At 41.6% G+C, this 250,805-nt stretch overlaps 7 protein-coding genes across 14 annotated transcripts; 4 read left to right on the top strand and 3 right to left on the bottom strand.

Annotated features, from left to right (window-relative positions):
- Positions 1 to 4,326: 4,326 nt before the first annotated feature.
- Positions 4,327 to 13,957, bottom strand: BTD (biotinidase). Its single transcript, XM_051610944.1, has 4 exons — positions 13,874 to 13,957; positions 9,455 to 9,689; positions 8,116 to 8,265; positions 4,327 to 6,695 (listed from the first exon to the last, which is right to left on the bottom strand). The coding sequence occupies exons 2-4, from the start codon at positions 9,683 to 9,685 to the stop codon at positions 5,517 to 5,519; spliced, it is 1,560 nt and encodes a 519-aa protein (XP_051466904.1). The 5' UTR covers positions 9,686 to 9,689; positions 13,874 to 13,957; the 3' UTR covers positions 4,327 to 5,516.
- A 322-nt stretch (positions 13,958 to 14,279) lies between these two features.
- HACL1 (2-hydroxyacyl-CoA lyase 1) lies at positions 14,280 to 37,210 on the top strand. Of its 2 annotated transcripts, XM_051610942.1 has the most exons (17): positions 14,280 to 14,437; positions 15,394 to 15,498; positions 20,656 to 20,696; positions 21,946 to 22,026; positions 26,177 to 26,249; positions 26,745 to 26,820; positions 27,806 to 27,902; positions 28,384 to 28,496; positions 30,137 to 30,272; positions 31,363 to 31,468; positions 32,851 to 32,934; positions 33,177 to 33,278; positions 33,395 to 33,549; positions 34,874 to 35,032; positions 35,323 to 35,430; positions 35,990 to 36,176; positions 36,593 to 37,210. In XM_051610942.1, the coding sequence occupies exons 1-17, from the start codon at positions 14,345 to 14,347 to the stop codon at positions 36,623 to 36,625; spliced, it is 1,749 nt and encodes a 582-aa protein (XP_051466902.1). In that variant the 5' UTR covers positions 14,280 to 14,344; the 3' UTR covers positions 36,626 to 37,210. The 2 variants fall into 2 exon arrangements, with proteins under 2 accessions (XP_051466902.1, XP_051466903.1); XM_051610943.1 differs by lacking the exons at positions 14,280 to 14,437; positions 20,656 to 20,696 and having other exon boundaries at positions 15,399 to 15,498.
- A 10,355-nt stretch (positions 37,211 to 47,565) lies between these two features.
- COLQ (collagen like tail subunit of asymmetric acetylcholinesterase) lies at positions 47,566 to 87,892 on the top strand. The gene is made up of 17 exons (XM_051610945.1): positions 47,566 to 47,785; positions 61,175 to 61,287; positions 62,444 to 62,533; positions 65,183 to 65,227; positions 65,922 to 65,948; positions 67,660 to 67,731; positions 70,098 to 70,160; positions 70,881 to 70,907; positions 71,556 to 71,600; positions 72,375 to 72,410; positions 73,326 to 73,406; positions 76,241 to 76,337; positions 78,108 to 78,247; positions 81,007 to 81,126; positions 81,732 to 81,852; positions 84,126 to 84,228; positions 86,223 to 87,892. Exons 1-17 carry the CDS (start codon positions 47,680 to 47,682, stop codon positions 86,290 to 86,292), a joined length of 1,356 nt encoding a protein of 451 aa, XP_051466905.1. The 5' UTR covers positions 47,566 to 47,679; the 3' UTR covers positions 86,293 to 87,892.
- A 10,201-nt stretch (positions 87,893 to 98,093) lies between these two features.
- PLEKHA8 (pleckstrin homology domain containing A8) lies at positions 98,094 to 130,216 on the bottom strand. Of its 3 annotated transcripts, none has more exons than XM_051609437.1 (14): positions 130,167 to 130,216; positions 119,428 to 119,544; positions 118,070 to 118,225; positions 116,038 to 116,162; positions 114,467 to 114,625; positions 113,513 to 113,553; positions 112,665 to 112,822; positions 110,009 to 110,168; positions 109,516 to 109,601; positions 108,807 to 108,865; positions 107,360 to 107,490; positions 106,797 to 106,867; positions 104,798 to 104,859; positions 98,094 to 103,895 (listed from the first exon to the last, which is right to left on the bottom strand). In XM_051609437.1, exons 1-14 carry the CDS (start codon positions 130,204 to 130,206, stop codon positions 103,698 to 103,700), a joined length of 1,563 nt encoding a protein of 520 aa, XP_051465397.1. In that variant the 5' UTR covers positions 130,207 to 130,216; the 3' UTR covers positions 98,094 to 103,697. The 3 variants fall into 3 exon arrangements, with proteins under 3 accessions (XP_051465397.1, XP_051465398.1, XP_051465399.1); XM_051609438.1 differs by having other exon boundaries at positions 119,428 to 119,557; positions 130,167 to 130,203; XM_051609439.1 differs by lacking the exons at positions 108,807 to 108,865; positions 110,009 to 110,168.
- A 617-nt stretch (positions 130,217 to 130,833) lies between these two features.
- FKBP14 (FKBP prolyl isomerase 14) lies at positions 130,834 to 140,483 on the top strand. The gene is made up of 4 exons (XM_051609440.1): positions 130,834 to 131,263; positions 133,147 to 133,298; positions 135,863 to 135,990; positions 137,786 to 140,483. The coding sequence occupies exons 1-4, from the start codon at positions 131,067 to 131,069 to the stop codon at positions 137,942 to 137,944; spliced, it is 636 nt and encodes a 211-aa protein (XP_051465400.1). The 5' UTR covers positions 130,834 to 131,066; the 3' UTR covers positions 137,945 to 140,483.
- Positions 140,484 to 150,904: 10,421 nt separating this feature from the next.
- On the top strand, positions 150,905 to 188,889 carry SCRN1 (secernin 1). 3 transcript variants are annotated; one of them, XM_051610390.1, is made up of 10 exons: positions 150,905 to 150,958; positions 162,238 to 162,376; positions 163,985 to 164,144; positions 173,468 to 173,649; positions 179,195 to 179,397; positions 182,325 to 182,519; positions 184,078 to 184,243; positions 186,164 to 186,344; positions 188,151 to 188,310; positions 188,584 to 188,889. In XM_051610390.1, exons 2-9 carry the CDS (start codon positions 162,363 to 162,365, stop codon positions 188,307 to 188,309), a joined length of 1,260 nt encoding a protein of 419 aa, XP_051466350.1. In that variant the 5' UTR covers positions 150,905 to 150,958; positions 162,238 to 162,362; the 3' UTR covers position 188,310; positions 188,584 to 188,889. The 3 variants fall into 3 exon arrangements, with proteins under 3 accessions (XP_051466350.1, XP_051466351.1, XP_051466352.1); XM_051610391.1 differs by lacking the exon at positions 162,238 to 162,376; XM_051610392.1 differs by lacking the exons at positions 150,905 to 150,958; positions 162,238 to 162,376 and adding an exon at positions 150,972 to 150,993.
- A 2,375-nt stretch (positions 188,890 to 191,264) lies between these two features.
- WIPF3 (WAS/WASL interacting protein family member 3) lies at positions 191,265 to 226,752 on the bottom strand. Of its 3 annotated transcripts, none has more exons than XM_051610388.1 (8): positions 226,669 to 226,752; positions 212,513 to 212,648; positions 200,313 to 200,445; positions 199,501 to 199,629; positions 197,255 to 198,004; positions 195,561 to 195,707; positions 194,805 to 194,906; positions 191,265 to 193,931 (listed from the first exon to the last, which is right to left on the bottom strand). In XM_051610388.1, the coding sequence occupies exons 2-8, from the start codon at positions 212,591 to 212,593 to the stop codon at positions 193,891 to 193,893; spliced, it is 1,383 nt and encodes a 460-aa protein (XP_051466348.1). In that variant the 5' UTR covers positions 212,594 to 212,648; positions 226,669 to 226,752; the 3' UTR covers positions 191,265 to 193,890. The 3 variants fall into 3 exon arrangements, with proteins under 3 accessions (XP_051466348.1, XP_051466349.1, XP_051466347.1); XM_051610389.1 differs by lacking the exon at positions 226,669 to 226,752 and adding an exon at positions 214,356 to 214,425; XM_051610387.1 differs by lacking the exons at positions 212,513 to 212,648; positions 226,669 to 226,752 and adding an exon at positions 201,926 to 202,579.
- Positions 226,753 to 250,805: the final 24,053 nt, after the last annotated feature.

The following is a 250,805-nucleotide window of genomic DNA, read 5'->3' as shown; positions in this document are numbered from 1 at the left end:
GTGAGCAGAATTAGATGACTTCAGGGAGGTTGTGATTGCTGTCTCTTCTCCCTTCTGAGTCTTTCAAAGTACAGGGCTGCGTGTGTAGGCAGAGCTCAACATCCATACTGGTCTGTCTTGAAATTTCACTGCAACTGTTGAAGGGTTGAAGCAGCACAGACCCATTTTTCCTCATCCACTTATGGAACATCTGAGTCTGAAATGGCAAGTGGCATGGCTGTTACTTAAAAAGTAGCAGTTGCATATTTCTGCTAATGAAATTACCGGTTTTGTTGCCTCAAAGAACTGAGAAGATTATATTAACAGGCCTTTATTATCTCTTCTAACTTCTGTTGCCTCAGAATGTGGTGCCTGTAGCCATAGGGCAGTTTGTAGGCGGGGACACTCCTATCTTTGAGGATTTGGCAGGGCAGTAGAGACTGAGAACTATTCCTGTCCACTGTGTGCTTGGGTGATAGAGGAGAAAAAGCTCAGAAGAAGCTGGTTTAAAAGTTAGATTTGGATATAGAATACAGGTAAATGCAGGACACAGTGCTGTTGAACACTTAGTTTCCTGTGGCAATCAGAAGTGTTACCTCTCTTTCATTACTAATCACCTCCTGAGGAAGACTTACTTTTTTTCTGCAGTTCATTGCATTATTTTAAGTTTTGTCAGCTTTTTACACTTAAAATCTGTCTTTTTTATTACAAATTGTTAATTCCATGATTTGTGTATCTCTGTCTCATCATTAGAATTCAGTGAGCATGTAGATTGCAATTTGCTTGTATTTGGTTGTTTCTACTTCAAAAACCAAACCAATAATTGGGACTATTACTAGAATATGGTCTTACTCCAAAAATGGAATGTGATTTGTTTAAAGGACATGCTACTGTTTTCAGAGATCACTTTCTTCATAAGAAGTCAAAACCCAGAAGGTTCCTTGTTTTTGTAAAAAATATAATGCTGTCTATGGCTGGTGAGGGGTTTTTTTAATGTAAAAAAAAAAAAAAGCTGATACCTCAGTGGAGGCCTGTTCATTTCCATAAAGTATTAGCATGTCAACTTTTCTAAAAAAATCCTCTTTTTGTACAGATGAATGTTTTCATTACTGTTACAACCTCATCCAAACAATCTCTTGGATTTTCACCAAGAGCAGGGAGCCCTGGCTGCACCACGGAAGCAGTATATTAGAATACAAGAATGCAGGGGGTGGGGTGGTGGACGGGAATCAAATGGACTTTCAGGAATGAGAACAACCAGCTCTGCTGAGCTTTCTGTGTACTCTGACTTGCGGGATGTTTATGGGGTTTTCAGTTCTCAGGATAGATGTTCTGCACGAGAAAATACCTCATTAGTAGTAAAATCTCAGGCTGAGCTTTTGCTTTCACAGTGTAGTAGCAGAAATGTTTGATGCTGTTAAAATGAAGAATCAGTCTGTCTTCCCACCCCGAGTGCCCCACTGTAATAAAAAATATTTTTCTTGTAATTTCTTTTAAAATCTTGACCTTTCTGTGTCACCTGCTTTGTATTTCATCCTATTACTCTATTGCTTGTCCACCCTTACATATATATCTTCAAAATAATAACATATATATATATTTGGAACAAACAGAGCTGGAAATGTGCACTTTTAAAAATTACCTCTTGGTTGTGGTGATGGGTTTTGTTTTGTTTGTGGCTGGTTTTTTTTCTGGGCAACCTGTTCCAGAGCTTCACCACACTCATTCTTCCTAACATCCGATTTAAATCTCCCCTCTTCCAATTTTAATCCATTACCCCATGCCCTCTCACTACAAGTCCCAATAAAAAGCCCCTCCCCAGCTTTCCTGTAGGCTGCTTCAGGCACTGCAAGGCTGCTACCAGGTCTCCCCAGGGCCTTCTCTTCTCCAGGCTGAACAGCCCCAACTCTCTCAGCCTGCCTTCACAGGAGGGGTGCTGCAGCCCTCTGACCATCTTTGTGGCCCTCCTCTGGAATTGATGCAACAGCTACATGTCTTACTTATGTTGGAGGCCCCAGAACTGGACACACTACTCCAGGTGGGCTCTCATGAGACCAAAGGGGGAGAATCACCTCCCCCAACCTGCTGGTCATGCTGCTTTTGATGCAGCCCAGGATTGGGCTTTCTGGGCACATTACTGGCTCATGCTGAGCTTTTCATCAACCAACCAAGTCCTTTTCAGGGCTGCTCTCAATCCATTCTCTGCCCAGACAGATTACACCAGAGCTTGGGATTGCCCTGAGCCATGTGCACTTGGCCTTGTTGAACTTTTTTTGCACAGGCCGTTGCTCAAGCTTCTCTGCTGTTGGTAGCACTGTCATCTCCAACTTCTGACATGCATTGCCCACACCTGCTCTGAAATACTCTTATTGTCCTTGGCCACTAAAAAACTTGATTATTTGAGCCCGTGAATAGTTGGGAGTTTTCAGGAATGGCTTTTGTCACCACCTTGTTTTTTTTTTTTTTTAACCTAGATAAATGGGGGAGGAGGAGGGAGTAGTTCCTTCTAGCCACTGAATCTGTGTGTGTCAGTAGTGGTGGTCAGGCATTGTTCAGGTCGTCTTTATGTACCAGTTCTACAAATGTAATTTTATTCAGTTGGCTCTTTTATTCACTTCAGAGGACATGTCTGAAGCAGCCAAAGAGGGCAGTCTGGTTTTTATATTGGTCCCTTGGATTTTCTGTGATGCTGGAGTGTTTGCTAAATACCCGATGCTGCAAGACAGGTCATAGCTTGGACAAGTCTCTGCTGTGCCCCACGATGATGGCTTCTTTACTTACACATTGATTGCAGGAGGCTCTTGAAGCTCAGTCAACTTCAGTCTGGTCCATTGCACCTCCAGAGATCTTTCTAAATGAGCTTACATCTGTGAGTATTGTGAAGATCTTGGACCTGAACACATCATCCCTCAGCCTGTTCACATGCCTCCCTTTATATCCATTGAAAGAGATCATAGAAGATGAGCTGCACTGTATGTTACAAATCTGCCCGTGTGACCATCAGCCTTGCTGAAGGCTTCTCACAAGTCCTCAGTAAGCGGTGCGTAGCTTCGCTGACGTTGCCGCGGGGCTGTTGGGGAGCGGTGCTGCACTCGGCAGGGCACTGCTGGGATTGCTGTTCCAGCGCAGACTTCCCAAACCCGCCCATCAGTCGTGGTGAAGGTCGAGGGTTACAGCCTGGTCACCCTGTTTAAGAACGCATCTGTTGTCCCTCAAACATCAGGAAAGTTGGACGAAGTCACTTACTGCTAAGTCTCCATCATGTCTAATACTGTCTATTCCACCTTCTCCAGTGTCTCTGTGCTAACAGCTGCTTTTATGGGGGTGAAGGGAACAAGGTATGAGAACACCCCTAACACAGCTGCTCTTCTCAGGGAGGAGACAGAGCAATGCACCCCATGCAAACGGGTAAGGCCAGAAAGTTTTGTTTTCTAATAGTTTTGACATGCCTCGAGTTAGAATAGCTCTGTGGAACACACTTTGAAAGTATCTCACAGTTAATTTCTTTCTTTCCTTAACCATAGCAGCTACATGTAATGTTATTTACTTGATTAGCCTAGTTTATTGTGATAATAATGGTCTGCTTTGCAACTAAATGTGAAACAGTATTTAGGGTATGTAATAGGATGTGTTTTTTCAGCAGGCAAAGTGAAGTGGGGAGGCTTGTCCTGAGAGCTGAAATTCTCCAGCCGTGGTTTGCTCCTTGCTTTTAGACTTGGCCATATGGTACTAGAACCAGAAGCACAAATAAGCTCCACAGTTTTTTTTCCTATTCTGCCCTGTATGTTCCGGAATTTGCACAGTGTTCAGCAAGAAGCCCCCTGTGGGTGCCAAAGAATTAATGGTTTTTAATAACCCTGCAGTGATATGGCCTACTTTTACATCAGCAAGTTTATGTCTATTGAGATACAGATATTCCCCTCTTCATATTTCTGTCCGATATATGCTACAGGATAAACAAACCTGTTGCTGTATCAAAGTGAGTGGGACTGGGTCCTGGTTCACAGTAATACAGCTTGGAGAAGGAAGGTTTGAAAGAGCCTATGATTATAAATACTTATTTATTTTATACCAATATTTAAGAAACCTTGAGATAAAAATTCAGCAATTTCTTGGTTGTTTTGCTTTCTGAAACCAGAAAATTAGTTCATTCAAAGCAGGAACTTACTGAGCACCTTTCAGTATGCATCCCTGTGGCTGTCATAGTGGTTTGAGTTTGAACACATCTCAGAACAGACTCAGACCACCAAAATGGAGACTCGCAGCAATCCCATTAGTGCTCTGCTCCCCACTGCTCCTCTCGGCCATTACAGTGTCCCTAACAGACTGAGCAACTGGAACATGAGGACCCACCAAAGGAACAGTTGTGTTTATTCCTTTACTTGACAGCTATTAGGCAGATGAAGTCATATCGGCCAATAAGACCACACAAAATTTTAACACTTGAGAATAAATTATCTTCTCTGAATTTAACCCCAAATTGATATCCTTTGAGTATTTCTTCCCAACTTCTACACTGCAGTAGAACTGTTCGTCACTGCAGTACAATATTTATAGCACTTAATCTAGTTCCTGCTCTGGAAGGAATGGTGTGTTTTACTCATTTAGCAGCAGGAACCTGCCATCTGGCACACCAAGTATTTATGTAAAAACCTTGCTACCCCACAATTCATTATGTGCTTTTCATAGCTCTTGTTGAATGAATTTATGAGCAATGTGTAAGATGTCTTAAAGTCAAGACAGTCTTGAAATGAACTCTCTTAACCAGGGAAGGTTTTCTTTAAACACAACTACTTGCACAATAGGCTGGAAATTGTATCTTAATGCAGTCTAGCTTTTCACAATTATTTGGTATTCTCTTACCCATCTGTTCCATAGATGTTCACAACTGTTAACATTCAGTTACTGATAGAAGTATGTAAGAAAATTCACTGCGTTTTTTAACAGGATTACAGACAAATGAGTGGCCAGTAAATGGTAATGATTTCAGCTGGAGGTTTTGACTCTTAGAAACAAAACACATCCTGGCATCCTGACCAGAACTCAGAACTGTAGCATATACAACCTGTATGTATGTATACATCCTTATTTTCATGCATGTCATGCACGGTATTTATATCTTTCTTTGTTCCCCTTCCTACTTTTTTTCCTTTTGCACTGATTTTCCATTCCGTTCATTTCCATACTCCTGGTCAGGATGCCAGAAAACCAAAGAATTAAATTAAAATGAACAAATTAGGTTGAAATGGTACATACTAGTTTCCCAATACAAAAGCTCTCAACTCATTACAGCAAGCCTTTATCTCTGCAAGGCAGTTGTTGTATGTCTGGCAGAACATAAGCAACCAAGGTACAGACTGTACTGACAGCCTCTTAGGTTAAGTGCTTCACTTACCATTTCAAATGTGGAATCTAATCAGTCATCATTTAACAAACATACCTGAAGTCCTAGGAAGTACAAATGTTCAATAATTTATGTTAAGATGTCTACTTTGAACATACAGGCAGTTTTTTCCTGATTCAGTCAAATATCTGTGCTAGTCCTTTTCGTACCATCGTCCATAGAGAGCAGCTGTCAGGAGGCCAGAAGATGTTCTATTTTTGCTTATGAAATAGTGGTGGTTTTTCCAGCCCATGTCATCAGCAAAGTCCAAGGTAATACCAGATGTCAGCAGTAAAGGAAAGATATAAGGGGTACTCATATTTCCCCATAGCTGGAAGTCTATCAGAGCAGTGGCATCTGTAACCTCCTGTCCACAAGTGCTAAAGCTGAGACCCCCACACTTCACTAATGCACAGGCCTGGACATAGTATGTGCCATGCACTGTATGCAGCCCATCAAAAACTCCCAAAGCATATAATTCATCAGTTAAAACAGCTCTCTGATAATTTAAGTAACAACAGAGGCTGTTGGCACAAACCTGGAGCTCTCCTTTTTCCCCCCATACAGGAACAAAGGTAAAGTTGTCATACATCATTTCTGCATAAAAAAGGGGAGGCAAGTGTTCAGTTTCTGATACTCTTCTGGGTACCTCTTTTCCCTCCTTAAAGCAAACCTGATCATCTGTTGAGGTACTTGTGGAAGTCTTGCATAAGTGATGTAAGTTCTCTCTGAATCTTCCATTACTCTCCAACTTGGTTTTGTAATCAGTGGAAATCACAGGTATTTCTGCTACTATGAGCTTGCCACCATAACTCTCCATGTTGTGGTAGATGAAGGACTCGACTGGCGTGTATATGCCACTCCCTGTCATGCCCAAGGTAGGGTGGTGGATATTAGCTGCTAGAATATTGACATTGAAAGCTGTTGCAAAAGCTTGTTGGAATTCTACAGCAGACAGGAGTGGGAGCTGGTTCATCCAGGCGGTCGGATACACAACTTGTTTCAAATTGTATTGTCTGATGAGGTTCACTGCAGGCTCGAAAAAGAGTATATCAAAGCAAGTGAACATGCCAAACTTGCCAGCAAAAGGGGTATCAAAGAATGTATAGTCAGGCTCTGGAGGGGCATCAAAAGCGTATTCGAAGTACAGATTGTGTTTGCGATACGTGGCTACCAGCACCCCCTCATCACTGAATGCCACGTTGGTATTGAACTGGTATCTCCCATCAGATGGACAGTGAGGGTCACTGTGCTCACAGGGCTGCTTAGTTCCTAAGTTTGCCACGAGGAATATTTTGTTCTTCAGTGCCATGCAGCTCAGACGCTGAAGAACCTGCAGGACAATATATGGGGAAATGTAAGCACTTCAGGATATGATAGAGTGGTAAGTTTTATTTAAGCAGCTGTGACTTACTTCATACTTTTCAAATTACTATTTTAAACAGGAAATCAAACACATTTCACAATACCTGTAAAATTTAAAGTACTGATCATTTTGTGGCAAAAGCTGCTGAAACCAGTAGCTTTCTATACTGAAAAATACTTTGAGTGTTAATTTCAGAACAGCTTGAAAAAATTCTGGCTTCCTGAGAATTATGTAAATAAATAAATCTCTCTATGTCACGGGTACTAATTTTCAGAAACTTCTGACTATTGCAGGAGCACTAACAGCTTCAAAACACCGTAAGTCAACTGAAATACTTGACAAGGCAGCATAACTTATCTATGTCTGCCTTTAGAACAGCAAACTTCTCATAGTGATTATATGCACCTACAATGACTTGTTCCTGCAACTAGATGTGGTTTTACTCTAAATTTAAAAAAAAAAAGTTATTACTAGCTGCAACTTAGAGAAGCAGAGATGTTAATCAATAGACTATGCATAGTTATAGAAAAGAAATTTTAAAATGTACAGAGTACAGTATTACTGAGGTGTTTCTTCTGTGCTATAGAGCTGTACCAAAGACTGCCAGTACTGCCATCTCCACATAGGATCTGAATGACAAACTTGCTTGCTTGTACATCATCATTGGTAGTAAAGGTTCACAGGCCACCATTTGCAACTGTTACTCATGTTTGCACACAAATCCTCTTTAGTTGGCACATGCATGATTACTTTCATTATATTGACTGTAACCTTAATAGGAATAAACAGTCTGCATTACTACGCCTGGTTATTTTCACTTTGGGTCCAGAATAGTTGATGAAAATACTATTTTTGTAACTTGCAGGTCCTATCTTCTGAAATCACACTTGGTGTGTGCTAAGTTGTGATTCTAATGCATTCTAGCAGGTCAAGTCCCGTTGCCTTGAGCTAATAATTTTACGTATGTGTAATTTTATGTGTGTATGTGTATTTTATGTGTGTAATTCCACTCAGAATGCTCTAATGTCATTAAGTCATTCAAGCTGAGAAACAAGAATGCATCAAAAGTGAAGATACTGCTATGTTGTTTTATATAATATTTATATATCTTGCTAAGAGAGTGATTACCATTTTATAGGTTGAGGAAGAGATGACAAATCCAGATTGCTCAAAACAAGCTAATCTTGCATGTATGAATTTAAAGCCCTCCTTCGCTAAGAAGGAAAGCAACAACCTGAGAGTCCATGAAAACAGAATCTGGTATTATAGGTTGTTAAACTTCTTGCTTACTTCCCTAAGCAAAACAACTGGAGTTGATTTCCCACATGGAGCACAGATCTAGCATTTAGTTATTTCACCTCTCTGCATCAATCACTCCTACATTTACCTCTGTGTCATTGAACAAATACGGCTCTCTGCATGGATTCCACTTCTCAGAGTGTGAATGCAGAACAAAATCCAAGTAAGGATAAATAGAGCTTCTAGTGAAGTTGAAGCCATGGATTCCATCTTCAGGAAAAACAATTATCTGTGCCCCCTGTACGTAAACCAAAGACATGTTAGGGTTTTTTCAGAATTATGTTATTTGCAGATGAACTTTGTCAAAGATGCTGCATCACTTAGTCTGGTCTACATACCATGATTGGGAGTATAAGCTTTGATAGGATACTGGGAGTATTGTTTTCAGAAACAGCTGGAGTGTGGAAGCGATGCGGATATTGGCAGTAATGTAGCCATGCCAGAGCTAGTCTGGCTCTACCTGAAGTTCAGGTTCCTAAAAATGTTGTGGAGTCTTCTTAAATCAGACACAGCACCAATAACTCATATTCCTGTGACTGTTCAAATGTGTTATCTGTGCTATGGCTTTGGGATAATTTATGTGTCTTAGATGCAGTACTGCACAGAAATAGCTATTATGCTTCTGGACTGTAATGCCCAGTCATTGCTGCCAAAAAAAAAACCCCAAGAAACCACAAAAACAAAAAACAATCCCAAACAAAAAACAAACAACCACTTTTTCAAGTTATATAAAAATTGTAATTCTTCTGTTCCAAAACAATAGACTTGTGAAACTTGCAAGTCAGTTCTTTCCTGTGTAAGGACAGTAATGCCTGCTTCCTTGGACTAGAACCAGCTTAGGGTTTTCTTGGGGAGGGAAGGAAAAGAGGCTGTGCATAAGAACAGCCAGAAATACTAGTCTCTCTCCTCTAAATATGTTTAGACTGAGAACCATTCCATGGAGGGTAGGATAAAGGAATGGAAAACTTTACTTCCAAGAAGTTATTAATAACGGAACATTAATTTCCAAAGCATTAAACATCCTTAGTTTTTAGAAACATTCAGGAATTTCCATTGAGACCAGTGGAATAAAATCAAAGACAAAGACAGCTGCCTGTAAGACAATCTTTCAATAAAAAACATTCCATTTAAGAAAACAGAAAGGAGCTGGGTATTCATACCAAAATAGAAAATCAGTTTCCCTAAACTAAATAACTATAGGCGTGTTTTTCCAAGCTTGGAATAACTCAGGTCAGATGAGCTGCTAATTGGCCTGATATTTTTCATCACTGCTGGCAGGGCAGAATGTCTGAAAAAACAGACCATACTTATTGTATATAAATACGTCTTTAGTTGCCTGGGAACACAAATGTGAAACATTATCCTCAAATAGCACTCACTCTATATATACATAGGACACACGCAACTGCTAGGAAGTTGTGGCATACCTGTCTTGCAGCAGCCAGTACTTGCTGCTCATAAATGTCCAGGTTTCTGCCCATGAGTTCCAGTGCAGACTGTCGATCAACCAGGGCTGTGGGGTTAGGACTCAGTATGGACTCGTGTTCATACACGGCAGCAACATAATGCCCTTCCCTCTGAACTCTTCCTGAGACAACTCGATAGCAAAAAAAGCAGACAGACAGCTTCCAGCACAGATCCACCATGGTGCGTGCCATGAATCTAGAGGGGAGACAGAAAATTAAAAAAAAAAAAGGTGGTGGTGCAGGGAGCTTGAGCAACAACTAATGCCAGGAATTTAAATTTATGATTAAATATGGACAGAAACTGAGACTCTTCACGGTGTTTGAACTGTGTTGTTTTTAAATTCCTGGACAACCCTGTGCGTATTGTTTCTTCACTTTAAATCTGTGTTGGTGCTTTAAGTAATTGTGTCATGTTTTAAAGCATTTTTGCATCATATATAGTTGTACTGATCTCCTTGCTCAGTCTCATGCTACAATTAACTTCAGCATTCATTTATAGATGATTGCACCATGTACCAAAAGATCTAGGGGAAAAGTTAAAAGCAGCTCACAAGCTTGCAGTTTCTCCCCCATCTCGTGATGGGGCAGATATTTAAAAGTAGCACTTCCTAAAATTACTTGAACACTATATTTAGCAGTCGGGTAGAATTAGAACTTATTTTATCAATAGAGAAAGAGATAATAGCCAAAATAATTACCCTAGACACTTCTGCTGCATTTAACTTTCATTAAAATGCCTCTCCCTGGTGGATTATGGATTCACTCTCTTCCAAATCCACCTACATCATAAATAGAATAATTTGTCTCGTAGAGTTCAGCTTTTTTCGACATTTAAACATTAATGAAAACACAGACTGCAATTCAGATCTGTGTTCCTTCTACACAGTGCAGATACGTAAGGTTAAAAATCCTTTCATAGTAATAACAACAAAGCAAAAATAAATACAAAATGCAGAAAAATTGCATTCCTGAGCTTTTCTCAGGAAGGAAGGATTAGTGAGTTTGGAAGGCCGGGGCACTCTTTCCAATATGGGCTCTCCATGTAGCCTTTTGATTTCCCAAATTGGGAAAAGTTACACAGAACAAGGACTGCCTGACAGCCAGTGGCTGTGCACTGCTTAAGAATGCCATGTTATTCACAATTATTTTCACAATATAATAATTCTGTATTTGTCACCAGTGTTACCAGTATCACTAAGGAATCAATTCTTTCTTATCAGTGAAGTTGAAAGAGCATGCAGGGGAGATGCACTGACGTTATGTATTGATGGCCCACACACACTCTTCAAGTTCAGTTACTGACTTTTTAATTGTATTTGCTCTTTCGTAACCCTTATCCAAGAAAAAAAAATGTTCTAAAACATTTTTAGTGCCTTTTGATCTTTGTGACATACAATTCCGTGAATTTTTCCAAAGCAAATACAGACTGAAAGACAAATGCATGTAAGGAATTCTCTAGTTCCCAGTAGGAGTTCAGCATGATAGAAAGATCAATTTTAAACTAATTCTATTTTTACTTTTTATTCATGTTAATATTAATTGTAGTTTTGTACCTAAAAAACAAAGTCAATGGCAAGTTCACTTAAAATATCTTTTCTTAACTTACAGTTGCTGCCTTTATTTTTTGTCTAAACATTGACTGTGTTAGTATCTAAAAATGAACAAACTGAAGTGTAAGGAAATCAATTAAAAAGTATTTGGTAATACCTTAGTTTAAGCCACTTGTTTGCTTACAGGAGCTCTACATCCTATTTGCAACATTGGTTTGGTAGCAACACGATCCCATGTAGAACAGGAAAATCATAACCTTAGTGCCTGGGGTAGGCAGAAGACTTGTTTGCTCAAGCAAAGGGTTGTAATATGTAATAACACTTACAAAGGTCCAGGAGTAACCGAGCTGTTAGATACTTCAAAGCTCAACTACGTATTTATATTTTCTTGGGCTTCAGTTTGCCAACGTGTCCATATATACATGCCTTCAAGGGTAAATTTAAGTTCTCTAAAGCACAATAAGAGCAGAATCTACAGGTAAACAGTTGTATAAAGACACTTAATATTATCAACAGTTTAAAGATGTGATGTACAGTAAGTAATCTTTGCTATTCTGCAGCTTGAGGAAAACACTTGGTAGGTGCAGGGAGGGAGAAGGGTGATTTGCCTGTCAGGAACAGGCAAATCAAGAGAAAACTGCTTTGTCCTGTGCAGGTCTGCTTTGCAGACTAAATACCTGAGTACAGCAGTAGCTGGGGGAGGGAAGAGAGGTGGGAATCCTCTCACAGTTAAGGAAGCAACTGAAAATAAACACACAGTGTTGCACTTCACTGACAAAACTATCTTTTCTATTTCTGTCATCCATTTGGCTCTTCAGAGCCAAAATGCCTATTTAGGACAGGAATGGGTTCTAGTCAGCCATTCCTCAACAAAGTTGTCAACTAGTATGTAATTAGAATTCATCATTACTAGTCATGGAAAAAGCTGGGGAGTTTCAGATCCCAGTATGGAATTGCTATGCATTAGAAAAACAGCTTGTTTGCCTTCCAAGCCAAACACACTAACACAGAAATTTAACAGGTAACAGGCTTCTGTATTTTACAGACATGCTTGGAGGACTCTCATTTTTCTGCCACCATTTATTTTCTGGTGGTCGAAACCCCTTAGAATACTAACCTGAATTCAACTACACAATCCCATCTGGCTGAACCTGGGCCCACTAAAATGATTTAGTAATTGAATGAATACCCCGAATCCTTACCCTTTGTTGTGATCACTGCTAGTCCTACAGATGATGGCTGAACACTTAGGTGAGTGCTCCCCAGTGCCTGGCCCCTACCTGACAGCTTAACAACAGAAGCCTGCATTCTAATGCATTGCTTCTAGCACAGAGAGCTCTGGCAAGCTCCAGGGCTGGGCTTGAGGATAGGCTTTCCAAAGCCAAAATAAGGACACCATCAGGGTTTACTCAGCCATTAAGTCTCAGCCACATTCTGTTGGTTTTTTTCCCTAATGGAAGGTGCTACACACTATCTAAAATACCATTTCCTTGCAGAAAAGTTAATTTGTTTAGGGTCTGCAGAGCTGTCACCTCACCTAACCCATGACTTTAAAATAAATTTTCACTACCTGAAATGCTTTATAACTCTCATTTTCTGTCCCTTCCCTGTGATTTATGTGGTCTTTTGCCTGGCAGACATGCTTCAGTAGGATCATCTCACCCAAACATAATATTTCATAGCAGTATTACTGTCACAGCATTCTAGTTACAGCTCTATACCAAAGGTGGAGTGGTGTTTAAGTTTGGAGGCTGATTCCGTTAAGTTTTTCCCTCAGTCACGGTGCAGACTGTTACCCTGTGCACTTTTTCAGAACCATCTCATTTCAGTATACTGTGAAGTGAAGCATCCTGTCACTATTGAACAACTCTGGAGACTTAAGAAGTTTGTCAGCTTTCACCACGCACAGATACATACACAGAGAAAGGCAAACACACCCTGCTTCTTAGCACTTTCATACTCGGGAGAATCCAACAGACCATAAAAAAACAAAGGTAGCACAGCACTAGGCTGGGTTCTCTTTAAATGGTTAATCGCAAATGCCTGTTAAGCTATAGTAAATGTAATAATTACTAGGCAAAATGTTACATTTGCTAGAAGGAAAGAATTTGTTTTACATGGAGTGATATTCATGAATTGTGAAGTTGCTGTCATATAGAAAATACAAAACAATAGCACCTAGATGTAAAAATATAGGGAAATTCATTCTTTTTTCCACTGACCCCTCTCTTCTGCTTTGATACACTGCACGGCCCTACTGTTTTAGAACAGCATTTTTCTGTATATAGGCATTTCTTAGCATGTCTTTGGCGGTGCAAGCGCAGCCCAGCGAGAAGAGGGTATCTCGCACGCACTTCCACACCCGGGCAGCGCTCGCTCCGCGGCGCTGCTCCAGCTTCCCGCCTTTCACCCAGAGGCACGATCGGATTTTTACAGAAACGCTGCCTGCTCTAAACACGTTTTGGAAGCAGCTTGAGAGGTTCCACAGCGTTCCTGAGACACGCTCCGCCCCGGAGGGACAAGACCCGCGCCACCTCAGCGGCAGGGAAGGCGAACCGAACGCTGCCGGGGCCGGGAGGGCGGCGCAGCCGGCGCGGCCGAGCCCGGGCGGCCACGAGGGGCTGTCCCCCCGCCCACACCGGCGGGCCCGGGACCGGGGGAGCCGCCCCGAAGGCCGCGCCCCGCGCCTGGGGGAGGGTTCTGGGGGAGCCTCTCACGCCACGTCCCCGCTCCTCCCCGGGAGCGCCGGCGCGGCCTCCCTGCCCGTGACAGCCCCGGACTCGGCCCCGCTGTGCCCGCAGCCCCGCCCCGGCCGGCAGCGGCTACTCACGCGGGCGGGCGGCTCCCGCAGGCCTCCTCCGGCCGGGGCGGCCACACGCGGCCTCACGGGGGCTGGCCCGGGCGGTGAGCTCGGATCGCCCGCTCCTGCGGGGCCTGGGCCAGCCGAGGAGCCCGATCCCCGCGGCACCAGCCCGATCCGGACCCCGGGCCCCGGCACCAGCCCGACCCCGGCACCAGCCCGATCCCGACCCCGACCCCGGGCCCCGGGCCGCTGCTGCCCCCCGGCGGCCGCTCCGCGCTCCGCACCGCCGCGGACCTGCGGGGGCGGGGGAGGCGTCCCGGCCTCCCATTGGCTGCCTGCTCTGGCCAATAGGAGGCTCTCGCAAGTCCCCTCGCCCCCCTTGGTCCCGCCCCCTCCGCTCTCTCATTGGCCGGACGGGCTGCCAGTCAGCGGCGCCGACCTTGTGCCGGGGGTCCCGTCCCGTCCCGTCCGGTCCGAGCGCCCGGGCTTCCCAGCGGGATGGGCTCCGGGAGCGGGGCGGGCTCCGGGAGCGGGGCGGGGGACGCGGCTGCCAGCGGGGCCCAGCTCCTCGCCGAGTCCCTCAAGGCTCAGGTAGGAGCGCAGGGCGGGCGGAGCGGCGGCAGCCTCCCTGCGGGCAGGGCAGCCGGGCCGCGGGTGCCCGCGGGGCTGGAGGGAGGGAGGGAGGGAGGGAAGCGGGTGTGCGCGGCCGGGCTCCCCGGGGCTCTGCAGAGCGGGCAGGGAGGGCTTGTCCTGCCGGGCCGCGGGCGGGAGGGAGGGAGGCCCCGCCGCAGCAGCAGGAGCAGCCCGGGGAGCGGGCCCGGCCCGACGGGTCCCCGTGACCGGCCTGCGGGGTGTGCCCCGGTGCGGCTTTCCCCCATCCTCCGCTAATTTCTTCTTTCCTACAAGCTGCCGCCTTGCCCAGCTCGCCCGGTGGCTCGTCCGCTCCCGCCAAGCCGTGCTGGCCGCCCCCGCGGCTCTGCCGGCGGCACCTCCTGCTCCTCCTGCCCCGATGGCGCCAGAGCGCCCTGCGCTCCGTGAGCTGGAGGCGGTGCTGAGCTGCCGTGGGGAGGGGGCTCAGCCCTAACAAAAATAAGCGTCGTTCTTTCTTCGTCTGTAAGTTCCTTCTGGCGTTGGACCGTCCCCGTGGTTGCTTGGTGTGTTTTTTTCCTCTTGATTCCTGGTCAAAGCGAAAGAACGTGAGATGATGCTAGGAATTTTCGGAGGCTGACCTACTGGGACAGGAAAATGAGGCAGCAGAGACATCTCCAGGAAGAAGTGGTCACTAAAAAACGCTAAGCATGTGTTGAGTGAGGGAGCTGGGCTTGAGCCCTTGTGAAAGCACTGGATTTTGGAGGCCCACGGCTGCAAATACTGGCTGCCATTGTCTGTGTTGCCACAGTAGCCTGTGGGCTTCTGTGTGAATACATGTGTTGTTACAGTTTGGTTTTAGGATGCCTATATGGTTAGTACCACTCTTTACTTATGAAAGCTATCTTTTTTTTGAAAACAGTTATGATTTATTTAAACCTTTTTTTTTTTTTTTTCAGAATATTGAATACATGTTTGGCATCGTTGGTATTCCAGTCACTGAAATAGCAATTGCAGCCCAAGCAGTTGGAATTAAATATGTGGGAATGAGAAACGAGCAAGCTGTAAGTATATATCTATAGTAGGACCAATCTTTTCTTTTAGCTGTCTTACAAAGGAATGGAATCCAGTTTATATTTTCTTACTAGAAAGAATGTGATCTCTAAAGAACCTGTAGAGAGGCAGTTGCTGTCATTCTGGAATAAGGGAGGATTGGTGGATTGGGTTGGGTGTTTCGTTTTGCCCTTCTCTCCCCACTTCCGTTTTCAAGTGTTCCTTTTTTAATAAGGGCATTGCAACTTTTTTAATTCTTAGGTGCCTTTCTCCAATGTGGGAGAGAAGATAACAGGGAGAAAAATAATTCAAACAAAGCATTCCAATATAGAAAGAAAAAATTATCAATTTTGTCTCCTTTAAGTAATACACTGTCAGGCTTTATTTGGCACTTTCTGAGAGGCTCATCCAGACTTTTATTTTGCTGTAAACTTTCCAATATACGTCTCCCTTAAATTTTTTCTCTCTCATTTTCTTTTGCTGATGTCTTCCCTTCCAAATTAGGCTAATATTATTATTCTCTCTCTAATTGGCAGTATTTTAATTTATTTTTTAGGACTTGCATAGCAATTTCTTTCCTCTTCCATCAGAAAGATACTTATTTTACTTAGGAGCTATTTCCAACAGGCCTAAAAAGGGTAGGTTTTTTTGTTTGTCTTTGTTCTGTTCTTGCAGTGCCCAAAGAGTAAGGTTTTCCTGCTGACAAACTTGTCCTACTTTTAGTAATTGTGGTTTTTTTTCCACTTAACTGTGTTTTAAAAGCTCACCAAAGAGCAAAGCTTAGAAAGTTAAAATACTTCTGCATGCTCACTAGGAAACATAAGCATCTTGGGTAGTATTTCAGTTTCATTGTCTAGGTATCAGAAATTAAGCTCATTATTATTTTACTGTTATGCCACTAGTTCTGGATGTATTTGGTTTCCCCCAGCAGTAACTCTTGAAGCATTCAGTAGTGTCTGAGGTGGAGTATAGTGGTCTCAGGTTTATACCTTGTTGTTAAGGATTGCTGCACAAGCAGGCTGGCTAGCTGCTAGCTGTTGGACTCCTAGCAAGTGGACCATCAGCTTTCCATACTCAGAGTTGCTCCAGTAAATTTGTCAATTTTCCGTAACAGAGGTCAACGAATAAATAAAGTGTTTGGGTTTTACCCTGTCAGGAGATTTTTCTTGTGTTTTAACTTGTTTATGGATCCTCCCTCTATATGAACACTATTAATTAGAATTTTACCACTTTTATAAGGAACTACTCCTGATATTCAGGACCTGCACAGTGTTGAGGTGCCTGTATTTTGCAGCAGTGTTCTTTTTCTGTGTTCCACCATGTAATTCATAGCCTCAGTGGATTGTTCCAGATGGCAATGAAGTATTATAATAGTTATTATAATAGTAATTCTCATAAACCAAGTGGTCACAAGCTGTATGTTTTTGCTATCTAATCCTTACATCCTTATATTGGAATCTGGAAACTTAGAGGAACGTGAGTCTCTGTGGAAAATCTGTAACATGTGAGAGAGGCAAACATATACAAATGTTTAAAAGGTGTATTTGATTCTTTCATAGGACTGGGAATCACAGAATTACAGAATATTTTTTTGAGTTGGAAGGGACCTTGAAGATCATCGAGTTCCAACTCCTCTGCATGGGCAGGGACACCTCCCACTAGAGCAGGCTGCTCAGAGCTGCATCCAACCTGCCCTTGAACACCTCCAGGGATGGAGCCCCCACAACATCTCTGGGCAGCCTGTTCCAGTGTCTCACCACCCTTACACTGAAGAATTTATGCCTGCTCTCTAACCTGAATCTCTGTTATTTCAGCTTAAAATCATTACCCCTCGTCCTCTCACTGCAAGTCCCTGTAAAAAGACCCTCCCCAGCTTTCCTATAGGCCCCTTCAGGTATTGGAAGGCCACTATGAGATCCCCCCAAAGCCTTCTCTTTTTCAGACCAAACAATCCCAACTCCCTCAGCCTGTCCTCATAAGAGAGGTGCTCCAACCCTCTGATCATTTTTGTGGCCCTTCTCTGGACATGTTCCAACAGGTCCATATCTCTCTTGTGCTGGGGGCACCAGAGCTGGAGGCAGTATTCTAGGTGAGGTCTCACCAGGGCAGAGTAGAGGGGCAGAATCACCTCTCTTGATCTGCTGGCCACACTTCTGATACAGCCCAGGATGGAGTTGGCCTTCTGGGCTGCAGCTGCAACTTGAGAGCCTTTTCCACAGGGCTGCTCTCAAGTGTGACCTGCCCCAGCCTGTATTCAAATATGGGGTTACCTCGGCCCAGGTGCAGGACCCTGCACTTGGCCTTGTTGAACCTCATGAAGTTCACCTGGGCCCACTTCTCCAGCTTGTCCAGGTCCCTCTGGATGGCATCCCATCCCTCTGACATAGCAACCGCACCACCCAGCTTGGTATCGTCAGCAAACTTGCTGAGAGTGCTCTCAATGCCACCGTCAATATCGTTTCTGAAGATATTAAAACAACACTGGGCCCAGCACTGCCCCGTGAGGGACACCACTTGTCACTGTTTTCCATCTGGACTTAGAGCCATTGACCACTACCCTCTGGATATGACCATCTAGCCAGTTCCTTATCCACTGAACAGTCCACCCATCAAACCTGTATCTCTCCAATTTAGTGAGAAGGATGTTGTGGGGGACTGTGTCAAAGGCCTTGCACAAGTCCAGATAGATGACATCTGCTGCTTTTCCCTGGTCAACTGATGTAGTCACTTCATTGTAGAAAGCCACTAGGTTGGTCAGGCAGGATTTGCCCCTGGTGAAGCTGTGCTGGCTGTCCTGGATCACCTTCTTTTCTTCCACATGCCTTAGCATGTCTTCTAGGAGGATCTGTTCCATGATCTTCCCAGGCACAGAGGTGAGGCTGATAGGTTGGTAATTCCCAGGGTTCTGCTTTCTACCCTTTTTAAATATGAGTGTAACATGTCCTTTCTTCCAGTCACCAGGGACTTCACCTGACTGCCATGACTTTTCAAATATCATGGACAGTGGTTTGGCAACTACATCCACCAATTCCTTCAGGACTCTGGGATGTATCTCATCAGGTCCCATGGACTTGTATATCTTCAGGTTCCTCAGATGGTCACAAACCTTATCTTCACTTACAGTGGGGGGGACTTTGTCTCTCTGGTCTGCATCTTGTGGGCCATCAACGTGAGAGCTGTGAGGAGAGGGGTTGCCAGTGAAGACTGAGGAAAAAAAAGTTGAGAACCTCAGCATTCTCCTCGTCTGTTGTTACTGTTTCACCATTGTGGCTCATCGGGGGGTGTTACGCTTTCTTTAACCTTCCTTTTCTGGTTTATGTACCTGTAGAAGCCCTTCTTGTTTTTCTTAACATCTCTTGCCAAGTTCAGTTCTAGCTGTGCCTTGGCCTTCCTGACCTCATCCCTGCATAACTGGGCAGCGTCCCTGTACTCTATCCAGGATACCTGTCCCCTCTTCCACTGCCTGTGTAGGTCCATCTTGCTTTTTAGTTTGACCAGCAGGTCTTGACTCAGCCATGCTGGTCTCTTGCCTTCCTTGCCTGATTTCCTATACTAGGGGATTGAGACCTCTTGCACACTGTGGAAAGCATCTTTAAAGATCTGCCATTTCTGTTATGCTCCTTTGTCCCTGAGGGTCGTTTCCTATGGGGTCCTATCTACTAACTCCTTGAAGAGCTGGAAATTTGCTTTCCTAAAATTCAGAGACCTGACTAAGCTTTTCATCTGCCTCTTACCCCTTAGGACAGTGAGCTGCACTAGTGCACAGTCACTGCAGCCCAGGTGACCTTCAACTTTGATATCCCTAACGAGTGCATTTACTATTGTGACAATCGGGTCCAATAACATCCCCTTGGGTAGGACTGTCTATTTCCTGACTTAAGAAGTTGTCATTAAGGCCTTCCAGGAGTCTCCTGGATTGCCTACAACTTGCTGTGCTACTTTCCCAACAGATGTTGGGATGGTTAAAATCCCCCAGCAGGATGAGAGCCCACGATCGCGATGTTTCCTCAAGCTGGAGTAAGAAGGCTTCATTGATGGGCTCCACTTGACCAGGTGGCCTGTAATAGACTCCAGCCACTAGGCTCCCTTTGGTGTTTCAATCCCTAATTCACACCCATAAACTTTCAACTTGCTCATGGCTGTTTTTTAGGGACAACTCTTCACACTCTATCCAATTCTTTACATAGAGGGCAACACCTTCACCCCTTCTTCCTGCCCTGTCCCTTCTGAACAGCTTATGGCCTTCGATAGCCACACTCCAATCATAGGATTCATCCCACCAAGTTTCTGTAATGCCACCATATCATAGCTTTCCTGTAGAATGATGGCTTCCAACTCCTGTTTGTTGCCCATGCTGCATGCACTGGTGTAGAGGCACTTCAGCTGGGCTGCTGGCCGTGTCATCTTCTAGGGGGACACCCTTTTATACCCTTGAGGTGTTTCCAGTCTCCTGCATCCTTTATGACTTCCAGACCTTCAATCCCCATCGTGCAAACCCCAGGTACGTTTGCAGCAGGCCTTGTTTTCCCTTCCCTCTTCAAACCATTTAAAGCCCCATCAGTGAGAGCTGCTAACTTCTGGGAGTATCCTCTTCCCACACTGAGATAGATGCACCCTGTCTCTTGCCAGCAGGGTCAGGGATGTATGTGCTGATCCCTGGATATCCTGGCAATCCCTAATCTTTTTATGAATATCTCCAGCGTGTAATTTCAACCTGTTGCCTAATTTCTGAAATATGATGAGTCATTCCAGTGATGACTGGATTACTGTTTGTTGCCTTTCTCTTTTAAATCCCTCTTCCATGTTAGTCTAGATGGCAGAAGTTTCTTAGGCTGTTCTGTTAATTTTGTTTCCCTGGTTATGGGGCTTTTCTTTATGTTGTTTTGGTTTTAGCTTTTTTTTTTTTTAAATCATACATAGTCCTAATGTAATATCCTGAAACTGCAGAAGCCTGATATTTGGAGGCAGGTATTTTTCACATAAGCCTTCATGAAAACACCTTATATTGGGGAGGGTGAAGGGGTGCTTCTACTTAACATCTAAGCTCTTATGATCAAGGCAAATCTTTACCTGCTTATATTCAGTATTTTTGTTGGAAGTTATGTACAAGATCCCCTGAAATGTGTGTATAGTAATAACTGTATAATTAACTTCAATGTTTTCAATAGGCCTGTTATGCTGCATCTGCTGTTGGATATTTGACTGGCAGGTACATTCCATATTTATTAATATTTATAAAAAATGTAATCATTTAGGCGTTAGACACAACAGAAGTTAGAAATGTTTTTCTGTTTTGGAGAGGGGTGTTTTTAGTATGGGCAGATGTAGGGCAGTTAAAATGGAATGTGAATTTAAAATAACTGTCAATAATAATAATCAGTATTTCTGTTGCTGTGATTCAGGGCAGGAGCAAGGAGGTGCTTAAGCTCATAATATTGTCTGTCTTTTAAGTGTTTTTATTTTTTCTCGTAATTTCTGAATAGTATTTTAACACCATTGGTGTGAGGGGCAGAAATCAGGCCACCATTGTTTGTTGCAACTTTTTGGACCTGCTATACCTCAATCTCATCATCTGGGGGTAGTGTTTAACAAATACCTTATCAATACTCATTACAGGCCTTCCAGTCTCTCCTGTGCTGTTTCTGACATAAAATACTGACTTTTCCCTTTTCTATTGCATTTTGCTCTTAACGGTGTTGGGAACCATTCTGGGGCCTGTGACTTGAGGTGTGCCTCTTGAGTAACCCCATGGATCCTTTTCTAAAGTAAACATCCAGTGTCTGCTTGCTCACTGTTGCAGACCTGATGATTCCTTATTCTATCTGCAAGCATGGCACCTGTGTATGTAGTTTAGTTTTTCTTCCTTTAAATAATCCTCTGGAAGTAAGCTGTTGGGTTTTTTTTCTCCTGTGAAATGTAAAGAGTTTGTAAAGCTACTAAATCATGCTCAGTAATTGAGAACTGCCATTTTTATATCATCACCTGGAATAACAAGTGTCTCTACCTGAATTAAACCATAATAAAATTTGAGTTGAAGCAGATGCAATTCCTCCTTTGTGAGCTTTCTTCGTTGGTCTCGAGTGCTAAAGTGAAGTTGAGAAAACTGCAAACATAAGTGGCTTACCAAATTCCTTATAAACATTAGGTAACAGAGTAAATGCAATAAAAGGAGCTGTGTTATGATGAGCCTGCATATGTTGCAGACCACTGTGTGGGTGGCACATAACAGCTGTTCATTTGCTTTTCAATTGAGTTGATAAGGCTAAATGATTTCTGATTCCCACATCTATCTTTAGTCCTTCATACAAACCCCTTGGCATTTGTGCATTTTGATGACTTAAGTAAAACTTTAATACTTTATATTTCAGCATCTTACTAATTTTTGTTGGTGAATTGTTCAGTGTTCCCTCTCCTCACTTTTTATTTCTATCTCATTGTTTTGGTTTGTTTTCCTCTAGACCGGGAGTGTGTCTTGTAGTGTCCGGTCCAGGATTTTTACATGCCCTTGGTGGGATGGCAAATGCAACCATGAACTGCTGGTAATTTAACTACATTTTCCATTTAAAATTTTAATAATTGTTGTTGTTGTTCATTGCAGATATTGAACTCCACAGTATTTTATATAGGACTTTTTTTTTTTTGATGGGTGACAAGAGGGAAATTCTTCAGTTGTCAAACCTAAAAGTAGTTTAGTTTCATTTTGTGTATTCTCATGGATAGAATTTCCTTTTTGTCCTACTCCATTATGCATACATTGGAAAATCTATCAGTGTACCTGATTGTATGAATACATTTGAAAATGAAGTCAATATTCAGCTAGTAATGCTATATTGATTGTGGAGAGTCTAAGATTTTTTTTTTTGAAGATCCACATTGCCTTTGAATTACTTTATTTCATATGTGAACAAAATGACAACTGTATTTTTAAAAGCCATATTTGCTCCCCACACAGACATTTAGAGCAGTAATTAAGTATTGAATTAAATGATGTACAAAGTGATAGCATTTACTCCCACAAGCCTTCACTGAGATGCAGCAACTTCAGCTCGTCTGGCACTGAAAGCTGTTCAAAAAGGTGAATGAGGTATTTTGGGTAGAAGCTCTGGTAATAAAAAAGTACATGTGATCTGAAGCATTAGATTAATAGTGACTGGTGGACAACTGGTGGACAAGGGAAGCTCAATAATGGGAATGCTAACAAAAAGACCTCTAATGCTGAAATTCCTTTTTTAAAAAATGAGTTATTGACTAAAGTTTTGCTGTCCCTATGTGACCTGAGATTTAAAAAAAAAAAAATCATAATAAACCCTTGCTTTTGGACAGTCATGGATTTGGTTATAAGAAAGAAGCACTTGCTTATCAATTTGCAGAAGACATTTCTATTTTCTCACAAACTGAGTTTTCACAGAATCTCAGAATTACCTTGGTTGGAAAATACCTTTAAGGTCATTGAGTCTAACCATTAGCCTAATACTGGCAAGTCCTTAACTAAACCATATCCCTAACTACTATGTCTATGCTACTCTGAAATACCTCCAGGGATGGTGACTCCACCACTGCCCCAGGCAGCCTGTTCCAATGCCTGATCACCCTTTCAGTGAAGAAATTCTTCCTAACATCCAGTCTAAACCTCCCTTGATGCAGCTTGAGACCATTACAGCTTGTTCCATCACTTTTAACTTTATTGAACAGACCAATCCCCACCTCCTTACAACCTCCTTTCAGGTAGTTGTAAAGAGCAATAACGCCTCCCCCCAGGCTCCTTTTCTCTAGGCTGAACAACCCCAGCTCCCTCAGCTGCTCCTTGTAAGACACATGCTCCAAACCCTATATCAGCTTCCTTGCCCTTCTTTGGACACTCTAGTAGCTCAATATCCTTTCTGTAGTGAGGGGCCCAAAACTACATGCAGTACTAGAGATGTGGCCTCACCACTGCTGCGTACAGGGGCATGATAATTCCCCTGATTCTGCTGGTCACACTAGTCCTTATACAGGCCAGGATGCCATTGGCCCTCTTGGCCACCTGGCACACTGCTGGCTCGTGTTCAGCCAGCTGTCAGTCAATACACACAGAGGTCCGTCTCTGCTGGGCAGCTCTCCAGTCACTCCTCCCCAACTACTGCAGGTGGTTGTGGCCTAAGTGCAGTACCTGACATTTGGCCTTATTGAAACTAAAGCCATTGGCCCTGGCCCATCAATCAAGCCTGTCTAGATCCCGCTCTAGAGCCTCTCCACCCTCAGGCAAATCAATGCTTCCACCCAGCTTAGTGTCATCTGCAAATTTACTAGGGGTGCATTCTATCCCCTGGTCTATATCACTGATAAAGATGTTAAACAGGAGTGCCCCAGCACTGAGCCCTGGGGAATACCACTTGTGACTGGCCACCAACTGAATTTGACTCTGTTGACCACAACTCTTTGAGCCTGGCCATCCAGCCTGTTTTTAACCCAGCATGTGCCCATCCAAGCCATGAGCAGACAGTTTCTCTAGGAGAGTGCTGTGGGAAACAGTGTCTGAAATAAGCTCTGTTTAACTGGCTTGATCTTGCGTAATCACAGAATGTTTGGAGTTGGAAGGGACCTTGAAGATCATCGAGTTCCAACTCCCCTGCATGGGCAGGGACACCTCCCACTAGAGCAGGCTGCTCAGAGCCCCATCCAACCTGCCCTTGAACGTCTCCAGGGATGGAGCCCCCACAACATCTCTGGGCAGCCTGTTCCAGTGTCTCACCTCCCTTACACTGAATCCTGTGCTTTTGGAAAAAAAAAAATGAGATTATTTATCTAGTTTGGCAGAATATTTGATAATAGAGTAAGAAGACTGTGTTTCACTGACCAAACCACAGTGTTTGGCCAATTATTTTTTTCACTGGTCACATCAGGTTTGCCTTTTGCCTGCCAGGTGCCAAAAGGAGAGAAGTAAGCATTCAGAAACCCCAAGTTGAGCCTAATGACTCATTTTCTTGAATTCCTTCATTAGCAGGCACCTCTGTGAGTGTTTGAGAAACCCAAAGATGCTTTCACATTTACTTTCGGCTGGCAATACCATTGTAAGAAAGGGTGCTATGCTTTCGAGAGGAAGGCTAGGGATTTTTCTGTTGAGTTAACTGATTAGCTTTCTGGCCTATTGCCCTAGACAGCAGCATGAACACTTGGGCAGGCACTATGGAGGAGTGTTGCAATGGAAGAGCAGTAGCTCAAGTGAAGGAAAGGAAGGGAAAATACACATTGAGCGGTTTGCTTGTGCCAATCAAATACAATCTGCTGTGAGAAGTTCTATTTCTTAAGAGTAGAGTGTTCTCTTTGTTGTGTTTCAGGATTGGGAAGCGGTAGTAACTTTGTTTATTGAAACATTTAAATAAATTTGGAAAATATAAGTGGAAGGAACATAGGGTTTGTCACTGAAACAGACTGGTTGTATCTGGATAGTCATAATCATTTTGCTGAAGTGAGAGAATCAGCAGAATAAAATATCTATACATCAAATGGATTTTCCATAAGGATTTTTCATAGAGATAAGATACAGCCTGAAATTCTCATCTGATTGTGTCAGAGGATTAGAACTGAGATTTGTTATTTGTGGCAGAGGAATGGCTTGGTTTTGAAGCTTGGATCTAGATATACAGATCTCCAAATTTCAACGGTGATTAAATATAGCACTATGCATTGAACACACTGTAAATGTTTCAATTTAAACACCTTATAGAGATAAATGCAGTTGAAGGAAAACAGTATCTGAAGATAAATTGTTTAGGAGGAAAGCCTAGAAAGCTGTTGACCCGATATTTCGGTGGGTATGGTAGATTCAGTGTGGATGAATGAGCAGATTAATAAGCCACCTGACTCTTTAAGTCAGCTTTTAGCATTTTTGAGGAGTTTGAGTTTGATCCGCAAACTGAATAAAAGGCCAGTTTTCTTTCACTGTAGGACAATAATTTATTGTATTTTGTGGAAATTATATTAAAAATGTGTTCCAGTGGAATGTATAACCCCTGATGTAGACTAATAATGCCTTTCTCAAATAGCTATGAACTAATTTAAGAACAGGACCACTTGTAGGCCTGTGAAATTTTTGTTCATCTCTTTGGTCTTGGTTTTTTGAGTTTTGATCTGGTTTGGGTTTGGTTGGTTTTTTTACCAAAACTAAATGCAGTGACTAGTGTTGTCAGATACAGCTAATTTCTGCTGTGCTCCAAATTCTACGTGAAGAAAATCTGTTCTTCTGAAAAGATTGTTTCCTACTATGGCTCTTAGTTCTAGTATTTGTACACATTACAATGCCTCTTATGAATAAACATCTTAGTGCTTTTTAGACCAATCAATACTATTTAGATTAGCTGTTGTTGTTCCTTTCAAACCATCTTGCCGCTCATGTTATCAAACTTTAATGAAAACTGCTAGCAAAATGGCTTAGTTTTCAAATTCTTATGCTAGATGTGGAGCACTTTAATACAGACAGCTTGTCCTAAAACTAGTAACACAAAAGTTGCTAGAAAGTCCACCGGCTAATATGTAGAATCCACTTCTCTATTGTGCTGGTTTCTTTCTATTACTTTTGAGATCTGTGGATGCTGAAGGTGCTCAGCATGCCAAGAGCAGTAGGATTTGACCATCAGGAGAATTTACTGATGTGATTGCACTTGTAAAAAATACATGTATGATTAACATTGTCTTGTTATACTTTTCTAGGCCTTTGATTGTTATTGGAGGCTCTTCTGACAGAAATCAGGAGACCATGGGAGCTTTTCAGGAATTCCCACAGGTACACAGACATACAACTTTGTATAAAAATATTCCAGTTAAATAATTCGTGTTGTTTCTTCACTAGTGGAAGAGTAACGTTCACAAACACCGTTTCCTGATATCTTGTAATGCTGTTGCTCCATCTACTGGTGTAAGGTTGGCACTGCGTAAATGCAGCAGATTATTTGGAATGTCTTTGTCCACAGTTATGTTAGAATTCGTGCTCTGTTTTAGTTTCTCAGCTGGTGTAGATTGCTGTTGCCTGCCTTTCTGTGATGGAAGAAGGCAAAATAAACTTTCCAACTAAAGCACCCCCACTTTCTGGAAAAAATTACCTAAGTCCTTGGTGGAGTGAGCATGGCTTTGACAGTTTCCACCAGCTGAGGAACTGCAATTTTCAATGTGGGAGTTGCTTTCTGTTTAGCATTTTTTTCTTTTTATTCCTGTTGAAATGAGATTAAAATGAACAAATCGTTTTGATAAATCAGTGTAACAGTTATGTATGTTTCTTCAGGTTGAAGCTGGTAGGTTGTACACCAAACTGTCTGTCCGCCCAAGCAGCCTGGAAGTTATTCCTGCTGTTATTGAAAGGTATGAAAAAATACTATATTATCAACAGAACACTGAGTAACTGTCTCCTACCATATGAGCTTTGAGTGGTTTGTTTTTTGTATAGCTGTTACTGTAAATAGCTTGATCCTGTGGATACTAGGTGTTGATTGATTGAGTAAATTAAAAACCAGAGAGGTTTTTCCTATGAGCTGTGCTCTGGAACAGGCTAGAAATAGATTCTGGTCCAGTCTGTTGCTTACTGATCTCTGTAGCATTTTTTGCTAGCTTCAGTCAGAGCTGGAAAATTTCTGTGAAAGAAAGAGAAAGAAGGGAGAGATACAGTAACTAGAAATGTAATACTACAAACTTCAGTTCTCTTACTACTATCATGTGAAGCAGATTTGGAGGGAGGGCAGCAGAGATGGTTTTCTTTGGGTTTTGGGTTTGGTTATTGATTTGGTGGGGTTTTTTGAGAGCGAGAGAAAACACATCCTTATCTCAGTGCTTCAGAAAGCTTTACAAGTCTCTTGCTGCTGCTGTAGCAACACTTCAGCCCTGTCAGCCTAAATCCTGCAAACAATGTTACTGTTTACAGAAGTGCAAATTCAGCAGAGCATCTACCTGTAGTAGAAGAACTGGAATCAAAAGTAATAGAAAATGGAGATGTTGGTTGTCTTGGGTTTTATCTGTTTGTGCTCCTGTAAAGTTCAGCATGAAATTTTAATTATTTCCAGATGCTGCAGCTGATAATGCAGTTGTCTCATTGTAAACTAAACAAATAATTTGCAGCCTAACACTGTGCATCTACTGAAAGGCTTCAGCTGGCGTATAGAGGAAAATGTAAATATCTATCAGAACTTAAATTAATTGGTATAAATCAATCCATGGGGGCTTTCCCTATGGTGGTTCAGCAGTATGAAACAGCATGTTCCTTCTCTGCCTATAGAAGAGTTTTCTTGGGTTTTACACCTAAGGATTTTGAAAATACTTTCAAACAGTGGTTAAAACTTATTATCTGTTTCTAGGCTGTAAGAACCAGCATATATGGTCGTCCAGGTGCCTGCTATATTGATATACCTGGGGATTTTGTGAATCTTCAGGTGAACACGAGCGCTGTCAAGTGCGTAAAGACTATATTCATTGTTTTTCAATTCACTGAATAAAAGAAATTTTAGTTTTAAGTTACGTTTGTATGTTCTTCTCTTAAAGCAAGGAAAAGATAAACCAGAGCAATAGATTAAATAATTTGCCACAAGGTTGAAATGATACTAAAAATCCAGCCACTAAATGTAACATCCTATCATAACACGTGGTGTAGATTATAGTTTGTAATTAAATGTGCAAAAATGAGTGTATTAATATGATGGTATTACGATGATGTCACTTTGTAAATCTCTGGAACAACACTACCTATAAGAGTAAAGAAACATGCAAGGGAAACCTCAAAGCCTGTTTAAAAAAAAATGCATCCTTTTCTGATGAATGTTGTGAGTAACATGGTGTGTAGCAACTGCTGGTTTATGCTGAACAATAGGTTTTATCTTTCAACATTTCTTTTTTCACATTTTTTAAGAGCTTCTTTTGTTCTGCTTGACTTCCAGGTATGTGGAGTGTTGCCTGCCTCCTCCCATCAGCACAGCTGAACACTCTGCTGTATCCCAAGCAGTGTCTATCATTGCTTGTTCCAAGCAGCCTCTGCTCATCATTGGCAAAGGTAGTGTGCTTTGATGTAGCTTTAAACTGGACAAGTTCTGGAAAAGAGCAAAGACCAATGTGGTTTCTTTCCCTATAAGTGTTAGTCATCTCCTTTTCACTCTCTGTTAAAGCAAACAAACAAAACCAAACCCACATTTCTTCAATATTTAATGTTAAAATCTGCTCTGTTTTTAAACAATTTTTATTCTGTTGTGTAGCTGTTGTCTTCATCTAGTTTAAGGTAAAGGTCAATTGATAAAATACAAATGTAAGTAGAAAAAAAATGGATAACCATTGTCTTAAGCCTAGAGCCAATACCAAGGGATCACTTCCAAAATGCTGAACAAATTCTGTTGGAAGACAGAAGTAATAATTTCTGTCTGATGCTCTGGCCTATATAGCAAAAAACAGAATAACCAAAGGTCTTTTTCTCATTTGGACTTACTGAAAGTGCTGGCCTGCCTGTGTGGAGACATGAAACAATACAGCAGACGTTGCTGTGATTGCTGTTTTACAGACCTACCGTTGTACTCTTCCAATGTATTTCGTTCCTGAAACAGAAGTGTCCCTGAAGGTAGAGGATAATTATTCTCTGTCCTGGTTTGCTTATTTTGTCCCTCTTTGTGGAATGTTAGTCACTGCACTGGCGTTTCTGTTGAAGATACACATCTGCTAGGAAGAGAATTGGAATTACCAATTTTTTTTCATCCAGGCTGTTTTCTTACAGATGTGGGTTCTATGTTTAATCAGGGAGTGAAATGATGAGATACACCTTATCATTGGTTAAGTAATTAAATAGTAGACAGAAGGTAGATCAGGAAAGTTTGTTTTTTTTTCCTCTCACTGCCTTGATACACATGTACAAAAGGGTATTCTTTGGAAGTGGAAAGTAGAAAACACACAAATACATAGATATGTGTTTTGTTGATGTCAGCAATTGAAAATCTACTTAACAAATGTACCTGGACTTTCTGTTATATATTGTTGTTAGCAGAATTTTTGGAAGAAATACAGACGTTTATTCTTCAGGATTTAAGATTTCATGGACTTAAGTCATTGCACAAGGGCCAGTCAGTTACTCCAGGTTGCCTGGGCAACCTTACTTCAGCACCCTTGTACTGAAGGTAGCATCACATTAAATGTATGCACAAACACATAATCTTTGCAAGGTCTTCCTTGAGCTTCTCTTTTTTTCTTTTTTTTTTATCATTAAAGGCTTATAGTAGACTTTTTAGGGCAGATTTTTAAGGAGCTTGAGATAAAATAAGTTGGGGGGCAAGCAAAAAATGACATGACACAAAGGTCATCTCCTGTTGCTGCTGCAGAAGTCTCTGCCTCATAATACTGAACTTCACCCACTCAAAATTGTCATTTTAGATAAACAAAATCTACTCTTTCCCTCTGTCCTGCTTTACAGAACTAGCTAAATAGCTCAGCTGAAGTTTTAAAAGGAGTTTCTATCAAAAATGCAGAGAGTCTGAAGCTAAACACCCATAGTTTGGCATGTTACATTTTAAGTTCCCCAGAACTAAAAATAACAAGCAGCTTTCATAATGGGAAGTAGTATTCTTTCTGCCAATAATGTACTCAGGTTAATTGAAATTCAAGCCAATACAGTAGGTTTCTGTAGTATTAAGCAGTCTTTTTCATTTCATTTAGGTGCTGCTTATTCACATGCTGAAAAGAACATCAGAAAGTTGGTGGACCTTTCTGGACTGCCTTTTTTGCCTACACCAATGGCAAAAGGAGTAGTTCCTGATAACCATCCGAATTGTGTAGCTGCAGCAAGATCAACGTAAATACAAAGCAAGGCTTCTAATCCTAACATCTGAGAAAAAACTAGGAATTTTGGTGGTCTACAGATGCCAGGGAAGACAAAATGCAGACAACAAAAATTTTTGAACCGCATTTTGCACCTCATTTTAGGGCACTGAAGATCTTCCTTGGAAAGAAAGAACAGATTTAGGCAGATGACTTTGGGCAATGCTTAGAATGCCGGCTAGGAGGATACTTTGTCAGAGAGCTCATATTCTGTAACTGTGAAACCCATGGCAAGTAGATGTATCAATGTTGTTAGTGTGTATTCCATAGCATAACATGAAACTGGTAAACAATTTATATTAAACATTTCATTAACTTAGGGCACTAGAGAAGCTACTAGCTTTTATTTGAACACAACAAACAGAAGCTTAAGAGGCACACACTGCAGTGAAGGTTTTGCCACCCACCTGGTGTTTGCAATACCCTGTCAATAAATGGCAGTTTATTTTAAAATAAAAATAAGGTATTTCAGCTATACTGCAGGACTATGTTTAAAGTAACTTAAAAGAGCTCTTTTTGGCTTTTGGCAAAATGAATGTGAATGAACTCTTAAGAACAGGCACAGAGTCAGCTTGCAGATGGAGCATTTACGGACTTCGAGATTAACCTGTTGTCTGTTTTTGAGCATCTTAGCTCTATCATTATTAAGCATGCTGTTAAGAAAAATGGAGAGTGAAATAATACACCAAAAGTTGTCTACCCAGCTAAAAGGTTAAATTAACAGGAGTCTAAACTGAGAGGTTCACAACAATCTTAATTTCGGCACCCACTGTTGTCAGTATCGCAGTAGTGAGTCTTTTGCTTTAACCTCAGTGTCATTGCATCATCTTGTTAGTCTCCTTGTGTGATGATTCCTTTTGTTTTCCTCTTGAGCTCCTAAACTGAAGAATGGCTTGGTGATTGGCTGTGTAAAAGGATACATGTTTTTGGGACTAAGAATGCAGCATAAAGGAAAGATCATCTTCTGGGATTTGCTGTGGTGCTTAGGATTACTTTGAATTAATTTTGAAAACACATGTAATAATAATTCCTCTTTATCTGTTTCTCTTATTTCCCTTTATTAGGGCACTACAGAATGCTGATGTAATCATCTTGCTTGGGGCAAGATTGAATTGGATTTTGCATTTTGGTCTTCCACCAAGGTTTCGACACGATGTAAAGGTTATTCAGGTAAACAGGAAAATTGTTGTCACTTGAAGTGAGTCCTCTGTGTTCTAGCACTGCCTAGAGCAGTTATTGTAAGTTATTCTGGCAGTGTAATGTATGTGGCAAATACTGCCCTATGGACAGTTGAGTACGGTGCATATAGTTATGGTAGTTGTCCAGAATTAGTTGTGATGTCTTTTTTAACTTCCTTTTTTTTGATATAAAAATGATTACAGCGTTGTTCCTGCTATCAAGGACTTGGTGCTGCTGTGATGAGGAGGACAGACTCTTCTATGTAGTTGACTAGTACAGGATTAGACTCGTGATACTTGTGTGATCTTTGGAGCACTGGAATTTCTGTGATTGAAAGGAAATTGTCTTGAAATTGTGTACCACTCATACTGTTTGACTGCTCTCTGCTGGATTTTTTTGACATAGAATTACTTTCAGATCCAGAGCCAGTCATCCTAAGAGCTCAGTCACTCAGAAATATTAATAAGAAAACAGGAAAAAAGGCTGTTTAACTGACTGATGTATTTGGCAATCTGCCAGCTCTTAGAAAGATAAGTTGTTAAATTGTTTATATCCTTAAAATCTTCTCCTTTACAGTTTGTGATCAAAGTGCAGTAGTTGATTCATTGTGCTGAATTGTGTCGGCTGTCAGGGATCTGGAACATCATCTCGCCTTCCAAACTGTGCATCTTTTCCAGAGCAATAACATAATTTTTTTCAGTTAGAAGTCCTTTTGACTTATGTAATAATACATCTTTTCTGTTTCCTTTTTGTAAAAAATGTAAAGAAAAATATTTATTCATCTTAAAGTAATTTTTTTCATTGTCAAGAGTTAGTATTAAAATACTAATTCACTTCATAGTCTATGCAACCTGGTCATGAGTTAGTATTCCATGTAACCTTACAGGTCTTGTACATCACTGATGAAGAAAGTGGGGAAGTTTCTTCAGTGCTTGCAATTTATTCCTCAGTTTCTTTATACTAGTCGAATTCTAACTGCCATGTTAAACTTTTCTCAGTAAGAAAATTACTGCTGTGCATAGACTTTAAGGGTTTACCTAAGCCTAGATTTTTAGTTCTTGTATAATTATCACTAAAATCACCACCTCATTCTCCTTAATGTTCTAATAAATTTCTGTACTCTCTGTAAGAGCTTGAAAGAAGCTAGCAGTCAATTTTAAGAATATATATGAACTTCTACTTATTGAGTATGTAGCATAGGATTTTACTTGGAATAAAGGATTCCTTGACATCATTTCAGTGAAAGTCAGAGGAAGTGTACAGCCAAAACAAGATATGAAGGCATTATTAGACAATGTTCTTCTCTTAAACTGGAAAAAAAAATATCTTTAATATCTTTGAATTAATGGTAGTCTTACTTTTTTAAAATATAGATTGATATTTGTGCAGAAGAGCTGGGGAATAATGTGAGGCCAGCTGCAGTTTTATTGGGTGACATCAATGCCGTGACTAAGCAGGTAACGTAATGTCAGGTGTCCTCCTGTTTTGACCTTGATTTCCTCTGATGTATATAGAAGTAAGCTACCAGGTAAACAACTGTTCCAAGTAAACCATTCCTCAGGCAACATATTCATGCTTTGCATCCAGTCTGTTCCCAAACTGGAAGTTGAAGATTCTGATCAGTGATACTGTGATTGCTTGTGATGTTTTTTTAAAAGATTTTGAAAGAAATCCCTGCAACATTTCCATGTTGTTACAGCTCCTAGAAGAATTCAGCAAAAGACCATTGAAATACCCTTCTAATTCAGAGTGGTGGAAACACCTAAGAGAGAAAATAACAAACAATGAGGAAAGATCAAAGGTAGCGTTTGTTTTGAAGAGGAGGTGGCTCACCCTAACAGGTGCCAATGCAGAGTCAGTTCTGCACTGTATTATAAATGTTATGCATAGAAGTTACTAAAATCTCTTATTTTTAAGGCATTAGCATTACAGAAAAGCCTGCCTATGAATTATTACACGGTCTTTCATCACATCAGAGAACTGATACCCAAGGACTGCATCTTAGTAAGTGAGGGAGCAAACACCATGGACATCGGACGAACTATGCTTCCAAACTTCCATCCCCGTCAAAGGTCTGGTATTTTCTTTGTTGTGCTGACCCAGCAGACTAGATCTATGTGTGAATGTTTTCATTCAGCTGAGAAGTAGGGTGGTGCAGAATTTTTTAAATTATTTTTAAAGGTCCTTAAAAAAAAAAGTTCAGGATGTTAGGAGAGGGGTTAAAGAAAGTTTTCCACTCATACACCGATGTCTGGTCTCTGTGACTTGACTGTGTGCTCTGCAGCCAAATGGTGATAGTTTTTCACTCTTTTGTAGAAAGTGAGTGAAAAGCATCATGCTGAATTCCCTGCTGTAGATGTGTATTTTTGTGCTTGGAATCAAAATATTTATTTTAAAAATGAAAATAATCATTGAATTTCTCATGTTGAAAAGAATTCATATGAAGACTTTTTTCTTGAAACACGCTGGAAAATGGAGAAAACTTAAGAATCAACTTATTTTGAAAGTTGGATTATATATTGCACACACTTTCATGTAAACCTGCATGCCTAAGATGTAGGCATTCAAATTTGGAAATGTTGGTATGTCACTTTAAATGTTTTGTCTAGTTTTAATATAAGTAGGAATTAAGTCCTGTTTCTTGGAGGGGGAGGGGAAGTGAATTCTGTCTGGTGAGGTGAAACTTATGATCTGACTGTGGAAGCTTGTGCCTTGTGCAAGTAGCACTGAAGTCCTAAATTAACCTAGATACTTCTTTGTAAACAGAAGAACTCCAAAGCAAACAAAAAAAAAGCCTGGGCAGATTAATGTTAATGGTAGCCTCTTCAGGTTGTATTGTGCATATCTGAAAGCAGATTTGGAGAGTTAATCCTAGAATAATCTACTTCTTAGCTAGAATAATTTAATAGTACTTTTGTATCCATTATGTACTTCTGACTGAAGTGACACCTTACAATTTTATTTCAAAAGTTGAACAGGAGACTAACGCTTGAATGGCAATATTTAACTGATGGCTTTCAGACTTCTAGTTATATTTTTCAAGAAGTTAAATGTAGGAAGATTTCATGTAGACTGCCTGTTGTTGGAGATAGTGTTACTATGCAAGCTAAAAGCATTCAAGAATAGCTCTTTATTGTAGAGCCTCTAGTGTATAAGAGTTCTTAGTTTTAATTCAAGTTCCAGTATGTTGGTATCACTTAAAACATCTGCAGTCCTATCAAATGTTTGACCGAAGAGAATAAACTATACATCTGGTATCTTTTTATTCCAACTGTTTATGAAACAGTATTTGAATAATATATGGCACTTTATTAAAAGTAATCATGAGTCACCATAGATCAGCTTAAAAGTTGGAGTAGAGATAACGGGGTAGTAATTCTGCATTCTCCCCTTCAGGCTTGATGCAGGTACTTTTGGGACAATGGGAGTTGGCCTGGGCTTTGCTGTAGCAGCTGCGATGGTGGTTAGAGACCGAGCACCTGAAAAGCGGGTCGTCTGCATAGAGGGAGACAGTGCCTTCGGATTTTCTGGGATGGAGGTGGAAACTATTTGCAGGTAATTGCTTTTTGCTCACGAAGACCCTCTTCACGTGTTGCCAGGATCAATGTGACTGGAAGGCAAAGGACGCTGCTTTTAGCAGGAGAACAAGCCAAAAAATACAGATGGTCGTTTTTATGCTGTTGTGACATAACGTGTGATCACTGACAAATAGATAATGTTTCAGGTGGAAGTGATTTTTTTCATTATTATTTTACTTCTAAGGAAAAGTATGATGTTTAAGATGCTTAAGACCTTACGGAAAGGTGCAAGTATTTCAGAATTCTTTCAAATGCATCTTTTTGTAGATACAACTTGCCAATCCTGATTATTGTAGTAAACAACAATGGGATTTACACTGGCTTGGATGCAGATGCCTGGAAGCAGATGTTAAAATTAGGAGATCCTGCTACATGGTGAGCATTTTCAAACTATGTCCTGTTAATTAAGGAAGAAGTGACCAAAATAGTAGTGGTTTGAACTTCTAATGCTTTGTGATCCAGATTGAAATTTTTCATAAAGTGAGCTTAGTTCAAGGCGAAGTTCATGTAAATCAGAACCATTGCCAAAAGCAAGCAACCAACCTAATTTCAGACTATTGTTTACACAGTGGTGCAGCAAAGAGATGTTTATTAATTGTCTCAGGTTCCTGCAGCAGTTCAGGCCACAAAGTACAGAATTCATAGTGGGGTAACCTCCAAAATTATTATACTCTCTAAAGCTACCTGAAGCTTTTGTTCTGAGTTTATACTGGGCTTCTACTCCTGGAGCTGAGATCTCTATACCAAGAGAGCTAAGCTCTGCTCCAGAAGATACAAATGAGTAAGCTACCCTGTAAAAATAAGTGGTATAGGAAACACAGTTCTTCCAGCCCAGAAGAATTCTTCAGGCCAGCACAATAATCATCTTATACTATAAAATCAATGCTGGCAATTCTTCCCTGGCATTACTCACAGGATTTCCATTTTGTTACAGTGCACCTCCTGTTTCTCTCCTGCCAAATTCACACTATGAGAAAATTATGTCTGCCTTTGGAGGTAAAGGATACTTTGTTAAAACACCGGAAGAACTGCAAAATGCTCTGAAAGCAAGCCTGGCTGACAAGCAAACACCTTCTCTTATTAATGTAATGATTGATCCACAGTCTGAGAGAAAGAAACAGGTATGTGTATTTTTTCCTTTATTTTTCTGCAAGGTTCATGTCAGCAAGCCTCTGAAATCCTCAGGAAATTGCACTTAAACTGCAGAGAAAGCAGAGTTGCAAGGCAGAAGGATTATCTTTAGATTTGGGAGATAGGAGAATGGGTGCTTTTACACTGTGCCATCTGCTTTCATTGCTTTTTTGTTTGTTTTTATTTTTTCTTTTGGCTATTATTAAATTATAGTGGTTTAAATTATTGTTTCCAGAATTTATGGTCGTTCCTTTCCATTCCTGACAAAATGCAGCAAAGTGTTTTGGGGAAGTCCATATTTCCTGTAGATTCCATGTGTTTGTTAATACATACTTGTATACTATTCCTCTTACTGTTTGTCCATTCTGAAATGTTTTTTACTCTGACTTTTTTTTTGTGTTTTCAGGAATTTCCCTGGCTGACCCGTTCCAACCTGTAGTAGAGGATGAAGATAATGGTGATGCAGTGCTGTGCCTTAAGCAAAACTGAATTGGTTTCCAGAAGTGGAACCAGTACAGCTCTCTTTTACATAAGCATAGGAACAAAGTGGGATTTTAGAACTGCTATTAAAGTGATCTTTAAATACTGAAATTAAGTAATTAGAAAATGAACAAGACATGTATGAATGTATACCAGGCCTTGTAGCAGTTTGTACGGTAACACTGATGATAAAATTACACATTTTTTCTTTTACTCAATCATAAGCATCAAGATTTGTGAATTAAAATCTTGGATGTTCTGGATGGAAGGAGTAAGCCAAGGGTTTTATACTGACAGAACAACAGAAGTCTTTTGCAGTCTGCAGTTCTAGTAACTTCATTTTTAGCTGATTACCAGCATGCTGCTTGTTTCAGACTTTGCCCTGGAAGGACCAGAACAAAGCATCTTGTTGTGAAAAAGTGCGGATTTGCCTCATCTTGTATTGAAGTCCATTGGATTCATAGTAATTGAATAATTTTACAAGTTGCCTTTTCAGCTTCTACTGCAGGTGGAAGTAGTGTATTAAAAATGTGGACTTAATCAAGGGCTGAGTTTCTATCTGTTGCATTTGTTTTTGTTAACCTGGTCTTATGGTCCTTGCAGGAAAAAATCATCATAGATTTTTGTTTGAAGCTTTGCAATTTGCAAAGGCAGTATCATCCCTATAGGCTGAAAACAGGACTAGATTTAGTAGTAAGATTTCCAGGATTAACAAATCATAAATCTTTCTAATCACGAGCATTTAAAACAAACAAACAAAAAAACACCGAACCACCACTAACAAGAAAATAAGACTAAAAAAAAAAACAACAAACAAAAACCAACACTCACCAGAACAAACAGGCTGGAGCTTAATGCTCAGTTTGGCTGGCATCACAAACTAATCGCCAGCATTCATGCTGTGTGCTGTGGCTAATTGTGCAACCGAGGTTCTTCATATAAAGTACTGTATAGACATTTAGTGCCCAACTCGCACTGCTTGTGATGCCAAGCTAACATTTAAAGCAGGTAATTGGCCTCCCTGAGGTTCTATCTGCTGTGTTTTCATCTGTTGTTGCATCTGACAATCTGTCTTTGAACTCAGTCTGCAAAAGTGAAGTAGTTCTTTGCTTCTGTCATGGCCTACAGAAACTATTGTTCAGTATACTACTAAGCAGGTTACTTTCTATTTACATCTGTTCTTAAATGCACTGGGAGATTCTCTGTTGTCATGTTGTCATGTTGTCATGTTGTCTCTGTATGTAAAAGGGAAAATTCTGGCTCTGATTTGGGTTTTGATTGCTTTATTGTCTTACTAATACATTGACAAGTGTTAGTTAACTAGTGGAAAGCACTTGGATGGCCTAGGAAACAAGAGGACTGGGCTGGCAAGGGATCCTGATCTACAGTGAAGTTTGTTGCAAAAAAGCTTAGCTTGTTCTTGCACTTTGGTGTGGGTGTGGAACGAGGCCAGGGGTTATGCTAGGCAGAGGAAAGTTCTGCACACTGGTGCAGAAAGATAGTATCTGTCATGGGCAAGAGTACCACGGTCTGACTAGAGGTACTACTACTCGTTACGTTGGTGGGAATAGCCACATGGCACTGAATGCCTGAGTCTAAGCAAGCAGATATCCTTGGGAGGGCTAAGTGTAAAAAGATAAGATCCATAGAGTGGATACAACTCATGAATTAGTGTAAAGCTGCTGAGATGGCAGAGTTGCTATGTTTTCTGGGGTACGCTGCAAGGAATGTGGAACAATATTGGATCTTGTCACCGATTCTGTCTCATTCTTTTTAGCTCTCAAAAATTGATGTTAATATGTTGCAGTGTTTAAATGCAATCCATTATGATGGTGTGAAATATCTGTAAGAGTCAATGCTGGGACTGACTACAAGGGAGGCCATTTGCATTGGATAAGCAAATGTGGAAATTCTTGGTTTACATTTGAAAATTAATAAAAAGTGATTTTCATACTGTTTCTCCTTTAACGAAAGCATGGATGTGTTATGGGTCTGGCTAGACTTGTTTTTAAGCACACATGCAAAACCCCAAGTACAATAAAAACAAGCAGCAATATATCTTCAGGCCTGCCACTCTGTACCCAGGAGCACTGGCTGTCAGCTGCAGTAAAAGTCCTATTAAGAAATGTGAGTGACATCATTCCTTTCTCTGTCAGAATCCAAATCCCCACTGTAGCTCTTTTTCATGCTATTTAAAGAGCTTGATAGCTGTGCTTGGTAAAGAAAAGACTGCTTAGCTGCTCCTCTTTTGATGTTCTGAGCTCAGACCAGGTATCCCAGCTGATAGCCTTCCTGACATGTGGGCAATGCAACTTCTGCTGATGTATTTACTCTCAGCTGAATGTTGTAATGAGTAAGAAACAGCAATTCTGAAGAAGACACTGCTGTTTCTTTTGAAGATTTGATTGAAACCAGATGGACAAGGTTTAAAGAGGCCCCTCAGTAAAGCAGACCCTTCCAGCTAATTGTGACACACACTAATATAAATGAGAATTATTTCAGTCTGTTCCTTCCAGGAATCTCTAGGCTGCCTGAAACAGTGCAGAATTAAATAAGAGAAATCAATAGAATGATAGTTTGGTTGCTAGAGTCAATAGTCTTAGTTATTTTTTTGTTTGTTTTCATCAAACTCTTCAAGGGGGTGATAGATAAGGAAGCACACTGCTTGGAATGTTGCATAGAATAACTTAATCCAAATTTTATTCACTTCGTCAGCTACAAGATGCCTGAGTAATCCAACTAGCAATTAGATGTGTGATACCATGGATCAAATTCTAAACTGGATGTAGAGAAGGAATGCTTTTGAAGACAGAATTTGAATTGCTGTATTTTGAAGTCAAAGAAATGGGTTAGCAACCCATCTAGGGCTGTGTAAATGACCGTGGACACATGAATGTTGGCAGCTTAGAACATCTTTGTACATAACTGATCAGAGATTTCCTCTAGTACTTAGTGTTGAGGAAGATGTACTTACCCACGTGGAACATTGTGGAAGACTCATAGAAGCCTTTTTACACCTCCAATGTAAAAAGCTACTTAGGTTTTTGTGGTGTTTGCTTCCAGAAAGCAATTGCAATTCCTGGGCATGAATTTTGTTCAGTGACTGCCTGTAGCTGTTGCAGCATGAAACTTAGCGTAACCTGCAAGCCTACCTGAGAACGACATTGTTGGGTAGAGAGGCCCTTCTGCCACCCTTCTACAAACCCCCTGCTGCAGGTTTGCATGCCTCCGCATCACCTTGCAGCTGCAGTGATGACTGCAGTGTCAACATCCACTCAGGCAGTCATCCAAGCTAGAGCTCCAGGGAGTCCAGATCCAAGTCCCTCTCTAACGAAATCAGCACATGAAAGAAAGTGCTAAGTGTTTTGGGTTTTTTTTAATACTTCTGAAGTGTTTGAAGAACCTGTCACCTGTTTCCTTGGCACTGTCATTAAGATAATGTGCATGTATGGCAATTTATAGACCTTGGCCCTGAGGGGTGCTGATACCAGTACTGATGGACTTGCAGGCACACCTCAAGTTCCAGCCACAGCACTGCATCCTCCTTACAGCAAGGAGACATGGCTGGGGTTTAGGTATGAAAGCCTCATTAGCCAAGCCATAAACCCTCTACTTGCTCTGCAAAAGAGGGATATCATTCAAGTGCTCAGAAAATAATTAAAAATTATGTTAGGAAAAATTAATATTTCAGCCCTACCAGGAATTTCGAGTTACCACAGACAAGCAGCTAGTGCTGGGCCTCCTATGTAGTTGAAGTCAGTGAGACCTCTATTACTGAATGTAATGTAAGAGCTGTTTTTTCTCAAAGTTTTCATCCCTGTATGCCAAATTGCCACTTGGTAAGGATGTCTTAAATACAAATGTTTTGAGCTTCAGAAGTAGGACTTCATAACAGAAATGCTAGTGCAGCCTTAATTATAGCTCCCTAATTCTGCTAAGGGAGCTGGAAAAATGCATCTGTCTAGTTTGATTAGGCTCAGCTGTTATCCTGTGTTTGGAAGACAACAACCCTGGCCACACCAGAATGACTGGGCAACATGCAGTGCCCAGCAATTTCATATGCTGCCACAGTAAATGTGCAGCCTGGGCTCCAAAATCTGAAGCACTGCAAAAAGGCAAAGTCTCTCCACCCGTAGCCTGATCCAGCACCCCTCGAAATCAGCATCACATTTGCCAGCAGCTTACGCAGACATGGAAGCTTTAAAATACAGGTGTGGGACCCAAAAGATACAGTGCTAGAGAAGTACCATTGAGCTCTGCCCACTGTAGTGTCCCAGTCAGCACCTGTGGCCATCCATTTGCTAGAGAAAAAAAAGGCAAGCAAATCTGCCAACATACTGCTAGTTCTTCTTCCTAGTGTTCTATTTCTTTACTCATCCCCAGCTTTATGCTGTTGGTTCTTTTGTCAGCCCTTTGGATGAACACGTGAGTGTTGTTGTCTACTGCAGCTTCCCAAGTGTGTTCAGCACCTCTGCTCCTGGTTTTGCATTCTGCCTAGAGGTATCCATGAGAAGACAGGAAGACCAGCTGTGGGAACATGAGGCATCATGCTATTTTAAAGACAAGGTATCTGAAGCTTTCTCAGACCCTGGTTTGTCATGGCACCTTTGCACATACTTCATTTTAGGAGCAAGTTCATTGATTTGACTTGCATGCCTGAGGATACACTCAAGAGTCTTTTCCTGACTTCTCCAGGTAACATTCTGATCAAAGGTGCTCTGCCCCCCCCCGTGTATCACTGGTGCTCAGATCCATGCTTGCACCTCAATGCTGTAATGGGCTGTAATGCAGTACAACTCTGGGTGCTGCATTGCCAGCCTCCATGAAGCTCTCTGGCCTGGAGACCAGAGTGAACACTAAAACAATAATGTTAATATTTTTTCCAGCAAGAATCTTCACAGAGAAAAAAAAAATGCTTTGTGGCATTGAATTGATTGGGGTTTTTTGGCAAAGCAGATGATAAATCACTTAAATTAGGAGTTGTGAGAGCCAATTACTGCCAGATATTCTTGTTCTGTGCCTCCAGCAGCACTGCAGGGATCCTAGTACAGGCGGTGAGTTCTGCAGACCTTTACTAATAGAAGTGAGTAACAGCAATAGACAGTCCGAACAAAAATAAGATTAAAGAGTTACCCTGAAGATAACTTCCATCTCCTCTAGATGTAAGTATCAAGAACAGAGCGAGTTACAGCTGTGACTTTCAGCTGTGACTTGTTTGTGATTCACCACCCTAGGATGCTAAAGGCTATTTACTCACTTCCATACCAGTAACTATAGCTCTCAGTTTGCCAGGACTCCCATTCTCAGGGCCATCATACATTTCCACAGGCATCCTCTTTTTTTCCAATGGAACATTTTTCTATTAATAATTCTAGGACTTTGCATGTTTGTCCAGAATTTCCAAATACTTGGCAATCTTGGATGTGTTTCTGGATTCTGTGCAGACTTGTGACCATATGTGGTGAGTGCATCTCATTCAAGAATTACCAAGTACTGCATGCATGTTCTGCATGGTGATCTGCTCCTGTGCAGTACATGTAGCACAATCATAATATGCTGGACACGCTATATATCCAAAAAATACCAATCTACTACCTGAACATCTTTAGGAGGCATCAGACTTTCTTCACATTTGATCCATACATTCAGCAAATCCATTGGATTCCTGCCTATAGAGATTTTTACAGCAAGTGCCTGCATGGCAGGGCAGCCAAAGGTTTTCTTCATGTCTACTGCATTATGCACATTTCTGCCATTCATGCCCTGCCACTGTGCAAAATTTTATACAATCCCACAGTGACTTGCAGTTTGATGGGCAAGCTCTGTGAGGCAGATAAACTGAAAAGAGGAAGATGAGTAATATTATACAGGTCAGCAGCTAAGTTATTGTTTTTAAATTGTTTTACTTCGTTGTGCCTTCCAGCATTAAAAGGCCACAGAATGGGGTTCTTCTGGTAGCTTTGATGGAAATAACTTGGCATCTTTAATCATGTTCATAAACTCTTCTGCACTGTAGTTTATTCCATTATCATTAGAATTAAAAAAAATACATTTAAAAAAAGTATGCATGGGGGTTACTCATAGGAAGAAAAAAACTGAAGGACTGAGCCTTTGAAATAGGCTTAAAGGTGCAAAGTTGGAGTTTGGAGTGCAACTTATTTTTAAAAACGTGGTGAGAGCTGGGCCACTCTGGAAACAACCTCTGAAAGGTGTAACAAGAAATCAGATGCCCTAGCCAGTTTTGTGTTTCTGCAGATGCAGATGGAGTACAGAGAGAAGAGGAGGTCAGAAGGCCCCTACTTGTTGTGTCATGTGTAACATCCAGTAAGTGGCTGACTTGCAAAAAGGCTTGCTTTTGGAAGTTGCTAGGCATCGGTGTCATGCTGTCACCAGAACAGCAACATCCTGCCTGCAGTGTCCTGCCTTCACCCTGTTCATCCAGTGAGTAACCTGGAGACTTATGAGCACTGGCTCACCTTTAGCTACCCAACTGCCCTGGGTGCCTGGCCTGAGTGGAGCTGTCAGGTACATCTAAACTTTCCTGTGTTGTTGAATTTACTTCATCTTGTGGTTGAACTTAATCACAGAGCTGGTGAGTCTATTCCTACATGGGCTTCTGAATTAGATCTAGATAAGGCAGCAAGGGAATGGTGATGCCATTAGCTGGTTTTCTGTACTTAACATCTTTTTTTACTTCAGCACCTGCCTTTCTACTTGTAGATAATGCCATCTCCCAAAGTAATGTTAGCAGTGTTGTCGAAGAATTAAATCTGAATGTTAGGTGTAACTGATTCAGATGTGTAAATGTGGACAGGTATTTTTATTGTGATAATCAATTGTTGCTGATAACTATCTAATAAGGAAAACATAATTACTTCTAATCTTTTCCATCTCCTGCACTAATTGAATGAACAAAATTCTTCTGTACTACTTTGCAGACATCATCTGTTATTGAATTATTGCATTAACACTGGGTTGCTGTTTTACCTTTGCCCCATTCAGCAAAAGAGGTTTCAGACTTTTGAGCTAGAAAGTCTTCATTATCTTTGTCCTTCTAACTAGAATTGTATACATACAGGATCTTGGGACTGATGTTATTTTAACAACATTAACTTCCCTTGGCCTGTCAATGAAGGATCTGCTAGCCAAAAGTGGATAGGGCTGGGAATAAGTGCCTTTTTAACAAGTATTCATTAATTCTTCCATAGAAAAGATAGGCTCCTAAATTCTGTTTACATGTAGGATCATCAGCAGATTCTTCCACCCACTTTTGAGAGTTCAGTTCTGAGTTTTAAAGGTCTAGCAACAGCTATTTTAGCAGGTAAACTGGGCAGACTCGTTGTTGTTGTGTGTTGGTTGGCTTTTGATATTTTTAGTTGCTATGGCATCTACTTAAAATAGGATTTTTAAAACCACAGTTGATTCCCTAAGATAGAACTCTTTACCTTTTTTACTTTTTTCTTTACCTTTGAAAAATACACTGCAGGTGACTTGGAGATCTGGGGTTCTCACGGTGAAACATTTTTTTAAAGTCAAGTCCTCAAAACCCTTTCTACTTATTTAGGTCATTGTGGTATCTTACAAGACTCAGAAACATCAGAGGGTGAACACTTTGCTGTGTTTACTTCTTGAGCTGATGTCATCTGAAGTAGAAATAGGGCTGAAGCCACTGTATTGCCACTTGATGGACACTACTCCTGGTATCACAGTAGCAATTTGAGGTAAGACATGAGTATGAATTATACAGGAAGAAACACTTCCTCTGTTTCTAGCAAATCTGTTGTTTTGTAACAACATTATAAGATTTTTTAAAAATCTTTTTATTCCCAGATTTTTATGGGTTCTTCTCCAGTAGTTGCACCTTGAAATCATATTAATGTGGGTTTTCACTACAGTAACTGCAGTGAATATAGGAGGAAGAAAAAAAAAATCCCTTGTTATTGTTATTTGGATGATAGAAAAAGGGACTTATCTTTAGTCTCTGAGCATTGGCCTTACCTACCTGGTGCAGGAAGAAGCTTTCCATCGGTGTCATAGGCCCATGGGAATAGCTGAAGGAATGAACAGCTTCACTGAGCAACTTGACAGATGATGAATAGCTCAGGGACCAGGAAAGCACACATCTGTCAGGTTTCTCACACCATGTCAGACTCACTCTGCTACGTGACACTTCCTTTCCTCAGGGTTGTCTCTATCATGTGGGCAGATGCCACAGAGGTCAGAAACAAGCCATGTAACCAGGGGTACATCCTTCTCATCTAACGTGGAGAACCAGTTAGCACAGAGGATCAGTCTTGTACACTGTCACCTGACCAAGCTAAAATCAAAAAGCCCACAGCTGCTGTCCATTTTCTTTCAAATGGGCTTCATTCTTCTCCCACTCAAACTGTTAGCAACCTTGTCAGCAGGTTAAAGCATCTTAATGCCTTAAACTTAGAGGAAACAAAAATGAGTGCTTGCACCTTGGCATGCCTGGCTTGCTGCCTTGTAATAAGAGCTCTCCTTTGTGCTGACATGATGGTGATCCCACTAACAAGTTGATGAACTACTGCTACATCATGATGAAGAGGTCTCTCCAAACGTAAGCCTAAACATCTCCTTTTGCATCCTTTGAGGAAGGTGATGCGTTTTCCACAGCAGAATGTTTGCCTACAGAGCTTTCCTCGTACAGTAGCTGACACCCAGCTCAGGTCAAGCAGGACTCCAGAGTAATGGGGATACTAAGTCAAAAGAAAGGAGAATTTTGACAAAATACCCGGTTTTAGTCAGGGTTCTCCACTGAAAAAATGTGGATTTAAAACATCTACTTAACAACTGACTGCAAAGCTAATTTTTTTTTGTTTTTTCCCTCACTTAGAAGCAGCCCTGGCTTTCTCTACTACCTCTGGGCACCTCTGATTTAGCAGTCACACTTTTGAGGGAAAGATATATTCTGAAGTCCTATCTTACTTAGACCAGGTCAGAAGGGTGGATGTGTTTTCTGATAGAATGCCTTGTGATATTAATCAAGCAAAATGTTGTTGCATTTTTACCTTTACCTGCATTTCTGTTCTAGGCTGAAGACGCAAGAACCGAAACTGGTAAGAGGGTGAGGAAAGAGATGAAAGATATGGGTTCTACTAAGTGATCCTGATTCTTTGCATTCTTTGGATTAATTAACTTCATTATCAAAGAGAACATATTTTGTACTACAAATTTCTACCTAATTTTCTGTTGCTAAAAGACGACGGAAGGATTTAATGAAGATTTGAAATTGCTCCGTCATTGCTTTGATCAACTATTGAGTTGATCAAATGTTTCCAGAGGTGAATCTTTTTATTAATCTTGACATTTTAACTATTGAGGATTTTTTTCCAGCATCCATGCAGGCTTCTTGTGTAGGGGTTGTCTGCTGCTTACCTTTATCATCAAGTAGCTGGACTTTTGTCTTGCACACTTGGGGCTTGTCATGATAAACTTTGCAGGAGCAATGCCTTTCCCTCTGAGGTGCAGCCTGCCAGGAGAACTAGTGCCACGCACCTAATCCGTGGTCACCTCAGTCAAAGAACAAACAGGCCAAACTACCATCTTCACTGAAAATAGCCAAATACTAGAAAGTAACAGACAGTGAAACAAGGTAGATTAAATGAAAAAAATAAATTCAGTTATCCAAAGTGTTGCAGTACTTGAAAGAGATTTTAGAAAGTATCATGGCTGTATCAAGTATGTCCTTTAGAGATATAAATACATAATGCAGATGTGGTTATTCCCATCACATCATTGTATTTAGAAATATTTTGTTAATATGTTAGCAATATCTTGAAAAGAACAGCCAAGGCTGGTGTTTAACTAGAACTGTGGAAATATAGCCCTCTGCCCTTTGGTGATGTACTCAGTAGGAGTTAATGCCCAGGGGGACTTGTCATCATCTCTGTCAATGAGTACTTTTCATAGAATCATTGAATCATAGAATGGTTTGAGTTGGAAGGGACCTTTAAAGATCATTGAGTTCCAAGCCCCCTCCATGGGCAGGGACACCTCCCACTAGATGAGGCTGCTCGGAGCCCTATCCAACCTGGCCTTTTCTCATATGAAAAAAAAAAAAATCAATTCTGTAATTAATCCCAATTGTTCCCATGTTTGTCTTGGGAGTAAGAGTTCACACAAACACCAAGCTTTTGTACAGGTAACAAGGGCACATACTGCTTTTGAGAGAGTTGGAGGTTTGTTTTTCTTCCCACAGTGCTGAGTAGTTTGTTGGCCATCACCACCCCCAGCTGATAGCGTTTCACTCACCCTATCATGGCACACATATTGTTTCTGCCACCTGTTGCACCCTGTCACTACACTCCCTGTGGTCCTGCAGTGTCTGCACTATCAGTGATACTGTCGTTTTCACTTGTTCCTAAATATTAACCTGTTCTGCAGTTTGTGGCATCCCTCAGCCTGAGCTGCACTCTGCAAATGAATGCAATGCTTGTAACTACCAGTGATAAGCAGATGTTGGGTCACTGCTCATCTCTCTCATTAAGGCAATTAGTGACCTGTAGAAGATGATCAGTCGGGGATTTTATCCATCTCGACGTCAGTGTCTGGTTGCCTGCTCTGAAGATTGCTGTTCGTAGTCCAGTTCATTTCTCCCTCTCCTGCTCATCATTATTATTATCCAGAGTGCCTTTTTGCTTCTGTTAGCAAATCCAGAATTCCCCATGCCCCAGTTTTAGCAGCTAATGTCCACAATAGGGGCAACTGATCCAGTGCAGAAGTTAAATATAACCATGTCTAGCGTAAGGAGAAGATTTAATGGGAAATGGTTGGCATTCTTGCTTCCTAAAGGCAAAGCCGGGGGGTGGGGAGAGGAAGGAGAGGGGGGAGAGAGAGAGAGAGAGAGAGAGAGACGTACACACAGACACACGCGCATCCAGAGCGAGGAAGAGAGCAGGCAAGGCAGAGAGGGAGAGAGAGGGTAGAGAGCCAGAGATCCCCGAGGAAGCCCTGTGCCTCTCAGCTGGAATCTGCCAGGGCGCAGCCAGCATGCTGGTCCTCAGCCCGTTCCCCCGGGGATCTTACCTGCAGCTTTTCTTCTGCTTTGCTCTGTCCCAGACTGCGTACGTTGACAATGTCTTCTCACTTTCAGCAGGTAAATTACTTTAAGTCTTGTTAATTTTTCCTTGCTCAGAGCTCTCCTCTGCACTCTGATTCTTGCACTTTCCCCTGATGGGGAGCACAAGAGGAAAAAAAGTAATACTTCAGCTGCAGGTCTCGGTGGAGGAATTTTGCATTGCAGACCTGCTCTGCCACATGCTGGGACATTTTTGTTGCTTGGTTGTTTTTGGCTTTTGCTGTATTAGTTCAGATTTTAAACCCCTCCCCAGGAGAAATAATAGGCAAGATCTTCAAGTACTCTAAAATGTTTTGGTTTTTTTTCCCATTGGCTTCTATGGTGCTGTGCTAATTCATAGATCTGGCCCAATTAGTTAATTACTTGCATGTCTGCATGTTTCTTTCTATTCTGGATGAGCTTAGGTGGCTTCCAGCAAGGGAAAGAAAATGAATCTCAATGTATATCTGCTTCTATAAATAAAGCCCTGACCTCAATGAGTTCTGCCAGAGTCCATCTGAACGTTAGCAGAATAAACATCATCTGGCTCCAGCTACGACACTAACAAATACTTGGATGGCTTACATAGCAAACACTGCATGGAAAATCCCTGCTAGGCAAAGGCAAAACAAATTAGTTGTCAGCTGAACTAGAGCACTGGAAATCCCGTTTAATAAATTTTACAGTTTCGTCAGCAAGACTTTCCTTTAGTCACGTTCTGTACAAAGGGGAAGGCTGGCGAGACCTCTGATGCCATCTCTCCTTTCGGGAGCTTTCACCAACTTACAGCTCTCTCCTATCTTCTTGTCTGCTATTCTGTATCCATTAATAGAGATGCTTCTAACGAACATCCTGGATTCCCTCAGTTTGAGATGGTTCAACTGAAATCTGTACGTCAAGGTCAGCTGCACCTACAGATCCGCCCTGTGTCTTTCAGATGAAGACAGTGACCAGAGGGTGCACATTTTAATACCATACATAAAATCAGCCTGGGACATGAATCTAAAGACACACAGCCTTTCTCTCTCATGTCTCTGGTGTGATCACAGAGCCAGATGGTTTACATTCAAGGTATTTATGAGAGAAGGGTGATTAGGAGGGTACTTTGTGTGAGGGAATAGATTTCTGCACTAAATGACAGTAACACTATGCAGGATTTCTTCTAAGAGCTTTTAATAATTTTTTTTTAAGTTGTGCAGAGCTAGTGCACTGTGTTTCAGTCTGAACAGTCCATTCATTTAAAGATACTCAAATAATAAGATTCTGAGGGCCAAAAGAGGAATGCAGATATCCTTCAGGGAAAAGCCCTATAGCATTTAATAACACAGCCATTAAGAGTTCTGGAGTAATTTCAGATAGCTTTTAATATAACATTGAGAGAAGCTTAATGTTTGAAGAAGTACATCCTTTGAAAAAGAATGTAATCCATTCTTTCAAACCTTTAGGAATGAATAGTTTTGTCTACTAAGCTCTGTAGGATGCTAAAAAGCATTTACATTTGTTACCATTTCTGTTCAACTGGGCATGCTTTTTCCATTATGTTGACATTAGTTAATGGTGAGGTACAGGAATCATCAAGATTTATTTTCTCTGATATCTTCCAAATTGCTTTGCAATAGCATTTAAGCTATTAGACCTCAAAATTGTTTTGAAGAGCTTTATATTTATTTGACACTCGTAGATGCCACCCAGGCAAACAAGAATTTAATGTTTCCGTCGCCTGCATGGCCTGGCCTTTCTTCTGTGGCACACACTTGTGTGTCTAGAGACGCCATTTCAACTGTCATCTCAAAAAATTATATTCAATAAATAAATTTCCCCTTAGCAAAATAAATACTTATTATCTCTGCTGAAAACATAGCAGAAGAGAAGAAGGAAAATGCCAGACTCTGCCCTTTGCAGTAGAGTCTTTTCCATAGCACAGCCCCAAGGACTTACTTGCAGGAGACCACAGGGATCCCCAGGCAGAGACTGCAACCAGTTGTGGCCTTTCTCTCCTCCATCCCCACAGGCCAACAGCTGCTGGATTCAGGCTCGGAGAAGGTGTGAGCCCAGTCGGGAAATCTGGTTCCCCATATGGCAGGTTGGGCAAATCCCCACCCCATGCACCTCTCCATGGTAAAGCCTGGCACAGAGCTCTTCTGGCCAAGCCACTGAAAATCACCTTCATACCCAGCTCTTAGCAAGGCCCCTGCCACAAAATTTATGCTAAATATTTACTTGATGAGATGTGGAAAAATAACATCTGGTGGATGATTTGGTCATAATCCCACAACCACAGGGCTGGATTAAAAGCTATATTTTGGGAACCTGTTACATACCAGTGTGAAAGAAGAGCCCAGGAAGACCCTCCTGCCAAGTTGTGAGATTTGGACTGGACCCCCTTGCATTCTAAACTCCATCTCCAAGAGGAGTCTCAGGGTGACTGGATCTAGCTCAAGCCTCTGACCATAAAAATGTTTGGACCTTAGTTCTGTTGCAGAGCTGGTTTATTGCAGATGAAGCTGGGTGCCTCCAAGGAGGAACCCCACCTGTATTTTTACCTGTGCCTTTTAAGGCCTCACAATCTGCCTATCCAGCATGCACATGATTAGTTATCCAAGCAGTTTGTTTAAGGTATGTTTTCTCCTGAGGTGGTTGATCTCATCTTTTCTGCACGCACTTTTTCACTTCATCTGTTGTTCCATCTGCACCTAAAATTCATCCATCTTCTGCTCTCTCCAGGTAGAATCATCCCTTTCTTCATGATTTGCACCCGGAACTATAGTTCCTCAAATTCTAGTTTCAGTAAGCTCTCTTCCTGTCATGTGTTATTGTCTTACTCTCATGAGGGGGCTTGCTTCAGTGCTTTTTCACTATATTAATTTATCCTTAGTCCGGGTAACATTTTAACTAGAGTTCAACAACAGTTCAGCATGGCCTAAGGTTCCAGTATCTCAGCTACTTGTGCTAAGCAAAAAGCAAACTGGGGCCTAGTTCAGCCAGGCTCTAAATACCTAGTTGCAAGCAAACCCAATATTCATTTTAATCCCCAACAATCTGTGTGCCATTGTTACTTGTTAATCAGGGCTATTTGGCATGGAAAATTACATATTAAAAAGATTCCTTTCATGCTTCAATTGCATTTACATTTTAAGAAACATCTAAGAAAAACGCAAAAATTTATCTCTTTTTTCTGGGAGGAATTTCACAGTGGGTGTAGAAAGAGAATTAATTTAATTTAAATTCTCAGTTATTTTAATGGTTTCTCAAATGTCCTGTGGCTGTCAGCTGAGACAGTTATTTGTATCTGGCACCAAGATGTAATTTCACATTTAAGGAATGGACTTGTAAATTCTAAAACTAATCACATTTACCAGTGAGGATGTTCTTAAGCAACAGCTTGTCTTTCCTTAATAGGGAAAATGCATTTGGATATTTTTCAGGTATGCCTGAAAACTTCGGGGTGAAAGTACATATATTCGTGTCCTCACACATCTTTGCATAGCAAGAGTTCACAAATAAAAAGGTTACAGGTCACAAAGCAGTAACTGGAAAGCAGAGAAAAACGAGTAGGGCAGGGGAAAGTGTTTGTAGCATAACTAGGGAATCAAGAAACTTTAGATCTTTGTCTGTTTTGCTGCCAATGTTATAAACCCACCAGCCTTAATCAACAGCACATCCTTGTTTCTGGAAGTACTTTGAGTGTCATGTCAGCTCCAAAGAGTTGTTTCCTGGTGCTGAAACATCATTTCTGGAGGAAATCCTTCAGGGGATAGTATTACAATATGCTCAAGCACATGGCAATGAAGTTCCCCATGGATGGGTAGCTCAGCCCTCCTGGGCACAGCAGGTTTCTTTTCAGAGTAACCTGTTGTATCCCACCCTTACACCTCTGTGTTTGCAGTGTCTCTTATTAGCAATTATTCAGAGCTCTCCTCTACTGAGATTCCTGTGCTGTGCACTTGAGGAGGTTGCAATCATGTGATGAAACCAAGGCATGAATTCTATGCTCATTTTCAGGTTCTGAGGTTTTGCAGAGAGATAGGAAAGTATTTATATTACTAGCAACAGCTGGAGAAGAACAGAATCTCAATGCTTCTTCTGACCCACACTGCCTTTTATGCGTGCTACAAATGTATCCCTTGATGGCATTTTCTCCTACTACCGGTACTGATACACAGTCCTATGAAAGCATATGATTGATTAATTTAAAGGAGGAAAAAAAAAAAAGGGGGGGTGGTAATATCTGAGCATTATTGGCAGTATTCATGCTTTATCTGCCTTTTTCCCATAGTTTTTCCAAAGAAAAGGAACACATCTCACAGGGCAGGTGGTACAGCCTCTTTGGATCAGGAAGGTGTAATACTAACTTGCAACCAGACCTTGTGTGGAACTGCTGCAGAAAACAGTTCAGCTTTCTTGTGGCCTGACCCTGCTGCAGCAGTGAGAACCCTGGTGATGGACAAGGCAGGTTGGGAACAGGAGCTGTGCAGGGTGACAGCCTTGGCTGGGCAGTGCAGGGAGGGGACCTTGCATTTAGGGGAGGGGACAGTGTGCGTTTGTGAAAGAAACCTCCCCTGACACTGAGGAGTTAGGATCCCAGCTGCCCTTCTGTAAAAGGAGTATCTGACCCTCTTATGGAGTGTTGTTTTTTTTCCTTCTAATGAACCAACCTGCAGGAACTGTAAATATTGTCCAATGGACAGCAGAGATGTTAGGTGGATGTTTTTGTTTCTAAGAAGTGTAATTATAAATTATTTCTGTAAATCACAAGAGGAAAAATATTCATAGTGCTTACAGGAGTAAGAAAGACACAGAAGGAATTTAAAATAAGACCAACAGTAAAAGCTGGAAGACTCTTCAAGGCAGCAGCCAGAGCCTACTGGGAAAAAAGCCTAAAAGGTGACTAGCAAGCAGAAGTGAATTTTTGAGGGGCAAAAGTACCAATTTAGGGAAGGAAGCCTGGCTCTGCTATGGAAAGTCATCATGGGCCCAGGAGGTGCCCAGCATACTGATGCCATGGGTCAATATAGACTATCTCTTCAACTTGAGAGTACTAAATAATCTTAGGATTGTGATGGACAGGCTCTGCACCACCGTGGCAGTTGCACCATATGCCACAACCCTTCCGTGGGTTACCTTTCTAGCCACTGGGTTGTGTAATGTTTACCCTTCTAAACTGATAAAGAGGGCAATTCCTGAACAGCCTCTGGGGAAAAACTTAGACTGGTAGCAAAATAACAGTCTAGTATGGTGTGGTTAGTATCATTTTAAGAAAATAGGTCTTTAAAACATACACAGTTACATTAAAGAAGCACCTGATTTTACTTTATGTGTACTTTCTCCCCTGGCAGATACCAACTGTGACAATCACGATTTTGGTTTCCTGCTCAGATCAATGCAGATAATACTTAGGGATGAAATTACCTTAGGATTTGTAGACCCCTCTCTGCTGGCATAGGGTGCAACTGCCTGTGCTGAGTCAGATGAGAGCAGAGCAGCCACACTGGTGCAGAGCCTGTCCACCACGTCATGCCTGCCCTCAGCTTTGTGTTGGGAAGGGCAAGGGGACAACTGATGCAAGCTGCAATAGAAAAGGACCCTCAGGAGGTCCTGTGAAATTCACAGTAGACCAATGAGTAGAAGCACTGGATCCTGTGGATAAGAGACAAGGAAGGGACATCAGAGGCAGCTCAGGAGGTTGTGCCTTGCAGCAGTAAATAAAATCAGAAGAGGATACATGTGCTAGTGAGGAAAATGGAAGCTGGTGGTGACAAGGCTTCTTAAGTACAGCTTTGAGTGTTGCATGCAGGAGAGAAAAGGGGCTTCTGACCTGCTTGTGGCATTACTGGATGACGAGGCATTCTGCTTGTCCCAAAAGGTTCTGTGACTACAAGGCAAACAAAGGAAACAGTTGTCAGTGCTTAAGGTGAGCATCATGAACGTTCTCATGATCACAAAAATGCATGTCAAAGGACCATCTCGTCCCCCCTGTGTTCCTTTGTTGACTTGGTTGGCTTTATATGGTGAGCTGCTTGGGGCAGAGACATCCCAAAACACAGGAGCCAGGTTTGATACCTGGAGTACTGAAGTGCAGGAGGCTGGAACTACAGCAGTGGACAGTTCAGGTGTTGTTTATTTTTTCTGGGGCAACATTTGAGTTACAAGTAAGACAGCTGTCCAGCTTGGGACTGTGGAAGCTCCTTTGGAGATACAACCCAAGTAAAGCCACTGTTTTTCAGGAAGTTACTTGGTGGTGAACAAGTTCTCCAGCTGTCAGAGTCAGAGGTCTGTTCAGGAGCACAGGCTTTCCAGTGAAGGAAGCAGTAACTGACCTGAGGATTTTTCCATAAACTGTGAATGTTTCTGACAGGAAGCAACAAGTCCAAAAGGGAACCTCAAACAGAAGTGATGCTGCAGCTGGTGTAGAGATCTCAGCTGGTTCAAGTAAGCTTGTCCATGCTGTGTTGTTGCTGTGCATGAGCATAGCACTGTCTGTAGCCTGTAGGTATTGGATGTGCTGATAAATACTAGATTTTTTTCTTGTGACCGGACTGGAAGATGGAGATTTAAATTCCAGTGCAGCAAAGCAAATTGTTTAAAAATCAGGTGTTTTCATTGAAAGGATGGAAATGCCACCAACAAGCAATCCAAAGTGCTGTCAAATCAGCTTATTCCTTATGTACCTGTAGACAGATAGTGCTTGTAGGCCTCTGCTCCTAGTAGAGACAGTCCATTTGTGGGTTTGTCAATATTAGCAAACCCTGCACAGGAAGGCAACAGTCTGTGACTTCTCACTTTAGCCTCTTTGTTTTTACAGTCTGTTTCATGTTGGGCACAGAAGCTTCCTGTGTTTGGGCTGTATTGGCACAGGAACACCAGCAGCATAATTGCAGTGAAAGAAACTGCTAATCTTAAAAATACAGAAAAATATTTTTTTGTATTTATTAAGAAGGAAGTTTGTTGTCAGGATAGGCCATGTATCCCTGCAGTCTTTAACTTTTGGTGCTAGGATAAGTGCTTGATTTCAAAATCAGGAGGTGCTTGCAGCTGTAATGCAACATAAAGATCACCCAGAACACATCTGGGAAAACTGTTTCATGGGACAGCTTGGTAGGTGGAAGAGAACAGGAAAAGACCTTCAGTTCTAGGGGAAATTGTTTGAGGAAGATCAGAAATAGGTGAGAGAGAACAACCACACAGGAATTAACAGATCCCAACATAGATGTTCTGTTTCTTCCCTTCTCCTCTCCAAGAAATCACCTCTTTAATGAAAAGGAAAGTGGGTGGATGTTTTCTGTACTCACATGACTGTAATGGTAAAAGGAAATTTGGGATGAGAAGATGGATATAGGAAGAACGCAGAAGAGGTCTGAGACAGTGAGGAAAAGAGAAAAGGGGCTGTTAACTGTTTTGCTCAGGAACTAGCAAGTGAGTACACATAAATGGGTGGGCCTGGGGAACATACACAAGGAAAGGGAGATGCTTTGTCTAAAGACAGTGCTACAGTTTCAATTTTCTTTTACCCAGGGGGAAAGTTTTATATATATATATATATATATGTATATATATATTTTTTTTTTTTTAGCTCCTTGAAACCACAAAGTTAACAAATTTTTACAATACCAAGCCAATACAAAGTTGTATTTTGTGAAAGGCAGGAGGATAAAGTCAGCTGTGCTGTGAATCAGTCCCAGCGAGGGAGCCATGAGGAATTAATTTAGTCCGTGGTAGCAAAGCTTCAATGGGGAATTTGAAGGCATTTCTCTGAAGCCTTTCTGAGCACAGAGCAACTCCCATAGTCTCAAAGGGATTTTCTGGGACTGTCAGAGCAGACAGTGGAGCAACATCAAAGTCAAGTACACATTTGATCTATGTCAGCACTGACAGATTAAGATCTTGCATTTGCAGAAGGGTGGCACTGGTGTCTCTCCAGCTTTGCTGCTATTGATAGTGGGAGAGGACTGTGTGGCAGTGGATGAGATGTAGAAATCTTTTGAGGCTGACACAGCAGCCATCTTGCATTAATCTGTAAGGTTTCAGGCTAGTCTACAGATTGTACTAGCTTCTTAGGCTTTAGTACTCAAGAGTGTTTATAATACTGTTCTGACGTGACAAGAGGTTGAGTTTTGTAATTTGGTTCATAAAATTACTGAGATAAGACATTGGGAATTACCAGACTGGAATTCTGTTGCTGGTGTTCTAATTGAGTCCTCCATGGCTTTGGGGGAGTTGCTTAACTTCACTGTTCCTCACTTTCTCATGCACTGAAGGGAGTCAACGTTTAGCAGTGTCTAAAGTTCTAGACTTCTGCAAATGGAACACAATAGAAGGGAAATTGCACAAAACAGCCCTATTGTGGTTACTGAGATTTATGAACCATGGGATTATTTTACAAACCTATATGATAACCTACTGAAGTGTTCCACCCATGAGTTTTTATAGGGATTTTCATGTTCTTGTGAAACTGGAGCACAGACCACTCCAAGATAATGCTCTCTGTACTGATCTCAGGATTTTCCTTCTGCAGTGTGAGACAACTGTGTATAATCTTTTGGCGTGTCATTGCCCTCATACACACCAATTAAATGTCTGAAATATTTGCATATAGGGAGTTAAAGGCCTTTCCCATGCTTATAAATCCCACAGCCCCCTTTCCTTTCCTGCAACTTGCCATTTCTGCAGTGTTTTCTAAGGCTGACCTGCAAAGATGCAGCTGCCCACCAGCTCCCGGCTGGGCTGTGGGGGCTAACTGGGCTGCCTGAGCAAGAGGTGCTGGGAGATGCTGGGGGAATGTGAGCTGAATATTAGGTGGGGACAGAGGATGGAGTGTCCTTCCTCCTCTGGCCTGGTGAACATGGAGATTCACAGTCCAGGCAGCATGCCAAGGTCTGTATTATTGTCAAGCTTTTGGAACATCGACTGATTTTAAATACCCTCATTTATTTATTTACTTATTTATTTATTTGCTTCTTGTGACAGTTCTGAGTGTGCACCAGCTGATAAATTAGACATTACCACTGCTACAGCCCACAGTCACTTTGGGGATTAGCAACAGTATTTTCAAATGTTCGTGAGTTTTTCTTGGCTGGAAAGAAAATTGTGAGGTTTCAGCTTTTCATTTTCTGTCAGAAGGACAGGGAGTTAATTTCTGATCAGCTTTGCTCTGGTCCTTAAGGACTCTGAAGCCCCAGTTCAAGCAGGAGAAAACCAGAATTGGGGAGAACTGCAGCCCCTTGTCTCATCCCATAGCTCCCATGGGACCTTCTTGGGTCACTGCCTCCTCCGTGCAGGCCCCATTACCTAAGCTGCAGGGCTTGATATATTTCCTGGGTATATTTACATCAGCTGGCTTATAGGAAAAGATATATTTAGGCCATCTACCACATGGCCAAAGTTGAAAAGGGTACTAAGAGAAGCAGATTGTTTGCTAACCTGACCCATCTCTAGATGTGGGCTGTATTCCCAACTCTGTTTATATATGTGCTTATAGCACATCTGGGATCACAAAGCCTCATGTAACACATTTTAAATAAAGTCTTGTCAATGCTGGTTTATGTCTTTGGGGCTTTAAAGGAGAGAGTAATATATGCATCTGCTCTGTAAATAAAGGATTTGGACCTGTATAGCTCTCAAAATAAACCTTTGACAAGCTTTTAAACTTTCCTGACTTAAAAAGAAGTGCCTTCATCACCTTAAAATAGAGGTACAGAATGGTAGTGGGTGGCTGCTGCTCGTGGCATCCTGCTCTCCTTGCAAGGAGAATATGAGGAGCCTGAATGAACAACAGCAACAAAGCAGATGAAAAGTCTCAGTTTCAGCTGGACAAGCCCACTTTCATTAACTGAATAGCCTGCCTAGCTCATTTATTATGAATTCTGAATGCCATCCAAGTGGGAGAAGAATCTGAGCTGGGGTGTCAGCCATCAGAGGTCTCTGTCTAGCCGAGTCCTGCTGTCACAACCTGGGCAGGCCCCCAGCACTGCTGTTGGGGTGATAAGCCTTTGGATAGCAGCTCGGCTTCCCGTCAGGGCTTGCTGGATGAATGTGGTCACAAATAGGAAGGGAAACACCTGTTAAGTATCTTTTTCCTTTCTTGTACTTTCCTCTTTGCCAGTTGGCCTACAGCATTGTGATTTTAGGATAAAAGTCATTTTCATTGTTTAGTTTTGATTTTTGTTCAATGAAAACCTGTAAATCTAACCTGAACCCAGAATGGCACCCCTGTTGCAACTGAGGGAGTTTGTAGGGTTGAAGGCCATCTCTAGGAGCAGCTCTAGGAGGACTGACTTACGAGCCCCACGCTGGGGAGTGCAGCCCAAGTGAATACTTCTCTCTGCCTCTTCATTAGACCATCTCAGATCCCAGTTACCAGCTTCCACCTGTGGTGAGAAGCAAGCAGCTGCAGGAACAAAATGAAACATTCCAACAGCTCATCTAAAATATATTATTTTCTGGAGCAACCATTGCTAGTATACCCATAGATTTATACAGTCACTCTTGTGAATTAGATTAACATATAGTCTGGACTGTAATAATAACTTGAGTTAGAATATTATAGAGACTTTATTTTAAAGCTCTTTTTTTTTAATGTTCTCTACAAACAGTTACCACTTAGACAAGTCCTATAATGAGTTTTTAATTTTGTCTTCCTTCTTTTATTGAATGTGCTTGTTGACATAGAAGTTCTTGAAAGAGCAGATTCTGTATGAGATAAGTAAGCATGCTCTGTGTGGGCAGGGTCTTCACATTTCCCAGAAGACTATGACAGTCCTATTCTTGGGCTGAGGTATTTTTCCACTGATGGGGACTGGGGTATTCTAAGCTGTGTTTAGGAAACGAAGGTAACCTGGAGCCTAAAAGTATACATTGCATTTGCAAAGAGCCTGTGAGCCTGTCAAGGTACCCGTTTTGTGATAGACTAAAACTCTGCAATGGTTGCACATCTTGGACTTATTGCAGTTACAAAATCCACACCAATGAATTGCAGTGCTTATTGGAAGATCAAATCACAGCAGTCACACCTCTAGTCACTCTGTCACTCACCCATTTTTTTGCCCCCTCTTCTGTCACGTCCACCTGCCATACCTGAGTGCGGGAGGTCCTTGGCCCAAGGACCAGACTTTTCTAAGTACTGGCTTTACAGGTGCACCTTCCAGAGCACAGCTATGATTAATGATGGAGCCCCTGAAATGTTAACCTACAGCATTGTATAATGGATGTCTATTCTCTGTGATAGTAACAGTGACTAGATATGTTTTTTTCTTGTTTTGCTAATCACTGTTTATACCAGTAAACCTAAATTGGGTTTCAATCTAACTTGTGGCACAGTAGTATTAGAATAAAACTATTAAGACTGAAATTAATGGCTGTTTTGCTTGGTTTGCTGTACTGTTTTTCACAGTAAAAGCTGTTACACAGAATTTCAGACTTCACTGCCAATAAATCAAAATCCCAAAATCCCAATATTTTATAAGCCAGAACTTTACTGTTGAGGACATGAGAAGTATCCTGTTAAAGCTATAGATATACATTTATATTTAATCTTATCTTTGCAAAACATGTAAAAAGAACTCTTTAATACCTTCTCTTTTTTTTTTTTTTTCTTTTTTAAGTAGCAGTACAACTGCAGTAATGCAAATCTTTTTCTGCAGTGCCTGGTAGTGATGTTTCAGCAACTAAGCTACATTGGGCTGGCTTTGATGTTCTTATTTTTGTTGAATGATAATGATCTGATTAAAATTTAGCTAGATCACAGAATAAGGCAATACTAAGAAAGAGTGATGATGTTGGAATATAACATTTTATATGCTGTTACATTTCAAGCTGCCCACACTTTAATCATATGTAATTTAGTCCCAATGCAATATGTGCAAGTACAATTTTGAAATTAAGGTAACCACAGAAGTAAGTGTGGTAAAAATTGAAGACCTTGGTTATAGCTGTGTAAGAACAACTGAAATCAGAATAAGCTAATACAGAACTTAACTCTACATATCTTTGTATTTTCTTGCTTATGTGAACTGGGGACACACGAACTCCTTTGCTGCTTTTTAAAGAGCATTGGATTTCTCAGTATGTATTTAAAGCTTTAGATGAAATAATGTATCTCTATTTTTATTATAAATCTGCCTTTATCTTAAATTGAGGGGTTTTGTTGAGTTTCAAGCTTGTGAGGAAAATTTGAGAAAGAGTCTCCATTATAGATCATTTCAGATTTTAATTGACTGCTCTCTCAAATGCATCCTTGCAAATAGTGTTTTGAGAGAGAAAAAAAAATGGGTAACATAAACTACCCCTTAACATTTCTTAATTACACTCCTCTGGGCACCTGTTTTTGTGCATCAGGACTGAAGGAAATGCTGTCCCCATTACCATGAAATGGTGGAGCTGATATAATGCACTTTCTGAAACATTTGAAAAACTAGAAGTATCTCTGTCCCTTGGAAAATCGGCCTTACCTTGAGACGTGACTAATATCTGGCCTGCAACTGATTTGCACACAAATCCAGCAATTCTGTCAGGTTTGTCTGCCTAGAAACTTAATTTGGGGATTTTATATTAATACCAGATACTTCACCATGGGCTTTTCTTCCTCCTGTATTTGGCTCCCTGCCACACTTCCATTCACAGACACCAGTTCCAGCTGCCACTAGCCAGAGAAATACAACAATGAACATAAAAAAAAACCTTTTCAGAAGGCCCCCATCCTGATTAGAGATATATTACCCAAGGAGCAAGTAGATGCAGGGAAAAAGACAGTATAAATGCATCATCTTCATGTCCTTTCTCTGTTAATATTTGATCACAACTGCTTATTTTGTGGATATATTTTTTCCTCTTGGAAAAGGGTAAATACATTGACAGGCACAGCTGAGATCCTGCCTTACCAGGCAGTCGGTGGCAAAGCTATAAGTTAAATGGGAGTTGCAGAGTTATTTACTGTTAGTGATGATACATGAATCAGAAATGAGGCAACTTGATTTCAGTCCCAGAGGAAATATAGGCAGATGTGCTGTGGGACAACTTAACTCTCTGTTACCACAGAAGTGCCCAGTGATTTGGTCCATGGGGAATGTTGGTGAGCAACAGCACAGAGGGCTTCCTGGTGGCACATTTGCTGTAACTGGAACCAGAAGATGCTCTTTCTAATAGACTTTTAGAACAGGGAGCAGACAGAAAGAAGTATTTAAATCTATTTTCTAATGTTGTATATCTGAAATTTTCCAAACTCAACCTATGCCATAGCCACATTAAGAGCTTAAAACTCTGCAACACCTTCCAGACCTTAGGGACCACCCGGTTTCTTAAATCCCTGCTTGGATGACAGTGTTACAATCAATGCACACAGGATGTAGAAAAATCCTGTGGACTGGAGACCCCTCTTATGCTGTAAGAAATGTTTGTTGGTGTTCAAGACAATGGATGGGTGTTTGTATTGAACAGATCTCCCTTGTTTGGAACAGAAGAAACAGCTCAGTTGCAGAGAATTCTTCCTCCTCGGCCCTCCTCCTCCACCCCTGTTTCCACCACCGTACTTCAGGCACAGCTGGAGCACTGTAAGTGTGGCCCAGGAGCCTCCCTCTACTTTTTACATGACTTTTTGTGTTTGCTAAAGACTGAAATATCCTTTTGACCACTGCTTGATTTATCCCATGCAAATATTGTGATTATTGTTAGTGGTATGTAAATAATTATTATAAAGAACTCTGACAAGAGCTAACCTAAGAAAAAATACAGTTTAAAATCCTCTGTTTTCTTCAGAGAGATCTGGATTGAGCTCAGGGCTCTATTCCCCCAAACCAAAATTTAGTTGCCTCCCCTTTCCTCAGCCCTTCCCCTCTCTGTGTCTTGGCTGACACAGAAAGGAGACCCAGGGCCAAGATCTCCATAGGAGATGTGACGTCCTTCAGTGAGGAGGACACTGGGACCAGGGCCCCTGAGATTCCTCCAGGCAGTCCAGAGAGTACTCTGAGAATAAAATCAACCTTCACACCATCTTCCCCACAAAAACATCATGTAAAACTAAGTAGTTACTAGAAGGATGGGAGCCATGTGAATTCACCGTGAGCAGTTTGTGCTTTGAGGTATCTAGCTGGAGCTTTTCTTTTTTTTCACTTGGAAGCTGAAGATGAGTTGGGTTAACCCCATGTTTCCGGCTCAGTCTCTGCCTGCATTTCCAGGGGAGATTCAGGACATAAATAAGGCAGTTTACTCATGCAAGCCTAATTTGAAGTCAAAAGATTAGACATTAATTGATCTTTAAAGACATCAGCTCTGGTTTGCAGTGAATGAAAACCTACAGGTTAATAACTTGTGGAGCGAAGTTCATGCTGCCTGTGTCCCTGCTCAGCATAGTCTCTATTCTTAGAGCAAAGATGCTATTTTTGGAGAGGAGCTGCCTCTTGTAAAGTGGGATGGAGAGAGCAGGGTCAAGTCTAAGAATAGGCCAGGGTTCCATGCTGGCTCAGAGGGGTGTGTGACAGCCTTGGTGCCTCTGGAAGAGGAGGAGGAGGAAGTGTGAGGCAGGACGCTATGCTGAAGTGCTCATGTTCAAGCATCTGTGAAGATAACCTTGTGACAAACTTTAGGCTACTCCCTAAGGGAGCAAACAAGCTCTCTGGAAGCTGTAGAGTTTGTTTGGTGTTTGTTTATGCATTTTTCTGACTGGCTATATATGGCTGCATGTTCACTCATGTATTTTATGTTATGTAGAAGTTGCTTGCCCTGGATACGAAAGAGTTGTGTCAAGAGGCCTCCTCCCTGCCTGAATTGCATTGCCCCTCAGGGCCTCCTGGCCCCCAGGTGAGTGATACACTTGTGATTAAACCATACTGTTCTCTCACTTGCTCCAAGGTCCTTGCAAAGCTGTAAAACATCTTCCACAAATGCTTTTTTACCACTTAAAAAGCATACCAAGCTCTGGCTTAATTTCATTTTATATGAGTGTGTATAAATCATGTAGGCTTTTTACCCTATGTTCTCACCCCTGCCTTGCATACTCCAGTAGGTTTCAAGTTCACCCTTCATTTTTCTGGAGTATCAGAGTTCCTGGAGGTGCCAACACTTCCTTCAGAGACTCCTCTGTAGTTTCTTCTTTGCTCTAGACTCTGTTGTCCTTCATGTGAGGGAAAGAGCCCGTGGAGTAAGTGCACAAGAGGTGCAATAAACTTAAATGTTAGTGGAATACATCCCTGAGAAGGCAAACATCTACAGTACAGATGAGAGACAAGGAAGGGCTTCAGAAGGGCAATGGGATGGGATCATGTAGCTTGACATGCAACATTTCTGCCTCTGACTTGCTGGGCAGTCTTGGGTCAGTCCCTTTGAGCTCCAGATCATTTTTCTACAATTTGTGCATTCAGAAATCTTCTAAGGGAGGTCAGAAATCTTCTGATGAAATGGTCCACAGCTAGGGTGAAGGTTTTTGCAAACATCTCTAGTGTGAAGAAGATCAAGCATCTGCCATTCCATTCCAATTAATTCTCTCCAAAGAAAAATACAACTTTGCAGGGAGAGGTACTTCCAGTTGCTCCCAAGGCAGAGGTGGTCCCTGTGTATGTGCTGTGCTTGGTAATTTGGGATAGTGATATCCCTTAAGGCCCCTGGGTGCCAGTTTTATTACAGTACAGCTAATAGCTGGCACAGCATGGGGCCTTTGCCGCAGCAAAGCTGTGACTGAGGGAGGCTTTGGCAGCCTAAGAAGTTGACAAGCACCCAAACATTGTTTGAAAAGCAAAGGACAGTGCATCATAATAAAGGTTCAGTTGTGTAGCAAAAAGCTTAGCTTTAATTATTTAGAAGTCAAGGTATTTGGAAATAGTCTAGAAGATGCAATGTGAAAGCCACAAAGTCTTGTTTTAGGAACCTTGACTTTTCTGCTCTGCTACTTTGTCTTTGCTGAGATGCAGGGTGAGACAGACTCATTTAGCACGTGAATGATGAGATGTGGAGAGAAGTGATGGGAAATGTTTGTCCTGTCCTGTACTGAGAAAAGTCTTCTCTGCATTATGAGACAGCCCTGCAGTGTGGTTGGCCACGATCCAGAGTTGCAGTACATGTGAAAAAAGCAGTTGTTATTTCAGTCTTTGCTAGACTGTGGTTTTTTAAAAAATCCTCTTGATACTCTCCCTGACTTAAACTGGAAGAACAATAACTCTATTGTTCTGCAAGGCCCATTACTATAAATAATATTAATCTTGCAACCAAATGATCTATGATCCCTCCAAGAATATTTTTAAATAGAGTAGGCTGGCAGATTTTATCACAGTGGCAGACAGCAGGCTGGGTATAACATGGCTTTGGAATTTTTAATTATAAATTGCAGGACTGGGACTCATAATGGGACAATGTTAGAGCCAGTAGTCCTCTGGGCAATACTTTTATGACAATGGTCTCCTGGGAAGAAATGGCACCACTGGAAAATCAAAAATCCAAGAAGTATTTCTGAATTATTTTCTGCTATAACTTGCATGACTTTCAAAGGAGTTATAAAAGCTCATACTGTTGCCTCAGAGCTAAATTTTAACACTTTATAAGAAGGACAATTAGATTTGTAATGATATAACTCAGAATAAAATTCCTCCCATGTGTAACCTAAAGCAAAAGGAAAGAAAGATGGTAAAATTAGGCTCTGGCTCCAGTAGGCTGCATTCTGATTTACACTATTGAAATAAGTCTAAAATAACTCTACTGACTAAAATAGTTGTAGTAATTTGCATTTGAGGGTACACTTTGCTCCTATTAATGTAAATTTGCATGACATTTTGGACAGTATAAGATAGCCAGGTTACAAACCTGGAGTGAGTGATTCATACGGAGAATCTAATGCTGCTCTGATTTAGGCTCATGGGATATTTTTTCCTTCATTCATTCAAAAATAAAAGGTGGTCTGTGAACTGATGCATTCTAGAAGCAAAACTGTTTGTCTCATTTTTTTTCTGAGATGGGATTCGAGGTCTACCTGGATTAGGAAATCTCCTGAGATGACAATCAGCATTATTTGAGAGAGAAAGGAGTATCCTCAGGGTTCAGTAGTGGTGGCAATCTTCCACATCCATACCTCACTGCAGAGCCCATCCTGCATGTTTTATGCCACCTCCCTTACCACCCCTTTGGCAGACCTCCTTTGCCAGCTGACACAGTGTCTCCATGTCCTCATTGCTAATTCTTTAGGATTGCAATAACTTCTCGTCTTTCCTTTGCCCTAGGCCTTTTTACTTGCTAGTTTTCTTCATCTAGAAGATGACCCAGCACTTCTCATGTCAGTCCAGGAATCCAGCCTGCCATTCAGCAGTGGCACAGATCTGGCATTTAGAAGCCATGTTCAAACACCACATCCAACATCCCAACCTGAGGGGTTCACCTGTTCCCAAGAGACACCTAGAGGGTCATGGGTTGAGGGAAGTTGACCATCAGTGCCTTCCCTACTAATACATTCACTTTTCTCCCTAGGGTCCACAAGGAATTCCTGGTGTAATGGGACCAAAAGGGGAGAAAGTAAGTGTCTGTGTTAAGGCGTTCAGTGTGTTTTTGAGGGAGTAAGGGAGGAGATGGAGAAGCTTGTGTTAATTTTTTATTTTGTCTCTTTAGTCAATGGTGGGCCTCTTGGAAGTGGGGATTTGCTTTAATTTTAATGTAAAGATGTTAATTGGCTTGAAGCTGCAATTTAAATCTTAATCTTTCTTGAAACCTTTCTTATGGATTCTCATGACAGCTACCTATGGCTACAGGATGTGTTAAGAAAGCAGCTCAGGTGCACAAGTTGGTGATTTTAACTGATCCAACAGCCTTTGACCACCTTGTCTCTCTGGGAGGACATGAGAAACAGAGCTTTCCTGTGCTTTGTCAAGTGTGTGGGCCAGCTCAGATATTAGAAGTGTTCTATATGTTAAGTTATGGCTTAAGCTCTGCAAAGCATTTGCTGCATGATGGTGCGTTGGGAGCCTTATGCCTGAAGCTGGGCATGTAATGACATGCTTTGCTATACAAGGGGGGTGACTGTAGATTTAGGGCTCAAATACAGGAAAGACCAAGGAGCTCCACTAAAGCAATCCTTCTCATTTTACCTCTGGAAGCAATGTCTTCAACATAAAGATATTCCCAGTTTATTTTTCTATATAAATGCATTAACTAATGAGCCACTGTGCTTTGCGTGGTGCCTACTGGACTAATATTTTCCTTTCTTTGTCAGGGGGAGATTGGCAGGCCTGGAAGAAAGGTATGAACAAAGGTGCTGTCTCAGACACCTGTCTAATACTTGACACAAAGCAGCTGTCAGAGTGGGGTGTAGACAATAATTAAATAAAAATTAGATAATGTGGAAGTTTAACAGTTTTGTGCTGCTTCCCCTGGTACTTAGGGTGGGTGGTAGGAAACTCTGGGCTTAGGGGTGGAAAGCTGGGCCCTTTGGCTTGGAAAGCTGTCCCAGCTAGTTTGAATTCAACAAATTCCCTCAGTAAGAGCATACAGTTCCAGCCAGACTAATAAAAGAGTGGGAAATTACCTGAACTATATCTCTGCAGACAGGGGAAGCAGGGTATGGGAGCTATCATAAAAGGTGTGTAAAAAAAGCCTAAAAGCCATAAAAGCCTAAACCAAAAAAAAACTTTTTGCTCTTCTAAAGTCTAAACAAGGCTCAGCCAAATACCCTCAGAGGAGGAATAACCATTAATGATTGCACTTATAGAGTTTTGGCACCAATGCAATATGCTGACTACAATCCTGTGCCTGGTGACATATGAGCCATGATATATTGTCAAAGATATGTGTCCCTACATGTGATGAAACAGAATATGTTATCTCAGTCACTAAGTACCTCCATTTAATGTAATTAACTTTAAAAGAAGACAGAAATGCAGGATGAAATCAGAGATACTCAGGGAGTAGTCACTAACCAGGAAAAGAAGTACCCTTCTAATAATATACCAAGGATTTTAACACCCTTCTAATAATATGCAAAGGATTTTAACACCAGGTACCAATTAGTAATTCAAATAAATTTGAAACACATAAACAAGGTGGTTTTTTTTAATCTAAATTGCAAATGCCCTACAATAAATAAAATAAAATAAATTACTTCTATAAATTCAGGTGTTCAAAACAATAATATCTCAGAGTGGGTCACCCGCCAACCTACAAGGGAGTGTAAACCTTAAACACGGTGCATCAGCAGCTACTCTTCTGACAAAAAACAGTAGATCCCAAAAGAGCAGTAGTCCAGTTGGGAGTAAAACAGTGTAACTCGTGCTAAAAGCTGTCTGGCTTGAAGGGGATCACTCTTAGCTCCAAAAGTTGTGATGACGTTCCTAAGAGCATACTGTCAAGTGACTTAAAGCCATGGAACTGCACTAATCTGCAGCATTTTAGGAAATACTAAAGGAGTGATTTACAAGCAGTAATTAAAATATATAAATTACTGTGTATGTAGTTATTTCTAATCATATAGTAGCTAATAAAGAGCACTTATCACTAGTAATATGAGAGTGTTCAGAATAAGAAAAATAGTAAATAGAAATAGGAATATCTTAGTTAAAGAATTGATCCAGTTCTTAATGTAAATTGGATTTGTACTGATATAATTACATGCAGATCTTTTTGATTTACACCATATTATTAAATGAAAAGAGGATTCAAGTTATTTTTACTGGGTTTTTAGGATTATTATTTTGACTGCATGTAGATTTACTCTGTAGCTTATCTACTTACCTGAACCGTGTAACCTGGTATTTCTGTGAGCCCACACTGCCTCCAGTAGCATCAACACAAACTCTGTTATGAATATAATACCATCTTTTTGGTATTAAAAACAAGGTAAAGTAGCATTAGCAATTCTTCTCCTGGAAGAGAGAATCTATCTCCTGTCTGCAGGGGAGTCTTGAGTGTGTAGGAATGATGTTACATGACTCTGTAATCAATGTTTTCCGTTCAAGGGCAGACCAGGTTCCCCAGGCGTCCCTGGGATGCCAGGACCAATAGGACAGCCTGGACCTGCGGGACCGAAGGTAAGACTGAAATTCATCTGGGATCACCAATTCAACATCCTGATCTGAACACAACAGTTGCCTCAGGAAATCTCTAAACCGCTCTCTGCTGGAGGCTGGGAAGCAGCAGCAGTGCAAGGACACTCTGTGCTTGTCCCGTTTTTGAACACTTTCTGCAAAGACCTGCCCAGCCTAGGGTTAGGTTGCTCCACCTTCAGCCCAGCCCTTGTGGCACCTCTTACATTGGTTAAAACACATGAAAAGGAAATGGAAAATAAATCTAATGAAGACTCATGGGTAGCCACTGGTGTCTCACAATGACACGAACCAGTGTTTCAGAACTGATTGTCATCTTTGAGACTGCCCTTTATGATTTCTTTCCCTGAACGTGTACTTCTTGGCAGTGTAACCATATACCCATGTGATCACAGGGAAGAGTACCAGCTTGGTGTTGGGGGTCAAGGATTACAAACCATGTGGATTGTTGATCAGATCTTTGAAGTTCACTTCCATAAAATCATTCATTCATTCCTGTGGTTTTTCATAGCCAACTGCGGAAGAAATGGCAGGACATGCTTTGCTCCTGCAGAGCAGTTTCTTCACCTGCATTTGTTATAAAAAGCTGAAGGACAGTCCTTTACTAAGTATTACCTCATGCAGAAGGTATAGAGCTCTTCACAGAAGCCACCGTTTATGGGAGTTTCTACTGGGATTTATGAGAGAACATACTTTTCTTCAATCTAGCATTCATCAGGCAATAGGGCTGCACACAATGTTTAGCTCAAAGCTGCATTTTCCAGTTAATGTTTGACTCTTCGTTTGCTCCATGAAGGTTGGTGCCTCCATCTCAGAGAATGTGATGCAGCAGCTCTTGCTACTACAAGAATAATAGTAGATGACTTCTGAATGCAAGCCTGGGAAGCAGACCTCCAAGCTCCTCACAGCTATGTTAGATGAGGAGCAACATATTTTAATATATGGGAATACAAACAAGCAACAAAAGGAAATGTACAAAAAAGGAGCCAAGGTTGAAATTGAACTGTGAGATGAGAAATCGTGTGCCTCAAAATGCAGTGTGCTGATGTCTCACAGTGGGGGCAGTAAGGGCAGAAGGGAGGTCGAATCACCTCTGCCCCTCATGGTCTGATTACTGAGAGCACATCAGTTTGAAAAACCATTCACTTGGCCTTTTCCTTATATAAGCACCACTTTTATTTATGAAGGCTTCCTAGTTTTTATTTTATCTCCTCTTTGTCTATAGTTATGCTTTTTTAACCACACTCCTAGAAGCACCCCTCACATTCAATAATAATACTATGTCCCATACTTGACTGCAAGTCTTACTTGTTTGACTCCAATTCTTCTGCCTTTATTGTCCCCTCTGATACCTGTTTTTTTTTTGCTTTTTAGATGGGTTCACACTTTCATATCTTCTGGTCTCTATAAACTTTGGTCTCCTGCCTGCAAGTGAAGGCTTCAGTTGAGTAGAGGCCAGCAGATCTCTATGCTCACTTCCATCAGTTGTTCCTCCTTCCTTTCTCTTTTCCTCATCTCTGATCTTCCCAGACTCTTGATATTCATGCTCATTATAGTAATTTGCTTCATCCACTTCTTGCTCTAAGTCTTCAGTAAGATGGGGTTGTTTACTCATTCCCATCTCTGTGCCTTCTGTTTCTTCAGATGGGTCTCCTTGTCTTGTCTGACACAGCCTTGATCTAGTCCTTATTTCCTCTACCTTGTTTTTCCAAGTCTCTTCTGAACTTCTGCTTGGGCAGCAGCCAGTGTGAAAATCCTCTCCACTGCTGGGACAATGAAATCCAAAAGAGAATAAGAGCCAACTGTGTCCTGCTTCTAGGGCTATTGCGTGTCTGTGAGGAATACTCCATATTTTACCCCAGATATAATTAGCTGACAGCAGTCAGAGAGGTTGTTGTAAAGCCTTTTCATTATTTACTGGCTCCAAAGCACATGGTGTCTCAGAGCAATGATAAAAGTAATGGCAACGCCTCCCCAAGCCACAAAGTTTTGCACCAACATATCCTTCATGTCTGCAACGCGGGGGAAGTAACACTGGGTGGGGAGAATGCACCTTCATGCAGTAAAAGATTGCTTTGCTGTGCCCAATTTGCTTGCATATTCTTTAATAGCTTCTGACAAAACTGGAACACAAGTTACACACCCAAGAAAATGCAAATAGAAGAATAATATAACATATGAGGACTCAGGCAGAATACAATTCTAATATAGACCTCTGACTACAAAGCTACACCAAGGTCAGGCTTGTCTCAGTGATTTGACATAAAACCTGAACCACTAAACTATCAGACATTCAAGTATTGCCTCATTGGAGAGCCACAATCAATAACTCTCTTTATTGACTCCTTTAGGGTGAAAAGGGAGAGTTGGGTGTGATGGGATTGCCAGGTACAAGAGGACCAATGGGCTCCAAGGTTTGTTAACCAAACGCTGCATTTTTGGACATTGGTTTTTAATGCTCTGCTGACAGCTGCTTCCCTTGTGCATTTGCTGGAAAGTGTTTATCAAGATACCTATCTTTTAATGCAGATAAAAAGATACGTTTTCCTTCAAGCAAGGTTATGTTGTCTGGTTGAGCTTGGCTGTGTTTCTGGCTTTTCATAAAAACGCTCTGGTGCAAGTTGCTGTAATGTAAACATTTATTTTAAAAGCAAAATTTATATTTCATTGTATCCAACTAGAAAACTGGAGTTTTTAAAGTGTATCTGCAGCATTATCTTGTGTCTGCAATGTTTTCCACCCACCTCACAAGGAGACCTTTGGGTCCTTTACTAAAACTGTTCATCAGTATTGATAGTTGGATAATAAGCACAATTAGTTATAGATTTTCTAGTGTCTGTACATCACTGTCTGGAGCAGAGCCTTTACAAACTTGTTTCAATTTTAAAAGCAATATCAAATCTGCTGGCTTTACCTAGCTTTTTCATGCTGTTTTTTTGGCTGAGCTGTCTTGCCTTTAATTTGTATTTCATAATTCTGTTTCCATGCAATTTTAGAAGCCATAAATATTGATTTGCATTTATAAGTTGATGCAATTTATTATTTGTGCTTCATTCTTTTCCTTCACTTTGAAGTCCTGCTGCTTGGGTATTCTTGAAAGCAAGAAGCATTAAAATATCCATCTTTGCCTTTAGGGTTTTCCTGGAACTAGAGGAGAAAAGGTCAGTGTGACAATAGTATAATGTATAATTTAACAATTGGAAACAGTTATGTAAAAAAAAAAAGTAACTGTAGAGATGAGATTGGATTTTGATGGAATGAAGCCTAAAGGCCCCACTGATAAATGAAAGCAAGCATCAAGAAGGAGCACAGTCTTGTGGCTTGGGATACTAAAGGAGTTTTAAACTACATCTTCTTATGAACAAGTTACTTCAGTGCACCTCACTACAGTTTCCCCATCTGTAGAGTGGGTATAATGACCTCTAATTTTTAGCTGGTTTATTTAGGCTGTGTATGCTTGGGCACAGAGAGTTTTTACTGTAAGACCATACAGTGGGACCTGAACTTGGATGAAGTCAACTGGGGGAAAAAATCAAGTTTGAAAGTATCACGTCCAGGAAAGCATGCATTTAAAGTAATTATCTGGGGGAGAATGAGTGCCTTTTCCTACAAACCTTATTCTTAATTCTATTATACATGTCAATTAAAGTAATAAGGAGACATTTTAGGGTATCTACCATACACATCACTCTGTAGATATCAGTGTATTCTGTGTGACTCCAAATAATGCCTTGTGTAGGAGAAATATTTTTTGCTTCCTTGTGAAGTGGTAGCAATTAAGCTGCTATCACTGTGTTACCTCTCTCCAGGGATCCAGAGGTGAAAGGGGTGACAAGGGAGTCAAAGGAGACCAGGTAATGTTCTTTTCCAAATGGCTGTGTGCTTTAGCTGAATGTGCACATGAGGACTAATGTAATTCTGAGAGCAAAAGCCAGGAGAGGTATGGAAGAAGGGAGCCTGGGGGCATCTTCCTGGGAGACCAAGAGTGGTGAGGACAGGCAGCAGTCCTGCCTGATGGGAGGGTGGTGGGTCAGCATCTGTGTCCTTGTGCTCCCCAGCCCCAGCACATAGGGGGTGATGAGGTAGAGGGGAGTTTCCCTGCAGGTGACCTCAGTCTCTCTGACCTGTGCAGTCCAGAACCATGACAGCTTGGCTGGTGATGTGACAGTGCTGTGAGAAAAAAATAAATAGAATAAATAATAATAATTAAAAAATTAAAAAGAAAATGTGAGATTCTTTAGGGGTTCTTTTAACTAAGGAAGGAAAAGTAAACTGCTTATGATGGAAATGAAGAAATGCCATTCCTGAATGGAGCCTCTGGGAGTTGTCCAGGTAGCAGGGTTGCCTGTAGACAAAGCACAAAAAGGAATATTTTTGCTGTAGGAGAGGATGCAGGCAGCAGAGGATCAGACAGAGGAGAAAGAGGAGTGTTACCATACATGGGGCTTTACAGTAAAATTCTGCTTATAATTCTCCACTTACTGTGTCACCTGCAGTGCTGAATCACAGTGTGGGTTTTTTAAGTTGTATCAGTACCTGGCACTTTATTTTCTTCCTTTCAAGGAAGGTGCTGCTTTGTCAGAGATCATGCCACATTTTTCAATGCTTTTTCTCCTTTTACTTTTTAGGGAGAAATAGGTTTCCCTGGAATGCTGGGACAAAAAGTAAGTGGGCATGAGGTACTGGTGAATTGTGTTAAGTGCTGGCACAGGGGCAATGAGTGGCTTCAGGGACATCCAGGAAAGTATAAAGCACTGAAGGTTTGGCTTGACTCAATGACCTTGGCCTTGATCAATTTCTTTAAGCTTTTTGTCTTAGGAGAAAAGTCTGAGATGCAGCTCTTAGTTCTTATTTCTCTTTTTTTCCCCAGTTTAGTCATAATCTTCCTCCTGCTTAACATGTTCAAATTCCCGATTATGGATTCATAACTGACTTAATTGCTGTTTGTTTGTTTTTTACCTGAAGATATATTTCCTTCTTGATACTCTGAATCAAAATGACACTATTATAACTAGCAGTGTTAATCCTGACCATTTTTTATATAATCATTATTCTGTACCTAAGCAAAAAAATCACTATTCAGATGTTGGTTTATGGATAGAAATCCTAAAGGAGGATAATTTTATGACATAATCATATCTTATATCTGAAATTGGGATAAGGAAATAATGGTTGCTTCTAAGGAGGCTAGAAGACAAGTTAATTCACCTCCTTTTCCCTGAGTGATTTTATTACACATGTATCTTAACTGCAAAGCAAGATCCTGCCAAAAGGGTGAGAAAGTTTTGCTAGCCTTCATCTCCCCAGGTCTCCAAGCATGATTCTTATCTCTCCATTTGGATTCCTCTTTAGGAAAGGATTGTTCAGGAAAATTTGGGTAAATTGTGAGAATTATTTTTCACTCTATGCTTGTTTTGAAGTATTTTATTATAATTTTGATGTTTTTAGAAAAATGGTGCCAGCATTATCTAGAGAAATCGTGTGAATTAGAGCACTCTCCACCTGCTGTCTTGTGTAAGGCAGGTATAACCAAGGTAATGTGCATTTCTGTACTTACGTCCTGCTTCCTTCCCGCCAAGGGAGAGATGGGCCCAAAGGGACAATCTGGAGTACCAGGACACAGAGGACCTATAGGAAGACCTGGAAAACGAGGCAAACAAGTAGGACCATTGTGTTTCCCTTTCCTGTGGCTCCTGGTGTGTGCATGGTTGTGGCATCCTAAGCAACACAGAGTTATGGTCCCAGCCCCACCTGATGGCTAGAGAGTTGGTGTGAGGTCCAGGTCTCACACAGTGTGGGATGTAATGCTAATGTCATGGTGCCCTACATTTTGTAGATCCCAGCCCTGAAGCTGACTTAGGGAGCAGGGCTGCTCAATTTAAAGGCAGGTTGCAATGGCAAATAGGATATATCCAAAATCCAACATATTTCAGCCTTCCCAGGGGCCATCCTCTGCCTCTCATGAAAACAGGCTTCTGGGATGAGCAAAGAAATGTTTGTAGGGAGACACTGGATATCTGGGGCTCTGAATGAAGGAGGGATTGTTGTGGATGCTACAAAAACTGCTTCCTGCTCACTTCAGCTTTGGGTAGAGAGGCAGTGTCAGCATCTTGCAAGGGACATCTTGTTGCCTGTCCATCAGTTTCCCCCTTGGCTTACCAGTGCAAAGAGCTACATTGCTTCTGCTAGCAAAAACACTGCTTCTGTGCCCTGGCAGTAGCTGCCTGCACAGTAAGAGTGGTTTGGTGTGGTGGATTCCATAGGTATGTGGTCTGTGGCAATGGAAAACACTGATCTATACATTTGAACTTCAATCCTGTATTACACTGTAATGCATTCCTGGATTCTAAGTCTGCATCCAGTGTCTGTTCAGGCTCTGCCCTTGCTGCTGGGCTTGCCTGGGGGTTGCTTTCTGTCCACACCATCCAATTTGTCCAAGTCAGGCTTTGCCCAGGCTCAAGGTTTGGTCAATACAGACCAGTGTGCAGAGCCACAAGGCCTTGGAGGTGTCTGACAGAGTGCAAAGAATCAACGCGCTAACACAGCCTCTCTGTTTCTCTGGTTTCCTCTGCTAACACTAAACCAGGATTGATTTGTTAGACTAGGTATTTATATGACAGTTCTCACCATAGCACTGCATGCCAGGGACAGATTGCTCTGAGCAAGGTCAGGAAGACACATAGTGACCTTAGAGAATGCAAGTATGGAGGTTGTTCAGGAATGGGATGGTTCACAAATGATCCTCAAAATCATTATGCTGGTGGAACTACATTTTTCAGACTTTCAGATTAATTATAAAGACCAGGAGTTTTGTGTGAATTCAATACTGACTCCTCCACTACAGCATTTTCCACGGAGGAGATAGCAATATTGGTATAGTTACCTGTTCAAATCTCCACATGGGCCTCTTGGACTGCACCTTTCCTTTTCTATTTTTTTAAGCAATTATACTGGGAGGGACAAAGGAGACCAGTTCCTGGTGCCCTGAATTGCCACCTGCAGAGCCTGTTTCTTTCTGGTGACTGACAGGGAAGGGAACTTGCTCTGTTACACCAACATTGGTTTCAATGTGAATCTGCTCAGATACGGCAGCTTGTAGATGTGGTGGTTAATGGGTTTTATTAGTCCTTTATTTGTCAGGTTATAAAAGCTCTTTCCTGTTTTTTGGGGTTTGGGTTTGGTTTTTTTTTTTGTAAACTGTGCTTGTCTGTCCTGCCAAAGTAATATGCACAGAATATATTTTTGTAGAATAAGGCAGAGAAGGCACAACACCTGCAAATCCACTTGAACACAGTTAACTCCTTACTTCACCTTAGACATTTTGTCACATTACCCAGTGTCTTAATCAACAAGTGGTGACATAAGGCACATCATAATTTAAGGCAACAATCAGTGTGACCGAAAGAACTACGGTCTGGCCCCGATTTAGGATTTTCAGTCCCGAGGTTTCCTTCACAACCCCTTTCTAGTGCCCTGAAAGCAATTTCAGCATTAACCTTCTGGAGGAAAACAGGGTTTCCCTCTGTAATTGGTGAACTAGTTATTTCCTTTCTTCTTTTCTAGTCCTTTGAAAAAACGAGAGTGGCACTTTAAGGCTCTGTGGGTCTAGCTGCTGCCTTTAAGTGCTGTAGTTGTCTGGCTGTTTGTTCAGCTGAGTGGATAGTTTCCATCAACATGGGGCCATTTCCTGTCTCTTGATCCAGCTGACAGCCCTAGATAAAAGCAGCTAAATTAGGAAGGTGTCACTTCCACTTCCATTTTGAGATACGTCTTGTTTACCTCACTGACTTCTTCAGCTCTGCCCTGCCTCTGGGGCAGGCTCTTCCTCAGAGGTGGCCAGGAGGTGGGGGTCACAAGTCACAGCCCTCAAACTTGGATGTAACACCGAAAGCTTTGTAACTTGAGAATTGACTCTAAGGAGCAAGTTCAGGGTTTCAGTCTTGATATGGAGGAATGACTTACGGATTTAGATAAATGTTACTTTGAAGGAAGGGAGAGGAATATAACTATTGTACCCAAGAAAAACCTTTCTGAATGCCATGGGAGCATGTGAAAAAAAGAACAACACACAGAAACCAAACCAAAACAAAAAAACCCAAACAAACAAACAACAACCAAGACAAAGATATTTAATATAAACCTTATTATTTAATCTACCTGTGCTAAACAAGAGAGCATTAAGCCATCGTTCCTTTAAAGCAGGAGACAAAGCAACACAGTAGACAGCTCATTTTCAAGCAGTACATGTCCAGCTGGCCCTGGCTTACCTCTGCCAGATCATTATTGTATGGGGTAAAAGAGACTTCCCACAGCCTTCTTGGGGGCTACAAAATCCTGGTCTGCTAGTTCCATGTTGCATAATGTAAGACATAATTAGGGGTCAGCATCACTGGTGTTCATGTAAAGGCTGGAATATTTTGCTGGCACAGAACTACTTTGTAGGATTAAACAAAGCAATAGTTTAGCAAATGAATGGATGTCTCCTCTCTCCTAGGGACTAAAGGGAGACATTGGACCTGCGGGTATCATGGGACCACCTGGAAGGCCTGGTCCTTCTGGCCAGCCAGGCCCCCCTGGACCTTCAGGATTAGGTAAGCAGGAGATCAGGTGATTTCCTAAACAGTGTCCCTGCTCCCCAGCCCTTCCTGACTCATGACATATGCCTACATGGCCCCCTTTATAAAAAGTGCTGCAGGGCTTTGTTTGCTTCTTCACTGACAGCTTCAGGATTTCTCCTGGAGGCATTCTTGTCCATTATACAGATTCTATAGCTTACTTTAAAGCCAACATTATGGCTTTTGATATTTCAAATAAAACCAAAAACATGGCCCATGTGGTATCTGTGGGACTTGTGTAGATGGGGATGATGGAAAGCCATCTGGTGGCCTTGGAGAGACTAGTTAATCTCCATCATCAAGATCTCCTGCTTTGCCAGATATCCTGGTTTACAGAGAAAGATTGCAATTTCTAATCAGCTAGTTCATAGTCAGCCTGTGCAGCTCTATAAAATAAAAACAGATGAGACTTGAGTCACAATAGTAATGAGGAAGGAAAAAGAAGGAAGGGGTTAGGAGTCAGAGGGAGGATAAAGCAGGTGGTGGAAAAAACCCTCTCTTTTTAGTTAAGTGCTGTAGATCTGCGCTCACAGCAATTGTGAGTCTCGTAGAAATCATAATAAAAATCTTCTAACTGGTCATCTTACAGCTTCAAAGCTGTGCATGCACATGAATACTAAGCAGCATGTGAGACCAAGCATAGACATGAAGAACAATACATGACCCACAATGTTCAGTGACAGTGAACCCTCAAGTAGGGTTTTCTTACTAGAGTACCTGAAAAGAAAAACAAAACCAGCTGGAAACTACCGTTGCCTCAAATGGACAACAGCTACTTGCACTACAGCAAATCTGTTTCATGTCCTCTTCCATTTTGCTTTCCCTTTTTTGGTCCTTGCTTAACATCAATGAGCAGGAAGGGTCTTCTCTCCGGTGGTCTGGAAATGGCACATCTGTGAAGCTGGGGCTGATTCAAAATCTTCACATAACTCATGTCACCCATTGTGAAATATCCTTGTCCTGAGTGAAATAGCTGGAAGTTTTCAGAGGGCAGAATTTTCACCATGCCAATGTGAAGGCAGCCAGGCTCTTGAGATTACTTTTTAAAGGCTTTATTCCATCCACAGAAAGTTTATGTGTTAGGCTTGTTGATCTTTTTCCTCTAGAATATAAATTCTGATCCTAAATGACCTGTCTGTAATGATGTCACTGCTTGCAGCATGAATATATTGGCTCATTGTGTAATTCTGCAGAGTAGAGCATCCTTGCCCAAGTCTGAAAGTCAAAAAGAAGTATTTATTTTTAATTTTTATTTGTAGCACTCTTGTCTTTCTAGTTGGGTTTTCTTGCCTAAAAACCTCAGAAACAGTATTGCTTAAGTGGCTGCACAAATGCTCAAGTTCAGATGTCTACAGTCACGACTGAACTCGGAGCATAGGTACTGCAGAGTGATCTGTGTGTTCATAATGACTAGAATTTCTCTTAACCTCATACAAGCTGACATCTATCTGGAAATCCTAAGCAAATGGCCTCTCTTTTTCTCTGTAAAGTTTGTAGAAACATTTTTTTAAGTGACCTGGAAAAAAACGGTGTTGGTACAAACCCCAGTCTTTCTTCTGAAGTGCTGTAGCAGGTGATTCTGGTAATCACTTCCTTCAGTTCCCAAAGGCTTTGGTGGGAGATGTGCATCTCTGACAATTTACCTAAATGCATGTATCCATTTGACCTGGACTTTTTCTACTTTGCCTGCATTTGTGTTTTGTATGTTAACTTTGTAACAAGTTAACCTGGCATTTTGCTTCCTAGCCCAATTTGCAATAGGACCAAAAGGGGAAAGAGGACTTCCAGGACCGCCGGGGAGATGTCTCTGCAGACCACCCCAGCATGTGAATAACCCACCCTATGAGGAACCTGTGTTTGGATACAGTTATCCGAAAGTCCCTGCGGTGAGCAGATTTTCTGGGAGAGGATGTGAGCAGTTCTGGAGTGCTTTTTATTGTGAGAGGTGTTGTACTCACCAATATTTTGGATTTAACAGGGAAGATGTCAGTAGGTGTGCGAGGTGGTGTTTCTAGTCTCCACCACCTCTGAGATCCAGTTGGTGCAAAGGAGTCCGGTCTCAAAACTAGTCTGAGGGGTGTGTGTTGGAGGTGCTGAAATGCAGCTGTTTCAAACCAGCAGTAATGTAGCATGTGTTTAGAAGCCATTTTTTGAGTCTGCAGATGCTCTTTTCCATTTCCTTCTGTACATTTATAACATGTTCTTTTTATTTCAGTAAATTTAAATGTATTTCAGGTTGGTTAGTGAAGTAAGCAGCTCTTTTTTGCTTATATTTTATATCTTCTGCAAAAACAGTGGTTTCAGAATTGAATAGTGAAGTCAAGCATTTCACATACAACATAGAACAGACCAAAGCACAGACCCTTGGATCAAAATGGAGTCTCCATGAACCATGGGAGTCAGACTTCTGAGCTCCTGTCTGTAGACGTATACTTTATATAGCTAATTCCAATCTCTGGTATTCATAAAAGCATTTTTATGAGCAAATTGGACAAAGCACTTTAAAGGACAAGTCATTGTTGGGAAGTGACCTAGCAATCCTTAATCTCTGATTTATCTGGGCTTTGTAAATACTATTTCTGTCCTTCCTGCTGGTCCCTGTCTTATTATTCTGTGCATTGTAACACTTAATCAGCAATGAAAATGCTGCCTTGCTGCTGTGTGCCCCCATAGCCCAGCCATTCCACTCATCCAAGTGTTTATTGCGGGTGTCTGGTCATCTCTGAATGACAATAAGCAGCAATTAGCTTTGTTAACTTTTCCATCTGAAGCCTTCTCAGAAATCTGTTACACTGTGTGAAAGGGACAGATTCACAACACTGCCCATCAACTCTATCTTTTTCATGAGTGTGCTGCCAGTCTGAGCTGCTCATCCCTGCGTGTGGTGCATTACAAAAAAGCCCCTTATTTTTTAAACCGTGATGGGGAGAGAAGAATATGCAGGAAATAAAGTTGCCTATCACATCATGCTGCACTCTATTGCAAAAAACTCTCATGTAGTTCACAGCCTGGAGAGCTCATGCCATAAGGTATAATAAGGCTTGCAACAATCTGTGGAGGTTTTATGACCCTTGTTTTCCCTCTGCAACAGTTTCATATTAGATCTCAAAAGACAGTAGTGAGAGTGTAACTGCCTAAAATGTACATACCCTGCACTCTATTCAAACCCTCATTTGATGATGATCAAGTGCCATCTTCTCAGAAGTGAGGGATGGCGACGTGGCAAGCTTCAGCTCTGGGAGTGGAAGGAAGTAACTGAGGAAGTAACTAGGTGGATAGATGATGGTAGGGCAGTAGATGTGGTTTGTCTTGATTTCAGTAAAGCATTTGACACCTACAGCATCCTCGTAGATAAACTGATGGAGTGTGCTCTTGATGATCAGGTAGTGAGGTGGATCGTGAACTGGTTGAAAGGAAGAAGTCAGAGAGTTGTGGTCAATGGGACAGAATCTAGCTGGAGGTCTGTGACTAGTGGAGTCCCTCAGGGATCTGCTCTTGCTTTCAAGAGAAATTAGTGCTATGGGGCTGAGACTGCCAGAGCAGGGTCACCTAGAGCACATCACACAGGAATGCGTCCAGGTGGGTTTTGAATGTCACCAGAGAAGGAGACTCCACAACCTCTCTGGGCAGCCTGCCCCAGTGCTCTGTCACTCTCACAGAAATAAGTTTTTTCTGATGTCTACGTGGAACCTCCTGTGTTCCAGTTTGCACCCATTGCCCCTTGTCCTATCACTGGACATCACTGAAAAAAGCCTGGCTCCATCCTCCTGACACTCGTCCTTAACATATTTGTAAACATTGATGAGGTCGCCCCTCAGTCTCCTCTTCTCCAAGCTAAAGAGACCCAGCTCCCTCAGCCTTTCCTCATAAGGGAGATGTTCCACTCCCTTCATCGTCTTTGTGGCTCTGTGCTGGACTCTTTCAAGCAGTTCCTAGTAGTTCCATATACTCTAGTCTAAAGTTGTCTTCAGGTAAACAGAAAAAAATTACTCAAAGTGGAAATATAGGTCGAGCTGCTCTCTTACAAATTTTTTTATTATCTCAGTCACTGAAATTGGCTGTATGGGGCATTAGGATATAATATCTTCCTTCAGCAGCCTAATCAAATTAATTTTAGCATGATTCAAACCATTTTTAAATTAAGAAAAAGCAAATGGAATGCTTCTGAGCAAAATGGATTTAGGGCTGAGCCTGATTCCCACCAGCATAAACAGAATTGGTTCTTTTTAAAATAAATTAACCCCAAAACTTTCACATCACAGAATATTGCCATAGCCCCTGAAAAAGGCTAATTTAATAAAAATGCCTTCAGCTTGAATGAAATAAAGCAAAGAAATAGAAATCCAGCAAAGAACTGATTCTGTAATTGTGTTCAGGAGCTGAAGTCCCAGCCCCATAGCTCTAATTTCTCTTGATAGCAAGTAAGTGTCTCTTCTTACCAGTCACAAAAGAGCCTTTTATGCTGTGGCAGTCCATGGGTTAAGTTGTCACCCAGGGCCAGAATACCACTCTGTTTCTGAAAACAACCAAACCATTTTCCTGTGCAGTTATTTACTTATTAGCAGATAAAACTAGTTACCGTGCCAATCCAGAATGCTCCTTGAGAGAGTTACCAATCACTTTTTTTTTTTTTTCTGTGCCCCAGATTTTTGTGGTGAATAATCAAGAAGAACTGGACCAGTTAAACACCAAAAATGCCTTGGCTTTTAGAAGAGATCAGAGATCTTTGTATTTCAAGGACACCTTTGGATGGCTCCCAGTCCAGGTGAAAATATGACTGTGGTCTCAGAAAATCCGTGAGTGTATTTTTCATTTTAAAATACAGAACATACTTCTGTACTTAAGGTGTCACATAGAATCAGTGAAGGAAATGGAAAAAAAGCCATTTTCAAGCACTGCCACAACTGTACCTAATTCTGTGGTTTTTGTTCACAGGAGTCTTAGTTACTGAGGCAGTAACTCATCAGTCTTGCAGGTTTTGCTAACCTCCCTGCGTACGAGGCTCCACTGGTGAACAAAATGGGGTTGAGTCTGGTGAATTAAGACAGCAAAGAGTATTTTTTATTTAACACAAAATAAGGCAAAACTCACCAGAGTACCAAGTTGTGGGAAAACACAGACCCTGAAAACCAAAAATATGTATTTCCTTATTGCTTCAAGCAACTAAGCTAAGTCTTGCTGAAATCAGCAGCAAGATCCTCCATGTGTTCGCTGCACTTTGAATCAGATTCTGTATAAACCCTGCGAACCACCAAATAGTGGGATATGAAAACTTGGTTGCAGGATCTGCCTTCCAGAGTCCTTCACCTCTGCTTGCTGGCTAGGCTGCTCATGGCAGGCTCAGTAACCACAGTGTGTTTCCCTGGCCAGCTCACCCCTTTCTATCCTGTGGATTACCGCTTCGAGGCTGGCGGTACCTGTGGAGATGGGATCGTGCAGGATGGGGAAGAGTGCGACGATGGCAACATGGTTGTGACTGATGACTGTATAAGTAAGTTACAGCACATCAAGAACAGCCTCTTTCTACCAGGGAACGTGCGTTGGTTGTTTCCACAGGGAACGCTGCTCTGTAAATCACACACGTGCTTCACTCAGGGGAGCTTGCGTTCTTTGTGGATCGAGTGCAGGCACTGGGAGAGGGAGGCACAATGGCCATAGTGCAAAATCTGAGGTCCTTCCTGCATGTGGATGCCACACACCAGCATAGCAGATATGGTGCCAAGTTCTTCTCATGCATCCTCATCAAGGACCACATACCTCACTGAGTAGAGGTGTCTGCAGTCAGAGCAAACCCACTACATTTCAGGGGCCACATCCTACAGCTGGTTTACATACACACCTTCCCCACAGGCTGCCAGGTTTAGGGCCAGCACCTTTGGAGTGCCCCACAAAAACCCTCAGGATAGACACTGAGGCTGGCTGTAACTAACAGTAAGCTGGTCCAGTAAAAACACTTTGGATTTTGTTACTCACTTGCATAGGGATGGTGTCAGCCCACTACCTTAACTGTTAGCTCTGTGTAACATATTATTCCTGTTTAATCAAGCTTCCTTTCATTTTGTTGTGTAGAGCAAAGAATATATGAGCGCATAAGCCTAAAAGCAGCTGTGGCAACCTTCACTTCTACCTTTCAGTTACTTTTACTGCTTGATTCCTTCCCCAGAGCACAGCACCCCACACCATCTACAGCTGACACACAGCAGATTTGATACTCTGTTGGTTCTAGCCAAGGGATGCTTCTTCACATTTCAGAAATGGTACCAGCCAACACTGCAAGGTGCAATTTTTCTTTTTCATTTATATGGCACTCAGTTTTTTAATCTGACTTTGAAAATGAGGTGTATGCAGCCACACTCTATGTGAGTTTGTCCATCCACCTGTCCATCATCATCCTTCCCCTTATAATGTAGGGATCCCAGCCAGCTTCTCAATGACAACGGGAGATTTCAAAGGCAATTCAGTTGCAACAGGTATAGGGAGACAAATAAATGTCCCTCTAAGCTTGCATGACTGCAGAGTAATACAGTGAGACAACATGAGTTCTCCAGGCGTCAGAAACTGATTCAATTAGAATTTGCAATCAACCATGGAGAGCAAGCATGCAGGAAAATAGTGTTTGTTTGTTCTAGTGTCTGCAAAATTTTACACTGTGTGTCTGAAGGCACATTGTGTTACTTTGTGCTCTACACTGGCTGAAGCTTCATGTTGATAGAGGACTTGCAAGATGTAGATGTGACTGATGTGACCAAAACAGTTCTCATTGAGTTACAGCACTTGTGACTGACCCAAACAAAAAAGGTGAACCAAATGTTAAGTGGATTTAATTATTAAATAATTAAATCATTAATTAAATAAGCTCATTGTTCTTAGAAGCATTGATTTCTAACAAACAGATCCTTGGTGCAATTAACTAAGAAATTATATTTGTAAACAACCCACTTTAACTCTTATAAACACCCTGGTTTTGGGTATATTTTTAATCCATTGCTTAATAATGTTTCTGAGAATATGTCAAAGGGATTTTAGTGAAACAAATTTGTTCAAGTTTTAAAGTTATACTCAAAAAGTTGAAGACATCAAAAGCAAAGTACAGATGCTAAAATAGCAAAAAACCCCACAAATTACTGGAGCCTACATGCCAGTTACCATGAAAAAATGTCACAAGGCCCACTCATGCTCAAGTCAGTAGGAAAGCAGTGGGAAAGACACTTTTTTGACAATCACTACATACTTTTTTGTTTTTACCAGGATATACAGGAAATAGGCCTGAGTCATTCAGTTTGTATGTGGGAATTCACTTGCAGTAGACACACATAGACACTGTGCAACACTGGGTAAAGGTCTAAGGCTGGGATTTTCAAACCACTTAATGACCTCAGAGTGTCGTGTTGTTTGTTTTTTTTTAATTGTCAGCTCCCCAAATCATTAATGTTAACTGTATTTTATTCTTCCTTTAATTTGTTTTGATAGTAATTATCTATGGTAACAATAATAATTAGAAGAAATGCTGTTGCAACTAGTCTTTCTGTAGTAGTTATTTTTAGTTGTTATCATTTTTTTCCCTTGGTCAATGAAATCAGACTAAAAAACCCATGGTCTTGTAGTGAAGAATATTGCTTCTCCTAAGACAGTCCTTACAGGATGCTCCTCCCAGGATGCTTTGTTTTATACTTTACTCTTAAAAATCTAGTTCCACTTACCTCACCTTCCTTTTTTACATCTGAAGTGCCTTGAAGGTATTTTTTTTTCTGTATTTTTCACTAGGATGCCGCCGTGCTTACTGTGGAGATGGCTACCGACACGAGGGGGTTGAAGACTGTGATGGGATGGATTTTGGTTATTTGACATGTAAAACGTATCTCCCTGGGTATGTATGAGCCACCTTCACTTTGGTCCGGGGTTTTATTTGTTGGATTTTTTTGGGGAGGGTAGGGGGTGTTTTTTTTGTGTTTGCCAGCTTCATAACAGAGAAGCATTACCCACTTAAACCTTGCTCCCCTGGGACCACTGTAGGTAGTGGGGGAGGAAGATTCTATAAGATTATTCCTCCATATCCTCGACTTCAAGGGCTAAATCTCATCAACTCTCAGTGATAAGCACATGCCTCTTACTGTACAAAATGAACGAAGGCAACACAGACACATTTGCTCATTGCTTGCAAAGATTTCTCATTTGGTGACACTATCATTGCATTAATGTTCACCCATAACTTACCAAGAGTAAGAAAGCCTTTGAGAAACAAATTATGACAATGAAGGAGAAATAGACAAAACCCAAACCATAACCCCCACCTGCCCTCCTGTTGCCCTTAGTGGGTACTCTAGGGGTGTTTTTCTTTCTGAATCAACGGGTCATCATCTATCAGCCATCCCAAAGACCAGGAAATTCACTCTAGAGCAGATGCAAAGTCATGCATCTGCTTAGCAATGTCCTTCATTTAACACATCTGCTTATTGTTGATTTGCCCTCTCTGCCTTTGTTTAAGCAGCTTCCTCTGGTCAGCGTTTTGCCTCTGACAGGAGTCCCTCTATTTAGCTGTCAGGTATTGTTACTGGCTAACAGGAAACATTTAATTTGCAAATGAAATTATGTGCAGAGCCCTCATCATTCATGGAAGAATAATGTGCTAATTGGCAGGAATAAGAAACCACAGGATGTTTTTTATAAGTAAAGTGCTGTGCTAATCCTTCCACTGCAATTGTTGGAGCACTCCTGGTGTAAGAGATTACCAAAATCAAGACCAGCAAACCTGACAACCTGAAACATTTTACAGAGATCACATCTTCAGACAGTATAGAGCTGTTGTCTACTGTAAAAACTATTCCTTTCTAAGAGTTTGAAATTTGGTGCCGAAAACACAAAAGCTTGAGAAATGTTTATAATTTTCACTTTCCATGTATAATCATGTTGTGAAGAGCAACTGGGATCCTTTGTTGTTGTGTGTGCAGTCTGCAAATTATCTGCTAAACTAAAGAAAAGCTGAGGCTCATCAGTAAAATGGGATAAGCGTGTGAGCATGGCACTCTTGTTGGAGCTTCACCCCAAAGCACCCTTTCCTCCAAAAGTTCAGCTGCAAACTGATTTTCTCATTTTCTGCTCTTTCCAGCCCCCAAACTTCTCCACATATTTCACACACCATTTTATGTTAATGCTTTGTGAATGCTGGTTATCCAAGGATGTGCTTTTAAGGACCTACTTAATGGCTGTGTTATCCATAGCTTGTGGATTATCTGATGGATTGGTTATTCACTTAGGCATATGCTACCAATAGAAACTCATCAAAATGTTTATTTTGTTAACACCTCTGGTTAGGTCTTCAGTAGGTAAAATCACTGCAGATCAGTTTAAGTCAGAAGAAAAACAAAACCCACTGTTTTTCCTTATTTTGCAATGAGCCTTCCGTTTTCTTTTATTTCAAAGGTGGGCATGTGTCACTATCATTATTTTAAGTACATGAAAAATAAGTTAAAGGACAGGCACAGTCACACCTGCAGGAACTATTTGAAGTAACAGGAAAAATACTCAACTCAATGACTCAGATATTTCATTATACAGTTCCCATGGGTGAGCATCAAGGCCTTCTGCATCCACCTTGACACAACACTCATGTCCTGCTGCCAGTGGGGATTTTTTTTTTTGTTTACATTACTGGGAATTGTCTTCACTCATACTTTCTCCTGGAGTAATTTTTTTTGCTGGCAAGGGGGAGCACAGTGATGGAAATTACCCTCTAATTTTATTCCCCGTATGTTGCTGCAGGCAGCATTTTCTGATGTTCTTCACTCCTACAGAGATTTACATCCAGAAACCACATAAAGTGAACTATTTCTGCATACTCTGAGATACTCTCTTTTATTTTAGGTCTTACGGAAAACTGCGATGCACTTCTTACTGCTACATTGACTCCACACAGTGTCGATACTTCACATGAGGGGAGTGGAGGTGGGTAGCATCCTGCATGCAGCGGGGTGCTAGGTGCTACACTATCATCTATCCAAGAAGGAATGGGACAAAAAAAACCCCACCCACCTCTGTGTGAAAACAAAGACATGTCATGCTGCTGATGGCCATTTTGAGATTATTTTTTTTTTAAATTAAGTCAGATTGGGAAAAAAATAGGACCACTGCATCCTGTCTTAATAGAGAAACGTCAAACTGTGTTTGCCAGTAAGACTTCCGTGTGTCTGTGGGTGGCAACGTGCTCTCCATCACAAATACAACATTAAGCTACTGGAAACTGAATTTCACTAACCACGAATATCGTGTAACAATTACCTCAACTTAGCACTGTTAAACCAACATGAAAGCTCTTCAGGGTTTTGGTCTTTAAACCTTCTCAGCATAAACACAAAGCGTATCTCAGATGAGGTGTTTATGGAGACTGTCCTTTCTTAAAATGTGAACTTTGCAAGTGTTCTATCCACATGAGTGATTACTTCAGCAACATTACAGCTTTGTGGGTCGAAGGAGCAGAGGCTCTTCAGTAAGTCTTTTCAGGATCAGCAAACTCACCAAAAAAGCTGGTTAACTTCACCTTCAGGCTAAGACATCTGGCTGTGTGTGTCTGTGTGCATGCAGGGAAATGGAAGCAGACACAGCAGGCCTCAAGCTGCAGACAAAACACAAGGGCCAAACTGGGCAAATAAACTGTGAAATAGCCAAGGAGCTCTCTCCCAGGAGAAAATCAGACAAGGGGGGAAGATATAGAAGGAATGTATTTCTGTATTTTTCACCTCTGTGGAGCTGGCTGAGCTCTGCGTGACCCCGAAGGGGCTGGGACAGCATCGTTACCTGTCTGAAAACACAGCGTGACCCAGCACACGTTGCCTTCACTCTGATTTCCACACTGGAAGGTCTTTTCGTTTCCATCCACTTGTCTACCCGACCATCATTGTTCAGTTACCAGTCTCACCCTGTCCTTTCCCCCTCTCTCTCCCACTCGATGTTTCTGCCATTGTGTCTGGGGTGCCTCCCCATGTAAGAAGTTCTCACTTTTGTATTGCTGTAACCCAGGTCTTAGAGTAGGGTGTTTATAGATGTTATTCGTGCTGTGCAATGTACATGTATTTTTTGTTTTTCAGAAAGTTTGTTCAACTGTATTAGCTCTGATAGGAGTCAGGGTAATTATATACTTATTTATTAGCAGGCATTAAAGAGCATATTAAAAGTTACGTGCAGAAGAGTCTATAACAGAAGAAAATGAAACAAAGAATGTGTATAATTCAGGGCTAAGAGCCTCAAATCAAGGTTTTATTTTCTTACAAGCCATTATTTTCTGCTTCATGATAGATGCTGTGCACAACTGTTAAGAGATGTGTGGGTTATTTGTACCAGTGACAGCCCTGCAACAGCTGTACTTACACTGGTGCTACAACAGAGGTTAAATAAAAGTAGATGTTATATTAAAATGATAATGCATTAAAGTAATCGAGGAAGGGATAAGAATTTTACTACCAGTATAGAAGACTATAACTCTGCATGTCCAAAGTGATGCTGGAAATCACAAACTAAAAAAAAAATAAATAAAGCAATCAGTTTATTATCTGTGGATATCACTTACCTGGGCTCTTCATGCTGCTGTGAGGTCAAGCCACCAGCATTTGTAGCCCAGTTCAATAGTTCAAATTTTTTTTTCTCATTGCTTTTCTTTTCCAAACAGAGGTCTTAATTAAAGGTCAAGGAGCCACTGGGCCTAGGAACTTACCCAAGATAAGTTCTGGAAGTCTGAACACTAGCACAGCTGCCTTTTGTTTTCCTGTGCTTGTGCAAATGGTGGGTTCCAGTGGTGACACACCACGAGGGAGCGTGCAGCCCAGTGGGAGGCTCCTGAGGGCAGCAATGCTCCCAGCAGCATGTCCTGCTGGCCAACCCTCTGGCTGAACCTCTGGCAGCATCTACTAGGTGTTACCACCCTGATCTTGGAGAGATTTCTTCTGAATTCCTTGTCTTCTCCAAGGAGTTCATGTCTACCTCCCCAAAGGCTGGAGTCTGAGAAATATGAGCCCCAGTGGCCATTCAACTTCAATATTAAGTTGCATCATTTTTAAAAGGAAAGCTAAGCACAGAGAGGGTAGGAAATGTAAACGGGAGATACGAGCACATAGGTAAAATTGCACTGTGCTGCACATGTTCAGGAAGGGGTGCACCAGTCTGGTCAGAAAACATTTGCAAAACAGGGATTTGAAATGGACAGCACAAACAATTCAGCATCTTAACAGAAAGAAAGGATTGCAAGATATAAGGGGGAAAAAAAAAGACATTAAAGACGTTTTTTTCTGTCATTACTCTCTTGTTTCCCTCAAATGATCAAGCATGAGAAAAGTATCCGGGAAAGTGTTTAGTATATATGACTTAAAAGGCCACAGAAGAGATCCTTCTTCCTTATTTCTGACATACCTGCTTTATCATCAAATGGGGATTTTTCAGCTGGATGGTGCTTGGTCTGCTGTGGATTATCTTCCCTCCTTCTCTGAGTTTCTTAACACATTGTGCCAAGACTGGTTAATTGGGCTATTTTGGTTCCTTGGCCTTTTGTAGCAGCAAATGCTTGTGGGAGAGTTTCCTAACAATTGGTACACGACTCTGGACAAATACACCACCAGTAGGAGCTTATGCCATGCACCGTATTAAATGTATACTAAAAATCCAGCTTGCACTTCATATATAATTAAACATATGTAGTTACCTACTGTGTGTATTAGCAGCTCAAGTCAATAAATTATGCTACCTTAGCTCTGGTATGTCCTTATTTTCACTTATTTCATTTTGGATTTATCAAGTACTCCTCCTGCTGCCTCATAACATACTGGCTGGTTTGTAGCTCCTGCCAGGGGCTGAGCTGATGGCTGCAAACCAGGAAGCAAGAGTGTCAGGTGCAGATGGAGGATAGGAAACAGTGGTGTTGGCACCTAGATTTAGGTGGCTGCAGCACCCAAAGCCCAGGTTTTGGGAACAGGCCCTGACACTGTTGCAGTGTCAGCTGGCAAGTCTGTCCTCCCAAGGCTTTTGTGTACAAAAGCATCCCAGAGAAGGGCAGTGCTGCCTGCCCCCAGGGAAACGGATGTGTATTGACAGGCAGAGAATGAATGAGTCTTTTGGGTAGTATATTTTCTGCCTGTCCTTTCTAAAAGTTCAGCTTCTGTGACACTCACCTCTCTGGCTTCCAAAATGCCTACGTCATGTCTCTCTTCTCTTCAAATTATTCAACCTTGCAGCTGCCAGCTCCATTCTTGCCCATAAATCCGCAGTTCACCTCCTCCTTTCTTTGCTCTTCTGGTTTCCTTTAATGGCACCAAAGTTCACATCCTTTGTAGTCCTTCCAAAACCCTGCAATGCCCTCGCTGCTCTGCAGGCACTGGGTTTTGTCAGCTTCTTTTTCAGCCTCTCACATAATGCCTTTTCTAGTATCTTCCACATTTTGCACCACTCACAGCAAAGCCACAGCCATGGTTCTCACCTTCTCTAAGAAGCCATCATTAATGTGTCTAAAAATCACATGGCACAATCGCCATCTCAGTCCCACAGATTTGAATAAAGGGAGCAGGGATTGGTGGTTATCCTATAACTGGGAGTCCCCCAGAACAAGCACTGTCCTTGAGCACCAGCTGTTTATGAGTAATAACAGGAATAAGTCCCCAGTGAGCTGCTCTTGAGGACAATTCAATAGCTTTGGCACTCTTCTGCCACACACAGTTAAGGCAGATATTTAAAAAAGACGTAAAAAATAAAGCCAGGAGAACTAAACCACTGCTGGGCTGTGATTCTTTGATGGTATTCAAGTGTACCAATGGAGGTGAGGCAAGGCACTGCCACAAGATCCTTAAAGCCTTGTTGGAAAAATCATGTTTTAATTCACAAAGGGTGAGGCAACAGAGACCACTTTGTGATAAACTTTCTGGTTCTTCCTCTGATAGCCTTTGCCTAACGAGATGGATACAGCAAATCAAGTGGCCCTTCCCTGGAAACCATTCTCTGGCATAGAAAGCACCGACTAACGGGCTGTTGAACTCTGCTACAGGAAGTTTAAGGGGCTGGCAGTAAGACAGACTGAAGCAGACAAAAGGTGAATGTAAAATTTGGTTCAGGAATCCGGTTCAGAGTAATTGATGCTTGTTAATCTGGTATAGGACTGTGCTAATTGCAGATGCTCTGAGTGCTGCCAAGCCTGAACCAAAAGGAAAAAAAGAACAAAGCCTAAGCAAATGAGCTCTTTTGTGTTTCTGTTGAACATGGTCAGTGAAAAAAGCCTGGTTGTAGTAATGCATGCAGATACATGCAGTGTGCTCTCTGCTGCAAACTGGGGTTCTCTGAGCTGAAGTCTGAAGGAACTCTGGGTCTGAAGAGGCCACAGCAAAGCCTGGTCACATGCTTTAATTGCACGGGTAATTACTGAGGCATTTAGGAGGATGGCCCTAAAGCACTCCAGTGAGGAAAGGCTGCATTTGAAAAAGTAGTCAGGCCAAATTACATTAGAGTGTGCTCTTGCTGGAAATTACATTAGTGGCTACTTCCCTTGCTCCACCTCCAACAAAATATTGGAGTTAAAAAGCACTGAGTTATAGCCCTAGCCTTTCAGAGCTTTTAATTTACTCTGACAATGTCCTGTGCATCTGATAAGGCATCCAGTTTGGATGCACAACCTTCTCACATGAGGGAGACCAGTGTTTAAACAGCTGTGTTTTCCTACAGCCTTCCCACCCTCTACTGAATGAGTAGCCATCCATGCACCAAGTTCTGGTCATCTTTTCCTCCAGGAAAGGAGAGGGAGGGAGAACCCTGGAGCCAAACCCATCAGAGCTTCCTGTAGCAAAGCGAGGCGGTGCTGCAGGGCATGGCAGGGAGCTGGAGCCTCTGGCCATCATGCTCAGGGTGGGAAGGGGCCTTGTGCACACATCCATTTGAGCATGGTCTTTAGGAAAAGCCATCTGCTGGGCTGTCCACAGGGCGAACGCTACCAGTGGCATCTCATGCAGGACACAGGGAAGGATAAAGCACTCCCCGAGCTGTTTTGGAAGCATGACCAGGAGGCTGCCTGGCTGTGTGTGACAACACGAACGCAGAGCCTCAACAGAGCAGAGACCTGAGGCATGATAAATCAGCCAGGAAGAAGGGTATGTAACACTAACCTCCTCGCACAGCAGCACCTTTCATATACTTAGAAACTTGTCAACTGATGACCCTCTTGGCCAGTCTAAAGTCTCACCGTTCAATAAGTGAACAAATTGACATCAGCCTTAAAGTCAAGCCCTTGGCAAGAAATGTGTGTATGACCCTTCTGCTGGGTATGGGAGGAAGCTTTTAGGATTCACTTTGAAGAGGAGGCAGAGACTGTCAGGGTCCTCAACACCCCCTGTGCAGGGGGAGCAGTGTGGGGACAGTTATTCACTGTCACCCATCCAGGAGGAAGAGCCATCCAGCAGCATTTCTCACTGCACCAATACCAAGTGCCAACTTCAAATGTGGAAATGCAGGTCTGCAAGGCTTATTTTCCTTTGCTCACTTAACCAGAGTTGATGGAGCAAGGAGGAAATAGCCTGGGGACCCCATGCTTGCCCAGCCCCATCATGGGGGTCCAGAAACTTTTAGTGATGAAATTTTGTTTGGAAGAGAAGACACTCCTTCTCATTTCCATCAGCCATGTTCCCCTGTTAACCTCACCCCACAGGAGCTGGGGGAGGCTGCACTGAGCCCATCAGAGATTTGGGGCAGGTTATGTTTGGTGATTTCCATGCCTGTCTTTTGGAGGACAAACACCTAAGGGAACCTGGCAACCCTGACACTTCATAGCAATATTATTTCTTTTACACATTTCCTTTGGGTTTGTCTTCTTACCTACCTGGCATTACTGCTCTGAGGACAGGACATGCCAAGAAAGATAATATTAAGGACTGCTTAGGATATGAGCTACAACCAGATTTAAAGGGATTACGAATTAGAGGTAAGAAACTGAGAATATTTCAGACCACTGAACTATGCTGAAGTGTCCTGTGGAAATGTGTATACTATAGGCTAAAAACCACAGGGAGGCTGGTTGTGAAGTAGAATAAAAAGCCAGATTTAAGCTGAAGGAAAAAAAAATCAGTAAAAGGAGAAGTGGCTTCATCCTGACTCAAACTGGGACAGCTGTGATGCTCCAGTGCATTCAGATAAACCAACACAAACCATCTAGTGGCTATACTGGATAGTTAAGTGTTTTGCTCTCGACTGACCAGAGATAAATTGTGAAATCCAGCAATAACCCCAAAACAACAGCATGGGACCAGGAGGGTGAAGCTGGTAAACTCACAGGTCTTGGTGGATGCAGGGAAGGGCAGAGAGGTTTGCTCTGTGCCAGGACATTTTGAGCAAGACAACATCTGGTGTGAAATGTGGTAGGATTACAGCTTCTAAATAAAGCCAGGGAGCTGTATCTGTTGTTGCCTTGGGTAAACAGGCTCTGCTTTAAGCTGTCTAAGACCAAGCTGTTATGTTAATCTGAAGATGTTAAATATTTGTTTTCTGCTCTGCATTCTCCCATTATTTGATGAGCAATAATGTCCTGTAGGTTTGCCAGAGACCACACAGCAGGGAGGACTGAACTGCTTTGACTGGCTCTTCGGGGAAACAGGTTGACATAAGAGAGTTTGTACCAGCTATAGGCAAGGCAGAACTGAGCACTAAGAACGTACAGATACTGTGGTTACTCCTACATTCTGCAGTCAGGTAGTGGTTAGGTCATTTGTAAATGCCCATGCTCTTTTTGCTGGTACTGCCCCCATATTTTGAAGCTGTGAGGATGGCAGGACTGCAGCTGCAGGGTAGAGCACTGTACAGGTGATGATGAGTGGCTCGGGTGTCTCTCCTTGCCTGCAACATCCATGCCCAGGTTTCACGGTGGGGTGGAGGTTGAAAACTTCTGAAGTTCTACTCTATCAAGGGCAGCTGCGTTGCACCAGGATTTGGGCGTGGAAGTTCGCCACTGCACCCTCGCCACCTGTGGCTCAACTGAAGGTTGTTGCTGAGGCTGAGGGACACATGCTTGACATCTCTGATTTACAGAGATGGTCAGAGCTGTCTGATGTTTATTTAAGGATATAAACCAAGGCAGTTTTCCAGATCCTTCCTTGGTTTCACCAAACTCTGAAGCCCACAAGAACAGTCCTTTAAAGGCAGAACTCCCTCAGCAGAGGACTGATTATTTTCTTGCTTATTTCTGTTTTAATAAAAAGGATAGTATCAAATAGTTATTTTTGAGAAGTTACGTTTGTGCTGAAACATCCTCCTTTTATATGTTTTTAAGCATCAATATTAATGGCTGAAAGCAGAGGTCCACTTGAGATGATCTGTGGACAAACAAATAACAGATGAATCCTCTTCCTGTACTGTTAACAGCTCCATACTCACAGCCTGTTCACACTGCTTGATGATACAGGCCCAAGAAAATGTAAACTAATATTTAATTACTTTATCCAAAGCGGAAGAGCTTTGACAGAAGAGAATCCTATTTCAGGAGAGCAGCCTGGAGGTACAAACTCTCCACACAAGGACAGATACAAGAAAACAAAGTGCCCCATGAAGACACTTTTGGGCTGGCTGACAAGCATGGCCAAGTTTTTTGAAATAGTCTGGTGTTTTCTTCAGCTCCGAGCCCCTGGGAGAGCAGCCTGCTCAAGGTGACTGATGAAGTGAGGGGGGTAAATGTAGCAGTGACTATTTATACACCAACAGTGTGCTGTAAATTAAAGGTGAGAGAACACAAATCCTTAAAAGACTGGGGTGGAGGGAAGGGGAATTTAATAAGCTGGACTGAAGAAAACAAATTGTGAAATGTCCTGGTAAAATCCAATGCACAACTGGGACATTTTGCATGTCCTCAACAAGAAGATGGCTCCTTACAGACAAGCACCTGAAAGAAGCCCTGTGTCTGGCTGGTACATCTGCAGAGGCAGGACTGGCATTGCCTCCACACAAGGGACAGGGAACCAGAACACATCCTCTTGCTCTTGTCAAGGGTGTCCCACTGTGTTTTTGGCAAGAAGACTCTCCCAGCCACTGCAGTGCTTGGAAGGGCACAGGTTTCACAGAGACATAAGCAGCACTCCACAGCCCTGTCCTGCCCATGGGTATAAGTGTCTTGTTTGGTTGGTTTTGGGAAAGCTGGTTGCTGCTCAGTGCGTGGGGACATGGAGTGTTGGGCTCAGTGAGTGTCAAACACATGAGACCATGGCTCAAATGTCACACTGTGGAGAAAGCAGGGTAGGAGAGCAGTGGCAGGGCAGCAGAGGTTGTGCAGGCTGCACGGCACACAGCTTCCTCTCGCTTGCAGGAAGGAGGCTGGGTACCAGCTGCTGAGCAAGAAAGCAAGTGGAAAAATATGACCTATAGGAAAGTATGTGAGGCACGTCTGGCCTCTAAAGACTACAGATGAGCTGGCGATACCAACACTGGAAACAGATGATAAATTGATTGGAAATTATTTTTGGCGGAAAGCCATAGCTGGAGCAGGAGCCCTGGTATGAAGACAAATTGATGCAAAATGTGTTTTGCAATTTCAAATCTGCTGGATTTTGAGAAAACAGTGACCTGTCCTCTCTTTGGCACCACTGCAGGACTTTGCACAGGCCACCTACCAGTGCATCTTGCTGTAAGCAGTGAGGTACACACTTAGAAAGTGGCCAAATGCTGCTGGCTGGCACCAGGACTTGTCAGGGGCCCTGACAAGGAAGTTGCAACTCAGTGACTCCTTGACTGACAGCCCTGGAAGGACATGAATATCACCAATTTCAGTTTCTCCTGCTGCAGGCAAAACTCCTGCACTAATGGTGACATCTGGCTAACATAATGGGTAAACACCAAGGGATCCTAGAGAAATCTTACCAGATCTTGCAAGCTGGAACATCATCAGCAAAGTAACACAGGCTGATAAGAGGTGAAGGTTAGGGGAATGCAAGAACACAAAAAATCTAGGAAAAGCCTTTTTCCCTAAACCTCAAAGTCAAGGGTTGAGCTTGCACTGCTGTCACTGCAGCTTCTTTGGGAACCATCCCCTCAGGAAAGGGGAGCTGGAAGTTTTTTAAGGCTGATGTGGTTTTTAATACTAACACACAAGAAACAAACCTAAATACTGTGTTACACACAGGAGAGGAATAAATAGCTGATAATTAAGGAATATATTTTGGTCAATATATTGAAATATTAGGAAAAAATACATGATGACACCTTTGATGAAATCTTCCAGATGGACAGACTTTTAGCTTGGTTGCACCCATCTGGAAGTGTCTGGCATACAGCAGCATCTCCTGTGCATCCTTTTCTCAATCCTAATACTTGTACTTGACACTATAACAATCCCCAAATGATAAAATTTTTCTCCTTGTAGCTCTGATTCAGGGAATAGCTTTGCATAAACACATTAAACTGGTGTTCAAAACCTGTGCTCTGTTCATGCTGTAGTATTGAATTATGGTCCCATATTCTGCATTTCAATAGCTTGGTATTTCCTATAGATCATCAAAATTGCAGCCATCCCCACACTGCTCCCAGCACAGCAGGATTTCCAGCTGGGGTAGACAAGCTAACCCAGTAAAGGTTTTTCTCTGCTTGGTTGCATCAGTCAAAGCTATAGTGCTGTGAGCTTGCACTGCCTTTCCCCCCAAAATTCAGAAAACACAGTCTTTTTCCATACAAGAGAACCCCGAAAAGATATTTATGGGTATTTTGGTCATTGCCAAATCTTCAATGTGTCCTCTTCCAGCTTTCCATTTTAACAGCAGCACCTGTGTTTTCCTAGGAACCCTATATGCTCAGCACACCATTTTTTTTATTTGAATCATCATCTAGATTCCTGTGGGGACAAGAATTTAGCAGCCACTATCACAGCCCATGATCTTTACTAACAAACATCACAAACTATCAAAGATTTAGCTGGAGCTCTTTCTGCAGTTCATCTAGGATCCTGTAATGACAGCAGATTAGTTCGGTTTTTTGTTTGTTTGTTTGCTTGACCAGTGGAAGTTGCAGTGAGAAGAAAGTTGTCTGGGAGGTATCTTTTTGTGCATGGGATTTCTGTTAGAACAAGTCTGTGGAAACACATCTGTGCAGAGCTGCTGGTCTGTGTTTGGCTATTTAGGAAAGCAGAACATTTTAGAGGTGACTTATAACTTGTGCTTAGCAGACAGGCCCTCTGCACAGCCACAGACCTCCTTGCCACAGCCACTTTCTGCTCTCCGTTGCTCGTGGACACATTTCAGCTGTAGAATAGAACACTGCAGTGCTGGTTGGCAAATTGATACTGCAGATAATGGTTAGAAGATGGGCTTGGAGGCTTTAGCTTGTGGGTTTTACTGACAGTTATGGGGCAGGTCTGTGGGCCCTGCAATGCATGATGGTCCCCATCACACCCCTCCTCTTCCTCCTCCACTCCAAAAATACCAATGGAAAAATGTCTACATGGCTGCAGCAAGTTGCAAATTGTGACTTCTCTGGTGAAAATGGGTATTTGTTCAGTTTGTGTATCGCATGCATGGAAAGCTGAAAGCTCATCTTTCTGCTCAAATAGCACCTTGTGATTTCAAACACGAAAAGGAAACAATTCATTATAATGGCACATGTGGGTGAAATCTGATAAGACTCTCTAGAGTTTTCAGTGTCTGTCCCTGCACACATCCTCTTTGTTTTGGTGTGAAGAGCTACAGTTGTCTAGTACAGCACAACACAGTAGAGATACCAACACCCAAAGTGCTGACTCTGCTCATTTCCTTAAGGAGAGAAGATGAACAAAATCCTAGAACAGTGAAAGAGGGATGTGATCTCTGCCCTGGAACACCTTCTAACCTATTTGTCCCTCACCAGGTGGTGAGGGTGGAGGTGCCAGCTATCCCCTGGCTCTGCCCCAGCAGGTGAGACAGAGGGATGCTGAGTGTGGGGCTCCTGCCAGAGCTCAGCCCTTGCTGAAGCAAATGCAGCTCAGCCTTAGCAGTACTGATGCTTTGGGGCCTACTGCAATTGGAAGGGTTCAGAGCCTCCCATGTCCCACAGGAGACAGCCAGCTCTAGATGAGCTGCTGTTACTGCAACAGGACACACACATCCTGCCCCCTGCCACAGGGCTGGTTAGCACCAGGCACGGGCTCAGTCTCATCTGCTCTTCTCCAGCTCAGAAAATGCCTCTGCCACATCACAGATCTCCACCTGGATGTTGCCATTTAACAGAGGGACTTGTCCTTGCTAGAGAGAAACAACTGGGTAGCACAGGTCTGCTCTCAGGACCATGCTATGTTTATACAAAAAGGAAAAAAAAGGAAGATGTCACACCCACATCAATTAAGGAGCAGGAGTCTTCATCTGCATCACAAGATGACCACACAGGAGCTTCAGAAGTCTTTGAACTCTCTATGGAAGAGATACAAGTCCAGACAAATAAAGGACAAATAATACATGCAATTTTAAAATACAAATTCCTCTCATGTTGCCAGGCTGCGTTTTGCAACTACAGCCTTCACATATTTACATTGGCCAAGGATTCACAACCATGTGCAGGACACAGCTTTTATTCTCATAGTCGAAACAGGCTCCATGGGTGTTAACATTCTTGGCACAAAGATACTAACAGGTAGTTTTCTGTGAACCAGAAACATACTATTTTTGACTGTTCACACAGCACCTAGAAGAGATGCAGCCCTGACGAGCACTTCAGGCCCTCTATTGTAATAAAAGAAACGAAATCCATGCAAGGAGAAAGCGAGATTTTAAAACATGCTTATTTAAAATAAGTTTATTATAATGAAATAATATAAAAGTCTGACACGTCTTAACAATGCTCCAAAAGAAGGGACAGATGCTGTATGATTTGAGAGATGGTGCAGACTGGAAACTTCAAAGTATTTTGAACAGAACTGCTTATGACAGCATGATTTGTGCAATGCTTACATTGGAAGAGGTGATTCTGGGGCACGAGCAAGCCCTTAGAATTAAGTAAATTTAAAGTGTGAGGCAATATACCTTCTTTCTGTCTTTAAATGTATCTCATTATGTATGCAAGGTATTTTAATATGTATAAAAGTAAGGCTTGCAGCAAGCTCAGCTTGACATTAATAAAATGTGTGCCCAAAATTGGCTTGAAAAAAGAAGATAGAAAACAACATAAGCATGCTGCTTTGGTTTTCAGTTTAGTCACCATATTCTGGAATGCAATTTACTTGTTTAGTATCAAGTGGACATAAATCTCAAACTTTCAAGGTGGCTTTAAATAAAGGAATTAATAACTTCTGGACCCCCTGAAGGCTGCAATCCAAAATAAAATTAATAAACTTAGTGTTAAGCAGAAATCAGGAAATGAAAACAAGGAAGTTTCATATATTAAAAAAAAATATTCGCCTATAGCACATCTGGAGTATCTGGGTGAAGAAATCATACTAAGAAAGGGATATTAATAATTTTAGTCAAAGACCACATTTTAAAGAACTGAATGCCAGTGGGAGGATGCATATGGGTTTAAGTGAAGCATATGGCCTTATTCTAACATCAAAGCAAGTGCTTAAATTCTTGTGTGTACTGTGAGCCTCTACTTGTCTAGAGCCAGTAATTGCACTATGATACCCTTCTACATGAGGGTGATTTTATATTGCTTGAAGCATGCAATTGTTTGCAGGGTTTGTTTATTAAGGGGCTACAGAAGGTAGCAAAGACACATTAATTCAGTTATTCCCACCTCCCTTCTCCTTTTTTTGTTGCCTGTACTATGCAGGCAAGAAAAGAGAGAGAAGCAAATAATAATAAAAAAATATATATACATATACATCCCTGTGCTTTTACTTGTAAGAGGTAGAACTGCCAAGTCTTAAGTGTCCAAATTTAAATTCCATCAATAAAATTAAACATTCAAAGTGGTGTGGTTTTGCTGGCAAAATATGTCAAACCAAAGAGAAACTTCAGAGAAAAGCAGAACATTCTCCATCTGCCAGTATGCTTGGTTGCCTGCCAAAGAAATCAGCTCTGATTTTCCAAATTTACATTTCACAGAATCCCAGACTTGTTCTGCTTGGAAAAGACCTTTAAGATAACTGATTCCAACCATAACCCAACTTTACTGACCATTAACCCAACTCTACCAAGTTCAGTGCTTAAACCATGTCCCTCAGCACCACATCTACATGGCTTTGAAAGACCTCCAGGGATGGTGATTCCATCACCTTTCTGGGAAGCCTGTTCCAGTCTTTAATTACCCTTCAAGTGAAGAAGTTTCTTCTAATATCCAGTCTAAACCTCCCCTAGGCAACTTGAGGCTGTTTCCTCTTGTCCTGTCACTTGTTCCTTGGGAGCAGAGACAGACCCCCATTTGTGGAGTGGAAAGATGCTTCCACTTGACAGCAACAGCTCTGGTACCAAAGCAGATGACAATGGAAGGAAAGGAAGGGGTGGGGACCAGGTGGGGGAAGAGGGAAAGACAGGCAGGTAGGAACATGCTAGTGATCTCTTCTGGTGTCAGAAAGGCAGTTTAAATTTCCCTAAAGTTTTTCACAAAAGCTGAAGTGATAATGAAAAGAAAGGGTTAGAAGATCTGGCATACACAGACACACATAACTCTGTTTTCTGTAATGGTTGCCACCCCTTTGCCAAAACATGCTGCAAACAACTGGAGCACACTTGGGGCACACTTTTTATATGCCCAGCCAAGCAAGTGACACTTTTCAAACCATGAAACATTTTTAAAGCAAACAGCTGTAACCTAAACCCTGATGCCCCTTAACAAAAAGCTTCATAATGAAGGTATATGGCCCTTAGCTTTAAGTGCATCTGTTAAAGGGAGACCCATAACACAACGGTGGTGAGATGGGATGTTTCAATGACTCCTTCAGATTACACTAAAGCACTTGATTATCCAGGTGGTATTCTACAATTCTCATGTCAGAGAACTTCAATATGCAACTGAATATGGTGTCTTAAAACAGCAGAGGGGTCTCCAAAACATAGTTTGTTTAAAATAACCCAACAAAACCAGAAAAATAAATAAAATAAATAAAAGCCTCCCATTGCAAAGCAGAACTCTACTGAAACTGAGAGCTCTGCTCTAATGCCAACAGCACTGCAAAGATGTGTGATCTCTAGTCAGATAAGCTGACTGCCATTATTCAGCACTAGGTAGCACTTCTATGGGATTGCTTTGGGATTTACCATGTCTCAGCAAGGATGTGCACTGGATGGACACTGCCAGTGTCATACATTGTTCCATGCCCAGCTATCCTAATTTAACAAAAAGTAGCCTTACTCGTCTAGCATTAAGACTGCAATTACCCTTATTTTGCCATGGCTAAGTAAAATCCCTGAGAATATGCAACTGTTAGACATGGAAGAAAACAGCCAAAAGCATTTCTAAAGGGAAGGAAACTTTAGAATAGTGCAGCTGAAGAAACCAAAGCAGTTAATGTAAAATATACAGTGCAAAGGTGCTGTGATCTTAGAGTCACACAGACCTCTATCAGTATGCAGGTCAGTTGTTCCTAAATGTCAGCCATTAAAAAAAAAACACAACACAACAAACCAACCCTAACCAATCAACAAGCCAAACAAATCAAACAGAAGACACTGACCTTCTCTCAAATTCTAAATTTGAAGGTCAAAAGTTAGTTGCTTGTTTTCTACAATTATTAAAATAAAAAGCAATTCTCTCTGTTTCCCAAACTGATGTCACAGGAAAAGAAAGAAGTGAATTGTCTAGCAGTGTATTTGCTTCCACTTGGTTATCTGGTCTATTGCATCCTTAACTTGGAGCTCAGCTCTGCAACATGCTGTATGGGTTTCTTTCTCAGTGGTGGTTTCACTGGAAATCTAGAATTCATAGGTCTTAGAAGAACGCAATGCCCTGCAAGAGCAGTGCAAGGTGAAGGACAAGTTTTGAAGAGAAGACCTTGATAAATTCCTTCTCTACAAGTCCCCTGTTTAACAACAAGCACACAGGGGTCTCCTGAAGCCACAGTTTCCTAAGAATGTTCTCAAGCACCAATTCCAGAGTTCAGAAAGTCCTACTTTACACAGAAGAGCAAGATGAGAAAGTCTGCTCTGAGGCGGGACGCCATGCTGATTGCATGATATACAAGGTGGATTACTCTCTATTTGTTAGAAGAAAGAAGAACAGTAGAAGTTAGTAATTGGTGAAGCTAATGGGTCAATGAAGCTGGTAAGTCTTCTGCCTATAAAATAAAGCTGCCTGACTTTATGCATCAAACATTGGGTCTGATGCACTACTAACAAACTAGTGGTTCTCCTGCTAGTTAAAAAACAAGCCAAAACCAAATAGAAAACTCAAAAATACCTCCAAGGCTTTAAGCGCTGAATACGCTTTCCCGCTACTGGAAGAGCTTGGAGCAAAAAGGGAAGTAATTTTCATCATGATCTGACAGTTAATTTCCATAGAGGAGGGATCTCTTCCTGCTCTCCTCATACCCCAGCTGGTATTTTCTAGAAATGTGGTCCCCATTACCTTCCCAAAGCATTCAGCTAAAAACTGTTACAGCAAAGTTTCCCACATAACAGCTGAAAACCTTGAAGGAAACCACACAGGATGGAGTTGATTGGTTCACTACAGGGATGGTTTCTTTGCATTCATGCTTAAAAGAAGCAGATGTCTTGAAGCCCAAAGGCCCCTGCTGCATTTTTATCACTGTGAGTAGTGAAATAATTGAATGGAGCTTTAGTCAATATTTTAACTTTGTACTCAAATAAATACATACTACTTAAATTAAGAACATCCAAAAAGGTAAAACCCCAGTGTCCTTCTGATTCCTCTTGGAGTATGTAGGAGCTCTCTACAGAGCTAGGCTCTTTAGAAAGGATGAAGTATTTGGTGTGCAGAGAGGCTCCCATCACAGAGCGACGCAGGGCAGCAGGCCTGCAGTACATTCATTTTACTGACAACATGGTTTTCAGCCTAGCAAAAGCCAAGTATGGCAACACTGGTTTCTCCTATATTTACAAAGTCTTACTAATTCTAAGTACCTCATTAGTCTTCTCTCCTTCTGCACATGATTAAAACTCAGCTCTTTGCACAAAGCCATCTGAAGCCCTAGGTCATCACTGAGAGATCTGCTTATGCCTTGAATGGGCAGCCAAGAATTCACAGCCAGCCTTCTGGTCATCAGCACAACTAGGAATTTTGTCCTTAACCATATCACTAGCTAAACGGACTTCTTTATTATTTTTAACAGCAGCAGTGTTAAGCAGAACATTTTTATCTGTATCAGCAAAATGGGAAAAAGGGCAAATTTTTAAATTCTTAATTTCTCATCACTTCTACGTAATTTCAGATTTTAAGGTTTGTAATTGACCCCATGTATAAAGGCTTCATGATACCTTCTAACTTCCCCTACACTCATTTAATGTCCACTTTCATGAAGTCTCTGCCCATAATGGCAGCCTAGGAAGGACTTTAATGAAATCTACTTTTAAAACTTCTAGCTGCATTTGATTTAAAAGCAAATATTACGGTTTTGTGATAATTTGATTTAAGAAAACCCCAAACCCAAAATAGAAAACCCTACCAAAACCTTAATAAACCAGGATGATGGACATGACCTTCAATTTCTTGTGTAAAGCACTGTTGAAACTAGCTGGGCTCTGCCAGCCTGTGCCAGCAAATTACTTGTGGCCCACTGGCAGCAGCTGACAGGGAGACTGTTGTAGATACTGGGAGCTGGTCAGGGAACATGACACCCAGTTTCAAAGGCTGGTTCCTGGGGAAGTTCAGATCACCAGCCACATAAGCTGTGGTGAAGATGTCTGTAATATTTGGGGAGGTGCTGCAGTAGAAAGCTTCAACCCAAATTAAGGGACAAACTCACTGTGTACCTTATAAGCTGGCATTTAGCTGCCCTTCTTTTATGCTGCCAGCGTAGCAATAACTCTCACTACCTCTGCCCTTCTATACTGTTGCAGGGAGTGGGCACAGGGCACGGGAGAGCCAGAGCCAGGAGTGGCTGCATGGGTTCTGTAGTGGCATTCCAATGACCCTGCTGCACTAGCAGCTCTCTCCTGAGGTATAGGAGCAAAAGCCAAATTCTGCTCTGTTACTTTTATGAGGTGAAGAGAAGAGGAAGTGCACAGGCAGGAGAGAAACAGTCAAAAACATTCATCATGGACATAGCTGTGACCCAAAGAGAAACAGTACCTCTGCATTTAAACACAAAACAAGCAAAGCAAAAGAATAAAAATCATACATATCCTTCCCCAAAAACACTCACAACACCCTTCCCGCCTGAAAAGATACAGCAAACAGATACAATGTCCAAAAATAATAATAATAAAACAAAATTAATCTTTGTTAACAGACACAGTCCCTGAAGTTTTAAGACATAGTTTACTGTAGTCATACCACCTCATCTGACTCCAAACCATGTACTTCATAGAGAGTGTCCAAGATATTTAGCTGCTTTTCCATGGCTGGTAAGTAAATGTTTAGGTCCCTCTGCATTCCTTTGTAAAATGTTTCTTCCTGAGGATCACACTCTTCTACAGACAGAGCTGCAACAAAGTCTTCGTACGTTGGAGCTGCCCGTAAAGCTAACTGGGAGAGGAACCAAAGCTTTTAGATTTGCAAAACAACAGGAAAAAAAAGCAACTAAAGCCATGAAATACTTCTAAGACATCCCTCTTTGCACTTAGATCGCATAGCTTTAATGTATTTGTGTGTGCATGCACACGTTAAGGTTTTTAACTGGAAGGGAGGCTAACGTTTTTTACTTTTATCTACTCTGTGTAGATCCTCACTTTAAGATATCTTCAGAGAGGCTTATTCTTAGGAAGTGTCTGTGTATCATATTTTGTTCAAATAAATAGCATATATTAGAAATTAAATACAAACCCCGAACGAAGTACAGTTTGTTAGAGAAGCTCCCAACCCAGCACCGAAGCCCCATTCTCAAAACGCTCTTTAGAAGGCTCTCCTCAATATTTCTCCTTCTCCCAATCAAAGTCCCTTTCATGACTGCCTGGGCAAGGCTTTCCTTTTTCCTTTTGTTAATTTCAGTGATAATTTCCACTGACAGACACCAGGGGGAGCTGCCACACTGGACAAAAACCAAACAATTTCCTCTACCCAATATATTCTACTTCAGCTCCTTGACACATTCTGCTCTAACACTTCTTGAATGTTCACATCCGAAGACAAATCAATCCTCAAAAAGCAACCTGAACCCCTCAGGTCTTCATTTAATAGCCCTGCAAGAACAGGCTGAAAAACACATACTGAAAAAAGCGTGCATGCAAGCGTGATCAGTCTGTTTTGGCTCCAGAAAGCCCAATAGAAAAGACAGTGATAACCACAATCTTCACCTTGAAAATAAGGTCTGACAAAGTAATCTATTTCATTTTAATGCTTAGAATTTTAATGCAGCTTATTAATTACACAGACCAGACGATCACATGAACAAGGCCCCAGCTCTGTCAGCAACCGAGGTAAGTACTTACCGCGAAGACCCCGCGGACAACCCAGCCGTGGTGCTGCCGTAACGTCTTGCCATAAGCATTGTCTTACAGGAAAAAAAGATAATCATCAAGAGGCAGAGGTATGTCAGTTTTCAGTTTACATCTCGGACAACTAAGAGCTTAGAAACGACAATTTAAGGATATATTCTTGCCACAGAATGCAAATAATGGCTACTTCTGAAGACCAAAGTTGTGACTGAAAAGACAACAGATTTGGGATTTCTGTGGTGGGGTCTTATCTCTGCTGTCAAATCTCCTTCAACTCATCCACAGCAAGTAAGTGTTCTAACAGGCAGGAAGGCAAATGTAATTTTTATTTGACTGTGAAGCTGTGCCTCACAACTAACACTTCTACTATCTAGTTCTCAGTTCAGTCTAAGTGAGAAAATAATACATGGGGTGAAACAACCCTGCAAGCTGATGGTGCCTCAGCCTCAGTCAAGGCAGTTAGCTCAGACATTAAACAAGAACCCTCTTTTTACATCTGAGAGTCAAGTTTTGAGGATCACTGGAACAGAAAGCACCGGGCCTTTATTAATCCTCAGGCTCTCTCTTCTGAGTACCCCTGAGCACAGCCTTTGATGAAGGCCCTTGTTATGCTCCTAAGCAGCTCCGCTTCTATATACAAAGCTTTCTACATACAAAGCCCAACATTTTTGAGCCATGTTTTCCCAGTCTTAGTTTGTCACTGTCATAATTTCATATCCTTGTCATTCAGTTGCATTTTTAATTATCTGAAAATACATTATAGTTGCCCTGAGCTGTTCACCTTGAAGAAAGAAAACCTCTACGTTTTGCTGCTTTAGGATATTTGCTCAAAAGACTGCAGACAATTATTACTGGAAGAGTGGGAAAAGTCAGAAAAACACAGCCACAAGTTTTGCTGGAGTACAAAGCACTTCTCATCTGTCTAATGACTGGGGAATGCTGCTTTTCTACCTTCACAGTAGGAGTGAGAATCTATGAGAAAACCATACAGCCATAACAGCAATGAAATAAGGAGTAAAAGAGTATCATGTAGCAAACATGACTCAAAAATCTATTCTCTGCCTTATCAGCAAATACAGGGGACATGAAAAACACCAGAAAACTTTGCTTAGACTTAAATTCAAAGTAAAGACAAATCCTTTCAGAAAGCTGTTTGTTTCCCAGAAGATCATAAGAACAATTTTTTTTCCATTAGCTTGATATTTGAGGTTGAGAAAGAGAACATATACCCCATCTATACTTGAGATTCAGCACAGTAATTCCTAAATAAGAAACTATCAGTAAACCAAAGCTGCTATGGTGATACCAATATGGAATTTTCAGGAGGAGAAAGGGAAGGAAGGAGTGAGAAAAAAAAACAGCAGCACGGCTCTACTGTGAACAGAGAGCAATTCAAATAGTATTTCAGACTCAGAAAAATCAAGCAAGTGCCCTGACTTCCCATATTGTTTAACAACCACATCTGGTAGCAGTGTATTTACAGTCCCACTTCCAAGAGCTGCTTCCATACTTTGGTGTAGTTCTTTTTACTAATCCTAGAGGGCAACTGCTTAGCTGTTTAAAAGAAGATTAAAAAAAAAAAAAGCTTTAAAAAGAGCTGTTTTAAAGTAGTTTTAAGGGATTATCATAACATTAGAGTGCTAGCATGTAGAGAGGATCTTACTCAGGAAGAACCAAATCAAGTCTAAGAGAGGCTTGTATTTTGTTTTATACTTGCTATGGGCACTAGCCTGACTCCGTGTCAGAAATTGTGTACTTGGAAGAAATTTCTTCTTTTCTGTTACAAACTCCTTTCTAACACGGACCAGTTATCTAGTAACCTGCTCGAAGACAGTCATTTTAAAAAACGTGATTTTCAAAAAAGTTGTACTTGAGATAACTTGCATCATTAGTCATTGAAGAAAAAACAAAACAACACAGGTTCTAAATGAGAAGGAAAATAGCTAAATATGTAAATTCAGAAGCACATGAAGAATAAGGTAATGGCACTTACTCAGAGCTGTTTGGATATTCTTTTCCCCATTCTTCACTTCTGTCAAAAACCCTTTCAAGAACTTTAAGCCTCTGTCAGGATGAAGCCATGGAATGAAAAGAAAACATGTTAAGAACAAAGCGATGCAAAGCATAACAAAGTTGCAATATAACTCAGAAGCACAGGAGAACTCAGAATTAAGGTGTCATTTTCAATCTGAATTTAAAAAAAATAATTAATTTAATGCATTAAAAAAGCTACCTCCTCCCGTCTCTCTCCTTGCCCAAGCAAAACTACTTTGCTAAAACATTTCTGCTACAGCCAGAAATCACCTGCCTGAAGTCCTGGCCCAGCAGGATCAGTCTACAGGAAAAAAAGATTGCACATGGTCACTTTTTCAGTCCTTTGGGCAAAGTTCCAGTGACACAGCCACAGGCAACACATGAATCCTGAACCTAGCCAGTTTGGATTGATGCAGCCTGTGGAAAGTAACCACTTTGCTCCATGTACATACACTTGCTTTGGTGAAAGGCCCGTCATTGCACCTCAGGAGTTCAGAGTGTAAGTAGACAGGAGGCTGTTACCTTTTCAGCCACAAGAGAGCCTCTGTAGCAGAGTTTCTAACTTGTGCTACACCTGCATTCACTTCATGGAGAACTATCTTCTGAAGGGTATCAAACTCTTCTTTGTTGGTTATAAATTTCTGGTTTATTTTCTGGAGAAAAAAAAAAGAGGCAAAGCTTTAGGCTTTTAAGGTCAAACAGTGGCTTGTCTTATAAACACTACCAATTTATCAGGACTGTTCCCTGCAAAGGAATACCACTGGTCACCAACCACATCACACTTTCCCCGTGGCATGGCTGCCCTGCCACGCTTGGGCATCCCTTCCCAAGGCACCATCCCAGACACATCTGGCTAGCCATCTGGCTAATGCAATCAAAGAAAAAAATCTCAGGCAAAGATGGACCCTACCATTTCAGTCTGACAAAATGCTTTAGGCTCGCATGGCATGCTTCAAAGTGGTGGAAAGGGGTTGATTCAAACTGTTCTCCAACAAAGTCCTGTTTACTGTGAGCTTCAAGTGCAAGCAAGAGCACCTTCTGACAACTGCTAAGGTGCAAATTCTCCATTACACTTAGCAGTCATCAGCATGCTTAAGCTTTTTAATTTATTCCAAACTTTGTTATACACAAATCCTCATAAAAACAAGAGAGAAAATTTTAAAAGAGGCAGATAAACAAGTTCTTGTTCTACATTAAAGGAGTAGCTGCCTATCACTTGACAATAAATATTCAATGTTTTAGTTTTTTAAACAGCATTCCTCTCTCTTGCTATTTTCAGTCTTTCAGTGGCTACCTGATAAGGTACCTTAGGCTTAGGCACTCTTACCTCTTTCTTAGGCTACTTAAGATAAGCAAATACCTGTCTTACTTTGCACCAAACAAATTTGAATGTATGCAGTGTTCCTTGTCAGACACTCAGAAGATAGGCTTTGCTTTTCCTATTGTTGCTAAGAAAAGTATCATTATGAACAAACCTTGTCTGACAAGCAGCACTTCAACACTTTTCAGTCTCAGAGCTGGAAGAACGAAGGCTGCAGGGTCTGCCCCAGCCTACTGAGAAGTTGCTTGGTTACACAGTAACTTCCTTCTACTCAGCTGAGGACAGGGTTTTTTTTACTCCCCCTGGTTGTTTTACAGTCTAAAGTCAATATTGCTACCATCACGACCTACAACCTATTCAGCTCAGAATCAACATCATATTCATTAGGTGTAACATCTTTTACTTGGAAGTCAGTCAAGTATTTTGTAAGTTGGCCCACAACAACTGGATTCATTAAACACAGCATCTACTGTAAGAACAGAATTAGGGACATTTCAGCTTTCTGACCTGACAGATGGTAGCATTATCAAATACTAAATAGCCTTCCAGTATTGACTCCTACAACAAAGATTCTTCAGCTTTAGCACCTAAAATAGGTATTTTGTTTTTTTAAAAAAACAAACAACAGTGCTAGAAAGAAGCTGTTACCTTAATGTTACCTACAAAATCCATTTTAACAGGAGCAAAAACAGTTGGTCCCAGCTTGTCTAGAAAAAAAGATGATCATATTTTAAAATGGTGTCTTTTTTCAGTCCTCATTTATTAGTAATTATTAATTTCATTTACACTCTTAAAAAATCTTCCTAGATGGTGGGAGAATACTAAATGAATGACCTAAACTGAAGACTGTCTTTGGTGTAGAACTAACCCCCCAATTTGGTACAAGTGTTAAAATACTCCAACGTATAATTTGTAAATCTTTGAAAGACTGCACGTTCACAAGGACCTCACATCCACTGCTAGATGCAGGGGCCAAGCCTGTGGGTGGCTCCACTAGCTGGAGATGGAAGTATTTGGAAAAATCAAGTCTATAGTACAGCTGATGGTGCTGCTGTCAGCTGTGCTGGACATGTAAGGCATCCACGCTGCTCTTTTGAGAGGAAGAAATGCTGTTCCAGATAGATCCATGGATTTCCAGACAGCTTATACGTGGGTCCCATCTAAATAAGAGTGGATCCTCTATGAAGTCAAGGAGTAAGAAGCATCTTCTGGTACCAATCAAATGGATTCTTCTGATAGGAACTGTTCCTACCACATCACTTTAGTGAATAAATGAATTCTGTAAACCAATTGCTCCAACTTTTTTCAAAGCTGGCAGCAGTCAAAAGGAGTCAGAAGAGAAGAAGCAGCTGCTTACCCAGAACGGGCACAATTGCATAACATGACTCCAGAAACTCTTCTGTTGGTATGCCCTCCTCCTCCCGAAGTTCAATATCACTGAACCTGGCAGCCAGGACAAGCAGAAAAGATCATTACCGTAACAACTTCTTTGTACAACTTCAAAAAGCAAAATTACATTTTGTGCTCACTTCATTTGCATAGAGGTAATATTTATAGACATGGAACCACCAACAGGACTTTTGTATCACTACCAGGTTAAAGTAAGTGACTGCAGAAAATACACATTTGGTGGTGTGCAAGCAAGGCCTGCCATTACAAACAAGGAAAAAACCTCCCACTCCATTCTGTACAACTAATTCCACACAGGATCTCTTCTTTGATTACTGTGCTGCATGCAGTCTTGTTAAATAATCCCAGCAAATACAGCTTTACAGTCAAGAGTCTTAAAAATGAGTCAATTAAAGGCTTAATACAGTTTCAATAATCCTTTTAATTGAAATCTGTACTACCTATTGCTCATGATACTGAAGAAAGTAGGAGATTCATTTTCATTTCTGTCTTCCTCACACAGAGACAATCCACTTAAAGAATTTGTTTCTGACTGCAGCAACTTGTGTGCACCACAGCTTTCTGAAGCTTGCAGCTTGTTCTCTCCATCTTCTTTAGTGCCTTACATTTATAGGACACAGGAAAAAAAAAACAACAAACAAAACCAAAAATAGAAAATGAAAACAGCCATGCACTCATATTGTTACTCCTGTTTGTCAAGATGCTTCCTATTAGAAGGCAAGCACTTTGATATCTGGATCATGCAAGTTTAAAAGCTTTCCCTGCCAGCACCATGACTTCTACCACAGGTCTGCCAGGTGGTCAGATCACATTTCAACCAGTCCCTCCCCATCTCCTTTACTCAGACAAACCAAGCACCAGGCTCCAATGCAGGTGAGCCCACACATCCCCAGCAAGGACAGCCTTAGAAGAGCATTAAAGAAGTGGGAAGGAGCAAACTCATCTCCTTGAAAGAAAGATTACTTCCCACATGGCTGTAACTTTCCCACTGCTGTTAAAGTGGCACAGTAAATTTTCAAAAGCAAAAGAATAATAGTGACTTGTTTGCTCCTTCTTAGAAGTAAGTAAACCGGCTGCTTAGATGGATCCTGCTAAGATATCAAAGACTGCTGTGTCCTCCCTGATTGCAATGAATATCTTTAAAGTTTCCCAGGAAAAGATCCATGTGCCTCTTCCATATTGTGGTCTATTTTATTTTGCCTTTGGGGTCAAGCACATCTGTTTCAAAGAAAAAGAGCAGTACACAGGCACTTCCAAAGGTGATAGATTCACAGCATCTGCAGCTCACAAGCCATGGCTACAGCACATCTTGCTGCCAGACTGTCAAACAAGCATCCAGCGTTTCCCAGGGAACCTTGTCTCTTCAGGAAAGGAATACTTTCAAGTGCCAGTGAGGATTACAGACCTAAAGCAAAACTGAGTTTCTGGCTGAAGAGATCAAGCTGCAAGGAACTCTCTTCCTCCAAGTGAAGTCTGGAAGCCACCTTGCAGCAGTTCACTCCAGAACTACTGAGTAAGCCTGGTGCTGGGTGCAAAAAAACCCACTCACACCTGGTAACAGCAACCAGACCTTCATTCATTCTCCTCAGGGCAGAAAAAAATTTGCCTCAGCCATACCTAATTCACAAGCAAAGTGACTCTGCTAAGGAATTCAAGTTTGAAGGATGTCATTGATCTGTCCTTCACCAAGACACACAGGCTGCTGAGTAGAGAAACAGCCCAAGACTGCAGTGACTCCACAGCAGGGCTATGCATAAAGCCTGGGGTCCTCTGAAATTTCCATCTCAAACACTGTAGGCCCTAAACGACAAACAGAAATTTCTTACAAGCCTTAAGTGCTTGAGCGTTTTTAAAGACTGACTGCTCTTAATAGAGGGGAGATGAATGGATGAGTATGTGAGACAGGGAAAAGTTCCCGGGCTCACAGGGTGCACCCAAATACAGCGGCGAGACAGAGCTGCAGGCTGGCTGGGTCAGCCCACCCCATGCAGGTGGCACCGCACATCCTGCTCCACTCTGCACTGCCAACAAAACTCTGCAACTCAAGTATCCCAGAGTGTATCCCAGAGAGGGAAGGCTTTTCTTTTTTTCCAACAGAACCACCGCAGTAGCTAAATGATACCAGCAACCTGACTTGGAACTAGTTTGATCTCTTTGCTTTAGTGTTATATTGTTGATGTATTATGATAAATGGCGACACATGCGTGTTATTCTGTGGGGACTTGCCACTCAACACCAGCCACAGAAATGGAAAACACTCTAAAGAGAACTTGTGTGAGAGCAAAATCACCATGTTCATTAACTTGGGCTTAAAAACTTAGGCGTTTTCAATGACTGTATACTTGTGTTTTGGAATAATGGCCAGGCAGAGAAAGCTGCTGTTTGAGAATGACACACTCCATTCAACAGGACAAGCAGAAATCATATGTGACTTGTATAGACTGAACAAAATTAAGCTCTGCAGCCCTTAACAAGACAGCTATGCTGGATAAAATTTTATACTGAACTAGTTCAGCAGTTCCCCACAAATCTAAGTTTCATGCTGCTGCTAAGGTAATGGAAGAAATAAGGTGTTTTCTAGTATACCCTTAGTTGCAGAAAAAGGGTTAATTATCTGTAAAGATTTGTCAGAATAATCAAGAGCAACTACAAGGTCAATCCCTCCCAGACAGGCACAAAAAACTTCAATGTCCCCCTTCTGACAATGCAGCCTCACATACTAGCAGAGGTACCAGCATTCCCAGCTGATGGCCTCTGGGAATGACGTGTCTGTCCAAAGTGCAAGAAGATCCCCAGCTCGGCCAGGCTGTGCTGTTACACATGTCAATCAGCATCTAGAAGAAGACTCCACTTGTTTAAAAAAAAATAAAAATAAAAAAATTAATTTCCTTCCCCATTCAGTCGCAAGTTAGCTATCAGTAAGGGCAGGAGCTATGCAGGGAAGACTTTACAATGGGCAGATATCAGATTAAAATACACTAACGTTCCCTCTCCTGGGAAACAAGGTATCAGCACCATCACAGGCCTCCTACACCTCCCCCCATTTACCCTTAAAAAAAGTAACGATTCTGGACAACAGACAGTACATTTATTTACCTGCCAAACCCTCTGCTATGTCATCTTCAACAGAAACATCGCCACTCCCCTCATTTGCTTCCAAGTTTAAACATTCCAGACTTGCAGTAAAAGTTTGCTCTTGAAGGTTAATTTCTGGTTTTACAGAGCCATTTTCACAGGGACTTAATTCTGTCTGCCTGAAGAAAGGGAAAGAATAATGCTTAGTGTATAAAACATTGCTTGGTAAGCTTTTTTCTGTATAAACAAAGGAATAACAACAACATAAATATAGTTGACAGAAATTATAGGCTGTCACAGGCTGCTCTCAGCAAAAGAACTTGTCTAAAATAATAAAAGAAACCAGTCAGCTCTCTGCAGCAAGTAAGATTAATGATTCGACCTCAATTTACAGAGTTTGAGTATATTTAAAATGACCTTTATTAAAAAGAGATACAATTAAAAATATGTAATTGACTGCAAAAAAAGCAAATCACAGGTATCTTAGCTAAAATAATATCCCCTCATTTGTATTTTAAAATATATATCCTTGCCATCTACTCCACAAACCACAGCCTGCTCTTCATCAATGATTTTATGACCTTATGGAGTGGAACCTAGGATGCAGGAAATAAAACTGAAGCACGAGAGAGCTGGCTGGTGACTGACTAGTATGTCACCAAGTGGATGGCTGAGAAAAATATAAGGGAAGGGGCTGATAAAGAAAAGAGCCAGCTCCCTTTTGCTGTATCTGCTTCCAAGTATGCAGCTCAGAGCAATATCGTCCTGCCTCCACCAACTACTAGTAGTATTAGAGTAAAAATGCAGAAAGAACAGACACTACTGCAAACAGGCTAGAAAGAGATTGACAGTAAAGACTTTTATGATACCTTTCTGTCGAGGTGTGGCTGGACAAGACAGAGTGCTTTATCTGTAAAAGGAGTGGAGAGGGAGAATATTCGTTAAAGCAAGAAGACGGTATAATGCTTTTCAAACTTCACATTTTATCAAACACAAGTAGGAGTGAGCAAAAAAGCTGCAAAATGAAGCACACACTCGGTAGTTCTCTGACCTGGAGGCAGTATACAGACAGATGTAAAAAAGTTACATTATTATATGATTAAAATATTGAAAAGAAATAAAAAAAAAAAAAAGAAAGCCAGGGGACTTTCAAGACTTTCAGAAGCTAGCTAGCAAGCGCCAAGTGAGATACCATACAGCATGTGGTAAAAACAAGGCAGTGATATTTCCTCACAATGATGTTTTATTTACTCATGAAAAAAATAATGAAAAAACAGAAATGTGAGGCCAAATACCAGGTACAGTGAAGTAATCTCACTTTTCAGAGGCAGTGATGCATCTATCTTCCTACATACACCTTAATCTGCTGTTTGTCAGAGATGCTCCAGTTTTCTGTATGTAGTTGTGGATTAAGAAAGTGACCTTTTCATTAAAAAGAAAATCTCGTCAGCTCCACAGATCTGCTGCTGCAGCAGCTTAGAGGAGCAGTAATTGCTGTGAGCTTCCACAATGGACTAGCTTGCCATGGTATGACCACTAGTCATGGTATTTTGAAACATCACTGTCTGCAGCCGGAGCAGGCCCTGAAAGTTAATGCTTACTAACTTTCATTTGTCATTAAAAGTTAAGAGACTGGTCACTGCTTATTAAAACACAGCCCTACCTCACTTGCAAACCACAATCAATAACAGAGTATGTCCCAGTGGAGGACTACTAGCTGTAATACAAGTGAAAATGCATTCCCTACTTTTTCAAATGCTATTTTACCAAAGGGCACCTTAGCATCCATGTCTAGACTGAGAAAAGAGGATACCGACCATTACCTTGTTTGTTCTGAGCACTGCTAAATGTGGGGATCCAGGTGGGGTCTGATGCAATAACTCGGAAGTGAAGGCAATATTTGCAATCTGCATACATTCTTCCAGAGTCTTAAGGAAGGTATCACAGGTTGATTTTAACAGAGCTCCCATATCTATCTCACTCTGTGGGAAGAAACCAATTGGAAAGGACTCAGGACAGAAGATCAATTTGGAGCAATCTACAAAGCCCACAACTGCTACAGACATGAATTCTGTTCAAGATGAATAAAAATGCAATGTGTCAGCTGCTCTGAGAATGCTCTAAGGGGACTATGCCCCCTCTCATCAGCCTCTCGCTACAACAAGCTCAGCATGCTTGCATTCTAAAAGCGATGCCTCTTCATCTCTGGTGTTAAAAATGTATTAAATACCTTGGTGTATTCACCAATGGCATTCCAGAAGACACTACTGACAGGAGAAATGAAAAGTAAACAAACTGTATAGATACAGGATGATTTGCAGATAATAATTTCAAAACTCCTGTGAACAAAAAAAATGACTGCAATTGAAAAAATGGGCAGAGTAAAATATCACATTGCCACAATGTTCTTCATCTCAGCACAGTGCAGTTATTGATACTGAAATGCTTTTAGCAATATATCCAGTTAAATGCCAGTAAAATCAGAGAAAGCAAGTTTTCTCCCAGAAGTGTGAACTATGAGCTGGATAAACACCACATTACTTGTTTGTTGTCAACATCTGCGAGTTGCAAATTCTAACACTGCCTTTTAGTAATTTTTATACTACATTATACTTCTACACTGTTAATTCACCATAAACAGTTTATCAGGCATATTTACAGAGATGGTTTGGACATACAAATTATTAACCTTCAGGTGCTCTGCCTGCCTGTCCTGCACCTGAGGTCCCATCAATCCAGTAAGAGGCATCCTAGAAATCCACCAGCTTCTCCAGGAAGCTCTTCACATCTTTCTCTCAAAGCAAGGGGCAGATCACTCTCATTAGGAGGAGATTCCTTTTAAATAAGGCTTGTTAGTTAGGAAGATTTGCAAAGTTTAAAAATTTAACTTAAGTGAGACTAATCAGGCAGGTCTTTCTAGCAATTTTGGTTTTTTGTGATCTGCATTGCCTCTTGAACTTTTAAGGGTTTTTGTTGAGAATAGAAGTGTTTTGCTGAGCAGGATATTACTGACTCAGAGACAGATAAATGTGCACTTCTTGCAAGTTATCTTTTTAGAAAGATTCTTTTGCTTTTTCCATCCATTATATACAGATGATCACCTACAGAGATGTTATTGTCTAGATCACAGATAACATATCTCACTACTTGCTACCCCAACAAAGAGAATATTATTTGTAACAACACAGTATTAATCCATTTAAACGGGAACTGTTTATTTTCCACAGGTGTGGGAAGTAATTATTTCACACAGGTATGTTATTTCCTATAGGTTCTCTGCAGAAAGAGGATGTAATATTAAGCAACTGTGAGTGAACACTGCACTGGCTAACCAGAAGAGTTCACAGTGCTCAAGAATTTACAGATGTTGTCTGCACCATAAATAGAGCTGTACCTCTGGTTCTGATACACTAGAAATGCTGGCTTCTTTCGTTTTATGCACTTGCTGAACGAGGAGGTTACAGTACAGTCTAAGTTCAGACATTTTAGTCTTCAAGACTTCTGTGTTTTCAGTGAACTCTGAAAGTGAAACAAAGTAAGAGTTATTTTTATTGTATCCATTTTGCAGTATATGATTTTTTGCAAAGTTGCTAAAATAGTATAATCCAATCTAATTCCATCAACACTTTATTATTTCAAAACATTTTCTATCAAATAAAAAAGATGAGTTGGACTGGCCACAAATTACACTCCTGACAGGTAGAATACTGTTTCATTATTTGCCATTGTAGACAGAAGCAATATGGTCCTAGACTTAGGACACAAAGAAAAAGCCAGTAAAGAACACCAGACCTTAGCAGGCCTTTTAAATAGGATGCAATTCCTAATTCCTACAGATCACATTTTTTGTTTTCATTACCTAGTTTAAGGTGCAAGCAATTACACTGTGAATTAGAAGATCAAGGTTCTGGGTAGAAAACACTGCAGGGAAAAGATAAATTAACACCTTTGTACTGAACAGCATATAATACACATATCGTTGAATCATAGAAGGACTGAGGTTGGAAGGAGACCTCTGGAGACCAGCTAGTCCTACATGCCTGTTCAAAGCCAGAACACATTGCTCAGGGCCACCATGTCTAGTCAGGTTTTGAACATTGCCAAGGATGGAGACTCCACAGTCTCTCTGTGCAACCTGTTTCAGTGCTCCCTCATCCTCACAATATACTTATTTTTGCTCATGTCTCAATGAAGTTGCTTGTATTTAAATTTATGCCCATTCCCTCTTGTCCATTCACTGAGAAGAGTCTGGCTCCATATTTATGTTCTCCTACCAGATATTTCTCCTACCAGATATTTCCTTTAATCATCTTAGCAGCCCTTTGCTGGACTCACTCCAGTATGTCCATATGATTATTGTATTGGAAAGTGCAGAACTGAGCAGACTCACAGTCAATCTGGGATTTTTCAGAAATATTTTTTTTATATTACTGTCCCAGAATTACAAAATAATTTGACTTACAGTAAAACTAGCCTGGTGTAGTTCTGCACATACACCAGTAGATTTTCAGCCTGTGATACTGTATGTCAGTTTACAGATACAACTTCGTTCTGCTTTGAAGCACTGCACATCAGATCCCCAATCTGTGCAGGACACTACAGTAGCATCTTCTGCTCAGTTCTCAGTTTGATCCAGTAGATGCAAAGCCTGGTGAAGATGCACACAAGGCTAAGAGGAGAAGCGATTCCTCACCTCAGGGAAAGGAAGTGCTTGTCCCCCCATTTACTCAGGATCACTGTTTTCCCATCTTCTGCACTTTGCTGAGGTTACACAAAAATTAAGTCATGAAATGTCACACTGACTCATCAATAACACCACACGTATCAAAGCCAGAGGGGCTTTCACGGGGTGAAAGTGAGATTGTTGGTGAAAGCAAAGAGGTAAGTGAATTAATTTTCATAGCCTGACCATGATCAGATTTCAGTGTCTGAACACTAGTACGCACATTTAAAACCAACCACAAACTTTTATCTTAATTGCCAGGGAATTCTTGAAGCCCACTAGACAGCCCAGTTAGAACATGGACAGAAAGGGCCTGAGGAACTCCAAAGCTCAAGAGACACTACTATGAGAGGCTGGGTTATCAGAGTTGCGCAGTGGGAGTCTCACATTCATGCAGAGATTGCATCTCAGTGACCCATAGCCAGAAGCTACTCACTCCTTATACTTAAAAACCCCATTGGCACATGGCTTTTGAATTGTTTATACACAGCATATTTTAAGGAAAAGCCAAAGTTTTCAAATCCCTGTACTGAGAGTTAACATCTGAGATTTCTAGCTAGAATTCCCACACGGCCTGGCTTTTATTGGCAGCAAAGACCTGAAGCTCAGGTTGGACACATCTACTCTGTGTGCACATCTACTAGGGCAAAGATGGGGAAACAAAAAAACAAACAGTATATGCCAGCAAAAAGGGTGTTCTTACCTCTTTCCTTCTGTGTCCTGCTGTCGGTCAGACAGGCTTTGGCAGTTCCTAGCGCAACCAGCCACTTTTGCCTTTCAACTGCGTTTCTTGCCTTCAGATAGAAGTATTGTTCCCCTGGGATGATCAGGTCCATTCGTGTGTTATCTGCAGGATGAACTGGAAGCAAGATAGGTTTCAGATCAGTCTGTTAGCCCTTCCCAGCAGATATGTTAGGTGGCACGTCAAAAGAGGAGGAACGTACAATCCCAGACTTGCCCTGCTGCCATTTTATGAGTGCTCTTATGACTTAGGGAATAGACAGGACACACACAATTACAGCTGTGGGACAAAAGGCTGTGAGAAGCAGGTTTGTGATAATACAGTATCATATGGCAGTCTTTACAGAAAGGGCATCCTCTTCTGGCAAGCTTCTCCTTCAGGTTTCCAGCCCGTAAGTGAAACTCAAAGATGTGGAAAGTAATCCAGCATGAGTGTGCAGATCTAGTTTATTATTCATATTTCTGGCTTCAGCTTTGTGCTTATGAAGCTGAAATTGTGTGATGTTCCACCACAGCTCATGAAAAACAGTGATCCACCTGCATGTAGAATACCCATTATATTAGAGGCTTGTAGTTCTCTCAACATCTTCAAAATATCCAGCCGGTCTAGGGAGGTTCTCCTCCCCCTCTACTCTGCCCTGGTGAGACCACACCTGGAATACTGTATCCAGTCGCGGGCTCCCCAGTTCAAGAGGGACAGGGATCTACTGTAGAGAGTCCAATGGAGAACTACAAGGATGATTAAGGGACTTCAACATCTCTCCTATGAAGAAAGGCTGAGAGAACTGGGGCTGTTTAGTCTTGAGAAGGCTGAGCGGGGATCTTATTAATGTCTATAAATATCTGAGGGCTGGGTGTCAAGAGGAAGGGGCCAGTCTCTTTTCAGTGATGCCCAGTAGTAGGACAAGGAACAATGGGTATAAGTTAAAATATAGGAAGTTCCACTTCAACATGAGGAGAGACTTCTTTACTGTGAGGGTGATGGAGCACTGGAACAGGCTGCCCTGAGAGGCTGCAGAGCCTCTGTCTCTGGAGACTTTCAAAACCCACCTGGATGTGTTCCTGTGTGGCCTGCTCCAGGTGATCCTGCTTTGGCAGGGGGGGCTGGACTAGATGATCTCCAGAGGACCTTTGCAAGCTCTAACATTCTATGATTCTATGAAAATACTATAGAATAAAACCTGGCATATAAATTGAGTTACTGCAAATGCGTAACAAAGAAATCAAGCCACCAAACAGCTCTGTGACCTGAAATGTCATCTTGGATGCAACATTATTGGACAAGCTTTGTGCAGCTGAGTGTTACTGTATCTTATTTACCTTGAATTTCACACACGGCCATTTGGATGCTTCCCTTACAACCCTTCCACGCATCTTCCTGAGAGTCATAATAGGACAGAATGCCACCACAGAGAAGAAACCATCGAGGCTGCCAGCCTGAAAAACAAAACTGCATTTCTCAGTTACTTCTCTTCCTGCAATTCCAATACCTCTCCCATTCTGGACTCACTGCAAATAAGGCCCCAAAGATTCTCAGTTCCCCTGAAAAATTAAACCCTTTGAAGAAGTAACATTTGTGGACAGGCCTGGCTGGTGTACACCAGCAACTCCTGCTTGGTAGCAGATACATGTCCTTTCTGCAGGCAGCTGGACCACAACAGTATATTCCTGAGCCATATGCCATATGCCATTTTCAGTAGTTTTGGTAACACGGCATCACTGACTCACTCTCTCTTCCCAAGCCACCTTTTCAACTCACTACCCCTCAATTCCTTCCATCATTCCTCAATCTAACTTTTCACTCTTTAAAAAAGCTCCCCCCAGCTGTCCTGCCTTCCATGTCTTTCTCCCTCGTGGGAAGGGCTAGCCAAATTGTCTTGAAAAACAATGGGCAAGAAACTCTTAAACATCAGGGAAGGAGGGGACAAAGGTGGATATGTTGATTTCTGAACACCGTATTTCAATGAAGCAGTTCTCAACAGCACTTGAAACTCCTATGCTGCCCACATGAAAAAAATACTTTAGAATTAATGACTTGCACTCCTGGATACCTTCCCTGGGAATAGCCAGAATACCAGGCTAGACCAACAACAATAGTTCTGGGTACACTTTTTCCCATAATGCTGCCCAACTTCAGAAGTAAATTCTTCAAAACTTCTTCTTTTGGAAGTCCTACAGCTGTATGAAAATATCTGAACAAACAAGACATGACTGCTGTCATTCATGCTAATTAAAAACTACAAGCTCCTTAACTTAAGAATAAATGAGGCAGCAATGTCATTGGAGGAAAGCAGCTTTCATTACTAAGCTGCAGCAAGTGTCCCCAGCCAGGACCAATGGAGTGAGACACCAAAGCTCCCACCCCTCCCAACCATCTCTGGGAAAAACACTTTGACAAGGCCATGTGGGCCTCGTGGCTCCTATGCATTTTTGCAGCGGGGCCTCACTTCTGCTGGCCCCTGCACCAGGGCTCTGCCAACCTGTACAGAGCTGCAGAAGCCCAGGCTGGGCTTGGTCCAATACCACCTTGGGGAAATGGCTGCTCCTTACCAGCTAGGGACCGATGCCTTCGGCTACTGCTGAAGCCAAGCCCAACACAGTTTAAGATCAGAAAGCACTAAAGCCACAGGCAAATAGTAAGAGTATGGTTTGAGGGGTTTTTTTGTTTGATTGATTTTTAAGCAAGCAATACCATGGCATCCAGGTCTATAGATTGTTGAACCTTGGGGGTGGCTGGAAAACAAATTAAACATAAAACTTTTTCACACTCTTCCAGAGCTCTTCCATTATTTCCTAGAAGAATATAAAAACACTATAAATGCCAAAGTGTTCTCAATACTTCTTTATTTTATATGAAGGAAAAAAATCACAATAATAATAATAAAAAAAAGACAGCAAGATCGATTTTTTATTTGTCTTGCCACCAAAATAAGGAAACTATCCTAAAAGTCACTGTTGATGCTGAGGAACTCACAAAAAAAGGAGGCGATTGTTCAGCAGAGAGAAGCAGTTAATTGCTTCAGACACTTAATGGCACAGAACCAATCCTTTAAATAATGCACAGTGCCACAGTCAATACAAGCCTCTCTTTCAGTCTGGAGATCCTGCTGCTGCACATGAATCGTTTCAGCCATGGTCTTACAGTTCACAATTGCAGCTGATGCTCAACCAAATTGCTTTCCATCAATCAAAGGCTGCACAATCAATTAGCCAACATACAAGGCACTCTGCCTCCATCACTTTGGAGGCTGGCTTAAAGTATGTTATGAGCCAATACAGTTTGTTGAGGTTTTTGTTTGGTTAGGTTTTTGGTTCTGGGTCTTTTTTTTTTTTTTGACAGGGAAGTGGCAATTATGTGTCTTCCTTTGCAGAACCTAACTCTTCTTTATTAGATATGTATTACAAGGACTACAACAGGCAATTGTTAATTAGGACAGCACATATTTTCAGAACAGAACTGTTACACTAACCAACATACATTTTTGTAAAAGGAAACCAATTAAAAAAAAAAAAAAATCACAGCAAGGTTCTTTCAGAAGATGCAGTAACCACCTGGTACTCACTGACACTGAGTCAGCAGCCATGAGAAGGTTATCCTAAACAGCCAGCTAAAAATAGCATGTGGCTGACAAATCATGGGCAGTGCAACTGGAATACAATCTTCAATTACAGGAGCTTTACATTTGCAGACAAGTAAAAAGCAGAAGGAAAAAAAACACAAGCAAAAGAAAAAAAAAAGTGCAGCAAGAAGATACTTAAAATACTTCCACAAACACAAGTCTTGGGTTTATTCAAGTTTTATTCATTCTGCTTAAACTATCCTAGGAATATTGCAATTTTTTGAACTGAGCATTCAGATTTCACCCGGTACAGAAAGTTAAAGATAAACCTTCCAAGGTCTTACTGGTGCCAGCACTAACACAACTTCGAAGAAGCATTTACTAAATCCATTTATACTGGAAATGCACAGACAGGACAAAAGATAGCTCATATTTCCACAGCTCATTTTAGAGGCACAGAGCCATTAACAGTAAATATTGACCTTGCTGGGGAAAGATGTTTATAAAGAAAAGGACAATAAAATGCAAAGCACAACAAAATTGAGTACTAGCTTAGGGCCTCAGCCACAGAAGAAAATGAAGAGATTTCAGACAACTTCACTGACACTGGTTAAGGTCCTAATACCTTCTGCAGTCCTGAGTGAAACTTAAAGTTAGTACCTGGAAGATCTGATATTGTCAACTACAGAAATGGCTATTTAAGCACTGTGTGCCTTCTATGGATTCGTTATATGACCAGAAGTTTCCAAAGCCTGAAAGATCTGCCTGATTCCACCACCACAGTTCAGGAAGTCTGGATGCAGCTATCATTGAGCAAACTTGACATTTCTTGATAACACAGTTGAAATTTGAACGTAATTCAAACTTCAGTGTTACACAACTCAGACTCCAGACAGCATTTATTCCAAAGTACTGAGACTGAATTAAAAACCACATGGGAAGACACGTGGATCATGTCAGATATCCACAAAGCCAAACCATATGGGAGAATTACATACTGAAGAAGTCAAACTGATGACCTGGAAAGCAAGCTGCAATTAGGAGATCCAGTGGCATTTCTGAAAGGGACAAAGGCCAGACACCCAAGTTTTTATTACTGCTTGCTTTCCACTAGAATTATGTAATACTTAATGTTTCTTCATTTTTTGAGTTTCAGTTTATAAAAACTCATGCAATGGATAGTCCAGGGGCTTCTTTGACCATAATTCAGATTTTAAGTGCTAATAGGAGATAATTCTGAAATTTTCATGTAGTAGCAACATCCACCTAATAGGAAGAATTAAAGCCTTCATCACATCCCTACTGCCAATATTAAGGGCAAGACTCAAGGCTTAGCTGCAGGTGGCAGAGTAGGAGCAGATCCCTGCTTTTCTGTGCAAGGTCACAAGAGAGCCCCAGAGTGGCTACTCTGATAGTCAGAGACATCTCACAGCACAAACAAGCAATATCCATCTTTTCACCCCACTCTGAGCAAAGTAAGCTGTGCCATGTGTTCACGCCACCACCACTTAACTGCTTCATCTCCCACCAGAAGAACTACAGCTTCTGCCCAGTGCTGTGTCAATGACTGATAGCTGACTGAGAGCTGCTGAAAACTCAGCTGAAGACAGTGCCAGTATCTTGCAAAAAGCAAGAGAAAATCCAATATACATCATTCCCCAGCTGCCAGTCAGTGCAGATGTAAGTCTGTGAATGCCATGAGGTTTGTACCTTTGCTAAAACCCAGCCTGCTCCTTGCTGTTCATGCAGCAGCTGTCGGCCAGAAGATAGTACCTTCCCCTCCTGCAACTGTGACCGGCAAACACCTGCCTTCCAGTTATGAGGGAAGTAATATTTTCCAGTTAGAGGATGAATCTATCAGCCAAAACACAGGACCAAGTCAAGAGATCTTATTTCCAGCTTAGAAGACTGCTGAGCTGCTGTGGGCTGTGCTGAAAAAAACCCTGAGCTCCCTGCATCTCCTCACCTACACAACACAAACGTTTCATACTGGCCCAGAAGGACCACTCCTGGTGTTACTGCACTAATGCCCCACGGATGAGGATCTCCCTGGGGAACTAAGGTTATGAAATCTCCATGTCACAAACAGATAAAACACTCATTTCAAGACCCTGGAGCGCTTGCAATCTGAACTACTGGGCACTCGGACTAAAAACTACAAACCAGCTCTTAACAATGGATTGCATGACTAAGTACAGTTCACATTGCCATGTGTTTTATGCTGTCAGTCACCACCGGGTTTCTGCTCAGGAAAAGTATTCAGCAAAAGAGTATCTTACACAGACCAAACTTGAAACTGTCCCCCTTTTTTTCTCATGCAACAAACAGTATTTTGGGAAGGGCAGTCCCGGGCACCAGAACACATTTTGCAGCCTTAATTCTGTAGCAAAACAAATTGACGGGATAAAAATCCCAACTATCCACGAGGGACAGCAGAAGGGCAGACAAGAGTGCATGACAATTCATGCCTCTCCTCTGCACTATTTTCCTCTCACCTAGACAGCAGCTTATAGAAAAGCCCATGTTGCAGTTTTCCTCTGTGCATATTAACAGCAGGAATCAATACCAAAAGCCCCTAAAGATAATAAGGTTAACAGATTCAGCACTTCTATAATGGTATCATTTTTTAAGGCACTTGCTTGAGGGACACTAGGGGTTCAAGTGAAGCAAGCAACAGCTGGAACCAGCTTTAACAGTGACCCTCTGCCAAATTATTTTTCTCACAGAGGTCCCATAAAATTCACCCTAATTTCAATTACAACTTACTTTCCAAATTACTTTATGCCAGTGACCAGCCAAAGCACAGGGAGCACAACATATCAGCAGCCAAGCATTTTTGAAGCGGACACAGTAAAAGGGCAGAGAAGGGATCGTGGGGAGTGATGGAGGGAAAAGTTCAACGATCCGGGCCACTGCTTAGCCACACTAATTCAAGTCATTCAAAGCTCCTGGGAGTTTGCTTCCTCTGTTTACACTTCCCAGCCTCAGCAAACTAGCAGCTTCTCTCTCTGACCCTGGGGTGGTTGTCAGGCCAGACTGAGCTAAAGCAATGAATTTATGTAAACACATACAGATACTACATGTTGGTAACTCCTCACCATCATTCTGCCACACCTTTTGCTTCTGTCCTACCCAGCCTTTCCCTGTGATCACTTATTTGTTTCAGTGCAGGAGGACTGAATGCAGAGGCACCGGTACTGCAGCATACCTGGCAGGGAATGCTGCACCACGTAGGCTCTGCAGCATTGCTCTAACACCTACAGAGGAGAGAGGGGACACTGATTTCCATTCCTGCAGCCTCATCAAACTTTACTGCTGTGAGGACATTGCTCAATTCCAAAAAGATAAGACAAAAGCAAGATTGCTGCATGCAAAAAAAAGACAAATGGGGGAAGGGAAGAGAGACATGAAAAAGAAGCTCAAACCATACAAACATAATAATGCAAAATCCAAAGAGAATTAAATAGCCCCTGAAGCATCCTGGGTGAAGAGAGTAGGCAGAACTGGGTGAGACTCGGTCATCTATCTAAACCTACACCTGGTCTCTCAGAGAACCCATGGTCAGTTATACTGGGCAGACTATTGCCCTGAAGGCAGCAGAAAACTCAGCTGTCCAGGTCCACTTCCACAAAAGCCAGACTTCTAATTTTATATAAGCAGAATTTGGACTATATCGAGAGGCTAAAAAGAAGGGGAAAAATTATACACAAAAGCTTTTCAGAAGCAAATATTTATCCTCTGTCTCTGGAAACAGAGAACCTTCTTTCCAGCTTTTTATCAACCAGAAGCGTACATGCCTCCCATTTTAAAAGGACAGAATTTTTAAATTAAATTCCTAAAACAAAGACCCACTTTGAGCAGTATCATGGGCATCTGGATTCAAGCTGTAAGAAATAAGGCTCTTTCACATTTTCTTGAGCTCTCCCCCCCAGGTTTGTCAAGGAATTCTGAATAATTAGGGACAATAGTAATTTAAAGTCTTACGTGAAAGCTGAAATTTACTGTTTGGTGCTGGCTCTTTACATCTCGGGATAAACTGAAAAGAATTCAAAGCACAGCAATAAAAGGAGAGTGGATGACTACGTCCAGGCAGATGGGGAGAGGTGACTACAGTATATGGCATGATGCAGCGTCACTAGTGAGGGCATGAATGCGAGAGCGTCATGCCTCAAGGAAGATGAATTTGGGTTAGTTACTCAGTACAATTAAGGAAGTGAAGATTTAAATACTAGGAAAAGCTTAGCTTTGTGAAGAAAAGCAATCAAAGCCACTTCATGGAGCATATAGCAAATGACAGGCAAGTCAGTGGATGTAGTCAGCATTTTTCTTTCCAGTGATGAATATGCCTTTCATTCCCAAGCCAAGAGCTGATACATACCACCTCTCCCACAGTTAATGGCAATCCTGCCTCTGGCAAGTGATCCCATATAATACATGCCTATGCTGAACATCTGAAGTTCAGCAGAAAAAAAAAAAAAAAATCAACTTGAAAGTGCCTAGCACTCACATGCAGCACTGAAGGAAGGTATTCCCCAACTCCATGCGCTCTTTCCCTGCAGGGGAACAAGAGTTTACTCATTCTATAAAACTGGCAAGAAATCAAAATTGCAGATGTGTTTCACTAGGCAATCTCCAAAGACTAAAGAAATTTATTTTATTAATCAGAATTTATGATTAACAAAGAGCGTGAATCACAGCTTGAGTTCAATCTGATGGTCTTGTGAGAGACAGCTTCCAACCAGTGAAGAGCAGCCTATGCCTGCAGTTCACCCCTGTTCTCTCCTTTCTGTGTCCTGCAAGCAGCATCCCTCAGTTTGAGATCAGTCCTGCTACAACACTGCAGCCAGGATCTGGCTTTGATACTGCCCACACCAGAATGCTTTATGCTCAGCCAGGGCCAGAGGCAGCAGCAGCACAACAGACTGAGAAGTTATAGAGAAGGTATAGGATGATGCTTTTATCACTCCCAACTTCTTACTACAATAAGCAGTACTGAAATAAGAGCCATACACCCTTTATCCATGCTATAAGCCCACCTCCAGCCTCCATGATCTTTACCAAGCAATGCTAACTTTAGACATAGAGTTTTGGCAAAGGATGAAATCTAGAAAATTTTTAAGAGCAAGTTACACACTTTGGCTGTAGGCTCAGCTGAGAACATTTACACACCTGCATGATTTAAGTCACCCAGATCTGGATTTTGAGGATTAATAATTAGAAGTTTGCAGAGGCATCATCTATTAGGCCAAGCAAAAAAGTGCTATCACACTTTATACATCAGTGATAATAGAGCTTGCAAAGTTTCCTGCTCCTTTAAGGTTTTAGTCAATTTTGCAGGGGAAGGTTAGACAACAGCAATCTCAGGACATGCTTACTGCAAACCCAAGATCCCAAGTGAATTTTCATAGGCTAGACTTGTCTGCATGCATATCTGATCTGAAATTGGCACACTTCACTTGAAGTTAAACAAAATTATCACACTGAGAAACCACTAAGTGGTGGCCATTGCATTAGTCGAGAGAAGAAGTCTAAAATACCAGTTATCTAAATTCAGAGATCTCAGAGGCAGCACTGGAACCCCTGCATACAGAAACCAGGACATGAGCACAGGATCAACACTAGAGGAAAAAACCCTAAATCCAAGCAGAAACCAAGTAACACTCGTTCAATTTATTCTAATCTACATAAAGCAAACAAGTGCACTTAGTATAGAACAAGATAACTTGTTTGAGCAGTAAGACAAGCTAATCTGTCTTTCAGTCGCTGGCATTCATTGCTGTGCTTTTTTTGCCCTTTGCCCATGGAAAGCCAACCTCATTTCCTACTTCTGAAATGTTCTTGCTGTCAATGACTAAGTAATTTGCAACACAGATCTAGCTCCCTGCCCAAAAGCTGGGGGGAAAATGGGTCGATGTGGACTTGACTTCTCATGACAGAAGACATCATAAAACCAAAATTCCCAGAAAAGACTCAATTACCAACAAACTCTCAACAGCTCCACTCTCACAGCAAGAAAGGAAAGTAGCTCTCCTTTTGTTCCATTTCAAGCTTTTTTTTGTGTGAATGTGTTATCTCCTCTCTGACTGTGTGAAGGTGTGTTCCTCATAAAAAGGAGGAAAGGGCATAAGATCCATGCCGGGCATGGTTACATCAGCACTGTTACTAACACAGGCACACACCAACATACAGAGATGACACACATTTTCCCTACCTTTTGCATACATCATTTACACCAAGCAGAACCAGATTAGCTAGCCCTGAGCAAGAGGAAAAGTATGTTGAGGGCAGAATACTGGCAGAAACACTATTCTGGATGACCTGTTGAACCTTCCTGCTTCCCTTAATCCCTGACCAGAGGCTTTCCTGTCTCTCACTCCCCAGCTCTTTGCTACTGCTACGATAAGCACCACATTCGAATAACCACTTTTTTTTCTTTCATCATTGCATACATTTATAATTTAATGACTTCAGGGCAGGAAGTCTTCATTTTACGCCAAAAGAAAGCACATATAAGCATAGTTAGCTTGCAGAACAGCAAATTTACTGTTCTCAAACACATGACAGGCCTTCTACAACCTAGGAAAAGGCATGGAGTGAACCTGATGACCACACTTAGTCACAGAGCCGAGTTTTAGCAGAGAAATCACAATGATGCTTCAATCCTCAATCACAGGCTTTCTCTCTGCTGAGAACAAAAACTCATCTGGTTTTCAGCTGCGACAAATCTCATGCATCCAAGGAAAAGAGATTCCTTCAGTCTGCATTCACTGAGGTTGAGTTTTCCAAAGCATCATCCTTCTTCGTTAAGGGTTGCTGGGCTGACAGTGCATATCAATGTGGCTAGCAAAAAAATAATTAAGTTTTTATGGGACTGGGATATTTCTGGTTCTTAGTCTTCATCTTACCATCAAAACAGAAGATGAGCCCAGCTGATCCGCCCACGTACACACTTGGGCACAAATGCTACAATGCCAAAGGCCAGTCAGACATCTACACACTCACCAGTTCCCACAGACTGGTGTTCTCCAAGGCACAAAACTAAGTGCAAGGGCTCCAAATACATCCCAACATCTAGGCAATGCAAAGAAAAGCAAGCTCAAAAATCTTCAAATCAACAGACCCATAGATTTTTTATTATGAGCAAAAGGACTAATAAAATGCTGCCTGAGTTCATAGAATCATAGTTTGGGTTGGAAGGGACCTTTAAAGGTCACCTAGTCCAGCCCCTCTGCAGTGAGGACATCTTCAAGGAGCAACTAGTTCTGCAATCCAAATGGAAAACCCAAGCATGGCTGCTCCTACTGCCATACAGTCCACAGTTCAAGAGCATTCACAAATTATTAAAAAAAATACATACCCATATCTATTCACTGAGACCTGACAAATTTTTATTCCCCTCTAAGAGCACCTACTGCCTAAAGGGGAAAAGCAGCAGCAACCTTCCAACACATCCAGCCTCATGCAGCACTCTCCCCCCACGCCCCTGCCACATGAATTCATCACTCGTTCATGCTTCAGCTTTTCCTTTGTTCAGTTTATATTCCCTACACTTTCCCAACTAACCAGAGAGCTGCAGCTGTTCCAGCCTCTCCGAAAAAAGCCTCCAGCAACCCGGCAGCCCTCCTACACACGCTGCCGAGCGACACGTGCACCTGGCAATGTCAAGGTGGTCGTGGTTATTTTTTTTCCTCTACCATCAAGTTTCTGCAATGTTTCAACAACCTACGGAGAGGTTTGCACCGGGCAAGACCCCATCCACCCACCCTGAAATACAAGGCGTCCCCGACCCCGGCGTGTCCAGCGGCGGACACCCCCCGGGGACACCCCCCGGGGACACCCCCCGGGGACACCGGACCCTCCCCGTCTCTGCAGCGTTTCCCTCAGCACCACCTGCAACCTCCGCCGAGCAAACCCCGGCCACACGCCGCTGCTTCCACTCGGCTGCAAAAGCCGAGCGCCCCAGGGCACGGAAACACCCCCAAAATTAAAATATGGGCCCAGCACTAGCAGGATAGTCCCTCCTTTTCCGCCTCCCACCCCCTCCTCCCCTTCCTCTTTTTTTTTCTTTTTTCCCCCACATGCGTTTTCATCCCGTTCTCCCGAGTGGGGTTTCATGCGGACATCTTTTCCTCCCAAGTCTGGGATTTCCCCGACTCCCCCGAGAAACTTTAAAAAAAGCCCCACAAGTTCCGCGGGGGCGGCCAGAACGGGGAAGCCGCCTGGCGAGTATCACCCGGGGCATCCACAGCCACCCCCGAAGCCCCCGCCACGAGTGGCGGGAGGGCGAGGGACACCCCGGGCGGGGGCTGTCGCTCCCGAGTGACTCAGGACATCTCTGCCGGCACCAGCCGGGGAGCAGGGCCAGCGCCGATCCAGAGCCGGCACACGCACCTACGTGTGTCTACACACACGTACAAACACACAGAGAGGACGACGAGGGCACCCGCCCCGCCAGGGCGGCCGGTCGCGCGCAGAGGCTGAGGACTGGCAGCAACTCACCACTCAGGTAGTTGGTCCACTTGTACAGCACTCCCTCCATGGCAGCCGGCCCCTCCCGCCCCCATGCAGCGCGGCCGCCCCCCCCCCCGCCCCCCGCCGGAGTCACGCCGCCCGCCGCCGCCACCGCCCCCCGCGCCCCGCCGCGCCGCCGGCACCCAGGGCCATCGCGGGGGCGGCCCGGCCCGCCCGGCCCTGCCCTGCCCCGGCCCCCCCGCACCGCCCCGCACCGCCCCGCCCCTAACGCAGCACGCGCCGCCGCCGCGCGCCCCGGGGACGGCGCCGCAGCGCTGCGGGAGCGCAACCGGCGCCGGGAATCGCCACCCACGCGACCGGGGGGCGGAAAAGCGGGGGGCGGGCACGGAACGCCCAAGGCCGGTGCCTGCCGCAGCCAATCGGAACGCGCCGCCCGTGACGGCGCCGCCCAATCGGCGGCCGGCGGCAGCCGGCCCTCGGGTGCTCACCGCCCTCCGCTTCCTGCCGCGCCGGGCCCCGCCCAACCCCCGCGCCCGGCGCCCCGCCCGCAGAGCGCTGCCGCCGATTGGGCGGGCGGAGAGACGGACAGGGGCGCGTCCCAATGGGCGGCAGCCTCTCCTGGGCTCGCTCAGAGCTGAGCCAATCAGCGTGCGCGCCCGCAGCCCCGGAGCGTAGGGAGGCGGGGCTACCAGCGGCGAGTGCCGCTGCCACGTCTGCTGGGCGGGCCGGAGGGAACGCGCACCGGCCGCTGCCCCGGGAGCCGCGCCGCGGGGAGCCGAGCCGAGCCGTGCCGTGCCGTGCCCTGCCCTGCCCTGCCCTGCCCTGCCCTGCCGTGCCGTGCCGTGCGGTGCCCGTAGGCGCGGGGTGCGGGATGGCGGCCCGGCGGCGGTGAGACGGGCGCGGCGGGGCCCGGGCTGCGGGGGGGCGATGGCGGCGGCGCTGCGGGCCGCCCTGCTGGGCGCCGTGCTGGGCTGCGCGGCCGCGGCGCTGATCCCCGCGGCCGACGTGAAGGTGGAGGTGCTGCAGAAGCCGTTCCTCTGCCACAGGAGGAGCAAGTGGGGGGACATGATGCTGGTTCACTACGAGGGCTACCTGCAGAAGGATGGCTCCATGTTTCACTCCACGTGAGTAGCTGGTCCCGGGCCGCTCGCCTTCGAGTGGGCTGGTGGGTGCGTTCGCACGGCGGAAAGAAAATGAAATAAAAATCCTGATGCGTATTTTAACGTTGGTGATCCCTTCTGGCAGTGCTTTTCCTGCACCTGGAAACCCTCGCGGTGGCCCGCAGTCCCCCCTCTAGGAGATAACTCCGGGAGCAGTGTTTCGCTGAGGGCAGGCGGCTTTTAATTTTAACACTCCCCCAAAAAAAACCCACAACAAAGACCTGCCGTGGAGGGAGTGCTGTGCAAGTGGCCCAACCCCCAAAAAAACCCAACCAACAACAAAGAAACTACAACAAACGCCCCAAACTTGTGTTCGGCTGTGTACAGGATGCCAGAGCAATGGATACATGTTCAGAGCATGTCCTAGATGTTATTTGTTATGGCATTAAATTAGCTGAAATAACGCTGCACAAACTTGTCTGTGAGGCCCTTTCCGCTGCCACCTATTTTCAGAAGGTTTGGCCTGCTTTTATACTTGGACAGCTTAGCAAACACAGTGCTGTTCAAGCTGAACACCAGCAGTTAGGCTTATCTGCTTTCCATTTGTCAGATCGAGGCTATAAAATTAATCCGATTTAGCTCTTGTTTTTTGGTTAGTCTGTAGAAAGCAGAGCGATGTGGCATTTGTGAGAAGACGGGGATGTTGGGCATCTCCTGCAGTTTACACACAGGTTTTGGTATGTGATTTTATGTGTCTGGTTTCTAAAGCAAACTTCTAGGGGAGAAGTTTGCTGCTGATTTTTCTTTTTAGGTTGTAGATAACCTTTCAGTACTGGCAGCACAATGACACCTTGTCATGACTGAAACGGAATACTCTGCCCCCGCCCAGACAAATCAACATACCAGAGCCACAGGGATGCAAGTAGGAGGAAGAGCCAGAAATTCGAACGAGTCTGCTGAGAGCCTTCAACGACTTGTTAATGTTGCTTTTGACAGAAAACATCAACGAAGTGTTAATAGTGGTAGACGGCAGAATGCTCAAATGTCTGTAGGCTATGTCTGAAGTCTGCTTTTTGAGGAACATACTTTTTAAAAATACACTATTTTGCATGCTTATGTTCTTGCAGGCAAATTAAACTAAAATATCACTAATTTTCTCTTGTAGCTAACCTGCCTCTAAAAGAAGTTCTAGTGACACTAGTTTTTGCTGCTGACTAACTTCTGTAAGTGCTCTGTTTTCTTCTTTAGCATCTTTCTTGCATGACTAGGAAATCGAGCTTTTAAAATTCTGTGCCTGTCAGTAGTGTGAAAGTAGTTCTGGTGTGCTACCTGGTTAAGTTGGAAAAGGGACTTTTCTGCCTATTTTAAACTTGGGATGTTTTGCATGCATTGTTTTCTGTTTTTCTAGACTATCTGTTGTGCAGTTGTTTTTTTTTTCATGATGGCTTTTTGGGAAGAGAAGTGGCTGATTCTTTAAAGCGTATTATATGTTATACTGTAATCATGACCAAACTGGTTTTTGATTTGCAATTTACCAAAGAATATGCATGGCCTTGACTACAGATTTTTAAGTAGAAATGCCTTTATAGTCCAATCAGTTTGTAAGTGGAAAGAGATGACCAGGGAAGCGAAGGCTGGGATTCAGGTTGCTTAGTATTGTCATAAACTCATCATGTAGACATTGGTTTATTTCTTTCCGCTTTTTAAGGAGCCCTATCATGCAAGGCATGAATTTTAAAGACTTTAAAAGTCTAGGTCTTTCATTTAAGACCTACCAAGCTGCCAAATAGTGGTGTGTTTGGGTTTTTTAATTAATGTATCTATGCTGTGAGCATCTTCCATCTGCACACGCCCTTTATGGAACTTGCTGTCAAAAGACTTAAGTGGTTTATTCCGTTCTTTTCCAGTCACAAGCATAACAATGGTCAACCTATGTGGTTTACACTTGGCATCAGGGAAGCTATCAAAGGCTGGGATAAAGGTTTGAAGGACATGTGTGTGGGAGAGAAGCGGAAGCTAACTATTCCACCAGCCCTTGCTTATGGAAAAGAAGGGAAAGGTAAAATACCTGAAGTCCTTCCCACACTTCAGTTATTTATAATCTCCATATATTACTGTTCTTCTTGGTCTAAGAGGTTAGCAAGCTTTCCAAGCAGATTCCATTAAATAAGAAAAATCAATGGTGTCAGGTGCTCTCTCTCATAAATTTGTTTTCTGCAGAAATAACCGTTAAGTAGTTACGTGGTGAATGCAGAAAAAAATAGGAGTATATGGTTCTATGCTCTGAGTGTCTTTTCTATTAGTGCTGTGCTCAGCGGTGCTCTGCTTTTTTTGTTGTTGTTTTTGTTTGTTTTACAGCCAGGTTGGAAGTAGTTGCTTCGGTAGCATTTGGCTTTTTGGCTGTTGCATCTGTGTGTGGTAATACTTCATTAATGTGTACGTTGCAAGCCTTGTTCTTGTTTGCAGCGTTCTTTTAGAATCCAGAGAAACACCCCCTACTGCTGCCCACCCAGTTCCTAGCTGATCGACTGAAAAGTCGCTGTTTATTTCTTCATATAGGGCCGCTTAATTCTTTGTCACGTTTAGCTGTTTTCTGTTTGGGCAGTGATCCCTTTTATCCAAAGAAAGATGTGCAAGCAAAAGGGCAGTCATGCTGGCATCTACTGAAAATGTACTGAAAGATGTACAGAGGGATGAAAGCATTGTTTGTAGTCTTCTAACTGCCTACTACTAATGGTGTTTGGGCGTTCTCCTTTCAGACATTTCCAAATTCCTGTTTTAATGGGACGCCCAAATCTGCAATTTGCAGTTTAATAAAAGACAGTTTGAAAGATGCAGGAAGGTTACATTTTCTGCTTTATGGACTTAGTTAACTTTTTTTGAGCAATTATGAGAATATTGTCACAACAGTCATCACAAATGACCTAAGGTAATTCAGGGTTTCAAAGCAGAAACGAAAGTTTCTTTGAACACACAATCGTTCCTGCTACTGTCCTCTCCTATTCATCTGAGACTGTTTAGGAATGAGGAGGGTATCTTCTGGCAAGTAGGGCTGAACATAGGCTAAGTAGTACTCCATACTCTCCTTTGTGGAAAATACCCTTTTAAAACGTCTTTTTCTGGAAGCTGTGGTTTGGGGTTCAAGAGGCAGTATTAGAAGAGATCGTGGTTCTTAGTAGAGAACAGGAAGCTTATGATGGTCAGTCGACTGTATGCAGGGCACAGCTGTAAATTTCCACAGAAAAATACTAAATGGTGCAGTGCTAGTCATCACAGGCCTAATTGCCTTGATTGAGATGTAAAGCAGCTTGGTTGTTCTTCAGAGACATGCAGGGTTAAACAAATAAACACTGCTAGCTGTGCTAGCTGCTGTAAGAAATTACTTGCTTTAGGAAGACTTTGAAGTATTTGAACATAATGACGTTCCTGTTTCTAAATTATGCCCTTGAAGACAGAATTGCTCTATATTCTTCATGCTTTCCTCTGAATGCACATAATTTCACTAGCCTCCCACCTGGTGCCTTGCTTGCTGTCTGACTGAATCATGAGACAGGATGCTTTTTGCTGCAACACTCAGAAAAATTACCTCTGTTCCAAACTCTAAGCAGACCACTGTGCCCTGTATTTCCAGAAGTTTCTGCACATTTATTCATCCCAGAAATCTAAAATCCCGTTTGTTGCTGCAGCTCGGGATGTATTTAACACCATAGCTCCAAAATAGTAGATGTGAATTAATTTTTCCCTTCTTAAGGCATGGAAATATTTTTTTGGGGATGCTGCTATCCAGTGTAGGAACATATATGGTCCTATTCAACCTCTCTGTTTAAGAAGCAAAGCGGTGTGCTAAAAGGTGTTTTTGACAGTAGCTTCAGCCATCAGTGTGAAGGCATATCACACCATTGTAAAAGCCAATTCCTGATAAACTGAAATCCTGGAGTGGTGGGGGGCAGGGAAGGGTATGGTCTTTGGCACTATTAGGAAATTATCAGTCTGTTCACCTGCATCAAAAATGGAATGACATCAACACGTGTCTTTTGAGCAGGTACATATATTTAGTGTCTGCTGTGTGCTTGGAAGTAGCTCAGGGCTTTGTATGGCAGTCCAGAGGCAGCTGTGGGATACTGACAGCATTGCTGCCCTTCTGTCTTTGCAAGAAGAGTTTGTCCAGTGGCAGAATAGCAGGTACAAAGTGTCAGTTGGCAATAGAGAGGAATTTGGAGACTGGCAGAGTTAGTGTTTCAGGAGGACTGATCTCTGCCTTCTTCTTAACCTTGTCCATTGGTCTTGGCTGTATGTTTTGGCAGTGGCCACCTGGCTGGCTGTACAGTCTCTTTCACTGTTTTCCACTCATGCTCTATCTGGCTCTGGCTACGAAGAAAAAGATTAAATAATGTTCTCTTGAACCTGTAATGATTGCTGAATATGATCCTACATCAACACTTACTAGTCACTAGCAAAGTTGCATATGTGCTGTAAGGGCTGCTCAGGGTCCAAGCTATGCTCTGAAATAGTTGCAGCAATAGTATGCTTTGAAAGCAGTACAGTTACTGGATTGTTATGATGCAGATGGCACTGAATATGTAGTTGTTTTTAACTTTTCTCCATGTTTATCGTTTTGGGCAGGAAAAATTCCACCTGAGAGCACACTGATTTTCAACATTGACCTTCTAGAAATTAGGAATGGACCAAGGTCTCATGAGTCATTCCAAGAGATGGATCTTAACGATGACTGGAAACTGTCCAAGCAAGAGGTGAGTGGGTTACCCTTCTTGTGAGCAAACCTAACAGGACGAGATAGGGGAAAGGGAAAGAAGCTTTGCTTGATCCTTTTAGGAACGTATCTAAACACAAGTTATATTTTAGCTACTATTCTGCACACAGCTACTCTGCAAGCAGATTACACACTATTAAAGAGTGCTTAAGGCAATTATTTATTGGGTGATGCACAGTACAGGTAACAAGGAGTAATGAGTTGTTAGCATAACTACTGAACTGACACACTCATTGTGAATAGAAAGACACCCAAAATGTTACTGATGGCCACGTGGTCATTAGTCATGAGGGGGAAAGGTTCTTCCCTGGAGATGACTTTAAATATTGTTCCTTTCTAATTCTCTCCTTTGGAGTTTTATGCCTTTTTGTGCTGCCATCTTTCCTGCTGAATGCTCCTAAACTACTGTTCCTGGCTCAGCAATTAAGCTCCTGTCTGTGCTTTGCCTTTCTGGCATGGCTTCAGCTCACATACTTTCTTGCACCTTAACAATAGATTTTTTCAGTAAAACTAAACTAAGGATGCACATCTATGCTGCACCACACTGAGCCTTGGATCCCAGTGGAACTGCTGGACTGAGGTTTCAAAAGTGGCCTTGGTAAGCCGAGGCATAGGCATGTGACTGTTGAGTGCCCCATACTTAAGGGAGACTTGGATAAAGTAAAATATCTTAGAAATAAAACCAGACTTTAGGGCTTTTTGGAGTTAGTTGCTGATTTACTAATAAACTGGAACTAGAAATTCTTCTGCTGTAGGGCAGTCTTGTTTCATAGCATTCACTGTCTGAAGGTCATGTGATCAACATTATTCACCTTATGTTTGCATCTTATTTTTAGTCTGCTGCTTTTTTAATGTGCAAAAGCAATACATGAGGAGTTAAGATAAACCACTGCATTTTTTTTTTAATTTGGGGCTGGTACAGTTTGCTAGAACCAAAAGACTTAATCTTTTATACTGATAGTGTTAGTGTGTCCAGTGTTTGTGTATTAGGAATATAAGCAACAACCCAAACAAATACCAGAATGTGAAACAAATAAAACAGACCTGAAACAAGACCCTTTTATCTTGCAGTTAACAATCCGCTGTTACAGTCCTTGTTTTATCTGTTTAACAGATGGGCATGATACTCTTGTAGAAGGCTCTGCAATTTAGAACACTGGCATCTCAATATTTGAACTCAGTAAAAATAATCTGGTGTTGTTCAAAATTCTGGTTACCGTTGTAACTAGCTTAGTGTAAATAACAGTTCCAGTATGTTTAAAAGACACCTTGAATCTTTTTCCTTCAAGATTTTGAGATACCTAGAAGTAAATCTTTATTCATGTAGTTCCCATTAGAGCAGGAAACACAGACTGTGGACAGATTTCTGTATATATTTGGGGTGGCTGCTTATATTTACTGGTTTGTCAAAGTGCTAGGATGTGAAAAAGCTCTTTGGATCTCTGACCAGTTGGGACCCAGTAACTTCTTCCTAACTCTTTATACTTCACTGTATAGATATCACAAGTCGTATTCCTTGCTCATTTTTCAATCACGTACCATAAAAGTATTGCAGTTGATTTTGCTAGTTCTACTGTCTCTTATATTTCTAAAGAATCTTTCATCACTGAATGGGGCTGCAGAATCATTCAGACAAGTGTTATTCTGGCAGTGGCATGGGAAGGAAATACCTGTTGTCTAACGCTACCATCCTGAACATAGTGACCCTCCTTATGCTAGAGTAATAAATTCTTTCATAAGCCTAAAAACAATAACTCTTACTTTTTCTCTCAAAGGTGAAAATTTACTTGAAGAAAGAATTTGAAAGGCATGGAGCAGTGGTAAATGACACCCAGCACGATGCTTTGGTTGAAGACATATTTGATAAAGAAGATGAAGACAGTGATGGGTTTATATCTGCAAGGGAGTTCACATACAAGCATGATGAGTTGTAGAAAAGAGTAGCATCATTTTTTTAATGCAAATGGCAGTGACTTAGGCTGTCTGGCTCTCTTGTCTTAATTTTGTGTTTTGGGTGTTGACAACTGCTGTTGGCTAAGAAACACTCTGTTTATATAAAAGAACTTTATGTAAAAATGTTTAAAACTATTTTAAAGTATGAAAATGTACCTCCTTTTATGCAGCAAAGGCTTGCACATCAGTGTTTTTTTTAAATTTTGTATTAACTTATTTTTAGAAATGAAACAGACTCTCCAGTTATCAAACACTGTGAAAACGAAAATCCAGTTCAATGCCTTTCTATGATTTGTTTGTGTGTTAAGCTCACTTTCAGTGACTCCTTTGTGTAACTTCTAGTCTGTGGCTTAACTACTTGGCCTTCCTTCTTGTGTGTTACTGTTTGAAAAGCAGTGTGCTGACCTTAGTGTTTTCCTGGATGTTTTTAAAAGATGTGCTAGAAGGCATCAGCATCTCTCTGTACAGCTAAGAAACTGATACAAAGCTGAATGAGAAGAGTGACTATCCTGTGCTGACTTAGCTATTCTAAAGGGAGAGTGTTACTAACTATGCCAATAATTGTCTGCATTTTTCTTTTAATTATGTGAATGAAGCAGGAGTTAAATTTAACGTTGGCAGCATTCTAGGAAATGTCTGTAATTTGATAAAAAGCAAGTTGCACTGCAGTGCAGAGGTGGTGTCCTTTACATAAACACACATCTTTGTTTTGAAACTCTGCTTGTGTTTTTGAAGGATCATTCCTTTCTCCTCAAGTTTTGAGGGAGATCCTGATCAAAATGTTACAAGTCTGAATGAAGCTTTTTCCTATTTGCAGAAGGGGAAGAGCAGACTGACAGGGGATCAGTATAGCCTGAAGAAGAATTTGCCTTGGTTTGCCTGTTTTGCTGCTGCCCAAGTTGCACAACTTCTTTCGTTAATGTCCCTTTGCAGTATTTTTACAAGTAGCACGCAAGTGATGTGAATTTTAAATAACTTTTTAAAAATAGAGGCGTAAGGTAAATGTTACAGTGCTGTGTTTTTACAGAGGTGGTGACCATGATGCATCTATTTTGCATTTGTTTAAACTGTTCTGGAGAGGAAGAAGCATGGCAGTGTTCTCTTAAATGAGAGGACAAGGCATCTCAGGGAAGGAATTTGCCCATATTCCAGCACCACTAACGTTGGTCTCTGAACACAGTATTGTACTTGAAAAATGTTGCTCAAGCCTGTGTAGGAACACAAAGCTAATCCAGTTGTATAAAATCAAGACTGCTGCATTGTACTAATCCTTAGCTATAGCCAAGTGAAACTCTTACATTCAAGCTTCACAGTGCTGTAAACCCTATGTTCTCCCTGCCATCTAGTGTTGCAAATAAGCATTACAGGACTACATTATTAAACAGAGTTCAGCTGCAAATGAACATTGCAGATTACTGTCAATAGTAACTTTTTAAATTTTCTTTTGTTCTTCCAGCAGCTTGCATTTTGCATCCACATTGTTTACAGTAACCTTTAGGTATTTTTCCTCATGATGCCATCCATTTTTCTTGAAACTATTTATACTTTTGCTTTTATAATGTTCTATGGCAGAGAGTAGCACAGTAGAATAATGTGGGAAAATACTTCCCTTTGTTTTTTGGCTTGTTGCCTGTCCTCATTATTGTACTGTGAGGAAATAATGAATAATCATGACCTATTTAGCTCTTCTGGCTGGTCATGATTTTACATATTGATTTTTTTTTTTTTCCTCATTGGTTACAAAAAGACTTCAGGACTTGGCTCTCCCAAGGTTGCTTGTGCTGGGTGTCTTGATTTTCCCTATAGTCACCAGAACACTAGGCATTGGGGGGCAGCTCATCACATTCATATAATTCATGTAATATTGAGTGTCAAGGTTAAATGCTGGACTGGCAATTAAATTAATGACAGATGCTCTCTATTAACCCCCCTTTCTTCCCAGAAAGGAAAGGAGAATAAGGGAGAAAGACTTAGGGGTTGGAAACTAACCTACACAGCTTTAATGAAAGCAATAACAGTGAAAAAATAAAATAATTAAATACATACATGTCCTGGTTTGAGCCAGGATGAAGCAAATGTTCTTTTTACTGATTATTTTTTTTCTTCAGTGAACTCAAGTAGCACAGCAAGTTTTCCAGCTAGTGGACTGATAATGCTGGAATGCTTGTTACTGCCAAGACATCAAGGATACCTTGCTCTGCTTTGGTTTTGAATGCTAAAGGAGCAGAAGAGTCTTACCTGCAATCCTCCTGTAGGGTGGAGTGGACTAGACAGACAGTTGGCCAGAGACTATTATTCCACACCATATGTAATTCAGGGATGACAGAAGTCAAGCCCCTCTCTCCCTGCTTTTTCTTTCCATTCTTCTGTTCATGGCTGGCATTTGGAGAGGACTCTATAGCCACCACAGTTGATCCCTAGACTCATTTGTTCCTGACCCTCCTAAGAGCCTTTCTGCATACCATTCCCCAGCACTAGCTATAAGCATTGAGTATTATCAGTCCTAGAAGCAGACACTGACTGAAAAACATGCTGTTCATTTCAGAAAGTGCAGTTACTCAGATGAGACAACTGAAAAGTGAAATTGCTAAAAAAGAAAACTGATTCTGTCCTGGCTCAAACTAGGACATTGGGACAGATGCCTTATCAAACAGTTCCCTGCCTTTCTCCATGGATCAGATGGGGACACTAGGCAATTAGCACAGCGTAGACTGAGGAGAGCTGAGAGATTTTGGAGTTGGCCCTTAAGGCAGTCATGGCCAGGATGTGGGAACTGTCGGGGCTGCTGGAAAGAGCAGAACTGCACCTTGCATTGCATCTGTCAGCATTTTATGGATGATTGTTTTCAGTGTTTACCATGTTCTCTGAACATCTGGCTGGGGAATGGAAATACGAAATAAAACTTGACCCAGATTATTGACCAAATATGTAAAAAGTTAAGTTTAAACAATGGGGTGCCAGTGAATGACCTCAGTAAGGGCCAGCTGTTGTTTCCTTTGTATTAAACAGGAGTTCAGAGTCAGTGAATGCTGTAAAATGTACATATGCATTATCTTCTACTCACATTTTTACATCTGAAATAACTCAGTGAACATGTACTGTAGTTAATTTTTTATGCCAGCAGAGATTAAAGCCGCAGCACTGAGATGCTTTATTTGGGTTTGTGTGTAGGTTTATGCTAGATAAGTGAATGTTTTTTTGTTCTTAGTGCTTTTCTTGGTAGCTGTGTTAAATTTATTAAATTGAACTGAAAAAAAATTTCAAAAGTGCAGAATCGGCAGGAGACTTGAGAAGCCACTTCAGATTTATTACCATTTGCTATAATTTAAGTCCTGTGAAAATGAAGGGATTTCTTAAGTAGAAATAGCATTGCCTGATTTAACTGCAATTGCATCTGCTTGTTAATCCACAGGACATAGTGCTGCAGTGCCAGCAGGAGCCAGCTAGCTACCTGCAGGAGAGCAGAGGCAAGCAGCTGCGTGTCCTCTGAGGGGAAAAGGAATATTGGAACTTAAGTGGCACTAAGCAACATTTGGGCTGGCTTATGTGTGAAGTGCAAGGTGTATTTTCCCTGAAGAAACAAACCCTCACTGCTTGTCTGTAAAATGCAGCACTTGAAAAATTGGAGAGAGCTCAAAACAGTGTTGTGAGCAAGTAGAGAGCACATTGTGAACAAATCATTCCTCCTACAGCTGATAGTCGTGTTTCTTGTTGGTTTGTGGTTATACAGGGAAATATGTACTGATGGTTGTTGGAACAGTAGCCTGTTCAGACCCACTACCCGGCAATTACAGTGGGAGTTGCTGCCTTCTGTAGGTACAGAAGCAGCCTTCAGAGCTCATTTTAGTTGAGAATTCTTGATACGCAATTCAGTGACACAAGAAAGCTTTTGGCAAAGCTTCAGGAATGCTGCTTATAGTTTGAAATGTCATTTTAAAGCTTTCTTTTTTGAGATCAACTGACGAGGCAGTGTTGAAAATGAAGGAATCACTTTATTTGGTCTTAAATCTTTGCTTTTCAAAACCTTCTGTCCCTGTGCTGCCAGCAACATCCCCAGTATAGAGGTGTTTTGATGAGTAGTTTATTTGACAATCATAAAAATGCAATGTTAAGTATATATTGAGCACACTGCTACTGTAGTTCATGACATTTAGAAAGAAAATTATCCACAGCACGTTTCCTGAGTGCTTTGCTGTAAAAATAGGTGGTACAGGTTGGCCTTTAAATTACAATTGTCTTTTGTCACTCGTGCTCCCTGCACTGCATCACTCCTGCTGTTAGAAATGAGCTGGTCTGTCCTTTGATCCAGAAATCCCAGTTTCAGATGGCAGATCAGCAGGATGGGAAGAGCTCACTGCTTTGGAGCATTCCAATAAAAAGAGCAAAGCTAGGGAAAATGTGGCAAGAGTAAGTGAAAGCACTCAAAGCATTGTGAGAAATGGAGAAGATTTCATTTTCTAGGTGCTCTGACTTCTGCTTACTTGGTAGAAAGAACAATGGCAGCCACTGATGTAGGTACTGCAAATTACAAGGCCTGGTTCCTGATCCTTGAGTCAAAATTACTGCCTCAGCCAGTGGATTTTTACTCTTAGGACAAAGTTGACCTTCCAGTGCCCATTACAGAATATTCAGCACAGGTAGGTTGCATTTGAATGCTTCTTAAAAATACATCAGCCTCATCATACAGCTTTTGCAAAAAAAAATCCCAACCAAGCCAACATGTGAAAAACCTCAAAACCCACCACCCCAAAACCCTTCATGTATCTTCAGCACTGAATTGTTTCTGGTGCCAGGAAAGAAAACTGGATTATATTTGTATAATCCAGGATAATTTTAGCCTCTCAGAAGTTAATCACAATGCTTACATTCTGTGTCCTAGTTTTCTCCCGGTACATAGGAAAAACAACTTTCTGACAAAACAAGGGTCTTTCTTTAGCTATCATGCTTCTGTTTTCATGCTTGTTCTTTATTATATCAACAGTTTCACTTAAGAACTGTAATTGAAAAGCTCAGTAGGAAGCCATGTATCTCTGACAGGGAAAAGGACCTTCATTATCAGATCTTCCAGCCTGGAGGGGGTTCAGATGGAAGCTGCATCACATTTCTTCATTCTAGGAGGTTCTGTTCCAAAAGCAGGCTAGTTTAGCTAGGGTTCCTTCTAACTGCATCTCCATTCGGTAAATAAAGAACAAAGACACTTTTAAAATATTAGAATCTGACTGTGGAAACATAGTGGAGCCAACTCTTCAAAGGTCCCCAAATCCCAGTTGCGTTTTCCTCTAAAAAGTCTTGAGGCTGATGCTAACTACCATTAAGAGCTGCTTTTCATATTAGATACAATGCTTCTAATTTTTAGTTTGTGCCATGATCTGCCTGAGGAGATTAAATGATGCAGGATAATTGATTCCTCAGCTTCCTCAGCTGGGAGTCAAACTGAAAATGTTAAATCAGTCCTGTCCTCTTACATTTTATTGCTGTTGAAATTTCTTTAAAGCAGCTGATGTTTCCTCTGCCTCTTTCCCCAAAGAGTGAACTAGGTAACATGTTTTTCTTCGGCATGCTTGGCCTGCTGTCTCTCTGGGAGTAAACAGCACAGCTTAGCTCTGGTCTCTAATCCGCTGGGATATGTCTTTAGAGAACAGGTTTTCATTCCATAAATACAAAGCAAAATGTTCTTAGTGACCCTGTGTCTATCTCTGGGTATAGAATCTATATGGCTATAGCTAATGGACTAATGGTAGCTTGAATAACATTATGTCCTGGATTTTGCTCTTAGCAATGCTGAGCACAACACTTATCCTTCCTTTTAACAGAAGGTAAGAATTTGCATCCAGTAGTTCAGCCCTTATGTGCCATCATGTCCTCATTGCTATTATCACTGTTATTAGTTGGATTAAAACCTGGGCTTCACATGGTCACATGGACATCACCATGTAGACTTACACTGAAATAATTAAATGCTCTGCCTCTGCAAAACTCAGTCTGAAGTAAAGCTCCCAGGCACATAGTGCTCATCTTGAAGCTGACTCATGAGCACAACCTGCGCATGGAGCATATCTGGAGCAGAAGTGGCCAATGCTTCTATTCATTTGGTACCAGATGCTGTTAAGAGTTACCCTGGGCCAGCTCACTGCGGCATCCTCTCAGGGTCACAACCAGCCATTCATGCAGTGGAGGTGCTGTGTGGAGGCAGGCTGGTGAGGTGTGCTCTAGGACACCAGTTAATAAGCTTAGCCAGATCACTGCTGGCTTTGAACCTTCTCCCCTTGCTTCCTGAGCAGGTGGCTGCCAGAGGCCAGCAGAGGGACCTGTGGTCAGCACTAGCAGGGCTCGCACTGTCACACCACGGCTTGGGGCTAAAGCTGAGGGCAGGCTGGGAGAAAACATCAGGGACCCTCAAACTCAGAGGAAATAGTAGAGAAAATAGAAAGGCGGGGAAACAGCTCTCCATAACATCCAGGTTTCTTGGCTGATACCTCTGGCCAATACAAGGAAGTTTAAAAACTCCTGGATAACTTATTGTTGACACTTCTTTATTACCATATGTGCATAAGGAATAACATGCAACCAGCATGAAAGTTACAATACAGTTTGAGCTTTGGTATTTTTCCCATTTCCTATTGCCTACTATTTTTCAGTTGCACATTACAGACAAGTCCACTTATGTAAATATGGGCTCAGTGTGAGATACGCAGTTGTGGATTTTCCTTTTATTTTAGTTTGAAGTATTTCTGTTAATCAGAGGTCCCTTCCCACCTGCAGCTATCTACCACTTCTGTGTCTGAGGAAAATGACTTCATTATTCAGGGTTTTTTGGGAGTCTGGACTCTCTTAACATAAAAAAACCCAAACAAAATGAGACCAACTTCTCAAGTTTTAAGTCTCTTAAAAAGCAGGAAAAGGGAAAATGCTGCAGCAAAAATGTATGTACCCAGGGAAGGACATGCTACTGCTCACAGCCCCCGGTGTATTATGTGTATGGGAGAAGAAAGAAGGTTGCTGACATATGCATAACTTTTTAAGCATACACAGCAAACCTGTTGCTGTGGTAACTAATCAATTACCTCCCCTGAAAGACTGCTATTTGCACTGCACCAGATGGCTGATAAATCACATAGCGGCATTTGCTGTCCCTTGTATTACTGTCCTAAGTGCTGTGATTTAATTTGCAGTATTTTACACATAGATGATTCAGACATGACACATTAAAATACAACATAAAGCTGTTCAGGTTTGTAGTCACCTTGATGAACTCCTGTATCACCTGCATAACCATAACCTGTTTTTATGTTACAGAATTATGTTCAAGCTATTGCAATTTTGAATAATGCTAAACTGAGGAAACCCCCATGTTTGAATTTTAATATAATTTTAATAAGGTTAACTGCAGTGCATAGTTACTATAGCACATTTCTTGCAGAGGGACATGAGATGCCTTTTCCAGTTCATCGATCCATGACAAGCATTTTTGTACAGGCAGCATCACAACAATGGAAGCATACATGAAGATTAAACAGGATCATTGCATAAGAAAGTAATGCTGTTGTATCTGTATTTTCTGCTTCTTTGTTGTCATTACTGGCTTATACTCTCAGGATGACAGATTTTCTTCTGTCACTCACCTTGACTATTTATTATTATGAGTCTTAAGCTGTTGTCAAGCACTTTAGCCTCATTGTTACAGGTTCTGTTCTAACACACTAAAAAAGCTCCAGGCTTGCAGACTTCATAGCCAATAATAGTAAATATGCCTTGTGATAAGTTCTAGAGTTACAAAAATAAATACACTGTCACAGGTTGTTATCAATTAAAACAAGGAAAATTATAATATTTATGAAAACAAAGCAAGAGACTGATGCTTTTTTGATAAATCATGACTCCATGTCCAGGTTTAACACTCTCTATTAACCCCTCTCCCTTTCCAGAAAGGGAAAGGAAAATACATAAGGGGGAGAGACTTATGGGTTGGAAACTAAACTACACAACTTCAATGAAACAATAATGATGAAAAAGAAAATAGTTATATATGTACGAATGTATACCAAACCAATATCGAGGTCCTCCCCTCAATAACTCTCAAGTCACCACTGAGGCTGCAGGGCAACCCTGGGGAAGTCCCGGACTGGGCTCCTGGAGTCAGCTGCAGACAGGAGCTGGATTCAGGAATGCACAGATCAGGATCAAAGGCAGAAAAACAGATGGAGCCCTACCAGGACATCCGCCATGGATGAAGAAAACCTGACCCTCATGATCCTTCAGCTTTATACTGAGTATGATGTGTATGGGATGACTTTATTTGGTCAGTTTTGGTCACCTGTCTGCTCCTTCCCACAGGGGCATTACAGGTGTGATCCCTTTCCTCGTTTCTGGAGCACATGGCATTTTGCAGAACCAAGCAGTGACCATGGTTCTGCATACCATTCTCCAGCAATAACAATAAACATTGAGCATTATCAGTCCTAGAAGCAGACACTGACTGAAAAACATGCTGTTAATTTCAGAACGTGCAGTTACTCAGAAGAGACTTTAACTGAAAAGTAAAATTACTAAAAAGAAAATCAGTTTTGTCCTGAACCAGAAGAAGGCGACTTTTTGCTGTACCTGGCAGGTTTCTAGACACTGAGGGTAACTGCCACATTCCCAGAGTCCTGGTGGCATGCTGTCCTCTGTCTCTGTGACAGCTGTGTTCTGTTATGTCACTTGTGCCAGGGAGGACTGAGTCGCCTTCTGCAGTGCCTGAGTAAGAGCTCGGCATCTAAACCTGCCACTGTGCCTACCATGACATCTTCTGTGCAGCTGCAGCCATGGACACAGATGAATTAATCTTCCTAGGTATGACTGAATAAAGGGGCTGCAGCCAGGATTTCTTGTATCTTTTCGTTTTGAATGTCCACTGAGTGCAGCAAGTGACATCTTCACATCAGAAAATTGCACCTACCACCCTCTTTCTTTGTTCTGGGTGAAGCCACCTTTAGTGTGGGAGAAGTGCTCTCAACTCTCTGCTCCAATCTCCTGACTATATAAAAAACCCAAAACACCAAATACCATTGTTACTTTTTGCTCTTTAGATCTGCTCTACAACATCAGTTGAACTTACTGGCCTGTGGTGTAACTTTTATCTTAGAGGCTCACAGGGCTTTTCCATGTTACTAATTCTCCTATTTATAAGAAACTTGTTGTTCCTGTAACTCACTGTAAGAGGAGTAATTACAGCTTAGTGGGATGCCTTTATAGGTACAGGCTTAGAATTCTGACTTAGCAGCAGGTACATTTGTTCTGTACAACCCCCATTCATCTGATTTTTTGGTACTCTAAACCAATGCTCCACCAGAGAAAACATAACTAAGATGGTGGCTTAAAATAACAAAAATTAATACCAACAAAGGGGCTTCTTGGCTGCATTATCTTTTCTCCGAAATCTATCACGGTACATTTTTTAAATATAATTTCAACAGTTAGATGGTCTTTTTTGCTGTCTGCGTTAAGCCAGCCTCTCTCCTTCTAAACACTTTGCTGAGAAAACTAGTACCATCAGCTGCATGCCTACATGGCTGCTGTCTTGAAATTGCAGAGGAAAGTATTTTGGCAATGATGAATCAAAGATTAGTGCTGCAGTGTCTTGAGGATTTTGGGTACTAGTTCTGCTGAATAGGCTTTGATCTCCAAGTAAGGAGGTGTTTAAAGAAGAACAAAAATAAACTGTAACTTAAGCTATATGTTGCTGTGCTTGCCTTTTGGTGTCTTCCTTTCACAGATAAAACATGGAACCAAGGTTTTTTTTAATTCTTTTTTCTAAATCTTCTATGATATTGCATCCCATTGGAAACTAATATTTTACAGGAGAAAAAAAATATTTTAAACATCCATAAATTCTGCTGTTATGTAATTAAAGATAAAGAGTAAATAATCAATAGATAAGCACTGTGGCTTTGTCCTAATTATTATAATTTTGTGTTTTCCGTTTACACAGCAATCTCCATTCAAAGATTTCAAAGATGCAGCTGTGAGTAAATGCTGTCCCCATTTCATGTATGAGGGAATTTAACTGCTGTGAGGTTACAGGATTTATCCAAAGCTAAGCAGCAAGCTTATGGCAGAATGACAATACACCCCAGGCTCTCCTGATTCCCAGGACTGTGCTCTAACCACTCATCCCCGCTGCTTCACACAGTTCATGACAGCTTACAAGGAAAGGAAGCATCAAAGATTCTGTATTGCTGGTATGTAATCATTCTGTAGACGGTCTAATAATTCTTAGGTAGATTATATTCAGCCATAATCTCCTCCAGTATAATTAGAGAATAGATTTAGTCATCTAAGTGAGCATAATATGTGTAATGTAAGTGGTGCGTTATAGGATATAATTAAAACCCCCTTTTAAATTGCACCTGCTCTTTTCATCAGCTATCTTTCTGATTCTAAGAAGCAAGCTGCCTGTGACACAGCTCATCCTTGATGTAACTCCAGAGCAAGGAATTCGGGTTGTTATGTTCAATTGAAGTTGTTAGAATTAAATTGGAATAAACTCCTCAGAATTTTAGGGATTCGAATCACCTTTCAGCTAGATATTTTAAGCAGGAGATACTCTTTTTCTACTGCAAAACACAATGAACAGTAATTCTGATAACAGCAAACTAATAGCACAGGAAAACAAAGGTCTTGCTTCAGATACATAATGGAAGATCTTACGAATATGAAGGCTCCATGTTGCTAATGATCAGCCCTGCTTTTTAATCAAAAGCATTCAGCCTAAATAATGACTTCTAAATTAGTCCCTATTCAGGTTACCGATACACCCCTATAAGGTGCAGATGCCACAGTATTTCACATTCACTGGCACTTAGACTGGGAACAACAAATAATGTTCTCTTTTGGTTATACCATGAAGTTATAACTTCTGGTCTGCGATTAAGTTTGACAGCAACAGTGTCCAAAGCTTATCCATAATTGCCGCAGACCTGTGGATCCTTCTGCTGTTTGTGGAGATGAGAGGAAATTCTTTTTGCTGTGTATGGTTCCTGGATTTTTCCTTCTAAATGTTTTATTCATGTAGGGTCCCATATGTAGATTCTGTCTGACTTTTTGCTTTTCTTTTGCCATGTTACTAAACTAGATCTACTGATCTAATAAGTACTGTGATATTTCGGTGTCTTGACTCGTGCATGATGTGCAGCACTGGCTGAAATTTGGACTATCAGTCCTCTGCTTTTTATGGCAATCAATTCTGCAGATGTGTTAGGCTGCCTTGACTCATGTTAATGAGTCCCAATCCTGAAAAGCAAATATCCTGAGGAACCCAAGTCTGATCACCAAGTTGTGCAGCACTATGGAGGATGTGCTGACAGGGTACTTTCAGGTAATTAGTTCTGCTGGCAAAAAACATTAAAACCCATGACATGAAGCAATAGAGAAGCATAAACCTCTTGGACTTAGGCACAAACCTCTTTTATTAATTTCTGTATTTTCCTTACCTTCCCCAGGTTCCACAGTGCTGCAGCAATCAAAAACACTTGTTTCTGCTCTTAGTCTGAAATACTCTAGTTTTAAATGCGCTTTGACCTTGGCTTTCTGACCTCCTCACCAGCTTCCTTTTAACCTTCCCATCTTCCCATCAAACATACTTGGCAGTCCCTTCTTCACACTGATTGTCTGGTCTGGGGCAGGCAGCAAGGTTCTTGTCCTTGAAGACAGAAATAGAAATGTAAAGGTGATGCCTCACAACAGCAAACCCTATTTGTTTTCGTAAACCAGAGCCACTTACCGGGTAGCCATGGACCTTAATGATTACACCTAGCAGTGAAACTATTTTCACCTCTGTATGGAGGCACAAGTTAACATGCTGAGCAGGGAGCACACGGGACAGCCCCTGGAGTGTTCAAGGCCAGGTTGGATAGGGCTTTGAGCAACCTGATCTAGTGGGAGGTAGCCCTGCCCATGGCAGGGGGCTTGGCACCTGGCGATCTTTAAGGTCCATTACAACCCAAACCATAATCTAAGATTCTGATTTAGGCGGGTTTGGCAAACAGAGCAAGCCACCTGCTCCACGCACCACGGCAGAGGCACGCTGTGCCCTACACAGGGCCTCAGAGGGATGTCATGGCCACTGTGCTCCTGCACCGAGAGAAGCTGAGGCCCCCGAGTGCTCTGGAGTGGCAGCAGCCCACCATGATGCTTCACATGTGGCCAGCAGAGAAGTTCCCCATGGCAAGGTCATCCCCTCAGCTTTGTGAGGTTTGGTGGGCTCCTTATCCAGCAGTCTGACTAGTGAATGAGGCAGCAGCCACATTTTAAACTACCTGCTTTACTTTCTAGACTTATCCTGCGTGTGAAACAGAGGAACACAAGTTACTCATTAATACTACGACTAAAACTGAATAAACGAGCCCCTTCTCTTCCAACAACTAACGTGAAAGGCGCGTCTGTGCCCGCTCTCGGTCCCCAAGATGGGGGAGGACACATGCCCCGCTCTCCCTTCACGCATGTGAAAGGTGGGTGCTTTTCCCTGGTGCCATTTTCCCGCCTTCGTGCTCCGTGTCTGGATGTGAGGGCACACCCCCCCGGGGCAGCCTCCGGCGGCCGCCACCCCGCGCCCTGCGGGTGGGAGCCGGGACCGGCGGGGGGGAGGCGTCGGGAAGAGCCCGGGCCGGGCCAGGACGGGATCGGAGGGCCGGGCCAGGACGGGATCGGAGGGCCGGGCCGCTGCCAGCCGGGCAGGCAGGGAAACGCAGGGTCGCCGCGGCTCGCGGTGACCGCGGGCCAACCCCTGCCCAGGCGGCGCCGGACGCGGGGCGCGGCGGCCGGGCCGAGCAGCCCCGAGCCAGGCGGGGACGAGGCGGGGACGAGGCGGGGACGAGGCGCAGCCGCCGCCGCAGCCCCCGCCGCTCCCGCTCCCGCCCATTCCCCCGTCGCCCCGCGCTCGGCGGCGGCTGCGCGCGCAGGGGGAGGGGGCTGCCGCCGCCGCCAGGCTGAGGGAGCGGAGCGGGAGGCGCGGAGAGGTGCGGTGCGGCAGCCGTGCCGGTGGCGCTGCGGGGTAGGGCTGGGCGGCATTTCCCCTCGCCCCTTCCCCCGCCGAGCCGCGGGGCCGGGCCGGTGCCGTATGACTCGGTGGCGGGGAGGCTGCGGAGGGCAGCGACCTGCCCGGCTGGGCTCGGCCCGTCAGCACCGGGCAGCGGCGGCGAGCGAGGGAGGGAGGAATGGAAGGAGGGCGGGCGGGCGGCCGTCGGGGCTGGCGCGGGAGGCTGGCGCGGAGCCGGTTTCCCGGAGCTGGTTTCCCGGAGCCGGTGCGGCCGATGTCCCTCGGCGCCTCCGCGGACCCGGCTCCCGGGGGTCTCCGCGCCGCGCTGGGCGGGGGTGCGGGGAACATGGCTGCCCCGCAGGCGTCTCCCCGGCCCGCGGGGCTGAGCCCCGGTGGTGCGGGGGGAGGTCCCGCGGCGCGGGGAGGGCTGCGTGTCTGAGCCTGGCATCGGCAGAGGCGGCCCCGGGCTGCCCCTCGCCTGCCTCTCGGAAGCAGGGCTCTCCGGTGACTGCCGGCCCTGGCTTGGCCTGTCTGCAGCTCTCCCTTCTGCTCCTTAAGGACCTGGAGTGGATTGTGTGCCCCTCTTTTTTTTTTTTTTTTTTTTAATTTTGAGGTGCGTTTTCATATAGTCACTTTGAAATCTAGATGCCTTCATGGGCATTTCTGAGCCTACTGTTAGGCTCAGGTAGGTATGTCATGGTTTCGTTTGCTTGAGCAGGTTGATGAGCTGATAAACCTTCTTGCAAGAGTCTACAAAACAGAGATCTATGTGTTACTAGACACTATGATTAACCTGCTTTAAAAAAACCCAACCAGCCAACCAAAAACCCACAACAAAACCCCTTTTTTCTAGTACTGATAAATTAGAGGGGGAAATATAAACCAGCATTTTGAAAAGATAGCATCGTTTATGGCCTGATCCTGTGAGTGCCCAAATGTATAAACTCTCTGAAAAATGTCCTTAGAGCTGAGTAAAGCCATCCATACTGGAAAGATATGAAACTTTAATAATCCCTGATAACTGGTTGTGCTTCGGTACGCTTTGTAAATTCTGTGATGCAAACTGCCTGTGTATGTAGTATACTCAGTAGTTTAGAAGATAAACGCATTAATTTGTGGCAAGGGGAGTGACTGACTCATTTGGTTGTAGTCTTACTACCTTTTCAGCTATTGGGCTAAAAGCTGTTTTAGAATTAGGGACTTAAAGCATCTCTAAGCATGCTGGTTTGTTCATAGCATGCACTTCAAACCCTCCAGCCAAACAAACAGAAACATAAAAACCCTCAGTCATACATGTTTAGGAAGTTGATCTCTGTGAGCACAGAACTTCCACTGATTTGAGATGAAACAAGACTGAGGCTAACTTAAACAATTCATAGTGCTATGAACTTTTTCAAGCAGATTAGATCTCAATTGTGTAGACAGTCTAAAAAGACAGGTGTTATATTGAGACAAATGTGGTGGATGGAAATCTTTTATTGACGTGAGTGGGTTTTGTCCTGCCTGGAAAGTATTTCTGATGCTTGGAGCTGGAGGTTTTTATGGTAACTTCTGTTATTGGAAGACATTTGTAACTTTTTTTCTGGTAAAGTGGGGCATGGCTTAAGCTTGATTTGTTTGCCCTTGCTGAGTTGCATAGTTTTGGTAAAGAGTACTGAATTTGGCTCTACACCCTCCCCTTTGAAAGTCATTAACCACAGATGCCTATATGTAGCTTGCACGTGGGAAAGTGTGCTCGTTTATGCTAGAAGCTTCCAGTAAGAATTTCTTTACTTAGTAGAGTTGTGAAGCTGGACATTGTCTCTGTAGTCTTTTGCTCTTTTTGTAAATGCAGCAGATGGAGAAACTGCGTGGAATTGCTGTCCATACCTGCTTCTCCCTTAGGTAATCATGGCTGGTTTCTGCCATGAAATGTTGCATGCCATCCTAACTTTTACAATCTCTTGTGCTAGTATTGCAGCACTTGCTGTTGTTTTAGGTTGTATTTTAAACTGAACGGAGAGTTTTTATTTTACCCCTGTGGACATAACGATGTTGCTAATTTGAAATGACTGCCAGTCAGCGTGCATTAGCCAGTTGTGTGTGGAGGTGGACAGTCTCTGCTGTGCAGTGATCAAGCCCTAACTGATCTGCAAAACTGGGTTGTGCTGGCTCTACAAAGGTGGAAAACTACGTGGCTGAGTAATATGCAGCACTTGGCGATTTCTCTTTATGAAGTTTTGTGTTGTACAAAGACGCTTTAGATACCAGCAGCTCCTAATAAGGGTCTCTGCCCCTGTGACAGAAGCAGGAAAACAGGTGCTTCTCTATGAAATGGAGAGTGTTACAAATATGACCTTAGACTGCAGCCTGTAATAACAACTAGAAAAGGAATAGAGTTCTGTGCCTGTTTGGAGACTTAATTAAGTGCATTTACATCCACTCAGTGAAAAGTCTGTAAAAATAATGAATTTTCCCTGCATGCACAGCCTGTGATGGAAATGAGACTGAAATATGTTGTATTCTGGATGATTGACCCGATTTGTTTTTAAATAGAACTACGATTTCATTAATTTAATTCAGATTACTTGAGGCGAAAAATAAGGTCCTGTCTTCTTTTGAAAGATGCCTACTTTGAAAAGCTGAATCAGAGTGTATTAGACATTTAAAATAGAACTGTTTGTTCAGAGGACTGAAGACTTTTTTAACAGCTGAAATCATACCATTTGTTAGGACTTCTAATGCTGAAGAGCTTTACTATGCTCATTTGATGGCCAGTGTCTTAATTTGTTAGACAGTCTGAAGAATCCTGGCAGCTGTTGCCAGGAGTATTCCCAATTTTCCCGGATAAAGCAAAAGAAATACTTTCAGTTCTTTCCAGGCTGTATTTGCTCAGTTAAATGACTGACATGGTGTACTGCTTAGGAGAGCTTGGAAAATACAAACTTGATTTTATGCATGTGTAGGGAGTTGCTACTTCCTATAATTCAAAAGTAGAAGTGAATTTACTGGAAAAAATGGCCACCCCAAATACCTGAGTAGAAGTCTGAGATTTTGCTTATTTTGAGCAAATTATTGAGAAATTGTCAGTGTGTAGTTAATCATAGACTCATAGAATCATAGAATCCTAGGGGTTGGAAGGGACCTCGAAAGATCATCTAGTCCAACCCCCCTGCCAGAGCAGGGTCACCTAGAGCACATCATGCAGGAAGGCGTCCAGGCGGGTTTTGAATGTCTCCAGCGAAGGAGACTCCACAACCTCTCTGGGCAGCCTGTTCCAGTGCTCTGTCACTCTTACAGTAAAAAAAATTGTTCTGATATTGACCTTAAACCTCCTATGCTCCAATTTGCATCCATTACTTCTTGTCCTATCACTGGTCATCACTGAAAAAAGCTTAACTCCATCTTCTTGACACTCACCCTTTACGTATTTGTAAACATTGATGAGGTCCCCCCTCAGTCTCCTTTTCTCCAAACTAAAGAGACCCAGCTCCCTCAGCCTTTCCTCATAAGGGAGATGTTCCACTCCCTTAATCATCTTTGTGGCTCTGCATTGGACTCTTTCAAGCACTTCCCTGTCCTTCCTGAACTGAGGGGCACAGAACTGGACACAATATTACAGATGCATCCTCACCAATGCAGAATAGAGGGGGAGGAGAACCTCTCTTGACCGACTAACCACACCCTTTCTAATGCACCCCAGGATGCCATTGGCCTTCTTAGCCACAAGGGCACATTGCTGGCTCATGGTCATCCTCCTGTCTACCAGGATTCCCAGGTCCCTTTCTCCTACACTGCTCTCCAGCAGGTCAGCCCCCAACCTGTACTGGTACATGGGGCTGTTCTTCCCCAAATGCAAGACTCTACACTTGCCCTTGTTGAACTTCATCAGGTTTTTCCCTGCCCAAGTCTCCAGCCTGTCTAGGTCTCTCTGAATGGCAGCACAGCCTTCTGGTGTGTCAGCCACTCCTCCCAGCTTGGTGTCATCAGCAAACTTGCTGAGGGTACATTCTGTACCCTCATCCAGGGTGTTGATGAAGATGTTGAACAACACCGGTCCCAGTACCGACCCCTGAGGGACTCCACTAGTCACAAGCCTCCAACTAGATTCTGCCCCATTGAGTACAACTCTCTGACTTCTTCCTTTCAACCAGTTCTTGATCCACCTCACTGCCTGATCATCAAACCCATACTTGATCAACTTATCTACAAGGATGCTGTGGGAGACGGTGTCAAATGCTTTACTGAAATCAAGATAAACCACATCTACCGCTCTACCATCATCTATCCACCTAGTAATTTCCTCATAGAAGGCTATAAGGTTAGTCAAACATGACTTCCCCTTGGTAAAACCATGTTAACTGCTCTTGATGACCCCCATCTCCTTGATATGCCTAGAGATAGTGCCAAGGACAAGTTGTTCCATCACCTTTCCAGCGATGGAGGTGAGGCTGACCAGTCTATAGTTACCCGGATCCTCCTTCTTGCCCTTCTTGTAGACTGGAGTGACATTTGCTACCCTCCAGTCCTCAGGCACCTCTCCTGTTACCCATGACTTACCGAAGATGATGGAGAGTGGACTAGCAATGACCTCCGCCAGCTCCCTCAGCACCCTTGGATGCATTCCATCTGGACCCATCGATTTATGGATGTCCAGATTACTCAACTGATCCCTAACCCAATCCTCATCTATCTTGGCAAACTCCTCCTTTATCTTGACTTCTTCTGGGGCTATGTGAATCTGGCAGTCATGGGGAAAGCATGCAGGAGTAAAGCCAGAGGCAAAGAAGGCATTCAGCACCTCTGCCTTCTTTATATCCTCTGTCACCAGGGCACCCACCTCATTCAACAGTGGGCCTATATTGCCTCTGGTGTTAGTTTTGTTGGCTATGTATTTGAAAAAGCCCTTTCTATTATCCTTAACCCGACTTGCAAGGTTAAGTTCCAAAAACTGTTAATGTACCAAAAACCCCTCCAAAACAAAACAAAGAAAAAAGAGAGTGAGGTAGAAGTTGAGCATGACTTGCTAAGTTTCAGCTGCTTGATAACTCCTCTTAGGTAGCTTCTCAGACACAGCTGAGAGGGACAGTGGCACCTTCAGCTGGCAAGTTGGTATCATCATCCATTGAGACGGTCAAACAGTCTGGCTAAAGTCCGGTAATGAAATGTCCAAATGTTTGGGACACATGGATCTGGCGTGGTTTTGTGCTTTTTATTCAGGAGCAGCCTCTGCTTTCTAATTTCTTAGTAATGCAACCTTCCTCTCTCCTGATAAGTCATGAATTAAAACTTTCCAAATTGTCAATTAAAAAAAACAACCTTTCAGTGTTTCCTAAGATGGGAACAATATTATTATTGTGCCTTTCAGTTTGCTGTCTTTGTTCTGTGCCTGCAGCTGAATTAATTTTGCTTTTCATTTCTGTTTTTGGAAGCATTGCTTTTCTGCAGGACGCAGAGATCACATGTCTCTATGTGCATAAGGCACTAGGCTTGATTTGTGAATGGAAGTACAAGCTTGTCTCAGGCACAGGAAACATTGTAATTTGAAGGTTAAAATAGAGGTTTCCCAACCAACAGCTGAACCCTACACAAAGTTTTCACAGTTGTAACTGATCTTTCTCATGCTACGCTTTCTGGTAGCAATGAAAACAGATTTATTGAAGTCTTTAAACATTGCTGAAATAGTTCTGAAGTATTAGCACAGTTGGGGTTCTGTTTTATAAAAGTCCAAAATATAGTGAGAAGTCATCCTTTAACACATAGAAACAAGTACTATGTTTCGTAAAAGGTTTGATCTGCTTCCTGAACTTCAAAAGCAGCTCAAATCTCATTTGCAATATAAACATTAAAGAAAATGCTGTAATCACCAGAATACACTCAGAACTTAGCGGCGAGGAGTTTAGCAGCTTCTGTATTTCTGGTTGGTGTAGCACCTGTTTCAGAACAGCTTTAATTTGAATAAACTATAGAATTGAAAGTGGAAAAATCAGGCTGTGTGATCAGTGAAACTGGTGTTCTGACTAAACTGATATGGAGGCCTGCGATGAAACCCCAGTCTTAACCCTTCCACTCTTGTTTTTGGGGACACTGGCACTGTCTTGAAAACAATGTTGATTATCACCAGCATTAACAATGAGTTATCTAGGACAATCACAGGTGTGCTTGAAAAACTGGGTGTTAGGATAAGGTTTAGACTTCACCCTGTACAACATTTTGGTTCTGTATGTGCTTCAGAAAGCTCAAGAGTTAAGCCAACAAAACTCTTGAAGATAAACTTAGAAAATGTTTGAAATACAAGTTTGCGTGTTATATCTACGTAACCTCACTAAGCCCAATGAAGTCAAAGTGTGTTGCTTGTGGTTCCATCCAAGCTGGAAAACTTGTTAGTGTAGCTATGCTGAGTAATAAATGCAGTAGTCATGCTTCTAGGTGAAGGTTTGGCTTGATTAAGCTTAAGTTTTGCTAGCTTGTGACTCACATCATATCAGTGCAAGGCAAATTTTTACAGTTCAATTCTACTCATAGAATGTGAAGTGAATGCTTATCTGTTGTCAGTGCTGACTCCTTGGTCTCATGGAACTTTTCCTTAATAACTACTTGAGTATTGTTCTTATTTCTTATGAAGGGGAGCTGTAATGGTGGTGACTTTTCATGTATAATCTTTTACTGTCTGGTATTGCTCTACATGATGGTGAACTGGGTATTATTCAATTTTTAGGCAAGAGACTACTGCTGTTGAAAAATTTTGCATAGCCTATTAAGGCCAGAACTATACATATGCATCAGTTAACATTTCCTAAATGGAGTAGTTCTACTCATAGGAATACCTGCTTCAGATTTTCCTTTATTTGGAGTAAATTCTAATTAACATCAACAGTAATTCTTGATTAACGTTTCAGAAACCCCAGCTAGCATAACTTTTATTAAAATAAAAGGGTTTTTTTATGTGACTTCAGGGGTATCTTCAGCTTTTCTTGAGATAAAGTTTCAGAGCATTGAGTTAGCAGCAATTAAAAATGGTGTGAAAAGCAAACATAGTTTAAATTCAATAGCAGGAGCTAAATTTCAAGACAGACCCTTTCTGTGACCCTTTTTTCTCACACTAATCTTTTTTATTGCCCACTGATTCCTAGTGAGTGCTGCACATTCATTATAAACCTGTTGTTTTGCAGTTAAAAGAAAAGACAGAGAAAATAACTTGCTCTTGGCAAAAGCAGTCCTACTGTTTTAGAAAAAAAGCTCTGGTAATTGCTTGAACAGTAAGTTATTACTAGAGCTTCAACACCTAATAGTTCATAATATTGATTTTTTTTTTTTTTCCCAATAAATAAGGCATAGTAACTCTGAAAGCTACTGTTGGCTAGCCAGTTTTCACACAGTACATAACTTTGTAAAACTAGTAATTACTTTGTGCTTAATGTCTTCTGGATATTTTGGCAAACGAGGAAAATTAGTTGTCTTGAATAGATTTGATATCTATTTGTTATGGGAGGGTAAAGTTATTTTTCTGAGAAGTAATTTTATTGCAGCAGTCAAATTCTTGAACTTTATAAAAGATTACTTTAGTTCCAAATTGCAGTTTTCAGAGAAGCAGTCCACAGTGTTTTTCTGGAGAAAATAAATAAATAAAAAACCTTGAGCAAGTTAGAATTAAAATCTTCCTTTCTGCAGTTTGGATTCATCTAAATGAAGCTTTCATTAGGTTATATCACAACCTTTATGTACAGACTTAAAGAAAAAAAATGTTATTCCTTGTTGACCCCTCTTAAAGGTCTGATGGTGGACAAATGTTGATAGTAATAGTGCAAGTTGTTCTCGTTAGAATTTTTGAACTTTCTTAATAAATGTTAGCATCTATAACGTCCTCATACTGTGAAATGGAAAATACTCTAGAGTAAAATGTTCCAGATTTTTATATTTCCAATCTGAATGTTAGTATTTTATGTCTATCAAAACTAATGGGTTAGTTTTCTTGAAGTGGTGCTAGGCAATAGCACTTTAATGTTTACTGTTTCAGGAGTACAGTGATGTTCAGACGTGTTAATAGAGCCCTGATAGTCACCGAATCCTGAAATTGTTTTGGTATTGTTTTGGTTGTAAAAGACCTCTAAGATCAGGTCCAACTATTAACCCATCATTGCCAAGTCCACCACTAAACCATGTCCCTGAGCACCACATCTACGCATCTTCTAAATACCTCCAGGGATGGTGACTCAACCACTTCCCTGAACAACTTGTTCTTATGTTTGACAACCCTTCTAGTGAAGAAATGTTTCCTAATGCTCAGTCTAAACCTCCCCTGGCATAACTTCTGCTGATTTCCTCTTGTTCTATCCCTTGTTACTCCAAATGATAGAACCTCACTACAGCTTCCCTGCAGGCAGTTGTAGAGAGTGGTAAGACCTCCTTTTCTTCCAGATAAACAACCCCAGTTCCCTCAGCCACTTCTCGTAAGACCTGTTCTCCAGACCCTTCCCCAGTTTTGTTGCCAGTTTTGGGACATGCTACAGCACCTCGATGTCCTTCCTGTATTGGGGGGGCCAAAACTGAACACAGTACTCAAGGTGCAGCCTCACACGAGTGCCCACTACAGGGGGACAGTCACTTTCCAAGTCCTGCTGGCCACACTATTTCTGATACAAACCAGGATGCTGTTGGCCTCCTTGGCCACCTGAACCCAGTGCTGGCTCACGTTCAGCTGGCTGTTGACCAACACCCTCAGGTCTTTCTCTGCTGGGCAGATTTCCAGCCACTTTTCCCCAAGCCTGTAGCATTGCATGGGGTTGTTGTGACCCAGGTGCAGGACACTTGCCCTTCCTGAATCTCATACATTTGGCCTTGGACCATTGATCCAGCCTGTCTAGATCCCTCTGTAGAGCCTTCCTACCCTCAGGCAGATCAACACTCCTGCCCAGCTTTGTGTCATCTGCAAAGTTACAGAGGGTGCACTTGATCCCCTTGTCCAAGTAATTGATAAAGATATTAAAGAGAACTGTCCCCAGTACTGAGCTCTGGGCAGCTCCATTTGTGACCAGGTACAAACTGGATTTTACTCCATTCACCACAATTATTTGGGTCTGGCCATTCAGCCAGTTTTTTACCCAGGAAAACATACAAGCCATGAGCAGCCGGTTTCTCCAAGAGATTGCTGTGGGAAACTGTCACAGGCTCTGACTAATTGTCGTACCTCTCGTTTTACTTTCTGGTTTTTGGAGCCAGTTTTGCATAGAAGTTCTTAGGAGCTCATCTGTTTTATCGTTGACAGTAGTAGTGGTTTGTTCCTAGAATTAACTTGGCTTGGCACTCTCTAAATGAGATTTATCACAATGAGAGATTTTAGTAAATGAATTTGTTAAACAAAACTTTTTCATAGTGTCAGAACACAAACTAAGCTAAGTACCATAGTGACCAGGAGACTGGAAAAAATACAACCACATGCAATATTGCATTCCTGCTGTTGTATGTTTTTTGTCAAATAAAAAGATAGCAAGTGGAGCATATTTCTTAGTGGCTGTTGCTCAGAACTGGTTTTCCAAACTTTGTGCCCACTGTGATTGTAGTTCACCCAAGTGTGATGCCTGTTAACTACCAGAAGCTGCAACATTTATTATGTAGTAGCATAGCATAATGTGGAGCACTCTTAAGTGTGGAACAGGTTTGGATATAGCTTACAATAGACTATATGGTTCCTGTTTCTCTTAACTTGCAGTGGTCCCTCCATGAGTGTAATGGTCTGCAATAAAATCTTGTGCCTGTTGACAAACAGTTTAGGTTTACCTCTGTCTATGCCAAAATGTAGATCTGAGGTATATCTGTTGAGAAAATCAGGCCTGTGTGCCAACATATGCTAAAGAGCTGTGGCTTTGAATGGGCAGCAAGGTGTTCTTTGGCATCTGTTTGCAGTAATTCCAATGTTTTCTAGGTTTTTCTGAAATGCCTTTAATTGAAGGAGCAGGTGATCTGTGAAAAGGAGTAGGGATTCACAGCAGGTGGTTTTGTAAGTTAGCCTGATTTATCAGAGGTAGTGTGAAGGAGGAGTATTCTGTTCCTCCCGAAGATGTAAGATGCTTTGGTATTGAGTTAGGATGGCATCTTGTGAGAAGGCAAAAAGGTGGCAAATCTGTGAAAATAAGAATGAGGACAACATGAAGTTGAGCTAAGAAGAAAAGGAAAATTAAGTAGGCAAGTAAAAACGTCCTCCTTAGATAAGTAGCTGCTAACAGACTGCTTTAGTTACATGATGGAGGAATATGAAGCTCAGTAGTGTTTTGAACAAACACAGGTTGTGGGTGTATCTGAGAAACTGCCATCCTTGCCATATTTAAAACGAACCAAATGAGGTTCTAGGAGAAGCTGCTACCTAGCAAACTGAGTAGATTTAAACTGTAGTAGACCACTAGCTAGGTTCCTTCTCTAGAAACATAATTTAAGATCCCAGTGCCAACTCTTACAACAATTACGCTTTCAGTATAGGGTTCTAACGTTCATCTTGCAGTGTTTAACTGTTAAATACCCTCCTGTATGAAATACAGTGTGTGTTAAAGTAAACTCTAGTCATAGAGTAGCTTACTCATAGTTCCATAGTTAAAAAGCATTACCAAAATAGCAGTTTGGTTTTGGTTCAGTAACAGGTGGTGTATTTCAAGGAAAAAATAAAAAACCTCAGAAATACAGATGAGCCTGCTTTATTCCAAGGATGACTTCAGGCGTCTCTAGAATATTAGATACCTACAGGTTTTTAATTATTTTTCCTGTCTATTTGGTTTGTAGGTATGTAGAAGTCTCCTTTGCATACCTTCCAGATTGTTCAGTAACACAGTGCTGAAGCATTTCCTCACATCTTTTTTAGATTACTTGGCAATATGTTTGGTATGCAAGTTGAAGAACTTCATGTAATAAAAATTAGTACTGTGTAGCACTTTAACCTTTCTTTCTAGGCTGTTGGATGTCTAATGTCTTTTTTCTGCCTTTATGTATTTCAAATAAATCCACTTAGTTTGTGTTTAGAATAAAGAAAACCTTTATTTTGAATACTGAGTAAGCTTGCAAGTTACTCCAATATTTTGGCTGGTCTGGCAAGGCATCAGAAGGCAAATTTAAATCACTAAATGATGACTTACCTGAAGGTAGATGTGAACTCTTAGGGTGCTAGAAAGCAGTTATGTTGGTATCACCGACAGGGCAAAATAAATGTTATCTACTCAAAACAATTTGTAGCAAATTATGAAGTGGTTTCATTAGTGATGAAGCTGGGTCAATGCTCTACATGTTGCATTTCAGTCTAATCACAAATGCTCTGATGACTTGGAAGTGACGAGTGGCAGTTAAAGCAGGGATTTGTCTTCAGGACTGTGTGCGAGGCACCAATCTGGAACCAGTAATGTATTGAAACGTGGTGGCACAATATGCAAGTCTGCAGGTGGGTGTCCCCTGCCAAATGTGTTTTATGGTCTTTCCAGCTTATAGGAGCTTGTCGCTTTGCAATGGCCAAAACTGCTTGTAAAAAGGGGTTGATTTGTTTCCTGATCCATTTTCAACTCAACTGGCTGATTATTCTTGTATATAATCTCACCTAAACTAAAGGGTTGTGTGAGTTCCCTAAACAGTTAATCACCCCACTTTATGTTGGTAGAGGACATCTTTAATGAACATCTCTTGAAGTTTTTTTTGCAAATAAGTTTGAGCATTAGTGTGACCTGTTCATAGTCTATAGGCAAACTCTTTAAGTGTTTTCTTCACAAACAATTACCACTTTATGGATTATGGCCTTTATCCAAAAGGCATTTTTTCTTTGGTTTAATATTGGAAGACTGCTGTTCTGTGAGAAGTGTCAAGAGAGAAGCTCAAATTATACTGCTTAAAAAAAGAAAACTCAAATTTGAATGGTTTGAAAGATGTCCAAGTTAATGATCAAAACCAGCTTTGCACACCTCCACCCTCCAGCATTGTCTTTCAAATAAATTAGCAGCTTTTTTTGGGAAACTTGATTATATTGGTTGTTTCTCAGGAGTCCAAATATGTGCAGTATTTTTACTTGCTCAGGATGTCGTGGAGAGAGAATAGGAATATATTTGTTTGTTTTGGGACTGTAATTTCTGATGCAATGGTAAGATCTATGAAGAAATCTCAGACATATGTGTTGAGTGCTATTTTAACAAGCAATAAAGACCCTACCTTTTTCTTTTGTAGGTGAATGTGCCAGAAGTTTGCCTGAATGGTGGAAAAAATGTCAGATATGGCAGTGTACACCAGACTGATTGAAGTAGTGTCATAGCCCTGAAACAGCTTACATTTTTTATCGATGTATTGTCATTGCAAACACTTAAGATCTTAAAATGCATTAAAAATCTAAGCATTTTAAAGAATACTCACATTAGCCCACATAAACAAATAAACTGCAGTCAAGTAACTTTAGACAAGAGCAGCAATGCATACAAGCTGCAGAGAAAATAAAGTGCAATTAGTGCTTCAGTCTGGGTCTGATCTGAGTAGATAAATTGATGGACAGTTTTTTATATCATTGTGCTGTATCTTTGTTCTGTTTCTAGTTCCACCATTGTCCCTCCTCAGGAATCTCTCAAACATGTTCTCTTTCCTTTTTTAAATATTAAACTACATGGGAACAGAGATAGTAAATTATTTATAATTATTCTGTGTCTCTGCACTTGTCTGAGTCAGCAAAATACATCTAGGTCATGTGTTTTCTAACAGCTCTGGTTTCTTTCTGTGGGGATTAAGTACACTCATTAAGGTACAGTCATCTTGCCTTTACTCTTCTTCCTTATGCCCACACAAGGGTTGGGTGAAAAATGTCTGAAAAATACTAATTCTTTGTATTAAATCCAGACAAGTTTCCTCTGAGCTAACCTGTTCTTCCATTATCATTGCACAATCAACTGACTGATAGAGAGAATGCATTGTCTCTTAGCTACAACAAAAAGTGGTAGAATAAATGATGCTCTAATGCATGCAATTATGAGCTCAGCAAACATTACTTCTGTTTGTTTACTTCTCCTTTTCTCTCTAGGATGGCTGCAGCTCCCCCAAGTTACTGTTTTGTAGCCTTTCCCCCATGTTCTAGAGATGGGCTGGTGGTGTTTGGAAAGAACTCTGCACGGCCTAGGGATGAGGTACAGGAGGTGGTCTACTTTGCAGCTGCAGATCATGATCAGGGAAGCAAAGTTGAGGTAAGGGTGAATTCTTACATTCAAACTGTGAGAAATAACTATTATTGGAATAAATTAATGCTGTCCTGTTTTCTTGTCAGATTGTGGGATCCTTGTTTTCTTCAAACCTCACTTGAGGTAGAGAGGAGACAAGATTTTGTTTTAAGTCCTGGAAGTGAAACTCAGACTGTAACATTTTTGTTTCTCCAGCAGACAGGCTGAACTATTCACGTCTCAGATTCCTGCATGACGCAGCCTATCGCTTGCCCTTTCCTTTTAAGGGAAAAATATCCTGGTTAACTGGAACTGAAAGCAAATTTACAAAGTTTGTCACTTGCCGTATGGATTGTTTTAAATGGTGTCTGCTTTTTGACGTTTGTAATGGGGCCTGACTACTCTAGGTGTGTTGCAAAACAGTTGGGCAGAAATCTCTGTCTCAAAGAACTTGGGCTCTAATAAGGGAGTGTGAGGTGAAGAAAACAAGAACGTAAGCTTTGTAAGCCAAACATAACTGTCGTACATACAGTTGACTTTTATGACATGTTTTGCAGCTGAGGCACCTGCATCTCAGTCAATTTTCAGTGGTGTGGCTTCTCTCTGAATCCAGTTTGGATGTGGAGTCCTGAAGCTGGACACTGATGTTATGCATGCAGGTTGAAAGGGGCCTTGCTGGAAGTAATTTTAATTATAGTCTGTTACTGCAGTCTCACTATAATGACAGGACAAATGAAAAGATAAGTAGATCTGGAAGGGTGAAGGAAGGGAACACATGAAAAAAGACAACAGGAAGAGGGGAAAGTATGCAGTAAAGGATGAATGAAGAGACTAAGGCAGCTGAAGGAAAAACAAGGGTTAGTGGGAGTAGCATTTTATCAGAGGACACAGAGCCTGATCTTCACTGTCCCTGTGGCTGTGTGGAAGGCTGAAAACACGAGGTGTTCTGCACCAGGCTGGTGCATCTCATTCCTACAGGTCCTTTATTAATATAATTGTCGCTTTCCCAGAAGAGATCCTAAGGCCAGTGCCAGTTTTAATTCTGTCAAGTGGGACAACTTCCAAATTTCAGAGGCTTTGGTGCTGTTGTTTGTAACAGTTAATGTTCAATTGATTCCTGTTGCTACCAGCATCTAGTACAGCTCATGCGTTATTAAATGGTTTAATCTTGGATATAAAGAAATAGCCTTCCCTGTCCATCTTACTCTTTGATGAAATTGTCATAATTTGTTGAAGGGTGTAATTAATCTATTGCAATCCTTCTCCCACCCAAAGTCCAGTGATAAACTGGACTCTTTCGCCAGTCTGTTTTGAAATGGGGAGTACAATCCTTTTGCCTAGCACACTGCAGTTTGTACATGTATTTACTGCAGCCCTTCCCCTGAAATGTTGCATTTATATTATTTTTTCTTAAATGAAGGTAGTTTGTTGCAATGTGGTGAAAATGCACTCTTAGACAAGAAACTGGAGTACACTAATACCTTTTTTTAAAGTAGGGGCTTAAGCCCTAATTAGATGCATGCTTTGGCTTCTGCTAGTCTATGCTACTGCATAAGTAAATCTTCATTTGCTAGCCTCAGGTTTTGCAAGTACAGTGTTGTACAGAAACATGAAGCTTTCAGTTTTTTACCAAAATCCTTCCTCGTTGCTCCCAGCACAGAATGAAAACATCTGAAGTCACTCTGGGAGGAGTGCAAACAATTGCTTCTCAGTGCATCTTTGTCACACTCGGCACTAAGTATTATTTTTATATATATATATATATATATATATATATATAATTGTTTTATTGAATTTAAGCTGTCTGGTACCTTTGCACAATCCTTTAACTGCTCTCCTTTGAACAGACCTAAGTATAGGTTTAGTTGTTCATTTTTCCTTTTAAAGTTTAAGATTTTTTTTTCCCCACCTTTAGAGAGAGAGAGAGAGTTTGTTCAGTCAAATAAGTTAGCAATTATCAGTGCTGTAGAGTAGTTCTCTTTAGAAATAATCCTTCTTAGTATGTTTTCTTTTAAAACTGTCAATTTAAAAGTTTTGTTTTGTTTTCTAAAAGGTCTTCCCTTTGGTGTAGGGATCGTGAAAGATTGAATCAATGAAAGCTCTACAATTAATATTTTGGCTGCTAGATTTGCTTCTACATTTTGCTGTTTTATGGCTTTAGGAACACTAGTCATTGAGAATATCGCAATTTCAAACATGCTAACTCTTTGCGATAGTGAACAGAAGGAAGATCTTCAGTTTTTGCTGATGAGCTGAAATGTATGTGTTTCTCCTATTGTAGGGATGTGTCTCAGACTATTCTTGCCTTATGTCAAAAGCTGCGTCATGTTTTTTAAATAGCAGGTATGCAACTCTGTATCCACCTTTTAAGCAAACTTATTCATTTGTCAGAGGTAATTAGCTAATAGGGGGAGTGGAGACATGTCAGTACTTCTAGATGTAGCCTTTGACATACTCAGAATTATTACTTCGCTCTTTAAAGCCTCTGAAAATTGCCAACAGTTAAATTATCATTGGTATGTTGGGTTTTTTGCTACAGTTTTCCTTCCTTTGCGTTTTATAAAACTGAGCAGGTCTGAGAAAATTAAATGTATAATATTTTGCAAACGGAAAAAGGTGCTTGACCAAATTCATGCTACTGTTTTTTCTAAGTAAGTAATCCTCTGTGCCTGTAAATTTTCCCTTTCATCCATCCTAGTGCTGTGGGGATTTTTGTTGGGTTTTTTTGTGTGTGGGGGGTTTTTTTTTTGTTGTTGTTTTCAAAGGAACAACTTTTCTTTCCATTCCATGTTGTACACTTGCATTAATTTCTTACGTTAGATACATGATCCTTCACCTTCACTGGGCAATGATGGTGGACTTGCTTTTCATTATGTTCTATTCTCTGCAGGTAATGTAATCCAGTGTGTATAAAATTTTAATTGCTTCTCCATGGCTGTCACTCACGTTCAGAACTTCTGAGAACTTGGGTCTTGTGTTATAAGACTCTTTCAGAAGTCTGTATCCTGTTTATATTCTGTGCTGCTTATGTTTGCATTGTGATAATGCACAATGTAATAAAAAATGACACACTGGTTCAGGTAGGTTGTTGCCATAAAGGAACCAGGCAGATCCTGCTACATAGCTGTCAGCTACTTTGTGGCAGGGCCTTAAACTGGAGTATTCAGTGAATACTGCAAGCCATTTCAGGCTTGATCTTTGTGGCTCAATCTGCCAGACAAGTAACCCTGCAGCTAACTCATCAACATAATTCCTTCCCTCCATGTCAGCAGGTTCCCAAGACCCAGAACAATGGGGCTTTTCATAAAAGCCTGTTTTGTGTTTGTGTGAGACAGCTTTCTCAAAAGTTTGTTTTTGTCTTGCATTGTAGTTTTTCTGTGGCACATGCTGATCAGCCTTCTTCTTTGTTGTACTGGTCAGTCTAGTAAACTTGTGCGTGCAGGTGAAATATTGCTTCTAAAGCATAAGTAGTGTTCTTTTTTTTGGATTTGTCTGCTAAAAGTAAGTGTGATCTTAAATCCACCTCTGGGGAAAAAGAATTTTTCATGTGTTAGTGAGAATTCACGTTGTATGAGTTTTAAGATGCAAGCCTCCCTTGTCTTACTTTTAAGGTAGATTTTACTGATTAGATGTCTCTTGTTCTCTCGTAACCTGCTGCTTGCTGTGGTTTTCTTTCTCCTGAAGAAGTCTTGGGTGGATGACTTCCTTAGATGAATTTTCCAGGTGGATTGTTTTTTCTTTTAGATAAACCTCACTTTCTTCTAATTTGACCTTTTATCCATGATTTGAAAATAGTTGTGTTTGCTTGCTTCAGTATAGGGCTGTGAAAGCTCTTTTATCTTAATAGCGTGCAACTTCTTATGAAGGAGTGGAAGGGGGAAGATAGAAAGGATGGTGTCCAGCAAGGTCAATCAAATTGTGGAATATGTAGTTTTTTCTAATATGTTGGCATTAAACACTCTGTTGGTCTTAAACTTCAGGCCTCTGTGAGGGAGGAGCAGTTTTGTGTTCTCTAAAACTTCATGGCATAGATATGCCTTAGTTGTTACTTATTTTCTCTTTTAAATAGTGGTGGTTTTTTTGTTGTGTTGGGTTTTTTTGTTTGTTTAAAGGATACCATCCTACCTTCCGTTGCTCTGTTTTATGAGAAGCAGTATAATTTTTTGCTGCACATTGGTCTGAGCACTGCAGTCATAAAAACTCACCTAAAGCCAACTGAGGGGTCTCTGGTGTTGCAAGATAGATATAAAGCTTGGAAAGTAGACTTTGACTGTATTAAAGTTGGCTTTGCATTTCTTGGAGGTATCTTAATTCTGATGTTTGTAATGTAATCACCAGGCATTGTGCCAGCACCGCAGTTTAGTTCTGGTGTACTTGAATTCCCTTTTATTCCAGCTCTTTTGGGTTATCTGTCTTATATGTGGGGGTAAGATGTTCAAAATCTGGTAACAGTATCCAGGCAGCATCTGAATCTACTGAGAATTTGCTCTTTGGGAACCCTCCAGATTAGACTGACAGTGCCACGCTTACAGTCACGTTGCTGCAGCTGTGAACTTGAACCTGGGCACCCCCACTGTGATACACCTCCATGGGTAAGTGTTGACTGGCAGGAAACCTCAGTGAAACACAGCACTGTTTGTGCTCATGGTGATCCTTTTTGTTTACGTAGATGGTTGTAGATGGTTTAAAGAGGTTGTAATCTACAGGCTTAAAATTCAAACATAGTTTAGGAAGCTGCTTTTTCTCACTTCCCAGCTGAGACCAAATATCTGGCTTATATCATGATATGTGCAGTCAGGCTGCTTACCTTAAGCTAACCTTTAGACTTTGCATAGAGATGGAGGAGATGCACTATGCAGGCAGATAGCAACTGAAAAAAGAGAAAGTGGTTACCTTTAGCAGAGTCTGTTTCTTGGCTAATATGAGCTTTTTCTCTGCTCTTCTCCATTGCAGGCCACTGGCATTTAAACTAATGTGTTTGCTTTATAACACAATGCATGAGCCAGCAGCAGTTCAGTGGTAGAAACCATAATCTCTTTAAAGTTTCTCAGAACCTCTGGTTTTACTGTAGGAGTGTTGCTTCTTTGGTGCCTTCTACTATCAAAACAAAACTGGTTGGCTTGAACTAATTTTTATCAATCTTTTTAATGTTTTGGGTTTTGTTTTGTTTCTATTTGAATTTGGAACTGAGAGTAAGGGGAGGGAGAGCACTGGAATTGTGTGATGTAAAAAGCTGCCAACTATCCTGTCTTGACCCAAACTGTTTGCTTGTGGCAAAACAGATATGTGAGCAGACATTTCAAAGTGGTCAAGCAAATAAATCAGTCCTAGGATATCTGGGAGCTCCAGTGATATTTCTGTGGTTATCTTTTTGTGGCTTCTTTGAAGTCTGCTTTTTATTGTTTAAAAATACAAATTTATAAGCTTAATCCCCATTTCAGTTTCACTTTTGCTCAGCACCTGCTACCATCTAGCACTGCTAGATTTTTAACTTAAAAAACAAGAGGTGATTTCTTGACTGCTAAATCTGCTCTTGACATATAGTGCTTCCTGAGAGTGTTCTCAGCCTTGAATGTCTTGCACTTTGTGGTATTTTATTTGTTTAAAGATTTTATATTTCATTTTGTTGAGCACATTTCCATACTGTGGCTCATATGCCCAGAGGCTCCATGGTGGCTTGATAAAAGTAGGTTAGAATAGGTCAGAGGGTGTGTAGTTCTGCTTTTTGACAGGGGAACTGTTCAGTTCCTTCTAGCTTCTCTGATTATTTTCTAGAATAAAATCTAGCCTGGCCCACACAAGCAATAACATCTGTGTATAAACATAAGCAGTGGTAACTTAAGTTACCACTTACCTGCTGCTTAGTGCATAAGCAAGCTGTGGAAACAGTATCAGCTAGCCACATCTTCTGTATGCTACTGTATGCATATTTCTCTTTTCAGAGAACAGTTATTCCAAATCCTTTGAGCTCTATTGCGTTTGTTCCTGTAGATAAACAGCAAAATAATTACCTGTACAACACACTTTATCCGGCACATCCACAGGAGGTGGTATTGAGGGGCTTTCTTGGACAGTCACATTCTAGTTTTCCTGTCCTCCACTTTACCACGGTGGGAGAGCCCAGGTAGCCCATGTCACCTGCAGAATTACTGCTCCAGACAGTTTTGACGAGGCTGTCAGTCTCAGTGTCTTGATGGCTGTGGAGGCAGCAAGCTGAGACTGCCTCATCACATTTTGCCATCCCTCTTATGGAATGGGTTAAAAGCAGCCATGGTGCAACTTCTCAAGTTCCTGCAATAGTTACAGATATATTGCCTGTTTTCAAATTCGTGCTATGGTACAGCAGTGCTTGTAGTAGTTAAGCAAAGAGTTAACGCCAAGTTAAAGCCTGAATCTGATGAGGGGGTGATGTGGGGGAATCTCTTCTGTAATCTAGAATCTTATGGCCCTTCTTCAAAGATAATTTCTTTCTAAAGCATTCCCTGACTATTGCCTTTGTTATTTAGGGCCGAAGCCTATGTGATTTCATTGATATTTAATAATGACATGACTGATGGTGCTAGGAATCAGGCTTCTGCAGACTGCATACAGTAGAAGCTGCACAATAGTTTCTTTTCATTAATGAAAGAAATCTCTTGTGCTTATGACTGTTGGGTCTGTTTTTGGAGTACCTCCAACATATCCTCATGCCTTAGCTAGGGTAGGAGGTACTTGTGCTTTGTGATATACTTAGAACTGCCTTGATAAGATTATTTTCTTGATACCATAAGTGAAATAAAAGAAACGTCATTAATTTCTAGCATGTTAATTTCTCTTTAAAGTTGTTGGCTGCATCTCTTGTATGCAAAGTCTCTGTTCTTTCCTTTTTATATTTCCCAATGGGAATTCACTGTCACAGGGCACGATTCCAGTTACGCTGCTTTCAGAGCTGGAGTTGTAGCAAATCAATGGAGCCTGACACCACTCACTTTCAGCCCTTGCCACCAAATGTATCAGTGTTCTTCTGTTTTTAGCATTCATACTCAAAGAAAAATGTTAGTGTTAGGAAATGCTAGGGCTGGATGCTTCAGGAATTTTAAAGAGAGGTTGATATCAAGCAGAATCACAGCGGTACCTTATGTCTATTTGGTTTGTCATTGCCTAGTTTGGCACAGTTCTCTGTAGAACAGGCTGCTATGCTGTTGTGCTGGAGGGATTTGCCAGATAAGTGAGGTGCAGGAGAAGGCACAGGGAGCTTGTGGTTTGGGCTAGCTTTTGAAATCTTGTCATCGTCTGAGCTGCTGTTTCTAGAGATCCAGTGGCCAGTGAAGTTTTTTGGTGTATGGTGTTGTCTTTCCCCCACCATTTCCTTCCAGGTCTGAAATGCTATAAGCATATATTCCAGTTTCTGTGGAATAAGTAGCAATGGTTTGTTGCACTGAAAATCCATTATCTTCCTTTAGTTGAGCTGCCTTTACAATTGGCTTGTCATAGGTAAAGGTGGATAGCACACTTCCTCTGTTTCCTGCATGAAGATATTATTTTCTCTGGAAAAGAATTTTCTGATGTTATTTTAAGGGGTTGAGGGTGGGGGATGGAGTTACGAAGAGTGAGGGTTTTAAGTTTAGAATTAATAATCTATTGTCACACACAGACCCTTTTTTTTTGACAAGTTCGTTCTTATTATTAACAAATATGAACCAAATGCCTGCCTTAATACATCTCAGTCCTGTTAAGTGCCTACTTTTCTGTTTACTGGAGTAAATGTTCCTAATGGGAAGGGAAAATCTCACGAAAGATTTTTTGTAATCATCAGTAACCATGGCAAAGGATTATTGAACAAGAATCAAGTCTACAGTAGTCTTATAAGTCCATGTAATCTACTATCAGATTTGAATGGTTTTCTGTTATTTAAGTCTTCTAAGGCAATGTATATAAATAAGGCTTGAACGTTATCTAGGTACATGACTTATTACATGGAAGCTGAAAATAACATGAAAATATGGTCCATGTTTGCTTGTCATTGGGTTGGGGGAGGTGGAGAAGCAGTATAGAAGGCAATAGCTGTGTTCTGTTGGTTTAGCTGTCTCGGAGGCCCTCCAGAGCGCCCAGCCAATTGCCCTTGTTACAGACTGAGACATCTTTCTAAATGAGAGAGAGACAGACACACACCTTTGGATGTTTTCTGGCTCCCGATTACATAGTTAAAATGCAAAGACACATTTTTTCCTCTTTCCCCCTTCTCAACTGCTGCCATTGACAATAAAATCTTTATAATGAATAGCAGGTTTGGAAATCCTTTGTTTTGGAATGAGGCCCCAAGTAATAAGCATTTGGTAGCAGGGATAGCCCAAATATGTTTTGCAGAGAAAAGACATTCAGCATTTATTAGACTATAACTTTTCTGAGTGTTTTCATCATTTTTCCTTCTAGAAAATCAAAGCTTCAGTGTAAGGAAACTCGTATAATAGATCTGTTCATCCAGAGAATTCTATGAAAGTGGGGGTTTATGGAATACGAAGTCTTCTCCACACTGTGTATGTGTTTGCTTTCTCTTAAGGAGTAGAGAAGGTTCATGTCCTGGATGACTCTGCAGGATGGCTGCAACTTGCTGACCACATAGGAGATGTAGGGAGCCAAGACTTGTCCTATGCAGGGGTTTGTGTCTCCTTGGCTGTAGAGCTGTCTCCTGAAAGGTTCCGTTTGTTCAAAAGAAAATTCTGTGGAGTTTGGTCACTGAAGAACTTAATGTGACCTCAATAGTAAAATGTAAAGCCCATTCCTTTGGCTTGTACTTTGGCCAGTGATCTAGTGATGGATCAAGCTCTCTTCTATGCTGTCCGGGAAAATGATGCTTGCTTTTAAGTCCTAGAGCGAGAGAAAAGTAAACAGATTTGAAAGATAATGAATTCTTTCTTTTATTCCTTGAAGTTTCATATTTTTCTTTGCAGCGTTCCTCTGTTTTTTTGACTTGTCAGAATACATCCACAGATCTGTGATTACAGTAGACCATTTAAAGTAGCAGAAGCATCATATTTTAGCAAAAACAATGCCTATGTTGTATTTCCTGTGACTGTTTATGAAGGCATTCCACTGCATCTTTTCAAGTCTTGGTGTTTTTGTTTTTTTTTTTCCCCCCATTCTACCAGCAGTGTCAGTCTGGGGGCAGCTGCGGGGGAGGCAGCAAGGGAGAGGGGGAAGCTTTCCTGGCATTTGCAATAAAAGGATGTAAAGGTCCAAACATGAGAGTTAAAAGTTGTTTAAAAAATGTGTGTCCCATCCCTGCATTGAAGTCTTGTGTTGTATCAGGCACAGAATTAAATAAAACGCTTGCAATTCTTCTGCTTTTTCTCTTCCTGGTCTCTCTGCAGTGCACATATATTGAGATCGAGCAGGTTCCCAAGACTCATGCTGTTGTGCTGAGCAGGCCCTCCTGGCTTTGGGGGGCAGAAATGGGAGCTAATGAGCATGGAGTCTGTGTAGCTAATGAAGCTGTTGTGACCAGAGAACCAGCTTCTGAAGCTGAAGCCTTGCTTGGAATGGATCTTGTCAGGTGGGTGGCTTGCTGAGCTGTGACCAGCTTTTGAAACACCAAAGGTTTAGATTATGATGATACTGGGTAACAGCTTTTTGGTGCTGGCATTTGTAAATTTTGGAACAGTATCAGCAGGAGACCTGTCTAGGCAGAGCTAACACTTAAAGCGTGTGTTCTGAATTTGGCTACCAAACATGTACCAGTCGCCTGTCCTTTCACTAAAACTATCTCTTCTGCCTACCCTAGAGTCCAGCAGTGGCTATTCTGATAAGAGAAATTATTATATTGTTAGTAAGGAACTGCTAACTAAGCTGTAATATCAGATTGCTGATGTGCCCTTCGTTCTCTCCTCTTTACACTAGCCTACTTTGACCTAAAAAGCTTATCCTGGGCTTATAGCCAATGGTAGGCATAAACAAACTACTATACCTCACTTCAGCCCATGCATTCCAATGCAAACCATTGCCTTTTTTTAAATGCTGGCAAACAAACTCCTGTAAGTCTGTTCATTGAAGGCTTGTTCGAGTCTCAACCTGCATGCTGATCTGCTAGTGAAGAGAATTGAAAGGAGAGCTGAGTGGAGGAAGAAAGCTGAAAATGAAAGAACAAGAGAAAATGGTGCAAATTTATTACAATGAGAAAGGGAGCAAATGAACACAATTTAGTTAAAGATGGAACAGGACAACAACTGGTTATTTAAGCAAATCAATGTTAGATGCAGTGATCTTGCTGGAATTTGTCGTGGGATACTTAATGAGCAGGCTGAACAAATTTCAGGCGAGTTCTCGTTTTTCCTGAGAACAAGTGGAAGATGAGAGAGGTTCTGGATGACTGGAAATGGTTAAATGTTGCGGCTGTACTTACTAGAGTTTAAAAGAGTTGTGGTTATAAACCAGCTTAATCTCAGTTTCTGAAGGGGAAAAAACCCACTTAAAAATCAGGGAGGTGATAAATGTGCAATAACGGGTGTTAGTCAAGAAAAATCCTGTCAAACCATTTTACTTTACTCCTATAAGGAGTTAACAGTTTTTATGGGTAGAGGATAGGAAATAGATACCTTGGCTTTTCAGACAGCATTAAAACCTTAGAAGATATTCTCATGAGCAAGCTGGGAAGCATGTTAGAAGAAATTGTTGTTAGGTGTATAGCTACCTGCAATTATAATTGTAAATGTTCTTTGCCTGTAATGAAGTCTGCAGAAATGCAGTATCTAGTTCCAGCTACCAGAAATTAAGAGGAATATGAGCCAGTGGGAGAGAATTAGGTGGAACTGGGAAATACGATCAGAGATCTATAGACCCTCACCAATGAGAAAATCATGAGGATTTTTGAGTTATGTTTCTCTTTGGTGTTTTCTCTAAATTCTGTATTACTGAAGAAATCTGTGGAGAAGCTGTACCTAGGAGGACTAGGGAGTTTAACTGTATCAAGGGAGACGGAATAGATGGGGTTGCTCTTTTAAGAAAGTGTAGGATAAGCTTTTGTCAGGAAGAGGGATGTATTAGGTGACTTTCCAAGATCCACCTTTGTTTTTTACCTCCTGCTGCCATCCCTTGAAACTTAAACAAACTATTGGTTTAGATGGAGAATTTTGCTTATTTTGTCACAGTTATTGCAGTCTGAATATACTGACTTACCCACACTAGCAAATCAGGAGTTACCAGAGTAAGGAGAAATTGGTCATAAACTATCAGTGATCATCAGCTGATATTACCCTCCCTCTCTCTGCAGAATAAAATTGTCCCTAGCTTGAAGGCAGAGAGTGCTTCAGGCAAGGAGAACTGGAGATGCAGACTACCCTCTCTCTCTTGTTCCAGTCAAAGTGATTCTCTCTATTACTGTGAAGGCTTGGCCAGTTGCATTAAGCTTATCTATTTTGGATCACCTCATAGAACAGAGAGCCAGCCATAAAGTACAAAATCACTCATACAGGCTGCAGTGAAGCACTTTGCACCAGGTCTGCCTCTTCTTACCCATCTGCAGAACAGACTAATTCTATGGCTCATGATGTATTGGAATAAAAATAAACTTAAGGAGTTTTAATCCTAATTAAGAAATGCACATCTCACACCTGTGTATACGTTGGACTTCTGCATCTGTGTCTTAGCTGAAGGATGAAGACTCACACTCTGTGTGTGCATGTATGACTAGCTGCTTGCAAAATAAACTAAGAACTTTATACGCTGGAATGTATTATTCAGAGCAGGTGTAAGAGTTGTCTACCCAGGAATGTAATCCAGAAGGTACAATCAAATTTTAATTGAATGTGCAGGCTCCCCTAAGAGTTTGCTTCTACGTTCTCCTCAAGTGATTGTTCTTTTCTTGTATTCTTCCTCTCTCTTTGAACTCCTCTTGAATTGTTGCTTCTCAGTTAGAATTTAAAATCCAGCCAGCATGGGCAAAGGCTGTAGGTGGGTTTTGTGAGAGCACATGGTGTTAAACAAGCCAGAGACATCTTTCAGTGTAGTCGTGTAATTCTAAAGCCAGCACATTTCGTTGTTGAACCAGGAAATTGAAAATTCATTCTGCACCCTCACAAAGCATTTTTTTCAATGAAGACCATGACAGACATTAGTAAAGGTGTATTTCACAAAGATCTTAGCTTGTTTAGTAACAAGCTGCTGGCTTAAATGACTGATAACAGTGTTTTATCTAGTATCCTGCTGTATCTGAGGGTGAAGACAGAAATCTGCAATTTTTTAGCTTGATAGTTTATCACAGCATGTCAGAGCTATGAATTATTCTTTTTCTGATTGACTTGAGAGGTATAACTTGGTCCTACTCCATGCATACTTGTCTCCATCCCAGTTTATCTGTATGGAGAGCATGAACCTAGTAAAGACAGAAAAATTTAGAGAAAACAAATTCCTAAGAAACGCTTTTGTACTAGGCATTTATTCAAAAGCTGGTCTTTGAAAGCTGCACCAGTATTTCTGCATTGGTTAGCTTATCAGGATTTTCTTCAGATATACTTCTTAGTGTAGCTGCAGTTGTTTGAGTTTTTTTGAGGCACAGTTACTCTACAAAGCACCTGATTACTTAAGGCAGTACATTAATATGAAGAGACTGTTTTGCTCATGCTGATACAGTTAGAGCAGGGGAACATTATCATACACAAGGTATATATGAAGAAACCTGTAAAATACACCCTTATTTTTGCATTGTTCTCTTCATTTTTAATCCTTACATGTTTGTATAATTTCTTTGTTCTTTTAATGACTGGTGCAATCACTTTTTCAGAGCCACACAGAGACATGCCAGTCTTGGCAGAGACTCAAGAATGCTCCTCAAAATGGTATTGATTTGTTTATCAATTTCTTCCTTAGAAATATCAAAACTAAATAAAGTAGAATGTCATCATTGTATACATTAGTTACTTCATTTGGAAAGTCTGCATCTGGAACTGATATGTGAAGTTGAAAAGCTTAAGGTGATGTTGTTTTGACAAGGTTATAATATGCTGTGATAGCTCATTGGAGGTACTGAAGCAGTGGATTATACTAAGTCACTGAAATTCTCTTAATGAATAATTCAGGCTGTCATCTAGGGTTGAAATTACTTAAAACTTCTCTTCCAGCTGCCCTTGAAGGGTACTCTGACCTACAGTTTTGTGGAAATAAGCTGTGTGGTGGTTGCATAGGGTGGTGCTTTTCCTTTTCTTGTTTTTTGCTGGCCCTTGTGACTGACAGGAGCAATCGAACAAAAGCGGAGCCTAGACCTTTGTTAAAAGGAAGTAAATGTAACATTGGAGGCATTTGCAGAACAGTGATCTAAAATATATTTCTTCAGCCTGAATCTCTGCTGTAGTTTTGACAGAGAAAACTAAACTATAGCCATTTCAGAAGGAAAATTTCAGGGAGACATTATTGTAGATTTTAGTGTGATGTTATGTATCTTGGCAGGTTTTGAACTAATTATAGCCTAATGGTCATAAAGTGAGGAGAAAGGAGTGGGTAATCATTGAATCTAGTGACTCTCTGGTCTATGAGGTAGTAGTCAGACTGTCTATTTGCCTGTAGCAGTGACAGCTTTTGGAGTTGTTCTAAGGGAATACATGAGACGTGCTTTTGGATTAGCTTTTGGCTGATGTCTTTGGTAAGTGCCAAGACTGGCCTCTCTGCATTGCTCTGAAAAAGTGATTACAGCAATGATGAAAATAATGAATAAAATAAATGCTTAGGGACTGAAAAAGGAGACAACAATGCAAAACAAGTTTCAGCTAATAAGAGAAACAAGACAAGAGGGAAAGACTCTATAAAGGCTAAGTAAGAAGATGATGGGGAGAAATTGTGAGTTAGGGTCTAAAATTCTAGTTGTCCCTCCTGTGTCACTAAGTGATAAATCATAGAATCGTAGTATCATTTTGATTGGAAAATACCTTTAAGATCATTAAGTCCAACCTTTAACCCTACTCTGCCATGTCCACCCCTAAACCGTATCCCCAAGCACCACATCTATATGACTTTTAAACACATCCAGGGATGGTGACTCAGTGACCTCCCTGGACAGCACATTCCAATGCATGACAGACCTTTCAGAGAATTCATTTTTTTTTTCTAATGTCCAGCCTAAACCTCCCCTGGTGTAGCTTTAGGCCATTGCCTCATGTCCTATCACTATTTGCTTGTGAGAAGAGACCAGCAGCTGCCTCTCTGCAACATCCTTTCAGGTAGTTGTAGAGGGTGATGAAGTCTCCCCTCCGCCTTCTCTTCTTCAGACTAAACAGCCCCAGTTCCCTCAGCCGCTCCTTATAAGACTTGTTCTCTGGACCTTTCACCAGCCTAGTTGCTCTTCTCTGCACCAGCTTTGTGAAACATATTCTTGTGCCTCAGTTTACCTTTCCCTAAAAGATCCTTGCTTTGCTCAGACTCTTTTAAAATCATTGGGTTTTTTAGGCATATGGTTACTCTTAGTTCAGACAAAAGCTGTATCTGATGTTTAATTGGTAAACATATTTTGAGAGAAGTCTTTGCAGGAGCACTGAAGCATGACTGTGCACAAATGCTTGTCTACAGTGTGCAGTATGCATCAAAGGATAACCTAACTTCCATGGCCAATTAAATATGGGAGCGCTGGGAAAGAAGGTTGTAGAGAGATTGGAATACTGAATACACCTTCCCTGTTTTGATTTCTGGTAATATTAATTTGCAGTTTCCCACTCTTCTGTACATAAAAGTAAACTTGCATACAGCTGTTACTTTAAAAAGACCTTTGCAAATTGTCCTTCAAATTAATTTTGCCTGAGGGGGGAATAAATAGAGCATTGCGTATTTACAGTGCAGTTGAGGCCATTGGTTGGTAATTAGACTCTTTAAAAAGAAACTCTAGCTGTAATAGGTTTGAGAATAAAGAATGAGTGTAGAAAATAAAGACTTGAAACAAATTAAATAATTTCTCATCCTGTAATTCTAGTAACTCATTAAAGCAAGAATTCTTATTCTAAGCATATCTGACAATTTGGTATTTTAAAACCGGATCAGTGCTGATGTTTAAAATTAATAACTTTATGGAGACCTCACTGTTACGAGTCTGTCTAAATTTCTGTTTTACCCTTTCCTTATAGACTTGGCCTAGAAAGAGGTGCAACAGCTAAAGAAGCACTGGATGTAATAGTTGCTCTGTTGGAGGAACATGGTCAAGGTGGAAATTATTATGAAGATGGGAGTTCATGCCATACTTTTCAAAGTGCATTTTTGATTGTGGACAGAAATGAAGCCTGGGTACTGGAGACTTCTGGAAAGTACTGGGCAGCAGAAAAAATCACAGGTCAGTTTATCACTCACAGCAAGCCTCTCATTATAAATAGTTGTAGGGAATTGTCTTGGAAGAATTGGTCGTAAAGTCACTGAGTTTAAATAAGTGGCTAATTTATGCAAGTGTTTGATTTGAACCTTCTATACTTGTACTACTCTTATATTTTTAAATGTTGCTTTGCATTGGTTGATGTAATTTAGTGTTTTCTGTGAAGCTGGAGATTGTTACCTGTATACATAAGCTATGTAATAATCATCATGCTTCAATTTTTACCTTCAATGAGTGTTGTGTTTCCCAGATTTATTTACTGTTTGGAATGGGAAAACTGTTTTTTTTATGGAGTCAGTGCCCAAATTGTTACTTAAAAATCTAAAAATATTAAGAGGGAAGGGTAAGCATTGATAGCTTTGAGGAAATGGCTTGTATGAGGTGGTAAATAGAATAGGCTGCTGCTGGTTGCTTTACAGAAATACAGTCCCCTCGTATCCAGATTTCTTATCTGATACTGCAAAACAATAGTTTTCTGTTCTTTAAACTTGTAGGTGGTTTCTTTTTCTGTATCTGTGAAGCCAGAGCTGCCAAACTAACTTCTAGATTTCAGTAGCTTGGTAGCTGAACCTGCTTAAAACTTTGCAGGCAAATATGTGCTGTCTTAATATAATACAATTATCTAAGGCATATTTTTAATTTATTCTCAGCTGGTTTTATTTTTAAAGGGGTTTTTATTTTCATAAGTGTAGAGCTTTTAAAAACTTATATTTGAATGAGTTAAAAGTTCAGATGAGAGGATTTTTATCACCTACACTTTGAGCTATGACAGATCCATTGAATTATCTTTTTTTCCCCTTGGCTGAAAGGTAGAAGATAGAAGATATGAGGAGAAGAGAGCTTTAACTTTGTTGAAAATACCAATGAAAAGAAATAGCACCAGGCTGTGCAACATTGTGTGATGGCTTATTGTCAGATTATGGCATCAAGTATGAAGTAGCTTACCTTAGCAGGAATGGTGTTTCCCCAACCAAAGCTCGTGTTTTAGGAATACCTGCAAGATGGAGGAAGTCTTCTAGCACAAACACATGCCAAACATAGACTGATAATGCTGTCCTGATTAAAAATTCAAATTCTGGGAAGCAGCTGGCTCCTGAGGTTCCTAGGATTATGCAGTAACAGCCTGCCCAGCCTGCCTTCTTCTTTTGACCTGCTGGGCTGATCTTGGAAGAACAGTGTTTTTTACTTAGCCTTTTTAACAGCATCAGCAACGCGTAACCTTCATGTCCTTCTTCCCAGCAAATGAAGTATTGCTTTCATCTGCTGCTTGCAGCTTTTTGAAATGATACTGCAGCTCTGTTCTAATTTTTACTACTGCATTTCTCTTCAGGAGGGCCCTGTGAGCTGCAGAGACAGTAGTTCCCATAACCTGCAGCCTGCCAAGGCTGCCAGGAGGAAAGCCTGCTGGCTTTGTAAGAATGCTGTACTTCGTTCTTTGTTCAGGGGGTTCTTTTTTTCAACCATAACCGTGCCACTTAAGCTTTCAAATGAATGAATAAATGCTGCTAAAACAGGGAAAATGTGTCATTGCCCATTGTGAAGGCTTTTTTTTCCCCTGATTTTGTCCTTAGAGTTGTTCTGTTTCTAATACTACCGCTGCAGTTCTGTAATCTCGTAGCGATTGTTTATCAAGCAACTCTTTGACAGTATTTTAGAAAGAAACACTTTAAAATCCTTCCTATTACTGTTCTTCAGTTTGAGTGGAAACATTTATTTGCTTGATAAATTTTCATTTTTAAAACCATGAAATACTGTTTTATATGGGTTACTAAATGTAATATTTAAAGCGCTCTTAAAGGGTGGCTTGGCTAGCTTGATGCAAACAGAAATACTCCTATCACTCCAGTAAAGAAAATTCCCTGAAAGGTACACTTTGAAAGTGTAAATCAGAAAGAACTGTCAGTCACCTAGTTAGTACTGAATTACAGTGACTTTTTTGCAGACTGATGCACAGAACTTCCTACTATAAGTTGTTACTCGCTTAAATTGCATGTGTGAGGCATTACAAAAGCTTTTGTGGAAAGCGTTATCAATAACTTCCACAAACACTGCTTCTGGTTTCTGATTAAGAAAAAGTTTGTGCCAAATTCCAGAACCAGTTTTTATTTTAGTTTACAGTTTTACTTTGTTAGCTCTCTCCCTGGCTTCCAACACTTCTGCTTTGTTCTCTCTGAGGAATATCTGCAGCAGCCACTGTTAGTCATGCTGTATATACTGGGATATAAGCACTGCAGTATTTTTGAGAAAAGCAAATTAAAAAATCCTTTAATATTCTTTGAAGGTTACTTACATTTTCTCTTTAGTTCATGCCCTTTTAAAATTTAAGATTAAAAATGGAATTTAATTTAAGCCAATTTTGCTGCTTACAATAACATTTTTTTTCAGCTGGGCGGCTTAAAGAAATGGGTAAGCTTTTAAAAAAAAAATACCAATTTTCCAGCATTTAGGAGCAAAGAAATGGTCATTCAACTAAATGCAGCTTTGTCAAAACAGATTTTGAAATCAAGTCAGACCTCAAGCTTTTTGGCAGTGGAATACACCACTGGAGAAAAGATTAGGTAGGTGGTGCCTTGGGTATTTGGAAAGGACTGTTACTTTATGGTCAGAATGTATGAGTTGCGGAGTGTGAAACTGGTGTTCTGACTAAATAGCACTATTAATCACAAGGCAGTGTAAATACCTAAGTAGGGCACAGAAAATTGAGCTTTGCAACCTGCAGTGACTGGTGATTCTCTGTGTGTGTAGTTAGGCAGTCATGCCAAAGCCTTGTGCCATCCTACAGTGCCATCCTAACCAGTGGTTTGTTTCCTAATTGAATTTATGTTGTCCTTCCAGATTGTCCCAGAAAAACTGTATTAATTCTTTCTTATAATATGGGGCTTTTTCTACAGAGGGGGTGAAATGCATTTGCAATCAACTTTCCTTAACTACAAAAATTGATGCTGAGCATCCTGAACTAAGGAATTATGTGAGAAGTCAAGGCTGGTGGAATGGAGACTCAGACTTCAATTTTTCTGAAGTGTTCTCTCTTGCTGATGACCATTTAGCCTGCTGTTCTGGCAAGGAGAGCCTAGAAAAGCAAGGTGGTAAGTGTTGAACCATTTTTGTGTGTTGTGTGTGCAGTGGGGTTTTTAGTCACTACTGCCTCCTTTCGGGTATTCTGTCCAAAACTACGTGTCACTGAGGAAAATACCTCTACATGTAAACCATGTGGAAAGGAAGACCATAATGAAGACTGTCCTTAAACTTGCAACACTTTAGGATTAAGCCCTTGACACCCCCCTCAAGTTTAATGTTATAAAATAACTTCTTCACTGTTCTGATGTGCATTATGTGCCACTACCTTTGTGCTTTGGTGTAACTGTAGTAGCCCTAATACTAAAATTCTAGTGTAAAAAAAGAAAGAAAAAAAAAGACCTCACATATTTGAGCTTAATGGATTCTACATTTTGGGAGGTTTGCTTAGGCTTTTGGGGAAGGAATTAGGAACAGACAGTGAGACAGTTGCCTCCACTCAAAGGAAGGGTTTTATTTCCAGACCCAAATTTATGAGTGACTTAGGTTCACTGCAGCTGGCCAAAATAGCTGTGAAATTGCCAGCCTGCAGCAGGGCATGGCTGACATATGTCTGCTCTTTCATGTGTAAAAAATGGTACAAATTACATTTTTATAAAAAGCCCTTTACTTCAGATGTGAATTTACTAGATTGTTAGCATTTTCACATGTTGGCAAATGTCAAGAAGAGTGTAGAAGTGAAATATTTATTGCAGTGCAGAGTGTCTGCTGAGGCTGTAGAATTAGATGGAGTGTGGTTTGTGTCTGAGAGGCAAACAGAGTAATTCTGAAGGACCACGGGTGAAAGGTCTTTGTAGACCTCAGTTATGGTACTAAAAAGCCTCTGGGCCCCCATAGACAAATGGCTATGATTTGCAAGTCTTGTAGACTGCTGGGTCATTCCAAGTCTCCTGGCATATTGAGGCACCTGTGCATGGAAGGGTGAATCAGTGCAGGGTTTGGGAAGTTGCTGGGGAAGAAACCTGACCTGCCAAAGGGGTGATGCAAGAAAATATGGAGGTGCCCTGAGGAGAAAGTGGTGATAAGACAGATGCAGGAAGTAGAATGAGAACAGGAGATTCTTGTAGATAGTGGTTTGGAGTAACATCTCAATGTCTAGGTCTGCTTCTGTAACACCCTGTGAATGGGAGCTGATGTTTCAAAATTTTGACTGAGAGCTAATGGAGACAGATGGCAAGTAGGAGATCAGATAATCCCAGTCTGCCTGGGCTTGGGTAGAGGTAGCTTCTTAGAGGAAAATGTTTTTATGTGAGTGGTCTGTTCATAGCGATTGCTAAAGCACTATTACAGATATGATGGCCTTCTTCCTAAAAAATGCCTTTTTAATGACTTTTCTCCCTACCTAGCAATTGTAATGCCTAATTAATGCTTCTTACTGTTCTCTTTTGTTAGCTAGGTAAGTTCATTCTGAGTGTACATTGTTTAAATAGAAACTATTAACTGGGATTTGTGACATGCTTGTGTTGAGTGTCACTGGTCATATTAGGCCAAAGCCCCTTCATGCTAAAATCCTTACCTGGGTTCCAAGCCACTGAACACTTGAAAATTTCCCCCCCTCCCTTCATATAGGTGATGTTTCTGCACAAGCTATGATTGATGTCCTGCGTGACAAAGATGGTGGTGTCTGTGTGGACTCTGAATCTTTCCTTACCACAGCCAGCATAGTGTCTGTTCTGCCTCAGGACCCTAGTTTTCCCTGTATTCATTACTTCACTGGCACGCCAGACCCTTCAAGGTAAGCCACAGCACTGGGAGTTCCCTGGGTGCAGAGCAGATGATGGGTTGAAAGGTATTAAACAAATTCTGCTACCTGAATCGGAACATTTCCAACCAGAAATGCAGTCAGTAGTTGTTGGTGTGCAGTCTGACTGTCCTGAACTGCAACGTGCTGCAGTTCTAAATGGGCACCATGGGGCTGAAAGGCCAAATATGGAATTTAGCCTAAATTCAGAGCTTGTAGATTAAGTGCAGTTTAGGGGGGACCCAGGAGCTACTGTTCCAGCATAGCTGCTTTCCAGTGGGTTCTTGTTGAGATTATGAGGTTATAGACCTCATAATGGACCTCATAGTCATCTTGAACAGGTGGGTGCAAAACTGAAACAAAGTGCCTAAATAGCAGAGAGGGCATGTATACTATAGGTAGCCTTGTATGACATCAAAATATTAACAGAGCAAAACATCTGCAACTCCCAGGTATTCCAAGTGTGTTTTTTATTGGAGGGACAATTTCCAGTTGGTTTAAATGATATCTTCTGTAGTTGAAAGCAGCAGAGGAGATAAGTGAACTCATGGGCCAGATTATCAAAGAACTAATGAATTATCTTGTGTTTTAAACAGAATCCACCTGGGATTCACAGAAATTAAACTAAACCACTTGCAGTTATTCAGGAGATCTGCCACTTGCATTGAGGTAAAGAGATTATGGGGAGAAGAAAATGGTGCCCTTGAATTTCTGACAGTCATCATTATAAGATGAGTGGTAGTAAGCATTAGGTTCTGCTGAGGGCTAGAGAAGTTGTCCATGCCAAAGGGACTTTCCATCCACCTTGCATTATGCAGCTCAGACCTTCAGGATTAAGTAGAAAGTTTGGGCTGGCTTACCAAAACTTCTACTTGACTTGATGCAAATCTTCTGAGATAAAAAGAAACAAAATCTTCAGATTGTTATGGTGGTATTTCTGTCCTTTTTAAAGGTGGAGAGTCTAGCTGTAAAGAGGCATTTCTTGCTGTATTTTACGCTCTCATGCATTAAAACCCCATGATTTTAAATGCAGCAAGTTGAGTCACAACCCTTAGTATGGAAGGCTGTGTGACAGTGATGGAAAGGGTAGCAGCAATGAACCTGCTGAGTGTGTGCAGGCTGTGGTTATTATTCATGTTTTGCAGAAGTCATGCACTTCTGTCAGCTTCTTTACTGCAGAATGCAGGCTGCTGTTTTGTTGTGTATCTAAAAGGAAGAAAGGCAGTTTCTCGATGAACTTGCCAATACCTACTCTCAGATTATCCGGAATTAAGATCCTGCATTGCTGGGGTTTTGTTGTCTGTCCCTTTCTCACTGGAGTTTAGATCCAAACTCAGTGTTGAAGTTGTTTGAGAAGTGTCACAATATTGGTAGCTATGTCTCCCCTCTCAACATAAATTTCTAAAGTGCTGCTGGTTATCTGCTGAATCCTGAGCAAGGTATGTAACTTTCCCTGCTCCAGGGAAAGTATGTGTTTGTGATTTTGATGAAAATGACATCTAGGAGGAGGAGGAGAGATGGCAGTGTGAACAGAGGAGAAAAACTGAACACTATTATGTTATGCTGAATGCTGGGTTTTGTTAAAAACTTGGAGAGGAAAATACAATGCTACTTATCTAAAGAAGTGGCAGAACTGGCTGAAGGACACCAAAGAAGCCCATAGGTAAAAAGGACTAATGAAGTTTTACAGTAATTGGAAAACACAATTCTTGTAAAGCACATGGATTTATTTTGCTTGTGACGGGTACCAACTCTAACCTAGTTCATGCCTAGTGTAGATGAGTTACCTGTGCTGTTCTGTATCTGTTGTTTTAAAATAGTCTTTAAAATAGTGTTTTAAAATAGTGTTTAAATAGTGGTGAGCACTTCAGTAAAATACATAACATCTCTCTTATTACTTCTCATTTCTTCCAGGTCCATATTTAAACCCTTTATTTTTGTTGATGATGTAAAATTAGTACCAAAAGTACAGTCTCCTTCTTTTGGCAATGATGATCCTGCTAAAAAGATACCTCGATTCCAGGAGAAACCTGATCGCAGGCATGAATTGTACAAGGCACATGAATGGGCCCGATCTCTCCTGGAGAATGATCAGGTAAGAGCTGTGGGACCTGGAATTCCAGAAGTAAATGTAGGTTCCTAGTTCCATAATTTACTCAAACGTCACTCACTGGAAAACATTCTCTGAATATTCTTAGAATCTTTGCAAATTTAGCTTGAATAATTATGCCTTCTGAAGGACAAACTATTCTGCATAGTTGTTTTTTGTTATCCTGACTGTTGCTCAGCTCCCTTTACAAAGTGAAGAGTCAAACTGACAAGCTGATTAGCTTATTTAATCCCCATTGTATATATAGTTTTTAATTATTGAACACTGGATGCTAGTGCAACAGGACATCAGAATTACATGGTTGGATGATGGCAGGAATGTACCAATGTAAATTATATGCTGAATTAAGAACTACATAGTTTGAGGGTTTTTTCCTTGAAGGAATAATTTGTACATGACAGTTAAATGCATTTCTGTTAATTTGTAAGAATTAACTGAAAATGCCATGCCAGAATGAAGAACACTTTCCAGTGCTATGGAGGTACCTGAGGGCTGAAAACCTTCCAGTGTAAATACCTAAAGTGTTGAAGATCTCTTATGGGAATAAAGGCTTTTCCAACTGATTGAGATACAACTTTTGCTGTCATAGTGCAAGTAGTTCAATAATTGGCTGTAAGGAAGTAAAATAGAGGAAGAGATCATCAGGGCATGCCCATCATGCTGGTATCGGTATTTCAAGCAGTTTGTGAAAGACCCACAGTCATGTTGAACTTCCACAGAGGACTTTTCTGCAGTTTTCCTCTGTGCATATTTGGGTAGGTCAGAGTCTTGCTAAGATCATAACAGCATTCAAACTTAACCATTAGTGAATAAGGAAACCATAGTAACCGTTGCTGAGTACGTATTTAAACACAAGTTTTGGCTAGATGCCATTTTTAATCCCTTGGAATGGTTTAATTTATAACCTATGACCTCTGTGGTAACATGGACTTGATGTGCAGCTGGTTCCCACAGCATTATGCGAGATGCTGATTTAGGGAAGACCTAGAGGAGGTACATTAGCATCTTGTGAACTCTTCCCTATTTAAAGTCCCATGGTGTGACACCAAAGGTTGTGGCAGAAAAGGAAATGTACCTTTTTAGTCAGGCTTCGTGCTATAGGAACTGCCCACCTGAGACCCTGAACGTTAGCTTAGGTGTTCTGCTCTTTCTGGGTTTTATACCAGCATTTGTGCAGAAAGCTCAGAACCCTCACTCATTCTAAATGCCTTTTTCCCTGGAATTAAACTGTGAAAGCTGCAAGCAATTAAAAAAAAAAAAAAGGCATTTCTTCATTTAAAAAAAAAAAAAAAAAAAAAAAAAAAAGACTTTAAATAACATCTGGACAAAACCAAATGAGTGAATTACCTGCCCAGAATCATGAAGAGAAGGCAGAATGACACATAAAGTTTTCCATGGGATCTGGAGTCTCAGTGCTGTTACCTTACACATAATTTCAGATCTAATAATCATCTTGCAGGTGATGATCTGAGAGATACATATGTTTAGAAAGTTGCTTTACCTCTTTATCATGTGTACAACCTCATACCATTTTCTTCTATCCATCTATCACTCCATCTTCCCTCTCTGCTTTAAACTTAGCAGCTCCTTCTTGGTTGTTTTTCTTCATGCATAAAGTGTCCAACATTGTTCCTTTTAGCATTTGACCATCCAAAATACTATTAGCAGAAATAGTTTGTACTTCAAAGGGCTTTCTCATTTTTAAAAATACTCCATAACAGAAGAGAACACTAAAATGCTTTAACAAGCCTGTTTGCTGGTTAATTGAGTTTGGTTGTTTCATACCTTTAGGATAAAGGCCAGAAACTGATGAGGATTATGTTAGACCTTGAAAAACAAGGTTTAGAAGCAATGGAAGATCTCCTTAGTCGTACAGAGGTTCTGGATCCTGCTGAAGTAGTGGATCTTTTCTATGACTGTGTTGACACAGAACTAAAGTTCTTCAAATAAAGTAAGCAAACACTTAAATTCTGTAGATACTGAGATTTTGGTACGAGGTATCAGTGAATGTGAAATGTCAGATCCACTTCTGATCCTGTTCTTTCTCTTTTACACTAAGCTAATGTTATCCAGAATTGGGTCCAAAGCCACCTTCCTACTTCAGTGCATCTGCTTGGATTGTCTCCAAAATCCCTTTTCCCTATGCTACATTGCAGGGCATTTATTTTTTTTTTATTTCATTCTTGTTTGGAATGGATTTTAAATTAATTTTGTCTCATTTCAGCTACGGTGGCTATTGTTAGCCTTTTCACTGGAAGACTACAAAGTTCTTCAAGCCTTGAAAGAAAGTCTTCACGCTTGTGAATTTGCAGGAAAAACATTTCTAGAGGAAAAAATGTTACTTGCTAGCTGTACCCAGTTAACAAACTGCTTTCCTGTGTCCAATCTTGTGGTGTTCCTGTTTGTGTATGTATATAGTGAAAGGAGAAAGTCACTGACGGGTCCAATTACTGTGTGCATGCTGGCTAATTTAGTACAGAATGTTTAAATATGTATGTTGGGCATCCAATTAAAGCAAAGATTAACTTCATCAGGCTAACTGCCATATTGTCATTGAACACAATCTGGTTTTTGCTCCATTGCTGAGGACTAGGCTTGCAGGAAAACTGACTTCCATTTTTCTCCTCTTGCTAATTCAAAGAATGGTAGAGTGGAAATTCCAGTTTTGAGGGGGTAGAAAGGTAAGTCCTGGTGCTTGTCTTTGCTGTACTGGCCTCAGATGGGCATATCTGGTTACAGTAACTCAGCATCTGACATTATGTCTGTACAAATTATCAGAATTGGGTTGCCCGTGCTCAGTTTTGCCTTCACCTGCACCCAACTTAGGGAACCTTGTGTTTGAGGTGCACCTGGCTGCCACTCTCGTACTGAGTACTAAAACACAGAGCCAGCCTGGATGCCTAAGACATCTCTACATAACCTATTAGCTGTGATTCTGTGATAAGATGCAATATAATATGGTGTCATATTTGTATACAAGCCATAAATTTGGATATTTTTTTTAGGGAACAGAGAGGCTGGATATTGACCAACACCCAACTATTCTTCATCTTTTTGCCTTTGTATTGCTGAACAGTTCCTAGTAATCTCTGTGGTCAGCATACATGGCTGATGTAACAGGGAGTTACTGGTGGGTGTGACAATCCACTGGTAAGACATGGAAATGCCATTTTATGCTTCCTTATATCACATGCTGTTCTGCAGTGTGCTTCCCTTCCCTGACAGTCTCACAGACACACCTGCTTTTCATGTATTTGCTTCTAGTAGAAGTGAGATAGGGGAAACACTTTAAGAATTAAACCAGTAACCACTGCTTCCTGTGTCAAGTAAAGATGGTTGGGGTTTTTTGAACAGAAGGTTCAGACAAGAGGTTCATGTCTTCAGTATGTGGAAGTTAGCATATGGAGTGAAAATCCTTACTGTTCAGGCAAGGGGAGATGGTGAAGAACCACAGACTTTTGTATTGGCAGAATAAAAGCTTCTTAGAAGGCAGCAACATCTCAACCTGAAACTGTAGGAGTTGTGCATTAGGAAAATAGTAATCGTCATACTGGCAAACTGTATTCTCACATTTTCTTTTAATGCAATTGTTCCATTCAGACTCAGTACTTTGATATTGCCTTATATGACAACTGACAATTGGACAAGAAAACATTGAGCCTTTTCACTTACAGAAAACAAGCATGAAGGTATCTTCTCTTATGGCCCGCCTAATAATCTTACCATTCCTAATACACTCCTCCCACGTTCTCTGTTACAGGAACAGTCTCTGTGCCTAGATATTCTGAAAATGGAGACAAGGGAAGGAGAAAAACCCTAGAGCTTAGCTTCTCTCTACCTAGCCAGAATAGGGACTACAAGGAGCACACTTCATTTCAAAGGGTATCATGCCAGATGAAGCCAGATGGAAGAGCAGTGTGCTTTTGCCAGCTGCCCACAACTGAAGGAAATGGATTTCCCATAAAATCCACTTTTGGAATGAAAGAGTAATTTGAATGAAATGCTCCTAATTGGAGTACACTTAACACATACCATATTGAACTTCCAGAGCTGCTTATATAAGTTGTTGCTTGCTGAGCACTTTGCATCCTGATAGAAGTAGCTGGATGTTTGTGAACAAGGGGAGAACAGGGATAAAATGATTGCCCCATCCAGAGGGCCAAAATTAGGATATACCACTTCATACAGCTCTTTTGCACAATTCAGATCTTTAATCTTTGAGAGTTAGAAGGGAGGCAGGATGAAAGAAAGAGTGTGTTCCTGCTAAAAACAATGTATGTCATTTACCTATTTCGTAAAACAGAAGAAACCAACATTTGCAATTATCTTCTTTTTGGAACTGCTTATATGACAGAACTAATAAATTGTTTTGACCACAGTGATTCAGGTAGTAATTTTCTTATAGTATATTGCTTTTGGCTCAGCTGTGTAGTGCATTTGGAAAAAATAACACTGCTACAGCAACATGCTTGAGTGCAGTCACTAGTTCTACAAGTCTAGGAAACCAGAACACCCCTGTGGTCTTAAAACTTCCAGTGCTCTTGACTGGAGCTGTGGCTCAGTGGCAGGACATAGTGGGACTATTGAGACCAAATGCCACTGGGTGACAGCTCCTGTGATTCCCTGTATCTCCAGGTAACAGCAAATTTAGAAGCTTCAGTGGATCTTGAATGACCATCCAGTTTATATGGAAATAACATTTCACCACCACTTGCAAATATGCACAAGCTTTCTAGTTTAATCCCTGAAAGATGTTTCCTTCTGAAACATCCCTAGTCATAATGAAAACAGGAGTAAAATTTTTTTCTCCTTTCAAAATCTTCTGGCAGGTAATCTAGTGTTAAGTAGTTTTAAAATCCTTATCAAGGTACTTATTACAGAGCAGTTCACAAGTTTCAGAACAAATGAGAATCAACAGTAAAGTCACCTTTAATAGTACTGTAACAAAATGTTCTTCAAAGCAGTTTTAAACGTTTCCAGTTCTTTGAGAAGCAACATATATGCTGACCCTTGCTTATTACTATATTCATGCATATTTATCAAGTAACTGTAACAATGACAGTGACAGTAAGTACTGGACAAAGCATCACTATTTTTTTTTCTTTTTGCAAGATGTACAGCAAAGTATCAGAATAGGCTAGCAAAAGACTAATGATGCTTTCTTAGAGTCCTACAGGTGAAGAGCTTCTTACCCTTACACCACCTCCACACCATGACCATGCACATGTGTGGGAGCAGGAGTTACAGACTAAGCTTGAAAAGGGTAGATTTAGGTTAGACATCAGGAAGAAATTCTTCACCAGGATGGTAGTAAGGTGCTGGAATACATTGCCTAGGGAGGTTGTGGAAGCCCACTCCCTGGAGGTGAGTTAAGGCCCAGGTTGGATGAGTCCTTATATAGCCTGGTTTACTGTGAGGTGTCCCTGCTCATAGCAGGGAGGTTGGAACCTGATCTTTAAGGTCCCTTCCAACCTTAACCATTCTATGATAAGCTGTTGCAAGAACTAAAAGAAAAGCAGGTATGTAAAGATGCTGTTACTTGTCTTTTCCAAATAGTTTAGTTCAAGGGCATGGCCATGGACAAGGATCTTCACCTGTGATCTATAATGTCATTGCAGCTGAGGGGAATTTATAGCAATTATATAAATTAATGCTGTAACCATAAATAGCCTGGCTGTTAGCATCAGTCTTACCCTGGTACAGCAGTGCCCTTCTGCAAGCTAGTCAATCATAGTCATTTAGGTTGGAAGAGACCTGTAAGATCATCAAGTCTAACCATAAATCTAACATTGCCAAAACCCCCCCGGACACAGTATTCAAGGTGCAGCTTCACCAGTGCCAAGTACAGGGGAATGATAAGTTCTCTATTCCTGGTGGCCACACTATTTCTGATACAAGCCAGGATGCTATTGGCATTCAGGGCCACCTGGGCATACTGCTGGCTCATATTCAGCTGGCTGTTGATCAACACCCCCAGGTCCTTTTCTGCTGGGCAGCTTTCCAGCCACTCTTTCCCAAGCCTGTAGCACTGCATGAGGTGGTTGTACCCAAGTGCAGGAACCCAGGAAAGCTGTAAGAAGAGAATCAAAGAGTGGCTGAGGTTGGAAGGCATGCCTGGAGGTAATCTGATCCAACCCCCTTGCTCAAGTAGGGACATCTACAGCCAGTTGCCCATGACCATGTCCAGATGGCTTTTTAGTATCTCTAAAGAGTAGGACTCCCCAGTGTCCCTGGGCAACGTGTGCCAGAGCTCTGTCACTCCCACAGTTCAAGTGCTTCCTGATGTTCAGAGCCTCCTGTTTTTTCCTGTTTTTAAGTTTCTATTTTTTGTGGTCTAGTCTCTGGCTACCACTGAGAGGAGCTTGGCTCTATCTTTATACCCTCCTTTTGGATATTGATACATAGTGATGAGATCCCCTCTGAGCCATCTCTTTTCTAGGCTGAATGGTCCCAGCTCTCTCAGCCTTTCAGAGGATCACAGCCCTCAACCTGCTGGCAACACTTCTATAGGCGCAGTAAAATGTACAAGAATAAGGGGAATTCTTTCTGGAAATAGGCATCTTATGACAAGATCTGAACATCTATCATCCAAAGACCTTACCCCAGGCTACATATTAAAAGCAGAAGCTCAAGTTTTGTCTGATGCTAAGTTTTTACTTTTTTCAACCAACTCACTGCTCCTGTGAGTGAACAACACTAGCACTAGTTGCCTGTTGGACCCATTATCGAAAGGCCTCCTAATAGCTGAGTAGAGGTAATTTGTCACACAAATGGTAAATAGCCACTCTGCCAGCAGGAAAAGACAAGACACGTGCCCTTACATGGGCACTTACTTCACGGCATGTGTATTCACATGCATTTTTTTTTTTTCTTACAGTAGAAAAACTTCCTTTTCTTCCTATCCTGTTGTCTTTGTCAAGTCCATGACCAGCCTACCCAGCTGGGCTTCTTCAGACACTATCCTATAAGGATCTATAATCAATAGATGGGCTCAACAGCAGCCACTGCTCCTTGTCACCTCTTTCCTCTTCATCCTTGATGAGAAAAGGATTATGGGCCTGTTTGTTCATGAAAGTCACATTCTGCTGCAATCTGATGATAGGCAGAGTAGAAGTGAAGAAACACAGAAAGAGATTAAAGGTAGCGCAATACTTTCTGATAGTGAATTAAAAACTGTCTGAATAATAACTGGAGAATTTCCAAAATACTTAAAAATTATAACGGAAGGGCAAAAACCAAATACAGGCATGTAATGCAAAAAGTGTTCTGAGGTAACGTCTGTCAGCATGATAAAAATGAGAATTGCTTCAACGCTACAAAGGATTTAAATTTTATGCTACTTTGCTTAAAAAATACCCACCTATATACAATAATTTAAAAGCCTATAGTAACATTCCTGTATAGAAATGTTAACTTTGCAGCACTTGCAATTCACATATAATCTCTATCACTGTATTGGGGATCCTTTCTGTTTTATATATTATCTTGATGATGTTCTTCTTTAACATTAATCCAGAGAGCATCAGAAGACTCATCTCACGTGTGTTCTTAGTGGAGGATTTTTAGAGGGATCTGTAAAATAGATAGGACACGTTTAATCAGAAGAGATATATATGGGTTTTGATGTGTATATTTTGGATGCAGCCAGGGTGCTTATCTCCTACCTTAAACTGAGATATATATTAGTTCATGCTCTGTAGCCCTTCACTAACAAGTGTTTGATCAGATCACACAGCAGACAATTTAGACTGAGTTTGCTATGGAAAAAGTAATGCAGAGTACCTTGGCATGGAAATAAAAAAAACCTTAAAGAAAATATGGAAAGAAATGGTTGATCTAATAATACAGAAAAGACTTGAGTTTTATAAAAGGATATGGGCATGAGATCTTTCAGCAGCTTCAACCACCAGTGTTCAAAGCTGGATAGGTGAATTTCTGCTTCTACAAGAGTGTCCTCTAAGTTAAGGGGGGAGCAATGTTCATTCATTATTTTCCTGACAAGGTTCAGGTATTAAGTCTCTTCATTATCCAGGTGTGTTAAACACCATGCATAGGATTTAAATAAAACACATGATGGAAGACAAGGATCCAGTCGCCTTTCTTTTGTGATATCACAATTTCATGAACAAAAAAACCCAACTGAGTAGCTGCATAAATAACTGTTTTTAACATCAAGGGCTCTGCACATTCAACAATATAAAGAACACAGACTGCATGTCAAGCCACATAATTTATTTTTGTTTTTAGCTACTAAGACTTCAATTAATTACATGCTTTTAATTCTATCTGTGGTCCCTGTTACCACTGCAAAAAATCCCATTTCTCTCTGTGCCTATGCTAGCAGCCTGGTTCTTCACATGAATGCTGGATTCTGTTACTTATTTTCACTCCCTGTTTCCAACTCTATTGGATAATTACCAGACCTTCTCATGTTTATACACTTACCTCTAGCTATCTTGCTGGGATATATTTTCTGAAATGGCTTGAATTCATCAGGTGGGGGGAAGTCTTCCACAGAATGGAAAGTAAATTTAGATTCAAAGTCATCTGGGAAGTTTCAGGGAAATAAACATTAGTCACTAAAAGAGAGAGACTTAAAAAAATATATTAAAAATTTAAAAATTGCAACAAGTAATTTCAATTAAAAATGCTGATTTATTTTCCCCTGGAATTGACAGTGGCTCATTCCATATAAACAATCTTGATGAGTGCTTCTGTGAGCCATCCAAGTTTTCTGGCCTAACTGCAAACACTGCCTGCTGCTAACTCAAGTTGAGCTTCTGGCTGCTGTTCAGTTTCCTGCACTGATGTTACTGTGGTAATAGAGGTATCCCTAGGTGGTTTTCAAGCCATTTAGCTATCAGCAAGAATGAATGGCCAATTCATCAGACCACAAAAATAATTCTTAGCAGTCTTTGTTCTATAGGATTGAAGCTATTAAATGTCCACGAACTGGTTGTAAGAATAGTAGTAGAGCCACTGCTTTTCTTGTCTAATGAATGATTCAAAACCTTTGTGAAAAAGCCTTAATTTTCTCTTGTTGTATAAGGTTGTACAAAAATGTTTCTAATGGGTCTAGTTATACCACCCTGTTACTGCCGTGAGAAAGTCTCATGTGAGTTTTTGAGGTCTGAGACACACACAGGCTTTTGTACTAAAATTATTAACTAAGGCTAAGAGTTCTAATTTAGATGATATTACCAATGATGTGCATATTTCCATTTTTAAGTGGTGGGTAGGGGTCATGAGCTGTAGCCCAGGTTGAGACTCCAGACTTGCTTGTAAGTTCAGTTGTTGGTGATCTTGCTGGTGGCTGTGGAGGTGTGACTAGCTTCCCAGCACCGGTTCCTTCAAAAAAGAAGCAGCAGACCAGTACATAAACATCATGACTTAACCCAACAGTAAGTTTTGTGCAAAAGTAGAGGGAATGTGGAAAGAACGCAGGCTTTGGGGTAAACCTACCCAGCTTCATACCTGCCGTTTGTCAACCTGACCATGGATTTATAGCATTAAGTATGAAATTGAAGTCGCTATTGGAGTTGGCTGGGGCTTGCTATTTCTATTTCTAGGCAAAGTCTGACATTCTGAAGTATGGTTTTTGTCCCAGTCTGGAGGGGAAGACTATCCTTCCATTTCCACAAGAAAAAGCAGTTTCTTCAAGAAAAAAAACCAAACACAACCAACCACACTAAATGGTATCTCTAAAAGAAGAGTTTTCTGACACTTTGGCAGCTACACAGTGGAGTTACTGTTATTTTCACGTTTCACTGAGTAGTTGCAAGAGCTGTCAAAGTTCACATCTTCTGGGCAAACCTACCACAGGAACTGTGCAAGGGGGAGGGAGCCCAAGGCCTCCAAGTTAGCAGCCTCTCAAAACTGCTTCTCCCCCTAGATTAAAGGAAAGGCTAATTTTATTGAAATCTTGACAGCTGAACCACCATGAGAAACAGGCATCTTGATAAAGTGACAGTTCATCAAACAGTTCTTGAGCAGTGTTAAGCACTGTCTCAAAGCTGATCTGCTGTACTTGGCCTTTCCCATGGCTGTCAAAGGGACCCAGTAATCTTTCTCTTGACAAGTACCCTGCTAATATACAGGGTACAGAACATTCTCTTCTGATGTTCCTTATTAAGTAGCTGTCTCCATTTCTCAAACCCACACAGATCTAGGCTAATTTTTTTATTGCCTTCATTGTATCAGAGAAGTCTGAGAAAAGTTCCTTCTATCGTCTGTTCAGAGAAGCACTATCTAATATCCTCACTTGCCAAGTAGTCAGAGAAGCCTTTGGCCCTACCACCTTGATCATCAGAGGCACTGGCTGCTCCTCTGCGTTGAAAAGCAAAGGGCTGCATCCTTATTTGCCTTTGCTTGTCCATAGCTGCAGCTACACCATCTTTGTTTTATTCTCTCCTGCAATGTTTCCCAGCCCTTGCCAGTATTGCTGCAGACTGCACAGGTACAGCAGGTGAGGGACGTCCTGGGTAGACTGGCCCTCAAGAACTTGCAGATCTGGCAGATGTGGTGGTGTACACACTACTACCCTACCTGAATCCAATCCTGATCTCAGCTACTGCACTGCTGGAGACACACCAACGCCAACACAAAAGCAAGAAGCCCAGCAGTCCTAAAATGTTTCTTTCACTGCTCAGCATGCTGCTTCCAAGGATCACAGATCAAACTATATGGTGTGCCTGCCCAGTGCTAAGAGCCTGACATCTCGTGTGCTCATTACACACCGTATGACCTACACGTATTCCTCCCAGACCATGGACTTCACACTCCTGCTACGTATGTCCTTCATCCCCACCCTTCCAAGCTCTCCAGCCACCTGAGAAATTTCATCTCTAGCCAAAGGGAGAAGAAAAGCCTCCCTTCTTCCAGCATGCTGCTCTCACCTGCACCTCGGCCGGGTCTCTTCTTCCTGGTCTCCACCACCGCTGTGGGCTGAGGGAGGCCAGGGGTGGGAGGAAGGGGCAGTGACTGAATACTGCTTGGCTTATGGAGCTGTGACAGCAAGAGGGGGGACTTGGGGGGCAGCGGAGGGGGCACATCAGCGCTGCTGAAGGCTGGGGAGGATGGAAGAGAGAGCCTGTTGGAGGTCAGGGGGTGTGCGTGTGGTGGAGGAGGAGGTGGGGGTGGTGGTGTGGGAGGTGGACAGTCTCTTCCTTCAGAGGGAGAGGCGGCAGCAGCAGGGAAATCGGTTGTCCTCCCGGGAAACCCGCCAGGGGGGACAGGGGGCAGGGGAGGAGGAGGAGGGGGAGGTGGTGGTGGGGGCAGGTGTGAAGCCCCTGCTTGAAACTTGGGGGGTTTGTCAGCCTGAGAAGGGGGGAGTGGAGGAGCAGCACCTGGGGACACCCCCTTGGGAGGGCGCTCGGCTGGCGGGGGGTGAGGGGGAGGAGGAGGGAAAGTGAGGGAAGGTTTGCTGGTAGCAGGAGGCGGTGGAGGGGGGGCAGGCAGGCTGGGCCGCCCAGGGCCAGGGCCAGTTCCGGATCGGGAGGTGCTGGGAGGCTCTGGTGGGACAGCTGCCTTTGAGCCTTCAGCTGGATGCGAGGGGTTACTGCTGGCCTTTGCAGCGCTGCTGTTCGGTGGGGCTGAGGGCTTAGGAGCTGCTGCTCGAACCCCAGGAAGCTGCCCAGGCCTCCCAGCTGAAAAACAGGAATCAGAAAGATCACATCAGGATTTCATTCCATCTCATCAGAAAACACAGTGCAAAAAGCAGACTCTTCATCTTCCCCTCCGCAGTGATTACCCCAAATATTTAATCCTACCACAACATCTCCTATCCAACAGGTGTAATGGGTTTGGAAGGAGATGTATTCCAGTGGGAACCAGGGGCTCTGCTTAGTTTTATGACGACCTGCTGAGAGACCCTGCTCCCCACCCTGTTCCTTAGTTTCTGCAAAATGAAACACATTCAAGGATAAGGTGTTTTTCTGCATTGGCCTGGGGTCCTTCATATCAGTCTCATGTGCCTAGCACAGCCTGCTGAACATGGATGAGCTGTCTGCTTGGAGGAACTGGAGTCCTGGTGAAAAGGCCACGTAGAACACAAGTTGATGGACACACACCAGCTTGCATCCTTGAAGTTAAGTACTTGATTTAAAAATTCACACAAATGCTACAACTCTCATGGATAAAAGCCCAGTTCTTAATGCCTCAAAGGCTTTCCAGAAGACACAGCTTCAAATGTTTCCTTTTCAACAGCAAATGCCCCAAAACACAGTCTTACAAAATGTATTTTCCCAAGTAAATGTCAAGGATTTTTCTCAAAGCAAGATGTCAAAAAAGCTCTCATTCTATATTTGTGTAGTCTGACAGACATGGTCATAGTTTTAAGAACAATTCAAAGTAGCTACTGTAGCTACAAGCTAGGTGAGGAAGCCCAGTCACAAGCAGTGATGCACATCTTGGGCATCGTGGGCCTTCCAGAAAAAAACAACCACTCGCAGGTAGAGCCAAGTTCTGTCTTTCCCTGCAAATGCCTTCATTGCTCTGTGCTGCCTGGGCAGGCACCAGCCACCCAACAGTACTCAAGGTACAACTCAAAGTCACCCCTTGTTGATGCTGGCACTTCCTGAGGCAAAAGCAGCAGCAGGACTTCCCACACATGCCTTCCTTCTGTCCCCATGAAGTGACAAGTGCTTTACTTTCCAGGTCAGTAAATTACCTTGCTGGATCAAAACTATAAAATGCAGAGGGCAGAAATTTTAAATATGAACCCTTAAAGTAACACACAAAACTGCCATACCACAGAAATACACACTAATAAGGGAGAGGAAATATGTCTTTGCCATTTGTGCTGAAGTTGGTAAGCTCAGATTTCAATAGTCTATTTGAGGCACAAGTAAAAGTTTAATTAAACTAACGTAAAAAATCTCCATTAAAACTCTATAATCTATTCAAGCTCTTTCCTACCCAAAGTAGAGACAGCTTGTTACTGACATTTTAAGAAACAGGGCAGCTGAGATCTAGAAAGATGATTTCAAGCACATTATTAATTCAACCTTCCATGGTCTCAAGGTGAATTAAGTGTTCATAAAAAATAAACAAACAAATAAAATTATTAAAGTGAACCTTGAAGTACTGTCATCCCAAATCACAGTTCCTCCCAACTAGTCTGTCATACAAACGAAGCCCTTACCTGGCATGTCCCTCTGGCCTGCTGGTCTGAGAACAGGAAAGCCACCAGCAAATAAGCCTCCCAGAGGTGGCTGAGAGCTGCCTTTATTAATGCCTGGGTTAACTCCATCTCTGTTAGCTCCTTTGGGTTCTGTTAAGAAAAAAATATTAAAAAAAAAAATAAAATCACAAAGATCTCCAAGATATATCAGAAAGTAATTTCATCCTTGCCCTGAGACTGCTAAGACTTAACACCCCCCAACAGCCAAGACCTGACTTTTCCCCCTTTAGGCAGGGTCAGCAAGGAAAGTTCTGTTAATGCAGTGAACTGCCATTACTGACCCATCTCTTGGAGCACAGCACCCTCTGGTGCTTTTTGATTTCACACCAATTACGACATCAGTAAAAAAGTTCTGTTAGACTGCATTAAATTTATCCTTCCATATTTTTTTAGCATTTTTTGTTTTTATCTAGTGAAGATCAACTCTTTTGCCAGAGCCAACAATTCCCACTTTAACAATTATTTTTATTGGGAAAGTAGCTCTCAAAGATTTTTACAATCCTTTTTTATAATAATCTCAAAGATTATGACATTATTCTTTTTTTTTCTACAAAGAATGCCCGTTAAGGTGACACCCAGTAACAGACTAATTATGAAGTGCTTAAAGCAGGATGCAAGCTTAGAAAGTGTCCCCTCTCCTCATCCTAAAGCCGTATGAAGATGCAGGCCTCTGCTGAGCTGCCAACCTGCCCTTCGTTTTGAAAACCGTCCAGCTGACCTCCACAACGGGGGGACACCAGCAAAGCTCACCCTACCCAGGAGCACACACTTACTTTCGATCTGTGGTGCGCTGCGGTCATTGACCTGAGTGACTTTCCGCAGGCGCGTTCCCTGCTGGATGTCAGCGAGCAGCGCGCTCCGTGCCTTTTGGTCTTCCTTTCCCAATTTTGGTAGCTCTGAACTTGCCTGTTGACAGTAAGAACGTTAGACGGGAGGCACAGACAAACATACAAGCTTAGGAAGGACACACAAGCAAACACGGGGCAGAAGATCTGAAGCAACCCATCGTTGCCAGCTGTCGTTTCAAAGCCTTTCAGTCACATCCACAAGAAGAGGATTCCGTCGCCTCGGAGGCAGGAAAGCTGGAAGTTTAAAAATAACACAAATCTAATGCTGGCTGTGCTTATACTATTGAAAGGAAACTAGGGGCCATGCTTAAATGAAATGTGACCTCTAGCTTGGCCATGTATGATCTCTGCCCCACAGCTCTAGCTCTGACTGCCTCTCTCTTTAGCTTCTTGCTATTCACATTGCTTTACAACAAAGATTTTATATGCCACCTTAGAACGAGCATCCTTCTGTATTACCCACTTTGCCTTAGGAAAAACAACAGCTAACTGCATCCTGCACTTCTCTTTGAATGTGATCATTAAATAGTTTAGACTGTCTCTCTGTACTGGAGATTTACACTAACTGAAGTAGACTGTCCTTAGAATAATATTATTACATTTTAATAACTTTTCCAGTCTCATCAAGGTCCATTAATGAAAAGGCAGGTTGTACTTTTACAGTTTTGTAATTAAACAAAAATATATTTTTATTCTTTATTCAAGGTTCCTGTTATAAAAAAAAAAAAAATTAAAATCTTAAAAAAGTTTAGACATTTCTCTTTCCTGAAGCAGATACAAACCAGCAAAGCTGTTTTTTCTAAATCTATAACGTGGCTACCAGAGTAGTCCAACAGAGGGGAATCTTCGTGTCAGAGGAACAATGTGCTCCATGTCCTTCCACATATACTGCAAATTCCCACAGGTCAGCTACCTTCACAAAGGGAACAAATACCAAAAATATTTCCATAGCCCTTAAATGTCAGCATCATAGTCATAATAAAGCAGAATAATGTCACACTTTAAAACAAGAAACCCAACCTGGCAATAGCATTCTGAAAGCGAAACAGACGCTTGACAATACTTAACCAGCTGCTGAGTTAATAAAATGTTTCACTTGCAAATCCTAAATAAAGAATTACACCAGTCTGGTATTACTTGTGCTTATTTTTGTACTTGCTAAAAAAAACACAACCCCAAAACAAACAAAAAAACCAACCCAGGCAAGCTAGAGCCCCACTAGATGGCACTCCAGATTGCTGCCAATGCTCGCTGCATTCCTGACACCTGATGTAAAAACTCGGAATTATAATCTTGTGACCCATACTGTAATCATATATTATTTTAAAAAATATTCGGGGGAAAAAAAAAAAAAAAGCCCCATTTTGTTACATGGTTTTCTAATCTGAAACAGGGCTGTCTGCCCTTGTGCTTCAAGGACTGGGAGTCCTGCTGCCCATTAAGGCAACCCCGAGAAGCCGCCTGTGTAAGCAGCGTCAGAGCTTCTATCAGCCAGGGACTGTTCTCACTCACGTTTTCTGCAAGATGACAATACTTACTGTGAAAAATGGAAATACCATAACTGGAACAAGGGTGACGCCCCTTCTCACAAAAGCTTTTTTAACAGTACCTTGAACTTCACGCCTCTCTACTCCCACTAATGACTTTGCTGTAGCAGGACAACCAGGATCTAGACGGATCCGATCAAGATCTGTGTTTAAAATTAGACCCAGCAGCTGTGTTTTCATTTCCGGGTTCAAGTGTCTGTATGTTATGCCAGCTGTCCACTTCATCTCCCCAGTCTCCTTTTCTGAGCAGCTAGGCTATTGGAACGTAAAGTCTTGATATCAAAACAGCTATTAGGCTAAGATACCCCACTTGCAGCAACTTATTATTTGCGAGTGACCCATGATTTCATATCACTTTAATACAGCTAAAATATTAATTTGTTCACAATCTGTAGTATAAAAAAGAAGGAACACTACTCTGCAGGCCCAGAATGCAGCCTAGCAAGCTGCCTTTCTCTTAGTATAGATGCCCTTACTTCAAGTACAACTCCTTCCCCCACCCCAGCTGTTTCTTCTGCCTCCTCAGGTACAGAAGAGATACAATCTTCCATGCCCAGCCTGGTGGACTTAGGTGATTGATTAGCTGCTGAGTAGCTTGATACGGATTCTCTTTTTCCATTACAAAGACAAGATGGTCTGGGGTGTAGTGTTGCCTGGTTGTACAGCAGTCAGAGCTCCTTTGGATTTCTTGTTTGTTGCCTGCACTGTCAAGGCCGTTGTCAATTCTTGTCAAGAACAATTTCACCAGGTAAGTATCTCACCCACTCTCCTACTGGTGTACTATGTTTGCAAATTTGTATTTTTACCATATTGCTTTTTGATACACAGTCAGAAAGGAAGCTTCCTTCCTCCGATGCAGAAATTAATCCGGGATTCATACTCATGCTATGCCTGCAATACATAGCACAACAGATATATAACATGGGAGTTGTTTATCAAGAGAAAAATAAAAACAGGTCTGGCTTTTAAGGAAGAGGAAAGATGTTGCAGCAAGGTAAAGAAAGATGAACAGAAAGCACTGAGATAAGGGATGCCCTATCCCAGAGACACACATCCATGAAAACAAGAGGTCCAGGACCAGTTCTGGCCTTCCCTGACATCCAATCTGTCATGGCTCAGAGACCAAAGTGAAACTAACAATGGAAAGGAGAAAGTCTAACAACATGGTAAAGGACAATTAAAACCAGCATTTAGAGCAGCAGACAGGGCAAAACCAGGCAACACAGTTGGAGACATGACAGTGCCAAGTCTGGCCAAAGAAACCATGCATCAACAGCGAGAGACAAATGGAACATTTAAACCTTAATTAAAGGACATGCCAAGCATCAAGGAGGACCTTGAACAACAGAAAAAAACCCTGAATACTATCCCTATAACTGTAAATCTAGTGTAGACAAATGTGCATTGTTCAGGAAAGAGGACAATAAAGGTGAAGCTAGCTGTGTAATTCTGTCTGTGTGTCATGCCACGGAGGGCTAGGAACATCAAGAGGAAAACACAGCTTGTTTGGGGTTGGTAAATCACCCAAGGAAGGATGATGAGTGTTCTCACACCCATATGGCATAGCAAGGCTCTCCAAGTAGGAGAGCATGGAGGGAGAGATGATGAGCGGGTCTCCATCCAGCCATAAAGCTTTCCTCCCTTGAAGGAAAGCCAGGAACGGGGCTGGTGCTCACAACAATCTTGAAGGGCACAGACAGAGTAAGGAGCTATAAGGGGCAACATCCTGCTAAAATACCCTTCTGGGAACACTGCTGATTAAAAAGAGAGGATTAAGAACAGGGAAGACCTGTTAGGGAGCAATTTACTCCATAACATCCTCCCACTTCACTACAAGCTGCTGACCACAATTGTTCCACAAGGAGATTGCTGTAAACATCAGGATTAATGTATTTAAATTAATTCAACTCTTAAAACACTGCATCCTTTTCAAAAACAGGACAGAAAAAAAATAAATTGACAGTAACATGTTGGAACATTCAAACAATGTCATAGTTTTTAATTAAAATAATTAGGTAGTTTTGGGACAAGGTAGAATATGGAAGGTGACCAGAAATCTCAGTGCAAGCTAGCCAGTATGTCTTCCTTGACATAGCATAGGATTATAAAAGTCATCTATGCATTTGTAGTCCAACATGAAACTTGAAACGCCAGAGGAAATTGTTTTCCCAAGATCAATCCACTATTACTATATTAGAGTTATGCCAAGAATTCACGATTTTATATTTGCAGCAGCAGCAGTTTGCCCAGCAGGCAAGAGCATTACTTTTACAAAGAATTCTCAAACAGGCAGCTAGAGTCTCCCCCAGGAATATGCCAAGAAATGCAATCACAACAAAAAACAGGAGCTTATTGTAATAATAAAATAAAGCTAGTTTCTAGCAAGTCACAAACAGAAATACAATACAGAAAAACACTGACATCCTTCTCATATTTACTTTAGGTATGCATCAGGTGGGGTTTCACTCATGCACTGTCAAATGCAAAACAAAGTAATCAGAACAATCATAGAATCACAGAATCATTCTGGTCGGAAAAGATCTTCCAGATTATCAAGTCCAACCATTAACCCAACTCTGCTGAGTCCAGAGCTAAACCATGTCTCTCAGCACCACATCTATATTGCTTCGAAACCCCTCAGAGATGGGAATTCAACCACCTCCCTGGGCAGTCTGTACCAGTGTTTTATAAACCTTTCAGTGAAGGAGTTTCTTCTAATATCCAATCCAAACCTCCCACCAGCAACTTGAGGACATTTCCTGTTGTCCTGTTGCTTGTTATCAGGGAGAAGAGACCAACACCCCCTCAGTTCAACCTGCTTTCACAGAGTTGTAGAGAGCAAGAAAGTCTCCCCTCAGCCTCCTTTACTCCAGGCTGAACACCCCCAATTCCCTCAGCTGCTCCCCATAAGTTCTCCAGCCCCTCCCCCAGCTCCATTGCCCTTCTCTGGACATGCTCCAGTCCCTCAATGTCCCTTTTCTGACCCAGAACTGACCTCAGGATTCGAGGTGTGGCTTCAATCCCCCCTTCCAGCTTAAGGAAAAATCCAGCAAGTCTCAACAACAAAGCACTTGACTTAGTTTGTTTATTTATTATTTAAGTATTTATTTATAAAGAAACTTGGAGGATCTGGTACATGCGAATTGTGGTTCATCTATTCACAGTAGAGCCCTGAACCCTGATTTAAAGCTTTTTAATTATGGGAAACCTCACCACAGTGCAAGACTCCACCTGCACAGTCAATCACACGATCAGAGCCACTTCTTGTATTTCTGCTGTGTAGCTTAAAAAGAAACTAATTAATTCTTGGCACTCCGTCTACCTGAGTAAACACAGCCATCTCTCAGCAAGCTGAGCTTCCAACACTTCCCATGTGAGGGGTCACTCTCCAGCCAACATTTTTTTCTGAGGGAACCCAGAGGACGGGACCTGCCAAATAGCTTCCTGGCAGCTAAAAGTCATTGTTTCAAGAGAATGACAGGACCAGCATTTCACAATTCCACCTACACCCAGCTCAATAATGATTAACCATGATCTCAGTCTCCATCGCACAAAGTTCTGCAATCTCAGCCTGCTGGGTTGAAAAGGTCACCGTGCAATGTGTGTACTTAGATAGGCTGTGTCTACTATACCAGCCTCGGTTCCTCAATTCTGGCAAGGGAAGTGCTGTGCAAAAGTTGTTAAAGACCTCTTTCCAGCGTTTTAGCCACCACCCAGTCCTGGCATTAATCCCAAATAACGAGGCATTTCAGTGTTAGCAGAGCCCAGTGCCTGCTCTGCACTACCTACCTGCCTGGAGTGTAACCAGCAGACACAACAGCACAGAACAAAGGACAAAAAAATAGCATAAACAAGAGTTATTCTCTTCTACATCTACATTCCTGTGCTTGTTTCAAACACCACCACCAATCAACACCATGGCAACCAATAAAACCCTCTTCATTTTATGCTAGCACTGCTCCATCAGACAATGTAAACCTTGTGTACTTAAGGTTCAATTGCTGCTTTTACAAAAGGAGAAGTGGGCTTATTAACCAGGGTGTACTTCAAATTTTACAGTGTGGGGTACTGAATTTCTGTACCTGAATGCAATAATGCAAGAGAATCAATATGATGATTTACACCTGCTGAGACATTTAGCTTTTTTGTGGGTATTTAAATTTTAAATTCCCGACAGCCACATTTGAAACATAAATTCTGGCTGTTCTTTCACTGAAAGAAAATATGCAGTAACATAAGTCACCAAAATAGAGGCAGTATAAAATCAATACTATTTTTAAAGTGTTTCCCAGCAGTTTAGAAAGATCACTCACTCTCTCATCTTAATGAGGAAAGGCTGAGAGAGCTGGGACTCTTCAGCCTGGAGAAGAGAAGGCTGAGGTGAGACCTTATTAATGCTTGTAAATATCTGAAGGGTGGGTGCAAGAAGGATGGAGCCAGACTCTTTCCAGCAGTTCCCAGTGACAGGACAAGGGGCAACAGGCACAAGCTGGAACACAGGAAGTTCCATTTAAATATGAGGAAAAACTTCTTTATGATGAGGGGGACAAAGCACTCAAACAGGCTGCCCAGGGAGGTTGTGGAGTCCCCTTCCCTGGAGATATTCAAGACCTGCTTGGATGCGGTCCTGAGTAATGTGCTCCAGGGGATCCTGCTTTAGTGGAGGAGTTGGACTAGATGATCTCTAGAGGTCCCTTCCAAATCTGACAATTCTGTGATCACAAGTCATGTATCAAAAATACCCTAAGAGTGGCTTTAAAAAATAATTTTGAACTTCACCTTCTGTTTTCTAAATTTTTCATATGTGAATTCCCAATAATTCCTCTGCATCAGTGAAAACAGAAGTGAAAATTCTTATATATAAACAAGAAAATTTTAGGCCCTGGCATTGCAAGGAAAATGTCAAAGAGCATAAGGCTGAAAATACTGATGTGGGAGCTGGTGACACTACCTCTGTTCATTCTCTCTGCCTACCATAGCAGGGTCCCCAGAATGACAAGGGCTAAATATTCAACTTGTGACAATCTACATGAATTGCAGTTTAAGAATTGTTATAAGAACACTAGGCCATTTGTCCTACCCAGTTACCTGTGTAGAAGCTACTGATAGTTCTGAAATGCCTTTTAGTACCCATGCAACATTATGGTCAACCCAAGACAGGAGAATGGTGAGAAACCAACATTTCTTGTAGCTCTCCAGCGACACAAGGAAGTCCAACTCAAGTATTACTATAATTCTAAGTTCACTTTTAATTAAAAGGCTACAACTGTAATATTAATTGGCAGATGGAATATAATAAGTAGCCACTGCATACACTACAGATGGGGTACTGCTTTTTCATGGCAATATTACCTTGTGATTAGAATGGTAAGTTAACCTATTAGCTCTCTCTGCACCTAGGCTGCTTTTAGTACCTGGGTTTGATCATTTACAGCTGGCACCTCTGCGAAAATAGGCAATTTTCAAACCTTTATATGGAAAAACATAGATGAAAACTAGCAAGAATAAGACATTTAAGTGCTTTCCATTCCATTCAGACAACATGTACAGCACACAACATTACGAAGCAATCGGCAAAGCAGAACTCGCTACCTAACTACATTAGAAGTGGTGACCTGTGAGAGCTCAAATAAAGCATTCAAGAAGATTAGAATAATGCAGCATGTGCCCCTGTACCTGTCCAGACGAAACACATGGAGCAATGCCAACCTAGTATTTAGGTTTTCTTTACACCTTCCCCACCTTTCATAGTTGCCACTTACTCTTTGTGTGTTTGTTCCACAAGGGTGGAAGGTTACGGTGGCAACACTTCAAGATGCTGTAGCTATGCAATCCCACATTTTCCACCATCTGAAAATTAAGTCAAATAAACCACACAAATAGACAGCATTTTTTCTACACAACTGCCTCTCACTTTTTAATGAAGGCAGACTGGTGTGAGATGTGCTACATTATCAAAACAATATAAATCAGTTCCTCTGTTTTGGCTGGAACAAAGTATTCTCAAAAACTTCAGCTGCACTTCGCCCAGTGCTCAGCACAGTCTGTATGATGGCCAGTTGTCAACAAGATTACCAAGCCTGCACTCTTGTTGCTTTGCTGTGTTTTTCCTAGCAGCAATAAATATTATGATTTAGTGTCTCCTGACCTAGGGACTTCATGACAAAGTACTAAATCTCATCTTACTCACAACTCACATGAACTTTTAATAAACACATTCCTAAATATTTTGTAATTGGCACTATGCATGATTGTGCTAAGCTTTCAGTGTTAAGTTTGCATGCCCATGGGTCTGAATGAAAGCTTCAGAAATTATCTTGCTTTTTACAATAAGTAATCAGCAGACACACACATTTATGCACACACACACTTTCGCTTTCTCACATTCTATTTGGTAAGACTAAATCAAAATACCATAAATCATCATTATCTTCAGCCAAGCCGTTTTGCATATGTTGTTTTTGCTCTTCCCACAGAACAGTAGTACTAAATGTCATAGGAGCAAAACCAACTCCCACACAACTTCAGATAAGCGCTGTAGTGCTCTGAATTTCTTGGGAAGGTTGGGAAAAACAGCTCAACAAGGTTTGCACTCTGACAGCTGCACGGAGGAAAAAACCACATTTTCCCAAGGAACACAATCAGCTGATATTTTCCTTAACAGTGGAACTCCTATCTCTGCAAATTACAAATTTATCATAGTGCTATACCATGAGGAATTGCTCTTCTGAGTTTTTATTAAAATAACAGATAATAAGGTCAGAACAACCAACTTGGTCAACACTGACATGTTTATCTACAACAGAAATTATATATATGTTATTTTTTTTTAACTAAATAAAAATGCAGTAATAATTAAGATTAATCTACATGCCAGTCTAGTGTCCACTGTTATTTCAAGTTTCACATTTCTCTCACCAAAGTAAGCATATTCCTTTCTTCTCCTGCTCCCCTAGATTTCTGTATGCCAATAAGGCAAATAAATTCCTGGTGCTAGTTTACGGGCTTTAATTATTTGATCCATTGTGATTTGGGGGGCGGCTAATTTCTATGCTAAGACTTTAATAATACCAATTCCAAAGAGAATAGGAGTATTTTCTTCAACTCCGCAAACATATGAATCATCAAACAAACATCTCTGAATAAGGCACAACCCAGCAGGGATGCTACACATGCACACTTTCCTCAATATGAACTTTTTAATAAGCAAAGACTGATCAGAACATTAGAAATTGCAATGTACAGACAACAGCTGCACAGCAGTGAGCAGCCTCCAGTGCATGTAAAAAGTGAACTTAGTTCATAAAAGCAAAATTCTCTCTTAATCCTCTCTTGGGAGATGAAGCAAATTTTTGATCAGTCTCAGTGGTGGTACCTACTTTGGAAAATACGACAAACCAAAACTAACCAGAATGCCTCATATGCCAAACTAAAAGGCAAAAGGAGTAAAAGAAATAGAGGGGGATTAAAAGTAAGTTTTCAGGAGCAGAAAGATTAAAAAAAAAATAATCCAAACAACAAAAACTATGAAAAAAACACCCTGCATGATGCACATATGCCCATACAATTAGAAGAGCTTTAGGGCAGATATCTTAATGCTTCCTTTATAAGTTTCCCTTAATAAAGATGGAGAGGGGAAAAGCCAAAAATTACTTTGGGGCACAGTTTTATTCTGCCTACTCATCCCTCTCATCTTTATCTATGACCCCCAGAAGGCAGGCATTTGACGACATGCTCAATTAATCCAATTAGCTCTATTTAGATTTTGACTCAGCCACTTACATCTGCTATTGCACATAGCCTACCATTCCCTCCTGAAAAATCCGCTTCATCTTAAGTACTCTCTAACAGCCAGTAGCTTCTCAGCTGTTGAGCACAGGTGGCTCCTAGCATGTCTTAAGTACCATCTCCAAGTCACTTTAGTATTCCCTTGCAACAACTTTTGTGAGCAGAATTCGGTACAAACACTTACAGAATATCTGCAAGTCCAAAATCTTTGAAACTAGTAGGAAACAACCTAACTGCCTTTGGCCTTAAAAGGGAGTTAATGGCACAAAAAAGTCAAGTGCCAACAGTGCTTAGGAATTCAATGAAGTAACAACTGCAAAATCATCTGGGACCATGTTTCATAATATTCACTAAGAAAACGTGCAGGAAAAAAAAAGGTAATGTAGTGACTACTTCTGCTAAAAATCTCTTAATAGTGAAAGCAAAAGGAAAGTACAGCTATTATCCATATAATCAGAAAAGCAAGTCAAGTCTCTGGTACCTATGCACTAATATCATGCAGAAAAACATGATTCTAAAATCTCAATCTACACACAGACATTTCTCTTTCCCCCAACTCAAGTAAGTTAAACTAGTGGATGACCTGCATATCAAAACCACAGTAAAAACCTAACTTTTACTTGCTAACATGTAAACTTTACTCTGGTTTAATTGTATCATTATAATAAAAATCACAGTGGTGTTTACTTTGGAACATTTCCAGGTGTTGGCCAAATAAAACTTGTTTGTTTTGAGGGTTTTCCCTAAACCTACATGCCTACATGTCTTGTTCCATCCTCCAACTGTAGATTTAGCAGCTGTAACGACAGCTGGGCAAATTAGCTGCTGTAAGAGACAGATGCCAAGTTCTAGAAAATAGCAAGAAGCAAGTTTTCATGGATTCCCCAATTACAAGATTTCACTCTGCAACTTGGCACCAAATGGAGAGCTGTGACTCTCTCTCATACTGCACTTTTGCTGGACTCATCAAGCAGACTTTACAGGTCTTCTCAAAGTCAGCCCTGATTCAGCTTTGACAGGGAAAAATCCTTTCACTCTTACAGGAAAAATAATGTTCTCTCACATTATTTTACTAATTCTTTATGTTGGTTCATGTACTCTTTTCAGTGACAATGCTCAGAAGGTTTTCATATCAGACATTAATGAGAAATACATTTAGTTTGTATCATATCACCAAAATAAAACTGGTATTAAAATCTGCATGTCTTATGAGCCGAAGATCACATTTGAAATAGAATGATCTAACTAAAATATAGAAATACAGTATGAGCTTTCTTGTATCAAAACCCTATCATAGTAGTGATTTTAGTCATCAGAAAAGGAGGGGAAACAAAAAAACAAATTTATTCATGCTGGTCCTTAGGAGTCCTCTTAGCTTTTTGAAGTCTTTTACAATTGACATATGTTAGAGCAGTCTAAAAATGTCTCTAGATACTGACTGAGCTAGATTTATTAGGATAGGAACACTTCCAGTGTCTGTTGACTTTAATTGCAGTTGATGGCATTAAGGTGCTTACAAAATTCAGCCCACTAATTTCAGTATCTTAACTATAGGTTGTGTACCAACCCAGAAGAGCTGATAATTAAAAACACTGTACGTGGTGCCCAATGTGAAAACAGAACGATAAAAGGAATCAAGCTGATTTCATATGTTGTCTTTATCTTCCTCCCCTCCATTTCCACAATTCAGGGAGAATTTTACAAAATGGTTCAGCCTGCAAAGTAGCAGAGAGAAACATGCAAGGAAACCTCCTTCTGGAAGAAGATAACACAAGACCATTATCAAATTAAATCAGCAGACCTTCATGGGTGGAAATCAAGCAGAGATGCCAGAGAATGCAAGGGAGAAATAAAGTTCTCAAAAAAAAAAAGATTAAAATGTTAAGTGCATTTGAAGGACCACGTACTGTTTTGCTACAGGGACTTACACACACTGCAAGTAAGTACAGCAGTGCCAGAAAAGTATATGAAAAGAAGTCAGGAGAGATCTTATGTCTTGAATATAACCACACCAGGTTTCACTATTTAAAAGATGGTCTTAAGATTTCAATGCAGAAATAGTCTATGAACACATGATTGCAGAACACAAGGAATGAGTTAAAAACATATTTTATCATAGGTACAATAATAATGAAGGTAGGAAAATGAAACTTCACTCAGAACATCCTCCTCTGCAAATGTGCTGGCAGGGCACATGTTCTGCTTCATGACACACAGAGTAATGATCTATTACAAGCCATAATTGTTCCTGCACATGCAAAAAAGCATATTGGGCTGTATCCCCAGGAAGATAGCATGTGCTAGGAAGAGCAACACCTACAGCTAAATACTGTGAGTCTTGATAGAAGCTGTAAGAAAGGGATGAAGAAATTAACACTTACTACTGCACATTGCAAACACAAAAGTTAGTTCCCTGTGGCTGGAGAAGTATCCACAAATGTTACATTCTCACCCCATGCCCTCTAATGCAACCATCTCCCAAAATTTTTTAGCCTACAACCCTATCAGCAAAAAACTTGGAGCAAGCACCCCAATATACATATATTTATTTATTTCTAAATTAAACACATGTATAACTAAGTTCTAATATTTTCAGCCCACACTCTAGGGGATTAATTATCTCATGCACCCCACTTTGAAGACTGCTGCTCTAAGAACAGAAGAATAAAAGGCAGTAAACAAGCATCTGCCCCGGGTACTTGCTGTGCATATCCATGCCAAAATTCTGGGTGCCCTGAGCTGGTTACTATAGGTAAACTTTTGCTAACAGAGATGAAAAGTCAGTCTTACCAGAGGTGGTGGTGGAGGGGGCCCTCCAGAAGGCGGTGGAGGTGGTGGAGGAGGAGGCGGTGGCGGCGGTGGCACAGGCATCCGGTAAGATTTCTAGCTTCACGCAGTTATGAAAAATACAGCCAAAGTCTATGTCCTTGAGGGGAAGGAAGGGAGGAGAAAGAAACGGAGGAAAAATAAAAAGGAAAAAATAAAATAAGAGGAATGTGTTTATACACTGTAAGCTGAAGATCAGCCAAATTTCTTGCTCTCGGCAGACTGAAGACTCTTATACTGCACTGCTTCCAAAACTACAGTACGAACTGCCTCATTACAGTTATCTGATGACAACACTCATCTGAAGAGCAAGCTCACAGATCTGGACAAGTGCCATGAATACCAAACACATAGATGCCAGCCTGTCCAGCTCTTATCTACTACGTCTTGCCTTAACCTAGCCCACAATTCTGCGCAGAACAAATCACAGTCAACCAAAATGTAGGCGCTCATGCTGGGACAAAAACTCCATTGACTTTAAGCCAGAGGTTTGCTGCTCTAAGGACAAAGTAAGGAACTTTGTAAGGTTCTCTGGATTTACTGGGAACTTTGTAAGGTTCACTGGACTTACTCCTATGTTAAAAACAAAGTCCAAAAGAGGAAGAAAAAAACCCCCCAAAAAACAAAAGAAGATTGGACAATAACTGAAAAAGGAATTCTACAAATTAAAACTCCTATTCCCAAATAACAGCATATAAGGACCAGATATTTCAAGTATTAGTCATGTGTTTTTCCTACCACTTTTAAACCTTAACTTTTCACAATTCCTTAGTAATACTAAAAAGACATGCATTTTCCAACAAAAACTATACATTCTTAAAAAACCTCCTGCAGAACGAAAGTGCATCACTTTCGTTCTGTATCTAATCCAGCCCCTGTCATAATTGCATCCTCTCTGTCTGAAGCCGTCTGTGGAGTTAACAAGCAACTCCTGTATTTTATCAGTAAAATTGCAAATGAAAGTACCAGGCAGTGCCAAAGAGAGCCCTTTGCAAGCCACATTTGGTAACTTCTTTTCTTTCTATAGTGGCTCGTGGGTAAGTGTTCCAACCATGGTTTTACATCTAGTTTTATGTCCATTTTGTCATTACTGTCTTCTGAGACTCTTCACGGTGCCATGTGAAATAGTGTCAAAAGCTTGTAGGGTACTTCCAGTACCTGAACGGTGCTTACAGTAAAGCTGGAGAAGGATTTTTTTACAAGGGCAGACAGAGATAGGTTGAGGGTTAACGTTTTCAAACTGAAAGAGAGTAGATTTAGATAAGATATTAGGAAGAAATTCTATACTGCGAGGGTGGCGAGACACTGGAACAGGTTGCCCAGGGAAGTTTTGGATGCCCCCTCCCTGGAAGTGTTCAAGGCCAGGTTGGATGGGGCCCTGAGCAACCTCGTCTAGTGGGACATGTCCTTGCCCATGTAGGGGTGTTGGAACTAGATGATCTGTAAGGTCCCTTCCAACCCAAACCATTCTATGATTCTACAAAGCCCTACAACAACAGAAAATATGACATCTGCTATTTCTTTCCTTTCCATAAGGCTTTATCCCAGCAGGAAATTACATTGATCTGACATATTTGTTCTTTATATATCTTTGTGGATCATAATTTGTTTTCCTGTCTCCTCCAAGAACTTAGAAACATTTTATTCATGTTGATGTTTTTTCTAGAAATCAAAGTTAAAATGAAAGGACCACAATTCCCCTCATTCCTCCCCCTTTTTTTTTTTTCTTTTTTTTTTTTCTTTTCCCCCAGGCACTCTGTGCTTCCCAGCTGCCCAAAACTTTTTATTTATTTAATTCAAGAATCACCTGTGTAAGCAGAAGAAATGAGACAGTTCAATCTGAAGAGCTTCAGGAAGCAGGACCAGACAGAAATGAGGCAAGTTACAATCTTTAGGGGAATACTTCGCTGTTTTGCTAGAGGGATCAATTAGAAGAGGAAATGAAGTTAAAAGGTATATGCAGCCTTGTCCACTTATTAAGTGTACATGAAAAACACCCAGACAATATCTGAGTATTTCCCTTCTGCTGCATCTTTTAAAATACTTTATGGGGCATCAATCAAAATTACCTATGCATGAGCCTCTACAACATTTGCTTTCTCCCTTGAGAGATTGCTATGCAAAGAACTTGCGTATCAAAGCACTCTGGATCTGTAACAGAACTGGTTACAATGACTTTAATAACGGCTTAACAAGCTTTCCAAGAAAGCTGGCATCCCAGCATCTCCACCATTCCACCCTCATTGTTGCCCTATGCAAAAAGCTATTACCAGAAGGTATCTTTTTTCCTCAATTAAGTCATTCAAAAACACAGACATAAGGAGAATGAGTCTTCCCTGCTAATAATATATTTCGGGTTAGTATCTTCCTACCCTGCAATACAGGCCTTTTGTCTTCATTAAGGATTTAGATTAGTGAAATATGCTCTTAGTCAAATTAGGAAAAAAAAAATACAGCCCACGCTTGTGTGGCAGACCATGTGCATGGCAGCAGGAGGTAAAGCACAATGGGGGCGAGCAGCAGTGGGAGAAAGGAAATGGGAATCAGCTCTTGGTATTTAGAAGTCACAGTCTGAAATGCAACCAGTTGACTTTTCCAGCTGCCTCTCTCACCAGTCCCAGCCCCAGCACACATTCCTCCAAGTGATGCAGCCGCCGTTCCAGGACTAGAAACTGCGTGGCCATCTACTACACAAAATTCAGTGCAGAGAAAGTGTGCACTTCACCAAGTACCTCACTCCCTTACTCTGAATCCTCTTGTCCAGTGACAGAGGAGAAGAATGCACTTCGGGGGGCTATAGCACACTGCCCTTGAATGAAATTCTTGAGGCACCTTATAGCTTTCCTCCCGCACTGTTCCAACCCCTCTACAAATTAATCACCTTTCAGAAAATTCTGTGTGTGCACCTTCCGTTTGCTCTTATCACAAATTCAGAGGCTTGATGTTTTGATCTTGGCATGCCTTTGTACAGAAATTCATGGGGTTTTTAAACTAGTACTATGACAGTGTGAAGGTGATCACATCTAATACTTATGCAAGGTTCTACCTCTTCAAGTGGGCCCTGGAAGATGGAGTGCTGTCATTAACTCAAGCACATACTGATAGCAAAGAAAGACTGTGTGCAGATAAAGGTAGGCATCTTCAAACCAATTTACAATTTTTAAAAATTGGCTCTTAAAATTTGATCCTAACTACATGATCTACACATTTTAACATGCAGGACTGGGTATAAGAACCTCTTTGGCATTAGTGCACCTAACACACTTACATGCAATTCGTATTTAAAGAGAATTATGTAGAAGACTGCAACATTTAAAATATATCAACACATATTTGGAGGCCTCTGTTCCTTGGTTAAAGGCTGCATTTCATCATTTGCCTCTCCCCCTCCCATCAAATTGCTAGTTAAAATATGGTTGGCAATTTCTGCTTCAGAACATGCCAAGTTTATGGATTTCCACATTATAAACTAAATAAATTCTGAATTAAAACAAAAAAAGGAGTATGACGTTGCTGCAGTGTCTGTTAAGAGCCACACAAGAGGGAAATGCCATGAAAGGTCTGCAAGGCACATGTGCCCTTTCTTCTCTCCTCTAAACATACACATTAATAATGGGAAGAGAGGGGTCTGAACTCCAGGGACAGAAATAAAAAGATACAGTTTAAAAAGTTGGCACTAGGTGGAGGAGAGATGCCTGTGTGTTCAGCCTAATTTTTTCAGGCAAAAAGTAACGTAAATCTTCCCTTGAGTTCCACATCATGGAAGAGTCAGGCCCAACACAACTGCAGAATTTATTGCAAAGAAAGGAAAATCCCAAAGCCTGCCTTTTCTAGTCCACTTCCCCACCAAAGCAAGGTTGTACTTTTTTTTTAGTGCCTCCTTAAGTCTAATTTTAGGTGTCCCAAATAATGTGGCTTGTATTATTTCTCTAGGGAAATCTTTCACAGTCAAATAACTCCTGTAGTACAGATTCCTTGACATTCAGTCTAATTTTTCCTTTTGTTAATTTGATCCCATTTGCACTCCACTGTAGATGACTCTACTTGTACCAAGAAAAATAATTTCTCCTACCTCTCAGCATCAGCTTTGTGAAATATAAGAACTGTAATTCAGAAGTACATTTACAAGGACTAATTATACTTTTTGAGCTGTTTTACTTCCCACAAGTCGCCCCATCAGTCAGTGAACATTATTACTGTTCTTCAGTCTCAAAACAATTGGCCTTTTTTTTGTCCTCTTGGTAAGGGCAGTTCTAAGACTGGTAATTTCAAGTGTCACAGACTGTTCCTTGCTGCTTCTCACAGTGCTTGTTTGAATAGCAGCCAGGTTTAAGTAGGAACAGCAAATGAAGTTCTCAATGTAGAAATCAAGCTCCAGATTTCTGAAGGCCCAAATGAAGTCTGAGGAAAGACTTTCATTTTCAAGTGTCAGAGAAGATGGAGTAGATACAGATGTTTCTTCCTCATGGAGGGCTCCCAGCCCTGTGCTGGATTCACCTGTGATAAATTCAGTATGTCTGCCTATGCTTCCATGTCTCAGCCTTCCCAGCCACCAGATGTACACAAGCTCTGATCTGAAAGCTTCCCAAAGGTCTCCTTCCAAAGTGCCACTGCCACAGTGCTGGGCTCACACTAAAAGTCTTGCTGGGAGCAGAGAACCACACCAAGACACACTGTGGGTTTTTGACAGCACCTGACACGTCTCCTGCCACTGATGCCCAGCTGAACCACCACAGGCTACACTTACACCCATCATGGAAAGGAAAGGCATGGAATACCTGGGCCTTCAATTCAGAGCAACGTCTAGATGGGGAAAGGACAGAGGAAAAAAATCATAACTGTTTAAATGGTCATAAGATGCATTTATACACAAAATTATTTCTTAACTAGTAGCATTTATTTTCTCAAGGTTTTGTTTTGTTTTTTTTCTTTTATGAGACTACAGTTCTTAGGTGTTTAGGTGGTATACTTATTAATACACAGTAACATAGCTGGAATTGAAAAGGAGAAAGGACTGCAAAATAACCGATTCATTATTACTGGATCTGTAATCATTGCAACCATGCACTCTGAGATTGGTAATTCAGTTTTGGGGAAATTTACAGACTTTTTTGCTTTAAATTGAAGGCTGGGTTAGATATTTAACAGATGTGAAGGAAAACTTATCTACAATATTTGTCTTATTTTCTTTATTAAAAACGGAAGAAAAAACGTAGACTACAAACTCTATTTTTACTTTTTAATCAGCTTTTATATGATCAGATATGATTTATCCATTAACTACACTATTTTGAGTTAAAGCTTTTAAGTCCTTAAATTTTTATCAAGAAATAGAATAATTTCAAAACTACACAGGAGAAACAGCAGTAATAAGCATCTGCTCCAATGCAATGATCTGAAAAGTAGACAATAAGACTAACTGTGCCCCCATTTGCTCCTGTCAAACACAATCAAAGAAAGGCTGAAATCACTGCTACAAGCACACCACAGATCTTTTAAAGACTGCAACACACACAGAGGCAGAGAAGAGAAAAAAACAGAATAGCAGATGTGTATTACATGGGTCAATTTTTCTGCTGTCACTATCACACAACTGGAAATGATTTGGAAAAAACTTCTGTTTGGAATGAACCAGTTTAGATTTTGATTATAACAGAATCAAATTATGTCATTTTTAAGCACCAGATGCTACATTTCTTTTTACTGTTTTCAGTGTGAATGACTTTTTGCGTTTAGAGAACAGAACAAGAAAGAATCAAGGTAGAGGTTCTGAGTATCCTCACAGTCTTTCTCCCCTCTGCAAAAATGATCCAGTCCACAAAATACTGGACAGTCTCTGCTGTATATGAGAGATTTTAGAGCAGAACTGTGTAACTGTCACAGCCTTCTTTTACAGCTCATGAGAAATGCAAATGCACATGTACACACCCATTCTACTACATATTTTAATAAAATCACAGCTGACTAATATTCCTACAGCTGACTAATAAAACACTAGCCTTTCTAGCCTTTCTCTGTTTCCTAATAGACAGTACCTGGATTGTATACAACTTATGAAATGAATTTCTGCACAGAGTCATGATTTTACATCACTGGAACCAAAGGCAGAATCTGGCTTTTTTTAATTTCCACTGAAATGTACAAATCTTGGGGGCTTTTCCTCCATTTAATATCTGATAAAACACTCAAAAGCAGCATTTGTCTACACAGGGTCTGTGGGATTGTTTCATGGCACATAACAGTATCCTGCACATAAGCCAAGGAACATAATAAGTTCTCCTCACCTTGGACTGTTTCCACTAGGCTTGATCCAGCTAAGGGCTGCATCCCCTTTCTGCCTGAAAAAAACAGCATGACTCTTGTTCTGTCAGGGGCCTGACAACACTGCAACAAACTGGCCAGGGCTGACCTAGTGCAGATAACAGGAATTGGAAGATGCCTTGCTTCCATGTGTGCCGTGGGTAGACCTCTTCTGCTGCATTCCCTGTGGTGTTGAGGCTAGAAATTAAAGTACTATGTCTTGACAAACCTCCCTTCAGAGGCAAAGCTGTTCAGATGATTTCACATGCCTATACATGACTATTTCAGGGCGTAGCTTCCTCTGCTCTGTGGGGATCTGCCATAGAAGACTAATTGCTGTAAGGGAGCAGAATAAGAATTTCTCTTTTAAGAGAAAAAAATGCCCCATAAGAAGAAATATATTATGCCTACAGAAATGTCAACCTGAAGTTAGAGTCCAAAGACAAATGAGGTAAATTAGAAATAATTAGGACTTGTACAAAGACATAACTCTGCAAAGGAAACTATTTATACAAAGGTTTTCCTTTAAATATATGGTATCATCCACACAAAGACGGACATAGCTTATTTCACTGCCAGATACATAAACAATGGTGAATTCGATACACAGTCATTAGCAAAGTTAATCATGGGTCTAAGCTAAATAAAGAAAGTTTAGCTCAGTGAAGTTCAAGGTTACTGCCACATTCTCAAGACAACTGTTTGCTTTTATACTCAAGAGTTTCACTGTGAACTGTGCTTGAGCTCTCTTAGGAAAGCCAATCTGATGTTTCAAGTTAACACTTGCATGTTTTGAGGTCTCTGCAGAGAAGTAAATGGCAAGTTTTCACATAATGATTAAAAAAATGAATAACTATTAAGAAATATATTACTATTTACTATCTTTCATAGAATCACAAAATGGTTTGGGCTGGAAGGGCACCTAGAAGATCATCTAGATCAAACCCCCCTGCAAGGGCAAGGACACCTCCCACTAGAACAGGTTGCTCAAAGCCCCATCCAACCTGGCCCTGAATGCTTCCAGGGAGGGGGCATCCACAACTTATCTGGGCAACCTGTTATCAGCATCTCACCACCATCACACTAAAGAATTTCTTCCTAATGTCTAACCTAAACCTACCCTCTTCCAGCTCAAAACTATTGCTCCTCATCCTGTCACTACACACAGAAAGAAAGCCCCTCCCCAGCTTTCCTGTAGGCCCCTGGAAGGCTTCTATAAGGTCTCTGTGGAGCCTCCTCTTCTCCAGGCTGAACAGCCCCACAGACTGCAATGACCAGAGGCTGTGGTCACTGTATGCCATAAGGAGAATTGTCTTTCATAAGGGATGTAAAAGGTGATGGTCTGGTCACCTGCAGGAATATGCTACCAGGAAATCCTCACCTCAAAGAAAGAAAGGGAGACTTTGACGCTGATTTTTAGTGAAGTTGTGATTACTTCATTTCCCTTCCAAATCTATTTCCAACGACAAAAATGCTAGCCCTAATGTCCTAACAAATTAAACTACAACTTCTGAACATGCTCATAGATTCTTCCCTTCATGCTTTTACCTGTCCAACTTGTTGAACAACTACTGATCCATTTCAAGGACATAGCTGATAACTTCATCTTAGATGTTCTTTACAGCAGGGTAAGGCTTCCACACTTAGATGTAAAAGATATGCAAAACCTTATGTTATTAAACAAGCCCTGCTACACTACCATCATGTTGCATTTTGAGTATTTTAACTAATGCAGTGTTCTGAACCAAATAAAATGTGAAGAGTTCTTGCTCCTTAAGTGTCATAGCTGATGTATTTATAAAACTTCCTATATGAATAAAATAGAAAAATATGCTTTCTTGTACAGAAAATTGTCAGCTGTTTTTAAAGGCAATGTCCAAAATTTCTAGCTCCAAACTTACATCCATTTACTCAGGACAATTATTTCATTTTTCACAAAGAACAACAAATGGCACAGTCATTTGCAGCTGCTAACTCCATAAAAAATTCCCAAGGAAAGATGTTTCATGGATTTTACTGAATTGAAGATTCATCCCTTTGACTTAAAGGACTTCAGCTGCAACTCTTTGTGAAAATCGTTATACTCAGAGAGGACAATGTGATTGGTATCTACTCAAAAACAGTAAAATAACTTTTCTGCCTGTTGAAGAAGGAAAGTAATTCTAGGAATTGCCTGGTAATAGAACATTTTTTTGAAGTGACATCTATCATAGAAACAAACAAGCAAAGTGGCTTTCTACAATTTTCCTTATTTAAACAAGCAGATAACAATCAGTTGCCAAGAATACTTCCAGGACAGCCAGTATCTGCTACCATCAGACCACGATGGTGAAAAATGAGGACTCGCTTGTATCCACCAACTCTGGTGTCAAATATTATGCTGGTTTTGGACTCCAGCTTTCATTTTTACCAGTCTGAATTCTTCACTTTCCTTTGTGAAAATTTTTCTCCTTCTTTAGTGGTTCACCAGTCTCACCTGTCTCTCCATTCCCCCTTTCCACTTTCTTGTCTTTGCTCTTTTCACCATTCACCCCACCCGCTGCGTGCTGCTGAGGCAAGGCAAGAAAAATTGAGCCAATTCCTTTAAAAGATAAGAGTTGTATGCCCTGGGGAAAGAAACACTGCACATGGAGCAAAAGTAAATAAGACTGCATGATGATACTAGAGGTTCAGCACAGGTTGTTAGTACTGAGAAAAACAAAGAAATGCAGAACAAGGCTGATTTGGCTCTGAAAAGAAAAGCAAATGTCATTCTAAGAGGTACGAGGAGGTCTATCTCCTGACTAGAGCTGGTAAGTCTTAATGCCAGTGTACAAAGCTTCACAAGACAGGCCGCATATAATACTGAAATTCTGGAGAAAAGCAATAGTCAAAACAGTTTGGGTAGAGGAAAGCAGCAAAGAAACCACAGCGTATGCATTCTGCAGCTATACCGGCCTTTGCAGATCCTGGTACAGCTTGTTCAGAGCAAGCTCAGGTATCCCCACATGGCACTGCAGCATTTATCCTACTGCTAAGTCAGTGTAAACTCATGATCACTCGATCCAAGAATATTTTGTACAATCCGCTTTTGCATATTTTCCTTGCTACTTAGTCATCTCCAGGCTAAAAAAGGCTTTCATTCTGCATTAAATGCCCTTTTGAGCCCCACATCTGTCACTCACATAGCACACTACAGAGATAGTCTCCACCTCCTCTATCAATTTACTAATTTAGGGTCTAATCAATCTCTTATTGTTTTTTATGCTAAATTTTCCTTTGTTTTCAGTAAAAGCGAGGTGAGCTCCTGAGGATGCAATTCTGAAAATACTAAATCAAATACAAGCCGCAGTGACACAAGTAACATTGCTAATGTGTGTTAACCTGTTTGCAATCACACAGTTGATCAATTAAAGCAACTTTCTGTCCAAATCCCAGGCAGAATTTGATAGATATTTTTGCAGTGATTCATGCATCCCCAGGAGGAGCAAACATTCCCCGTGAAAATAAGTTACAAAAAACCTGCTCTCTTTGTGTGATATGTAAGCCTGGCTTGCCTTTTCAGCTCTATTTTTTTTTTTTTTTTGGTGTGTCTACCCAACTGACACAGCAGATCTATAGGTTTTGTACAGATAGATCTCTTGTCTTCAATAAAAGTGTAACTGACTTAGATAAAAGCCCCAAGCTTGCCAGGTCTATTTTACATGCAGTCAGCAGCGCTGCTGCTTGTACATTTCTCACTGCACAAAGCAATGCCAGTTAGGAAAGCAGTAACATAATACCTTTCAAACAAGAGGATATGAAGGAGGAATAAAAGATCTCAAGTCCTCCCTTATGATCTGGTACCATTTTCTGCTCTCCTCTTTTTTTCCTTTTTTTTTTTTTGTTGCTTGTAACAGAGAGAGTAAAATATGATACAGTAACTAGAAAAAGTTAAATGGTACAGCAGTCATTTACAGACCTGCTTATAGCTCCTGAAATGGAACAAGACAAAGGGGTTACTATCTCTAAACCCATTCATTCACTTTGTTCATCTAGAAGGAAGGATTTTACCCCTATCTTATGAATCAATCAGAAACACTGTGATTTCCAGCCAATGCTGTAATTTATCAAGGCAGCATTGCAACTGCCACCAGTGTAAACAAAGGCTATAGCATATCCATTACACAGAAGCTGCAGAGCAGATACAGGAGGTAGTTTTCCTCACCATGTGTTAAGAGCAGTGTCAGGATTGAGCAAGTGCTTTTACGCTGAATTTTCCGTTCTTATGTTCAGTGAACTTTATCTTGTAGACGCCCTTGTTCCAGTTTTTCTCTGCTTTTCTCTTGGCATTATCACTTACACTGTAGCTATGGTATAGCTGGTTTGTTACTCTTCTCTGCCTGAGCTGGCTACAAAATGATAACATTCTCATCACAGAGATTTATGTATCTATTCATAACCCTGGTGAAAGATGACACGGGGTCAATGCAAAGAAGAATCAGGCTCCCCATGCACGATCTTATTTGAGAGAGGTATTCTAAAAGAAATCCATTTCAGCTGTTGTCTGAATTATCAAGGCATGAAAACATACTTTTCACACTTTCTGAAAACTCTTTAGTTGTTTCACATACTTTCAAAGCAATACAAAGGCAGCTTTACAGCTGTCACGTAGGTAATACCGAATGAGTCTGCTCAACAATACTCAAAAGTCAAATTAAGGTAGGCATATTCAAAATAATACAATTTTGTCTTTCTCTCTGATTTGGAAGCCCTGAGGACATTTTTTTCTGTTTGCAAATATAGCAGACTTTACATCACTGTTCACCCTGGCTACAAAGCCATTGGTCAAACCTGACGCAGAATGACCGTAGATGAAAAAGCAACCATGAGGTTCCATTAAGAGTTTGCTACTACAAGCCAATCTTCAGAAAGTTTCAGTCTTTCAGAGAGAGTAACTACTTTGTGAGAGAGCACAGACTAATTGAGGAAGATCTATAAGAACAGAGATGAAGGCATTCCAGAAAGCTATAGCTCAAAGTTGCATAGCAGTCACTAGTAATTCAGTGTAAGGTGAGTGCTGAATATTTCTAGATAAAATAATTGAATGGATATTCTAGTTCATTGTTATGTTTATTTAGATACTAGTTTTTCACATACTCTGAATAAGGCAGAAATCTTTATTCTGGCACAAAACAGCCTAGCATCATTTTCACAAAGCAACTATCTGCTTCAACTTTGCATCTGTGATCTCAGTTATTAGTCCTTAAAATGAATGACATAGAATACTCACATAATAATGCAGCAGATGCTCACACACACCCTGGATCACTAACTTATGGAAGTCAAGGGTAAGAGAGCTGAACTGAGCTGGTTCAGTCTCACCTATTTTTGATACCTGACCAGAACTTGCCCCAGTCACTGAGTTCCACAGAAGCAGATGCTTCTGAAAGACCATGTAATTTTTATAGGTGAGTTATGCCTAACAAACATACAAAGAAATGTAACACCAATCCTTTCACTGCTCTGCTTCTCTTTGGAGCTAGAACATTTTAAAATATTAATATTATTTAATATAAGTTAATATTTATTTTAGATATAAAATAGTAAATAATGTTATTCAGTTTTGAAGCTTTTAGTTCTTAAATTGTGCAAATATTTCTCTGTTATAACTAAGAAGTTGCTTTCACTTCAAGGTCTTCTTTTCAGAGGACAATGAATTTCCCCAAATACTGATCTCATCAAGCAAAAAACCACCAACAAGTAAGTCTAAAGACCATCTATTAGTAATCTATGTTAGGTTCTGTTAAGATACTCAACAAACACTTCTGACTTCTATGGTACAATTACCAAGATGCAACACTGCTATGTTTTGATTAACTGTGTGAAAATAAAAACCTAAATACTTTCTGCAAATCCACAAATTCAGATTTAGTAGTCATTACATACACAATCTGAGCATGGCCTTTCCTGATGTGGTGCATTAACAGAAACTGAGATGCTGGAGGGTCTTTATTTATATTTTCTTTTGGGGGAGCTGATGGAGAGAGAGAAAAAATATGGAACTGATAGGTAGTATAATATATTATTTGATAAACAGTCATATGTTACTCTTTCCAGTGCAGTACAATCACAGAATCAGAATCTCATGGGCATCTCAATCATTTTCAGAATTAGATCCAAACTAGCAATGTCTTGAACACTTCACCTAATGAATTAAGCTTTGCATCTCCCCCTCCACAACCAAAGTCTGTGTACAAAGCTGATTATATTATTTATACACTCCTGTCTTCATAGAATTTATTGACTTTTTTTTTTAAAAAAAAAAAGTTTCACACTTGCATTGCAAATTGGCAAAGGCACCTGCACTTCTGTGGAATTTTGTATGCCACTTAGCCTACTGGAGCCACAATCTTAACAAGATGTTTTAGATAATACGTAGAAATGTTTAATAACAAGGTCACTGTAACATCAGGAGGGGTTGCATGTTGGTTTGCTAAGCCCTACTCCCTTCCAGGATCTTTTTACAGGAGAAGACTCACCTCCCACATAATTTCTTTCTGATTATGAGTCTAACCCCCGTGTCATCATCATCATCTACAGCAAAACATCCAAAGCATTCTATCTGTGAAACAAAACACACTCACGCAATCCTCTTTAAGGGTTCCACACTGAGCTCCTTGTACGTTACCCTGTACCTGGAAGCCAGTAATTCACAGCAAAGCAGACTCAATCTTTCCAGCTCATGTTGGGCAATATCCCTCACGAACCCTGGGTGGCAGCAGCGTCTGCACCGCTGCACATTCCAGCCGGGACACCGTTTTGGGTCACAGGTCCACGCAGTGAACAGGAACCATCCTCTCGCTCACCTACCTAACAAGTGTCCGAGCTCGGACTGGGCCATAAAGTTGTACTGGTTACCTTATCATCTTCCCTGTGCTCCGCCTTTCAGTACAGAGGATGCAAGCTAAAGACTTTAAACAATGACTATACAAGCCCAAGCTGTTAAGTAAACAGGAGTTTGTGCTGGATATACGGATGGAGAAACTGAAAATATTGTACCAGGAAGCAGTTCTACAACTCCAATCATGCAGCATGCACGATAACATGTATCACTGTTATCACAATTTCGGCAATATTTCACTGTCTGAATCAGCAGAAGCACTAGCAAATTATAGCTTATAAACTCATATCGTCCTAAGACCGTTCTGTGTTGAAATCATCAACCTTCATCTTCCATCTCAGTGTCTTCTCTCCTAAACGTGATTTATTTTGCTACCTTTCAGAAATCTCGCTTAGTAATACTTCAATTTCAGTAACAAATGGGGAAAAAAAAAAAAAAAAAAAAAAGCACACTGGCCAAATGTGTCCTTGCTAGTCCTAGAACTCCACAAGTCCTTGAAGAAGGCAAGCACACCCTCCCTCCCGTCCCCGCACAGGCAGACACGGGCTGTGACGCTGCTGCTGCTGCTGCGATGCCTTTGGAAACTCCAAACTAAGATTAAAAAACCCCTCTTGCTACCCTCCACCGACACGTTCCCTGTCGCTCTGTATCAGCGCAAACAAGCTGATGCAGACGCGACGAGATTTTAGTCATGTTTTTTACACATTAATCATTATTTAATAATGAACCTTAAAGCTTCTCTCTAACACCTCTCCAGCCCTCCCCCTGCAATAGGTACATAGCCATTCAGTACACGGTAGCTTTCACTGTTACTCAGCCCCCTTTTCCTTAGCTGACCTACTCCAGCACCTCTATTACAAGGGCAAAAACTAGGAAAAAAAGTTCTTCCTGTCCACTGCCGCCCGCTTTCCTTCACTTGAGGAAACAGAAGAGCACCACTACGCAAAAAAACCTGTACCTAACATGCAGCCACGCGTCTTCCTCCAGCGCTGTGAGTAACCACATCCCGAAGGCTCGGGTATCCCGGTCCCCCCGGGTGACCTCCCTGGCCCGCTGACCGGGGCCGTGCCCGGAGGCGGCGGCGGGGGGAGGGCTGCCAGCCGCCCCGCACCGAGTTTCTTGGCGGAATTGCCCCGCTCAGCCCTTGGGGCCGCCTCGCCCAGCGCGGCCGCCTCGCCCTCGGGGCCGCCCCCGCCCCGCGCTCTCGGGCCGACTACTGGGGCGGCGGGGCGGGACGGAGACCCCGGCACCCCCGGCACCCCCCGCCCCTGCTGCCACCTCCCGCGCCCACCTGCTGGCAGCCGGTGCCGGTGCCGCCGGGCCGGGCCGGGCCGGCGGGCGCTCCTCCCGGGGCGGGCAGAGGGCGGCAGGTAGGGCGGTCGCCCGCCTCCCCTCGGGGGAGGGGGAGCTGGCTGGGAGGCGGGGGAAAGGAGAGGAGCGGGGGGTGTTTTAAGATCCTTGAGGAGGGGAAAAAGCTCGTCGGGGCCCTGAGGGGGAGGATAAAAATTGCAGTTATTTTTTTAAAAAGCCGCCTGCAGCGACAGGGCAGCTGGGCCGGCGGGAGGGCGGGCAGGTGAGCAGCGGCCGCGTTCGGCCGGTTCTGGCGCCAGCAGCGCCGGGTGCCCCCGGTCCGGTCCGGTCTGGTCCGGCCGGGGCCGCTCCCCAGCGAGGAGGCTCCTTCACACCCCCACCCCTTCGCCATTCCCACCCTGGAAGCGCGGCAGCTTCTGCCTGAGGGTGAAGTCCAGCAGCAGCCTGGGTCACCCTCCCGCAAGCAGGTGCCTTGGCGCAGCCTGCTATTTTTTAAAGCCTTTGTGGAAGCCGAAATGCACCGTGCCCTACAGCAGGGAGCAAAGATGCCTTTACTCTGCCCACCTGCTGAGCTGCTTCTGCCTGGCAGCCTCTCGACGGCCTGGGCTTGGAGCTGTCTGGGTGCCCTCATTTTTCCTCCTCGTGCCCCAGATTGTGCAATGGAAGCATATGCAAAAAGACAATACTCAGGTTATCTCTGGAATTTTTTCAGGGCAATTTGCAGATGGAAAAGTTACGGCTTTGCCCTAAAGAAGCCTCGTTTGTTTTCAGGGCTAGGGAGCTGCTGCCAGCTGGAGGAACGAGGCACTTCCAGGCTGTCACCCTTCAGGAGTAAGAATCACAGAATCACTGAAAGGTTTTAGTTGGAAGGGACCTTAAATATAATCTAGTTCTGACCCCACTGCATGGGCAGGGACACCTCCCACTAGACCAGGTTGCTCAAAGCCCCATCCAGCCTGGCTTTGAACACTTCCAGGGAGGGGGCACTGAATAACTTAGATCATAGTGCAGGTTCTTGTCTGGTCAGTGGCCTTGGGATGGTGCTTTCAAGCAGCTCAGAGGCAGACCTCTAGATTTCTTGGCAAAACCTGTTTTGATGTAGAAATGTCAAAACAAGTTTTTCATTGTCCTGCTTGATTATAAAGTGGTCCAGTGAAATCACTGTTACCTGGATCCGGATGATGGCAGTATCAGCCTCTGAGACTGGTGGAAAGTCACCAAAGGGCTGTGTCACCTCTGCTCATCAGGGCAGGGGCACAAAAGCCCCTGCTCTAGGAGTCTGTCCTGTCTGTCTAAGGTTGAGAGTTTGATTTAATATTCTGAAAACATCCTCCTGATTGGTTGTCAGATTAAATAATTTTCAGCCCTAAGTATCTCCCACAGTTGCTTACACAGGGCTCAGGTAACTAAAGCCAGTTCCAGCTGGTCATGAGTTTGAACTCCAAAGCACAAAACAAAGCCAAGAGGGCCATAGGTACTGCCCCAGAAAAATAAAATTGTAAGCATTCACTTCAAAATACATATATAATGCCACACTTGAAAATAGATTTCATTATTCATGCAAATTAATCCCAATTGAGATTTAATTTTAGATTGCTAATGCTGAAATGGACTTTGTCCACCGTTTGGTTTATATCAAAAAGCTGCAAGAGTGCAGGAAAAAAAAATTACTATAATCTTGTTCTTAGGACTGCTCTTTCACTTTCTTTCATTTTCCAATAAGGTCCACGTAATGACAGCTGGATTTGTACAGTGCAACAGTGACCATTTCCACCTGGGCGGCTGGGCCGTCCCGGCATGAAGTTTCTGCCCTGGTCTAGTCTGAAACAATCAACTTTACCTGCAGTACATAGTTTGCATATATTTAATACACTGAAGTACATAATACTTGCCCCTTGGCTGGTGGTGGCTGGTTACAGAAACCTGTTGTACATTAGATGTTATTAAGAGAGTCCCATGGGGCTGCATACCTAGGAATTACAAAACTCTCTGTTTTGTCTTGAAGAGGCATAGGTGAAAAGGAAAGAAGGTCTCACTTTCCAGTGCTGGATCAGAACAATGTCACTTCTGGAGAACATGGTGGTAGTGGAAGAGGCCAAAGGCTTCTGTACAAATTGCTAGGAGCTTTGTGAAGGCTAGTGCAGTGAAACGCCTATTTTTTCTGGTTTTCCACATGAAACCCTCCGCCTTCACCTCACAGCTGCACCCAAGATAACAGGGCAATGCAGCAGGGGCAAAACTGACCCCAGATTGTTACATAGGATGTGCCTTTCCTGATTGTTTTGTTTTGTTTTGTTTTAATCTACCAATTTAAGATTATCTGAAGTGTTTCAAATACAGAACTTGCCTCAAACGTATTTGTATCTGGCATTGCTATGTTTTACAAATCATAGCCATAAATACATTTTCTATCTGCATAACTAATAAAAATTATGTTGTATACTGAAATTATATTTTTACTCATGACAAATATATTTTAGCATGGATCAAACAATATATCAATTTCACCAAAAAAGGAGAATCTTCATCTGTCCTAGACTCAGGCTACTGGTGCAATGTTGTCTGCTGTTCCTTGGAACCATGTTACAAGCAACTGCAAGGCTTATTTTGAGTTTCGCTTGTCCTGGTAGGTGTTGCAGGTTGATCTGGGGAGTATTTTCTGAGTGGCTGTGCTGAGTAACGTAACAGCCCGTCAGTCATCTTTTTGTTCCAGCACAGACAGCTGCTCTACTGGCTATTTCTCTCCTGCATTTCCTTCCCTTGCTGCATCTTGCACAGCTGAACCCTGGCTCGTACCTTCAGCCTTGACAGCCTAAATGAGAAATTTCACACCCTTCCAGTTCTGGTCCCAGCCCTTCTGTGCAAAGCCAAAATTATTTTTGAGCCTATAATTTCTAAGAGATTACAACTGTGTCATCTGACAAGAGTACAAATGTATGGCAGGATAAACCTAACCTAAAGCAGAAGGGATTAGAATCTCTGTCCTCTATACTGAGAAGCTATGAACAAGAAACACAGGAGAGATGTGAATGGCCTGTTGTGACCTGCTATAGTATCTTGTGGGTGAGTGATGCTTTGTGGCAAGATTAATTTCATTTTGATTAATCTGGTTTTGCTACAAACAAAATAAAACAATATTAAAACAAATTTTAAAATGCATATTACTTTAATGGGAGAGTCCTGCCATTCTCATCTTGTTCAATACTAGATGATAATTATTCTTACAAAATATATAATTGGCCATTTCTTTAAAATGATCTTTCTACACAAAAAGCATGCTAATGACACTGTCATCCTCAAGATTGCTCGAAAAACCCACAATGAAAAAGACCTGAAATAAATGAAACCATTTAAGAGGAGACAGAACGTGTCCCAAACTGCAGAAGAAGAACCAGATCTCCCAATTTGGTCTGTTGTTGCTGATTTTGAGTAGAATAATCTGGGATGCTTCACTGGCATGTGTCAACATAAATACTTGGCAAATAAAGTACTTACACTTACCAGAAGTACTTTTCCCCCTAGACATATTAAGAAAAAGCTGAAAATCTTTGGTCCCTTACAGAGAAGCACATGTAAAGCTTTTTAGTCACCCCTGAACATAAACAACAAAAAGTATATAACTTCAATGTAAAAAAATATAAATTACTTGAAAGCTAAATACATCTGTCAGAAAACATGAACTGGTTTGTATTTGTCATTATTTATCCATTCACTTTTAAGATGTAACAAAAATACCTATGGGTTGAGGTGTTTGTGCATAATGTAAGAAATAGTTCGTGCATAAAAACACATGAAGCTTAAGAGTGGAAATCGAAAAGGTTTCTTGCTTTTAGCATGGCGTTTGATTACACTTCTAAGCAGCTTTCAACACTTAAAAAAATTCTGTTGCAATAATAGTCTCAGTCGTTGTGTTTGATGACTTTGTTAGCTCTAATTCCACAATTAACAGAGACATTTCCATGTAGGAACAGAGATACTCCCAGATATTTGTCTTCAAATATTGAGATTTTCTTTGTACAAATCCTGTTCTTTCTGTAGAGAGTTCATAATAACAACTCAAAACATTAATTTTGCTCTAATACATTTCAGTAAGAAATTCCTAAACGTGACAGAGCTGCTTGTTACAGAACAACAAAGCCATGTTTGCAGATGCAGTTTAGACTGCAAATACTGAGGAAAACTGCAGACAAATAATTAGCAGGGATGATTTCCCTAGAGAGGAATATTAGTGTTTACTTTTTTCCCGTGTTTTTAATCCAAATCCTAAACCCTTACTCCTGATCCTCTTGAGCAAGCTGTTTGCTGAGTTCATTGGAAACAATGTCTAAGAATGTTCAGGCTCATAGTAAATAATTAGTACCTAATGTCAATTCCTGCATTAATTGTATTGTTTCTGCTTATTTCTGTGTTTTTTTTTTTTTGCTGTAGGTTGTCTTAAAAAGTATCTCCTATTAAAAAAAGCTTTGGATTTTCTTCAGTGCTTGGTTCTGCCACTCATTTTCAGCATGACCTCTGTGAAAGTACTTAATCACTCTTAATAGTATGAGTGGAACAAGAATGCATTCATTAATACTTGTGAGGCTGCCAGATATGAGGCAGTTGCAAGCATTTACAGTACCTTAAAAAAATTATAATTGCACTATCCAGCTGGTTAATGTTTATCCAGTTACCGAACAGCTAAACAAAAAGCAGAGAGGCCGACTCACTGTTTGCTCTTCATTGGTATTGAATTTGAAAAGAATTTTTCCATTTTAAAGCTATAGAATTAGGCTGTAGATGAAATACCATTAGCGGGCCTCTGTAGAGAATAATGAGATGAAAGCATGCCCAGTGCTAGTCTGCAATTAGGGTGAAAAGTGAAATATGGCAAGGATCAGAATGCCATTTTCAAATCTGTTTTCAGAGAATAACCTTTTCATCCCCACCAGGGGGAGTGTACTTGAAGATAATAATTAGTGGGCACAAATAATGCGTTTGGAGAGGATGGTTTCTTTTGCCACTTTCTTGAAATAGAAAGGTAGTTTGTTAGCACCCCCCTGACCCCATAATTCATTTTGCTTCAGCTATCACATTATAGCAAAGAAGCAGCATGAGTGGTTTTCTGCTTCCTAGGCTTTGAACATAGGTTTTTTTAACACTTTTAAGCATTGATCACTGATGTCAAGTACAAGATTTAGCTCAGAGTTTGCTCAGAACAGGACATTAAACAGCAAGTGAAAGTCTCCTCCATCATGGCGTGCACAGCTATTAACACTGCATGTGCAGCTTAGGTATTGGAGTAGTCAGAGAGGTGTGAGTGAGTCTGTATCTGTTCATCTTGGGTACAAGTACCCACTGAGTCTCTGCTGCTCCTGACAGTAACTCAGGCATAACTGACTATTCTGTACAAATTATTGTACTTCCCTTATACTCTGTCTCTGGACTGCTCCACTCCTCTGTCTAGTTCACCACTAGTCAAACCTGAAATACAGTTCGACTCTGCAGTCCTTGAGATCAAGCTTGTATAGAGACCAGTCATGTTGGTGGATAGCAGGGGACTGGAGATGGGCAGGCAGCAGGTTTCATGATTGGTTTGCATAAGAAAATTTGCAGCCTTAGCATGTGTGTATGTTATTGTAAATCCTTCATATTTTCTTTGGCCCTTTGTGTCTAAAGAAATGTGTAGCCCCATTTGAAACCAAGATTTAAGTGTCCTGTTAGTAAACACTTATTCAGCTTTTCAGCACGTAACAATAAAATCTGACATATTGTATGGTCTGCTGCATATGAAAAATATTCATGAAAGTCCTGCTGAAACAAACAAACTCACTCATGCTCTTTACAAGTGGTGTATCAACATTTTTATAGACGTTTAAAGCCATTTTTTTTTCCTCTTTGAAATACAGTTGATATCTGTCCCAGCCCATGAGAGCACATAAAGCATTTTAGACTCATTGCAGGGATGTGAAGCAGGGAGTGCCCTCTGCTGCACTATATGCAGATAGGAGTTTCAATCAAATTGTGAAAGGGGAAAGATTCCACTTGAGGGACTGTAATCAAATTCACTGACAATATTCTCAGCAGCAGTTACTGGTACTATCACTCTCTGGTTTTGCCCAAAGTGACATTATCATTTTCACTCATTCAGTGAGATAAAATTTAATAATAATTTATTAGCATGGACTATTCCTAAGTGGAGAACTTCTTCTCAGTACGTATGAAGCAAATGATACAGGTTATGGTGTGACATTCAGGTACTGTTATCAGCCACAATAACGCAGGGCTGAAAAAGATTACAATGGATAATTTCAGGAGGAATGACTGGAGAGGGGGGAATAAATGTAAATCATTGAGAGTAGAACACATCTTGTTAGTGGAAAAATAGTAGCTGTAGACTGCAAGGAGGAGAGAATTTTACAGCTGAGAGCAGTGCTGGGAAGCTATTGCCTCTGGCCTGGGCAGCTCATCAGAAAGACACTACCTCTGCAGAAGGGAGCATGTCATACAGGTGAGGAGAGCAGGAGGAACAAGCCTGCTGAGCACCAGAGTGCAGAAATGCTGTTGGACTGGAGTCTCCAACAGATAGGACATCTCTAGATATTTCTGGGAGGAACTTGAGTGGTTTCCCTTGTGTTTATGTGGTTGCTGAAGGCACCAGACTGGAGGCAGCTATTGCAAAAGGGAGGCAGTCAGATAATTAGATAAAAGAATAGCTTCTGTCTGTGATATTCATTGCTTAACTTTCTTGCTCTGTAGCTGTATCCCTTTCAGCCCAGATTTCCAATGTACAGAGCTAGCAGAAAAACGGAAATGAAGAAATGTAGCAAATATCTATGACCAAAAGTATTTCTCTCTCCCACACTGATTTTGAGCTCACTCATGCAGTAAAAAGCACGGGAAGCAGGGTAATTGCTATAGAATAGTGCACTGCATGCTTTTTATTTCCATAAAACCCTTTGGAAAATCTTCAGAAAAGGTGTTCAAGGCCTCAAACGTGTGGCGGGAGCAGTGAAGGTTTTACTGACATTTGTATCCCATTGCATTTTTTTTTGCAGAATAAAACTTGACAGCATATTGGAAAAAAGCATCAAAAGAAGACTGGATTCTCCTCTTCATTTTCTTTCTCCTGTAATCTTTTTTTTCTTCCTTTATCTTTTTTCTCTTTTTTTTTTTTTTTAAACTTTTTACTTCCCCCCCCCCCATTTATTGCAAACTGACACGATAATTTCTGGGAGTTGGTGGTGTTCCCATAGAAACAGCCTTGATTTGGTGATATCACTGCAGGTTGCTGCTGTTATTCCGCTGTGTTCTAATTAAAACAAAATCTTCCTAGATAAATTGCATTTAAATCTTCACACTTTTTTTCTAGGTAAATGGACTGGTATAATCTCCATTTTTCTTTTGACCATGTCTATGTGGGGGCCAAAAGACTTACGATGATCAAGACACCATTTTTTTCGAAGCAATCTTTTTTCTCTGTACTCCAGTGTTCATAAAACCCAAGTGGGCTTTTATAGCTAATAATAGTAGTCATAAGTGGCTCTAAGCGATTTGTGGAATAAGAGCTGTAACTATTGCATGCCACTGAGGAGCTGCTTCTTGTACTCAACGTTTAATAGTTTGCAATAACAACTGTTTTTGTTTCAGGAACTCAATGCACTTTCTGTTATTGTGACCTAAAGTGCTAATGAATTCTGCATTAAAAGCCAGATGTTTAAGTATCTGGGATAAAACTCTCCAGAGGAGGAGTTCAATTGCCTTGCGGTAACTGTTCTGGAAGTGTTGTAAAAGGCTTGGTGTGTCAAAACTACCCTTTTTGGTCTTCTTGTTTGCATCCACTTTCCCTTTAGGGCACAGGAAAAGTGTAATTGCCAGCTCATCTTTTCTAGATAATAAGATGAATAAAATTGTGGGGTTTAGTCATGAAATGAATGATGTTAGAAGATGGGAGGGTGAGCAGAATGTGATTACTGAAACAACAGGATTGCTTTGAGTTTGTGAGAGTTTGAGAGAGACCCAGTGCAATTACTGATGTAGACAAAGATGCCTCACCTTTTTTGGCAAGTGAAAACTGCTGCTGTGAGATTTGCTACTATCCTTTTTGAGGAGACAAAACACACACAAAAAAAACCCTAGCTCTCATTCTCTGATTTCTCCACCTGTGGAAACCAAACCCACATATTTGCAAGCATTAGTACTTCTTAATAAAAGGCAACATGGTTAACAACACGACTTTCATCCTTCCCTAGGAAAAATAAAATTAATAAGTCTTTCACAGAGGAGATGGTAATTTACAAAAATATACAAGTGGAAAAACCTAGGAAGAGAATTTGGGGAAAAATCTTTTTTTCCACTTTATTACAAATTTGCCATCAAATTCCCTTTCACTTAGTGCTATTTTTATGCTATGTCATTTGTTTTTGAGAATAAATTTTATCAAGTCACTACATGAATCCTCAGATAAACTCCCATAAATAAAGAAAATTGACCTGAGTAGGAGGTAAAATGGGTCAAAGCTGAACATATTCTTAGAAAATACTGGGAGATAAAATGTGTCAGGACAGAGATCACCTTTTTATTCTGAGGCTGAAGTGTGCTGCTTGTGGTAGGCTCAGAGAAGGCTGTTTGAGGATCCTAGATACTGCAACAGTAAAAAATATGGGTATTTGTTTCCTTAGAAAGTATTGCAGTATCCAGACCTGCCTAATCAGCTCATCCTGTAAGCATGGCATGCACTCCAGCTTAAAAGCTGTATTAATAAATAAACAGAACAAGCCCAGATGAAATAATTTCTAATTGAATTTCCAAGCTTAGCAAAGACCCACTGTGCAGAGAAGCAGCTCAGCACTAACCAGGCTGATTATTCTGGTGTTTAGCATGAGAGAGCTGCGGAACCAGCAAGTCTTCCCCTGAAGCCACCCAGGTAGCCCACGGTTCCCTCTCCCTCTGGAAACCTGCAGCAGGGTGGGTGCCAAACTCTGCAGGTGTTCTGCAGCAGCAAACCTCATGCAGCACCTTTGACCAGCTGAATTAGTCTCAATACAAAGGGCAGAATGAGCCTGCAGATAAGGAGCCACCGGCATGTTACTAGCAATCAGCCAACACCTCTGGGTTGTACTGGGCTGCCAATTCTACCCCAGCCAACTGGAAAGTCACTAACAAAATGCACTTTAAATGTTTCCAGGCAACAAGGTCAAAATGTCTTTACCAGTTATTCCATTTGCTTTTTACCCAGCAGGGAGCTACTTTGTCTTGACAGCTAATTTCTCCCTTTTCTTTCCCTTCTAGTACTCTCCAGCATATTGAATACCACCATCTTCTCCACTTGGGGGCCAGTTTTGGAGTCCACACTAAAAAAAGGGGGATTTTGATAAAGAATTTGCTGAAATCAGAGTTTTCACATCAAGTGGCTTCTACCACAGCTACTGCTTTTACTGTAGTTAGTGATCTGTCTTTCACAGATCTTTTTCTTTACTAATCTTTGAGGTCAGCTACTTCTCTTTCACTCTAATTTATAACAGATTGCCCCTTTATTTCACTGCTTTCCAAAATTTCCAGTTTTATTATCTGTTTTATTATTTGTTTTTTGAAGCAATCCTGTGAATTAAACACCACTTTTTCCTTTTTAGACAGTGGTACATTTCTTTGTGAGTTTTTGATAAGTGTATATACAGTTTGGAATAAAATGAGAATTATTAGGCAAAAGTGTTGTGCTTACACCAGATTTACCTTAAAGCATCTCAGCAGCATCACCAGAAATTAATTTAGCTGCCTGAAGAAGGGGTCTTGGTTCTACCTACCAAGGGAAGGGAGAAAGGGAGGGAGGGGAAGGACAGAGCTATGGTGAGGAACGGAGAGGACAGTTCAAGAAAGCCAGACTTGTTGCTGCCACGGGAACAGGTGAAGATGACAACTGCGTATTCTGCTCATTCCCTGTCTGAAGCAACGGCCCTGACTGGATTTTCAGGCTCCAGCTTTGATAAAGCGGGAAGCAGAGCCATGGATATCTGCTACCCATATAGCTCTCATTGTCTCTGCTACTTCTAGATGACCTACGTATGTACCCAGCTTTCACTCTGGGTACAGGAATTTGATCCAGATTGTTTCCTTGCCTGATTTGGAGCAAGGAACTGTATTTAGGTCTGATATAGGAGAGTACTTTGGGTACTATTGACTGAGGGAGTGTTTGAACATCTGCTCTTAAAACTGTCTGCTTTGTTTGACTCCAGTCATTGGAGCTGGCTCTGGAAGTCACGGACAAACATCTTGCAGAGCACCATTGCTCATTCTCTGGCCTAAAGAACACCTGAAGTGCATGAATTACTCCTGTGGGAAAGACTGTGAGAAAACAGTCCTGTTGCCATGTCTCTGGCAGCAAACCTGGATGTGGTTCCTGGTTCCCAAAGCTTGGAATTATTCTTCATTCTCACCAAAATTCCCATTTTCCAGTCTGTTTTTCATCCATTCAGCACACAACTGACATTTATATTTAGCTTTACATTATTTTAACTACAACATCCTTCACATCACTGGCTCCCACCCTTATTGCAGCAGTTCCCTTCTTTTAAGTCACAGTACGGCCAGGTTCAGGTATTGTAAAAATTCAAATTGAACTACAAAAGACAGAAGAGAGTGATTTTCTTTCTGTTTCTGAGTCAAATTCTGTTTTCTTTTTCTAGTTTTTGAAGTTCCACATGGTTTAATGAAATTTTTTTGTGTGTGTAGTGTGTTTCTGCAGCCTTAGGGCTCACACATGTGATTGAGGCATGAGTGCTTAAGAAGTAATTGCACATCAGCTAAGCCATGGCAACTGTTCTGTGTTCAGGCTTAGCCCACAGCAAATGTGATGTAATGTGAGTAATCTTAAGCCTCTTTCATGATGCACTTATCTCTCCTTTGTACTTTCCTGGGAGGCTGCTGGGTGTCGTTACTCCAGTTGCACTGATTTGTCTGTTTGGGCTCTCTATCCCCCTATCCTGTAAGTAATTAAATCACCTCCTGCTATACACTTAACCTTTAAAATCTTTCCATTTTTGCTTCACTTTATTGGCTGCTGCTTCAGATACCTTATCATACTTTGCCCTTCGTGGAAATCTGTACTGGGCTGGTTAGAGGAAGGTTTTCGGTACAGAGGAAAGAAAGAGCAAGAATGGATGCAAACAAGTCTGTGCACAGAGACAGTGAAACCCTTTCTAAACAAATGCCTGCTGTATAACAGACCTCTCATCTTACCTGACTGCTGAGGCACGAGACTCCAAAGGTCTGACCAAAAATGATGGAAAATGAGGGAACTGTAGTAGGTGCACCCAAGAGCATGAGGCCACCCAACAGCTGTGAGACCTGGGTGTGCAGCTGCTGCTCGGGGGTGATGTTGGTGTGGACCTTCTTTGGTTACAGGGCAACTCTCAGAGGTGCTGCCAGGGCTGGAGGCCACACATCAGGTGCATTTGTGTTGCAAATGCTAGAGATGCAGACTCTGCAGCAAGGCATAGGTTAATGCAATGCAGAAAAGGGCCTGGAAAAAAGCAAGTCTAATTATTACAGTTGTGCAACTGAAGTAAGGAGACTGCTAAGGGCTCAGATACCAGAAAAATGAGCAGAATGTCTGTAGTCTATCCAGGGACTAAGAATGGTCAACAAAAGACACCTGTGGTATTGCATCTGCTGACCAGGAAAACTCCAGCTACAGCATTAAAAGAAACACAACCTGAGCCGAGTACCCATCATTGCTGAGGCCTGTGTGCATTGATAATGCCCAACAATATACTACAAAATATAATAAACTAAATAAATGTAGACAAAAGAGACTTGCAGCTTGAGGGCTATGGGGTTCAGGAAGCTGGACAACAGACCACTGCCTGATCGACAGTGAACCATTGCTGTTTGCTATCCTGTCTTAATACTTGTGTCAAGTTGAGCTCTATGCTTGAGCAAGTGAATTTGGTTCCTGGAAGAAAAAGGGTTTGAAATCAATTTAAGAGCAGCCAGTTGTGGCTTAGCAGCTGCACACCGGAGAGTCAGGAGCAGCAGTGAGGCATATCTTGGGGGAGGAGGCAGTGCAGGGGGGGGTCTATGGGAGGAATTCAGCTGAAAGCACTTTGTTCTCATGGCATGAAACACAACAGGTTTGAAACAAATGAACATGGTTTTGAATAAATGTCTTCTTATCCACATTTTCACATTTGGGGCCTTGACTTACCCTGCTTATCTCCACACAGAGGTGGAACTAAAGCAATTGTGACATTCAAGCCTCACTAGAGGCCACACTCAACCTTCTTTCCAAAAATGAGCAAAATATGGAGCGAGTATGGACCAGATTTTTGCATCTCAGGGTCTTCCCTGCAGTTAATAACTCTAGAAATATTCTTCTCTCATAATTTTCATAATGAAATGCAGCAGTTATTTAGTAGCTGTGAGATGAAGAATGAGACCACCTGTTAATGGCTGGTGGACCTGGATGCTGCAAAATCATTCTTTTGAGTCACCAGGAGGCTGCCACATGTTCAGAAGAGATTAGTGCAATCATGGGAAACCTACAAAATCTGCCCTGAATGTCTGCACTCAGGTGATTACTTTCTGTAAGAGTTTTTATCTCTTGGACAGGTTGTTCATTGCAGCATTTGGTCTGTGAAGAGAAGACAGTTGGCCTACTTCACTATTTCATTACTTTGACATTAATGAATTTGTACAAACACATTCCAATCAAGGGACATGCACAGATGAAATGGAAAATAGCAAACATTGCCTTAGACATGTGAGCAGCTCTTCCTGTTCTGAGACAGTTGTGACTACGTTCATCATAGTCTCCTACACAGAGAAAAAAACCAATCTGTGCTAAACATGTTTCCATTAGTTTATCTGAATATGTCAAAAGAAAGTTTCTTTTGACATATACATGATTGTCATTATTGTAGCAAAGTACACACACACCCAAACACAGGAGGATGCTGGTAAAGAAAGTGGATCCTCGTTTTCTGCTTCAGTCTCTCAATGTGGCTTAAGCTGACAAAAGGATTAATAACCTTGTCACATCACAGAGGTTAGAAGTCACAAACTGACTCTGCTCCTCTGCAATAACTGTAGAAATGAGAATAGAGGCAAAGGGACTAAAAGATAGTTTTGATAGTGTTGTTCATAGCTACTTATTCATCAAACCAGGAGAAGTTTAAACACACCAGTTCATTGTTTGACCCCCTGGCCAAATTTATCTGCTTGACGTAGCCAGTATCAGCTGAACTGAAGTGCAAACCCCTGGTGGTATGTGACACAGATCCCATCCATGCTGATTCACAGAGGCATTTTACAGCTCACAGCTACGATGCCCTAACTCTTCAGCTTAAACGGCAGCAGCACATTGATCCTCGAGGTTTGTTTCCCTCAAGGTCCCCAGTTCATTCCTCAATGTATCAGCCAAGAAAGCAGCCTGCACATGAGCTTCCATCACAATAAAAAGAAGTGGCATGTGAGAACTTGATATGATTGAGAAGATAGCCTAGGAAATAGGATTAGACAACACCACATCCTAGGTGGCCAGCATCAGTGTCTTTTGATGTATGTGTTGTTCATGTAGTTCACTGAAGCATTAACTTTGAATGGTACCCTCACAAAGTAAAGCTTTTACACTAATGAAGGAATTGCAGTTGTGTGATCAATTTGGAGGCATAATTATTACAAGGTGCTTAAATCAAGCAGTTTGGGCCACCAACAGCTACATGGATAGAGGACAGATACTGAGGTGCTTTGCAGATTTGTTCACAGCTGCTGCCCAATTTACCTCTAGTTTTTGTACTAAGTTATATCAACTTAAACCCAAATACAATTAACATGCTAATCATCATCCTGCTAAAATAAGGCTGACCTAGTCCCTTCTGTTTAGATTTTATTCCCAATTAGTATTCATTTGCACCAAGGCCACTGTCATCACCCAGTATGGTTCTCACCAGTTTGCATGCACCCATGAGAGCTGAAGCCTGACATCTTCCACACTCTTTAGCACTGCATCCTGCCCAACAAATTTCAACGGCACGCTCTTTCTTTAAGCAACAGGAAGCAGGAAAATACAGGTCTGGCATTCCTCCCAGGTCTTAAACAAACACATACCAAGCTGCATCATGGTTTTATGAACTTATTCGAACTATGAGTAACAGCTGTATAACAACATGCATGATAAAGCACTGGGTATTTTAGTTTTGTCACAATATCTTCAGGAGATGAATTGTATATGCTGTAACAGGGCACCTGTGACACTGGTAGTGGCCATCTCCTGAGCACAGTCTGCTCTGATACAAATGGAGTGACTGGAGCTGGAGCTTGCTTTCAGGTGTGACTTACAATGCAATTCTGAGAAGTTGGACTAAGCATGCAATCTGTCTTGGAAGATGAAGGTATTTTACAAAGCTGCAATCTTTATCTAAAATTTCCTCTGGGCCTGCCCTCAACAGGCACTTGGTCCTTGCTGCTCAACATGAGGCCTGTTGGTATCAGCAGTCTGGAGAACAGTCTTAGCTGAAACACAAGCCAAGGGTGCCAAGCCAAAGTCATCTGTGTTGGATCTTTGGCTCAAAACAAGGTACAGTTTAGTTGCAGTTGGCTCTTTTTTTTCCAGAGAATGAGGGAAAAATCTTGTGTATGTATGTGTTTTTCTGTCTTTGGAGCTGACTGCGTTAGGTGATGTATGTGACTGGTCACATCACAATGAATTACCAACACAAACCTTTCATGATGATAAGGTTCACGGATCACTGGAGACATAAAAGACTTATTTGTTTAGGTGCCCAGAAAGAAGTTGCTCTTTGGCATTTTTATTTTTCATTGAATAAATCATTTGAAACTAGAGACTTGACCCCCATATAGTGAGTGACATTAAAAAAACAACTGGGATAAACAAGAGAGGATTAACGATTATGTTAGCATCACGTTTCACAAAGGGCAGGATCCCAAATGCCTCGCTTTTGTTAGGTGGCAGATTGCAGGTTGCAGAAGTTCTGGATGAAATTAAATGTCATGAAGTCCAGGAACACGGGAGGGACACAACAAAGGCCAGATGCTGGTCACCTCTGATGGTAGATTCCATAGCTGCACCTGAACACAGATTTCATGAGCATCATGTTTTCCTTCTGCATACTTGGCTTTTTTGAGCACTAAACAATAGGAGACCAAGGAGGCCTTCTGATTGCAGAGCCTTCCAATGATACTGTGGAACACACAGTCAAGCTGGTCTGAAAATACTATTTAAAGATGAATTTGTTTTAAATAAATTACTAGTTAAAATCCAAAATGTCAGTTTAGCAGAAGAATCAGTGATGCTATGACCTCTAATATAGAACATTGAAAATATTTTTCAACATATTGAAAAAATTCTAATATCCAGCCTGAACTTCCTCTGGTGCAGCTTGATCCCATTTCCTCTTGTCCTGTCACTGGTCACCAGGGAGAAGAGGCCAACACCCACCTCACCACAACCTCCTTTCAGGTAGTTGTAGAGAGCAATGAGGTCTCCCCTCAGCCTCCTCTTCTCCAGGCTGAACAGCCCCAGCTCCCTCAGCCTCTCCTCGTAAGACCTGTTCTCCAGACCCCTCATCAGCCTAGCTGCCCTTCTCTGCACCCTCTCCAGCACCTCCGTGTCCTTCCTATACTGCTGTGCCCAAAACTGCACACAGTCCTTGAGGTGTGGCCTCACCAAGGCTGAGTATAGGGGCAGGACCACTTCCCTGATTCTGCTGGTCACACTATTCCTGGTGCAGGCCAGGATGCCATTGGCCTTCTTGGCCATCTCGGCACACTGCTGGCTCATGTTCAGTCGGCTGTCAATCAACACCCCCAGGTCCCTCTCTGCTGGGCAGTTCTCCAGCCACTCCTCACCAAGCCTGGGGTTGTTGTGGCCAAAGTGCAGGACCAGACATTTGTCCTTATTGAAACTCATACAAGTGGCCTCAGCCTATTGATCAAGCCTGTCCACATCCCTCTGTAGAGCCTCCCTGCTCTCAAGCAGATCAACACTCCTACCCAACTTAGTGTTGTTTGCAAACTTACTGAGGGTGCACTGTATCCCCTCAGCCAAATCATCAATTAAGATGTTAAAACAGAATCACAGTATCACAGAACCACAGAATGATTGAGGTTTGAAGGCACTTCTGGAGGTCATCTGGTCCAACCCACACTGCTCAGCTACATCCTGTTGCCCAGGACCATGTCCAATTAGCTTTTGAATGTCTTCAAGGAGAGAGATTCCACAACCTCACTAGGCAACCCATGCCAATTCTCAGTCCCCCTCCCAGTGAAGGCTGTACTATCTGATTTTAAAGGTCCCTTCCAACCCAAACCATTTTTTGATTTTATGGAATTGTTCAAAGGTAGGTTCAATGGGGCTTTGAGCCATCTAATCTTGTGAAAATTGTCCCTGCCCATGGAAGGCAGGTTGGACTACATGATGTTTAAAGGTCCTGTCCAACCCAAACTGTTCTATGATACTATGAAAAGTGTTTCCTGATGGTCAAACAGAGCCTCCTGTATTTCATTTTTTGTGCCCATTGCCTCTGGTCCTGTCACTGGGCACCACTGAAAAGAGCTCCATCTTCTTTAGACCCTCCATTCAGATATTTGTACACATGGATGAAACCCCCCCACCCCCGAGTCTTCTTCTCCAGGCTGAACAGTCCCAGCTCTCTCAGCCCTTCCTCATAAGGGAGATGCTCCAGTCCACAGGATACTGTTGGATTCTTTTTTATCGCAGGCACACTGGTGGCTCATGTCCACCTTGTTGTCCAAGACCCCCTACGAGCAATCCTGTTTCCGCTGCAATCATGCAGCTTGCAGGTAGCATTTATTAGTCCAGAAAAACTGTGACTAAATAATAGGACACTAATTTTTAAGTGACAGCCATTTGAAACCCAGCCAGCTAAAGAAGTAGATGTGTTAATGCAATCATTTCTATTGAATTTTCTGAATGGTGCTAAGTCAGAGTTGTACAGGTGGTTCTTGTCCCCAAAATAACCAATGTCAAGAGTTCAAATAACAAGTTACCTACTTAGGGCTCTTTCTTTTACAGCAGGGCATGGCGGTGGAATCTGTGTCATCTACATCTCAAATGGTTCACCTCCTTGATTAATCTCCCCGAAAATAAAATTAAAAAAAAAATATTTGATTGCCCGACCCTTAATGTTTGCTTTGCGTGTGTCATTGTGGCGATATTTTGATCCTCGCCGCCGTTTCTGAGCGTTGCTACGTGCGCTGCTGCTGCCCGCGGGAGCTGAAAAATGGCATGAATCCTCTTCCACCACTGGGTGGCGATCTCTTAAAAATCATGAGCGCTGAAAGCATCTTGCCCGATCTTTTAATTTTTGGCATAGCTGAAGGAAGACGCCGAGATAGGACTTTAATTCTTCTGAATAGCAGTGGGAAAGTCGGTCTAACTGACTTGAAGCAATATCCAATAGTCTGCTTTCTAAGCACAAGGCGTCCCAGCAGATCTGGCTACACCAAAACCAACACCATCCTGTCACCTGTGCCTACAGGGTTTGTGATGATCTCTCAGAAGCAAAGTGCATTCTACACAACCAGATGTAACTGGAGAAATGTTTGAGGTGTAAATCCTCTCTAACTGACATGCATTTTGAAGTGAATTGTTGTTCTCCAGCCACTGGCTGGTGTTTTGTTGATCTGGACCCATTTGTGTCTATCACAGCACAGTGCTGCTCGTGAAGTCAAAACCCTTCTGATTTTCACCATACTTGCAGTACATGTAATGCTGTTGTGCTTGTTATTTTGCCTTCTTTCTCATCATTCAACAGGCGGAGTGGAGCAGCTGCTTAAAATACATTTCTTCTCATTTGATTCTTGTCCAGATTAGGAAGCCACCAGGAAGTGTTTACCTTCAATGATGGTGTACCAAGTGCTGCTCTGCAGGTACAATCATTGTGTTATCATGCTTCAGATATGAAACTGGAGGAGGCAATGTGAGCAACAAGACAGACAAAAATAGAGAAACTTTTTTCAAGAAACCTAGCAATTAGGTTTTCCAATATACTGAGTGTATGTATTGTCCACAGACAGAATTTCTAAACGGGTTCATCAGGTAGCCTTAAAATACCACTGTCTGAATAGAAGAATTGCTGAATACTCCAAGTTCTCTTAACTGCCTGAACTAGCAAGTTTTCCAAATAGGAGCTAGGTGTAGCTTAGATACAAAACTAGCAACCAGTCTTGTATCCCCAGAGATGAAATCTCCCATGTTTGAGAAGGTTTTCAAAAGTGGTGCCTCATAGATGTCTGCGTTATCGTACTGCATCTATTTGAAAACTTAATTTTAGTTTAAGGATAATTCTGATGAATGTTGAAATATTATTATAACTTTGCTTCTGCTGAAGTTTGTTAAGACTGTTTAAAAGCTCAAGCGAAAGCCATCTCCACATTTGGCTTGGATTGAACCTCTGCAGCAAAAATTTAGATTTAACGTGACCACCACCTTTTCCCAACTCGATCAGGACCCACAAGACATGCCTGTTTCCTCTTGACGACAATGAAATATAGAGATATGGCTTTCAGTGAACAAGAGAAATAGGCTGAGCCTGGACTCTGCCGACTGCAAACAAAAGCACGAGCAAAGGTTGGCACCACACCCGGCTACCCTTAGTTCTTTTATTTTCATTTAGTCAGCTTAGTTACAGCTGAACAGCCTGTGATATGCCTTCTGGCAGCCACAGGACATGCTGGGGAGGTTAACAGGACCAACAGGCAAGGGTCTGTGGATCTCCACAATCTTTCATCTATTGCTTATCCTAATGAGATAAGAAAATAAGTGCCATAATTTTGGGAGTTCGTAAGACAGTCTTCAAAGTATGAAACAATAAAGAAGCAATATCATGGAAGGGAAGAAAAAATTCTTAGCTTAGCTACAAGATTTGAGGATTGCAGCTCCTCTACCAGAGCACTGTTTCCAGAATGTTTGGCCATACGTAACATTATTAGCATAGTAGTCGTTCCTGCCCTACATCTCCTAGACTTACTTCTTCCTTGCTGGCTTTTGGATTTCATCAGGAAACTTAACCCTCTGGATGCTGTGGAAATGCACAATCACCCTTCTAAGTAATCACTTGGCTTGTGGCCAAGGCATTCTTGCCTTCACTGAGCAAAATGGAAAGGAATTATGACCCCAATAAAGCATTCAGCTTACTAATTGCTATTTAATTGCTGTTCAACATTTCCAATGCATTAACTAGCAATGATGGTGTTACATAAACTCTTGAAAGCAACCAACTCTTTGGGACAGAGGAAAAAGCACTGAGTGTCTGAGTGTGGAGTATGTGTCTTCACATGTATGTTTGGAGGCACAAGACATTAAAAGGCTTCTCTTCCCCACTCTGCACGACACACAGACAAGAAGCATATGGATGACCCCACTAAAGGCATAGCCACCAAGGCTGGGTGACTCTTTCCTACAGACTGAATGTCCCCAGAGGATGTATAAATGTTCCAATATCAGAGCTCTCTGACAACGGGCCTCCATTTCCAAGTTAATCTCCTGGGTTTTTTGCTTCCTCCCCCATCCAGAAACACTCCTCTCAAAATCTTGTGCTTCATTAGAAATGCAGTCTGAAAATGCAGGTTGAAAAAAGAAAATAAAAACAAAATCAGAGAAGAATAATTTCCTCTTCTAGAAACGGGGAGAAGAAGGAAGACAGGGAATAAATTCAAGCCTAGATATTCAGTATTTTTAGGAATAGCTGTCACCAAAAACCAGTTCCCTCCATCTCTTGAAGAATACCCAGTTTTTTATGAAATATCCTTCCCACCACTAGGTTCCAGCCTGCCTGCTCAGGACTGCCATCGACAGGCACAGGACAGACCCGGAGCAGTTATAATCTCTGGGTGAGTTAAAGACACTTATAAAGGCTGTACCTTGGGAATGCATCAGATGTGCTGGGCTGAGGGCAAGCTGGAGTAGCCCTTGCTGTGTGCCAAGCCCCTCTGCCCCAGCCCCCTGCACTGCTGTCAGTGCACAGGGAACAGCACACCAGAGAGCTGGGGCAGGTGATGGGACTGGGGCCGGAGGGCACCATGCAGTGCACATCCAAAGCCCAGCCACAGCCACTCTGATGCAATGGGTTCCCAGGAGCAGATGTGGCTGTGGTAGTGGTGAGGTGAGACATGGTCACTGGGCTGCATTTCAAATGCTGTCAGAGCAGTACAGATCCTGAAGGTGTTCTCAGCTTTGTGCTCATCAAGAGCACAGACCTGCATTTCCCACGCACCCTGCTCTGTATCTCTGTATCAGGCATTGGCAGGTTAATAGCTACTTCACACAATGTGAATCTTGTTTTATTGGCCTCTGCTGGCTCTAATAAAAAGAGGGAACACTGATCCAGAAATCCCAACAGTATTGTCCTGTCAGCAAGAGTATAGATGCCTCTCCCAGGAACTGTGCGCAAATGGCAGTATTCCTCACCCTTTCCTTCTGCACTTTTCCATCATCATTTTGCAGCACAGGGGATGAGCCACCACCACATTGGCACTGCAAAGATCTCAAGAAGTGCACTCACTTTGTAAGCACAATGTCAGCAGATGTCTCCGTGAGATGTGGATGACATTGTGGTAAGATAGCCCGAAGGACTTATATGTAGATTCAAATCCATTTTCTACCACAAGCTTCCTGTCTGATTTTGGTGAAATTTCTTCATCTGCGAAAGAGGAACCTCTCTGGGACAGAGACTTTCTCTCTGAAACATAGGTGTGTTGTATTGACTACAAAGAACTGTGTTTTTTATTGAGAGTCTCCTGACATCTTTGTAATGTAGAATGAAATAATAATAATTAGTAGTAATGGGAAATCTTAGTAACCCATAGATTATCTGGTTTGAGGGATTAGTTTGATTATTGAATCTGACTTCATATATACCATGAATTAGGAAGTTTTCATGAACAGTTTTTTGCTTGAACTAGAGCCTCTTTTATATAAATAATTCTAGTCCTAACTTAAAATTGCAATTATTTTATTAAAAATTACACCTTATTTATCATCTAGGTTTGCTGCCATCCTGTCCCAGCTCTTGTTATATCTTCATCTGCTAGATCAAGGAGCCTGAGATCAAAGTTTTGTCATGCTGTGGCTCCTTTGTTAAACTAAATAGATTGAACTCCTCTTGTCTTACACTATGAGGTATATTTTCCAGTGCTTTAATCATTCTTGTATGATCTTGCATGATCAGTCTCCTCTAATCATTCACAGCTAAATTAACTGGATGTTCTTTTAGAAGTGGCTACGCCAGTGGAATGATGGAGGCAATATGACTTCCCCACACATTCTCACTAGTCTCCTGCCCACACATCAAGGTTTATAGTAGATATTTTGTCCACTGGAAGCTTGCAAAGATGGCTTGCCCTTCATGCTCTGGTTGTCCTATGATCTCTGTAGGAATTCTTTTGTTTGTTTGCTTTTTGTTTGATGTGACCAGAAGACCCAGATTGGTCTTTCTCCATGACCTATCTTTGGGTTTTTTACCCATTAATTCCAGTCTTTGTGTCAGCTCAAGCTTTCAGTATTAAGACTAGGAATTATTTTTTCTTCCACAACACTGATGGAAAATGTTAAATGACATGAAAATAAGAGCTAATTAGTGTGAGATTTTACTGGCAACACAACCATGCTAATTTCCCACCGACAGTGAGATTTTGGACCTGTCAAGTTGTAACTATTAAATACAGAAAAATATAATTTTGTAATATTTAACTCCTACTAAAAAACTAGTGACTTTCCATTCATACTTCTGCACATAAACATTTCTGTACCTTACAGGCTGTGCTTTATTGTTGAGGTATTTATGTATAAATTATTTTTTTCCCAGTAATTTCTCCACCCAGTGTTCAAAACTAAAAGCCAACTCCACATCAGTAACAGCAAAGGCAGAGGTTGTGCTCCCAAAGGAGGATCCATACACATCTAGATCTCACTGCTTTTGGAACGTGCTCCCCTGTAGTCTCCCTCCCACTTGACAGTTTTGGCCCGCTCTTGGACTGTTGCAAGTACTGCAACCGCCTTCTCTCCCTCATTTTTTGAAGTCTTACTTGAAGACCCTGGTATTTTGGCATTTGAACAGCATGCAGGTTTACCCAGACAATTTTTAACTTGTTCTCCTTTCCCCACAAAAATGTGAGAAATCTGTGAAACCTGTCTAAAAGTAAGCAGTGAGACCCTGTCCTCATCTCGCTGTCAGGAGACCCAGCCACATTAGGTGAACCTCCTGCTGAACCAAATGGATGCCCAGCAAATGCCAGTTCTTGCTCTGTGCTCTAAAGCTTCTCAGCCAAAAATCTTTCACTGCTATAAAATCACTGAATTTTTATTTTCTTTATTTAAGCTGAGTTGGCATGTTTACTGCTCCAAGGCTGTGCTTGCTGCTGACAGATGTGAATGTGGGTATTTGCTGTCTCCTCAAATTTGTGCAGCTCCAGAGTGGGCACTGTGTTGGATCAAGGGACTGCTGCAAGGGGCTGAGCTGAGGCATTCCCTCGTGTTAGTTCATGCCTGTTTTAGGGCTCCCTAGCTGCAGACCAAACTATCTGAACAGCATTTTTACTTGGTTAGGAAATGATTGACTTCAGCTCAGGCTGGAAAAGGTAAAAATGTTTGTGGTCACACTGTGAGAAGTGCTGGGAGAGTAAAGCATACATGGTAGTGTAAAATATAGAAGCCTCCCACACTGGTTTGCTCTGGACCCTGGAAACAGCTGCATTCACTGGTTCTTGCAGAGCTTTTATCTACTACTCCTTTATCAGAGCTAGTAATTCCTTTTAACATGCTCTTTGCAGAAGTAATTTGTGGCTCCAGCTTCCCCAAGGCCAGATGGCTGCACTCCTCAGGGTCATTCTGGAAAGGGCTGAGTTTTGGCATCTACAACCTCTTACAAATCCTATTGCTAGGAAAGATCCTAGATCGTTCCCAGTAATAGGCTTTTCTTTATATTTCTCTACCTTCCCGTAGTAGATCTCAGGTATTGTGAAGGTGGTTACTGTCTTTGCTGGGGTCAAAATTATCCTAGGTCCATACAAAGATTGCAATAATTCAGCATGTTTCCCAGGGTCAAACAAATGTTTTCAGCAAGATCAGCATCCTATAAATTTCTTTCCTTGGTGGGACTGCTTCTCCTGTGTCCACAAAACAGCCAACAGAGACAGTCAGCCATTATTTCTCCTATTGCAACCAACTCCTTGGAAGGCTGGAAGAAACCAAAGAGATCCCTGGCTCCAGCTTCCTGTCCCAAGATGGTGTCAGATACCTTCCAGAGAGTCCTTAAAGCTGCGTATGGCGAAGGCAAGCCTTCCAAGCTTGGCTTTTTCAAATGTCAAATCTGAGCTCCTCTTTTGTAGTCCAGACCTGTTACACCTTGTGTCAGCTGCTAAGGACACAGGAAGCAGATTATTCCTTCTTGCAGCAATTTTATAGGTGTTTCAAGACCATTATGTTTCCTACTCCTTCTTTTCCTTTCCAGATTAAAAAACTCCGTGTTCTTCGGTCTGTCCTCATATATCATGCTTTCTAGGCTTCTGCTCATACATATTAAGCACCTCCTGCAGGCTCTCTTTACTCACTCTCTCCTGAATGCCTGAAGGACAGAAACCTGGATGCATGATGGAATTGCAATCTCATCAGTGCAGCACAGACTTGAAGTATTCCTTCCCAGGCCACGCTACTGTTGATTCAATGTCTTTTCTGCAACAGCTTAATGGCATTGTTGGTGGGTAAAAAATGAGACACAGTGTTTAAAGGGCTCCAAGTATCAACATAGCATTCCTGGTCACAAGGGTCAGAAT

Source organism: Apus apus, chromosome 2 (assembly GCF_020740795.1).
Source record: "Apus apus isolate bApuApu2 chromosome 2, bApuApu2.pri.cur, whole genome shotgun sequence".
In the NCBI taxonomy this organism is placed as follows: Eukaryota; Metazoa; Chordata; class Aves; order Apodiformes; family Apodidae; genus Apus; species Apus apus.
This window is presented reverse-complemented; position numbering and strand designations above follow the sequence as displayed.

Coding starts and splice junctions, on each gene's coding strand:
- BTD (XM_051610944.1), bottom strand. CDS start 9,685: ATGGCACGCACCATGGTGGATCTGTGCTGGAAGCTGTCTGTCTGCTTT. Junction 8,266..9,454: donor TACTGGCTGCTGCAAGACAG/GTATGCCACAAC, acceptor GTTTACGTACAG/GGGGCACAGATAATTGTTTT. Junction 6,696..8,115: donor ATTTGTTCAATGACACAGAG/GTAAATGTAGGA, acceptor ATTGTCCTGCAG/GTTCTTCAGCGTCTGAGCTG.
- HACL1 (XM_051610942.1), top strand. CDS start 14,345: ATGGGCTCCGGGAGCGGGGCGGGCTCCGGGAGCGGGGCGGGGGACGCG. Junction 33,279..33,394: donor ACAATGAGGAAAGATCAAAG/GTAGCGTTTGTT, acceptor CTTATTTTTAAG/GCATTAGCATTACAGAAAAG. Junction 35,033..35,322: donor GAGGTGGAAACTATTTGCAG/GTAATTGCTTTT, acceptor ATCTTTTTGTAG/ATACAACTTGCCAATCCTGA.
- COLQ (XM_051610945.1), top strand. CDS start 47,680: ATGCTGGTCCTCAGCCCGTTCCCCCGGGGATCTTACCTGCAGCTTTTC. Junction 62,534..65,182: donor CAGGGCCTCCTGGCCCCCAG/GTGAGTGATACA, acceptor TTTTCTCCCTAG/GGTCCACAAGGAATTCCTGG. Junction 65,949..67,659: donor TTGGCAGGCCTGGAAGAAAG/GTATGAACAAAG, acceptor TTTCCGTTCAAG/GGCAGACCAGGTTCCCCAGG.
- PLEKHA8 (XM_051609437.1), bottom strand. CDS start 130,206: ATGGAGGGAGTGCTGTACAAGTGGACCAACTACCTGAGTG. Junction 119,545..130,166: donor GTGGACCAACTACCTGAGTG/GTGAGTTGCTGC, acceptor TTTGTTTTTCAG/GCTGGCAGCCTCGATGGTTT. Junction 116,163..118,069: donor CAGGACACAGAAGGAAAGAG/GTAAGAACACCC, acceptor TTTCACTTTCAG/AGTTCACTGAAAACACAGAA.
- FKBP14 (XM_051609440.1), top strand. CDS start 131,067: ATGGCGGCGGCGCTGCGGGCCGCCCTGCTGGGCGCCGTGCTGGGCTGC. Junction 131,264..133,146: donor GGCTCCATGTTTCACTCCAC/GTGAGTAGCTGG, acceptor GTTCTTTTCCAG/TCACAAGCATAACAATGGTC. Junction 135,991..137,785: donor GGAAACTGTCCAAGCAAGAG/GTGAGTGGGTTA, acceptor TTTCTCTCAAAG/GTGAAAATTTACTTGAAGAA.
- SCRN1 (XM_051610390.1), top strand. Junction 173,650..179,194: donor CTTGGAATGGATCTTGTCAG/GTGGGTGGCTTG, acceptor CTTTCCTTATAG/ACTTGGCCTAGAAAGAGGTG. Junction 182,520..184,077: donor GAGCCTAGAAAAGCAAGGTG/GTAAGTGTTGAA, acceptor CCCTTCATATAG/GTGATGTTTCTGCACAAGCT.
- WIPF3 (XM_051610387.1), bottom strand. CDS start 202,159: ATGAAGTGGACAGCTGGCATAACATACAGACACTTGAACCCGGAAATG. Junction 200,446..201,925: donor TGGTATTTCCATTTTTCACA/GTAAGTATTGTC, acceptor TACTGTCAACAG/GCAAGTTCAGAGCTACCAAA. Junction 195,708..197,254: donor GAGACCCGGCCGAGGTGCAG/GTGAGAGCAGCA, acceptor TCTTTTTTGAAG/GAACCGGTGCTGGGAAGCTA.